Source organism: Oncorhynchus tshawytscha, linkage group LG21 (genome assembly GCF_018296145.1).
Source record: "Oncorhynchus tshawytscha isolate Ot180627B linkage group LG21, Otsh_v2.0, whole genome shotgun sequence".
Taxonomy (NCBI): domain Eukaryota; kingdom Metazoa; phylum Chordata; class Actinopteri; order Salmoniformes; family Salmonidae; genus Oncorhynchus; species Oncorhynchus tshawytscha.
Window position 1 is genome coordinate 25,040,870 of NC_056449.1, and position 249,358 is coordinate 25,290,227.

Below are 249,358 nucleotides of genomic sequence, written 5' to 3' on the forward strand. Positions count from 1 at the left end.
TCTATTCGATTAGATAGATTGAAATTGTACGTTAAACATCATAGCATAGTTGCGTAGAAACACGAAGTGGGTGGCCAGCAGAGATAGATGGGATGGGCTGAGGGAAGCTGAGGGTTGGTATGTGGAATTGGAGACAAGTGGGAGTGGAGTTGCTGTGTGAGAGAGAGAATGATGGTCAAAAGATAAAGGGAAAAAAAAGTCTAAATAAAACATAATAAAATTACATTTGAATGACACTAAGTGGCAGTGTTTTTACAACTAATGTTGGTTTGCCTGAGGCTGATGCCGTGCAGGTGTTTGTACACATGCATATACACACACTCTCATTCAAATAAACACATACAAGAACACACACATACATGTAGAAGCGCCAGACATGCACACAAACATATACAGTTGGCATTGCTGTTATGATTTCAGTTGTCCTTGATGTCCTTTGTTTTAAATGGTTTTTTTTTGTTGTTGTTTTTTTTACATTGTTGTTTGCTGTTTTCTTCTGTCTTTTACTTGGAGGGTTTGGGTTTCACAAGTTTGTGATCATGAGAAAGGAAACTATGACATATTTTATATCACTATCATGCACTATCACCCACTATCACCCTCACACATAAGGATATGTCTCTGTTGCAGAAAGACTGGTACATGTTTGATAGTGTCTTGATGCTGTATTGTTTGTCCTTCATGTTCTAATACTTTAATGTTACCCCTTCCTTGTGTTTTTTGTAATAAATAATAAATACATTTAAAAATTTAAAAAGCATTTCACTGTAAGGTATTGTTGTTGTTGTATTCAGCACGTGACTAACACAATTTGATTTGATTTGAAATTGTTATCCACGTCGGCACCAACAACGTTAGGATTAAACAGTCAGACGTCACCAAGTGCAACATAACTTGTAACGTAGCTAGAAAGGTGTTTTGGCATCAAGCAATTGTCTCTGGACCACTCCCGACACTTCAACCGCGTGACTCACCATGACAACGTGAACGCGATTGATCGACAGTCTACTGGGTGTGGCGTTATACGGTCTTTCATTCATTGGATTCCTATCCCCTTTCTATAATATCTCTGGCAACGGCACAATGCAATGCACCCTGGACTAAAGAGGCAGACAAATAGAAAAAATGTCGTATTCCTATTAAATTTCGTATTCCTATTAACTCCGACCTTGAATATGTGGACATCTATAAGTACCTAGGTGTCTGGCTAGACTGTAAACTCTCCTTCCAGACTCATATCAAACATCTCCAATCGAAAATCAAATCAAGAGTCGGCTTTCTATTCCGCAACAAAGCCTCCTTCACTCACGCCGCCAAACTTACCCTAGTAAAACTGACTATCCTACCGATCCTCGACTTCGGCGATGTCATCTACAAAATTGCTTCCAACACTCTACTCAGCAAACTGGATGCAGTTTATCACAGTGCCATCCGTTTTGTCACTAAAGCACCTTATACCACCCACCACTGCGACTTGTATGCTCTAGTCGGCTGGCCCTCGCTACATATTCGTCGCCAGACCCATTGGCTCCAGGTCATCTACAAGTCCATGCTAGGTAAAGCTCCGCCTTATCTCAGTTCACTGGTCACGATGGCAACACCCATCCGTAGCACGCGCTCCAGCAGGTGTATCTCACTGATCATCCCTAAAGCCAACACCTCATTTGGCCGCCTTTCGTTCCAGTTCTCTGCTGCCTGTGACTGGAACGAATTGCAAAAATCGCTGAAGTTGGAGACTTTTATCTCCCTCACCAACTTCAAACATCTGCTATCTGAGCAGCTAACCGATCGCTGCAGCTGTACATAGTCTATCGGTAAATAGCCCACCCATTTTTACCTACCTCATCCCCATACTGTTTGTATTTATTTACTTTTCTGCTCTTTTGCACACCAAATCTCTACCTGTACATGACCATCTGATCATTTATCACTCCAGTGTTAATCTGCAAAATTGTAATTATTTGCCTACCTCCTCATGCCTTTTGCACACAATGTATATAGACTCTCTTTTTTTCTACTGTGTTATTGACTTGTTAATTGTTTACTCCATGTGTAACTCTGTGTTGTCTGTTCACACTGCTATGCTTTATCTTGGCCATGTCGCAGTTGCAAATGAGAACTTGTTCTCAACTAGCCTACCTGGTTAAATAAAGGTGAAATAAATAAAAAAAATTAAAAACTTCCAGGGTAGTGAGAGCAACTTTATCACAGTGCTACATCATACCGGACAGTTTTCTGCCTGTTTGAATGCCAATAACTCAGATACACATGAAAACATAAAATGATCCAGGGAATCGATAGACCATCACTCAGAAATGCACAAAAACAATATAACATTCAAAATGGGCAAAATGGGTGAACCTTTCCTTTAAGCATACAAAGGAAGATATCCAATGATATGTCCATCTATATTACTCGTAAAATCAAGGCTCATTTAATATTTGGTGACTTCCATCATTGAATGTGTCTGTTTAAAAAAACATGTAATTTTAGCAGTTGGTGGCGGTGGCCAGTAACAAAAAAAACGTACTCTCTCTTTGGCATACTGCCCAGACAGACAGTCCTAGAAAATTTAAACTTGAGAAATTGCTCTTTGATAAGAATCTATTTTTGTATATATATTTTTTAACGATTTTAATTTAAAACAATCACAGTAAGGTACTTAATTGTTACCCAGAAATGATTAGATAATGAGATTAAAACGGCTTCATTGGACCTTTTTAAATTCAGCTACAGTCATAGGCTGGATAGCTGTAGGTTGGTACACTATTTTTGGGTGGGGAGAGATGGTCGAAAGCCATTATAGGAGATAATCATAAATGTCTGACCATCCAGCACCGTCTACGAGTGCGTCAAGAGGGTATTTTTGTGGAGTAGCGCTTGTAAGTACACTATATTTTCAAAATAATACCTGGTGAGTAAATGAGACTTTAGAGAGTGTATGGAGAATATTATTTCATATCCGTTTTGTAGGTTAGGCTACTAGACTCCATGAAAAATGGTAACATTTAACGTATGATCTGGAGCGTTTTCCTAAGGTTAATTTGATTATTTACTCTCTGCTTATCCATTGAAGAAGGTATTGTAACGGTTTCGGCTTGTTATTAACCACCCAGATTAATCAATTATCAAAATACGCATTAGCCTAATTTTGCATGGAATTATAGAAATCAGTAGGCCTACCTCATATTTTTGATACCTACAATTTTCATTATTTGTTGGTCTTGTTAACCTAAAACGTGAATGTAGCCTACATTAGACATATTTCCATTGACACAGGTTTATCCGACAAAAGTCTAATTGAAGCGGCAGATACAGGAGAAACCTTCTAAAGATAGACAACATTTTTATTCGTTCCACAGGGATGAATATTTGTTTTGTAGAACTTTCTTTATTGTGACAAATGATGGTGGAAACGGTGTTTTCGAGTAAATGGTGATTGCCGAATCATTTTGAAGGTAGCTACGTAGGGCACGTTATGTCACCGTAACTTTAACGTTCCACTTCACATTTAATTTTAAATGCCTACTGCTTGCGAAATAAACATTCAACTATACAAATAATGTTTATTTGCAGGACAAGGATTGTACAGACCTTCAATAATGCCTGAATTGCACACAAGATGGTTAAATGGAAATGTACAATTGTCGAGTTTATTTTCTATATGCGACTTTTCTATATGTCAACAAAGAAAATCACTGGACAAGTTCATGGTAACTTAGCTAGTGACTTAACCTTTCCGAGTTTGTAGACTACTCAGTACTCTACTTTTTTTGTACCAGATTGTCGAGATGTGTTAAATTAATCTTGTTTCCCATGCAGGAAATAGTATGTTTTGAGTAATTTAAGTACATGATTGTAAAATAACAATTATGGTGGTTTAGTCTTCACAAAAGAAGTGTCATTATCAGAACTATATGAATATTAGGTTAATGTATCTAATGCATCATTATGTTTTCATTATTATTATTTACTTCAGTAGGCCTATCATGGTTGTTCAGCCCATATGCATAAGAGCCAACAGTGACAGTTTTGAAGGTATTTCGTACACTTTGTATTTTATTGTCCAATAAGGCCAATAAGAACAAACTCTCGGATAGCCTATAAACGCCTTTTGATTAATTGTTGACTATTGATGATACTCTAGTTTGATTTAAGGACTGCTTTGGACTGTCATAAGTATGAAGCATTGGCTGTAGCAAACTTTGTCAAAGCCCCATAGTGGTGCAAGATTGCATTCTTCAGAGGGATTTACTGCTCTGTTTACTGTATTTTACAGGAAAGTTTAGTTATGTTTAGATATAATCCATATAGCCTGTATTCAAACAAATCCAGCATAAAGTGTTTGAACATGATCTTTCATTATGACATGGTCGTTGCCGACTAGAAAGCAAGTTTGAACGAGTCTTTTTGAAGTGCAAATGCATTACACCTATGCTGGAGTGGCAAGGACATATCCCAACATGCACCAGCTGCAGCACAGCCTGCCCAAAAGGCTGCATTTACAGAGACCTCATTCCTTGCTTCAGATAGACGTGACTGAGTATTTATTCCTGTCAACAGGGTTGGTGAGTAACTGATTACACACACGTATAATTTGATTGCAAAAATCCTAAAACGAATCAAGTACTTAACCAGCAAAAAGATTGTAATCAGGTGACAGATACTTTTGAAAAAAATAGATGATTTCTTTTTGGATTACTTTAAAGAACCAGTGCAGTCAAACTAGATTTTTCTGTGTTTTATGCTGCCTAGAAGGCCAGCATCCTGCAGTCGCCTTTTCACTGTTAACGTTTCTGGCTATTTTGAGCCTGTAATCGCACCCACAAATGATACTCTAGATACTCAACTAGTCTAAAGAAGGCCAGTTATATTGCTTCTTTAAACAGGACAACAGTTTTCAGCTGTGCTAACATAATTGCAAAATGGTTTTCTAATGATCAATTATCCCTTTTAAAATTATGAACTTGGATTAACTAACACAACGTGCCATTGGAACACAGGAGTGTTTGTTGCTTGTAATGGGCCTCTGTACGCCTATGTAGATATTCCATAAGAAATCAGCAGTTTCCACCTACAATAGTCATTTACAACATTAACAATGTCTACACTGTATTTCTGATCAATTTAATGTTATTTTAAATGGACAAAAAAATGTGCTTTTCTTTCAAAATCAAGGACATTTCTAAGTGATCCCAAACTTTTGAAAGGTAGTGCATACAGTTGAAGTCAGAACTTTACATACACCTAGCCAAATGCATTTAAACTCAGTTTTTCACAATTCCTGACATTTAATCATAGCAAAAATGTCCTCTCTTAGGTCAGTTAGGATCACTCCTTTATTTTAAGAATGTAAAATGTCAGAATAATAGTGGAGAGAATGGTTTATTTCAGCTCATACTTCTTTCATCACATTCCCAGTGGGTCAGAAGTTTGCATACACTCAATTAGTATTTGGTAGCATTGCATTTAAATAGTTTAACTTGGGTCAAACGTTTCAGGTAGCCTTCCACCAGCTTCCCACAATCAGTTGAGTGAATTTTGGCCCATTCCTCATGACAGAGCTGGTGTAACTGAGTCAGGTTTGTAGGCCACCTTGCTCGCACATGCTTTTTCAGTTCTGCCCACACATTTTCTATAGGTTTGAGGTCAGGGCTTTGTGAAGGCCAATACCTTGACTTTGTTGTCTTAAGCCATTTTGCCACAACTTTGGAAGTATACTTGGTGTCCATTTGGTGTCCAAGTATGCTTGGTGTCCACTTGGTGTCCATTTGTCCATTTGGAAGACCCATTTGTGACCAAGCTTTAACTTCCTGATTGATGTCTTGAGATGTTGCTTCAATATATACACATACATTTCCTACCTCATGATGCCATCTATTTTGTGAAGTGCACCAGTACCTCCTGCAGCAAAAGCACCCCCACAACATGATACTTCCATCCCCGTGCTCACGGTTGGGATGGTGTTCTTTAGCCTGCAAGCCTCCCCCTTTTTCCTCCAAACATAATGGTCATAATGGTCATTATGGCCAAGCAGTTCTATTTGTGTTTCATCAGACCAGAGGACATTTCTCCAAAAAGTATGATCTTTGTCCCCATGTGCAGCAGACCGTAAGGTGGTTTTGGAGCAGTGGCTTCTTCCTTGCTGAACGACCTTTCAGATTATGTAGATGTTGGACTCATTTTACTGTGGATACAGATACTTTTGTACCGGTATCCTCCAGCCAAGATCTTCACAAGGTCCTTTGCTGTTGTTCTGGGATTGAGTTGCACTTTTCGCACCAAATTACGTTAATCTCTAGGAGACAGAACGCGTCTCCTAGATGACGGCTGTGTGGTTCAATGGTGTTTATTCTTGCGTACTATTGTTTGTACAGATGAACGTGGTACCTTCAGGCATTTGGAAATTTCTCCCAAGGATGAACCAGGCTTGTGGAGGTCTACACTTTTTCTTCTGAGATCTTGGCTGATATCTTTTGATTTTCCCATGATGTCAAGCAAAGAGACACTGAGTTTGAAGGTAGGCCTTGAAATACATCCACATGTACACCTCCAATTTACTCAAATGAGGTCAATTAGCCTATCAGACTCTTCTAAAGCCATGACATAATTTTCTGGAATTTCCAAGCTGTTTAAAAGCACAGTCAACTTAGTGTATGTAAACTTCTGACCCACTGGAATTGTGTTTCGTGGTAATTTCCTGTAGTACTAAGTGAAAGGAGAGTTTACAAACCACACACAAGTCAGAGTTATACTTTAAACTTCATCTTTTAATAATATGAGCTTCAGCATAGCCCTTTGACTCTCAGATCAATTCAGTGTCTATAAATGAATTCTGAGAGTGTCAACATAATGGCAACTGAGATATTTTATAACAAAGATCCACCCCCTAGTCAACATGACAAACCACAGATAATAGGAAAACTGCACAAAGGCCTTTTACTTGAGAGAGGAGTATCCCATAGCCAGATAGCATTAGCTATAAATTATCGTTTAGTTTGCTCTCTAAGACGAGGTTCTACATCTCGTTCTTGGTACTTCCTATTACCAAAACATTACCTCATCCAATGGCATATATCAATTATCAATTCTAGATACTCCCATCTCAAATAGAACCCACCCCTGGACAAGCTCCCTGAGAGGAGTGAGCCTCTAGGTCATATACTATGAAAGACAAGTTTCGACATCAGAGGGGACATACAATGGTTCCAGACACTACCATACTCCTCCCCCCAATGGGAAAATGAGGGAGTGACTAGAGTACAGACATAGTGGAGTCCTTCACATGGTTTCACAGATATATTCATTATGAAGACAATGTTCAAACCTGACTTATCCCTTTCTGATATTCTGCCAATTACTAGACATGTAAAGGACAAGCCTGACCTCTCTCCTCTCTGGGCCCCAAGTGACTTTTCCCTAGAGAAGCATATTATGAAAGTAGATAAAACATATTATTTATCAATGTTACCTAACTAATTCTGATTCAGCTATGACATGTGATACAGTGAAATAATCTGTCTGTAAACAATTGTTGGAAAATGTACTTGTGTCATGCACAAAGTAGATGTCCTAACCGACTTGCCAAAACTATAGTTTGTTAACAAGAAATTTGTGGAGTGGTTGAAAAACGAGTTTTAATGACTCCAACCTAAGTATGTAAACTTCTGACTTCAATTGTACGAAAAAACGAAAAACAGACTATTTACACGGGATAAGACAAACACACATCCGACTGCTACGCCATCTTAGATTGTGTGTTGAAGCAAACTGTATTTCCAAACTTTGTGTTTGGAATAATAGCCTACTGTGCAATTGTCAAAATGATGATAATGCCCTTCTGTAAACCTTTTCAGACAGTCAGCAGAATATCACCGAGTTCCCAGGTCTAGGTGACCAAATCCACGAAATTAACAAACAAATCAACATGCAAAAAAGTATTACTTTAACAACATAAGCATGCATAAAAAGGTATTTAACTGCAACAAAATGACGAATCCAAAACATCAATTTTTATTGTTAAACGTGACAATGTACACTGATAGTGTTAGCCAGCTAGCTAGAGTGGGCAAGTTAGCTGGTCCTGCTGATGGACATAGGTGCTGACGTATCACCACCCATGCAACGTTTTCGACTGTGATTAGTCTTCTTCAGTGAGGTTGAATGTGGTTGGCATCCAATAAATGTTGCATTACCGCCACCCACAAGACTGGAACACGACTCCCTTATACTTTGCTTGAAAAATAAAATAATAATAAGCAAATACCCTACCATCTAACACTACACTCACAAATAAAAAACAACCCTACCCTACTCCATTATTGAAATCTATTTAGTCCTATTTCAGGCCAACAAACCGGAAAGGATTGGACACCACCACTTAACACACCCTGTAACTCTTCTGATTGAATTTCTCGTACACCCAAATATCTCTCTGCAGCTGCCACCACAACAATTTTTTGCGACTTATGTTCTATCCCTGCAGTACTATAAATGTTATAAATGCTAAAAATCCAATCTTACTGAAACATATATCAGTTGTTGGCCTATCCTTCTGTACTGGTACAGATCCCCTTGGGCACACCTACAATTGACACATAACACTACTTTCCCCAATGCTACATATTCCTTTGTCTGATGCCCTTCTGCACACTTCTCACACCTAAGAACCTCCCTCCTACACACTGCTGCCACACTGCCCATAAGATTGACACCTGTAACAACTTAATGTATTTGGCACTAAAGCTCGTACAGGATAACTTACATATCCTAACATCACTTTGTCCGGCAAAGACTCAACATCAAAACTAAAAAAGAAGAGACAAGGGTCCACTTTTTCCAAAAACTTCACTCCTACTGTCACCTGTGGTTGGTCAACAACAACAGCATCACTTCAAAAATAGAGCAGAATCCTATTTTCTCCGCCTCAGCTGAGCAGCTTCCATTGGCACGAGCACTGCCGACTGCTCCACCTGGATATAATTTCTGTCTAGAATTTTTATTATATAGCCAATTTTGACTTTGTCTGTGGTAACTAGTCAAAATGGTTGTGCCTGTTGTTCACATGCGTATTTGTCCTCTCATTGGCTAGAATTGTCCCACCAAAAGGAGAAACCTGCTCCTTTTACTCTCTGTTCCGAACGTACTAGAAGACCAATTATTATAGCCTTTAGCCGTACCCTTATCCTACTCCTCCTCTGTTCCTCTGGTGATGTAGAGGTTAATCCAGACCATGCTGTGCCGAGCTCCACTCTCATTCCCCAGGCGCTCTCATCTGTTGATTTCTGTAACCATAAAAGCCTTGGTTTGATGCATGTTAACATTAGAAGCCTCCTCCCTAAATTTGTTTATACACTGCCTTAGCACACTGCTAATCCGGATGTCCTAGCTGTGTCTGAATCCTGGCTTAGGAAGACCACAAAACCCCCTGAAATTTCCATCCCTAACTATAACATTTTCTGACAAGATAGAACTGCCAAAGGGGGCAGAGTTGCAATCTACTGCAGACAAAGCCTGAAGAGTTCTGTCTTACTATCCAGGTCTGCGCCCAAACAATTTGAGATTCTACTTTTAAAAATTCACCTTTCCGGAAACAAGTCTCTAACCGTTGCCGCTTGCTATAGACCACCTTCTGCCCCCGGCTGTGCCTTGGACACCATATGTGAATTGATTGCCCCCCATCTATCTTCAGAGCTTGTGCTGTTAGGTGACCTAAACTGGGACATGCTTAACATGCTTAACCCGGCCACCCTACAATCTAAGTTTGATGCCCTCAATCTCACACAAATATCAATGAACCTACCAGGTACAACCCCAAATCCGTAAACACGGGCACCCTCATGGATATCATCTTAACTAACCTGCCCTCCAAATACACCTCTGCTGTCTTCAACCAGGATCTCAGCGATCACTGCCTCATTGCCCGTGTCCGTAATGGGCCTGCGGTCAAACAACCACCCCTCATCACTGTCAAAGACTCCCTAAAACACTTCAGCGAGCAGGCCTTTCTAATCGACCTGGCCCGGTTATCCTGGAAGGATATGGACCTCATTCCGTCAGAGGATGCCTGGTTATTCTTTAAAAGTGCTTTCCTCACCATCTTAAATAAGCATGCCCCATTCAAAAAAAATTGAACCAGGAACAGATATAGCCCTTGGTTTAATCCAGCCCTGACTGCCATTGACCAGCACAAAAACATCCTGTGGCGTACTAGCATCGAATAGCCCTCACGATATGCAACTTTTCAGGGAAGTTAGGAACCAATATACACAGGCAGTCCGGAAAGCAAAGGCTAGCTTTTTCAAACAGAAATTTGCATCCTGTAGCACAAACTCAAAAAGGTTCTGGGACACTGTAAAGTCTATGGAGAATAAGAGCACCCTGTCACGAATCTCACCGAAGATGGTGCCTCTTCCTGTTCGGGCAGCGCTCGGCGGTCGTCGTTGCCGGCCTATTAGCTGCCATCGATTCCCTTTCAGTTTGTTTCTGTTTATTGGGTTTAATTGGGTACACCTGTTTTGAGTTAGTGTTTGTTTGTACGCTATTTAAGGGCACTAGGCCCGCTGGGTATTTGTGCGGGCTTGTTCTCTGTTATTTGGCTTTGGTGTATTAGTGTGATCTATATTTTTCCGGACAGTTTTAGTCCTTTGTATTTTGGACGGTTGTTTCATGCGCCCTTGTGTTTTGCATGTCCATCTCTCCACTGTCTTTGGAATAAAATATCCACGTACGGAATTACCTGCTCTCTGCGCTTGACTCCTCCACTCACCATTCCTAGAAGTCGTAACAGAAGCCCGCACCTTTGAATGGAGTCAGCAGGAGCAGCGACCACCCCTCTCCCAACTATGGAAGAGCGCGTCCATCATCATACAGCTGTCCTCCATCGGATCGGTTCAGCGATGGATCAGATGATGGAGAGAATGGAGCGATGGGAGAGGAGTGGTCTACCGACGTCTACCCCAGCTCCCCCACAGACGACGCCACCTACTCCACCTATGTCGTCCTCCCCCCCGAGGGAGTACGATGGAGCGGCGGCTGGGTGCCAGGGATTTTTGCTCCAGCTCGAGCTCTACCTGGCTACCGTGAGTCCGGCTCCCTCGGGTGAGGAGAGTGTGAGCCTCCTCGTCTCCTGTTTGACGGGTAGGGCCCTGGACTGGGCCAACGCTGTCTGGAACAGCCCAGACTCGGCTCGGGACCACTACGCGGAGTTCACCCGCCGTTTTCGAGCTGTGTTCGACCACCCACCAGAGGGCAAAGCGGCGGGTGAGCGACTGTTCCACCTCAGACAGGAGACAAGGATTGCGCAGGACTTCGCGTTGGAGTTCAGGACCCTGGCTGCTGGTGCTGGGTGGAATGACAGGGCCCTGATGGACCATTACCGTTGCAGTCTCCGGGAGGACGTCCGCCGGGAGCTAGCTTGTCGGGACACAACTCTCTCCCTTGATGAACTGATAGACATGTCGATTCGACTGGACAACCTGCTAGCTGCCCGCGGGCGTTCAGAAGGGGTCCTGTCAATTCCACCTTCCAGCCCTCCCGCTCCAACTCCGATGGAGTTGGGAGGAGCTGCATCTAGGGAGACCGGAGGAGGAGGCTCCTCCTGCGCCTATTGTGGACGGAGAGGACACACTTCGGACCGGTGCTGGAGGAGTCCCTCTGGGAGTCGAGCTGGCCGGCGGAACACTTCTTGGCCACCCCAGGTGAGTAGGCACCAAACTCACCCAAAGCTCCCTGTTGGTCACATGTTTTTGTTTATTTTTTTCCCTCCGTTTTTTCCCTCTCTTCAGCATAAGGCGCTAGTCAATTCAGGCGCAGCTGGGAGTTTTATGGACCGCGGACTCGCCCGTAAGTTGGGTATTCCGTGCAGATAGACCCACCTGTCCCCGTGCACTCCTTAGATAGCCGACCGTTAGGGTCAGGGCTGGTCAGGGAGGCCACGATTCCGCTTGACATGGTAACGCAGGGGGATCATAGGGAGAAGATCAGTTTCTACCTTATTGATTCACCTGGGTTTCCAGTGGTGTTGGGGGTTCCCTGGCTGGCTATTCACAATCCCCTCATTTCCTGGAAACAGGGGGCTCTTCAGGGGTGGTCAGACGAGTGTTCGGGTAGGTGTATAGGAGTTTCCATCGGTGCCACGACGGTGGAGAGTCCAGGCCAGGTTTCCACCGTGCGCATTCCCCCAGAATATGCCGATTTGGCTATCGCTTTTAGTAAGAAAAAAGCGACCAAAATACCACCCCATCGACAGTGGGATTGCGTGATAAACCTCCAGGAGAACGCTGCACTTCCCCGGAGTCACATGTACCCACTGTCACAGGAGGAGACGTTGGCTATGGAGACATATGTCAAGGAAGCTCTGAGACAGGGGTACATTCGGCCCTCCATATCACCCGTCTCCTCGAGTTTCTTTTTTGTGAGGAAAAAGGAGGGAGGTCTGCGTCCGTGCATTGATTATCGAGGTCTCAATACGATCACAGTGGGATTTAGTTATCCGCTACCGCTCATCGCTACGGCGGTGGAATCATTCCACGGAGCGCGTTTCTTCACAAAACTGGACCTCAGGAGCGCGTATAATCTGGTGCGTATTCGGGGAGGAGACGAGTGGAAAACAGCGTTTAGTACCACATCAGGCCACTCTGAGTACCTCGTCATGCCGTATGGGTTGAAAAATGCTCCAGCCGTCTTCCAATCCTTTGTAGATGAGATTCTCAGGGACTTGCACGGGCAGGGTGTGGTAGTCTATATTGATGACATCTTGATTTATTCTGCCACACGCACCGCGCATGTCTCCCTGGTGCGCAAGGTTCTTGGGCGACTGCTGGAGCATGACCTATACGTCAAGGCTGAGAAATGTGTGTTCTCCAAACAAGCCATTTCCTTCCTGGGTTATCGCATTTCCAGCTCGGGGGTGGTGATGGAGTGTGACCGCGTTAACGCAGTGCGTAATTGGCCGACTCCGACCACGGTAAAGGAGGTGCAGCGGTTTTTAGGGTTTGCCGAGGTTTATCCGGGGTTTTGGCCAAGTAGTGGCGCCCATTACCTCACTGCTGAAGGGGGGCCAGTGCGTCTGCGGTGGTCGGCAGAGGCTGATGGAGCCTTCAACCAGTTGAAGGCGCTGTTCACTGAAGCTCCCGTGTTGGCGCATCCGGACCCTTCGTTAGCATTCATAGTGGAGGTGGATGCGTCCGAGGCTGGGGTTGGAGCCGTGCTGTCTCAGCGTTCGGGCACCCCCCCGAAGCTCCGTCCCTGCGCTTTCTTTTCTAAGAAGCTGGGTCCGGCGGAGCGGAACTATGATGTGGGGGACCGGGAGTTACTAGCTATGGTAAAGGCCCTGAAGGTGTGGAGACACTGGCTAGAGGGGGCTAAACACCCTTTCCTCATCTGGACTGACCACCGCAATCTGGAGTATATTCGAGCAGCGAGGAGACTGAATCCGCATCAGGCTAGGTGGGCCATGTTCTTTACACGCTTTAGATTTACGATCTCTTATAGACCAGGTTCCCTTAACACTAAGGCCGACGCGCTGTCCCGTCTCTATGACACCGAGGACCGGTCCATCGAACCCACTCCCATCCTTCCAGCCTCTCGGCTGGTGGCCCCGGTGGTATGGGAGGTGGACGCGGACATCGAGCGGGCGTTGAGGGTTGAACCTGCGCCTACACAGTGTCCGACCGGTCGTAGGTATGTGCCGCTTGGTGTCCGTGATAAATTGATTCGGTGGGCTCACACACTACCTTCTTCGGGTCATCCGGGGATTGATAAGACAGTGCGGGGTCTTAGGGGGAAATACTGGTGGCCCACCTTAGCTAAGGATGTGAAGCTCTATGTCTCTTCCTGTTCAGTATGCGCTCAGAGTAAGGCTCCTAGGCATCTGCCTAGAGGGAAGTTACAACCCCTCCCGGTTCCACAACGGCCATGGTCCCATCTCTCAGTAGATTTCCTTACGGATCTTCCCCCATCTCAGGGGAACACTACCGTTCTGGTCGTTGTGGATCGGTTCTCTAAGTCCTGCTGTCTCCTCCCATTGCCTGGTCTCCCTACGGCCCTACAGACTGCAGAGGCTCTATTTACCCACGTCTTCCGGCACTACGGGGTTCCAGAGGACATCGTTTCTGATCGGGGTCCCCAGTTCACGTCCCGGGTTTGGAAGGCGTTTATGGAGCGTCTGGGGGTCTCGGTCAGCCTTACCTCTGGTTATCACCCCAAAAGTAATGGGCAGGTGGAGAGAGTAAACCAGGAAGTGGGTAGGTTTTTGAGGTCGTATTGCCAGGATCGGCCAGGAGAATGGGCGAGGTACATCCCGTGGGCAGAGTTGGCCCAGAACTCACTTCGTCATTCATCCACGAATATGTCGCCATTCGAATGCGTACTGGGCTACCAGCCGGTCCTGGCTCCGTGGCATCAGAGTTAGACCGAAGCTCCTGCGGTGGAGGAGTGGGTACAGCGCTCTAGAGAGACCTGGCGGGCAGTCCAGGATTCCAGGGGTACTGTCACGAATCTCGCCGAAGATGGTGCCTCTTCCTGTTCGGGCGGCGCTCGGCGGTCGTCGTCACTGGCCTATTAGCTGCCATCGATTCCCTTTCCGTTTGTTTCTGTTTATTGGGTTTAATTGGGTACACCTGTTTTGAGTTAGTGTTTGTTTGTAGGCTATTTAAGGGCACTAGGCCCGCTGGGTATTTGTGAGGGCTTGTTATTTGGTTTTGGTGTATTAGTGTGATCTATATTTTTCCGGACAGTTTTAGTCCTTTGTATTTTGGACGGGTTGTTTCATGCGCCCTTGTGTTTTGCATGTCCGTGTCTCCACTGTCTTTGGAATAAAATATCCACGTACGGAATTACCTGCTCTCTGCGCTTGACTCCTCCACTCACCATTCCTAGAAGTTGTAACACACCCCCTCCCAGCTGCCCACTGCACTGAGGCTAGGAAACACTGTCACCACTGATACATTCACGATAATTGAGAATTTCAATAAGCATTTTTCTATGGCTGGCCATGCTTTCCACCTGGCTACCCCTACCTCGGTCAACAGCCCTGCACCCCCCACAGCAACTTGCCCAAGCCTCATCCATTTCTCCTTCACCCAAATCCAGATAGCTGATGTTCTGAAAGAGCTGCAAAATCTGGACCCCTACAAATCAGCCGGGCTAGACAATCTGGACCCTACAATTATCTGCCTAAATTGTTGCAACCCCTATTACTAGCCTGTTCAACCTCTTTCGTATCGTCTGAGATCCCCAAAGATTGGAAAGCTGCCGCAGTCATCCCCCTCTTCAAAGGGGGAGACAATCTAGACCCAAACTGCTACAGACCTATTTCTATCCTACCCTGCCTTTCTAAGGTCTTCGAAAGCCAAGTTAACAAACAGATCACCGACTATTTTGAATCCAGCCACACCTTCTCCGCAATGCAATCTGGTTTCCGAGCTGGTCATGGGTGCACCTCAGCCACGCTCAAGGTCCGAAACAGTATCATAACCGCCATCGATAAGAGGCAATACTGTGCAGCTGTATTCATCGACCTGGCCAAGGCTTTCGACTCTGTCAATCACCACATTCTTATCGGTAGACTCAACAGCCTTAGTTTCTCAAATGACTGCCTCGCCTGGTTCACCAGCTACTTCTCAGACAGAGTTCAGTGTGTCAAATCAGAGGGCCTCTTGTCCGGACCTCTGGCAGTCTCTATGGGGGTGCCACATGGTTCAATCCTCTTTTCTTTGTACACATCAATGATGTCGCTCTTGCTGCTGGTGATTCTCTGATCCACCTCTAAGCAGACAACACCATTCTGTATACTTCTGGCCATTCTTTGGACACTCTTAACTATCCTCGAGACAAGCTTCAATGCCATACGACTCTCCTGTGGCCTCCAACTGCTCTTAAATGCAAGTAAAACTAAATGCATGCACCTAAACCAATCGCTGCCCACCCGCCCGTCCAGCATCATTACTGGTGGTTCTGACTTAGAATATGTGGACAAATACAAGTATCTAGGTGTCTGGTTAGACTGTAAACTCTCCTTACAGCCTCACATTAAACATCTCCATTCCAAAATGAAATCTAGAATCGGTTTCCTATTTCGCAACATAGCACCCTTCACTCATGCTGCCAAACATACCCTCGTGAAACTGACTACCCTACCGTTCCTTGACTTTGGCGATGTCATTTACAAAATAGCCTCCAACACTCTACTCAGCAAATTGGATGCAGTCTATCCCAGTGCCACCCGTTTTGTCACCAAATCCCCATATACTACCCATCACTGCGACCTGTATGCTCTCGTTGGCTGACCCTCGCTTCATATTCGTCGTTAAACCCACTGGCTCCAGGTCATCTATAAGTCTTTGGTAGGAGCTCGATATCTCACAGGATGTATAAATCAGAAATGTCCCTTTATAACTCATCACCAAATGGGGTAATAAGAGGAAGTCCAGCGGCGGGAAGAGGGAGAAGATAGATGTAGATGAAACTTGGCCAACGTTCTACACATTTTTTTTGTCAATGGAACATTATATCTCAATTTAGTTTTCTTTTCTGTTACGAACAGTGTGAACTAAGTTTTGTGGACTTTTTTGTTGTTTAAAAGGAGTACATGGGCGAATGTATTTATTGCACTCGTGCACTTCACAGAGAAGGCGTTCCCTGATGGAAATTTGCAAATACATGCTAAAATGTGCCAATAGGATCTCGCTCTCTTGCTTGGCTCTGCCCACCTCCTTGCTTGTTCTGCACACTATGCTTCTTTTGCTCTCATTGGATATGACACTGTTGAGATATCTTGGGTTAGTTACCAGTATCTTTGCTAATGTTCTTGTCACTTGCTAGCAAGCTAGCTAGCAAACTTCAGCTACCACAGTCATGTCAGACATTGCACCTGGAATGAAACACTAGCTGCATTTCTGTTTGTTTGAGCCTTTGTTCTATTGGTATTTACTTGGATATATCCATAATGATGTTGATGAGGTCTGACAGCCAGACAGCAAGGCTTATATTATGTTACAAAACAAATAGTAGCCTTCAATATAAAGTTGTTTTTGATCAAATAAAAACCTGTCACTTCTGTGCTTTTACCCATTTTTTGCAATATCCAATTGGTAGTTTCAGTCTTGTCCCATCCCTGCAACTCCCGTACGGACTCAGAAGAGGCAAAGGTCGAGAGCTATGCATCCTCCGAAACACGACTCTTCCAAGCAACACTGCTTCTTGACACACTGCTCGCTTAACCCGGAATCCAGCCGCACCAATGTGTCGGAGGAAACACCATACACCTGGTGATCGAAAGTCTTCTTGCAGGCACCCGACCCGCCACAAGGAGTCGCTAGGACAAGGAAATACAGCGAGCCAAACCTCGTTGGGTCTCACGGTCACGGCTGGCTGTGACACAGCCTGGAATCGAACCCGGGTATGTAGTGATGCCTCAAGCACTGCGATGCAGTGACTAAGTACCGCTGCACCACTCGGGAGGCCCACTTTGTCACTTTCACAAGGTTGTAGTAATTAAAGTTTCAGCTATTATGATATTGGCTCAAATCTAGGTTTTGCCTTTATATTTTGAGAAAATGAACAACAATAATATCAGTCAGTTAACATGACCTTTATGAATTATGAAACGTTTCTGCTTTAATTAAGTGATTTTTGGATTACATAAATGCATCAAGATTTACAAAAACTTACATTAGCTGATGATCTCCTAAATCTGTGTTTACCATCCAAACAATTAATTTCCCAATTGGCTTTGGCCAACAAGCTATGGCGGAGTTAGTGCCTACAAAAAGATGCCATTACTATTGCTCTCTATCAAGCCTCCAGACGGTGCCCATCTGCGTCTCCTCCAGTGCGAGCATGAGCTGCAGTGTATAGCTTCATGCAGGCTAGCAACAACCGTTGAATTAGCAGCTCTCTATTTTCATCAAGAATATTTTGTGGTAGACTTTACCAAACATAACTGAAAATGTGACCAGACAAGCAGCAAGTTGACAAAACAATGAATGCAGTCAGCTAGATGGCTAACTTTAGCGTCCACCATCCTCATGTGTTTCTCTCTAGCAGTGAACTTCTCTCCAGAGTCCGAGTAGAAAGCAAAGCATATTGTTGATTTGCCCCATCAATCCTGCTGAGAACTTGATAAATTCAGCTTCCCCTCTGAGAATAAACCAGACCTACATTATATCCATTCTATTAATTTACACATTTTCATTCAGATTGGTATAATTGTGACTGTTTATTATTACTGTACTCAAGTTCACTTTGATGTTTTCTTTAATTTACCAACAGATATATGGAGGATGGGAAGACTGCTTCAGCTACTGATATTGGCTTTGATACTATTGATCTGCATTTATCTTTTATTTGTAAGTTCTACAATTTTAAACATTTATTTTGTTTTAATCATTTTGAAGCTATGCATTGTTTACGACAGCATTATTGATACAAGATTATACAGTGCATTCAGATCCTTTCCCTTTTTTCACATTTTATGTTACAGCCTTATTCTAAAATTGATTAAATAAAGAAAATCCTCATCAATCTACACATGATGCCTCATAACATTTTAGAAAATTGATTAAAAAAATAAATCACAGAAACACCTTAAGTATTCAGACCCTTTGCTATGAGACTCGAAATTGAGTTCGGGTGTATCCTGTTTCCGTCGATCACCCTTGAGATGTTTCTACAACTTGATTGGAGTCCACCTGTGGTAAATTCAATTGATTGGACATGATTTAGAAAGGCACACACCTGTCTTTATAAGGTCCCACAGTTGACAGTGTGTCAGAGCAAAAACCCAGCCATGAGGTCAAAGGAATTGTCCGTAGAGCTCCGAGACAGGATTATATTGAGGCAAAGATCTGGGGAAGCTTACAAAAAAATATCTGCAGCATTGAAGGTCCCCAAGAACACAGTGGCCTTCATTCTTAAATGGAAGAAGTTTGGAACCATCAAGACTCTTCCTAGAGCTGTCAGCCCGGCCAAACTGAGCAATTGGGGGAGAAGAGCCTTGGTCAGGGAGATGACCAAGAACCCGATGGTCACTCTGACAGAGCTCCAGTTCTGCTCCAGTTTTTTAGCACACCACCATGTGGGCCCTTATGATAAATTGGCCAGATGGAAGCCACTCCTCAATAAAAGGCATGACAGCCCGTTTGGAGTTGACTAAAAGGCACCTAAAGACTCTCAGACCAGGAGAAACAGATTCTCTGGTCTGATGAAACCAAGATTGAACTCTTTGGCCTGAATGCCAAGCATCACGTCTGGAGGAAACTTGGCACCATCCCTAAGGTGGCAGGTAGCCTAGTGGTTAGAGTGTTGGGCCAGTAACCGAAAGGTTTCTGGATTGAATCCCCAAGTTGACAAGGTAAAAATCTGTCATTCTGCCCCTCAACAAGGCAGTTAATCCACTGTTCCCCGGTAGGCCATCATTGTAAAAAATAATTTGTTCTTAACTGACTTTCCTAGCTAAATAAAGCTTCAATTAAAGCGTGGTGGCAGCATCGTGCGGTGGGGATGTTTTTCAGCTGCAGGGACTGGGAGACTAGTCAGTATTGAGGGAAAGATGAACGGCGCAAAGTAATGAGATCCTTGATGAAAACCTGCTCTAGAGCACTCAGGACCTCAGACTGGGGTGGAGGTTCACCTTCCAACTGGACAATGACCCTCAGCACACAGCCAAAACAACACAGGAGTGGCTTTGGGACAAGTCTCTGAGTGTCCTTGAGGAGCCAGAGCCCAGACTTGAACCCAATTGAACATCTCTGGAGAGAACTGAAAATATCTGTGCAGCAACGCTCCCCATACAACCTGACAGAGCTTGAGAGAATCTGCAGAGAAGAATGGATAAACTCCCCAAATACAGATGTGCCAAGCTTCTTGCCTCATACCCAAGAAGACTTGAGGCTGTAATCCCTGCCAAAGGTGCTCCAACAAAAGTACTGAGTATAAAGTGTCTGAAAACTTATGTAAATGTTATATTTCAGTTTTTAATTTTAATACATTTGCTAAAATCTCTAAACCTGTTTTTGCTTTGTCAATATGGGGTATTGTGTGTGTAGATTGAGGGAATATAACAATTTAATCAATTTTAGAATAAGGCTGTAACTTGTCAAAATGTGGAAAAGGTCCAGACGTCTGAATACTTCCCGAATGCACAGTGTTAGTGGTTTTGATGGGGTAAGACAGCTATACTAAGCTCGAGGTATTAAGGTACACGTTATGTGCCTCTAGGCTTTAGTCAATATAATGATTAGGCCAATAGTTTGTTTGGTGATAAACAGATTCTTTCTTTGTCTCACTGTAGGTATGTCAATTCAACCAGTGCCTGCTGAATGTGTCACCATCCAATCATCTCAAATACAACCACACTAGCTTCACAAGTTGTAGTGGAATCAACGGGACATTTACACCAACCAATGACTCCTTAATAAGTAAAGAGGAATGGGAATCTCTGCTCAAAGAGCTACAATGGTCATTACCGCCTGTTGTCCTCTTATCCACAGATGAGGCCACAAACCCCACTAAGTGCTCATTCTCTGTTGTCAACCCCAATTCAAACCACACAATTGGAGGGTTTATAGATGTGATTTTGATAGCTAGAGATACTAAAAACAGGATCAAAACCTATGGAGGGGACTTTTTTCAGGCCAAGTTGTTTAACTCAGAACTTAAGGCCAGTACTTATGGAGCTGTAACAGACCACTTTAATGGCACCTACACTGCCCGTCTGGCCCTGCTTTGGCCCGGACCTGCCAAGGTATCCATCCGCCTAGTGCACTCTAGCGAGGCCGTGCAGGTACTGTGTAGGCAAAGGGAACAGGACCCAGATAAGGTCTACTTCCAAGGCTACTTTGAGGAGGGTGGCAAGCAGGAAACTGTGATGTGCAATGCCCAGAGAAGTCCTAGGCTGGTGGGGAATGATGCACAGTGTTGCTGTGAGTACAGAGAGCCAGTCACTGGGGAGACCTGGTTCTGTCGTCGGCCATCTTCCCTGCCTTGCCATGCTTTGACCTACCACAGCATGGGCGGTTACCAGGCAGTACTCTCCAAGGTGGAGGCGACCCTTCTAAAGAGGTAGATACAGTGTCTTCAGAAAATATTCATACCCCTTGACTTAGTCAAAAAAAAATTGTTACAGCCTAAATTCAAAATGGATGAAATTGATTTGTTTTCTGACCCATCTACACACAACACCCCATAATGACAAAGTGAAAACATGAAATGTAATTTATGTAAGATTCACACCCGTTCTGGGTAAGCTTTCCACACCTGAATTGTGCAACATTTTCCCATTATTCTTTTCAAAATTCTTCAAGCTCTGTCAAATTGGTTGTTTATCATTTGCTAGATAACCCTTTAAAAGTCTTGCCATAGATTTTCAAGCAAATTTAAGTCAAAACTGTAACTCGGCCACTCAGGAACATTCACTGTCTTCTTGGTAAGCAACTCCAGTATATATTTGGCCTTGTTTTTTAGGTTATTGTCCTGCTGAAAGGTGAATTTCCCAGTGTCTGTTGGAAAGCAGACTGAACCAGGTTTACCTCTAGGATTTTTCTTGTGCACAGATCCATTCTGTTTTGTTAAGGACTCTCCAGCAGTTATTTTTACGATATATGTTTTTGACATTCCTGAAGAAAATAATGTGCTTTTTACTCCATACATTTTCCCTGACACCCAAAAGTACTCCTTAGCAGGACAGGAAAATGATCCAATTCATGCACTTCTCAAGAGAACATCCCTGGTCATCCCTATTGCCTCTGATCTGGTGGACTCACTAAACACAAATGCTTCATTTGTAAATTATATCTGAGTGTTGGAGTGTGCCCCTGGCTATCCGTACATTTTTCTAAAACAAGAAAACGGTGTCGTCTGGTTTGCTTAATATAAGTTAATTTAAATGATTTATACTTTACCTTTTGATACTTAAATATATTTGAGCAATTACACTTACTTTTGATATTTAAGTATATTTAAAACAAAACTTTTAGACTCTTAATCAATTAGTGTTTTACTTATTGAATTTTACTTTTACTTCTATTAAGGCATCTATACTTTTACTCAAGTATGACATTTAGGTACTTTTTTCACCACTGCTCCCCAGGGCTTAATGATTAGGAGCATACCCATAACCTGATGCAGCCACCGCTATGTTTGAAAATATGGAGAGTGGTACTCAGTAATGTTTTGGATTTTACCTATACATAACACTTTGTATTCAGGACAAAAATGTAATTGCTTTGCAGTATTACTTTAGTGCCTTGTTGCAAACAGGATGAATGTTTTTGGAATATTTAATAATGTACATGCTTCCTTATTTTCACTCTGTCAGTTAGGTTGGTATTGTGGAGCAACTACAATGTTGTTGATCCATCCTCAGTTTTGTCCTATCACAGCCATTAAACTCTAACTCTTTTAAAGTCACCATTGGCATGAAGGACAACTGTATCTTTGTAATGACTGGGTGTATTGATACACCATCCAAAGTGTAATTATTAACGTCACCATGGACCATGCATTTTTTTATTACCCATCTACCATTAGGTGCCCTACTTTAAGAGGCATTGGAAAACCTCCATGGTCTTTGTGGTTGAATCTGTGTTTGAAATTCACTGCTCGACAGAGGGACCTTAAAGATATTTGTATGTGTGGGGTACAGAGATGAGGTAGTCATTCAAAAATCATGTTAAACACTATTATTGCATACAGAGTGAGTCCATGCAACTTATTATGTGACTTGTTAAGTGGATTTTGGCTCCTGAACTTAAGACTTGCCAACACAAAGGGGCTGAATACTTAGTTCATTTGAAAAACATGATTTCACTTTGATATTATGGGGAATAGTGTATAGGCCAGTGACGACAAAATCTGAATTTAATACATTATAAATTCAAGCTATAAAACAAAATATGGAAAGGTCAGAGTGTGAATTCTTTCTAAAGGCAATGTATGTACAAATGTCTACAACTCACAGGGTTTATATGCAATTATACGCAATACAATCCATATAATAATTATGTTAACCACAAACTGAGCTGATTAGTGGGTCTATGCGGAGAGGGCAAAATATAGCCTTCACTCCAAGCTTAGTTTTGTGCAATGCACATCCCGGACCAAAAACAATTAGCTGGCCTTAGGTGTCTAGATGGTGTCAAGCACTCCTCCAGCATCTTTTCATTTGTTCTGCGTCTCACGGATGTTCTTCTTTGTGATCCGAAAACCTTTGCAAATCTGCCTAGAAGGCCAGCATCCCGGAGTCGCCTCTTCACTGTTGATCGTGAGAAAAAGGTGTTTTGCGGGTACTATTTAATGAAGCTGCCAGTTGAGGACTTGCGAGGCATCTGTTTCTCAAACTAGACACTCTAATGTACTTGTCCTCTTGCTCAATTGCGCACCAGGGCCTCCCACTCTTCTTTATATTCTGGTTAGAGCCAGTTAGTGCTGTTCTGTGAAGGGAGTAGTACACAGCGTTGTATGAGATCTTCAGTTTCTTGGCAATTTCTTGCATGGAATAGCCTTCATTTCTCAGAACAAGAATAGACTGACGAGTTTCAGAAGAAAGTTCTTTGTTTCTGGCCATTTAGAGCCTGTAATTGAACACACAAATGCTGATGCTCCAGATACTCAACTTCTTTAAAGAAGGCCAGTTTTATTACTTATTTAATCAGCACAAGAGTTTTCAGCTGTGCTAACATAATTGCAAAAGGGTTTTCTAATGATCAATTAGCCTTTTAAAATGATAAACATGGATTAGCTAACACAGCGTGCCATTGGAACACAGGAGTGATGGTTGCTGATAATGGGCCTCTGTACACCTATGTAGATATTCCATTAAAAAATCAGCTGTTTCCAGCTACAATAGTCCTTTACAACATTAACAATGTCTACACTGTATTTCTGATCAATTTGATGTTATTTTAATGGACAAACAATGTGCATTTCTTTCAAAAACACGGACATTTCTAAGTGACCCCTAACTTTTGAACGGTAGTGTATTACTGTATGTGGACTGATATGAGGTGAATGGAATGTAGTTACCAAGGCCCTTTGCTTAAAAACCTCTTAAGGATCGGACCCTTTTTTCCCCCAATTTTCGCCTAAAATGACATACCCAAATCTAACTGCCTTGTAGCTCAGGACCTGCAGCAAGGATATGCATATTATTGACACCATTTGAAAGGAAACATTTTGAAATTTGTGGAAATGTGAAATGAATGTAAGAGAATATAACACATTAGATTTGGTAAAAGATAATACAATATTTGAAATGCAAGAGAAGATGGCAGCAGTGTATGTGCAAAGTTTTAGAATGATCCAATGAACCTTTGCATTTATGTTCAAAATGGGGTATCAATACTGCCCAGATGTGCCTAATTGGTTTATAAATAACTTTTTAAGTTCCTAACTGCACTCTCCGCAAACAATAGCATGGTATTCTTTCACTGTAATAGCTACTATAAATTGGACAGTGCAGTTAGATTAACAATAATTTAAGCTTTCTGCCAATATCAGATATGTCTATGTCCTGGGAAATATTCTTGTTACTTACAATCTCATGCTAATCGCATTAGCCTACGTTATCTCAACCGTCACGAGGGGGACCATCAATCCTGTAGAGGTTAATGATCATTTGTAATGTATTACAGTCTGATTTGCTTGGACGGTTTCCCATTTGATGCCGAAATTCTACATAGAGTCATTTATCTTTTAATCATCTTAGGAATACAATGTGATGGCGTCATTAAATTGCACGTCCCATTTTGCTCACTGCTGTACAGTCATATAAGCATGGCATAAAATGAGGCTGGGAATGTGTAGGAAATATAATGGCACACATATGGCACAGCAGCCATGTAGTAAACAGTATTAAGAACATAAACGCAAAACACTTTTGGTTACTTGTTAACAACGTTTGAAATGATTGTAAACTTCCTTCTTCTCTGCAGTTCCACAAACATTATTGTACCAGGTGACGATTCTGCTATCGATGTCCAGCAACAGGACACTGAAATCCGTAAGTTGTTCCAAACTACTTCTCCTTTGCTAAACTTATGAACCAACAGCTAAGTCTGACATAGGCCTAGCTAATTGACTGCAACTCACAAGACTTTTGCAGAGACATCCGTATGTGTTTCTCACAGCTTTGACTTTCAGAAAAAAAAATATGAAGACATAACCACAATGATTGCTTCAAGGTGATGCAAGTCCTTTGCCAGTACAATTTGTTTTGACTACGTTACATTACTTGTTTAATCTATCTCATTTGAATAATGTATATTCATAGATGATATTAAAAACATTTATATTAATCACATGATTAGTTGTGGGATTATCACAATGAATGTCAAAATGAGGATATATAAAAACATTTCAAATAAATCATATACTTTAGCCTAACGCATATGATTAATTATTAACCCACTTATCTATTGTTCTAACATAGGCCTGAAAGTATTTTTTTCTCTCTCTAGGATCACAAACAAAATGTCGTCCTGGTTTGCACACCTCAGTACCAGCTGGATTCTACCTCCAGGATCACTGGACATCCCTGGTGTGTGACTCAAAATCCTTTCCCTCAGCTAAACTGATATCTGGATGCCTGAAGGACAAACAGATCCTTATGATGGGTGACTCCACTCTCCGTCAGTGGTTCGACTACCTGGAGGAAACTGTGCCAAGTATGATATAGTTTGTAATCAGTTTATTATGTTAATATGTTTGTAGTCAAGTCCATGTGTTCAAATGGGTTTACATGGGTTAATAAAGCTTTGGCCAGGCAATTATGCAACTGGTATTGTTGAATGCAAAGACACCCATGTAAGTCATGGTATACGGCAAAAGTGTAATAATAACTTTTATAACTTCTTTAATGCATATCCCAGCACATTGTTTGTCTGAATTAATATATTTGCATTAAACTTATGATCCTTCTGCAGCATTGAAACGCCTGAACCTTCACACATCAAGCAAATCGGGCCCCTTTGAGGCAGTCGACACCCAGTCCAACACCCGTATTATCTGGCGGGCCCATGGGATACCTATACGGACAAGCAAGACCCCCTGGGCTGACCTTCACTACATCGCCAGCGAGGTGGATGGTATGGCAGGGGGTGCACACTCTGTAGTCGTCTTCACCATCTGGGCTCATTTCACCACGTACCCACTGGCTATGTACGCACACCGTCTGGTTGTCATCCGTAGGGCTGTGGCGTCGCTCCTAAGACGATCTCCCACTACTCTGGTAGTAATCAAGTCAGCCAACACGGGCTACAAGGATGTGTATGGCAGCGACTGGCTCTCCTGGCAGCTCGACATGGCACTCAGGGAAATATTCAGGGACTTGCCCGTGGTCCTCATCGACGTTTGGCAGATGACCTCCTGCCACTATTCTCCGGACAACATTCACCCGCCCTCTGTGGTGATCCAAAATGAAGTGGATCTCTTCCTGTCCTTTGTTTGTCCACAGTGAAAAATGTTGTAGTCATGCCTGTAATAACATTGTGCCTTACTGTATACACAATGCTGTCTCCAAAAGGATTCTACAGTATATTGGAAAGGGGATTTTAATTCTTGGAAGATAATTCCTTTAAAAACAGTTTGCCTTATTCAAAATGAATGTAAAGCTTTTCTAACTGGCCTTATTTTTAAAAAAAAACTACTTTAACTATGAACACTTGACAAAACTATGGCAAACCACAGAGCTCAAAGTTTTCTTTACAACCAAAATCCCCTCAACCTTTATCATTTCTGTTTCTCACACATTTCTGAGAATAGCATAACTATTAATATCCACAGAGAATCGATTCAAGAGAAGCGCTGATACCCAGTGCTCCTAGTTGTATTTTAAGCACTTAATGAGATTTTCATTTAAATATTATTTGATAGATTATTATTGACACTTACTACAGATTATGTAAATACATTATGTGCAACTGAGAAGGACACATGAGATTCGCAGTAAGAAACTCGTTGCAGGTTTTGAAAATCAGTGTTTTACTTTTAATCTTACCCAGTGATGTCACAGATACCTTTTATTTTTATCCACAGATTATAGAAAAGAAAGTGACACAATCTATTGTTTGTTGTATACTCAGTACTTTGTTGAAGCACCTTTGGCACTGATTAGTCTTAAATATTCTTGGGTATGGCGCTACAAGCTTGGCACACCTGTATTTGGGGATTTTCTCCCATTCTCTGCAGAGCCTCTCAAGCTCTTGTCAGGTTGAATAGGGACCAGTTCTTATTCTCTAATAAGAGTCCCTCAACTTAAACATTGAACAGGAAGGACAAACATTACAGGTTTGGCTTATATATTTTGAAATAACTTTTATTAAAAACAAGAACAGTTTCTATGTCTTAACTTGTCTTTGTCAATAATTTTTCTTCTAAGCAACCACACATGGACCACACAACATGGACTTGTTTGAGTTCAAATAAAGACAGTTCCTTAAAAGTTTGGCTGCAACCATTTTTGACCGTTATCTTTCTCAGCAGACCACTTCCTCTGTAGGCCAAAGAGAAATTGTTTGTTTAAAGGCCCAATATATTTGGTACAAAAACTCCAAAAAGCAGTGGTGTAAAGTACTTAAGGAGAAACGCTTTAAAGTCCAACTTAAGTAATTTTGGGGGGTATCTTTACTTTACAAGTAATATACTTGGCTACTTTTACTTCACTACAATCCTAAAGAAAATTATGTACTTTTTACTCCATACATTGAGAGTTGGAGCGTACCCCTGTCTATCCGAAAATAAATAAAACACTAGAAAATGTGGCTGTCTCCTTTGCTTTGAAATTATTTATACTCTTCGATTTTGTAGTGTTTTATTCATTTACGGATAGCCAGGGGTACGCTCCAACTCTCAAACAACTCTCAGGCAGTAGGGATGACCAGGGATGTTCTCTTGATAAATGTGTGAATTAGACAATTATCCGGTCCTGCTAAACATTCAAAATGTAACGAGTACTTTTGGGTGTCAGGGAAAACGTATGGAGTACAAAGTACATAGTTTTCTTTAGAAATATAGTGAAGTAAAAGTAGCCAAGTATATTACTTGTAATGTAAAGTACAGATACCCCCAAAAATGAATTAAGTTGTACTTTAAAGCATTACTCCTTAAGTACTTTACACCACTGCTTTTTGGAGTTTTTGTACCAAAGATATTGTGCCTTGAAATAAACATTCTCTTTGGCCTACAGAGGAAGGGGTCTGCTGAGAAAGAAAACCATAAAAAATTGTTGTAGCCAAACTTCTAAGGAACTTCCTTTATTTTTAACTCAACCAAGTCCATGTTGTGTTGTCCATGCATGGTTCCTTAGCTTAGTTTTTCTCAGTCATTTTTTTCTTCTAAAACAATGGTATTATTGTAGTTATAGTTATCAAGAAACCGTTCTTGTTTTTAATAAAAGTTATTTTTTTATATATATATATATATATATATATATATATATATATATACAGTATATGTATATATATATATATATATATATATATATATATATATATGTGTATGTGTCAAACCTGTAAGGTTTGTCCTTCCTTTGAAATGATTTATACTCTTACATTTACTTTTGATACTTAAGTATATTTAAAAACAAACACTTTCAGACTTTTACACAAGTAGTTTTTTACTGGGTGACTTTAACTTGAGTCATTTTCTATACTCAAGTATGACAATTGGGTACTTTTTCCAACACTGCCGAATAGCAAGTCCTGCAGGCTCTAATTTGGTCTTATTTTGATTATTGTCCCGTCTTGTGGTTGAGTGCTGCAAGGAAAGCCATAGTAAAGCTGCAGCTGGCCCAGAACAGAGCGGCACATCTTGCTCTTCATTGTAATCTGAGGGCTGATATAAATACTATGCATTACAGTCTCTCTTGGTTAAGGGTTGAGAAACTGACTGCATCACTTCTGCTTTTTATAAGAAAGATTAATGTGTTGAAAATCACAAATTGTTTGCATAGTCAACTTACACACAGCTCTGACACACACACTTATCCCACCAGACATGCCCCCAGGGGACTTTTTACAGTTCCCAGGTCCAGAACAAATTCAATAAAGCGTAGGGTATTATATAGAGCCACTATTGCATGAAACTCCCTTCCATCTCATATTGCTCAAGTGAAGAGCAAACCTTGTTTCAAAAACCAGATAAAGCAACACCTCACGGCACAACGCCTCTCCCCCTATTTGACCTAGATAGTCTGTGTGTATGTATTGATATGTAGGCTACGTGTGCCTTTGGTATAAATTAATTATGTAGTTCTGTTCTTGAGCTGTTCTTGTCTATTAATGTTCTGTATTATGTCATGTTTTGTCTGGACCCCAGGAAGAGTAGCTGCTGCTTTTGCAACAACTAATGGGGATCCTAACAAAATACCAAAATACCAATGCAGCCATTTTTATCTCAATATCAAATAATTTCTGGATAACAATTAATCCTGTGATTTAAAAAATTAAATCTGAACAATGAGCAATTTTTCAAGCAAGAATTTTGCTCTGACTTTCAAATAGCCCTTACACTAAAAGGGTGTTATCATAATTTTCACAGTAAATCACTGGGCCTTTAAATTAATACCATGGTCTTAGCTTGTATTAACATAATAGATTATAGTGATAAGGGAAAGAATCTATACAGTTACATTTCATAATATTATTTTTGACGATATATCGTATTGTTTTGACTATCGCAATATTATTTTTGCGCTCGTTGTCTGTACCTGCACCAAAACTCCAGTATTTTGCCTTCATAGTTTGTTCTCCATCTTCTTTTTAAATAAGGAGCCAATTTGTTTTCAGCACTTTTATTTCCAATACTGATCAAAACCAGTTTTTTCAAGGCTCTTGTCCCTCTGGTATCAGGATAAATATGACAATGAGTCACCGATTTTATGCTATGTATTTTTTATTAGCTAAGCAATAAGTGGTAAATGCAATTTTCGTATATACGGGCTCTCTGTCCCACCTCGCAGGGCAAAACAGAGAACTGACTTGTTCTTGACAAAGATATTATAAATATACTCTGACAGAAATAGTTCCTGCTTCCGAGCTGGCCTGTCAGAGTAGAGACTGGGTGTGGTTTAGACTCACCCAGCCTATCGTTGATTGTTGGCGCAGAGCTGGTCCCAGCCCCCTAAGCGCTTCAGCAGTCAGTGTTGTAGCTGTGCAGAATATGCAGTTATCAGGCACCTGGCTCCATTTATCTAACAAAAGACTGTTTGTTCTCGCAACACTACGTTCTGAATGTGCCTCCCCCAACTCATTGCACAGTCCCTGTCTTCATGTTATTCTGTATTTTTCCATCATGAGAAAGGCACATGGCCCTGAAACTGTTAACAATGTCTCAAGTCAGCTATGTTGCATAACACATACATCCACACAGGCTGATTTTATTTTATGTTAAAGGGACAGTGTACATTCATCACAGTTGTCTGTGTGTCTTTTGGCAGGGTATTTAAGAAGTATTTTGGGGAGACAATTTGGAGAAACACGAATGTAAGACATGAAACATCGAGACAAATTATTTGAGTTTGAGGGGATTATCATAATTATTAGGTTTTGTTTTTGAAGTAAATGTTTTGGGTTTAAGGGGATTTCCATGTTCCCAGAGATATGATGATATCATGATATCACATGATATCTTAAAGGGGTACACTCACATATGAAATATTATAAGTTTTTATTTTCTGAGTCTTAATTAAATAGGTGAAATCTTTTGATAAAGGAATGTTGTTTAATATAGTAAGGAACGCTTCTTTGGAGGGGTGGTATGTGTAGTATCTGGGATCTACATCTGTTTATATTAGTTACGGGGCTGTTACTAAGCAGTAATGCATTACGGCAGTGTTACGTTACTACACCTAATAGGAAATGCACATGCGCACTGGGGTGCCGGGAACTGTAGAGCACGAGGGGTTTTGACTAAACGAAAACTAACTGTACTCCCGTCTCCTGCCTAGTCATTTCTCCACAACACAAATATTACAGTGGCGACGAGGTGATTACACTACATAAACGGACATTGCTTGAAGGGAAGAATGTTGCGTGAGTAATGAAACTCAAAATAATTATGTAATTCGTCAGTTATTTTTTATTTTCTTTCGCCAGTATAGAAGGCTAACCACTGCTAGCACTGCTAGTACAGTATTCAGGAGCTGCCAAGTAGCAAGACTATTGGAGTCCAGAATAGCGACACTGCCCTCTGGTGGTTAAATAAATAAAAAACTGTCATTGAACCCATTGAAATTAGACGATCTCAGTGGAGAAATATTGTCAAGAAAAAAAAAGGAAGAAGGAACGTAACACGGTGTGTACATTATTACAAATGAGTGCAGTGAATGAAGTAATTGCAGAAACTTCTGAAGTGAAGAATTAGATGAAAATTCAGAAAATTAAGGAATATAAGGAAACTGAACAATTAACTGTGAAAATGGCAACCATTGGTCGAGTACCAGAGTTTGAGGCTATGTATTTCTCAGTGTTTTGGGTCCAACTGAGTATGGATTGCTGAAAGGTCTCATTGAACCAATGAAAGCAGTGGAGTTGAACTATGCAGAACTGACTGAAACGCTTTCAAGGTATTTCAAGCCTAAGCCAATTCTCATTGCAGAACGTTTCAGATTTTACCAACGTTACCAGAGTCAAGGGGAAACCGTGGCTGACTACATCCTTGCTTTGAAAAGGCTGGCAAGTACATGTGAGTTTGCACGATTTCTTGATGATGCTCTCAGAGACAAGTTTGTATGTGGTCTCACAGGTGAAGCATATCACAGAAGGCTCCTGTCAGAGAAGGACCTGACCTTTAAGAAAGCCTGTGATATAGCACTTGGACTCGAGCTTGCCCACAGGGATACTATTGAGCTATCGGGACATGCAGAACGTCAGAAAGGTGTTCACAAGGTCAGTGATGCACAAGGTCAGTGATGCACGTGGTGAAAAAAGCTCACAAAAGTCACACTATTTTCAGTCCCGTCCTCAAGGTTACACAAGAATAAAGCAGCCCACATCTCAAAGGTTTAAGCCAAGTTGCTACAGATGGGGAGCTAATCATCAGCACAGTGAATGTCGATTCCAAAATGAAAAGTGCCACAATTGTGGAAAGGTTGGACATTTACAGAGAGTGTGTAAAGCCTCGAAACGCACAGCAAGAGCGCACAAAGTGTCAGACGCAGCACAAGAAGAGGAAGGTACAACTGAAACAGTATTGGAACTGTTCACAGTGTACACAGCTCAACAACTAAAAGATGGAATCTATCTCAACATGGAGTTAGCGGGAAAACCAGTAAAAATGCAGCTGGACACAGGAGCGTCTGTATCTCTGGTTCCAGAGAGACACTACAAAGAAAAACTGAAAGAGTGCCCTCTTCAGCCCGTGTCCATCTGCCTTTCTTCATACACTGGTGACACTATTCCTGTGTTAGGGCAGATCCAGGTACCAGTCCGATATGGAAGGAGTGGACGCTTCCGCTTGTCATTGTTAAAGGAGAAAAATCAGCCTTGTTAGGCAGAAACTGGCTACAAAAGATCAAGTTGAACTGGGGAGAAATCTCCAGTCTCAGAAATGACAAACCAGTGAGTCAGGCTACACTCACTAACATGCTGGAGACCACAAAGAACTTTTCAAAGATGGCTACGGTGAAATACAAGACTTCACAGCAAAAGTCAGAGTGCAAGAAGGAACCAAGCCTATCTTTCACTAACCACGTCCGGTTCCCTATGCTCTTAAGGAAGCAGTAGAGAAGGAACTGGAACGCCTACAGAAGAATAACATAATCACGAAAGTAGCGAGGAGCGACTGGGCCGCTCCGATTGTTGTAGTCCCAAAGAAAGACAAGACCGTCAGAATGTGCGGTGACTACAAGGTCACAGTAAATCGCTGCATACTACCAGAGGAATATCCACTACCAAACGCTCAAGATCTGTTTGCCACTCTAGCTGTTGGGAAGGTTTTCAGTAAGCTGGACCTGGCATTCGCTTATCAGCAACTGAAGCTGGATCCGGAGTCAGAACAGTATCTGACCATCAATACACACAAGGGGCTATTCAGATTCAATCGCTTGGCCTATGGAATCTCGACAGCTCCAGTGATATTCCAACACACAATGGATCAGATCTTGGACGGTATAGACCATGTTGTGTGCTTCATGGACGACATCCTCGTGTCAGCACCAACCATTGGAGAGCACCTTGTAGTGCTGGACAAAGTGATGTCAAGACTGGAGAAATATGGAGTGAGAATGAAACGCAGCAAGTGTGAGTTCCTCCAGGACTCAGTGGAGTATCTCGGATACACGATTGATGCACAAGGCCTGCACCCAACCAACAGCAAGGTGGAAGCAATCGTAAACGCTCCAGCACCCACAAATATCTCAGAGCTGAGGTCATTTTTGGGGCTCCTGAACTATTACGGAAAGTTTGTGGCAAACTTGTCCACATTGTTGCATCCGCTTCACCAACTGCTGCAGGCCGATACAAAGTGGAATTGGTCCCCACAATGCGAAGAAGCATTCAAGACTTGCAAACAGCATCTGCTAAAGAGCAAGTGGCTTGCCCACTACAACACAGAGATGAAGCTGAGACTCGGGTGTGATGCATCTCCATACGGAGTAGGAGCCGTCATCTCACATGTTCTACCGTCAGGTGAAGAACACCCTATTGCATTTGCATCACGGACTCTGTCACCAAGTGAGAAAAATTATGCTCAAATTGAGAAGGAAGCCCTGAGAATAATATTCGGAGTGAAGAAGTTTCACAAATACCTCTACGGAAGGAAGTTCCAACTGCTGACAGATCACAAGCCTCTGTTGGCCATCCTTGGACCAAAATCAGCTATACCAACCCTTGCTGCACTTCGAATGCAACGTTGGGCTCTGATATTGTTAGCCTACGACTACGAGATTGAGTACAGATGATCCAGTGATCACGCAAATGCCGATGCACTATCGAGACTACCGTGCAATAGTGACTCTGACAGTGAAGATGATAGAGCAGTCTTCCAGATCTCTCTCATTGACGAACTGCCCATATCTGCTTCTGACATAGCAGAGGAAACAAGGGAAGACCCAGTGCTTTCCAAAGTCTTGGACTTAACATTAGGCGGTTGGCCAACCTTCGTAAATGACGATAACCTTTGTCCATTCATCGACAAGAAAGACCAGTTGTCCACTGATCAAGGGTGTGTTCTGTGGGGATCAAGGGTGGTGGTACCTCACAAATTCCAGAGGAGACTGCTATCTGACCTGCATGAGGGACATCCAGGGATCACTCGAATGAAAGCACTCGCTCGCAGTTATCTGTGGTGGCCTGGACTGGATCAGGACATTCAACAGCATGTAGGCCACTGCTCACCTTGTGAAGCTGTTCGCAACAAGCCTGCTGCTGCACTTCTTCATCCATGGTCCTGGGCTGCTACACCTTGGGAACGCATCCATGTGGATTACGTCAAAATTGACAAGCAACATTTCCTTGTTGTCGTCGATGTCCATTCCAAGTGGATGGAAGTGTTCCCTACTCAACTGACCACAGCTGAGAAGACCATCAATCTTCTCAGACACCTGTTTGCATCCTTTGGACTAGTCAAGGAGCTTGTATCGGACAATGGCCCTCCGTTCACGTCAACCGATTTTGAAATGTTTCTCAAGAACAACGGAGTAAGGCACATCCTGTCACCACCTTACCATCCGCAATCAAACAGAGCAGCGGAGAGAGCCGTGCAAACCTTTAAGAAGGCCTGGACTAGACTCGAGGTTCAGTCTGTGCCCAACCACCAAAGGCTTCCCCGGTTCCTGTTTACTTACCATAACACCCCACACACAGTATCGGAATGTACACCAGCTGAACTGTTTCTGAAACGCCAACCACGTACCCGTCTGACATTGTTGAAACCAGACTTGTCAAGCACTGTGGCAAAGCACCAGCTACAGCAGAAGAAAGCTCATGACAGACACTCAAAGAATGTCAGAGAATTCAAAGAGGAAGAGAGGGTGATGGTACGTGATTTCAGACACCCTAAGCACCTGTGGAACTCAGGTGTGATCTTGCAACGCAGAGGACCTTTGACTTACCAAGTCCAAATTGGTCATCGCCAGGTCAACGTTCATGTGGATCATCTGCTACGGTCCAATGCCCCAGCAGAGACATGCCGAGAGAACAAGAACAATAACGACCCCCAGGACTATTCTCCTGACTGTGGACGTACGGGAGAGACAGAGCCTGACCTTCCACCCGAACCTGGCCCACCACAGGAAGCCCAGGAGGAGCGGAGATATCCTATTCGACAGCGAAGGGCACCTCAAAAGGTTGACCTGTGAGTTGAGCTGGTTAAGGAGGTAACAGACAGTAAAACAAACATTTTAATATGTCCTAGATAAAAGGTAAGAAAAAGGAGATTACCTGGGTTAGTTATTAGGACACAAACTCCATCTTCGGGGCAGAATAATCCCCTGGATTTGTGCTGGGCTCTGAAAAGTCTGCTTCAACCCAGTAGTTGAAAAATGTTTAAGAATACATTGTTCAGATATTGCATTAGTAGTTACCTAACATATTTACCTTGTTCTCTGGGAGTTAAACACTATGGGGGAGGAGTGTAGTATCTGGGATCTACATCTGTTTATATTAGTTACTGTGCTGTTACTAAGCAGTAATGCATTACGGCAGTGTTACGTTACTACACCTAATAGGAAATGCACATGCGCACTGGGGTGCCGGGAACTGTAGAGCACGAGGGGTTTTGACTGAACGAAAACTAACTGTACTCCCGTCTCCTACCTGGTCATTTCTCCACAACACAAATATTACAGTATGACTTATGACCTCCATTGTAACTTTCCTTTGTGGTCTGATCAGCCTCATTGGAAAGCCATTTGGATGGAGAATCTAGGGTAATTTGTAATACTGATATTAAGATAATTTAATACAAAAAGGCAGTGAAATTTACATTATAGTGTCATTATATTTTCTCTGATGAATGTGGTGTGAAAATAGCTAGGAGAAGTTTTAATGATGGTAAACTCATGTTAACTATTTGGGACATATTTTGAGCCAACAGGGCAGGGAAGAAATTGAGATATTTGTGTTTGGTTTTAACACCTGTGTACAGGTGAGACTGGTTTTGATGGTAGGGACAATTTGTGGCTGTCTTATATGAGGTATACAGCTAAGACCCTGAAAAGAAAGGACTGCATTATCTGTGGTAATGCTAGACCTGTTCTGGCTACACACCCATTTGCTATAGGAGAAGGAGAGGGGTGGTTGTGTATTCTGAGAGGTTTTTACCAGGTTCAGCCCAATTCAACTCTGTTCCTCTTTGAGCCTTGTGTTTCCTATAGTACCTCCTCATCGGGCCCCTTGGGATGTTAAGGCATATGGGGGCAATTACATTTGCATCACGGGTACAGGTAATGGCATTGATTATGGGAGATTGCCTGAAGCTGATTGCAGTAGTAACATAACCATCAATGCCACTTGGCCAGTTGCAGGCCTAAACCAAACTAGTGGTCTGGCTGATGTGTGGTGGATCTGTGGACCCAAAAGAGTGCTGAGACCCATTATTAGAGGAGACTGGCAAGGTACGTGTACTCTGACCAGTTTGATAATTCCACTGACCATTGTTGATGTTACTGCTGAACAGCTGTTGGGTTCTGTATCCAGGGGACCTGAAAACATTCCATCCCATGGGAGACATAGATGTAGTACTCCATGGACAGAGGATGTAGTTGACATACACACTAACCTGTTGGGGGTGCCAGTGGGGGTTCCTCATGAGTTTCAGGCCTTGGGTAGGAATGATGGACTCTGGCACTTACTACCTATTATAGGTCCAGCCATAGTGGATGTAAGACAGACTGCATGGATTAATTATATCTACTATAATCAACAGCGTTTTGTGAATTACTCCCGTGATGCACTCACTGGTCTGTCTGAACAGTTTGAGGCCACATCTAGGGTTGCCAGACAGAATAGACTTGCTTTGGATATGCTTCTTGCCAGTCAGGGGGGTGTCTGCAAGATGTTCGGTGAACAATGTTGCACGTATATTCCTAATAACACCAGTCCAGATGGTAGTATATCTAAGGCCCTTAGTGGGCTTGATGCACTACCTGCTGAGATGAGGACCATGGTGGGGGTGGAGGAGTCTGGACTGTTCTCTTGGTTGGGAGCCTGGTTTGGTAAGTACACTGGTATGGTGGTTACTGGATTTCTGACCCTAATTCTTGTATTTTTATTATTGATGTGTTGTGCTGCTTGCATCATACCGTGTTTTAAGAAGTCTGTTACAGATGTGGTGAAGGCTTCAGGCATGATGCCTTTGCTTGATGCTCCAGTTGGAGATGCTGATACTGAATCATGCTTTCAGGGGAGGATGAGACTGACTGAGGATGACCCATGGTATGCTGTGGGTGAGGTAGTAGAATAAATATTAATAAATATAATAAATATAAATAATATATTAAATATTACACCACCACAGTTCCTTGTTTTACATTTTTTTATGATAGGTTTTCTTTCCAGTATGTTTGTTCTCCCTGTTGTGAAGGTTTGGAGTCCCTGGGTGGCATGGTGCCCACCTGGTGCAGGATAGGAGGTGCTGAGAGGACCAGATGGTTTATAATAATGCTTGCTCTGCTTTACTCTGTTTTCCATGACCAAAGTTCAAAGTTTTATCCTACATCTTACATGTCAATAAACAATAAAGTCTTATCCTGTTTTTGTCAACAGGGGGAGACATAAGCATATATCACTTGATTTTTATTTTTTCTTGGTTGATTTTTATTTTCAGTTTTTCTGTAAAAATAAAAATAAAATAATAAAAATAATAATAATTATGTTTTATTAATAATAAACTTTTTGTTATTTTCATGAAATGCTATTAACACATTACTATGTTGGGACCGCTGAAATAAGGATAATGAGTGACACCCTGGCAGGTGTCAACAGGGGGATTGTTGGATCCTGTATTTTACATTATAGCCATTAGATATATATGATTAAATATTATCTGATGTTGGTTGTGTGAGGTGTCTGCATTTGTGCACTGGAGCATCATTATGAGATTAAACAACTGCTTGCTACTTGCCTGTTTGTGTGTGACAAGAACTGAGTAACATGGTGTGACCTGCTTGTTGCAAAACTGTAGATAACAGCCCAGCAGATGCTTTGTCCTTGTGTTTGTATGTAACAATATTGAGCACATGGTGTGACTTGCTGTATCTTACAAAGTTGTGATAGGGAGGGGTGGTCATCACGAGGTTTAACTGAGATGGAAAAATACTGAACAACACAATAGCAGGAACTGAGCAACTGTTCTAACTAGGCTGCGATACCAGAACAGTAAGGATCTATACATCGAGGAGGGAGAACTCCAAGAAGGGCCAAAAGGCGGGGACCCGCCTGAGCGCATGCAATAGGCTGGGCAAGTTTAAACCACACCCAGTCTCTACTGTGATAGGCCAACAGACGTGTTGGAACTATGTCTATCACAGTATAAAGAATACTGTTTACATACATCCTGTCAGTTCTCTGTTCTGCCCTGCGTGGTATTACAGTGAGCCTGTATATACGAAAGTTGCATTTGCCATTTATTACTTAGCTAATAAAAAATACATAGTATACAATCGGTGACTCATTGTTATATTTATCCTGATACCAGATTTGAATTTACACAACTCTAACACTCCCATCAGCTGCAGATGAAACTGAAAAATGTTGCCTAGAATCTACAGGCACTCACAATGAATCATCAAAGGTGTGAACTCAGAATGATTGAAGTGATTATTGTATTTTATTATGCTGACTCAATTATGACCCATTACATATTTTGGGAAGAATAATGCATAGCCCTTGTCTGTTAAGCTGCAAACTTGGGAATGTTCCTATTGAAATGGGGGTTGTCCCATCCTGAACAGGCCAGTTGCAAGTGACACACTCTTAACGCCACTATTAGCAACACCGTATTATTATTGAAATTAGGTGAAAAAAATGAAAGTTATGCAGGCAGGTCTGACATAGTGGGAGAATTGTGAACATGCACGTAAATATATCTGTTTTGTCACAGCGTTTGGCCACGTCTTCGGTTTGGTCGTTCGGTCAGAGTTTGTTTTTGTTATGTGCGTCGCAATGCCCGTGACGTAATAGACTATGTTTATAAATTTTCTGATTACATTTTTAAACTTTTCATAAATTATTCTTGCGCAAAGTTACTTTCATTTGAATGTCGTCAACATTGTAGGATTCTATTAAATAATTGACGTAGCAGATAAATTCTTACGTTACAGAAACCAAATGTGGCGCCATTTTGTAGTTTTTTACTAACCCTAACCGATTTGTTTTTATCAATATCTTCGCCAATATCATTCCAATTTATGTGTAGAATGATCTGTACGTTCATTGGGACATGCATAACGCTGTACTGCATCAGCACATGCCAATTCAATGTCTGAAGTAGTGCACTTTCTGAAATATGTTTTTCGTCATAACTATTTAAGTTTGACGTGTGATTCTTTTGATTTAATAAGGACCCCTTACTAAACCATCATGTCAAATAACGTTCGGATATGTTAATCTATTGTTGATCAAAAAAATCATAAAAGTTTGGAGAAAAGTCAACTGTTGGTGGCGCTACTGAGCACCCCATGGCCACCAGGGGTATGGGATTGCATAATTATGTTTAATTCATGCATAGGATTATTTGTGCCAAGCCATAAATCTAAGCCTCTATGACCAGTTGAACTCTTCCAAAGGTTTCCTAGGGATGTATAAAGGTTCATGGAAGAAAGCAAGTGTATGTATAGAAATGCTTATATAAACATTGCTATATCGATATTGACGCTTCCAGAAGTTAAAAAATAGACATTCAACAGTCTATATGTGGCCTTTCAACCCCGATACCCACAAGGCCGCATAACCGCACCTCTATTGCCATGGTCCTCGGCACATCATATTCCTGCAACAATGATGAAAATTAATTCTCACTGCCTATTCAAAAAATGCAGTTGTGAAATTATTTGGCTTTCACCTGCATTAAATATTTTCCGTGAACAACTAGCCTAGAGACCGAGCAGATAGACGGTCTGCCTCTATGCGCTAAACATGTTGCATAGGCCTATGTCCAACATTTTTTTAACTAGGCATGTCAGTTAAGAAGAAATTCTTATTTTCAATGACAGCCTAGGTATAGTGGGTTAACTGCCTGTTCAGGGGTAGAACAACAGATTTGTATCTTGTCAGCTCAGGGGTTTGAACTTGCAACCTTCCGGTTGCTAGTCCACTGCTCTAACCACTAGGCTACCCTGCCGCCCCATTCAATTCAGGTAAAGTAATATATGTAATATCATTATATATATACTGTATATATAATCTTTATATATGTAATCTATGTTGATTTACACGTAGGCCTATGTATTATAATATATAGCCTAGCTGCGCCTAGCCTATGGGCCTATAACAAACTTGGATATGAATTGCGAAGTTCATCGTCAGTCGGCCAAAATGCAACATTCTCATCACTTTTGATGATTCTTTTCTCAATTACTGAGACATTCACTAAGAACTAAAGTTGATCAGCCCAATCCACTGCTCATATCTAATGTATCAACATTGTACTATGTGCCTAGGCCCAACATTGTACTATGTGCCTAGGCCTCTGGTCAAAAGTAATGCACTTTCAAGGGAATAGGGTGGCATTTGGAAAGAAATGATCCAGTACCTTTATCCATTGAACTAGCATTCTTCCAGTAGAAAGACAGAAGGAAACAAGTGACCTTTAAATCTCAGATTTGCATTAATTTGTTTCAAACAGAATGTTGTAGCTTTACCCTATTGGAAATGGCCCACGTAAAATGAAAAACTGTGTATGTTAACCTGTGCGCCTTTTCTAATAGTGCGCCGGCGTTTTATTTCAGCACCACAGACAGCTACTGTTAGCTAGTGCGGCAGAAATGCAGGGTATGCCGTGGCGAGTTCAGAACCACGGCAGTGGAGACTGGAGAGTGTCACTAACAACAAAAATGAAGACCACAAAATGATTTTTGCCTACTGTAAACATTGGCATTTCAAATCATATAGCCTGATTTTTTATGTTTGTTCTTTATTATATCAACTGATTGCTTCTGTATGGGGTGCTTTGACTGAAAGACCAACACGTTTGATCTGGAGAAAAATAGACTATTAAACATGAAAATTAACTGTCTTTAGTAAATATAATTGTATCTACTACATAAGATAATCAGCTATGTGCATTGTGTTATAGAAATAGGCAGACTAAAGGTAAAAAATGAGAGTGAAATTAAACGAAAATATTTAATAACATAGTAAAATGAATCAGTACAAACATAAAAGACAAAAATACTCAACTTCTGATTACTTTAATACACATAAGTGAATTTATCACAATACATTTGGTCCCCTAAAATGGGGGGGTTATGTACAAAATGTGCTGTAATTGCTAAACAGTTCACCAGATATGGAAGAAAATACCCTCAAATTAAAACTGATAGTCTGCACTTCAGCAGCATAGTAATTGTATCATTTCAAATCCAAAATCAAATCAAATTTATTTATATAGCCCTTCGTACATCAGCTGATATCTCAAAGTGCTGTACAGAAACCCAGCCTAAAACCCCAAACAGCAAGCAATGCAGGTGTAGAGGCACGGTGCTGGGGTACAGAGCCAAAACAACAACAAATGTGTCACAGTTGCAATATGTTTGTAGCTCACTTTATATGAAGAATATCTAAATGCACATTGTCATGAAACTGATTAAGATCAAATGGTTGGCATGCTGATGCTCCATGAATGCTTCAATGGTAAATCATGGTGAAGTTGGCCAACCATTTATGATTGACAGTGATACATGTGAGGGAGAGTGAGGAATAGATTTGTGCATAAAGTAGGTTAAACTGGAGAAACGCGGTCCTCTGCCTTGATCCAGTCATCGTCCCATTTCTTGCCACTGTAAGACAAGAAAGAAAAGATAAGGAATGTCATGTTTTTAAGCAGAAGTAGATCATAAATCATTCAATATGTAATTGTGAGCAAGTAAAGCGGCCATTGTTTCTCCCGGTGTTACTGAAAAACCTACACACCTGGTTGATATATTATCGAATATATATTTTAAAAACAACCTGAGGATTGATTATAAAAAACGTTTGACATGTTTCTGTGGACATTACGGATATTATTTGGAATATACGTCTGCGTTGTCGTGACCGCTCCTTCCTGTGGATTTCTGAACATAACGCGACAAACAAACTGAGGTATTTTGGCTATAAAAATAATCTTTATGGAACAAAAGGAACATTTGTTGTGTAACTGGGAGTCTTGTGAGTGAAAACATCCGAAGATAATCAAAGGTAAACAATTAATTTGATTGCTTTTCTGATTTTCATGACCTAGATACTTAATGCTTAGTGTCCATAATGTTATGTTATGCTATTGATAAACTTACACAAACGCTTGAATTGCTTTCGCTGTAAAGCATAACTTCTAAATCTGAGACGACCGGTGTATTAACAAAAGGCTAAGTTGTGTTTTGCAATATTTCACTTGTGATTTCATGAATATTAATATTTTTTTAATAATATTATTTGACTGTGGCGCTATGCTATTCAGCGTCTGTGCTGACGAAAATGATCCCGCTAACGGGATGGGTAGCGTCAAGAAGTTAAGCTTAAAAAAGGGTTCTATAGAACCGTCGACAGGATTGTCTCAGAGTTGAATGAACTCCTAACCCTGAACAATATGGAAATACTCTTGATCTACAACCCTATACATAAACGTGTACAAATCTCAAGGGATGCTGATGGGGGTATAAAGACCAGTGGTAATTTAGCCTACATGTTGGGGATGGGTCCCAATAAATGGACGTATGTGAAAGATAAATTATTCCCATTCCCTGCGGATATACATGCAGGGTTTTACAACATATTTGTGTATACCGACATCATATCCTATCAAAGGGTAGGAGACAGGTGTGTGCCCCTCCTGAGAACAGTTTATAAAGAGGGAAAGGATGGCGATATAGTCACTTAACTATGACAAGCCACACTACCTGTACCTGTAAACAAGAAATATATTGAAAACATTCTGGTTGAGCTTAAAAAGAATCAGAACGAAAACATCGAATTTACTTATGGTAAAACGATTGCAAAACTCCACTTTAGACCCACCAAAACCTCTCTACATATATAATATATTATTCGTATTATATATTTTTATTTTCTATAAACATAATACAAATAAATTAAAATGGTTATGGAACACAACCACCATCTCGACCCTAACCGTTATGTTTCATACTATGTTGATCAAGTGGGTAATGGGTTACCCGGCTATTATGGATCCCCGACCATGTACGTTTCGGGGATAGGCGGTATATTTCGTAACATCTTTAGGATGCGGCAGGGTAGCCTAGTGGTTAGAGCATTGGACTAGTAACCAGAAGGTTGCAAGTTCAAACCCCCGAGCTGACAAGGTACAAATCTGTCGTTCTGCCCCTGAACAGGCACTGTTCCTAGGCTGTCATTGAAAATAAGAATTTGTTCTTAACTGACTAGTTAAATAAAAAGGATGGTTTATGAAGAGAGGCCTCAGCATATCCAATCCACATTTAAAATCAGCAGCTAAAAATATAGTAAGTGAGGTTATAGCCAATGTAGCCATGCTATGACCAGAAGGGAGTCATCAGATGCTGAGCATCAAGAAGGCTCGGGGCTTATGATGTTGTCTCGAAGACCAAAAAAGAGACCTCCGGGTATAAGGAGCAGGCCAGCCCCTAAAAAGCAGAGGTTAACCGTTAAAAGTCAAAGACGTGGTAAAGTGAGGAGGACTGGACCAAAAAGAATACTCAGAAGTATTTTCTAAAAGAACAACATGGCTCTTTTACACCGCATGTCCTCTGAAGCTATAAAGACAGAGCTTGATCTTTTCACGGCTCCCTTAACCCAACATTCAGTAGAGAGGTCCAGTTATGTGGAGATCGCACCACTCTCTGCCATTACAGACAACGGTCCTATAGAATTTTTCTTTCCATGCCACGGTGACAACTATCTGGACCTCAACAACACCTTGCATTTACGTCTAAAAGTGACCAAAAGAGATGGTACTAATATTGCAAACGATGCCAAAGTGAGTCTCATTAATTACCCCTTGGCCACCATCTTCTCCCAAGAGGATGTGACTTTGGGTGAATGCCTAATCAGTCAAAGCAGTGCCACCTACCCTTATAGGGCCGTCATGGAGTGTTTACTCAACTACTCCGAAGACACTCTCAAGCAAGGATACTGCAGGAGTTTCTATGGAATCAATAGACCCTTCCACCGATGCAAACAAAGGACTGGAGGCACAAGAGTTTCTGCTAGGGCCTATACACTCTGACATTTTCTTTCAAGAACATTTACTCTTAAATTCGGTTGATTTAAGAATAAATTTAACCAGGGCCAAGGATGAGTTTTGTCTGATGTCTGTCCAAGACGGTGACTTTAGTTTAAAAGTGTTGGGGGCAACGCTTTTTATTTTAAAAAGTGTCTATCTCCAGCAGTTCGTCTGGGTCACTCACATGCTTTGATGAAAGGCAATGTCCTTTACCCTCTCCAAAGAATTACCATGAAAACCTTTAGCATAACCGTGGGCAGTAGAATCTGCAGTCAAGAAAACCTTTTTCTAGGCCCTTTACACCGCTACATGGTTATAGGTTTGGTTGATCACGCCTCTTATACGGGCAGCTTACATAAAAATTAATTTTCAACACTTCAATGCAGAGTATGTAGCTCTCTGTCAGGATGGATGATGATGACACCTCAGGAAATCTGTCTGTGGTGTCCCAAGGTAACCTCAGGCTAGAAATGTGTTTCCGCACACCTTTAGCATGATTGTTTATGCATGCTCTCATTCAATCTTTGAAGTGAATGCCCGAAGACAGGTCTTAGTGGTGTCATGACTGTCCTGATCAGGTCAGGTTACAGGAGACCACAATTCTACAGATGATCTCTCAACCCCAACAGAGGAGGAGAGATCTAGGGGTCTGAAGATGTGTTTTATGACCCCTCACGCCCATGGTAACTCTTAGGCCTCAGACAAATTCCTTTTGTCCTGTTACTATGGAGAACCAGCCTCAGAACATTAAACATGAAATAAAGGGACTTTGGAACAATGGTTTCCGTCAGCCACAATGGTGGTCATGACAATAGATGGAATATGAAAATGTATGTCATTTTTGTTTTGTTATTAAAGGTTAATAGATTACATTATTACGAAAACATTGTAACGTCAAATGTTTACCTAGTATATGTTTGATGTTTATACATTGTACGTTGTATGGAAAATGTCCAAATCAAAGAGAATGTTTTGGTAAAGATGAAATGTGAAGTTAGTTGTCTAAAATTGGATTTGAGTCAAATCTAGACCTTGCCTCTTAAGCCATTTTCTCAAACGCAGCGCAGGAGAAAAACACCCGGGTTTTGTTTGATAAAGGGGGCTGTGGCAGCTGTCCGTGAAAATCTTCAAAGTTGAATCCTCCGGATGGAAAATGTAATCCATATGGCCATCACTCATATCCAGCACTACCTTAAAACATTCAGGGGCCTCACACAGAATGTCCTCTATGTTTTTGTCATTGTGTTCTTGACTCGAGGCACAAAGTACACCTACAATTGGCCTAGGAGTCATGTTTAAATTGTTGTTTAGTGTTTGGGGTTTATTTTCATTTCTTGTTTGGTGTTCTGGGGTTTATTTATAATGTGGCTGCCCCCCAATAACCCAGGACATTCCTGTTTCATAGACAACAGCCCTAAGGTCACTACAACAGGGTGGGGTCCATACTCTTTGAAATGTTCAAACACATCACCCAGTTCAACGAGGTCCCTACATATCAATCATCATGACAGCTTCAAAGGGACATATGCACTATCTGGTTAAATAAACACTCATGATCTTGATTGGTGATCTCAACTGGTGTGGTTAAAGCCGGTGTCTGATGATTTAAAAATGTTTTGTAATTCTATGAATCTTACCCAGTTGATTAACTCACCCACTCGCCCAAATCTTAAATGCCCAGATAAATCTATCCTCATTGATTTAATATTGACAAATGTTCCACATAAATATTCTGCGGTTGGTGTTTTTTGTAATGATTTAAGTGACCATTGTGCTGTTGTTGCTGTTAGAAATAAGACAAACCCATGTTTTATTCGTAAGAGAAATTTGAAGTGTTTTAATGAGCAGGCTTTCTTTCATTATTTATTTTATTTTGACTGGAGCAAGATTGAGCTTATCCCTGATGTGGAAACTGCCTGGAAATTCTTTCATGGTGGTTTTTCCCAAATAGTAAACAAACATGCCCCATTCCGCAGGTTCAGGGTTAAAGGGCGGGATAATCCATGGTTTTCTTCTGAGCTGTCTTGTATTATTCACGACCGTAATCCAGCCTGGGCTAAAGCAAGGAAATCATGTTCTGATGCTGATTGGCTTATTTTTAGGCAGTTACGAAACAAGTGTTCTTTTCTTCTCAGGAAGGCCAAGTCTGAATATTTTATGTCTGTTACCACTGATAACCTGAATGACCCTAGAAAGTTTTGGAAGGCTATTAAGTCTATGTCTGGGAACAGTAATATTAATGAATTACCATCATGTGTTTTGAAAGAATCTGTTGCTATATATGACAAAACTGAAATGCTGAATTGTTTCAATGAGCACTTTGTATCATCTGGTAGGCTGGTTGATTCAGTGTTCTCTGTCTCTGTACAACCCTGTGTGGATGAACCAGTGAGAGCTGGTCAAACTTTTAGCTTTTTGCCATTCTCAGTGCAGGTGGTACATAAAGCCCTGAAATCCTTAGATCAGAGAAAGCCTGCAGGTCATGATCTTTTGGATCCCTGCTTTTTAAATCCGGCAGCTGATTTCATAGCTGAACCACTTACATCTCTGTTCAATCTAACCCTGGAATGTAATGAAATTCCAAAGATCTGGAAATCAGCATTTGTCCTACCACTTCTAAAAGGGGGAGATCCAACTCTTAAATAATTATAGGCCAATCTCAAAGCTGTCACCCCTGGTGAAAATACTTGAAACCCTTGTAAGTGAACAGCTAAAATAGTTTTTATTTACTAACTCTATTTTATCAATGTACCAATCAGGCTTCAGGAAGAAGCATTGCACAATTACAGCAGCCATAAAGGTTTTAAATGATATCACTGAAGCCATTAACAAAAAACAGCACTGTGTCTCACTTTTTATTGATCTCTCTAAGGCTTTTGATACAGTTGATCATGCTATACTAAGGCAGAGATTGTCGAGTGTAGGTCTTTCGGAGCATGCAGGTACATGGTTTGCTAACTATCTGTCTGATAGAACTCAGTGCACTCAATTATGTCTGTTAAATTGTCTGTATTGAATGGTGTGCCCCAAGGCTCTGTACTTGGTCCTCTCTTATTCACTATTTATATAAATGATTTAGACAAAAATGTCCAAAATGCACAACTTCATTTTTATGCTGATGATACTGTTATTTACTGTTGTGCCTCGTCTCTTACAAAAGCTTTCCAGAACATGTAAACTGCTTTTTATACTGTTCAACATACCTTGTGTCAATTGAAGCTTATCCTCAATACTGAGAAAACTAAACTAATAGTGTTTTCTAATGCAAGAAATAGACCTCTGAATCGTTCACCTATTACTACCTGTCAGGGCAAGGAGATTGAGGTTGTAACCTCATATAAATATCTTGGAATTTTAATTGATGATGGCCTCTCTTTTAAATTGCATATTCAACAACTTGCAAAACAATTGAAGCTGAAATTGGGATTTTATTTTAGGAATAAGGCCTGTTTTTCTTTTGAAGCCAGAAGGAGGCTAGTATGAGCTACATTTATGCCTTTACTAGACTATGGGGATATTTTATATATGAATGCTTCCGCTCAGTGTTTGAGATCAATTGACACTCTTTACCATGGCACTTTGAGATTTATTTTAAACTGCAAAACCCTTACGCACCACTGCACTTAGTATACCAGGGTTGGCTGGCCTTCTCTAGTCACTCGTAGGCTCAGTCACTGGTATACTTTGATTTACAAAGCCATTTTGGGTTTACTACCTTTTTATTTGTGCATTTTTATTGTTCATAAATGTGGTGGGTACTCTCTTCGTTCGCTGGACTTTATTCTGCTAACTGTTCCAAATGTCCGAACTGAATTTGGTAAAAGGGCTTTTATGTACTCGGTGCCATCGTCTTGGAACACCTTACAAAATACTTTTAAACTGGAAGAACTTGTCCCGATTGGTGTTTTTGAATCACTGATGAAGGATTTTGAGGCTGATTCCCTGACCTATCAATGTTTTTAATTTGCTGTTTTATACTGTTGTGAATTCAATGGTTTTTACTAGATTACTTGTAGTTTTTATGTTGTCCAGTGGGGCAAAAAAGTATTTAGTCAGCCACCAATTGTGCAAGTTCTCCCACTTAAAAAGATGAGAGAGGCCTGTAATTTTCATCATAGGTACACTTCAACTATGACAGACAAAATGAGAAAAATAAAATCCAGAAAATCACATTGTAGGATTTATAATGAATTTATTTGCAAATTATGGTGGAAAATAAGTATTTGGTCAATAGCAAAAGTTTATCTCAATACTTTGTTATATACCCTTTGTTGGCAATGACAGAGGTCAAACGTTTTCTGTAAGTCTTCACAAGGTTTCACACACTGTTGCTGGTATTTTGGCCCATTCCTCCATGCAGATCTCCTCCTGAGCAGTGATGTTTTGGGGCTGTTGCTGGGCAACACAGACTTTCAACTCCCTCCAATGATTTTCTATGGGGTTGAGATCTGGAGACTGGCTAGGCCACTCCAGGACCTTGAAATGCTTCTTACGAAGCCACTCCTTCATTGCCTCTGGTGGTGTGTTTGGGATCATTGTCATGCTGAAAGACCCAGCCACGTTTCATCTTCAATGTCCTTGCTGATGGAAGGAGGTTTTCACTCAAAATCTCACGATACATGGCCCCATTCATTCTTTCCTTTACACAAATCAGTCGTCCTGGTGCCTTTGCAGACAAACAGCCCCAAAGCATGATGTTTCCACCCCCATGCTTCACAGTAGGTATGGTGTTCTTTGGATGCAACTCAGCATTCTTTGTCCTCCAAACATGACGAGTTGAGTTTTTACCAAAAGGTTATATTTTGGTTTCATCTGACAATATGACATTCTCCCAATCTTCTTCTGGATCATCCAAATGCTCTCTAGCAAACTTCAGATGGGCCTGGACATGTACTGGCTTAAGCAGGGGGACACGTCTGGCACTGCAGGATTTGAGTCCCTGGCGGCGTAGTGTGTTACTGAGGGTAGGCTTTATTACTTTGGTCCCAGCTCTCTGCAGGTCATTCACTAGGTCCCCCCGTGTGGTTCTGGGATTTTTGCTCACCGTTCTTGTGATCATTTTGACCCCACGGGGTGAGATCTTGCGTGGAGCCCCAGATCGAGGGAGATGATCAGTGGTCTTGTATGTCTTCCATTTCCTAATAATTGCTCCCACAGTTGATTTCTTCAAACCAAGCTGCTTACCTATTGCAGATTCAGTCTTCCCAGCCTGGTGCAGGTGTACAATTTTGTTTATGGTGTCCTTTGACAGCTCTTTTGTCTTGGCCATAGTGGAGTTTGGAGTGTGACTGTTTGAGGTTGTGGACAGGTGTCTTTTATACTGATAACACATTCAAACAGGTGCCATTAATACAGGTAACGAGTGGAGGACAGAGAAGCCTCTTAAAGAAGAAGTTACAGGTCTGTGAGAGCCAGAAATCTTGCTTGTTTGTAGGTGACCAAATACTTATTTTCCACTATAATTTGCAAATAAATTCATAAAAAATCCTACAATGTGATTTTCTGGATTTTTTTCCCTCATTTTGTCTGTCATAGTTGAAGTGTACCTATGATGAAAATTACAGGCCTCTCTCATATTTTTAAGTGGGAGAACTTGCACAATTGGTGGCTGACTAAATACTTTTTTGCCCCACTGTATGTCTGTAATTTTTTTGTAATGAATTGGTGTTGCCTATCTTGGCCAGGGCACTCTTGAAAAATAGATTTTAATCTCAATGAGCCCTTCCTGGTTAAAAACAGGTTAAATAAAATAAATAAAACTCACTCTAAGGCGTGAGAACAGAAGGCAGGATGCCCATATATGGGCATACACACCTGACCCATAAAGTAAGGTCATAAATCACACATTTGACGTGTGCCATCTACTGTATTCTCTCTAGGGTTGTACGTGGTAGGATCCTTGATCATTTGTGTGAGATTGAGGGCATCTAGCTTAGATTGTAGGACGGCCAGGGTGTTAAACATATCCCAGTTTAGGTCACCTAACAGTACAAATTCTGAAGATAAATGGGGGGCAATTAATTCACATATGGTGTCCAGGGCACAGCTGGGGGCTGAGGGGGGTCTATAACAACAGTGAGAGTCTTATTTCTGGAAAGGTGGATTTTTAAAAGTAGAAGCTTGAACTGTTTGGGCACAGACCTGGATAGCATGACAGAACTCTGCAGGCTATGTCTGCAGTAGATTGCAACTCCACCCCCTTTGGCAGCTCTATCTTGATGGAAAATGTTGTAGTTGGGGATGGAAATTCAGAATTTTTGTTGTTGAACTTGATTGAGCTCTCAACCTGCTCCACTGCAGCCCCTTCGATGAGAATGGGGAGCGCTCGGTCATCCTTTTTCTGTAGTCCACAATCATCTACTTTATCTTGATCAGTTGAGGGAGAGGTTGTTGTCCTGGCACCACATGGCCAGGTCTCAGAGTGATGTTTTGCCTTATTCATCAACAAAATCCTAAATGTATGAAATACCTTCAAAACTGTCCCTATATGCTCTTTTGTATGTGGGCTAAACAACCATGCTTGATAATCCATATAGGCCTACTGAATGAAATAATAATAACAATAATAATAATAATAATGAAAACATAATGATGCATTAACCTAATATTCATATGGCCTGATAATGACACTGCTTTTGTGAAGAGTAAGCCACCGTAATTGTTATTTTACAATAATGTGCTTTAAATTACGCTAAAATATTATTTAGTACATGGGAAACCAGATGAGGGGAACATATCTCGACAAAGTGGTACAAAAAAGTGAAGGACTGTGTAGTCCACATACTCAGGAAAGGAAAGTCATTGTTAGGAAAGTCGCATAATGAAAATAAATTCTACAGTTGCCAGCCAACTATGGTGCATTTCCATTGAAATATCTTGTGTCGATAAAAACAGAATGTGACGCGAAAAATGTATTATTTTTGGGGGTAATAGCTGCCTTTTATCATAGAATAAAATGAATTCATCAATTAAATTGAAGGTGAACATATAGGCCTATGTAGTACCAAAGTGATAAACATGGTGATTGAAAATAAATTGAAACGTTAGCTCGGCGCTATTTTCGTGGTTGATTGACTGATGTGCTCTGTACAGCACTGATATCAGTACAGATTTCAACGCACTTGATCGATTACAATTGTAATAACTTCTGAATACATTTTTGTTGTTGTCTATCTTTAGAAACTTTCTCCTATATCTGCAGTTTCCATTAGACGTCGTAATGAATTTTTTTGCAACATTTTTTCCCCCTCCATTTTGCGACAATGGAAACATGTCTAATGTAGGCTATATTCACTATATTCACTGACGTAGGCCTACTGATTTCTATAATTCCTTGTAAAATTAGGCTATGGCGTATTTTGATAATTGATTCATCTGGGTGGCTAATTATAAGCCGAAACAGTTACAATACCTTCTTCAATGGATAAGCAGAGTGTAAATAATCAAACTAATCTTAGGAAAACGCTCCAGATAATATGTTAAATATTTCCCTTTTTCATTAAGTCTAGTAGCCTAATCTACAAAACGGATATGAAATAATATTCTCCATACACTCGTTTATTCACCAGGTATTATTTTGGAAAGATATTGTAATTTCTGATGTAAAGGACATAATCTAAACAAGCGCTACTCCACAAAAAATAGCCCCTTTTTTATAGTACTACTAATATTGATTATTTGATTTGATTGAATTTGCAGTGAGCTGACTTACTGTACATTTACACACGCCGAAACAGGCCATTTTTACACAGTGATAAAGGCATTGCAGAATGCACACACATACTGTATCTGAGAACAAATACTATGTGAGGATAGAAGTGATTCCCTGAGGTGCGACCTAGATCCACAAATACCATTAAGGTTAACTAAAAAACCACGCTCACTTGTTCCGCCACAACAGTAGAATGTCTTCTCTAAACAGTCATCTTCAGTCTTGAGAAGACCTACTCTTTCCCACCCAAAGTACATCCCGTCTTCCAATCTTTAACTAGTTCAAACTATTGAACATCATGTACTCTTTGCTCCCGATTGGCAGCAGTCTAAGGCACTATCTCAGTGGAAGAGGTGTCACTACAGTCCCTGGTTCGAATCCAGGCTGAATCAGATGCGGCCGTGATTGGGAGTACCATAGGGCGGCGCACAATTGGCCCAGCGTCGTGGGTATGTCATCATTGTAAATAAGAATTTATTCTTAACCGACATGCCAAGTTAAATCAAATAAAAATAAATAAAACACTCTGTACCAGAAACCATGACAGAGTAGCAAATGTCTCTCTGTTCACTGGATGTTGTAGCAGTTTCATACCAACCAGTCTGTAATGATGCATGTTTATGTCATTAAGAATGACTATATACAGTCAGCTACAAAAGTATTGGGAGTGAAATTTGTTTTGTTTTGGCTCTGTACTCCATCACTTTGGATTTTAAATAAAACAATGACTGAGGTTAAAGTACAGACTATCAGCTTTACATTTAGGGTATTTTCATCCATATCCTGAATAATGGAGTGAGAAAGTTAGACCCACAAATACCATACCCCCAACACATGCTAACCTCTCACTTACAATAAAAGGAGACTTTAGCATTTTTTTGAGGGGGTAGGATATTTGTGCATCTCACTTTCATACTGATCATTATTCATGATTTATTCAGGAATATCCGTAATCATGGTAGCATCCACATTAATGTAGAAGTGTTTAGAAACATATCCTATTCTTATTTACAATAAAAGAGATTCCAAAATGACAATATTATTTACCCTTTCTATTGGGCACAAAATAATTTAAAACACAACCAAAATAAACATTTGGCTTGACGTAGCCATTGTGTGCTAGGAATATGGGACCAAATACTTAACTTTTTACTACTTTAATACAAAGTTAATGTGTCCCAATACTTTTGGTCCCTTAAAATGAGGGGAATATGTAAAGTGCTGTAACTTATAAACAGTTCACCCGATATGCATGAAAATACTCCCATATTAAAATGGACAGCCTGCACTTTAACTTCAGTCATTGTATCATTTCAAATCCAAAGTTCTAGAGTACCGAGCCAAAACAACCAAAACAATGTGTCACGCTCACAATACGTTTGAGCCAACTGTAAATTATTATTCTCAAAACAACAATGAGCCTTTTAGCCATGCTCTACCACCATGCTATTGGCCACATCTCATGGCTCTTTCAGCCCGTCACTATCAGCATTTGCATTTTCACATGTACCCCAAAGTTCTGTATTAAAACTTTTACCAAATCCTGGAACTTAAGTCTCCTCTTTCACCTTCTCAAAGGCAACGTGCTACTGCAAAATTACCGCTTACAATGAGAATAGTCCATTAGACACTTACGTTCAGTAATGCATTTCACTACCATTCACTATGACTGCAGGCCTACTGATGTGTTATTGGCTGAAATATACTAATGTTTTCAGGTCAAATGTATTTATATAGCCCTTCTTAAATCAGCTGTTATATCAAAGTGCTGTACAGAAACCCAGCCTAAAACCCCAAGCAATGCAGGTGTAGAAGCAGAGTTTTGTGTTGCATTATTAGGTTAGGCTGTTGTCTTATGGCTGTGTCACATTTGAGGATTAAAACGGTTTTAAATGGTCTTCCATCTCTTGTGCACGCTGAACTACTTGCACAGTTTATAATTTTATCATGAAAGAACATTGACTCCCCCCTCCCCGACATATCATGGTATCCCAATGTCCTTTCCTTTGTTCTGAATTACTTACAAAGCATATATAGGAGTTCAACCCTGAAACATTATTCATAGATAATAATTTCCCACACACATAAAATACATTGTGCCATTTTTATTTACCACAGTTTCTTGATGGAAAAAGCTTAACAGTTTTCATTTCTACTTTCTCGTAATTAATACAGATAACATACTGCTTTGGAGAATCACACAACTCAAGTGGGGATAAGTGTATTTTTCCAGTTAGCAAAACATAGTGAGCTACAGCTAATTTTAACTGCAATGGTTTGGAAATTGCATAATACCAGCAACGGACTGATAACTGTCCAAGCTGTTATTTAAACCCCCCACCCACCCAGAGTTCCAATATATTTCGCCGTCAATGTGACGTCCTACCTGCTACACAGAAACCAACCAAAATCTACTTCCCTCAATATTTCCATTCACAAGATAGAATGAATGCACACATCAGCCACCGAGAACAGAACCTCTGCAATTATTGAGCTTGCCATTAGATGCAACGCAAGCAGTACAGCAGCTTTCAATGTTTTCAAAGGAAGAATTCCCTCAATGGCTGATGGCAGTGCTGGACATCCAATGGCTGTAGCAGGTCCGTTACAGTACATGATTGAAGTCATCATTTATTGGTCACTGCGATGCTTCTCTGGTGTACAATTAAAACAAGCTTTTAAGTTTAACCACTTCCTTACACACATTTAGACTAAAAGAGGAACCACCACTTATCCATTGTTGATGGGAATACGGCAAACAGGCACTTCCTCTCATAATGGTTTAATGGGCGTCACAGGAACTGTCCCTTTGTTCAATAGCATAGCTGTAAGCGAGTTTAAAATTGTTGCAGGTTTCTATTTTTTTACACATGTGAATGAAGGTAAAGCATGAGTTTGCAACAGGCTGAATTGAGAGGAATGTTTTACAACAGTAGAATAAGGGACCAAATGTGTAACATATCCAGTATGTAATCTAGTCTGAGGTTATTGTAACGGTGCAGTTGGTGAACACCAGTGCACATTGTGGCAGCAGAGCAGCAAGTGAGCGGCGCAGACTTGGCACGGGGTCATTCTCCTCCAGTTTATCATCACCATTATCTGTGCCACCCTCCCTCCCCTCCTCACCCTCTCCCTGCCTCTCCACCTCCCCCTCTCTCTCTGGTGTCTTTGGGCAAACCTGGAAGAACACCTCGCAGAACTCCAACCGGCGCAGGTCCCGCAGTGTCCTGCAGCTACGTAGCACCTGCATCTCTCTCAGCTTGCAGCATCTCAGGCGCAGGCGCTTCAGGTCCCTCAGACGGCTGGCGGACAGCAGGCCTGGTCCCACCTCCTTACCGCCAAGGCTTAGTTCCTCTAGGCCCAGCCAGCCCACGCCGAGCCCCAGGGAGGCCATTTGCAGCTGGGCGCCCGGCCGCCCAAAGTGCCCTATTTCCAAGTACTTGAGCCTGGAGAGCCCGTTTAAGCCCGAGTCGGTTTCTTGGGCGGCACTGCGCCTAAGGCCTTCCGCTGTGACACGAAGGACGTTGCGGAGCTCTAGGCGGCTAAGCCTTAACCAAGACGCCAGACTCTGCAGGTGCTGGTCTGTGAAGGAGGGCACGTTGTCAAGGACCATCGTCTCAATGGCAATCCCTGATGTGGAGGCAGGCACTTTCCCAGCTTGAACACGTCCCTGTTGCTGAGTAGCAGCGGTTGATGCCATTCCAGCTTGTTTCTCAGGACTGAGTGGGGTCTGGGTGAAAAAGCCCTGTGGTAGCTCGCAGCCACGCAACTCTAGGACCTGCAGTGTTGTGGGCAGGAGCTGGCAACTGTGCAAGCCTCTCAGGTCTGCGTGCAGCAGGGAAAGACTACGCAGACGGGGACACCTGGAGGACAAAGCCTTGAGCCAGGACTCTGAGAGAAAGGCCCCACCTCTAGCAGAGAGCAGCAAGCCACGTAGCCGCAGGCATCGGAGCCCAGTGCCCAGATACTGGCGTAGAAGAACCCACAGCATGCGCGATGTCACCTGACCCAAAATGGACACCAAGGGCAGGATGAGCAGTTGAAGAATGAAAACATCCAATGAGGGAGAGATGGGGAAGAAACAATGCATCAGTGTTTGAGCGATGACTTGAAAGTTCTGTAGTTAGCTAGTCAACAGGTAGGAAATAGGCAGTGCTGGGGAGTAGTGAACTACATGTAGTTCAACTAGTAATTTACCTACATTTTGCAGTAGGTTGGTGGTAGTTGAACTAAATTCAAACCAGGTAGTGATTTCAGTAGTTCATTACCATATCGCTAACTACTAGAACTACACCTTTACTTGCAAAGAATTAAGTGTGTTTTTAGTAGGCAATAATTTCCTTTCATTTTCAGGATTCAACCTTCATAATTCTCACTTGAAACAGTTTGTGTTTAATAGGCTACATTAAATTAACATATGACCCCCAAAGTCATCGTTCTTGCAATTTGTAGCCAGACACTTAAAATTATACAATTCCACAAAATAGTTTGGATGTAGTGAACTACTTTTTCAAAGTAACTTTAGTTAAGTAAACCATATATGTCTTAATAAGGGTAGCTTTAGTGTAGGTTAACTTCTTCTAGTGTTAATTGGTAATTTTGTAAATTATACACATTTTCAGAGTAACTTCCCCCAACACTGGAAATAAGCCTGCAATGAAAGTATCAACATTGCATTTTGTTGCAGAATGAGAGAGGTCTCAAACAAGTAGCTATCAATAATAAAATCAAGTCTTCTGAAATATCATTGAATGTAGAACCTGATAAACATGGCTATATCACAAAATGGCTGACGTCTTTAGACAGACATGGTAGCCTCAGAAATCTTTTCATGACAAATCTTGAAATGGTAAGATCAACATGCAATAACGGACACCATTCTTACCCCTTTCCATGCAGTTAGATCAACAACTCGCCATAATCTTTGGTCTTTTACAAGACGTCTCCATCTCTTACACACCCTGCAAATACACCACATGAATGACATGACAAAGAGAAGTGTTCTTCAAGCTAACATTGACGTTATCACGAAAATTGATATTGAGCAATTCGACTTCAGCTAACTTGTTTTACCTTCCTGATCGGATGAGCTCTCGCACACCTAAATATGATAAAATATCAATTAAAATGTTCTCTGGAAAGTAATCGAGGGTAGAAGTTCTGAAGTCTGCCATTTTGTAAACAAAAAGTACCGTCGAGTACACGGACAAAATACACCGACGTACCAAAGTTGCATTCAAGTAATAAACCCCGCAGAAACGGGTGCTAAAAGCCACAACGTTCCGAAATACTACATGCTCGAAATTAGCACATTTTATGTGACCGTACCAAATATATACAATGGCTTAAACATTTTAAATAATAAATAAGCATAACGGCATAATTTCCGAAGCATATATCACCAAAACTCCTGTGTAAATGCAGCAAACATTGCCCCTTACATGCTGACCAGACCGGACACGTTGCGTGCGCGAGCGTCGCAAAATAAATTTAGAAATCCATGTTATTCAATTATTGCACCCACACTGCTCTAGCGTGCCAACGAGCGTCTGCGTTGCCAAGGGCAAAACTAAATGTCATTCCTATTTCTGACGCAGATCGCGCTGAAAGTCCTGCTGCTCCCATCTGCTCGTTCCTTTATAGAAGCTGGTACCCACGTGCCATCTCCATATCGGTTATACCCACGTGGGTGATTGAAAGACTAAATGTTTTGCTGGTTGTCCTGGTAAAAGTGTAGATGCCAATCACCATATACATTCAAAGATGAAAAGCGGGGAAGGGGGAGAGATGACTAGAAACGATTCGGTTGAATGTGTGGATTAATTGTCCGAGTAGAAGACCTTGTGCATTTCAGGTAAAATAACAACTCAATGTTTATATCCCATTACAAATTAGCTAGCAACAGCAAGCTAGCTAAATAGGACAAATTATATAGCAAGTGCAAGCTAACTAGCTAAATTGCCATACATGTTTAATGCTTTTCGACTTGTCCCCAAATTAATGTCATTGGTTCAGAGTTTGTTTTGATATTTTAACCTGAGTGTCGTGATCACATTTGGTGTAGGGGGCAAAATAAATGTATGCACGAAGCGCACGCGGTTTGTTCGGTGTTGGCGTTTGAGAAAAAACGCCTCGTTGTACTGGGCTTGCGCAGCTATAAATCGGACAAGATGGCGACGAGCAATGGTGGTGGAATGGAGGTGGATGGGGCAGGTAATTTCCTTTAAAAAGCACAATTGATTTATCTCATTATGATAAGGTTGTATACATATTGTGTAGGTTTCAACTATACTCCTTTATCGATGGTGTTAGCGCATTTAGCTTGCCATTATTTCGCTTATGCGTTTACTAACGCTACTACAGCGAGGCTACCTAACGTTAGTTAATTTAGATAAGGTGACTGTCCAGTTCTTGTGTGTATATTAACGTTACTGGTATATGCAATTTCCAAACAAGTGCAGTTAATGTTTGCTAGTTAACGAACTAATTCAACCGCCGTCACATATTGATTGGTCCGTCCGTATTACCTAACTAAACAATGTAAACCACTAGCGTTAGTTTATCGATTGCTGGCTAGGTAACAGTTAACATGTTAAAACGTTACCTATTTTGCCTTCTTAGCTAGGTTTAATAACAGCGCAGTAACAGGTCCTCTATACCTAGCGAGTAGTTACCTATATTTTTCTAAGCTGTTAGTAAGTTTCATGATGGCATCTTTTAAAATGTGGATTGGGATAGCATTGTTGAAAAATCAAAGCTTTGAGGAATAGAATCAATGCCATTTTTAAATTTAACTAGTCATCACTGTAACGTTACTCTTCCTGTAAAGTTAGATTACTCAAAACCACCCAATTCACCTGTTCACGGATATTGTAACAATCGTCAATATATATTATTAAAGACAAGAACACAAATGCTTTGTTTGCTCTGAGGCAGGTGGTCGTATTAAGGCCATATTAGCTACGTTTGGCTTTAGAGATGACCAACAATAAAGGAAACCCACCCTCTCTCTCTGTCCCACAGCCAGCCCCAGTGTTATGGTCTCTGGGGTCACCGGCAGTGTCTCTGTTGCCTTGCATCCTCTGGTCATCCTCAACATCTCAGATCACTGGATTCGCATCCGCTCCCAGGAGGGGCGGCCCATGCAGGGTATGTGAGCTGATCAGTTTTCAAGAATACCGATAGTTGTATACAGTCTTACATTTGGCATGGAATAAGGGGATAAGAGGTATTTACATTTTTTTCAGTAAATTGCTCTGTAAATGTCTAAACTTCTTTCAAAGTATTTCAACTTTAAGACATTAATTAAAATAGTTAAGACTCTACAAGAGAACCAATACCTCAACAGTGGGAAGGGAATCATACATGGGAGAGGTTACAGTTAATGACACAATTTCAATGGGCTTTGCTATAGCCTACATATGTATCAATTCTAAACATCTGCCTAATGTTGCATTGCATCCTTTCCTTCTCACCAAGTGATCGGCGCGTTAATCGGGAAGCAGGAGGGTAGAAACATTGAGGTGATGAACTCCTTTGAGCTGCTTCATCAATTGGTAGATGACCGAGCACACATTGACAAGGAGTACTACTACACCAAGGAGGAGCAGTGTGAGTCTAATTTCACTAACCTACCATACAAAGAAAATGTCAGATGTCACTCCCCATTGATTACTGATATTGGTGAAAGTGCTAGATAAAAAGTTGTGATTGATTGATGTGCCGTGTCATGGTTTCCCACCATCTCTGAGGTGGAAAAATGTCATAGTAGGCTTGTACCTGAAGCCCTTGGTGTTATAAATTGAACTGAACCTCTGTATAGGTGCTGGTCTAGGATGAGTTTAGCCTTTTAGGTCACAGTGAATAAGATTACATTAGTGGGGGGACCTACTTGACTTCGTGACCTCTGCTTTCTTTCAGTCAAACAGGTCTTCAAAGACATGGAATTCCTACTGCACCTGACCTCTGCTTTCTTTCAGTCAAACAGGTCTTCAAGGACATGGAATTCCTGGGCTGGTATACCACAGGGGGTCCTTGTGACCAATCAGACATCCACATTCACAAGCAGGTAGGTGGAGCGAAAGAGAATACATTTATTTTCCATGGGAGAGAAATTAGAGGCATGATAAAAGTAACTGTTACTGTAATTGGTCAGTGAATTATTGTGATTTGAAAGATGTAAATGTCAGTCATTTGAGGTTATTTGGCCAACTGTGTGCTGTTTCCTTATTGGCTTTTCCTCTCTTTTCACTTCAGGTGTGTGAGATAATTGAGAGTCCACTCTTCCTCAAGCTCAACCCGATGACCAAACACACAGATGTGAGTTTCTCATTTAGATTTTTTTTATAGAATGGACGATATACAGTTGAAGTCAGAAGTTTACATACACGTTAGCCAAATACATTTAAACTCTGTTTTTTTTCTCACAATTTCTGACATTCAACCCTAGTAAAAATTCCCTGTCTTAGGTCAGTTAGGATCACCACTATATTTTAAGAATGTGAAATGTCAGAATAATAACAGAGAATCATTTATTTCAGCTTTTTATTTCTTTCATCACATTCCCAGTGGGTCAGAGGTTTACATACACTCAATTAGTATTTGGTAGCATTGTCTTTAAATTGTTTTAACTTGGGTCAAATGTTTCGGGTAGACTTCCACAAGCTTCTCACAATAAGTTGGGTGAATTTTGGCCCATTCCTCCTGACAGAGCTATTGTAACGGAGTCAGGTTTTTAGGCCTCATTGCTCGCACACGCTTTTTCAGTTCTGCCCACACATTTTCTATAGGATTGAGGTCAGGGCTTTGTGATGGCCACTCCAATACCTTGACTTTGTTGTCCTTAAGCCATTTTGCCACAACAAGTATACTTGGGGTCATTGTGCATTTGGAAGACCCGTTTGCGACCAAGCTTTAACTTCCTGACTGTCTTGAGATGTTGCGTCAATATATCAACATCATTTTCTATTCTCATGATGTCATCTATTGTGTGAAGTGCACCAGTCCCTCCTGCAGCAAAGCACCCCCACCACATAATGCTGCCACCCCCGTGCTTCACGGTTGGGATGGTGTTCTTCAGCTTGCAAGCCTCCCCCTTTTCCTCCAAACATAATGATGGTCATTATGGACAAACAGTCCTATTTTTGTTTCATCAGACCAGAGAACATTTCTCCAAAAAGTAAGATCTTCGTCCCCATGTGCAGTTGCAAACTGTAGTCTGGCTTTTTTATAGCGGTTTTAGAGCAGTGGCTTCTTCCTTGTTGAGCGGCCTTTCAGGTTTTGTAAATATAGGACTCGTTTTACTGTGGATATAGATACTTTTTACCTGTTTCCTCTAGCATCTTCACAGGGTCCTTTGCTGTTGTTCTGGGATTGATTTGCACTTTTCGCACCAAAGTACGTTCATCTCTAGGAGACAGAACGCATCTCCTTCCTGAGCGGTATGACGGGTCCCATGGTGTTTATACTTGCGTACTATTGTTTGTACAGATTAATGTGGTACCTTCAGGCATTTGGAAACACTACACTTCTTTTTCTGAGGTCTTGGCTGATTTCTTTTGATTTTCCTATGATGTCAAGCAAAGAGGCACAGAGTTTGAAGGTAGGCCTTGAAAAACATCCACAAGTACACCTCCAATTGACTCAAATGACGTCAATTAGCCTATCAGAAGCTTCTAAAGCCATGACATCATTTTCGGGAATGTTCCAAGCTGTTTAAATGCACAGTCAACTTAGTGTATGTAAACTTCTGACCCACTGGAATTGTGATACAGTGAAATAATTGTTGAAAAAATTACTTGTCATACACGAAGTAGATGTCCTAACCGACTTGCCCAAACTATAGTTTGTTAACAAGAAATGTGTGGAGTGGTTGAAAAACAAGTTTTAATGACTCCAACCTAAGTGCATGTAAACTTCTGACTTCAACTGTACAGTACCAGTCAAAAGTTTGGACATACCTACTCATTCCAGGGTTTTTCTATCTTTTGACTATTTTCTACATTTTAGAATAATAGTGAAGACATCAAAACTATCAATTAACACATATGGAATCATGTAGTAACCAAAAAAGTGTTAAACAAATCTAAATACATTTGAGATTCTTCAAAGTAGCCAGCCTTTGCCTTGATGACAGCTTTGCACACTCCTGGCATTCTCTCAATCAGCTTCATCTGGGAGTCACCTGGAATGCATTTCAATTAACAGGTGTGACTTGTTAAGTTAATATTTGGATTTTCTATCCTTAATGCGTTTGAGCCAATCAGTTGTGTTGTGACAAGGTAGGGGTGGTATACAGAAGATAGACCAAGTTGATATTATGGCAAGAACCGCTCAAATGAGGAAAGAGAAACGACCGCCAATCATTACTTTTAGACATGAAGGTCAGTTAAACCCGGAAAATTTGAAGATCCTTGAACGTTTCTTCAAGTGCAGTCGCAATAACTATCAAGCACTATGATGAAACTGGCTCTCGAGGACATCCACAGGAAAGGAAGACCCGGAGTTATATCTGCTGCAGAGGATAAGTTCATTAGAGTTACCAGACATAGAAATTGCATCCCAAATAAATGCTTCAGAGTTCAAGTAACAGACACATCTCAACATCAACTGTTCAGAGGAGACTGTGTGAATCAGGCCTTCATGGTTGAATTGCTGCAATGAAACCACTACTAAAGGACACCAAAGGAAATCTGTCCTTTGGTCTGATGAGTCCAAATTTTAGATTTTTGGTTCCAACCACCGTGTCATTGTAAGACGCAGAGTAAGTGAATGGATGATCTCCCCATGTGTGGTTCCAAGTATGGAGGTGTGATGGTGTGGGGTTGCTTTGCTGGTGAAACTGTCTGTGATTTATTTAGAATTCAAGGCACACTTAACCAGCATGGCTGCCACAGCATTCTGCAGCTACAGTGCCTTGCCAAAGTATTCGGCCCCCTTGAACTTTGCGACCTTTTGCCACATTTCAGGCTTCAAAACATAAAGATATAAAACTGTATTTTTTTGTGAAGAATCAACAACAAGTGGGACACAATCATGAAGTGGAATGACATTTATTGGATATTTCAAACTTTTTTAACAAATCAAAAACTGAAAAATTGGGCGTGCAAAATTATTCAGCCCCTTTACTTTCAGTGCAGCAAACTCTCTCCAGAAGTTCAGTGAGGATCTCTGAATGATCCAATGTTGACCTAAATGACTAATGATGATAAATACAATCTACCTGTGTGTAATCAAGTCTCCGTATAAATGCACCTAGAATGTGATAGTCTCAGAGGTCCGTTAAAAGCGCAGAGAGCATCATGAAGAACAAGGAACACACCAGGCAGGTCTGAGATACTGTTGTGAAGAAGTTTAAAGCCGGATTTGGATACAAAAAGATTTCCCAAGCTTTAAACATCCCAAGGAGCACTGTGCAAGCGATAATATTGAAATGGAAGGAGTATCAGACCACTGCAAATCTACCAAGACCTGGCCGTCCCTCTAAACTTTCAGCTCATACAAGGTGAAAACTGATCAGAGATGCAGCCAAGAGGCCCATGATCACTCTGGATGAACTGCAGAGATCTACAGCTGAGGTGGGAGACTCTGTCCATAGGACAACAATCAGTCGTATATTGCACAAATCTGGCCTTTATGGAAGAGTGGCAAGAAGAAAGCCATTTCTTAAAGATATCCATAAAAAGTGTCGTTTAAAGTTTGCCACAAGCCACCTGGGAGACACACCAAACATGTGGAAGAAGGTGCTCTGGTCAGATGAAACCAAAATTGAACTTTTTGGCAACAATGCAAAACGTTATGTTTGGCGTAAAAGCAACACAGCTCATCACCCTGAACACCCCATCCCCACTGTCAAACATGGTGGTGGCAGCATCATGGTTTGGGCCTGCTTTTCTTCAGCAGGGACAGGGAAGATGGTTAAAATTGATGGGAAGATGGATGGAGCCACATACAGGACCATTCTGGAAGAACCTGATGGAGTCTGCAAAAGACCTGAGACTGGGACGGAGATTTGTCTTCCAACAAGACAATGATCCAAAACATAAAGCAAAATCTACAATGGAATGGTTCAAAAATAAACATATCCAGGTGTTAGAATGGCCAAGTCAAAGTCCAGACCTGAATCCAATCGAGAGTCTGTGGAAAGAACTGAAAACTGCTGTTCACAAATGCTCTCCATCCAACCTCACTGAGCTCGAGCTGTTTTGCAAGGAGGAATGGGAAAAAATTTCAGTCTCTCGATGTGCAAAACTGATAGACATACCCCAAGCGACATACAGCTGTAATCGCAGCAAAAGGTGGCGCTACAAAGTATTAACTCAAGGGGGCTGAATAATTTTGCACGCCCAATTTTTCAGTTTTTGATTTGTTAAAAAAGTTTGAAATATCCAATAAATGTCATTCCACTTCATGATTGTGTCCCACTTGTTGTTGATTCTTCACAAAAAAATACAGTTTTATATCTTTATGTTTTGAAGCCTGAAATGTGGCAAAAGGTCGCAAAGTTCAAGGGGGCCGAATACTTTCGCAAGGCACTGTATATGCCATGCCATCTGGTATGCACTTAGTGGGACAATCATTTGTTTTTCAACAGAACAATGACTCAACACAAGGGCTATTTGACCAAGAAGGAGAGTGATTACCTGTCCTCCACAATTACCCAACCTCAACCAAATTGAGATGGTCTGGGATGATTTGGAAGGCAGAGTGAAGGAAAAGCAGCCAACAAGTGCTCAGCATATGTGGGAACTCCTTCAAGACTGTTAATTATTCCAGGTAAAGCAGGTTGAGAGAATGCTAAGAGTGTGCAAAGCTGTCATCAAGGCAAAGGGTGGCTACTTTGAAGAATCAAAAATATATTTGGAATTGTTTAACACATTTTTGGTTACTAAATGTTTCCATATGTTATTTCACAGTTTTGTTTTCTTCACTATTATTATACAATGTAGCAAATAGTAAAAATAAATAACCCTTGAATGAGTAGGTGTGTGTATAAACTTTTGACTGGTACTGTATATGTTAGTGTCAAATATTCAGTTATATTGTTCAGTTTAATGTTCAGTTATATTGCTATGATGTGGTAGAGAGCTTTTCTACTTGTGGTAATTGAAGCTCATGTCCCATCTCCCCCAGCTGCCTGTCAGTGTGTATGAGTCTGTCATCGACATCATCAGTGGAGAGGTAACTCAAGCTCTCCTACCACACACACACACACACCAGGGTTTCCGTTAGGAAAATGTGGCGCTGGACAATGTAACCGGGAAGATTTTAATTTACCGCCCATTTGAGAAATTTCCCGGACCCGCATTGGGTGCGTAACCCATTAGGGCGTCCGACCATGGTGCTCAGAATGACAGAATTCACATTTAGATTATGGTAATTAATCTTAACAAAATATGCAACTCCTGTAATGAAGTGGCCAATAAAAAGTCATTTTCAAACATTTGCCAAAATGCAATTTGCGGTTTAAAAAAACGCCATTCTAAACACCTCACCTGATGCCAGCGGTATATGACAGATTAAAATCTCCATTAGAAACTTAGAAAGATGGTGAATCTAATGATGCAAAAACTAGAATGTGTTGCTAATATGACTAGGATTGTGCCTTTTGCTTCTGGACATTGAAAGAAAGTTGATATGCAAACCAATAGAACAGGAGAGAAATGGCATGTGAGGAAGTATTTTATAGACTGCAGCCGTGGCAAAAGGTCTAGCTGATTTGAGTGGCGGCTGTCAGTGAAAAGCATCTAAAATATGTGTGAAGATAATTAGTCTTAATTTTAAATGGTGAGACTAGGGGAAAGGGTGTGTGGCGAAGATGGCCTATAGCTGTGTCTCTCCAGAAGGCCTGCGCTCTGCTTTCCAGAATGTACTCAGCTATCTCCTGCCAATTATTGTGCATTCGTTGTTCCATTGTGTGAGTTGTTTGCTCTTTGATTTGTTTATTTTGATACATTCCCCATTACATATGTCACCAGTAGTAAATGTACTGTTAATCCCTGTCATTTGGTTACATTCATTTCTGTTAATGCATTTTGTTACTACAGTCATTTATGTTCTCATTCTCAGAGTGGAAACATTGTTTCCAGAGTTCACAACCTGCTAAACTTGTGAGAAAGAAGTTAGGGTTTATTTCATAACCCTCATTTAGGAGTTTTGTACATTTTGTCAATGTATTTTGAAGTGCTCCATGTAAGCAATGAACATGGGTCTGGTTTCTCTGTCTTGTTGAGGGATGCTTTGAAGTAGCCTACCTGGCTCAAATGTAGGAATGTGCCCATTTTGATTTCTGATTGTCTTAACTCACCACAGCTACTACTAATAAGCTGAGCTTCTCAGTCCATTTTTTTTCTTCACTTCACACAGTAAGTCCATTGCGCAAGAACAGCTGTCTGACCTGAGCTCACTGGTGTGTAGGAAACTTTGAGGGTCCTGAGTAGGCTAGTTAATACAATGTTGCAAGTTCGCTAGAGACAGCTTCAGTTCCATACAGTTGATTGATTTGATACAATGTTGCACTTCACTAACAATAGCTCAAGTCAGGACAGATAGAAAAGGGGGCAGGCCGGTTTAGTAGAGAGATCAATGTGATTGAATGAACCCGAATTGTTTAATGTATTTTGAATTAGTTGACAATGGAAGTTATTAGCCATCTGAGTTCCATGCGCTCATTTAACCACCAATGATCACGGTGTATCAATGTGTCCATATGGCAGAGGCTGTTGCTCTCCCATAAGTGGGTGATGCGCTGATAGTCTGCCTACCGTTGTTTTTTTTCCCCCTCCTGGTCAATTTGGCCAGCAACAATTTTATTTATAGGCTTAGTTGATCTTTTTTCTTTATTTTTTTAAGGCAATTACTGGCTAGTGGAAACACACCAATGTGTTTAGTACTAGTGGCTGATTTGTAAGCTTGTCTGTCCTTCTGACTTGACCAATCCCAGGCAACCATGTTGTTTGCTGAGCTGGGGTACACTCTGGCCACAGAAGAGGCGGAGCGAATTGGAGTGGATCACGTGGCTCGCATGACAGCCACAGGCACAGGGGAGAATTCAACAGGTAACTGTAGTTAAGGTGGCCTATTTACCCCCTACTGTCTGGCAGGAATTTTTTAAACACCTTCACGCCATTATGTGTGTCTCTTCTGTTCAGTGGCCGAACATCTCATAGCACAACACAGTGCAATTAAGATGCTCCACAGCAGGGTGAAAGTCATCTTGGAATATGTCAAAGCAGTGGAAGCAGGTGAGAGAACTGCTTACTCTGTTGTGTGATGAGGGATGAAAGACCAAAATAATGCATGTTCAAGTGAGTCTGGAAAGAAGATGCTGATACTAACATCGATATAATTTCCAGCCCTTGCTTTAAAAAAAACAAAACATGGTCTTTCAAACCTGTCTCTTCTCCTTGGTATATCCCAACTGTATCTTATCTCACCTGTTGTGTTGTGTGTGTATATTTTTCCCTCATGCTCTCTTAACTCTCCCCTTCTGATTTGGTACGAACCAGGAGAGGTGCCATTTAACCACGAGATCCTCAGAGAAGCCAATGCCCTGTGCCATAGACTGCCTGTTCTCAGCACCATCAAATTCAAGACTGACTTCTATGATGTAAGTCATCCCCACCTAGGCACTTGGCAAAACTCAGCTCTTGGTGTGAACATGTGTGCACCATTGTTTTTAGATTATAGTCTTGGTGATGTGATAATCAGGATAATTAACGTATGCTGTTTTGAATTAATAAAACCTTAACAAAATTCCTTCTTTAAATCACTCAAGGGTAATGATTTTGAGAATGCTTAGACAGGATGGATTGGCACAGTACTGTAAAAGCATATTAATCTCCTTCTCACTTTTTTCAGCAATGCAATGACGTGGGCCTCATGGCTTACCTAGGTACCATCACTAAGACCTGCAACAGCATGAACCAGTTCATCAACAAGTTCAACGTCTTGTATGATAGACAGGGCATCGGCCGGAGGATGAGAGGACTGTTCTTTTGAGTGACACAGAGAGAGTAATTGGAGAAAGAGAGGGAGAGGTCACAAGCACTGCTTTTCCATTTGTTTGTCTGTATTTTATGTTAAGTAACACTTGTGACACACATTCAGATACCAGTGAATGTTGTTCTCATCAAACCAGTTTGTTTTCAAAGGTAGCAAATGCTAGAAGTGTCTCAAAGGCCTCCTGTCTATACCAGAAAATCACACACACAAACAGGAAGGAAACCGTGTACAAAATCACTCACATTTTCACTCGCACTTTAACATTTGTGAGTATGCACATTAATGAATTCATGTATGTGAACATAAAATACAATTTCCCTTTTTCTTTGTTTTGTTGTTCCATGTTTCTGTAAGTAATAAATAATCTGCTGATTTTTCTTGATTTTGATTTGTTTGTCCAATAAAAAGTAAAATAAGGCCATTTATCAATTTAAATTATAGCTAACATATTCATTAACAAGTATAGAATTAAGCAGTTAGGCCCGAGGATGTGTGGTATATTGCCAATTAATGGCAGTTGTGCACAATGCGGAGTGTCTGGATACAGCCAACCACTGAGATGCCTAATTGCTATTATAAAACTGGTTAACAATGTAAATAGTAATGTTTTGTCATACCCATGGTATACTGTCTGATGTACCATGGCTCTCAGCCAATCAGCATTCAGGGCTCAAACCACCTGGTATATAACACAGTAGTGCTTCCGTCCATGTCTAGTGAACAGACACTCGTAACATAACTGGTATTTGACACTCAAGAGCCTTGTTTATACTTGGTGCTAACATGAGTCCTTTGCCCTGATCTAATTCACATTATGATTGTGCCCACATTGTAGCCATTGCATAAGTAAAATGTGTCTGCATTGTGACCAGATATCCTGGCCCTACAAAAGCATGTGGACACCTGCTCATTGAACATCTCATTCTAATATCATGGGAATTAATATGGAGTTGGTCCCCCATTTGCTGCTATAACAGCCTCCACTCTCCTGGGAGGGCTTTCCACTAGATGTTGGAACATTGCTGAGGGGATTTGCTTCCATTCAGCCACAAGTGCATTAGTGATGTCGAGCACTGATGTTAAGCAATTAGGCCTGGCCTGCAGTCAGTGTTCCAATTGTGTTTGATAGAGTTGAGGTCAGGGTTCTGTGCAGGGCAGTAAAGTTCTTCCACACTGATCTCAACAAACCATTTCTGTATGGACCTTGCTTTGCGCACGGGGGCATTTTCATGCTGAAACAGGAAACCGTATGCATTAAGGTTTCCCGTCACTGGAACTAAGGGGCCTAGCCCGAACCATGAAAGACAGCCCCGGACTATTATTCCTCCCCCACCAAACGTTACAGTTGGCACTATGCATTGGTGCAGGTAGCGTTTAGTAATAGATGCATACATTTGTGTTGGTGACCCCAGCTGGAATCGAACCCACGTTCTTGGCTTAAAGGTAGCCTGTACTCAAGTAGATACACAATACAGAGACCCACAGGTTAAAACAAGTGTATAAAGTCAGGTCTGTGGAGTCAGCATGGTTTTTAGGATTATTGGCCGGAGGTGACAATGTGTTTACTTTTTTTTTTAAAGTAACTGTAGTCTGTTCCTGCTGAGCATGGCCTTGGGGGGGGAGGGGAGGGGAACTGTGTGAGGTGCATTAGACAGGAAAGGGGTGGAGGAAACAGAGTTAGGACAGTTTCAGGTCAGCATTTATTTGGATATTAAAAGGCAGCAGATGTCAACATAATGACCGCCAGCCTGCACTTTTTCTTTAGTAGCCCGAGTTTACCAGCCATGTGGCAAAGACAGGAGTCAGCTTTCCTCTTCTATTGAATTTTATCCTCTCTTTCAAGCTCTCACTGTTGCCACGTATCTTCATTTTTGCCTTTTAATTACACAAAACCTACAGTAACTAGCAGAACAAGCAATACTGGTATGTGGTATACATGCAAACTGAGTTCAGTAGAGAGACAAGCCAGAGACCGTTTTTGAAAAGTTTATTTTTCATAATGAGTCAATATTTACTTTCTTTTTTTGCTATGAAAATTGTGTAATTGAATAATGATTTTGGATGCTGAATAGACAACGGCGCATTGGACAGTAATAAATCAGTCTTATCATCGTAATATTTCCAATCATTGTAATATAGCATCACTCTCCTGCAGGTCATTGCTGTACAATTAGGTTTGCTCTCCTGCTCATAACAGCGTCACCAGCACATTGATAAGACGGTTACATGCTTTATAGCTCAAATACCTATAATTATGGTCTCTGCTGCATCATCCTTCTAAATCTACATCTTCAGGGGAAAACAACTCTTCTTTCATTATTGCCAAAACACTTGAGGCGTAAGTAAAGCTGCCTTTAGAGCTTTGATGAGCTAGTCACTACCACTATCATCAGGGGAATCAGAAGGTGGTGAGGGGTACTGGAAGCGGACTGGATCATAGAGTTCATGCCCATAGTTATAGTTATACGGGTAGCCATAGTAGGGATAGGGATGGGCCACTTTCTTGTTGCTGGCTGCAGGGGGTGGCGAGGCCTCAACTGGTTCCTCCTCAACGGGAGGAGGGGGTGGGCCAGCTTTGCCATGGAATGGTCTGGGTGGGTGGTCTATCAGGCAGTCTGGGTCCCAGTAGGGATTGCAGTCATACTCCATGCCCTTGTAGGTGTGGATGGGGGCCGGAGGGGGAGATGACTTTTTTGGGGCGGTTGGTGGTAGTTGTGGGGCAGATTTTTTAAGCATTGGGGGTGGTGGTGGAGGAGGGAGCTTGTGGAGGTTGCAGGAGGGGTGGTAGCGGGGGTCGCACAGTACGGGCAATGCCCCGGTGGGGAGGTAGACAATATGGGGCTTGCAGAGGGGGTCCTTGGCATTGCACAGGTACATGACGTCAGCCTGGGAGATGGCAGGAGCAGGTTGAGATGTGCTTTTTATTGGGGCAGGAGGGGGAGGGGGTAGGGCTTTGCATTTTTTGTCCATGGCCGGGTCACACTTCTTGATGGTGGGTACTCCCAGTTTGTTCTGGAAGTGTGAGGCGTTGGGGCCGTATACATGCTCCAGCTGCCTCATCTGCTGGTACAGCAGCCTGATCCGGTCAATCTCATACAGCTGAGAGGTACAAGACAGATAAAATACATATTTTGTCTTTATTTCAATCATACAGAGAGAGATGGAATAATTTGAGAAAACAAATGCCTCATTTATTCTTAGTGGTGGTTAGTGCTTCATTAGTTTGTACTTCATTAGTTAATGCATTGCGTGAGTGTTATTGATTGTTTTTCTTTCCTCTCTCACCCCCTCTGTGTGTCCAATGCTATTGTAGTAGCGGTAGTAAGCCTGGAAGTCGGGGTTGCCTCTGTACCACCTTGGTTCCACATTGCGCTTTGGTCGTGAGTGAGTCAGGAAGCCATGAGCCTTGTCCGAATCAATACTCACATCACTAACAGGGCTCATTTCTGTGGGGACAGGTGGATCAGTGGAGAGGGAGAGCAAAGCCACAGAGGGAGAAAGACATGAGGCCAACTACCATTTATAACTACCACAGATAGATATGTTGCTTTCAGTATCAAACAAAAGCATTGGTACTACACATAATTTTATCAAGAAGCTCGAAAGCAAAAACTTTAAATGGCATCCCCCCCTAAACATTCAGTTACCTTCCTGCTTGATAGTATTCAGAAGAGACTTTGCTTCCAGCCAAACTGCAGAGGATACACATGCCACAGACTCAGTTACCATCCAATTCCACATTGAATATTTTATATTTACTTAGGACAATAATTTCAATAACTTTAATTTTACCAAACTCATGTAGCCTAAAATAACGTTATCCCACCTGGTAGCAACGTTAGACAGCATATTGCCCCCATCAGCCACAATGGAGAAATCATCTTGACCACCTGCAAACCAGCCACTGCATTTTATCACTTACATTGTACATGCCTCAATTGTTTTGTTTTTTCAGTGAGCATTGACATACATGATTTAATTAAATGTACATACTGAGATGCATGTATTTACATGTGACCTGTAACAGTTTCAAACTAAAAATCTAAATATCACATTGTTTTAATTCCCGAGTGGGAAAGTAACATTATGACATTTTATATATTTAGTTAAACTTGGGATCTGTTCAAGATCTGATCTTCACATATAAACACTTTCCTCTATGTTTGTTCTAAGAATAGCCAATCCCCAAATGTAATTAAACCATGCATGCCAAATACCAGATGACAACGCAAATAAATACATTCAAACAGCAGTAGGCTATAACATGTCCTGTGAACGATCAGCATATATTTGGTTATCCTCGGTATTTAACAGCATGGAAATAAATAAAAGGAGAGATGAGATTCAATTTCTGTGTAAAATGCCTCTTCCTGCAGTTTAGAAAATATACTGATTATTGTGAATAATATTACTTAAATGATCAGATCATATGTGCTAAAGAAGAAACTCCGTACTGACCTGTGCATGGGCTGCTGTCTTTCCTGTACCGGTGAGGGTAGGTGTGATAAATACAGGTCTCCATGTCAATCAGTCTGACGTGGGAGTGCCTGTCCAATAGAATCACAAAACCATTGAAACAATAATATTGTCTCCTCCTTCCTTTAAAACGCTATTTTAATACTGAGCCTCTGGCGCCAATTAAGAATAAAAACTCCTGGACGTGAGCAGCAAAGTCATAAAAGGTCCTGACTTCAAATGGAAACTCGCAGTAAGTCTGGGAGGAAACATTACCTGCTGAGTAGAAATAGCAGGGTATCCCTGGGGAAAATATTGCCATGTTAGGAAAAAACCTTACAGCCTTTTCATCAGAGCAAAACTAGAATTTCCAAAAGTGGACCCAAGCAATCTAGGCCTACAATAGCATGAAGCCAAGAATGTGTAGAAAATAACACTAATATAGAACAGCATGTGGTATGCAACTGAACATTATATACAAGCCTGTGTGCAGCGTGTTGAAATCAGAGGAACTGTCCCCGACCAAGCCGTTAATAAAAAAGGGCAAATGAAACCGTTAGTTTCGAGGGACACAATAAATGTCCACAAAACTTCAATTTTTTGTTGATAGATTTCATGTTCCCATTTAAAGTTCACACCAATGGGGGCAATATTTAACATGCCCCTCCGTCTCCAAATGCCCTTTTGGGTGGTGGTATAATTTCCCCCAAAATGCTATATTTTTGTAGTTGTTCTAAACCCACTGCACGCAAGTCGTCCTTAAATTCTCATCTATACTTCAGTACCAAAAAGTTGGTTGTTGACCCGACCAGTCATCAATTGGCGCGAAAAATGGGCGCTCATATCCAGATTTGTGACCAGAAATAACTTAAAGTTCCTCCAGTTTTGCCTAGCAAAAACAAAGTAGGTCTACGTTTATCACCCATATACAATGCAGTTTAGTAATCTACTACGGACGCATCTTTGCCAGAACAATAGGTTACCTGGCGATTGAGAATTGTCCTGTTCCAGATAGGCCTAGTTTGGGTGTCTACTGGCGATATGTCTAAAGATAAGCAGCTTTAACATCGTACTGCCTTCAATAGTATGGGATGAAGATGTAACATTCTGGCGAATTTATTACGATATTTCCCTTCAAAGTGATGGTGCGGTACAGACGAAACATGCTTTCCATCCTGCAACCGACACACACTTAGCAAGCAAAATCCTCTGGACTCCAGATGAGTGACATATCCCTAGTTGAAATTGGCTGCTAACATGAATTACTTTCAGCTCCAAATGCAGGTGTAAAACGCAGTTTATTTATGTAGCCTATCTTGCGTTTTGAAAATGCATCCGCGTGTATGGCTGTAATGACAAGCTACATTTGCGTGTACACACGGGGGGGTCACGCGTTTTCTATCACTGCTTTTTGGGGTTGGGGGCCCAAAAACGTTTTGAAAACCACAGGATACATCACTGGCAACAAATTGAGTTGGGTTGGAAAGGCTACAGTATTTTTTACAATGTTCTATTTTGATTGGAATCCTGTTGGTCAATGTTCAGTGCCTCATTTATTCAAGTTAAAAATAGTTTAGTCAGATTGTGCGGCTTTCCCCTCCTGCAACTGCTCAACGAGTCTGACTGCGCTTGTGGGGAAGAAAAATAATTGCGTGCCCTTTGTTTTAACACGTCCCCCAAAAATGTATGTGCACGACCCTGCAGCCGAATGTTGTATTTGAGTTAATAAGCACCTTTCTGCGACAGGTGTATAATTTCGATGAGATGGATTTGAACGAACACCTGGCTGGGTGGAGAATTTACTTTGAGACGACGCTGTCCTATTGTGGTCAAATCAAACAGTGGACCATACATAAATTACCATCGGGTTATGGACAAGTCTCACCTGGGCTATCAACTCAGGGTTACGGAATAGTTTTACATTTCCCTGCATTGCGGATTTTAATAGGCCTATATTGCAGAAGTTTGACAAAAACATGCATGATTGTATTCAATGTAGTTACAGGCGAGACAACCATGGACAGGCGCTACCGAACGCATAAAATACTGTCTACACAGCAAGACTGATCCTAAAACAAACCAGGTGTCAGGGGCCTTTACAGCTCTTCTTTCCACATGAACAGAAACGAAATTATTTTAGAGAGAGGGACAGTGACTTACATACAGTAAGCAGCCTGCTGTATCAAATAACCCTGTGGAACAAGTCATGATGTATTAGGAAATGAAGCTTTCAATAGATTTTCAAAACTATAGGAATAGTTAAGAAATTTAGTAACAAGCCACGAAATCAAGTTAAGCCATTAATTTATGAACACGGACATTCATAATGTACAAGAATTTAAGAGCGCATTGAAAGTATTGTCCATTAATTCCCCTATAGCCAAAGTATATTAAAGTTGTAACACAGAAGCTCAAAATGTCAGCTCCAGGCATTGATTTAACTAGAGCTAAAGGCCTACTCCAATGACCATTGTATATGTAATACAAGAGGTTGAGTCAAAAAGATTGCATAACAAATAATTGTATTTACAGAGTTTTATTTGAGAGCAGCCATCTAACATTTAAAAAAAAAAAGCATTTAATAGCCAAGGAAGAAAAGTTAGCAACATTTAACCAGTCCAAAACAAAGCCAAGAACCACCATGCATGTTTACATTTAATTATTTGTTGTAACGGTGTAGATGGGGACACACTAAGGGGTCCCATCGCAGTCAGCAGCCCATTAAGCATCTCGTCACAGGCAGAGCCCTTGACCGGGTTTGGGCGAAAAAGGCCTGTGGCTGGTGAAGGGGGGCATAAGGTCAGTCCTGGAATGCCGAAACACTTCTGGTTTTCATCCTCTCCTCCTAATCAGGGACTAATTCAGACCAGGGACACCAGTAGAGTACAATTAAATACCAGAAAGTATTCAGGCCCTCTAGGACTGGAATCAAACAGCCCTGCTTTAGACGAAGGTGATGCGGGTACGGGCCTGGTTGACTTGCCACACATTGAGCTCCTCATACTCCTCCAGGGCCTCCTGGAACTGGGCAGGGGTGAAGCCACGGGAAACACACCGCTGTTCGGCCTCTGCCATGCGAACCAGGCCCCCAGACCCACCCCGGCCCTTCACACCCTCCGTGGCCAGCTCACGCAGCAGGGAGAAGATCACATCCGCTGGCCGATGGGCTCTGGAAAACAACGGGATCAAAAGAAAGGTTGAGGGTCCAAAGTTGTGGAACTTCATTAGGGTTGGGGTCAAACCCACAAATTGGGGCCTACCCACTGGTCTGTTCAGAAACGGAATGCCTATTTGACAGAAAAAAAAAAATCAATGTCCAAATAAACTGACAGAAAATTGTATTGACCCAACCTGTGCTTCAAAGTGGCCATTTAGCGCTGCTGCTTCTGAAACATACAGCGCAACATACTTACATCAGCTCCTTTGAATCCCTCGAGGTAGACTAGCACAGTAGTATGTGACAAAACATTTGAAGTCAACAGGAACGTGTGGTGAAGTGCTCATTTCTATAGGGTTTAAGGTCTTCTCCAGTATACACACAGTCATGTGAACCAAAGGCAGTAAAAACCCTGGAATTTAACCACTTGGTATAGCTCCTGAATACTCATTACATTTGAAGTCATCCCCTACTCTGCTAGAACCCAATCCTCACCCAAAAGGCATCCACTCAAGAGATCTTATTAATGCATAACAGTGTCATCAGGAACGGTCTTGTTGGCAGTTTCACACAGAGCAGGAGGAGAGGAGCTGACCTGGTGGTGCTGGACTTGTCGGCCTGCAGGGAGTCCTTGGACATTTCCATGAGCCTCATCGCCTCGTTCACATCCTCTTTCTCCACCACATCCACCAGCCGCAAACGGGCCTGTGAGGGGGGCGGGGGCGTGAGACCACAGGTCAGGTAGCTAGCTATATAGGCTACAGCACAGAACACACCAAAAAGAAATGCAATAATCAACTGTTAGTGTCTTTCAGACATCGTAGGTCGCGCTGTGCCGGCACTGTCAGACCGAGACAAGTGCAATGCCCTCTGGAATGGCTGGCAATTGCCCAAGTCTCCGCCTCTCAACACCAGCTAGTCTCTCCCGATGGATGAGGCTTGACAGTCAATCAACAATATGATTCGTTAAAACAGTGATGGTGGCTGTACAGGCCATGGTGGCTGTACAGGCCATGGTTGTATTGTAGAAGGCTCTCAGGTAACAAGCGACGACTGGTTCCGGTCACAGTCAGTTTTGCTTGGGTTTGCACAGCTGCTCCTACAAAAAGGCTGACTGCCCACCCTGCAAAGCTGACCGGGTCCAGACAGGAAAACAGACAGATTAAAACACATTAACTATACCCAGGCTTGAGTACAATATGAATTCAGCAAACACTCCATAAAGGGCATGGAAGTAGTATTTGACAAAATTAGGGTGAGGGTCACCCCCTCCCCCCAATTGGCTATTGAAGCTCAACAACTTTAAAATCAGTTGTGTTAGTCCTTTTTGCCTATGCTGTTGATGTATTTTACAGTAATGGTTTTACACCAATACCGACTGCAGTGGAACAATGCTTGCCCAGTCTTCCCAATCGTTTTACCCTTTTCTGAATTTTATCACTAGGTGGAGACAGACCTGAATCTTTTCACCATGCTTAAATAAAACAATGCATTTCTAATGGTGACCTAGGGTTGCACATTTTCAATAAGTACAGGGTCACTCAGTAGAGTGGCAGGCTTGCCCTCGTGGCCACCCAGATGTAGCACAGTGCAGTCAGGGTGTCGGGAAGTGCTGGTTTTGCAGTAGGGCTGGTGAGTCAGCTACCTGCACAAACAGCACTTTTGACACCCAGGAGCTACGAGACCACAGAGTGAGAAGCATCACATTCCTCCAGTCTTAGTGGACAGGAAGCAGTCATTCAAAAGAGCAGTCAGTGCAGGCATGAGCGTACACACGAGGCCTAGTGCCCAGCGTGTGAAAGAAGTGCTCATACTGCGGGTAGGCTGGGCATCACCAATACCTGCACTGTAAGCACTTTAGCACAAACTGGGCTGTAGTAGATGGTCCAACCACCCAGTCTGACTCCGCTCCACATCCTAAATATGCTCCCAGTCAGGGTAGAAGGAGCCTGTACTCAGGATGGGGTGAGAGTCTCACCAGGGCAGTGGAGAGGCGGAGGATGGACAGGAGTGTACGGGCGGAGGTGAAGGTGCAGTCCTTGCTGACACGCGCCTCCTTCCTCATCTCCACGTAGGCTGCCGTGATGTAATCAGCCAGTGACTCAGGTATGACGGGCTGTCGCCTCTTACACAGGGAGATGTAACGTCTGGAGGGAGCATACAATTAGTCACACAAGCTAAAACATGCACGTGAGAGGAATTTCTAGTCAAAGATTTCTAAATAGTTGGTTATTTTACCTCCAGCCCCACAAAGAGCAATACGTCAACTGACCTCATGAGCTTCATATCGATGGGGGTGAAGTGAGTGGGTGGCTGGCGGCAGTGCTGGTGAACATAGGTGATGTGCTGGGCCAGGCGGAGATCGGCCTCCGCGTCAGGCTTGTCCTGGATGAGCCACAGCAGGTCGAAACGGGAGAGCAGGGCGGCTGGCAGCTGGATATTCTGCTCTATGGTCTTTCGTGGGTTGTAGCGGCCATAGGCAGGGTTGGCGGCCGCCAGGATGGAGCAGCGGGCGTTGAGGGAGGTCATGATGCCCGCCTGACCAGGGAAGGGAACAGAGTGAGTCAGTCACCCATATTCTCTTTAGGGTTGACGGGCGGGAACCCGGTTACAGCACAAAACGAATCCCTTTTACCAGGATAAATAAACAGAAACCAATCAATTATAAAATTATTTATTTGAACAGCATGGTGTGAAATGGAACTGTTAAATTATATGAAATGTCTAAATATGGCTTCTACAGCCCCTGCATGATAAATCAATGCTCAGTATGGAGCGCATCTCACCATAGTAAACAGGTAGGCCTACATTTGCTGCAGCATAGCCCATGCTACAGTAACATAAAGACAGAATTAACCTTTCATTAACCATCTCCACCTGGCTTTCTAAAGACTATATTTTAATTGCAGCTGCAAAAGTTTAAAACAACCCATCACTCAAATATCGTTGCTTATTTTTTTAATTTTTTTTAAGTACACGCGTAAGCACTCGCAATCTCTCAAACTGCAGCCAAAATAGATAATCTTGTTCTAGATGGCACAGAGAAAAATAAAACATGAAAATGTCCGATTTTACTGAGTTACATAAGGAAACTTGTTAATTGAAATATATTCATTACATCCTAATCTATGGATAATTGCATCTGTCAAACAGGTAGGCCAACCTTTTAGAATAGGGCTGTAACAATGGTAAGTCAAGGGGTCTGAATACTTAAGGCACTGTATATGGATGACTTATAAAGCCAGGCACATTGAAGTTGGTCTATTTATTATAGACCTAATTAAGATGGTTTCCTCTCCTTACTTTTCTTTAACAATTAAGGTAAGGACTGTTTTATTGTCTCCTGCTGCCTCTGCCTTATTGTTCTCAACACGAATATGCTGATTAACTTTGCTATTATGCTTATAACATGGTCTAGGAAAAAGGCACCAATTCAACAGTGCACTGATGCGTTTCAGGACTGCGGACAGCGACCACTATCCCAACACGGGCGAAAGTGCATTTGTTGCAAACATGAGCCTATCACAATCATGAAAAAAAAAAATGGGAAAATAACTTTAGGCTACACCTTTGCTATGTCAGAGGCATGAAAAATGAGCAAATGGACTTAAAATGGGTGGAAGGCCTACAGCCCACCAAGATGCACCTCCACACACAAACATTATTCTGGCAAAAAAAAAAAAAAAAAAAAAAAAACTTCTTGCCCAGTGGCATGGGGGCTATTTAGGTGCGTGCTGATGCTGCCCCAGGTAAGGGCACAAAATATTTAGCTTGTCCATGCCCAGCGCGCCTCTCCAGGGTGCTGTTGGAGAGATGTGGCGCTCCATCAAAATAATTTAACATAAATGATGTAGCCTGCAGTAGAATGAGTAGCCCACAGACCAAATCTATTACAACGTCATGAGACACTTTTTCAACCATTAACGTATTAATAAGGAGAGAGTGGGGGAGAAAGTCTACTAAAAAGGCAAGCAGGCAGACGTCAGCTCTGGAGCGGTTGCTGCATAATCACAGATGGACAGCAAATGGTGACTTCACTACGAGAGCTTTGTTGGAGCCTTTAAAAATATGCCTCAGCTTTCTCATAAAGTGAAAACTCCACAAATACAGGTGTGCCAAGCGTGTAGCGTCATACCCAAGAAGACAAAAAGGTGCTTCAACAAAGCACAGAGTAAAGGATTTGAATACTTCTGTAAATGTGATGTTTCCAAATTTTATTTAAAAAAAAAAAAACCTGACATTTCTAGAAACCTGTTTTCACTTTGTCATTATGGGGTATTATGTGTAGACGAGTGGGGTTGGGAAATCACATTTAATACATTTTAGAATGCTGTAACGTAAAGGGGTCTGAATACTTTCAGAACGTACTGTAGCTAGTTACAGCTATGAGCTTTTATGTTTGTCGTGCGTAATGTGCAGTAGCCTATATCATATAGAGTACAGTTGAAGTCGCAAGTTTACATACAAATTCCTTGTTAACAAACTATAGTTTTGGCAAGTCGGTTAGGACATCTACTTTTTGCATGACAAGTAATTTCTCCAGCAATTGTTTACAGATTATTTCACCGCATCACAATTCCAGTGGGTCAGAAGTTTACATACACCAAGTTGACTGTACCTTTAAACAGCTTGGAAAATTCAGGGTGGCAGCATCATGTTGTGGGGGTGCTTTGCTGCAGGAGGGTCTGGTGCAATTCACAAAATAGATGGAATCATGAGGATAATTGTGTGGATAAATTGAAGCAACATCAAGACATCAGTCAGGAAGTTAGAGCTTGATAGCAAATGGGTCTTCCAAATGGACAATGACCCCAAGCATACTTCCAAAGTTGTGGCAAAATGGCTTAAGGACAAGAAAGTCAAGGTATTGGAGTGGCCATCACAAAGCCCGGACCCAAATCCTATAGAAAATTTGTGGGCAGAACTGAAAAGGCGTGTGTGAGCAAGGAGGCCTACAAACCTGACTCCGTTACACCAGCTCTGTCAGGTGTAACGGGCCAAAATTCACCCAACTTATTGTGGAAGCTACCTGAAACATTTGACCAAAGTTACATTTTAAGACAATGCGACCCAATTCTAATTGAGTGCATGTAAACTTCTGACTCACTGGGAATGTGATGAAAGAAATAATAGCTGAAACAAGTCACTACTATTATTCTGACATTTCACATTCTTACAATAAAGTGGTGATCCTAACTGACCTAAGACAGGGAATTTTTACTAGAATTAAATGTTAGGCATTGTGAAGAACTGAGTTTAAATGCATTTGGCTAAGGTGTATGTAAACTTAGACTTCAACTGTATGTATTGGATAATTGCATAATCATTTGGGCTTGCTTAGGCTCAAAATATCTTTTAATGAAGGGCTCAAAATATATGACTCACCAGGCTCAGTAGCATCAGGTTAGAATGTTCATGCTGATCTAAGTTCTCATCAAATCCAGACATTTATATGCTTTTGAATGACATTTCCAGTTTTGGAGGTAAAGACCGGCGTACCCGAGATGGAACATTTGTAAAATACTGGGATAATAGTCAATCCCAAATCTCATTGAGTAGGGGAAAAGCTCAGCGTTGAGACAGACATTTTCCATGTTGTCTTCTCGGGGCAGGTTAGTGTTATTTGTCATGAATCTGGTTCCGGAGGCAACTCTGCAGTGTTCACTAGCTGGTAAAGCCAGAAAGTCAAAGTTAAACCTAACCCTAACGCGTAACCTTCAATTAGCATTTTGGTTTTCATTAAATGTTACAATACAGCCAAATTCAACTTCGCGGCTGGCACATCTAAGGGGAAAAAATAAATATATCACTCAGCACTGTCTCGAGGACAAGATGGAAGACAAACACCAACCTGCTGTAGGGGTACAGGTAGAAAATCTTGGTGGTTTTAACAAAGAACTGCCCATGAATAGCCTTACACAACTAAAGTGTTAGTTGCCAAACAGATATGGCTTTGGTAAGAAGAAAGCTCACCTTGGCAATGGAGATGGTCTGCTGCTCCATCACCTCGTGGATGGCTGTGCGATCGGCATCTGCCATCTTGTCAAATTCGTCGATGCAGCAGACACCCTGGTCGGCCAGCACCAGTGCGCCGCCCTCCAGGGTCATCTCCCCGGTGAGGGGGTCACGCATCACTGCTGCCGTCAGGCCCACGCCAGAGGAACCTCGGCCCGTTGTATACTGGCCTGGAGGGGGTCAGGGGGAACGGTCATGGCTAGGCCCATGATGCCAGGAGCACAAATACAATCATCTTGAAATCCTTTATTTACTTGAATACGATTGAGGACCTCCCTTTCCTTACATATTAATCCAACAACTGTGCAAAAGGGTGTAAACCTTTTAGTCAATATCCAGTAGGCCATTTAGCATGTTGCTTTCACCAATTGTGTGACCTGGGACCAGTGAAAAATGGAGAGGAAATATTTCAGATCGTTCCAGAATATTGTACTTACTGCGAGGAGCCAGGCGGTCAATGTAAGACAGCAGTTGGGACTTAGCTACTCCTGGGTCTCCCATCAGACAGATGTTTATGTTGCCTGGAAGGAGCCAAACCGGGGCATTAGTAAAACATCCCAAAACTCCAGTTAACTCAAATGAAAGCCAAAGCAGCCATTTTAAAAATTGACAATGTTACAGGGCCGTGGAAGGGTTTTATTGCACTCACCTCTGATCTTCATACCCTTGGGGGCCTGCTGCACTCCTCCAACCAGCAGCAGCAGCAGAGCCTTTTTCACATCTTCATGGCCAAAAATCTCAGGAGCAATGGAGCCAGCAAGCTTCTCATAGAAATCTTCCTCTGTAAGTAAGAGGAGCACATGAACCAAACTATTCAGTTACACTCAATCCATTAACATCAGAACATCCTCTTGGACAAACAGCATGAGAAAGGTATGAAAACAACCCACAGTCCCAAAACACTGTTGGTAGATCCAAAAAGGCAGGAAACATTTAAGCAACGAGAAGCTTCCTAATGCCAACATTGATCTGTTTTCACTGAAAGGATTAAGAACCTGGGGGGCCCCACACGCGCACATACCTGTGATCTGGCGCAGCTCTTCCTCACTCAGCTCTGCTGTGCCCAGCTCATCATCCTCGGTCTTGTTCATTAGAGTGATGCTGTGGGACTCCAGGTACGTCTCTGAAAGCAGACCCTGAGAGGGAGAGAAACAGCCAGACACATTACAACTCCAGAGTGGCGCAGCAGTCTAAGGCACTGCAACTCAGTGCAAGAGGCGTCACTACAGTCCCTGGTTTGAATCCAGGCTGTATCACATCCATACATGATTGGGAGACCCATAGGGCGGCGCAGAATTGGCCCAGCGTTGTCCGGGTTTGGCCATCATTGTAAATGAGAATTTATTTTTAACTGACTTACCTAGTTAAATAAAAGGAAATAGAAACTGCAGCAGCAGTAGCCTTCTGTCCAGGGGATGTAGTTGTACATCTGTAGCCTCAAGTTACAGAAACAACCTCCTGCCCTAGGGGCCGTTCTAACTTCAACACACCTTACTTTACATCTCAGCCAAGTCACAGGTAGAGTAAAATTCCAGTTTCCCTCCAAATTACAGTATGTAACGTTGTTAAACTTGAGGATAATTCTCAAAAAAGGTTTAAAGAAACTTTGTAACGTGTTTGAGTGCACTCACTTGGACAGCCTGCCTGAAGCCATTACGCAGCAGGGGGAGGAAGACGCCGGAGATAGCCACGTGGTCTCCGGGCTGGGCCACACGTGTGTTCTCCCCGCGGGTGTAGATGGTCATGCTCCTGGGGATGTTTCCCACAGGAACCTGGTCACTCTGGAGATGGATGGAGGCACGGGTTAGTTAGGGATTCAAATCAGCGCAAAGTCAGACTTAGTCTGACTTGTGCTTGTTTATTTGCCTTCAACTTCTCACGCCAGACAGCTACATGATTTGAATGTGTTGCTGCATTTCAGATTCCTTAGTCAAAGGTCCTTACGTGTTCCTGTATGCGCAGTTCCTGGAACTTGACAAACTTTGAGCCTCGGGTCTGCAGGTAGAGGCGGCCGCCTGACTTGTTGGTGACACACTCTTGACTGGGACACATGATGAGGGGCATGAATGTGGGGGATTGAATCTGATAAGACAGGGAGGTGCCTGGGTTAGCACAAGGAAAGGAACCGAGAGAACTGAAAGGTTTCTGTACCAGACAGTGTTTAATGCATTTACCCAGCCATGAGAGCAAGTCAATTGATTATATAATTTATCAACTTTCCTTGACAGGTTGGTGCAGTAAGACGCCAATCGCTTACCGGCTGGTATGTCTCTGCCCCACACTGGTCACAGGTGTAGGTGGCAACTGCCATCATGGGCTTGACCTCAGTGGCACGGGTCACGATGCCCCTAACAGTCACCAACTGGCCAATGCTGTCTGCACGGACATCACGGACCACTTTGGGTTTGGCAGTGCTGGGCGGTTTGAAGTAGAGCTCACTGAGAGAGAGATCCGAGGGGATGCAATAATTGTTATTCCTTGTTGCCTAAATACACAAATCAGCCATCATGACATGAATGGGCATGGCATGTGTCTAGTAGAACATGCATGCAGTCAAAATAAGGATACTTTTTGATATACACAACCAGTCAAATGTTGATACCTACTCATGCAAGGGTTTCTTTATTTGTACCATTTTCTACATTGTAGAATAGTGAAGACATCAAAACAAAATAACACATATGGAATCACGTAGTAACCAAAAAAGTATACATTTCGTATTTGAGATTCTTCAAAGTAGCCACCCTTTGCCTTTATGACAGCTTTGCACACTTAGCATTCTCTCAACCAGTTTCACTTGGAATGCTTTTCCAACAGTCTTGAAGGAGTTCCCAAATATGCTGAGCAATTGTTGGCTGCTTTTCCTTCATTTTGCGGTCCAACTCATGCCAAACCGTCGCAATTGGGTTGAGGTCTAGTGATTGTGGAGGCCAAGTAATCTGATGCAGCACTCCATCACTCTCCTTCAAGGGTCAAATAGTCCTTACACAGCCTGGAGGTGTATTGAGTCTTTGTCCTGTTGAAAAACAAAATGACTGTCCCACTAAGTTCAAACCAGATGGGATGGCATGTCGCTGCAGAGTGCTGTGGTAGCCATGCTGGTTAAGCGTGCCTTTAATTCTAAATAAGTTACAGACAGTGTCACCAGCAATGCACCTCCACACTTAACTCTGGGAACCACACATGCAGAGATCTGTTCACCTACTCAGAGTCTCACATGGACAAATTTCCACAGGTCTATTGTCCATTGCTTGTGTTTCTTGGCCCAAGCAAGTCTTCTTATTGGTGTCCTTTAGTAATGGTTTCATTGCAGCAATTCAACCATGAATTTGGGCTGCAATTTCTGAGGCTGGTAACCCCAATGAATGTATCCTCTGCAGCAGAGGTAACAGTGGGTCTTCCTTTCCTGTGGAGGCCCCCATGAGAACCAATTTCATTATAGAGCTTAATGGATTTTGCGACAGCAATTTAAGAAACTTTCAAAGTTCTTGACATTTTCCGGATTGACTGACCATCATGTCTTAAGTAATGGACTGTTGTCTCTCTTACATAATATGGACTTTGCCCTATTTGGTAAAGGAACATCTTCTGTATACCACCCCTACCATGGCACAACAACTGATTTGTTCAAAAGCTTTAAGAAGGAAATTCCACAGATTAACTTTTAACAAGGCCACCTATTAATTGAAATGCGTTCCAGGTGACTACCTCATGAAGCTGGTTGAGAGAATGCCAAGCGTGTGCAAAGCAAAGGGTGGCTACTTTGAAGAATTACAAATATTTTTTATTTGTGTAACACTTTTGGATAAGACATGATTCCACGTGTTATTTCACGTTGATGTCGTCACTATTATTCTAAAACGCATAAAAATGGCACAAATAAAGAAAAAACCCTGAATGAGTAGGTGTGTCCAAACTTGACTGGTACTATATACCAGTTCTCACTTTTCTAAGTAATTCATCCAGGTTCATGTCCAGTTCCAACTCAAGAGACAATGGCAAACATGCTAGCTAAGTGAACTCACAATCTCCTCATGAGTTCTGCTGGGTACTGGTTGCGAGGATCCCTGGTGTCTGCAGTGTCGTGACCTCTCTGCTCCATCATCAGCCTATGCTCAATGTACACATCCAGGGAATCCTTGGCCACCACCTGGGTGAAAGAAGAGATGGGTATCGAGGCAGTTAAGTCTCAGACTCAATGTTTTACAGGTTATTTCATCCTTAAAACTAACAATTAGCAACTGCCTGATCAGAATCAATATCCAAGTCAAGCAGGACAGATGTCTTAAAAGAGCAGGGTTGTATTAATGCAGCTAAAAAATACCTCTCTCTCACGGTACTCTGGCAGCAGCTCGTGGACGGCATCAGCGAACAGGCCCATATAGCGTTTGGCGTTTTCACAGATGCTCTCCACCAACTCTGGGTCCTCCTCGGCCACATCGTCCAGGTCCACTTGCAAAGCCACCTGCTCCCTGTGGGACAGGGAAACCTACAGAAAACAGGACTGCTATCAGAGACAGTAGAATATTTTGATTTGTGGTCTAGCACAGACGTTTGCAGAAAAAGGCTGTGCAACAACGACAACCGTTCCAGCCCATCAGTCATTGGTTAAAGGGTCACTGCCACCACCTCACTTATTTATTGCAGAGTAGAACCAATAAGTTTCAGCTTTCGGGTTCTCTTCTTCAAAATAATGCCATGTATTACTGTGCCTTTTGACTCAACCATTCAGTGGGTTGGCAAGATGTTGGCCTTCAGGCTCACCCCGACAGATACTTTGACAATTTATCATATTAGATCATGGACTTTAAGTTACAAATGACAAAGGACTGGCAAGACGCATTACAGAAAGAACAGGATCATGAAAGTCAGTGCCATACTCACAAGTTGAGCTCCATATTTGAAGACCTTCTTTCCATTGTCATCCTCACTGTAAAACTCTTGAAGGAATTTCTTGCATTTCTCTGCGGGAAAGAGAGAACAGTCCATTTAAGTGTACATTGAATGCTATGAATATTACAGGTAGAGTATAGCCTGGGTCTGAACTGGGGAACTTGTGTCAAACTGAGTGAACAATCTAATTTAGCTCACCACCACAATTGTTTTCAGTGTCAATACAATTCAGGTAATGAGATGTATACATTTGTGTGGGGTTTAACGTTTGAAAATTGCCATCATTGGAGTCCAGGGCCTACATATTGCAAGCTGTGTTGACCTCTGACGACCCACTAACATCGCATCCCACAGAATCTCGATGAATCATTGAAGTACTGTCCCTTTAACTCAGACTTCAAATGTTTTCCAAATGAGTGGATGAGTTCAAACCTTTACAACAATGTAACCAATGAATTGACGTTAAAGGTTTGGTTAGCAGTGCACTTCAACAAAAACGTCGTGTCCGTTTTGGGGTAAATAACCCCCACCTCAAAATGTGAAACGTTCTGTATTTTAGACACCTCAAAACAAAACCAATCTCTAGCTACACAATATGCATATTTCACTTACTTACTTAGTAGAGCCCAAAATTAAACATTCTGCATTTGGAATGTTTTTTTGTAAACAAAGCAGCACATGGCTTTGAGCCTGGTCACTCAGGGTAATCATCCGCTATACCATTGCCAACAAAATAGTCCCAATGTAATTTATGGATTGAGTTGGTTATTGATTCAAAACATTACTTCGTTTCAGTACCAGTGTATCGACGTGCCATGATCGAATTCACCAGTACGTTAGCCTGGACTTTAAACCAGCAGAAGCTAGCAAACGACAAAACATAACGCCCATACTTGCCGCTGCCTGTAACAAAGAACAGCCTACTCCCGCGGATGAGAAGGGTATCGTTGGCGAAAATGCGTGTGGATTGCTAACTAGCAAGCCAATTTTTCCACTTCACTATCAAATTGTGAAAATGAAATACACAAATTGTTAACACTTCTTTGATTGAGTCACTTTTGTAGTATTGGCGAGTTATCGTTCACTCTCAGTGCAACCCCTAGCATTAGCTTTCTCCGCCCATAGACCATGTGCTCCTCGCGCGTAATTCTTTGTCCTCTTGAGTTCCATCCGGGTTACTGAGAATTTAAGCTAGTTAAAAAATATATATAAATATATATAAATATATATATATATATATCTTGGTAACATGCAAGCCACCCCGTAGCAATCACTAACCGGTATCATTGCCCAAAATGTTAACTACCAAAACAACTTCACAAGTAGCCAGATAGTGTTGTGCACGAGGAGACAGGCCGCGACCACGACTAGTTCTGTACGCGGGATTTTGGGCTAGAGCCCCAAAGCTCGGCTTTAAAGTTATCACCCATCTTTCGCAGTACGGTTTTGGAAGCATATAAACGTCGACTACCTGTACTAAATTAGCAAACGTTTGCCATCTGCGTCTCCGATCACCCGAGTTTAAACGGAAGACTGACGTCACAAACACTGTCAACATTGTACATTACGTGTATATGCTGCATTTGTGAAACTGTGATATCAAAGTAGGTGGATTTGTTTCTATAAAACAGCAATATTACCGCAATTGAGAATCGATTCCCGTTTAGAATGAGTAGGTGTCTATTTAGGCTTTAAGAGCCAGTCAAAACAGAACATGTAGCGATGGTCCTTAGACGTAACGTTAAGACTCCTTTATTGGGGTAGGGGCGACCAAGCCTGAACAGTTTACATGTTAGTAAATTGCTAGATATTAACTCATTGTTGGCTTCTTGGCTGAGCAGACAAAGACCAAAGTAACGTTAACTGATTAACGTTAGCTAGTCAACCCCAACGTACCCCCAAAATATTGGTTGGCAAGCTATTTATTAAGTAATTCTAATTGCATGGTTTCTGACATCAATTTTTGCTCAGAAGTAGTTAAGAGTGAGCATGCTACTAGCCTCCATTATCAAAATGAAAGTGCGTTAGCTAACTTCAACAAGCTTGTTTAAAACAACAACAAAAAAAAACATACCTTTCTCAGCCAAGTAATCCTTAGGAGCCATGATTGTTGAGTAATGTGGTTTTACTTAAAACCCAATGTGTTAAGTAACTTATCAGGTATTATATATATTTTTTTAACAATGTATTTTCTTTCTGCACAGGGAGACAACAAATTGGAGGTCCAACTGCAAAAACTGGCGCGAGTCTGTCGTCTGCGTGCTCCAATCAAAACGCGTATTTCTATTACCAAAGGCGTGGCTTCACTGTGGCGCGAAAATTGCGGCGATGCAGTGGTCACATGATTCAACAAACTAGCATACCACGTCATCGGTGGCGCGAAAAATTGAGATTGCGTTTCACGCTTTAAAGCAATGACCTCGAAAATTCTGTGCATAAAAAGGTATACTGAACAAAAATTTAAACGCAACATGCAACAATTTCAAATATTTTACTGTGTTACAGAAGTTACAGAGTTCCCAGAAGGAAATCAGTCAATTAGAATAAATTCAATGGCCCTAATCTATGGATTTCACATGACTGTGCAGCTCTTGCTGGGCCTCCCCACTGGGGAGCCAGGCCAGCCAATCAGAATTACTTTTCCCCACAAAAGGGCTTTATTACCAGAAATACTCCTCCGTACACCCCCCTCCCCCTCCGACAACCCAACAGATGAAGAAGCCGGATGTGAAGGTCCAGGGGTGGCTTTGTTACAGTGGTCTGCGGTTGTGAGGCATGTTGGATGCACTGCCAAATTCATTCAAACGAAGTTGGAGGCGGCTTATGGTAGAGAAATTAACATTAAATTCTCTGTCCAAAGCTCTGTTGGACATTTCTGCAAAAACTTGAGACATCTGTGGCATTGTGTTGTGACAAAACTGCACATTTTAGAATGGCCCTTTATTGCCCCCACCACAAGGAGCACCTGTGTAATGATCATGCTGTGTAATCAGCTTCTTGACATGTCACACCTGTCAGGTGGATGGATTATCTTGACAAATGAGAAATGCTCACTAACAGGGATGTATAAATCAGCTTTTGGTCCATATGGAACATTTCTGTGATCTTTTATTTTAGCTCAAGAAACATGGGACTAACACTTTACATGTTGCATTTACATTTTTATTCAGTATAAATTAATTTAATAAAAAATGTCAATGTCACCACCAACATATTGTCCTTCATTTCATGACACATTTGAACATTTCATGACAGGAAAGTAAATAGCTGAAGTCAATAAGCATCTTTGAAGAAGTCTTGGAAACTCAGATCAGTGAAAGTTAAAAGGAAGGAAAAATGCATTATTGCAGTTCTTCAGTATTTCAATAATTCTAAATAGCCATATACAGTTAATCAATAACTGGATAATTTGAGATTTTTTCTATTTTTTATTTAACCTGGCATGTCAGTTAAGAACAAATTCTTATTTACTATGACGGCCTACCAGAAGGCAAAAGGCCTCCTGCGGGGATGGGGGCTGTGCTGGGATTAAAAATAAAAATATAGGACAAAACACACATGACAAGAGACACCACCAACACTACATAAAGAGACCTAAGACAACAACATATCAATGCAGCAACACATAAAAACACAGCATGGTAGCAACCCAACATGACAGCAGCACATGGTACAAACATTATTGGGCACAGACAACAGCCCAAAGGGCAAGAAGATAGAGACAACAAAACATGACATGAAGCAGCCACACCTGTCAGTAAGAGTGTCCATGACTGAGTTTGAATGAAGAGATGGAGATAAAACGGTCCAGTTAGAGTGTTTTTTGCAGCTTGTTCCAGTCGTGCTTTGGGATAGGGTGGAGTGAGAGATACGAGGGTTTTATAAATAAGCATCAATCAGTGGGTCTTGCGATGGGTATGATGGAACTGAAGTATACAAACATGTACTAACATACAATATCCCCATCTTGCATTAAAAGCTCACCTTTCATCTGTTTAAATAAACCACGGAACAATATCCTCAGAAATTGGTTCTTTAATGATACATATTAAATCAGTGCTCATTTAACAGTTGGAAACACGACCACAAAGTCATAAACAAGAAAAACAAAAAAACACCATGTGTCTAACAATTCCTATATGAGCCATGAAGATATTTTTCACATTGCATCTTTGAAACATTCATAATGTAAAGCACTTGTATTTTACTCATTCAACAAAAAAATTCTAATAAGAGCTTACAAGTGTAACAACGTTATGTACTGTACTGCTTAACCCTGAAATGCCTGTCTGAGGGATACCAACGTAAGACTATCTTCTCCTATAAGTGTTGTTCTTCTTGTTACTGTGTTGGGGTCCTTTCCCTCACTGAAACAACTCCTCTAAGTAACTGGTGGAGCGACGGGTGGACGGCTGGAGAGAAAAGGAGAAGAAAGAGGTGAGGGAACAAAGGAACAGCAACCATGGTAGACATTATATGGTCAGTGCACCAACAAGTCAGATCTGAGTGGGCTTGTGTTTTACCAGTGTAAAGTCGGTGTCGTGGTCAGAATCGTCACTCTCGAAGTCCTCAATCTCAGGCTCTTCTTCCTCCACTTCATCATCCTCATCTTCCTCAATCAGACTCAGCCTAATAACACATATTGTATATGAGTATTTCAAACCACAAACTCTTTCAAATGTAACAGAAAACCCCCCCCATGCTACCTATGGGGCAGCAGGGTAGCATAATGGTTAGAGCGTTGGACTAGTAACCGGAAGGTTGCAAGTTCAACCCCCCGAGCTGACAAGGTACAAATCTGTCGTTCTGCCCCTGAACAGGCAGTTAACCCACTGTTCCTAGGCCGTCATTGAAAATAAGAATTTGTTCTTAACTGACTTGCCTAGTTAAATAAAGGTAACATTGAATTAAAAAAAAAAAAATGCAGCCACATCAATTCTCTTTTTATTTTAATATAACTTTGTCATGTGAAATTGGAAACAAGATCGTATGAACATTACATGATCAGATAAAATAACGTTTTCTTTCTCCCTAAACCCACACACTCATGCAAAAACACACAGACATACACACATGGTGAGATGTGATTCGAGGTCACAGTGACCAGAGGAGGGGCTGGCTTGTGCAATAGGCAGCTTGCTCCTTCGCCTGGGTTCCACCTTGCGCTGCAGTGAACTGGACAAGATACAAAGTCAAAACATATTCAAAAAGGAACAACCCCTAGCCCCTTCCCTCTTCAGTGATTGTAGATCTGAACAAACTGGACAGGTTTAATAATAAATTACATTTTTAATGCACTTTTCATTACACCAATTAACTCAAAGGGGAGACAGGTGGCCTCGAGATTATAGCGTTAGGCCAGTAACAGAGAGGTCGCTTTTTCGAATACTGGAGCCTACAAGGTGAAAAATCTGTCTCTGTGGCCTTGAGCAAGGCACTTAAGCCTAATTACTCCAGGGGCGCTGAACAGTGGTGACCCCACTCCCTACTGGTTGTTTCAGGGGGAGTTGGGGTATGCAACACATTTCCATTACATATTTGTGTGTAACAGGACAAATCTGCCCCCCTGCAAATAATTAACTAGTCATTAAAAAGTGATTTTATATACTGGTACATACTACTGGTGTTTGCAAATAGTAGGAAGATATTGGATAGGTGTAAGGCATATGATGGCTCCACCTTTCCTTCCAGTGGTTTATGGGGAGCTTATATTGCCTACACCTATCCAGTCTCTTCCCATCTGCAAACACCAGTAGGAACTAAGGTAAGGTTTGTGGAGTTTCCCTGCATTTAAAATGGTCTTTTGTTACTAGCACTAATTTAGCAGATTGCTGCTATTTTTTTAAGGTTTTACTCACAGTGATTGTGATATGTGATTGTTTAGCTACTTTAGTTGAATGCACTTATTGTAAGTCACTCTGGATAATAGCGTCTTTCTAAATGACTCAAATGTAAATGTTTTCAGACAGAGAAAGGGGACAGGAATTGCCAGAATAGAGAGAAATGGACAAAGTAGGTAAATGAATATAAACTACTGTTCAAATGTTTGGGGTCACATAGAAATGTCCTTGTTTTTGAAAGAAAAGCACATTTTTTGTCCATTAAAATAACATCAAATTGATCAGAAATACAGTGTAACAGAGTGCCTCTGTCCAGTGTCTGTATTCTTTTCTTAATCTTTTCTTTAATGGCCAGTCTGAGATATGGCTTTTTCTTTGCAACTCTGCCTAGAAGGCCAGCATCCCAGAGACACCTCTTCACTGTTGACATTGAGACTGGTGTTTTGCGGGTACTATTTAATGAAGCTGCCAGTTGAGGACTTGTGAGGAGTCTGTTTCTCAAACTAGACACTCTAATGTACTTGCACCGGGGCCTCCCACTCCTTTCTATTCTGGTTAGAGACAGTTTGCGCTGTTCTGTGGGGAGTAGTGCACAGCATTGTACGAGATCTTCAGTTTCTTGGCAATTTCTCGCATGGAATAGCCTTAATTTCTCAGAACAAGAATAGACTAACAAGTTTCAGAAGAAAGTTCTTTGTTTCTGGCCATTTTAAGCCTGTAATCAAACCCACAAATGCTGATGCTCCAGATACTCACTGTTTCTTTAATAAGAACAACAGTTTTCAGCTGTCCTAACATAATTGCAAAATGGTTTTCTAATGATCAATTAGCCTTTTTATTTTATTTTTTAAATGTACTTGGATTAGCTAACACAATGTGCCATTGGAACACATGAGTGAAGGTTGCTGATAATGGGCCTCTGTACACCTATGTAGATATTCCATAACAAATCTGCCATTTCCAGGTACAATAGTCATTTACAACATGAACAATGTCTACACTGTATATCGGATCAATTTTATGTTATTTTAATGGACAAAAAATGAGCTTTTCTTTAAAAAAACAAGGACATTTCTAAGTGACCCCAAACTTTTGAACGGTAGTGTATGTAGGTGCATATATATCTAAGTAAAACATTTCGTTTTCTCTTTTAGGTTAAAAGGTGAGAAAGTTACCCCTCTGAAAAGTCGTCAACAGACTCAGGTTCGGAGATGATGCTGCCCTTGTCGGAGCCTGTGGTGGAGGCCTGTGTATTATGTGTGACGGGCAGGTGCTTGGACGGCTGTCTCTGCACGGTGGAGGTGAGGCCTGGGGTGGCCAGGTTGTTGTGGATGCCGCTGTGGATGATGAGTGAGAAAGTTAGAGGCATATATATCATACGCCCCCCAAAATGCTAACCCTCCCCTGTTATTGTAATGGTGAGAGGTTAGCATGTCTTGGGGTTATGATATTTAGAACCAAAAAAATTGACTAGAACCAAAAAAATTGATCATATTACTCCAGTGCTAGCCTCTCTACACAGGCTTCCTGTCAAAGCAAGGGCTGATTTCAAGGTTTTACTGCTAACCTACAAAGCATTACATGGGCTTGCTCCTACCTATCTCTCTGATTTGGTCCTGCCGTACATACCTACACGTACGCTACGGTCACAAGACGCAGGCCTCCTAATTGTCCCTAGAATTTCTAAGCAAACAGCTGGAGGCAGGGCTTTCTCCTATAGAGCTCCATTTTTATGGAACGGTCTGCCTACCCATGTCAGAGACGCAAACTCGGTCTCAACCTTTAAGTCCTTACTGAAGACTTATCTCTTCAGTGGGTCATATGATTGAGTGTAGTCTGGCCCAGGAGTGGGAAGGTGAACGGAAAGGCTCTGGAGCAACGAACCGCCCTTGCTGTCTCTGCCTGGCCGGTTCCCCTCTTCCCACTGGGATTCTCTGCCTCTAACCCTATTACAGGGGCTGGGTCACTGGCTTACTGGGGCTCTCTCATGCCGTCCCTGGAAGGGGTGCGTCACCTGAGTGGATTGATTCACTGATGTGGTCATCCTGTCTGGGTTGGTGCCCCCCCTTGGGTTGTGCCATGGTGGAGATCTTTGTGGGCTATACTCAGCCTTGTCTCAGGATGGTAAGTTGGTGGTTGGAGATATCCCTCTAGTGGTGTGGGGGCTGTGCTTTGGCAAAGTGGGTGGGGTTATATCCTTCCTGCTTGGCCCTGTCTGGGGGTGTCCTCGGATGGGGCCACAGTGTCTCCTGACCCCTCCTGTCTCAGCCTCCAGTATTTATGCTGCAGTAGTTTGTGTCGGGGAGCTAGGGTCAGTTTGTTATATCTGGAGTACCTCTCCTCTCCTATTCGGTGTCCTGTGTGAATCTAAGTGTGCGTTCTCTAATTCTCTCTTTCTCTCTCGGAGGACCATGCCCCAGGACTACCTGACATGATGACTCCTTGCTGTCCCCAGTCCACCTGGCCGTGCTGCTGCTCCAGTTTCAACTGTTCTGCCTTATTATTATTCGACCATGCTGGTCATTTATGAACATTTGAACATCTTGGCCATGTTCTGTTATAATCTCCACCCGGCACAGCCAGAAGAGGATTGGCCACCCCACATATGCTCTCTCTAATTCTCTCTTTCTTTCTCTCGGAGGACCTGAGCCCTAGGACCATGCCCCAGGACTACCTGACATGATGACTCCTTGCTGTCCCCAGTCCACCTGACCGTGCTGCTGCTCCAGTTTAAACTGTTCTGCCTTATTATTATACGACCATGCTGGTCATTTATGAATATTTGAACATCTTGGCCATGTTGTTCTGTTATAATCTCCACCCGACACAGCCAGAAGAGGAAGGGCCACCCCACATAGCCTGGTTCCTCTCTAGGTTTCTTCCTAGGTTTTGGCCTTTCTAGGGAGTTTTTCCTAGCGACCGTGCTTCTACACCTGCATTGCTTGCTGTTTGGGGTTTTAGGCTGGGTTTCTGTACAGCACTTTGAGATATCAGCTGATGGACGAAGGGCTATATAAATAAATTTGATTTGATTTTGATTTGATATTTGTACATCTGTAAATTTGTCACTCATCATTAATCACAATTCATTCAGGATTATCCATAATCATGGTAGCATCCACATTAATGTAGAAGTGTTCAGAAACATATTATATTCTTATTTACAATAAAAGTGACTTCAATATGACACAATAGGTTATTTACCATTCATTTCTATTGGGCACAAAATAATCTGAAACACAACCAAAACAGCAAATCCTGCCAACAAAGTTGGAGTCGCAAGCTTGATTTAATCATTGCATGTTATGAACATGGGACCAAATACTAAACGTTTGACTAAATTTAATAAACTATACATTAATTTGTCCAAATACTTATGACACCTTCAAATGGGGGGACTAGATACATAGAGCATTCATTTCTAAACAGTAAAAAATCTTTATCTGAAAATACCCTCAAATAAAAGGTGACATTCTGTATTGTCGCCTCATATAAAACATTTAGCTCTACAAGCAAATAAATAATTAGGTGAGTGTAGCTAAGTAAAACATTTAGTTCTCTATATTAGGTTAAAAGGTGAGAAAGTTACCCCTCTGAAAAGTCGTCATCAGACTCGGGTTCAGAGATGATGCTGCCCTTGTCGGAGCCTGGGGTGGAGGCCTGTGTATTATGTGTGACGGGCAGGTGCTTGGACGGCTGTCTCTGCACGGTGGAGGTGAGACCTGGGGTGGCCACGTTGCTATGGATACTGCTGCTGTCCAGCCATGGCCCTCTGCTAGCGCTGGACACTGACCCTGGAGGAGAGGTCAGGGGTCAAACCATAGAATTACATATACAGTACAACTCATGAGTTTTATAGGATTTTTGTGGGTCAAAACTCAAAGGTCTCTGTTCAGCTCGCAAAACTCCACCTATCCAACCCTTCTCTTCTTAAAGAAAACCATTCACCTTCTCAAATGTTCCAAGTCATTTACTACCCTCTTAACACATTTGATCAATTACATTAGGCCATGGGTTGTAGAAAGGTGGGTCACAAAAATCAGGAATTATGGTTCACCAGGGCAATACTGTACTGTAGATATGTGGTAGTGGTGGAGTAAGGCCCGGAGGGCACAGTGTGTTGTGAAATCTGTGAATGTATGGTCACTTTAACATTTTATAAAATGCCTTAATTCTGCTGGACCCCAGGACGTGTTGCTGCTGCCTTGGCAGGAACGAATGGGGATCCATAATAATAATCACCTCTCTATACCTTTATCTCTTTGTTAGTAATATGTGTGTATGTGTGCTGCTGACCCTGAGGGGTAGTCCTCCTGCGTTTGGCTGCAGGGGTGCTGTGGGGGGACAGCGTTGCGCTCCTCTCCCCATCCTCTCGGGGCTTGGAGGAGCCAGACTGCAGAGAGCGCTGGTACATCCTCAGAGATGGCCAAGAGGGGGCAGCAGAGCCACACTCAGCACTCAGGAAAGCAGACCTGGGAGGGAGGGAGAAACAGACTCAGGTCAGGACTATCCTTTAGACACTTCATGTAGATCTGAAACAAACAGACAGCTCTATTTGTGTTTCTTGTGTGCAAGTGTGAAATGTGAAAAAAGGACATGCATATCCTTATGTGTCTAGTTGCTGTGTGTGTGACTCACAGCTGGGCTCGGTCCTGACGTAGGAGTTTGAAACTGAACTCGCTGAGTATCTCAAGGAAGGGCAGGTTGGGGGGTTGCTCCACCTCTGCTGCCTCCCGTAACGCAAACCGGATACCATCCCTGACCAACAGAGAACACTTTGTTCTACATACCAGCTAGAAATAACTTTATTTATCAAAAAGTTTGAGCTTAAACAGATTTTTTGTCAAGTGTGCGTATGTTTTTGTAAATTGTAAATTACTGTCTGCACAAAAAAAATTCATTGTTAATGTTGTATATGACTATTGTAGCTGGAAACGGCAGATTTTTGATGGAATATCTACATAGGTGTACAGAGGCCCATTATCAGCAACCATCACTCCTGTGTTCCAATAAGACGTTGTGTTAGCTAATCCAAGTTTATATTTTTAAAAGGCTAATTGTTCATTAGAAAACCCTTTTGCAATTATGTTAGCACAGCTGAAAACTGTTGTCCTGCTTAAAGAGGCTATACACCTGGCCTTCTTTAGACTAGTTGAGTATCTGGAGCATCAGCATTTGTGGGTTCGATTACAGCTTCAAAATGGCCAGAAACAAATAACTGTCTTCTAAAACTGGTCAGTCCATTCTTGTTCTGAGAAATGAAGGCTATTCCATGCAAGAAATTGCCAAGAAACTGACGATCTCGTACAACGCTGTGTACTACTCCCTTCACAGAACAGCGCAAACTGTCTCTAACCAGAATAGAAAGAGGACTGGGAGGCCCCGGTGCACAACTGAGCAAGAGCACAAGTACATTTGAGTGTCTAGTTTGAGAAACAGACACCTCACAAGTCCTCAACTGGCAGCTTCATTAAATAGTACCCGCAAAACACCAGTCTCAACTTCAACAGTGAAGAGGCGACTCCAGGATGCTGGCCTTCTAGGCAGAGTTGCAAAGAAAAAGCCATATCTCAGACTGCCCAATAAAAATTATAGATTAAGATAGGCAAAAGAACAGAACTAGAAGGTCAGTATCCTGGAGTCGCATCTTCACTGTTGACGTTGAGACTGGTGTTTTGCAGGTACTATTTAATGAAACTGCCAGTTGAGGACTTGTGAGGCGTTTGAACTAGTCTAAAGAAGGCCAGTTGTATTGCTTCTTTAATCAGAACAACAGTTTTCAGCTGTCCTAACATAATTGCAAAAGGGTTTTCTAACGATCAATTAGCCTTTGAGCTAAAATGAGCTAATTAGCTAACACAACACAACGTGTTATCGGAACACAGGAGTGATGGTTGCTGATAATGGGCCTCTGTATGCCTATGTAGATATTCAATTTAAAAAATCTGTTGTTTCCAGCTACAATAGTCATTTACAACATTAACAATGTCTACACTGTATTTCTGATCAATTTGATGTTATTTAATGGACCAAAAATGAGCTTTTCTTTCAAAAACAAGGACATTTCTAAGTGACCCCAAACTTTTGAACGGTAGTGTGTATATGTGACTGACATGTGCAGGGACACCAATGGTTTGCGGATGCGGTGCAGGTCTATGCCGAAGCTCATGGCCAGCCTTTTAGCTAGCTCTCTGATCTCCCCAAACTCCTGGCCTCCACCAACGCACTCTGGAGCCAGTGCTGAGAACAACTGACACACACACACAATTAGTAATATATAGTACATCTGTAATAAACATGATTTAATTTACGCACGCACACACCTGCTGCAGACTCAGGCAGACAGTCTTGGCACTCTGCACTGGACTGATCATCTTGGTTTTGCTCAGAGTCTCCTTGATGATGTCACCGTAGTCTTTGTAGAACTAGAGGAAGTAGACAAGACTGTCACCCTCTCTATGGTTCTACCACTAGAATTACAATGATTCAATGTATTTCTATGGTTCTACTATTATAATTATTATTCATTAATTTCTATGGTTCTACCTCTATAAATACAATGATTAATCCAATTTCTATTGTTCTACCTCTATAAATACAATGACTCATCCTATTTCTATGGTTCTAACTCTAAAATTACAATGATTAATTCTCTCTGTATCTCTCTGGTTCTACCTCTCCTTCTCTCTGGTTCTACCTCTCCGGTTCTACCTCTCCATATCTTTTTGGTTCTACCTGTCCATCTCTGCATTTCTACAGCTAATAGTCCTAAAACACGGAAATTAGTTTCCTCTGGTTGGTTCAACCATCCCTATGGGGAAAATGAATAGAGAAAAAAATAGGGTTTTGGGATAAATGCTGATAATAAGGTCTGAGGTTAACACAGGCTCAAGAGATCTTAAACGCATTGTTCTATGAGATAATTTCAGTCAGTTAACATAACATTTACGAATTATGAAGCCTTTGTGCTTTTTAATAACAAATTCTTAAATTCACTAAAAGTGACATTAGCTGATGAAGCTGATATCATAGAACAAAACATACAATATCTCCTAAGCATGTGTTTACCACTGATCCATTTTTGGCATTTATCCAAAAACCTTAACAAAACTACATTTCTTTTCCTGAAAGGCTTTTGTCCAACGAACTATGGCAGAGTTAAGGCGTCTGTATGCTTCCCAACCGAATCAGTTTGAAAGAGTTCCTGCATATGTTATGATGACATTTTGTGACGTTTTTGTTCTTTTTGGACTTCGGTAAGGGTTTTTTCGTTTGTTTCGGGCACATATAATTTTTTCTTAAGGCAAGCCGTCGTCAGTGATTGGTCAACAGTAGGGATTCTTCAATAAAAGTCTTTGATGTCATTCAACGAGAGATGACTCAGTTTCATGCACATTTTTTCATTTAGAAATACTGCACCAAATCGTAGATGTAAAATTGTGAGACTAAGATCTCCTCGGCAAAAACGTAAACATTTATGACAGATTTCTTGAGTTATCTTGGATTAATTCAGAATATTTTGAGTAAGTGTATACTGGCTACGGTGTCTCAAAATGGACAAAGTACTATTTACGTTTTTTTCTCGTTTTTCAAGCAAAGGTCTTTTAATTAAGGAAGTATGCGAGCACACTCGTTCGGTTGAGCCTAGCCAACTTCAGCGAGCCGCCAGCAGTGCCTACAAAAAGACGCCGTTACTATTTCTCTAATACAGCTACCACTTTCATCAGTTAGTCTCTCACCCACTCTTTTCCCTGACTCACTCCTCTTCAGATATCCTGTCATCCTTTTCTAACCCCATGTCATGTCTTTGGCATGATTAAAAGTGAAGACTTATTTTTATCAAATCAATTTTCTGTAATTATTATTACGTGATTAAACTAATCATGTAAATGCAATTAACGAGGAAGTCGGGGCACCACGGAAAATCTTCAGACTACATCAATTATTCTTCGATTAATGAACTATTCTTTACCTCACGTCAGTCTCATTCCAAATGTTGTAAATGATTGATTATCTGCACGAACCCAGACTTTACTATTAATCATCCATACACCAATTGGCTTGATCATTTATTTACTAACTAAATAATCACAGAAATTCATAAACAAACAAACAGTAGATATGTTACTAACAAATGATAGGAAAGATTCCCTAGTGGGCTAAGCCGATATGACAGTTTGATGGACAATGTGAAGTGTGTGTGGACTGAGAAAGAGCGGAAAGGAAAAAACAGATCAAGAAATAAACACTTAAAACTTCAAATGGTTTTGCTGGAGACAGCCAGCAAACCACTTAGCAACCGTTGCTCTTCTCTTACCGTCATAGTAATCACACAATAGAATTTACAACCAGTTGATAATTATATCAATTGAAATGCTAATCCTTTGCACATGAACGCTCACTCATTCGGGAATAATTGCAATATATATATATATGTCGTGATATTTTCTGTTGGAGTCAGTTCATCCGTGTCTCTTTCTCTCTCCGTTTCCTTGAAGATCCAAGTCTTACATGGTTAGAATGGGTACTTCAGAGTGCCATTCAGAAATGTAGAATAGAATAGATGTTTCGGTGGTTGCCGGTATTCGCATCCCAGGCTGACATAATTTCTAGCTGCAGACTAGTAATTCCTATCTAAAATTTGCTCTTCTTCTGTAGGGATCGATAGTCTCAGAGTTGAACCATTTCCAGCTGTGTAGTCAATGCTCCACGTGGTGTGGTTAGGAATTCAATAACTATTCGCAATCACAGGTCACGCTGTTGGTTTGCTTAGTCTTGGTACTCAAACCTGTACCATCTCAGTTTATACCGAGGTACATGTGGTCTGAAGTGGATTTCCTCAGGAGGGGGCTTTATTTGTAACACTAGAAAAGGCACTTCTATGACGCCTGATTGTGTCTGTGCTCACGGGGGCGGGCCAATGACTTAGTTAAACTTTAAAGGGAATACAATTCTCTCACATTAAAGGTTTAACATCACATCATTTCACAAATAGTGTCATCTCTACTCATTCATTTTAAACAAGAATTAGATGGTAACCAGATAATTAAGGAATGTACACATTCAGAGTTATAGTTATGTGTGTTTCCTGTCGTCTCTTGAGGTCACCAAATGAAACACATTCGTCATACCCGTCCCTTAAGTGTCCACGGACCATTCCCACCTTCTCACAAGTGAACATTTTGTTTCATATTCCCATTTTGGAGTTAGGAGTTCGCCACGTGAAATTATTAGTTCTCTCTGTGTCTCTCTCTTCATACTGCATGGCCAGGGAGAAAGTCTCTGCCAGGAATTGCCGACCTGAGATAACAGAACCTGAGTGTAGGAGAGTGAGAGGGAGGGGGAAGCTACGATCTATACCCAGAAAGGACCAAGTCATAACACCCTCCTCCCTTCTCACCCATCTCCCTCCACCTTCGCACCCCTCTTCCTCAACCTTCTCATCCCTCCTCCTCAACCTTTTCTCACACTCCTCCCACTCACTGCACATTCCCCCCTCATGCCCTTCTCTCACTAATCCTCTATTTCTCACTAATCCTTCCATCTTTTCTCTCACTCCCTCCCCATTTCTACCCCTCTCATTCCTCTCCTATCCTTCTTTCCCTGTTCTCCCACTCCTATATATCTCTCTCCGCCCTATCTCACTCTCTCTCTCTCTCTCCCCTCCCCTCTGTCTCCTCTACCTTGCTGTAGTATTTGAAGACATCAGTGGCAGTGCTGAGATCCAGGATGCCGTAGATAACCAGTTTACAGTAGCCGGCCAGCTGGTTGCGCCGCCGCTGCAGAGTAGCCATCTTCACCTCCTCAACTCCCTCTGCCTCACCTGGAGAAAGAAGTGAGGGAGAGAGATAGCAGGGGGTGAGAAGAGAGAAAGAGATGGCCCAGGTCAGAAGTAGTATACTAAATAGGGAGTAGGGTGCCATTTTGGTGTAGGTAGTGTAGTTATGATGGTTGCCCTACCGGACAGTTGGTCGTCGTCAGGCTCAGTGAAGACATAGTCAAGGAGGAAGGCAGCCATGTCGAAGCGGAGGGAGTCGGAGGGGGGGTGGGCCAGGGGCTGCAAGGTGGGCTGAGACCTCACTGAGCTCACCCCAAACAACAGCAGCATGTCACACAGCAGCTCAAATGCCTACCGAGAAAGACAACACATCAACACACACTCCAGCACCAGGGTTTGTTCTTAATTCCATTTGATGTCAGTCAAGTCAAATAATAATTTTTTAAAATATGTTAAAAACATGCCATAAATCGCTTCTCCTGTTCAGTTTACTCAGAAGTCTTTTGAAAATAGATGACCCTTTTGAGTTATTGAATTAGAAATGTGAGTTTACTTCTTGAATTGACCTCAACCATGTTGAACACACACACACATATCAATACCCCACCCCGCCCCCCACACACACACACTAACCTGGTCCCTGATCTCTGGCTGGCCCACAGACAAGCAGCTCTGACAGACGATGCAGAACGAACACACCTCCTTCTTCAGACGCTTTACCTCTGCCTTGGAGGGGTGTGTGAAAGAATGGTGCATGGGTACATATGAATTTGCAGATATGTGTGTACATGATGTGTGTGTGTGTGAGGGAGAGAGAGAGGGAGAGTGAGGGAGAGAGAGGGAAAGTGAGAGAGGGACAGAGCAACAGATTGAGAACAACGGTGACAGACAGTGACTAAGCAGTACTAAGAAAATTATTTGTCTGTGTTTATGCCAGGGCTCAAGCTTGGGTAAACAACACATGTGAATGCCTAGTCATAACTGTTTGTATGTGTGTGAGACTGAGCCTGCGAGTGTCGCTGTGGTGCACTCCAACAGATTGCTGTGTTAATTGCCTGCTGTCCACACAGCTGGTGAGCTGGTAAATATGACAGGTTAGCAGTGCCATGCTCTAAGGGGGGCACCTCAGTGGGTACATCAGGTAGGGAAGTAGGGCCATCTTAACAAGACAGGCAGGCAGTGCCATGCTATGAGCACCTTGGTTGGTGTAGAGTTGGCCACCCTGACTTTCTCCCAGAGCACGTGGAACGCTGCACACTTCAGAGCAGGAACCATCAGCTGAAACGACATGGGACAACACTGATGGAGGTTGGTTATTTTACATGATATTTCTTCCTGCAATGTTCAATAGATGTGTGTCAGTCAGTGTGTGTGTACACAGACCTCTTTGTCGATGTCTCTGGACTCCACTCCACTCTTCAGCAGCTGAAAGCAGGGTTCAAACAGCTTCCATGAAGTCAGGTCCTTGGCACTGAAAACACACACCTCAGTTTCAATCTAACACCAATATGGCGCACGCACGCACGCACGCACGCACGCACGCACGCACGCACGCACGCACGCACGCACGCACGCACGCACGCACGCACGCACGCACGCACGCACGCACGCACGCACGCACGCACGCACGCACGCACGCACGCACGCACGCACGCACGCACGCACGCACGCACGCACGCACGCACGCACGCACGCACGCACGCACGCACGCGCACGCACGCACGCACGCACGCACGCGCACGCACGCACGCACGCACGCACGCACGCACACACACACACACACACACACACACACACACACACACACACACACACACACACACACACACACACACACACACACACACACACACACACACACACACACACACACACACACACACCTGCTGAAGGCTGCAATTCTCGTCAAGGCAGTAGCAGCACTGTACACCTCATCTTCATCAGCAGTGCCCTGAGCACAGAGATAGAGGGAGGGACAGAACATCATCAACATGCTTCAAGAGAGAGTGTGTGTGTGTCTGTGTGTGTACCTGCAGCAGCTCGTTGAGGTGGGAGCTGAAGCGGTCGGTCAGACTGTCCAGTAGCTGGCTGACGACCAGGTCGGCACGGCCGGAGAAGGTGTACTTGTCCTGGCTGAGGGCACACGCCACGCGAGCACATGCCTCCAAAACACCCGACTCCGTGTGCTTCTCCACGATGCCACACACCTGGGCCAGCAGCAGATCCAGATACTGAAGGGGGAGATAGGGGGGAATAAAGAGAGAAGGTGCACTTGAGTCCAAGTCATGTGACTTGAGTTGACAACCCTTGTGTCATGTTGTATTTTAGCCTACAGGGGGAGCAGCTGTGTAAAGTGTGCTCTCTCTGCCAGCGATTCTCAACTGGTGGGTCTGTTGGGTCGAGGGAGGTATTGAGTGGGAGAATGTAGGAGTAGTGTCCGAGTAAAAAAATCTCTCTCGTACTCTCTCTCTCTCCTGTCTGTCTCTTTCTCTCTCACCTTCTCCAGTCTACCAGTGCTGCTGTAGGTCTCCAGGTCAAAATGAAGCGGAGCCTTCAGAAGGCAAGTCACTTTCTCCACGTCCGCCGAGTACTGTGTGACAAAATTACAAAACAATTTGAAAAAAGCTTAGAATCAGAAATATGTTCATAACATCAAATAGCTATGGTGATCAAGTTACACATCCATAAAAAACCCTATCAATGAAAAAATAACTAACCGTTAAACCAGTCCTAAAACATAATATATGAACTATGCAGGGCCTTCAGAAAGTATTTAGACCCCTTGACTTTTTCCACATTTTGTTATGTTACACAGTGGCCCCCATCATTCTTAAATGGAAAAAGTTTGGAACCACCAAGACTCTTCCTAGAGCTGGCCGCCCGGCCAAACTGAGCAATCGTGGGAGAAGGGTCTTGGTCAGGGAGGTGACCAAGAACCCGATGGTCACTCTGACAGAGCTCCAGAGATCCTCTGTGGAAATGGGAGAACCTTCCAGAAGGACAACCATTTCTGCAGCACTCCACCAATCAGGCCTTTATGGTAAAGTGACCAGACAGAAGCCACTCCTCAGTAAAAGGCAAATGACAGCCCGCTTGGAGTTTGCCAAAAGGCACCTAAAGACTCTCAGACCATGAGAAACAATTTTCTTTGGTCTGATGAAACCAATATTGAACTCTTTGGCCTGAATGCCAAGCGGCATGTCTGGAGGAAACCTGGCACCCTACGATGAAGCATGGTGGTGGCAGCATCATGCTGTGGGGATGTTTTTCCGCCGCAGGGACTGGGAGACTAGTCAGGAGTGGCCGATTAATTAGGGCCGATATCAAGTTTTCATAACAATCAGAAATCGGTATTTTTGGACACCGATTTTTCGAAACATTTTTTTACACCTTTATTTAACAGAACAGATTTTTACCTTGTCAGCTCGGGATTCAATCTTGCAACCTTACAGTTAACTAGTCCAACACTCTAACCACCTGCCTCTCATTGCACTCCACGAGGAGCCTGCCTGTTACGCGAATGCAGTAAGAAGCCAAGGTAAGTTGCTAGCTAGCATTAAACTTATCTTATAAAAAACAATCAATCAATAATTAACTACACATGGTTGATGAGATTACTAGTTTATCTCGAGTGTCCTGCATTGCATATCATCGATGCGGTGCGCATTCGCGAAAAAGGACTGTCGTTGATCCAATGTGTACCTAACCATAAACATCAATGCCTTTCTTAAAATCAATACACAGAAGTATATATTTTTAAACCTGCATATTTAGCTAAAAGAAATCCAGGTAAGCAGGCAATATTAACCAGGTAAATTGTGTAACTTCTCTTGCGTTCATTGCACGCATTGTCAGGGTATATGCAATAGTTTGGGCCGCCTGGCTCGTTGCGAACTAATTTGCCAGAGTTTTACATAATTATGACATAACATTGAAGGTTGTGCAATGCAACAGGAATATTTAGACTTAGGGAAACCACCCGTTAGATAAAATACATAACGGTTCCGTATTTCATTGAAAGAATAAACTTTTTGTTTTCGAGATGATAGTTTTCGTATTCGACCATATTAATGACCTAAGGCTCGTATTTCTGTGTGTTATTATGTTATAATTAAGTCTATGATTTGATAGAGCAGTCTGACTGAGCAATGGTAGGCAGCAGCAGTCTTCATTCAAACAGCACTTTCCTGCACTTCGCTGTGCTTCAAGCATTGCGCTGTTTATGACTTCAAGCCTATCCAACTCCTGAGATTAGGCTGGTGTAACCGATGTGAAATGGCTAGCTAGTTTGCGGGGTGCGCGCTAATAGCGTTTCAAACGTCAGTCGCTCTGAGACTTGGAGTGGTTGTTCCCCTTGCTCTGCATGGGTAACACTGCTTCAAGGGTGGCTGTTGTCGATGTGTTCCTGGTTCGAGCCCAGGTAGGGGCGAGGAGAGGGACGGAAGCTCAAAGGTATATGAAATACAAATCGTATAGAGAGAAATAGTCCTATAATTCCTATAATAACTACAACCTAAAACTTCTTACCTGGGAATATTGAAGACTCATGTTAAAAGGAACCACCAGCTTTCATATGTTCTCATGTTCTGAGCAAGGAACTTAAATGTTAGCTTTCTTACATGGCACATATTGCACTTTTATTTTCTTCTCCAACACTTTGTTTCTGCATTATTTAAACCAAATTGAACATGTTTCATTATTTATTTGAGGCTAAATTGATTTTATTGATGTATTATATTAAGTTAAAATAAGTGTTCATTCTGTATTGTTGTAATTGTCATTATTACAAATAAATAAAAACATGTTTTTATTTATCGGCCGATTAATCGGTACCAGCTTTTTTTGGTCCTCCAATAATCGGCATCGCCGTTGAAAAATCATTATCGGTCGACCTCTACTCCAGAGTACTCAGGACCACAGGCTGGGGCGAAGGTTCACCTTCCAACAGGATAATGACCCAAAATACACAGCCAAGACAACACAGGGGTGGCTTTGGGACAAGTCTCTGAATATCCTTGAGTGGCCCAGCCAGAGCCCGGACTTGAACACTATCGAACATCTCTGGAGAGACCTGAAAAGCAAGGCTTGCTATCGAACCTGACTGAGCTTGAGAGGATCTGCAGAGAAGAATGGGAGAAACTCCCCAAATACAGGTGTGTCAAGCTTGTAGCATCATACCCAAGACTCAAGGCTGTAATCGCTGCCTAAGGTGCTTCAACAAAGTACTGAGTAAAGGGTCTGAAAACTTATGTAAATGTGATTTTACATTTGTAATAAATAAGCAAACATTTATAAAAACCTGTTTTTGCTTTGTAATTCTGGGTTATTGTGTGTAGATTGATGAGGATTAAACAATATATATATATATATATATATATATATATATATATATATATATATATATATATTTTAGAATAAGGCTGTAACCTAAAACAATGTGGAAAAAGTCAAGGGGTCTGAATACTTTCCCTAGTAAAGTAGCATGTGTTGATGGGTTTGAGTGACAGGTGTGTTAGGATCCAGTTCTGGTTTATCATGCAGCGGTATCAATATGCTCTTTGTCACTACCTTGGCCAGTAGCTGGGGCAGGAGGGTGATAAAATGGGTGGTGATGCGTCTCTTGTCCTGGACTTGGGTCTTCTTATCCTTCATGCTCAGGATCTAAAAAAATAAAACACACACACACACACACACACACACACACACACACACACACACACACACACACACACACACACACACACACACACACACACACACACACACACACACACACACACACACACACACACACACACACACACACACACACACACACACACACACACACACACACACACACACTCTCTCTTGTCAATGCAATTTAGTGATCCTGCAGTCTTTTTCCTGTCTGATGGTTTAGTGTGGTGTGGGTGGTGGTCACCTTCTTTGCCTGAGCTCTTCCTACAGGCGGGTGTCCTTCAGCTGCCTGTCTGACAGCACACATCATCAACTCTATCAACGCCCCCTCCTCCTCATCCACCAGACCTGACACACAGAGAGAGCGAGGGGGAGGGGGAGGGATGGGGAGGAAGATGGAAGGAGGGATGGAGTGGGGTGAGAATGAGGGAAGGAGAACGAGGTGAGGGATAGTCGGGGAAGGAGGGAGAGGGAAGAAATAGAGAAGGAGGGAGGGAAAAAGATGAGGGCATTCGAGGAGAGAAAAGCAGACAAGAAGAAGAGGGGACAAGGGTGAAAGTGAACATTTTTTTACCAGTGGTTTACAGCAACAACATCCATTACCACTGGTTTACAGCAACAACATCCATCACCACTGGTTTACAGCAACAATGTCCATTACCACTGGTTTACAGCAAGAACACCCATTACCAGTGGTTTACAGCAACAACGTCCATTACCAGTGGTTTACAGCAACAACGTCCATTACCAGTGGTTTACAACAACAATGTCCATTACCAGTGGTTTACAGCAACAATGTCCAATGTCTTTGTTAGGTAAACATTAAACAAACTGTGTACCTCGTCCCTGGTCAGCCTCCTGTACCAGCAGTGATGTCATGGTGTCCCAGTCCCTCAGCTCAGCACCTGCTACACCCCATAGACTGTCCACCAGGTAGGCCCCGTGCTCATGGAACTGACACACAGACAGGGGGAGGGTGGGAGATTCAGAGACATCGAAAGGGAGAAAAGAGGGAGAGGAATGAAAGGGACAGTATGTTGTAGTGTTGCAGTATATACCAGGGTTGGGATCAATCTGAATTTAGATCAGTAAATTCCGGAACTAAAACTGACATTTTCAATGACCTACTAAACAGAAAAGGAAAAGCTATTTATTTCAAACGTTTTCATTAATTAAGCCAGGAAAAAGTGTTTGACCCAGAAACTGTATTGAATGAGAGAGACCAGAGAGAGAGAGAGAGAGACCAGAGAGAGAGAGAGAGAGAGACCAGAGAGAGAGAGAGAGAGAGACCAGAGAGAGAGAGAGAGACCAGAGAGACCAGAGAGAGAGAGAGAGAGAGCGAGAGAGACCAGAGAGAGAGCGAGAGAGACCAGAGAGAGAGAGAGAGAGAGAGAGACCAGAGAGAGAGAGAGAGAGAGAGAGACCAGAGAGAGAGAGAGACCAGAGAGAGAGAGAGAGAGAGACCAGAGAGAGAGAGAGACCAGAGAGAGAGAGAGAGACCAGAGAGAGAGAGAGAGACCAGAGAGAGAGAGAGACCAGAGAGACCAGAGAGAGAGAGACCAGAGAGAGAGCGAGAGAGAGACCAGAGAGAGAGCGAGAGAGAGACCAGAGAGAGAGCGAGAGAGAGACCAGAGCGAGAGAGAGACCAGAGAGAGAGAGAGACCAGAGAGAGAGAGAGACCAGAGAGAGAGAGAGAGACCAGAGAGAGAGAGTCCAGAGAGATAGAGAGAGAGACCAGAGAGAGAGACCAGAGAGAGAGAGACCAGAGAGAGAGAGAGAGACCAGAGAGAGAGAGAGACCAGAGAGAGAGAGAGAGACCAGAGAGAGAGAGACCAGAGAGAGAGACCAGAGAGAGAGAGACCAGAGAGAGAGACCAGAGAGAGAGACCAGAGAGAGAGAGAGAGAGAGAGCGAGAGACCAGAGAGAGAGAGAGAGAGCGAGAGACCAGAGAGAGAGCGAGAGAGACCAGAGAGAGAGAGAGAGGGAGAGACCAGAGAGAGAGAGAGACCAGAGAGAGAGAGAGAGAGAGAGACCAGAGAGAGAGAGAGACCAGAGAGAGAGAGACCAGAGAGAGAGAGACCAGAGAGAGAGAGAGAGAGAGAGAGAGAGAGAGAGACCAGAGAGCGAGCAAGAGAGGAGAGAGAGAGAGAGCAAGAGAGGAGAGAGAGAGACCAGAGAGAGAGAGAGAGAGACCAGAGAGAGAGACCAGAGAGAGAGAGACCAGAGAGAGAGAGACACCAGAGAGAGAGAGAGACCAGAGAGAGACCAGAGAGAGAGAGACCAGAGAGAGAGAGAGAGACCAGAGAGCGAGCAAGAGAGGAGAGAGAGAGAGCAAGAGAGGAGAGAGAGCAAGAGAGGAGAGAGAGAGAGAGCAAGAGAGGAGAGAGAGCAAGAGAGGAGAGACGGGAGAGACAGGAGAGAGAGACAGGAGAGAGATGGGAGAGACAGGGGAGAGAGAGAGACAGGAGAGAGAGGGCCTACAACAGCACCTAGATGTTCTGCTGATTCTAAACATCAGCGCCACAGGTATCTTCCACAAAGCTGTGAACGAGCTGAGAAACAAGGCAAAAAGAGCCTTCTATGCCATCAAAGGGAACATACAATTTGACAGACCAATAGGATCTAGCAAAAATTATTAAGAACCCATTGCCCTGTATAGCTGTGAGGTCTGGAATCCACTCATCAACCAAGAATTCACAAAATGGGACAAACACCAAATTGAGACTGCATGCAGAATTCTTCAAAAATATCTTCCGTGTACAACATAAAACATCAAATGCATGCAGAGCAGAATTAGGCCGATACCCGCTAATTATTAAAGTCCAGAAAAGAGACTCCCAAACATTACATAACAAAGCCATCACCTACAGAGATGAACCTGGAGAAGAGTCCCCTAAGCAAGCTGGTCCTGGGGATCTGCTCACAAAAAGACCCCATAGCCCCAGGACAGCAACACAATTAGACCCAACCAAACCATGAGAAAGCAAAAAGACAATTACTTGACACATTGGAAAGAATTAACAAAAAAACTGAGCAAACTAGAATGCTATTTGCCCGTAACAGTGACTGACCCAAACTTAAGAAAAGCCTTGACTACGAACAGACTCAGTGAGCAAAGCCTTGCTATTGAGAAAAGTCACTGTAGGCCAACCTGGCTCTCAAGACAAGACAGGATATGTGCACACTACCCACAAAATGGAGGTGGAAACTGAGCTGCACTTCCTAACCTCCTGCAAATGTATGACCATATTAGAGACATTTCCCTCAGAATACACACATCCACAAAGAATTTGAAAACAAACCCAGTTTTGATAAGTTCCCATATCTGGGTGAAGTACAACAGTGTGCAATCACAGCAGCAAGATGTGTGACCTGTTGCCACAAGAAAAGGGCAACCAGTGAAGAACAAACACCACTGCAAATACAACCCATATTTATGTTTATTTATTTCCCTTGTACTTTAACTATCTGCACATAATATGACCTTTGACATTTCTTTATTATTTTGTAATTTTTGTGAGTGTAATGCTTACTTCTCAATTTTATTGTTTATTTAACTTTTGTTAATTATCTTGTTCACATGCTTTGGTAATGTTAACATATGTTTCGCATGCCAATAAAGCCCTTAAATTTAATTGAGAGACAGGAGAGAGAGTGCAGCATATTTCTTCAATTCAATTCAATTCAATTTGCTTTACTGGCGTGACGTAACAATGTACACTACGGTTCAAAAGTTTGAAGTCACTTAGAAATGTCCTTGTTTTCCATGAAAACATCCAACATCCTAGTTGCAAAATGAATAGGAAATATAGTCAAGATGTTGACAAGGTTATAAATAATGATTTTTAATTGAAATAATAATTGTGTTGACTGTGCTGGCCACTCCATTACAGACAGAATACCAGCTGACTGCTTCTTCCCTAAATAGTTATTGGATAGTTTGGAGCTGTTCATTGTCCTGTTTTAGGAGGAAATTGGCTCCAATTAAGTGCTGTCCACAGGGTATTGCATGGCGTTGCCAAATGGAGTGATAGCCTTCCTTCTTCAAGATCCCTTTTACTCTGTACAAATTTCCCACTTTACCACCACCAAAGCACCCCCAGACCATCACACCATGCTTGACAGATGGTGTCAAGCACTCCTCCTGCATCTTTTCATTTTTCTATGTCTCACGAATGTTCTTCTTTGTGATCCGAACATCTCAAACACTTTTTTCCAATCTTCCTCTGTCCAGGGTCTCTGTTCTTTTGCCCATCTTAATCTTTTATTTTTATTGGCCAGTCTGAGATATGGCTTTTTCTTTGCAACTCTGCCTAGAAGGCCAGCATTCCCGGAGTCGCCTCTTCACTGTTGACGTTGAGACTGGTGTTTTGTGGGTACTATTTAATGAAGCTGCCAGTTGAGGACTTGTGAGGCGTCTGTTTCTCAAACTAGACACTCTAATGTACTTGTCCACTTGTTCAGTTGTGCACCAGGGCCTCCCACTCTTCTTTCTATTCTGGTTAGAGACAGTTTGCGCTGTTCTGTGAAGGGAGTAGTACACAGCATTGTACGAGATCGTCTGTTTCTTGGCAATGTCTCACATGGAATAGCCTTCATTTCTCAGAACAAGAATAGACTAACAAGTTTCAGAAGAAAGTTCTTTGTTTCTGGCCATTTTGAGGCTGTAATCGAACCTACAAATGCTGATGCTCCAGATACTCAACTAGTCTAAAGAAGGCCAGTTTTACTGCTTCTTTAATCAGCACAACAGTTTTCAGTTGTGCTAACATTATTGCAAAAGGGTTTTCAAATGATCAGTTAGCCTTTTAAAATTATAAACTTGGAACACAAGAGTGATGATTGCTGATAATGGGCCTCTGTACGCCTATGTAGATATTCCATAAAAAAATATGCTGTTTCCAGCTACAATAGTCATTCACAACATTAACAATGTCTACACTGTATTTCTGATCAATTTGATGTTATTTTAATGGACAAGGAAATCTGCATTTCTTTCAAAAACAAGGACATTTCTAAGTGACCCCAAACTTTTGAACAGTAGTGTACATGTGGCCAAAGCTTATTTTGGAGATTTACAATATTACCATAATTAAAATAATAATAATCAATATTGTCAATGGGAAAACAGTAACATCAATAATTAAGGGTCAAAATAATCATACATTGAACAATAAAAATAAGCATAGGGGTGTGCAGCTTGGTTGGTCTGTCAGACTGTCCCTCATCTTATGGCAGGCAGCAATGTAGTGCGCTTTACCTCACTCTGGATGTAAAAGGAGACCAGCAGGTTGAAGAAGGCGGCCCGGCGACTGCCCATGTCTGCCTCCTGTGGCTCGCTGCTCATCGCACTACACAGTCTGACACACAAGATAGATTGATATTTTTAAGTGATAGTGGTAGGGATGGCTAGAGGATAAAGGGATATCATGTGGGACAGAGAGGATGGAGAGCGTTAGAGATGGTTTAAGGATGGAGAGATGACTGACTTGTGGTAGAGGAAGGCACCAGCAGCAGATGCCAGGCCTCTGCGGGAGGCAAACACCAAAGGATACACATGGCTACACTCCTCCTCGGACAAGCCTTCCTCTGTCCTTCTGCACGCACACACACACACATTATTTACAGAGTAAATGCCACAGACTCCCGCATGCGCATACGCATCAATCTACTACCTGTGTGAACCAAAAAATAAACATACAAGAAATTCACATAGCCACAACACAAGTTACACGCATTCACACACACTATAGAATTTCAGAACGGCAAGCACTTGCTGGCAGACGTTCACACACACACACACACACACACACACTCACTGTTGGAGGAGCAGCAGCAGCTGGACAGCTTCCACCGCCACGTCTGGGTCCTTGTCTAGCACCATGCAGAGCATCCTCTCCTAAACAGAATCACACAACACACACACACACACACAAAGACAACAGAAAGGATGGAGCTGTCCAATTTCACTAAGCCAAGGAATAAACAGCCACTATCTCATGCAACACATTGGGCTTGAAGGGGTTTATGAAGCCATTTGAACTGACATGTTTGAGAATTGACTATTAACCATCTGTTCTAGACACAAACAAAACCTGCAAGCTGCAATACGTACAGAGTTAAAATACCACAAATTAGGGTTGTCACGATACCAGTATCGTGATAATCGGAATTATTGCGGCAAGGAAACAAAACATGAAGCAGATTTATTTTCTTGAAGAAAACAGTCCTAATGTTAGAAACAAACAGCATTATGTTGTCACCTAGAGTCACATTAGTTTAATTGGCAAGCTATAGCACACACAATATACAGTGGGGCAAAAAAGTATTTAGTCAGCCACCAATTGTGCAAGTTCTCCCACTTAAAAAGATGAGAGGCCTGTCATTTTCATCATAGGTACACTTCAACTATGACAGACAAAATGAAAAAAAAAAAATATCCAGAAAATCACGTTGTAGGGTTTTTAATTTATTTATTTGCAAATTGTGAATGTTGAACGGTTTAAAGGTCTTACATCGGCTGCGGAGAGCGTGATCACACAGTCATCCGGTACAGCTGGTGCTCTTATGCATGTTTCAGTGTTACTTGCCTCAAAGCGAACATTGAAGTAGTTTAGCTCGTCCGGTGGGCTTATGTCTTCCCTTTCTAGTCTGTAAGGGGTTGCAAGCCCTGCCACATCCGACGAGTGTCAGAGCCGGTGTAGTACGATTCGATATTAGTCCAGCATTGACTATTTGCCTGTTTGATGGTTTGTTGGAGGGCATAGCGGAATTTCTTATAAGCTTCCGGGTTAGAGTCCCACTCCTTGAAAGCAGCAGCTCTAACCTTTAGCTCAGTACGGATGTTACCTGTAATCCATGGCTTCTGTTTGGGGTATGTACGTACGTACAGTCACTGTGGGAGGGGACGTCATTGATGCACTTATTGATGAAGCAAATGACTGATGTGGTGTACTCCTCAATGTCATCGGAGGAACAATGGCACATATTCCAGTCTGTGCTTGCAAAACAGTCCTGTAGCTTAGCATCTGCTTCATCTGAACACTTTTTTATCGATTTGAGTCACTGGTGCTTCCTGCTTTAATTTTTGTTTGTAAGCAGGAATCAGGAGAATAGAATTAAGGTCAGATTTGCAAAATGGAGGGCAAGCTTTGTATTTAAAAAAAAAAAATTGAAATGTATTTTTCACCTTTATTTATTTAACCAGGTAGGCCAGTTGAGAACAAGTTCTCATTTACAATAGCGACCTGGCCAAGATAAAGCAAATCAGTGTGACACAAACAACGGAGTTATACATTGGATTAACAAACGTACAGTCAATAACACAATAGAAAAATCTATATACAGTGTGTGCAAATGTAGTAAGATTAGGGAGGTAAGGCACACGTGCTGCGGGTGTGTGCTGCTATGGTGACCAGTGAGCTGAGATAAGGCGGGGCTTTACCTAGCAAAGACTTATAGATGACCTGGAGCTAGTGGGTATGACGACGAATATGAAGCGAGGGCCAGGAAACGAGAGCATACAGGTCACACTGATGGGTAGTTTATGGGGCTTTGGTGACAAAACAGATGGCACTGTGATAGACTGCATCCAATTTGCTGAGAATAGTGTTGGAGGCTATTTTGTAAATTACATTGCCGAAGTCAAGGATCGGTAGGATAGTCAGTTTTACGAGAATATGTTTGGCAGCATGAGTGAAGGATGCTTTGTTGCAAAATATGAAGCCAACTCTTGATTTCATTTTGGATTGGAGATGCTTAATGTGAGTCTGGAAGGAGAGTCAGAACCGTCCAGAGTAGTGATTCTGGACAGGCAGGCAGGTGTGGGCATCGATTGGTTGAAGAGCATGCATTTAGTTTTACTTGCATTTAAGAGCAGTTGGAGGCCACGGAAGGAGTGTTGTATGGCATTGAAGCTCGTCTGGAGGTTTGTTAACACAGTGTCCAAAGAAGGGCCAGAAGTATACACAATGGTGTTGTATGCGTAGAGGTGGATCAGAGAAACACCAGCAGCAAGAGCGACATCATTGATGTGTACAGAGAAAAGAGTCGGCCTGAGAATTGAACCCTGTGGCACCCCTATAGAGACGGCAAGAGGTCCGGACAACAGGCCCTCCGATTTGACACACTGAACTCTGTCTGAGAAGTAGTTGGTGAACCAGGCGAGGCAGTCATTTGATAAACCAAGGCTGATGAGTCTGCCGATAAGAATGTGGTGATTGACAGAGTCGCAAGCCTGGTCCAGGTCAATGAAGACGGCTGCACAGTATTGTATGTTATCGATGACGGTTATGATATCGTTCAGGACCTTGAGCGTGGCTGAGGTGCACCCATGACCAGCTCGGAAACCAGATTGCATAGGGAAGAAGGTATGGTGGGATTCAAAATGGTCGGTGATCTGTTTGGCTTTTGAAGACTTTAGAAAGGCAGGGTAGGATAAATATAGGTCTGAAACAGTTTGGGTCTAGAGTGTCTCACCCTTTGAAAAGGGGGATGACCGCCACAGCATTCCAATCTTTAGGGATCTCAGACGATATGAAAGAGGTTGAATAGGGGTTACAACAACTGCAGCGGAAAATTTTAGAAAGAGAGGGTCCAGATTGTCTAGCCCAGCCGTAGAATAATGCTTTTTAAAATTCTTGATTATCGTAGATTTATCGGTGGTGACAGTGTTTCCTAGCCTCAGTCCAGTGGGCAGCTGGGAGAAGGTGCTCTTATTCTCAATACACTTTACAGTGTCCCAGAACTTTTGGGAGTTTGTGCTACAGGATGCAAATTTCTGTTTGAAAAAGATAGCCTTTGCTTTCCTAACTGCCTTTGTATATTGGTTCCTAACTTCCCTGAAAAGTTGCATATCACAGGGGCAATTTGATGCTAATGCAGTACGCCACAGGATGTTTTTGTGCTGGTCAAGGGCAGTCAAGTCTGGAGTGAACCTATATCTGTTCTTAATTCTAATTTTTTTGAATGGGGCATGCTTATTTAAGATGGTGAGGAAAGCACTTTTAAAAGAACAGCCAGGCATCCTCTACTGACGGGATGAGGTCAATATCTATCCAGGATACCCAGGCCAGGTCGACTAGAAAGGCCTGCTCGCTGAAGTGTTTTAGGGAGCGTTTGACAGTGATGGGGGGTGGTCGTTTGACCGCGGACCCATTATGGACGCAGGCAATGAGGCAGTGATTGCTGAGATCCTGGTTGAAGGCAGCAGAGGTGTATTTAGAGAGCAGGTTGGTCAGGATGATATCTATGAGGGTGCCCGTGTTTATGGATTTAGGGTTATACCTGGTAGGTTCCTTAATAATATGTGTGAGATTGAGGGCATCTAGCTTAGATTGTAGGATGGCCGGGATGTTAAATCCCAGTTTAGGTCACCTAACAGTACAAATTCTGCAGATAAAATGGGGGGCAATTAATTCACATATGGTGTCCAGGGCACAGCTGGGGGCTGAGGGGGGTCTATAACAAGCGGCAATAGTGAGAGATTTACATGATTTTTAAAAGTAGAAGCTCAAAGTGTATTGGCACAGACCTGGATAGCATGACAGAACTCTGCAGGCTAACTCCACCCCTTTTGACAGTTCTATCTTGGCAGAAAATGCTGTAGTTGGGGATGGAAAATTCTGGTGCCCTTCCTAAGCCAGGATTCAGACATGGCTAGGACATCAGGGTTGGTGGAGTGTGCTAAAGCAGTGAACAAAACAAACTTAGGGAGGCTTCTGTTGTTAACATGCATGAAATAAAGGCTTTTACAGTTCCAGAAGTCAAGAAATGATAGCGCCTTGGGAATAGGAGTGGAACTAGGGGCTACAGGGCCTGGGTTAACCACTACATCACCAGAGGACCAGAAGAGGAGTAGAATAAGGGTACAGCTAAAGGCTATAAGAACTGGTCATCTAGTGCGTTGGGGACAGAAAATAAAAGGAGCAAATTTCTGGGAGTAGTAGAATAGATTCAGGGCATAATGTACAGACAATGGTATGGTAGGATGTGAGTACAGTGTAGGTAAACCAAGGCGTTGATTGACGATGAGAGAGGTTTCGTCTCTGCAGGTACCAGTTAAGCCAGGTGAGGTCTCCGCAAGTGTGTGGGGTGGGACAAAAGAGCTATCAAAGGAATGTTGAGCGGGACTAAGGGCTCTACAGTGAAATAAAACAATAAGAACTAGCCAAGACAGCAGTAGACAAGGCATATTGACATTAGAGCGAGGCATAAAGCAATCACAAGTGTTGATCAGGAGAGCTAAGACAACAACGGGTAAATGGCAATGAATGTGCAGAGCGGGTCAGTTAGGTACATACAGGACCTGAGATCGAGGCTGGGGCCGACAGGTAAACAAAATTAGGTACTGTGTTATTGAAACAGTCCAGGGGGCATCAGCTTTGTAGCAGAGTGATCATAGGGTCAAAAGAGCAGCAATAAGTGAGTCAGGGTACCGTTCGGTAGTCACTACTACGCTAGGCGAGCAGGGGACACAGCGTTCAGAAAAGCTAGCGGGCCAGGGCTAGTAGATGGTTCTTCAGCGACATCGTAACAGAATAGCCTGTTGAGAACACATCGGGCGATCACGCCCGCAGTCCAGTCGTGATGGATCAGCAGGGCTCCGTGTCGACAATAAAGGGTCCAGGCCAGTTGGCAAAGGAGGTATTGTAGCCCTAGAATTAGCTAGTATATGAGCCTAGCTCGAGGCTAGCTCAAGGCTAGCTGGTGCTTGCTTCGGGACAGAGGCGTTAGCTAACAGTAGCCACTCGTTTGCAGCTATCTAGCTGCAATGATCCGGTGTAATGATCCAGAGCGGCAGGAATCTGGTGATGTGGTAGAGAGAAGCAGTCCGATATGCTCTGGCTTGATATCGCGCTGTGCAGACTGGCAGGTATTGTCCGAGCTAAGGCTGGCTGGTAACCGAGAAAAAGGTGAAGCCCACTAGCCGTGGCTAACAAAGACTAGCAGCTAGTTAGCTGGCTAGCTCCTGATGGAAGTTCCAGTTATCAGGAATAAAAATAGCAGACCCGTACCACATTGGGTGAGGCGGGTTGCAGGAAAGTATATTTTGTTTGTAGATAGAATGTGAGATTAAGATATATACGAAAAAGACTGGCTATTTACACGGGACAAGACACGGTTTAAGACAAAGAGAAATGCTACGCCATCTTGGATTCTAATGTATGCGTCTCTATGTGTGGAATAAAGGTGATCAATAGTTTTTTCCCTCTGGTTGTATATTTAACATGCTGACAGAAATTGGGTAAGACGGATTTAAGGTTCCCTACATTAAAGTCCTCAGTCACTAGGAGCGCCGCCTCTTGGTGAGCATTTTCCTGTTTGCTTATGGTGGAATACAGCTCATTCAGTGCGGTCTTAAGTGCCAGCATCAGTCTGTGGTGGTATGTAGAAAGCTACGAAAAACACAGATGAAAACTCTCTAGGTCGATAGTGTGGTCTACAGCTTATCATGAGATACTCTACCTCAGGCGAGCAAAACCTTGAGACTTCCTTAGATATCGTGCATCAGCTATTATTTACAAAAATACATAGTCCCCTGCCCTTGTTTTACCAGACGACGCTGTTCTGTCCTGCCGATACAGCGTAGAACCAGCCAGCTGTATGTTGATGATGTCGCCGTTCAGCCACAACTCCGTGAAGCATAAGATATTACAGTTTTGAATGTCCCGTTGGTAGTTTAATCTTCCACGTAGGTCATAGATTTAATTTTCCAAAGATTGCACGTTTGCTAGCAGAATGGAAAGAAGTGGGGGTTTATTAGATCGCCTACAGATTCTCAGAAGCCCGCCCTCTGGCCCCTTTTTCTCCGCTTTCTCTTCACGCAAATGACGGGGATCTGGGTCTGTTCCCGGAGAAGCAGTATATCATTCACGTCGGTCAAAGGAAAAAAAGGATTCTGCCAATCTGTAGTGAGTAGTCCCAGTTCTGATGCCCAGAAGTTATTTTCGGTCATAAGAGACGGTAGCAGAAACATTATATACAAAATAAGTAATAAAAATAAGTTACAAGTTACAAACAACGCAAAGAAACAAAAAAAACACACAATTGGTTAGGAATACGTAAAACGTCAACGTTGTTCTCTGGCACCATCTTTTACTGTTTTTTTGCCATGGGATATCTGGTATCGTAGCATCGTGATACTGGAATCATGAAAACCCTACCACAAATGGTTACCACAAACTGGGACAGAGAGGGTGAAAATACCACTGCAAATGGCTATTGTTTAGTGGTATAGTTGATATGGTGATGTAACCTGCATCCTGTATTGTGAGTGTCCAAAATGCGAGGGCACACACACACACACGCTTTAGTGATGGTGGAGAGCTTTTTAACATGGGAGTTGTGCTACACCCTAATTGGTGCCCAGCTAAGGACGGACACACTGAAAGATGACACTGAAGGACAGAAAAAACTGTGGGAGACTGACAAAAACAAAGTGAGAGAGAGAAAGAATGAGAGAAGCAAAGAACGAGAGAGAAATAGAGAAAGAAACAGAGAGAGAAAGCGAGAGCAAGATGGGGAGACCAGATAAAGAGATGCAGAAGGAGGCCTACCTTAAACCTGCTGGTGAAAAGCTCTAGGCGTCCAATTAAGTCCTTCTCCTTGTAGAGGCCCTGCAGGGCCCGCACACACTGCAGACGCACTGAGCCTTGCTGTGGGGGAAGAGCAGTCTCACACCACATGCAACACATTCTTGCACGGTTTACTTTCAATCTGGATAAATAAACACCATATCATTGTCATCTTTCAAAGCAAAGTTAAGATATTCAACTAGATAGAATGTTTGTGGCACCCCTTGTGTGCCTGTGTTGCGTGTAGTGTACCGCGGTATTATCGCTTACCAAAACTTCATGATACCAACATTTTAGAATGCCGTAGTACCATTTCAAATGATACTACCAACTTTTTTGTCCCTCCCAATCTATAGAACCCGCTGGCGCCTGTTATAAAATCAATTGTTTATAGATTCAGCTTAAATTATTTTAAGCTAAATCAATTGTTTATAGATTCAGCTTAAATTATTTTAAGCAACGAGCAACTAGTCTCTTGTATGCACCTGTCTAATAATGTCCACTTTACTTTCATGCACATCTCACGTGCGGCAGCTGTTATCACCTGCTTCCCCTTCCAGCCATCACTGCCCTGCTTCCCCTGCCAGCCATCACTGACCTGCTTCCCCTTCCAGCCATCACTGACCTGCTTTTCTCTGTCCACTCTTCTTGTGCATCTATTCTTCCATCAGTTTTTACAATATAATTTTAGCCGTGATGGCGATGGGGGATGTAGACCCTGGTCAGTCTTCTGTTGTAACGTTTGATACATTGGAGCAGCAAGCAGAGCTAGCAAAGTTGATTCATTGTATATAATTTATTCCCTGGCATAACAAAGAGCACAGGCCAGTCTGATAGGCGTTGCAAGTTCACTGTCACGCAGCAGTGCCAGAAAGGAAAAACAGATTTGCAGCTTGGCACAGGAAGAAAGGAGAAGGGTCGGCTACTCATGAGATGTTGTTGAAAGGTAAGAGTCGTACAGGGCCAAAACTCTAGTCATACAGGGCCAACTCTAGTCATACAGGGCCAACTCTAGTCATACTGGGACTAACTACGGTCATATAGGGGCTAACTATATTCATATAGGGACTAGTAACTAGAGCCTAGTGGTTAGAGTGTTGGACTAGTAACCGAAAGGTTGCAAGTTCAAATCCCCAAGCTGACAAGGTACAAAATCTGTCGTTCTGCCCTTGAACAGGCAGTTAACCCACTGTTCCTAGGCCGTCATTGAAAATAAGAATTTGTTCTTAACTGACTTGCCTCGTAAAATAAAGGTAAAAAAAAAAAACTATATTCATATAGAGACTAACTATATTCATATAGGGACTAACTATATTCATATAGGGACTAACTATATTCATATAGGGACTAACTATATTCATATAGAACACACTAGTCAGATAAGGACTGGCGCAGCGGTCTAAGGCACTGTACTTCGGTGCTTGAGGCATCACTACAGACACCCTGGTTCGATTCCAGGCTGTATCACAACCGGCTGTGATTGGGAGTCCCATAGGGCGGCGCACAATTGACCCAGCGCCATCTGGGTTTGGCCGGTCTAGGCCGTCATTGTAAATATGAGTTTGTTCCTAACCGACTTGCCTAGTTAAATAAAGGTTAAACAAATTAATAAAAACAAGGCTAACTATAGTCGTATAAGACTAACTTAATCAAAAATATATCTCTTTCTGGTGCTACTTACACACTGCAAATAGAATGTATGTTTGTTGGGAGAAAGTGGTGTTTTATGAGAGAGGGAGACAGACAGGAGTGTGTGAGGGAGGTAGTGTGTTTTATGAGAGAGTAGAGGTTTCATGCAGTGTTTTCCCCTTACTGACACAATGACATGCAGATCATTATGTATATTCCTTCCTCCCATTCCTCCAGCCAAATCACAGCTAGGCCTTTGCAAATATCAGGGAATTAGCGATTCTATGCAGTATTCTATTATAAAGTGAACAGTTTGAAGTCAAATTCAATGTGTTGTATTGAGTAAAGTGTGAATATCAGTGGCAGGTTTTTTGTGTAGCACACGCGCTTAACGTTTCGAAAATGGGAACAAGCGTCTGGGGGGGCAGGGTGAACAGGACGTTTTTTGTTGTTGTTTTTTTACTCCTCGGTATCGTGATACTTGGCCTGTTATTGTATCATTAGTAAAATGTTGATATTGTGACAACACTAGTTGGGCGTCTGTCTGCCTGCCCACCTTGTCGTGCAGGGTCCAGCCCAGGTACTTGAGATATCCGTCGTTGAGGAAGTCTCCAGGGTTTTCTCGGAGCCACACGCCCATCTCCTCGATACATACGGCCCTGATCTCAGCTACGCGGTCCCGGTAGCGGTGCACAAACACACCCCGAAACGTAGCATTCATCATGGAGGACAGCTCCTCCTGGTGCTCCCGCAGCTTAACACACACACACACACACACACACACACACACACACTGAACAGAACGTGTAGGGATGTGCTGAAGATGAGCCGTGTCAGGGTGTGTGCGCGCGCGTTACCTCGCTGATGGTGGCCTGTAGTTCCTCTAGCCTCTCTGAGGCTCGGTGTTCGGCACTCTTGCTCCTCTCCGCGTCATACCGTCTCTGGGTGGTCTTAATCTGGGCAAACACCATCACTGCTACCTCCACTATACCAGTCATCAGCTTCATCGCTAGGGGGAGGGGACACAGTTACATATAGGAATGGACACACAAGGCCAGACATATGCCCCAAAATATGGTCATGCACAAATTGACATACAGACAGTCATGCACACAGACAGACAGAGCACACCTCGCTGGTAAATACATTGAACCAATGAGTGTGTGCTGGGACTCAACAAAAACACTACTGTGGTCAATATGCGGTGGCTGTCCAGTGTCTCACCGATGAGGGTGCTGGTGTGTCTGAAGGCCCTGACCTGGGAGTCAGACAGGCCGGTGAGCAGTGCCAGCAGGGCGGAGAAGAGGTACTCGTCGTACAGAAAGCTGTTCTGGCAGGAGCGCACCAGCACCTGCACAAACTCACACACGCTAGCCCGGAACTTACGCCACTGTGGGCCAGGGGAGCACAGGGGGTAGTTCACAGAGTCCTGTGTTGGGGAGGAGAACAGGAGATATGAGAGATAAAAATATCTCCTTGGTTTTGGGCTCAATGTTGTGTAAATTAGCAGTGGGAAATATAATTGAATAACATTGTTCCAATGAAATAATTATGATATCATCATTCATATAAAGCTTTTCTCAAACCCAGGCCACTTTACATGAGCCGCGAAGAGATGTGTAAAACACAATAAAAAAAACTCTAAAGTTCAACTCTGACTTGGTCCCAAAAGGCATCCCCGCTCTCTCACCTCATTGAACTCTTTGGTCAGTGTGCTGATGATCTCAGCGTTCTGCATACCGTCAAACATCTCTCTGCTCACCACACCTAAGGAGAAGGGTTGTGTTCATTAGACAAGAAACGGACGAAAATGACTACCTGGACTTATCTGTTAAGAAAAGCCCATTTTAATTTTGTGTTGCAAAACATTTTAACATTTTCCATTGCATCCTAATGAACACAACCCTGGTGAGGAGGATCAAAGCTGACATCACCTGGCCATAGCATACAAGCAGTTCATTTTCTCTAAACATGAAATGCTAACACAAACTAATATTTGTTAATGAACAAAAAATTGGATGTGAAACCCAGTGCTAAATACATGATGTGTTTTAAACCTCCATCCCCCATAACTTTCTTCATCAGTCTTTCATCCATCCATAGACCAGTGTAAGTATACACTGGAATGACAGGCCGCTTGACGCTGGTCCTTGCATTGTTAGCCGGCCCAGAAATCAATAGACGGAGTGCTAATCAATGGCTGTTTTGGGGATCAGGTTAAAAGAAATTCCAGTGACCCCTGACCCCAATCACCCCCTGCCCTCTCTGTCTCTCAGACACCCCTGACCTTTGCAGCCACAGCACTGAACGACGAAGTTGATGAGCTCTAGTAGGCCCGCATCCCGGTCCTGCTTGTAGCTGTCTAGCCACTCGTCCACCACCGCCTGGAGATTGACAGGGAGGCCACAGCCAATGAGGGGAGAGCAGCATACAAAGTCAAAACTGTCATCATTATGTGGCGATTAGTTACTCCTTTCTTACCAGTTAACATCCTCCTCCCTTCTTCCTAATTATCATTCCCTAAACAGAAATGGGTATATACACTGTCATCCCTTTCCCCTTTAACCTCTAACCAAATTTTCTGTCTGTCATCTTCTCCCGCCCAGTCCCTCCAACTCTCTAGGACAACAGAGTATGAGTAGAGTAGGGCTGTACCGAAAGTCGTCTGTTCTTTTAAATGTGTATTTTTCCACATAGACACACCCTATGTGTTTTAATAAAATCAACTGTATGCATTGAGGTTCAATGAAATAAGACAAATGCCTCAAGAGGGCGCAAGAGATCTTGATAACCAGAAGAAAAAAACCTTAACCTGACCCAACTATTCTCCTCTCTCCTGCTGGCTTTCGCAGATTCTGACATTACTCTCCTGAAGTTGCCGGTAATAGGCTACACGAGGAGTCGGCAACCTTTTTCATGTTGAATGACAAATAATCTTACCAGTTCTACCGATCTGTGTGCAAGTTATGTTTTTCATATGCACATTTTCGTGACAGTTTCATTTAACTTATAATAATGTCTTCATGTCTCAAAATCATTGTTATGTGGTTAATAAAAATTATATCCAAATCTAAATGATACAAACCTAAAAAGTAACTTCTATTGCCATGGTAAACTATGTAAAAATTGCCTACATAAGGCCAACAAATAAAACATTGTTATTTTAATGGACACATTTTTTTGCTTTCCTTTAAAAAACAAGGACATTTCTAAGCGACTCCAAACTTTTGAACGGTAGTAAATATATATTTTTATTTTATTAACTATGCATTCTTATTTTCAATGACGGCCTAGGAACAGTGGGTTAACTGCCTTGTTCAGGGGCAGAATGACATATTTTGTACCTTATAGTCAGCTCGGGGATTCGATCTTGCAACCTTTCGGTTACTAGTCCAACGCTCTAACCACTAGGCTAACTGCCGCCCCATATATATATATATATACACACGTTACTGTTCGACTAAAAAGGTCTAACGACCAAACAATCGACTAGTCGACTTATTGGGGTCAGCCCTAGAGCAGAGCTACTATTATATATATATAGAGTACTAGGCTGCAATTTGTACTCATTGAGTTGAGTAAACTTATCCATCTATGTGAGAGTGCTGAAGGCTGAAAAAAAATCTGTATTGTGCTCCTATATAATAGGGAACTGTTTTCAACACACTTTTACTCCCTAACCCTCAAAAGACTGGGGAACTGGAGTTTCAGAGCACAACAGTGGGTGGGACAACCATGAGCTGTCAATCATTGACTATGTGACCCAATGGCAGCTCTCCTACCTCTACATCAAAGGGCCTTAGTAGGATCAGATCGGTCAGCTACTGACAGTGCATGATAATCATCCCCATTGTGGGCTGTAAAGGCTTCATTTCCCTGTCATCCCTCCCACTACCTATTCTCTTTGTTTCTCCCCCCACACCAATACCTCACTCCCTCTCTCACCACCATAGCACTCTTTCCAGACCTCACAGCCTCATACATATCCCCAGCGCTCATGCCCTGGTTCCCCCTCCTCTCTCTCTCTCGCCTGGGGGAGCCGAGCTGCCTAGTTCTCCCCAGGGAAGGCTGCTGTGGCTGAGGGGAACGGGCTTGTTGGGTGGAGGTGGTGCTGGGATTTGGGCTGGCCTGGGATGCAGCTTTACGCCTAGGTCTCTTGGGTGGCTGGGGATAAAACAAAGGGTTCAAAAGGCTATTGTGAGTGAATTAATGTAATTCTATAAATAGTGTAGTTAGTGTTGGTGCTCCCCCCAAAACAGTTTATGTAGCTCTATAACATCTAAACAAACAGATGTTACAGTGAGGGGCTAGCTATGTCTTCGTTGAAAAAAAATTATGGCACCTGCTTAACTTTCATAGTGGTCGCTATGTCTGAATCTGTGTGTGTCAGTGTAGGCTGCTGAGGGGCGGACGGCTCATTAAAATGGCTGGAAAGGAGTGAATGGAATGGAACCCATGTGTTTGATGTATTTTATAAAGGGATGGGCATTTGACCTTTTTTGACTGGAAGCTATAAAAAGCTTCCAGTCAAAAAAAAAGGAAGCTATGAAAAGCTACTTTTAAGGGTGTCCCGAGTGGGGCAGCGGACTAAGGCACTGCTTGAAGCATCACTACAGACCCGTGTTCGATCCAGGGATGTGTCGCAGCCGGCCGCGACCGGGAGACCCATGAGGCGGTGCACAATTGGCCCAGCATTGTTCGTGTTAGGGGAGGGTTTGGCCGGCCGGGATGTCCTTGTCACATCGCACTCTAGCGACTCCTGTGGTGAGCCGAGCGCATGGACGCCGACACGGTCGGCAGTGGTACGGTGTTTCCTTCAACACATTGGTGCGGATGGCTTCCGGGTTAAGCGAGCAGTGTGTCAAGAAAGTGCAGCTTGGCAGGGTCGTGTTTCTGAGGATGCATGGCTCTCTACCTTCGCCTATCCCGAGTCCATACGGTAATTGCAGCAATGGGACAAGCCCGTAACAACCAATTGCGGAGAAAAAGGGCAAAAAAATGATATAACTGGAAAAAATATTTGCACATTTATCTAAATTTCTCTGGCTAGCTAACGGATAATTTGATCCAGTTAGCAAGATACTTAGCAATGCTAATGATACTTGTTCCACCAGACTTTCTCCCTCACCTCAAACTTTACAAATGCCAGTTTTTCGGTACACTTCATCACCCCCCGTCTCCATGGTCAGGCTTCTCACCTACCTCTTCATTATCGTTCAGGGGACGCAATGCTGTAACTGGCAAACTGCCTTTACACTCTCTGCTGTCTTTCCAGAGCACACGCTGATTCTGTAACTACAAATTGGTTGTCTCTTCTCTCTTCAGTCGTGTGCTGCATTCTGTTGTTATGTGAACGATTGGCTGAGCCTTGGATACGTTCGCTTACAGCCAGAAGTGATCCAAAGCCTCCCCCTTATTTTCAACACAGACGTTTTGATTGAGTTTATCAAATCAAATCAAATTTTAATTTGTCACATACACATGTTTAGCAGATGTTAATGCGAGTGTAGCAAAATGCTTGTGCTTCTAGTTCCGACAATGCAGTAATAACCAACAAGTAATCTAACTAACAATTCCAAAACTACTGTCTTATACACACAAGTGTAAGGGGATAAAGAATATGTACATAAAGATATATGAATGAGTGATGGTACAGAGCGGCATAGGCAAGATACAGTAGATGGTATAGAGTGCAGTATATACATATGAGATGAGTATGTAAACAAAGTGGCATAGTTAAAATGGCTAGTGATACATGTATTACATAAAGATGCAGTAGATGATAGAGTACAGTATATACGTATACATATGAGATGAATAATGTAGGGTATGTAAACATTATATTAGGTAGCATTGTTTAAAGTGGCTAGTGATATATTTTACATCATTTCCCATCAATTCCCATTATTAAAGTGGCTGGAGTTGAGTCAGTGTGTTGGCAGCAGGCACTCAATGTTAGTGGTGGCTGTTTAACAGTCTGATGGCCTTGAGATAGAAGCTGTTTTTCAGTCTCTCGGTCCCAGCTTTGATGCACCTGTACTGACCTCGCCTTCTGGATGATAGCGGAGTGAACAGGCAGTGGCTCGGGTGGTTGTTGTCCTTGATGATCTTTATGGCCTTCCTGTAACATCGGGTGGTGTAGGTGTCCTGGAGGGCAGGTAGTTTGCCCCCGGTGATGAGTTGTGCAGACCTCACTACCCTCTGGAGAGCCTTACGGTTGTGGGCGGAGCAGTTGCTGTACCAGGCGGTGATACAGCCCGCCAGGATGCTCTCGATTGTGCATCTGTAGAAGTTTGTGAGTGCTTTTGGTGACAAGCCAAATTTCTTCAGCCTCCTGAGGTTGAAGAGGCGCTGCTGCGCCTTCTTCACGATGCTGTCTGTGTGGGTGGACCAATTCAGTTTGTCTGTGATGTGTATGCCGAGGAACTTAAAACTTGCTACCCTCTCCACTACTGTTCCATCGATGTGGATAGGGGGGTGTTCCCTCTGCTGTTTCCTGAAGTCCACAATCATCTCCTTAGTTTTGTTGACCTTGAGTGTGAGGTTATTTTCCTGACACCACACTCCGAGGGCCCTCACCTCCTCCCTGTAGGCCGTCTCGTCGTTGTTGGTAATCAAGCCTACCACTGTTGTGTCGTTGATGATTGAGTTGGAGGCGTGCATGGCCACGCAGTCGTGGGTGAACAGGGAGTACAGGAGAGGGCTCAGAACGCACCCTTGTGGGGCCCCAGTGTTGAGGATCAGCGGGGTGGAGATGTTGTTGCCTACCCTCACCACCTGGGGGCGGCCTGTCAGGAAGTCCAGTACCCAGTTGCACAGGGCGGGGTCGAGACCCAGGGTCTCGAGCTTGATGACGAGCTTGGAGGGTACTATGGTGTTAAATGCCGAGCTGTAGTTGAAGAACAGCATTCTCACATAGGTATTCCTCTTGTCCAGATGGGTTAGGGCAGTGTGCAGTGTGGTTGAGATTGCATCGTCTGTGGACCTATTTGGGCGGTAAGCAAATTGGAGTGGGTCTAGGGTGTCAGGTAGGGTGGAGGTGATATGGTCCTTGACTAGTCTCTCAAAGCACTTCATGATGACGGAAGTGAGTGCTACGGGGCGGTAGTCGTTTAGCTCAGTTACCTTAGCTTTCTTGGGAACAGGAACAATGGTGGCCCTCTTGAAGCATGTGGGAACAGCAGACTGGGATAGGGATTGATTGAATATGTCTGTAAACACACCGGCCAGCTGGTCTGCGCATGCTCTGAGGGCGCGGCTGGGGATGCCGTCTGGGCCTGCAGCCTTGCGAGGGTTAACACGTTTAAATGTTTTACTCACCTCGGCTGCAGTGAAGGAGAGGCCGCATGTTTTGGTTGCAGACCTTGTCAGTGGCACTGTATTGTCCTCAAAGCGGGCAAAAAAGTTATTTAGTCTGCCTGGGAGCAAGACATCCTGGTCCGTGACGGGGCTGGTTTTCTTTTTGTAATCCGTGATTGACTGTAGACCCTGCCACATACCTCTTTTGTCTGAGCCGTTGAATTGAGATTCTACTTTGTCTCTATACTGACGCTTAGCTTGTTTGATTGCCTTGCGGAGGGAATAGCTACACTGTTTGTATTCGGTCATGTTTCCGGTCACCTTGCCCTGATTAAAAGCAGTGGTTCGCGCTTTCAGTTTCACGCGAATGCTGCCATCAATCCATGGTTTCTGGTTTGGGAATGTTTTAATCGTTGCTATGGGAACGACATCTTCAACGCACGTTCTAATGAACTCGCACACCGAATCAGCGTATTCGTCAATGTTGTTGTCTGACGCAATACGAAACATATCCCAGTCCACGTGATGGAAGCAGTCTTGGAGTGTGGAATCAGATTGGTCGGACCAGCGTTGAACAGACCTCAGCGTGGTCTGTTCCTTGGAATTTTCTAAATTGAACACTGCATGGGGATGAATTATGGCCAAGACAATCTGTTTGGTGAGGCTTAATGATTCTAATGAAAATAAACTCTGTCTTTATCAAACTAATGTTTTTGCATATTTTCAGTGTGGAAAATGTCTATGTTTAGGGGTAATAGCCTAGGCCAGGGATCATCAACTAGATTCAGCCACGGGATGATTCTTTTTGCAGTTGGTCGGGTGGGGGGGTAACATAACAACGGAAAATGTGTAGACTGCAAATTGACGCAAGGAGCCCAAACAGATATAATGTGACCAAAACAATAATTTCAAACCTTGCTTACATTTCTATACAAACACGTCTCTCTATTATGTGTGGGAATACTTGGGAACAGATTTCATAAATTAAAATCACTTGGAGCTGATATCCTAGTGTATTTATAGTCAATATGACGACATGGATATTCAGCTAACGGGATATACGCTGCGCAGGAAAGAACAGCACACTCAGACGAGGGAGGGGGTGGTCTGTTCATATTTGTAAACAGCTGGTGCACGAAATCTAAGGAAGTCTCTAGATTTTGCTCGCCTGAAGTAGGAGTATATTGTGATAAATTGCAGGCCACACTACCTGCACAGAGAGTTTTCAGCTATACTTTTTGTGACTGTTTATTTACCAACACAGACAGATGCTGGCACTAAGACCGCACTCAGTCAGCTGCATAAGGCAATAAGCAAACAGGAAACCACTCACCCAGAGGCGTCGCTCCTTGTGGCCGGAGACTTTAATGCAGGGAAATTTCAATCAGTTCCACCAAATTTCAATCAACATGTTAAATGTGCAACCAGAGGGAAAAAAATTCTAGATCACCTGTACTCCAGACAGAGACGCGTAGAAAGCTCTCTCGCCCTCCATTTGGTAAATCCGACCACAACTCTATCCTCCTGATTAGTGATGAGCTTTGACGGCACTATGGTGTTGAACCCTGAGCTGTAGTCAAAGAATAGCATTCTCACATAAATGTTCCCTTTGTCCAGGTGGGAAAGGGCAGTGTGGAGTACAATAAAGATTGCATCATCGGTGGGATAATGGTGTTGATGTGAGCCATTACCAACCTTTCAAAGCACTTCATGGCTACGGGCGTGAGTGCTTCGGGTCTGTAGTCATTTAGGCAGGTTGCCTTTGTGTTCTTGGGCACAGGGACTATGGTGGTCTGCTTGAAACATGTTGGTATTACAGACTCAATCAAGGACATGCCAGTTGGTCAGCACATGCCCGGAGGACACGTCCTGGTAATCCGTCTGACCCCGCAGCCTTGTGAATGTTGACCTGTTAAAGGTCTTACTCACGTCGGCTACGAAGAGCATAATCACACAGTGGTCTGGAACAGCCGATGCTCTCATGCATGCCTCAGTGTTGCTTGCCTCGAAGCGAGCATACAAGTGATTTAGCTTGTCTGGTAGGCTTGTGTCACTGGGCAGCTTGCAGCTTTGCTTCCCTTTGTAGTCTGTAATAGTTTGCAAGCCCTGCCACATAAGATGAGCATCGGAGCCGGTGTAGTATGATTCAATCTTAGCCCTGTATTGACTTTGCCTGTTTGATGGTTCGTCGCAGGGCATAGCAGGATTTCTTGTAAGCTTCCGGGTTAGAGTCCCACACTTGAAAGCGGCAGCTCTACCCTTTAGCTCAGTGCGAATGTTGCCTGTAATCCATGGATTCTGGTTGGGGTATGTACAAGAGGTCGACCGATTAATCGGAATGGCCGATTAATTAAGGCAGATTTCAAGTTTTCATAACAATCGGTAATCACCATTTTTGGACACCGATCGTGGCTGTTTACATTGCACTCCACGAGGAGCATGCGCAGCAGGCTGATTACCTGTTATGCAAGTGCAGCAAGAAGCCAAGGTAAATTGCAAGCTAGCATTAAACTTAACTTGTAAAAATCAAACTACACATGGTTGATGATATTACTAGTTTATTTGGCTTGTCCTGCGTTGCATATAATCGATGCGGTGCCTGTTAATTTCTCATCGAATAACAGCCTACTTCGCCAAACGGGTGATGCAGAGCGCCAAATTCAAATAAATTACTATAAAAATCTCACTTTCATGAAATCACACATGTAAGATACCAAATTAAAGCTACACATGTTGTGAATTCAGCCAACATGTCAGATTTCAAAAAGGCTTTTCGGCGAAAGCAAACGATGCTATTATCTGAGGGTAGCACCTCTGTAAACAAAGTGAGAAAACATATTTCAACCCCACAGGCGCGACACAAAACGCAGAAATAAAAATAGAAATCATGCCTTATCTTTGACGAGCTTCTTTTGTTGGCACTCCAATATGTCCCATAAACATCACAAATGGTCCTTTTGTTTGATTTAATTCCATCCATATATATCCAAAATGTCAATTTATTTGGCGCATTTGATCCAGAAAAACACCAGTTCCAACTTGCGCAACGTGACTACAAAATATCTCAAAAGTTACCTGTAAACTTTGCCAAAACATTTCAAACTACTTTTGTAATACAACTTAGGTATTTTTAAACGTAAATAATCGATACAATTGAAGACGGGAGGATATGTGTTCAATACAGGAGGAAAACAAACTGACGCTACCTTTCTTGGCACGCGCCTCTAACAGTACACTTGAAGTGACTCTCGTTTTGAACAGGGCTACTTCTTCATTACACAAAGGAAAAACCTTAACCAATTTTTAAAGACTGGTGACATCCAGTGGAAGCGGTAGGAACTGCAAGAAGGTCCCTTAGAAATCGGGATTCCAAATGAAAACCCATTTAAAAAGAGAGTGACCTCAAAAAAATTCAATCCGAATGGTTTTTCCTCTGGGTTTCGCCTGCTACACAAGTTTTGTTATACTCACAGATATGATTCAAACAGTTTTAGAAATGTCAGTGTTTTCTATCCAAATCTACTAATAATATGCACATCTTATCTTCTGGGGATGAGTAGCAGGCAGTTGAATTTGGGCATGCATTTCATCTGGACGTGAAAATACTGCCCCCTGTCACCAAGAAGTTAACAAGAGCATTCGCAAAAAAAGCACTGTCGTTGCACCAATGTGTACCTAACCATAAACATCAATGTCTTTCTTTAAAATCAATACACAAGTATAGATTTTTAAACCTGCATATTTAGTTAATATTGCCTGCTAACATGAATTTCTTTTAACTAGGAAAATTGTGTCACTTCTCTTGCGTTCCGTGCAAGCAGTCAGGGTATATGCAGCAGTTTGGGCCGCCTGGCTCGTTGCGAACAGCATGGTTACCCATCGCTCCACAAAAGCCTTGGCCCTTGCAGAGCAAGGGGAACAACTACTTCAAGGTCTCAAAGCGAGTGACGTCACCGATTGAAACGCTATTAGCGCGCACCACGCTAACTAGCTCGCCATTTCACATCGGTTACACCAGCCTAATCTTGGGAGTTGATAGGCTTGAAGTCATAAACAGCTTGAAGCACAGCGAAGAGCTGCTGGCAAATGCACGAAAGTGCTGTTTGAATGAATGCTTACGAGCCTGCTGCTGCCTACCACCGCTCAGTCAGACTGCTCTATCAAATGTTAAATCATAGACTTAATTATAACATAATAACTAGAGTTCGACCGATTAATAGGAATGGCCGATTAATTAGGGCCGATTTCAAGTTTTCAGAACAATCGGAAATCTGTATTTTTGGGCGCCGATTTGCCGATTATATTTTTTTATATATTTTTTTACACCTTTATTTAATCTTTAATTAACTAGGCAAGTCAGTTAAGAACACATTGTTATTTTCAATGACGTCCTAGGAACAGTGGGTTAACTGCCTTGTTCAGGGGCAGAACGACAGATTTACACCTTGTCAGCTCGGGGGATGCAATCTTGCAACCTTAACTAGTCCAACGCAATAACGACCTGCCTCTCTCTCGTTGCACTCCACAAGGAGTTACGCGAATGCAGTAAACCGAGGTAAGTTGCTAGCTAGCATGAAACTTATCTTATAAAAAACAATCAATCATAATCACTAGTTTACTACACATGGTTGATGATATTACTAGATATTATCTAGCGTGTCCTGCGTTGCATATAATCTGACTGAGCATACAAGTATCTGACTGAGCGGTGGTAGGCAGAAGCAGGCGCGTAAACATTCATTCAAACAGCACTTTTGTGCGTTTTGCCAGCAGCTCTTCGTTGTGCGTCAAGCATTGCGCTGTTTATGACTTCAAGCCTATCAACTCCCGAGATGAGGCTTGCGTAACCGAAGTGAAATGGCTAGCTAGTTAGCGCACGCTAATTGTCGTTGTGTTGCTGGTTCGAGACCAGGGAGGAGCGAGGAGAGGAACGGAAGCTATACTGTTACACTGGCAATACTAAAGTGCCAATAAGAACATCCAATCGTCAAAGGTATATGAAATACAAATCGTATAGCCCTATAATTCCTATAATAACTACAACCTAAAACTTCTTACCTGGGAATATTGAAGACTTATGTTAAAAGGAACCACCAGCTTTCATATGTTCTCATGTTCTGAGCAAGGAACTTAAATGTTAGCTTTCTTACATGGCACATATTGCACTTTTATTTTCTTCTCCAACACTTTGTTTTTGCATTATTTAAACCATATTGAACATGTTTCATTATTTATTTGAGGCTAAATTGATTTTATTGATGTATTATATTAAGTTAAAATAAGTGTCCATTCAGTATTGCTGTAAATGGCATTATTACAAATAAATAAATAAATCAAATCGGCCGATTAATCAGTATCGGCTTTTTTTGGTCCTCCGATAATCGGTATCGGTGTTGAAAAATCATAATTAGTCGACCTCTAATACCCAATGCTGACTTTGTGGCTGTGTAGCTAGTGTCATCCGGAAAGAACCCTAAACAAAAATTACGCAATTATTCCAAAACTTTGTTGGAACACATATTTCCCCACTTCAGTTAACCAGTCCATTTTGAATTTGTGATAAAACTGAAGTCATTTGGCAAGGAATGTAGCTTGTGTTCCCCAACAGTTAAATACATTTTTATGGTAATTTATTTCTGTAGGTGCACTCAGCACTCACGTGTAAAGGGAGCGGTGGAAACACAATTGAGTGATTTAGACATGAAGGGGAAAGGACCTTTAGGGAGCAGAATTTTGTGATGCTTGGCTCGGTTTCTTTTTTGTTGTGTTCCACAAATGCACATGTACAAATTAAACACTAGTCAAAGCACATTAACTTTGTCTTGAAGACAACATTTCGACCAAATAGCTTTACAGTATTTGAACAAAATGTGATCTCTGGGTAAAGATCGATTTTTGAAGTCAGTTCCAGAACTTGATTATCCACACCCATCCCTAATTTGATACCATTCCACTCATTCCCATACAGCCATTACCACAAGCCTGTAAATCCCAATTAAGATGCCACCAACCTCCTGTGGTGGCGTGTGTGTGTGTGTGTGTGTGTGTGTGTGTGTGTGTGTGTGTGTGTGTGTGTGTGTGTGTTTGTGTGCGTGAGAAAAAACATTACAGACCCGAGGTCCTAGTAGTGCAGTGGTCTGTTTTCTCCGCTTCATGGCCTTCAGCTGGACTTCAAAATCACTGCCAGAGTCTGAGATGTCCTCGATCTCCTCAAGACTGCAAATAAAAGTAGTAATGAACAATGCCAACACAAGTCATAAACAATCACACTATCTAGCTAATGCAATAAGTCTGCATAATTATATAGCTAGCTGGTTCTTTTTATATTTGTGATACCCATGACTATCATGTTTAGCTAGCTAGCTAGCCTAACTTACCTGTCATGGCTTGATTCATCAGAGTGTTGCACTTCCATATTTCTGGTCAGCCAGTAATGTTAATGGTATTGTAGAGTTCACTTCACAAAGGTAGATGACGGTTGGATTCAGGAACTTTGGCTAAACAGGTTGGCGAATAGAAGAAACAACAATTTTAGGATATGATCAAGCATATTGAGTTCGGGATATTACAATTCTACCTTGGCAAAAGCAAAACCGACAAGAACTAACATGCTAGCTAGCTAGCTACTGTTACAGGTAACATAGGTGTTTAACGTTAGCCTTAAAAGTTAGTCAACAATGCGAAATTTAAACTAGCAAGCTAACTTTTTTAACTACAACAAACGTGTTAAATAATACAAAACGGTCTCCAGCTACCTACCTGGATAGTAGTGTAGTGTTAATCTGAAGTAATGACTTGGTAGCTAGCTAACTATTGTGGATAGAACAGGTTTCCCTCAGATCCGATGACAGACGATCACTGGAAAAAAAATACACACTACGCGCCGGCGCGAAAATCACACAACTCTCAGTGGAGTTCAGCGATTGGCTGACAAATTGTGATGTGATTCATATGATTGGTTGTTAGCACATATTTCCGCACGGTAACGAAAATTTGTTAACGGATTGGCCCTAAAGACAACCGACCTAGGATCAGGCTTTACACCCTTAACAATTGTATTTAGAGGAAGATACAGAAGGAATACTGACCACATGTCAGCGCTAATGATATATAAAAGGGACGTTCCGTTAAAAAAGTACAACCTAACACTTTTGAAAAGTCGGTTTGGAATTATATAGGCATGGATTGTATTACCATAGGACCCCATTACTATAGGACCCCATTACTTCTCAACATAGGCTATGTCTATAACACAAACTCTCACATACAACTACAAAAGGAAGAATATACTGGTTGTGTTGTGCTATTTTCAACATACTTTTAGAGTCTGCATATCTTTTAATATGGTAAAGAAATTATTGTAATTCTTATAGGACAATATTTTATGCTGTATATTGCAGTCTCATATATTATGTCTCGTGTAGCTCAGTTGGTAGAGCATGGTGCTTGCAACAACAGGGTTGTGAGTTTGATTCCAATGGGGGACCAGTACAACAATGTATGCACTCACTACTGTACGTTGCTCTCAATAAGAGTGTCTGCTAAATGACTTAAAATGATTACTGCTCTAAATTAACCACTGCCTACATCCATATAGCCTATTTACCCTCACCAATACTGATCAATAACAGAATAAGGCAAAGAATGCCTGGGGGTGGTTGAAAAGTAACATCTGTTCCACAGGCAGTGCTGGCATAAAAACACACATAAGTGTACCCCTTTTGCAGGTCTTTACCAGACCTAAAAACATGTTTTCCTCCATTCAATCAAGTGTAATAAAAAAGGCCCAGGCCAGGTCAACACTGTGGTAGACTGGATTGTAGGCCTATGATCACTGGCTCATACCAGGTCACATGTTAGCTACTTTGATTATAGCATTTAATGTACAACACTATGAATGCAGAATGTTCATGTTGAAGGTGGAATCATCTTTGGGTATTATGTCTTTCTCACAATAGGCTACATCTGGATTCTGGGGGCCCATAGGGGCTCAAATTATCATGAAAGGGGTAATATAGCTCTCAATTGACATTTAATGGGCCAGTGTTAGTACTGGACTGCTGATCACATTTGCATTGGTTTGTTACTCTAATCAAGCAATTAATAATAATAAAAAAGGACAATTCAATGGAAAAGCCGGTTAGCATTAGCCAATGGATTTTTCTGTAAATAGACCTACTTGCTGGCCATGGAAACGGTTGCATCTTGTATGACATACCCAATTTGCAAAACATGCTGGTGGCTGGACAACATTATTTTGCATGTGACCTTCAGAAATGCAAATACAGGATTAATGATTCTTCAGGTATGCAAGTCAATAAACTCGTAAAAATCTCAACTGCGAGATTTTGATTCTAGTCTATTTAAATTGTGTGCCTGCAATAGATTGTGTGGTATTTTTATTATGTAGAAAAGGGTGATTCATTTTTCGCATGGGGTTGTAGTGGCTCCAAATAATAGTTCAGTCTGGCGGTTGCGAATTTAGGACCTTGCGGTGGCTCTGCTATAACAGCCCCCCTATGGCCGCACCTCACCCCTTGCGGCCACCCTCGTGCTGCACGGCTCATTGTTCTGAAGCAGAGAGCTAGACAAGGGATGGAGAAAACACCGGGTGGGACCTGAGCATCCGACAAACCAGGCGCTCATTTATTCACGGCACCCAGACCAATTGTCGATAGATTTGTTTTTCCTTCTGGAAAAATATACACTAGTTGATCTTTGGAAGTTGTTTCTTTTCACAGACAAAATTGGGAACTGGAGATAAATTCCTCGAACAATCTATGGAATTATTAGTCTTAGTTTCTCGTTTCTTTTGTCATTTTTGAGCTGCCTGGTCGCCAATCTTTTGTCAACCATTAATTCGCCTATTTACCGTGAGTGACAGTGGAAGATGGTTTCCCGGTTATATGCTCAGAAGTACCCCCTGGTGTTGCTCTGCACGCTGGCTGCCCTGTCATGGACTTGGGGCCCGGTAACAGCGGGTAGGAGTTGCTCGGAGACACGGCATGTGTACGCAGAGAAGGGCTACAGTACGAACACTGCCCCGCTGACTCAAATCTCCGGTAAGACGGGCTATTCAAGGTAAACTGGTGGTTATTGATTTAAAATAATCATCAAACGTAGGCTATAGGTTATTTTACACAACATGAAGGGTTTGAGAGACTGCTTGGATAACATGCCATGTGATAGAAACTGCTGAATAAAGCGAAATTGAGAATTAACAAGTTTGTCTGTCAGGAAGGCTTATTTATGGGATGAGTAAATTGCTAACACCGGTGTGTAACAAAGAGCCTCGCCCCTAATTAGTATGGCTGTTTTAGACTGAGCTGGGAATGACTGAAAGAAAATAATCATTATCAACGTTTTCGTTTTTTGAAGACTGCTTTTATTATAATTAGTGTTTTATGCTTGTGACACTTGAGAACTACTGTTAGTTGTTGCATTGTCATGGGACATTGTCAAGGGGTGTGTATGAGAGCTCAAGTGAGAGAACAGACAGACAAAGATAGTGAGCTGTGGATATTTTAAAGCGGCAATCCGCAGTAGAAACAATAACAAAAGGATCCCACCACCCGCCCCTGTTTCCGTAAAAATCTGAGGGAAGGAGCTGGAGAAATGTAATCACTCCCAAATTCATAGACAGACCTATGGATGCAAGGACTGACCATCCATGATATCTAAATTATAGTTTTAACCATGTTTTGAGGCTGTATAGTCTTTGTTTACATTTGATTTGTTTACAAAAGTTGGAGTAAAATAAGCTTTTATGTAAAATTACACACACACAAAAGTATGTGGACACCCCTTCTAATTAGTGGATTCAGCTATTTCAGCCACACACATTGCTGACAGGTGTATAAAAATGAGCACACAGCCATGCAATCTCCATAAACAGACATTGGCAGTATAATGGCCTTACTGAAGAGCTCAGTGACGATCAAAGTGGATATAATTCCAACCAGTAAGTTTGTCAAATTTCTGCCCTGCTAGAGCTGCCTCGGTCAACTGTAAGTGCTGTTATTGTGGAGTAGAAACATCTAGGAGCAACAACGGCTCAGTAGTGAAGTAGTAGGCCACACAAGCTCACAGAACAGGACCACCGAGTGCTGGATCGCGTAAAAATCGTCAGTCCTTGGTTGCAACACTCTCACCACCGAGTTCCAAACTGCCTCTGGAAGCAACGTCAGCACAATAACTGTTTGCCAGGAGTTTCATGAAATGGGTTTCCATGGCCTAGTAGCCTAAGCCTAAGATCACCATGCGCAATGCCAAGCGTCACCTGGATTGGTGTAAAGCTCGTCGCCATTGGACTCTGGAGCAGTGGAAACACGTTCTCTGGAGTGATGAGTCACGCTTCACCATCTGGCAGTTTGACTGACAAATTCGGGATGCCAGGAGAAAATTACCTGCCCGAATGCGTAGTGCCTACTGTAAAGTTTGGATGATGAATAATGGTCTGGGGCTGTTTTTCATGGTTCGGGATAGGCCGCTTAGTTCTAGTGAAGCGAAATCTTAACGCTACAGCATACAATGACATTCTAGACGATTCTTCCAACTTTGTGGCAACAGTTTGGGTAAGACCTTTTGCTGTTTCAGCATGACAATGCCCCCGTGCACAAAGCGAGGTCCATACAGAAATGGTTTGTTGAGATCAGTGTGGAAGAACTTGACAGGCCTGCACAGAGCCCTGACCTCAACCCCATCAAATGCCTTTCGGATTAATTGAAACGCCGACTGCCAGCCGGGCCTAATCGCCCAACATCAGTGCCGACCTCACTAATGCCCTTGTGGCTGAATGGAAGCAAGTCCCTGCAGCAATGTTCCAACATCTAGTGGAAAGCCTTCCCAGAGAGTGGGCTGTTATAGCAGCAAAGGGGGACCAACTCCATATTAATGCCCATGATTTTGGAATTAGATGTTTGACCCGCCGGTGTCCACATACTTTTGTTCATGTAGTGTATTTTTGGTTCTGATGGGGTATGACAGTTGAACAAAGCTCATGAGGCATTTCTAAGTTGTATTCTTCAAGAATCAATGGGTATATATAATTCATTTATAAGTTCAAAAATGTATGTAGCAACTGCTGATTGCCCCTTTTTAAAGTGTCATTTGAGTTGCAAATGTTGATTTTGTTGTACTGCTTTGCACGTATGAGGGTTTGTTTGACTGTAGGCTATATGTGATTGCTGAATGTGGGAACTGCAATATTGATTGTGTGTCTGGTTATCTCTGTCTGGGTCTTGGCTCTTCTTGTCCCGTGGGCCAGGGGAGCAGATGGCCGAGAGAAGGAGGGATGGTGAGAGGGAGAGTAGAATTGGAGGAATGAGAGAGGGCTGGTAATGAGCGACAGAGGAGAAATCAAAGCTAGAGCCAAAAATAAAAGGTTGGAGTTGGCTCCTCACTCCAAGTTTTTCAGAGGAAAAAGAATCAGGTGTCTGTATCATGAAGTAATATTATGTTTGCCTCAATAAGATGTTTTTTCCACCCACGTTGAGACATTGGAGATCGTCGACTTGTTACTGGTCGTTAATGTTTGCATATCATTACCGCCGGTCATGTTAAGTCCAACCTGGGTATTTTTGAACAAAGACATGGGTTACATCCCAAATGGCTCCCTATTCCATATCTAGTGCACTACTTTAAACTATTTCCCTATGTGTCCTGGTCGAAAGTAGTGCACTATATAGGGAATAGTGTGCCATTTGGGATGGTCCCCCTGGATTGTGTTTTAATAATTCATGTTTATAAATGCCCATTTTCAATGACACTTTATGTTTAATAAGGCTCTATTAATGACAGACGGATTAAGAAGAAGGATATCTGCCTGATCAGAAGAACCACTGCCACATTGGTAGAGTTGGTGGGTGTTCTAAACTGATAAGACGTTCAATGAATGAACACAGTAGGCTCTACTTTGTGAGCTATTATATTGAAAGCATTTGAAAAATCATGGTAGCATGACACAATGAAGGGTAATTGACATTTTCCAATAAAGGTAGAATGATCAGTTGTTGATAATGTGGTATTTCTCATATGATACATTGTAGGGCTGGGGGATACTTGTTAGTATCGTGGCAAGGGAAAAAAACACAATGTGGACTTAACTTCTTTAGGAAAACAGCCCTAATGTTGGAAACAAAAACAAACATGTTGTCATCCACATTTATTTACTTTCCAAGATATAGCACACTATTTTACATGGAGCAGGTTTTTAAAGGACCAAAGAGTTTGGTCTTCTTCGTTTAAAGAAAAAAAAATCCATGTAAAAAAATATTGCTACACTGTTATCATCAACAAAGCCCTAATACATTGCTCATTTATATGCAGTGGTGGTAAGTCATTTTGTGAAGAAACCTGTTTCTGAGGATGGTCTAGCAGGTAACGTGGTCGCATCAAGCACATATGCATCACCGTCAGTGTGGGTGCGAATCAGCCCTTCTTTCTACGTCTCCCCCTCTCAGTTCATACTATCTCTAAAGGAGGTAAAAATAGTGATTTATTTGAGGTAGCCTAAATGTCTCCCCTAAACCATAACCATAAGTTGACTTCACAGTGCTGATGATGTCAAAGCAAGCGCTGCTATATCCTTTGGTCTTCACCATTAGTTCATCTACCCACACCTCTTGTCTCTGATTGGCTCGTATCTGATCCCGTCTTGTTTTACCGTTGGTTCTGGTGAACACCTCAATATTCCCACACAAGCCTCTTGTCCCAGTCTCTGATTGGCTCATATCTGATCCCGTCTTGTTTTACCGTTGGTTCAGATGAACACCTCAATATGCCCACACACCTCTTGTCTAAGTCTGTGATTTGCTCGCATCTGACCCTGTCTGTTTTTCTATTGGTCCAGGCGAGCATCTGCGTCTGTGTCCCCAGGACTACACCTGCTGCTCCAGTCAGATGGAGGAAACGCTGGCCCACCAGAGTGAGACGGACTTCCTGTCGGCCATCGACGACACCAGCCAGTTCCTTCACACCACTTTCACACAGAGGCACCGCAAGTTTGACGGTGAGCTGGAATGCAAATCCAATCATAATAAGGATGCATAAGGGAACACTGTAAATAATGTGATGTAAAATGACAACAACATTGAGGAGTGGTATGTAAAATGTTCTCTATTGAGAGGGCTATTTATTGCTAGACTAATATCCTATAGTGGGGATCAGCTAGTCATAGCTAGCTTATTCTTATTCTAACTGCCAGTGCAACCACTGAATCACAACAACTTGTGCTTTTGACCGTCTCATTCCTTCCTCTCTTCTCTCAGAGTTCTTCAGGGAGCTCATAGACTTGTCTGAAAAGTCCATGAATCAGATGTTTACTAAGACCTACGGGCGCCTCTTCACCCAGAACGCCAATGTCTTCCAGGAGCTGTTTGTGGAGCTCCGTCGATACTACTCAGGTTAGTGGGGACAGCGTTCTCTCACTCTCTCCTCTCTTGTTGGACTTTGCATTTGTGTACTTGTGTCACTATGGTACATTTCCCACACCATCTCATCAGTCCGACAATGCTACATCTTTGCCTTGTGACATTTTGTTGTTGTCTTGTCAAACAAGTAGAAACAGACTGACCTAACCTAGGGACATTTTCATTAGGCACCAAACTGACTGAAACAGGGAATGAGTACTTGGACTTATCCAACAAGAAATGCAAATTTTCCATTTATTTTGCTAAATGTTTTGCCTCTTTTGTCTACAGGGGGCAGTGTGAGCCTGACGGAGGTGCTGTCAGAGTTCTGGTCCAGACTGGTAGAGCGGGTCTTCTCTCTGGTCAACCCCCAGTACCAGTTCAGTGACGAGTACCTGGAGTGTGTCAACAAACATGCAGAGCAGCTGCAGCCCTTTGGGGACCTGCCCCGGAAACTAGGCTTACAGGTCAGGCAGACTTGGTTGGTTTATCAACTGAAAACTAACATCATTCATATTTCATCATATTAAAGGCATAGTTTACCAATATGTCATTTTGGAATTTGGGTTAACAAAACCAAAGCATAGACTGGTATTACCTTGACAATAGACTGCTTACAGGGTAAGAAAACCAATATGTTATTTTCTAATTTGATTGAATTATCCCTCTAAGTTGGTCTGATTTGTAATGTTTGTCACCATAATTAACAAAAGAAGCCGTTGTGATAGTAATTCAAATCACCACTGAAACTCAACGATAACGTTACAGTAACACATAGGCGATCGTATTAGAGAGAACTATTTGAAAACAATTAACTGAGTGCATTGATATACAGTAGAGTAAATTTGTGTCAGAAGTTATTTGCTGATCTCTCTTTCCTTCAGGTGTCCAGGGCATTCATTGCAGCCAGAGCACTGGTTCAAGGCTTGGCCACAGGCCGTGACATTGTCAACAAGGCAGCAAAGGTACACTGTGTGTATGTGGCCGTGCACTTATATTAAGAAGAAGAATCTGTCTTCTGTTGGTCTGCTTTTAGTGGTTCCGTTGATCTCCCTAACATCCTACACCTTCTGCTCTTCGTCTCCTCCTCCAGTTGAGTGCTGGTGCAGGGTGTGTGCGTGCCCTGATGCGTCAGTGGTACTGCCCATTGTGTCGAGGCATGCCCTCCCTGCGCCCCTGCCACGCCCTCTGCCTCAACGTGATGAAGGGCTGCCTGGCCAATACAGCCGATCTGGACACTGAGTGGAACAATTTCATTGGTGAGTGGAGATTGGAGGCGGGCATTAGGGAGGGTGTGGGTGGCTTTTGTTGGGCTGATTCGGTAGAGTGGGATGTTAAACATGATGCCTGTATAAATGTACTGTATAGAACCTACTCACATTTATATTCTACAAATGAGAATAAATGAGTCATGTCTATTCTATACATTGCATTTCTATCTAAAGTTTTGAACATTGCACCCATCATAAAAACAAAATGTATATCTTTCTTATTATATCTCTTCCCTTTCCTACCTTCATCCTTCTGTTTTCACACTTTTATTCAATGTTCCATCTTTCATCTCTCTCACTCTACTCTGTCAGATGCTCTGTATCAAGTATCTGAGAAGCTGGAGGGGCCCTTTAACATGGAGCTGGCTGCAGACTCCATCTCTGTTAAAGTGTCCGAGGCCATCATGCACATGCAGGAGAACAGCATCGCCACCTCCACTAAGGCAGGGATGGAGGGAGGAGGAGGGGATGGAGGGATATTAAAATAATGTGCTATACATCCACAGTGCAATAGAATATAGATAATAGAATGTACCTAGAATATAGATAATAGAATGGCTGATAAGATGCACATCGGCTGTCATCCTAGGTTGAAACAAGACTTAATGTTTAACAGTTGTATTACTGCCCATGGAAGACCATTTTGGGTCCAAAACCCCTTTTGTTTTGCTTGATCAAATTGTGTAAGCACCTGTAAAAACTGCATAGTGCAATTTCACTAGTTATCATATTATTCTTCATATATTGTTCTTAATTTAAGTACCCACTGTCTACCATTATTAACGTATGTGATAATATTGGGATGCTATTTTTTCTTAAATCCATGTTTGACCCTTATTGTTACAGAGATGCATCGATATTGATATATAGCTTTATCTCTGTGGTTTGGCTCTAGGTGTTCCAGGGCTGTGGGAGTCCCAGACTGGCCCCGGGCCGTTCTCGGCGCTCCCCCAAGGAGTCAGGGGGCAACAGGAGACCCTTCCGTACGTTCAGCCCTGAGGAGAAGCCCACCACTGCTACAGGCACCAACCTGGACCGACTGGTAGGAGATGAGGAGGAAAAAGGAGAGTGAGGTGTGAGAGGAAAGAGAAGGGGGGAGGAAAGAGGAGAGGGGGGGAGAGGAGATGGAGAGGAAAAGATGAGTTCTTACCTGCAATTAATATTCAAGCCAATTATTTTTGTAGTTTAAGCCCATGTTAGCTCTCTCTGTCCATATGTTCAACAACAGCCATACCAACAGCCATTTGTATACAGTACATTCTAGTTTGTTTGATGACGAGGACGTGGCTAAAATCAGCTTCCCACCTCCATATGTTCAACAGCTATATAAGGGTTTACTTTACAGCCTGCATCAACCAGTTTCCGTCCGCCTGCCTCCAGGTGTCAGAGCTGAAGGAGCGACTGCGGCCCATGCGGGGCTTCTGGGTGTCCCTCCCACACACCATCTGCAACGACAAGAACGTGGCCGCCGACGTCACCAACGAGGACCGCTGCTGGAATGGACAGGCCAGGGGGAGGTGGGTGTGAGGGTGGAATGGACAGACCAGGGGGAGGTGGGTGTGAGGGTGGAATGGACAGACCAGGGGGAGGAGGGTGTGAGGGTGGAATGGACAGACCCAGGGGAGGAGGGTGTGAGGGTGGAATGGACAGACCCAGGGGAGGAGGGTGTGAGGGTGGAATGGACAGACCCAGGGGGAGGTGGGTGTGAGGGTGGAATGGACAGACCAGGGGGAGGTGGGGTGGGGTGGAATGGACAGACCAGGGGAGGTGGGGGAGGGTGGAATGGACAGACCAGGGGAGGTGGGGGTGGAATGGACAGACCAGGGGGAGGTGGGGGTGGAATGGACAGACCAGGGGAGGTGGGGTGGAATGGACAGACCAGGGGGAGGTGGGTGTGAGGGTGGAATGGACAGACCAGGGGAGGTGGGTGTGAGGGTGGAATGGACAGACCAGGGGGAGGTGGGTGTGGGGTGGAATGGACAGACCAGGGGGAGGTGGGGGTGGAATGGACAGACCAGGGGAGGTGGGTGTGAGGGTGGAATGGACAGACCAGGGGGAGGTGGGTGTGAGGGTGGAATGGACAGACCCAGGGGAGGTGGGTGTGAGGGTGGAATGGACAGACCCAGGGGAGGTGGGTGTGAGGGTGGAATGGACAGACCAGGGGGAGGTGGGTGTGAGGGTGGAATGGACAGACCAGGGGAGGTGGGTGTGAGGGTGGAATGGACAGACCAGGGGGAGGTGGGTGTGAGGGTGGAATGGACAGACCAGGGGGGTGGGGTGAGGGTGAAATGGACAGACCAGGGGGAGGTGGGTGTGGGGTGGAATGGACAGACCAGGGGAGGTGGGTGTGAGGGTGGAATGGACAGACCCAGGGGGAGGTGGGGGTGGAATGGACAGACCAGGGGGAGGTGGGTGTGAGGGTGGAATGGACAGACCAGGGGGAGGTGGGTGTGAGGGTGGAATGGACAGACCAGGGGGGGTGGGTGTGAGGGTGGAATGGACAGACCAGGGGGAGGTGGGTGTGAGGGTGGAATGGACAGACCAGGGGGAGGTGGGTGTGAGGGTGGAATGGACAGACCAGGGGAGGTGGGGGTGGAATGGACAGACCAGGGGAGGTGGGTGTGAGGGTGGAATGGACAGACCAGGGGAGGTGAGGGTGGAATGGACAGACCAGGGGAGGTGGGATGAGGGTGGAATGGACAGACCAGGGGGAGGTGGGTGAGGGTGGAATGGACAGACCAGGGGAGGTGGGTGTGAGGGTGGAATGGACAGACCAGGGGGAGGTGGGTGTGAGGGTGGAATGGACAGACCAGGGGGAGGTGGGTGTGAGGGTGGAATGGACAGACCAGGGGAGGTGGGTGTGAGGGTGGAATGGACAGACCAGGGGAGGTGGGGTGGGGTGGAATGGACAGACCAGGGGGGGGGGTGAGGGTGGAATGGACAGACCAGGGGAGGTGGGTGTGAGGGTGGAATGGACAGACCAGGGGGAGGTGGGTGTGAGGGTGGAATGGACAGACCAGGGGGAGGTGGGGGTGAGGGTGGAATGGACAGACCAGGGGGAGGTGGGGGTGGAATGGACAGACCAGGGGAGGTGAGGGTGGAATGGACAGACCAGGGGAGGTGGGTGTGAGGGTGGAATGGACAGACCCAGGGGGAGGTGGGTGTGAGGGTGGAATGGACAGACCCAGGGGGAGGTGGGTGGGGGTGGAATGGACAGACCCAGGGGAGGTGGGTGTGAGGGTGGAATGGACAGACCCAGGGGAGGTGGGTGTGAGGGTGGAATGGACAGACCCAGGGGGAGGTGGGTGTGAGGGTGGAATGGACAGACCCAGGGGGAGGTGGGTGTGAGGGCGGAATGGACAGACCCAGGGGAGGTGGGTGTGAGGGTGGAATGGACAGACCCAGGGGAGGTGGGTGTGAGGGTGGAATGGACAGACCCATGGGGAGGTGGGTGTGAGGGTGGAATGGACAGACCCAGGGGGAGGTGGGTGTGAGGGTGGAATGGACAGACCCAGGGGGAGGTGGGTGTGTGGGTGGAATGGACAGACCCAGGGGAGGTGGGTGTGAGGGTGGAATGGACAGACCCAGGGGAGGTGGGTGTGAGGGTGGAATGGACTGACCCAGGGGAGGTGGGTGTGAGGGTGGAATGGACAGACCCATGGGGAGGTGGGCGTGAGGGTGGAATGGACAGACCAGGGGAGGTGGGCGTGAGGGTGGAATGGACAGACCAGGGGGAGGTGGGTGTGAGGGTGGAATGGACAGACCCAGGGGAGGTGGGTGTGAGGGTGGAATGGACAGACCCAGGGGAGGTGGGTGTGAGGGTGGAATGGACAGACCAGGGGGAGGTGGGCGTGAGGGTGGAATGGACAGACCAGGGGAGGTGGGTGTGAGGGTGGAATGGACAGACCAGGGGGAGGTGGGGGTGGAATGGACAGACCAGGGGGAGGTGGGTGTGAGGGTGGAATGGACAGACCCAGGGGAGGTGGGTGTGAGGGTGGAATGGACAGACCCAGGGGGAGGTGGGTGTGGGGGTGGAATGGACAGACAAGGGGGGTGGGTGTGAGGGTGGAATGGACAGACCCAGGGGGAGGTGAGGGTGAGGGTGGAATGGACAGACCCAGGGGGAGGTGGGTGTGAGGGTGGAATGGACAGACCCAGGGGAGGTGGGTGTGAGGGTGGAATGGACAGACCCAGGGGGAGGTGGGCGTGAGGGTGGAATGGACAGACCCAGGGGGAGGTGGGCGTGAGGGTGGAATGGACAGACCCAGGGGAGGTGGGCGTGAGGGTGGAATGGACAGACCCAGGGGAGGTGGGCGTGAGGGTGGAATGGACAGACCCAGGGGAGGTGGGCGTGAGGGTGGAATGGACAGACCAGGGGAGGTGGGCGTGAGGGTGGAATGGACAGACCAGGGGGAGGTGGGTGTGAGGGTGGAATGGACAGACCCAGGGGGAGGTGGGTGTGAGGGTGGAATGGACAGACCAGGGGAGGTGGGGGTGGAATGGACAGACCAGGGGAGGTGGGTGTGAGGGTGAAATGGACAGACCAGGGGGAGGTGGGTGTGAGGGTGGAATGGACAGACCAGGGGAGGTGGGTGTGAGGGTGGAATGGACAGACCAGGGGGAGGTGGGTGTGAGGGTGGAATGGACAGACCAGGGGAGGTGGGTGTGAGGGTGGAATGGACAGACCCAGGGGGCGGTGGGTGTGAGGGTGGAATGGACAGACCAGGGGGAGGTGGGTGTTTGATAAGAGACAAATGTAAAGGTCGAGGAGGATGTTAGTCCAAGGGAGAGAGAAGATGGGGATTTGTGTGTGCGAGCGGGTAACTAAGAATGTATCATACTGATATTTAGTGTTTTTGTTATCATATTGATATTAGTTTCAGTGCTGTTGCTATGTCATTTTGATGTGTGTGTATCAGGTACCTCCCTGACGTGACAGGCGATGGGCTGATGAGTCAGATCAATAACCCAGAGGTAGAGGTGGACATGGCCAGGCCAGACGTGAGGACCAGACAGCTCATCATGGAGCTCCGAGTAGCCACCAACAGACTGAAACATGCACAGGCTGGACAGGACACTGACTTCATGGACAGTAAGTCCCCCCCCCACCACCCACCCAACAGAAATATTATGACTGGTTCGTCATCCCCTTTCTAATCCTATTTCTACTGTCCCCCCAACATTTGCACTCTTTAACTGCCCTTTGTCTGCCTGTCTGATGTCATGTCTCTCCCTGAAGGTGAGGTCGAAGAGGGCAGTGGATCAGGCGGCGGAGGGGAGAGGTACAGTGATGATTGGCCTGGCTACAGGCCCTACTCCCCTCCCTACAGTAAGCCCCCACTTAACCCCCAGACACCCATCAAGCCCCCTCGGGTCAGAGACCGAACCGGATCAAAGTGGAACAGGAGCAAGGGACAGTCCATCTCAGCTGTCAGCCGGCCAGCCTTCTTCTCACTGGCGGTTTTGTTTTGGGTATCAGTTATGGTCACTGTCGCCCCCTTTTGGAGATAACCAGTTACTACAGCCTGAAGCTCAGGTTTGTGTTCATTATGGCAGCTAATGAAAAAAACCTTTTGAAACACAAAATGAAAATAAGCATTTCTTAATGGATAAATCCAGGCAATCACACCTTGTTTCAGGTAGTTTCTTCTGTTTGGTGCATATTGAATACGACCCAGCTGAGGTTGGGTTGAGGAGGGATGTAGTGTGCCTATTTAATCATCAGCACAATGACAGTAAATACGTTTGCTTATTCTAGAGGAGAAAGAGAGGAGTTGAATCTAAAATGTGCATGAATCCAGCACAAAATAATCTCCTTGTGGAAAATGTATTCAAGCACAAGGGAAATTACATTTCCTATGATTGGCTATCCCAATGGTTCCCAAACTGTGGGGTGCAAGTTGCAGATCAACTAACCCAGGGCTGCCCAACCCTCTTCCTGGAGATCTATTGTCCTGTAGGTTTCCAGTCCAACCCTAATTTTGCGTATCTGATTAAGCTAGTTAAAGTCTTGTTGAGCAGCTAATTAGTAGAATCAGGTGTGTTAAATTAGGGTTGGACTGAAAACCCACAGGAGGGTAGATCTCAAGGAAGAGGGTTGAGCAGCCCTGAACTAACCCATGTCAGCTAATGTTTTTTTTAGCCCATTGAATTTGTCGTTATGTTTGTGTCCCTCAGGTATTACATGAACAAAATGTGTAGAATTGCAGGTAATTAGCTTTAAAACTGCAACATTTTCTCTCCAACCTGTGGAACAATGTGTAGAATAACAGGAAATGAGCTTTAAAATAGCAAAAATGTTCTTTGCCAACTAGAGGGGTGTGAACAGTTTGTGTCATGGACAGTGCTTGTGCCCATAGAAATAGACACAAGCACTGTCCACTCAGCAATTAAATTACAAATAAATGTTAAAGCCTCCACATACTTTAGTCAGATGAGGAAGGTATAACTTGTAGTGAAAGAAAAGATAAACGGTAAGGTCAGGGTCTTATTAGGAATGTGCTTAGAGCATGCCACCATTTTGTGGAGCCTGCCCTGAAGTGATTTCTAATTTATTCAGTTTATTTGTATTTTTGTATTTATTGATATAAGTGTTGTTTTATGTTGATGCAGGAATTGATTGGAAGTGTTAGGGGCAGTATTTCCCCCAAGTCCTGGAGGTCCCCTATGTCTGCTGGTTTCTATGGAATGTGCATCTCAGATGACAACCTCCTTGTAAACATTGGCATGTTGTGAAGTTAATGTCCATTTCATTGTTCATCAATTGCCACTTCATTGTGGAATCGGTTGCTTATCACAAGCTTAGGTCTCCTTCAAAACAGACAAACTGATGCGTAAATCACACTAAAAGCAAGTCAATGTTTTTTTATTTTTTATGGGAGCAGTGCATTAAGGAGAGGATTATGTTGCACTGTCTGTCAGAAAGCTTACAATAACATGTCCTTGAAACAATTGAAAAAGTAGAATAGCATTTTTACTGAATCATTTCTCCTCACCACACCGCTGGACAAGCATTTCATGCGTCTTTGTTTGAAGGTGGGATATTAACCAGGGATATTAACCAGGGAGGGATATTTGAGAACCACTGGACTAGCCTTCGTCCAAATTTTCCTTGAGATCTTCTGTGGAGAGATCTGAGACTCATGATCGGTTGGAGCAGCGTGTGTGTGTGGTTTTGTATTGTTTGAGTAAGGCTTAGGTTAAAAAAAAATTTTTTTTAAGGAATGGGGTGTTGACAGATGTTACAAAATGGTGCTCTTAGTCTTTAAACTTTTGTATGAACTTTTCTAAAAATCAACAAAATCCCAATGGCCGCTTGGTTGAATGAGCTCTGAGTGTTAAAAGAAATGTGTGATTGATAAGTGTATAATGGAGGTGTGGTGAGTGTCTTAACCCTAAAGAAAAGCCACGTTAAATGTACCTCAGACAATTCTTTCCTAAATGTCTCATTCACTAACACAACAGCGAGGGTTGAGAGAAAGTGAATGTTTCACTGGGAACGTCAATAAAACTGATTTGACACAAGACTGGTTAAAGATGAGAAAGAGTAGCCAACGACGTTCAAGTCTCCACCAAGCATAGAGCAAACCCTTACAGCAAGTATTAAATCATAACGTAATAGAAAAAGCTCTACAAAGTAGAGACAGATCGACTTGATTCAAGAGACGAGAGGTTGAAAAGGAAATGAAAGTGTGTAAGAAGAGAAGTGTAATAGAAAAGTAAAGATGGTTAATAGAATAACAATGTGTAGGGAACATTCAAGCACACTTCTTTTTTTTCTTGTTTTAATGACAAATTGCAGGATCCCTTGTTTGATGGGATTGTATGTTTCCAAAGGTTCTTAACCTTGTATGTTAGGGTAGTAAATCTGTGTGGGAGTGGTTATGTACGCCAGGTCTAAATATGGATTTTGACTGTTTATTAATGAAGCATCATTATTAAAATAAACAATGATAGATACTTTTGACTATCAAAGTGCACAATTCAAATTAATGAGTGGTCACTGATGGTGATTTGTTTTTATTCAAAAAACATTTGGTTTCTAGTCCGTTAGTGGAACCACTATGACCTCATATCAACACTCCCATATAAGATACCACATTCCATTACTGTAAAAGGATAGTCAGTACAACTTTAAGATGTAACAATTTTGGGAAATAGACTACTCCGTTTCATTAAACTGTCAAGAAAATGTTGTGCCTGTAAATTCATTTGTACTGTTTTCAGAATTCAAGTCTCTTCTGGTAACTGTATTATTGCTACCAGTGGATCTAATGTTAGTGTTCATATTTGTATTAATATCCACATGGCAGGCATAGACACAGATTCACAGGTACAGTATGATATCAACACAACCATTAAAACAAACAAGTTAAAAAAGGGAAAACCATGAAATTATGTATATTGGGGGGGGGTGCTCCTCAAAAGAGTTGCTAAGCTTGTAAACATTGATGTTCATATTGTATGCGAAAATATTGAGTCAAATATTTGCACAGATACCGGAACTTGTAGATTCAGACTTTATTACAGAGTAATAATTACGGAGTACGTTACAGTCTCTGATGTCTCAGTCTCTGATGGGTGACTTTTCCTCTGTGTTCTTATGCATGATGTGGTACGTCTTAGCCAAAGGGTACTTGATGCATCTGCACTACAACAGGATAAAATAGACAACTTTATTTGTAGCTGGGGTAAACAAAACAAAAGATCAGACATTTGGGATGGGACATCAGAGACATCAGAGACTGTAACGTTCTCTGCTTCACGGAAACATGGCTAACTGGAGAGACGCAATCCGAAGCGGTGCAGCCAGCGGGTTTCTCCACGCATCGCGCGGACAGAAACAAACATCTTTCTGGTAAGAAGAGGGGCGGGGGCGTATGTCTTATGGCCAACGTGACATGGTGTGATGAAAGAAACATACAGGAACTCAAATCCTTCTGTTCACCTGATTTAGAATTCCTCACAATCAAATGTAGACCGCATTATCTACCAAGAGAATTCTCTTCGATTATAATCACAGCCGTATATATCCCCCCCAAGCAGACACATCGATGGCTCTGAACGAACTTTATTTAACTCTCTGCAAACTGGAAACGATTTATCCGGAGGCTGCATTCATTGTAGCTGGGGATTTTAACAAGGCTAATCTGAAAACAAGACTCCCTAAATTTTATCAGCATATCGATTGCGCAACCAGGGGTGGAAAGACCCTGGATCATTGTTACTCTAACTTCCGCGACGCATATAAGGCCCTGCCCCGCCCCCTTTCGGAAAAGCCGACCACGACTCCATTTTGTTGATCCCTGCCTACAGACAGAAACTAAAACAAGAAGCTCCCACGCTGAGGTCTGTCCAACGCTGGTCCGACCAAGCTGACTCCACACTCCAAGACTGCTTCCATCACGTGGACTGGGAGAATTGCGTCAGACAACAACATTGACGAATACGCTGATACGGTGTGCGAGTTCATTAGAACGTGCGTTGAAGATGTCGTTCCCATAGCAACGATTAAAACATTCCCTAACCAGAAACCGTGGATTGATGGCAGCATTCGTGTGAAACTGAAGGCACGAACCACTGCTTTTAATCAGGGCAAGGTGTCTGGTAACATGACTGAATACAAACAGTGCAGCTATTCCTTCCGCAAGGCTATCAAACAAGCTAAGCGCCAGTACAGAGACAAAGTAGAATCTCAATTCAACGGCTCAGACACAAGAGGTATGTGGCAGGGTCTACAGTCAATCACGGACTACAGGAAGAAACCCAGCCCAGTCACGGACCAGGATGTCTTGCTCCCAGGCAGACTAAATAACTTTTTTGCCCGCTTTGAGGACAATACAGTGCCACTGACACGGCCTGCAACGGAAACATGCGGTCTCTCCTTAGTGAGTAAGACATTTAAACGTGTTAACCCTCGCAAGGCTGCAGGCCCAGACGGCATCCCCAGCCGCGCCCTCAGAGCATGCGCAGACCAGCTGGCCGGTGTGTTTACGGACATATTCAATCAATCCCTATACCAGTCTGCTGTTCCCACATGCTTCAAGAGGGCCACCATTGTTCCTGTTCCCAAGAAAGCTAAGGTAACTGAGCTAAACGACTACCGCCCGTAGCACTCACATCCGTCATCATGAAGTGCTTTGAGAGACTAGTCAAGGACCATATCACCTCCACCCTACCTGACACCCTTGACCCACTCCAATTTGCTTACCGCCCAAATAGGTCCACAGACGATGCAATCTCAACCACACTGCACACTGCCCTAACCCATCTGGACAAGAGGAATACCTATGTGAGAATGCTGTTCATCGACTACAGCTCGGCATTCAACACCATAGTACCCTCCAAGCTCGTCATCAAGCTCGAGACCCTGGGTCTCGACCCCGCCCTGTGCAACTGGGTACTGGACTTCCTGACGGGCCGCCCCCAGGTGGTGAGGGTAGGCAACAACATCTCCTCCCCGCTGATCCTCAACACTGGGGCCCCACAAGGGTGCGTTCTGAGCCCTCTCCTGTACTCCCTGTTCACCCACGACTGCGTGGCCATGCACGCCTCCAACTCAATCATCAAGTTTGCGGATGACACAACAGTGGTAGGCTTGATTACCAACAACGACGAGACGGCCTACAGGGAGGAGGTGAGGGCCCTCGGAGTGTGGTGTCAGGAAAATAACCTCACACTCAACGTCAACAAAACTAAGGAGATGATTGTGGACTTCAGGAAACAGCAGAGGGAACACCCCCATCCACATCGATGGAACAGTAGTGGAGAGGGTAGCAAGTTTTAAGTTCCTCGGCATACACATCACAGACAAACTGAATTGGTCCACTCACACAGACAGCATCGTGAGGAAGGCGCAGCAGCGCCTCTTCAACCTCAGGAGGCTGAAGAAATTCGGCTTGTCACCAAAAGCACTCACAAACTTCTACAGATGCACAATCGAGAGCAATCACCGCCTGGTATGGCAACTGCACCGCCCTCAACCGTAAGGCTCTCCAGAGGGTAGTGAGGTCTGCACAACGCATCACCGGGGGCAAACTACCTGCCCTCCAGGACACCTACACCACCCGATGCTACAGGAAGGCCATAAAGATCATCAAGGACATCAACCACCCGAGCCACTGCCTGTTCACCCCGCTGCCATCCAGAAGTCGAGGTCAGTACAGGTGCATCAAAGCTGGGACCGAGAGACTGAAAAACAGCTTCTATCTCAAGGCCATCAGACTGTTAAACAGCCACCACTAACATTGAGTGGCTACTGCCAACACACTGTCAATGACACTGACTCTACTCCAGCCACTTTAATCATGGGAAATGATGTAAATATATCACTAGCCACTTTAAACAATGCTACCTTATATAATGTTACTTACCCTACATTGTTCATCTCATATGCATACGTTGATACTGTACTCTATATCATCGACTGCATCCTTATGTAATACATGTATCACTAGCCACTTTATATTCAGCCACTCAGCCACTAGCCACTCAATATTCAGCTCCCACCAGAGGCTGGTGGGAGGAGCTATAGCAGGATGGGCTCATTGTAATGGAATAATGGCATGGACTCAATTGAACGGAGTCAAACGTGTTTTCCATGTTTGAAGCGTTTGTGCTCCATTAATACATTCAAGGAGTCAGTCCTATAGCTCCTCCCACCAACCTCCTCTGGCTTCCACAGTATGTATTCCACATTATGTTACCATCCACAGCAGAAAGCCGAATAGAGCCAGCAGGAGCAGTCCTACCATTACTGAGAGGAATATGGCCCTGTCAGCCTCACCTGCAAACACACCATCAAGCCATCAAACAGAAGTTACTTTACAGTATTTAGTTGAGACAGCAAACGCCATCAAACTGAAGGAATATTGGAAAAATCACATCCATTACTTGGCGGAGCTAAAGTTCCTAGATGTGCGTTGTACCAATGATGATGTGCAGAGGGTCCCTGGTTTGAGCCCGGGTAGGGGCGAGGAGAGGGATGGAAGCAACACTGTTACACCAGTAAGACTTCTCGTCCCGCAGACACTGGGTTAGTGCGATCACATAACACATGGCCACTTGCATAGGGGCCCGATTCCCACAGAGACTTTCTCTGCTCAAGTCAAAGCCCAGAACACTTCTTCGATGGGGTTTAACAACGGTTGGCATCCAATGTTAATGGTGCATTACCACCACCAGCTGGTCGGGGTATTCAATAAGAAACTTCAAAAACATTCCAGGAAAGGGGGAAAACGGCATCATACAAAATAAAACATCAACTTTATTTTCTAAATTTTTTTAATAACTGGTAATCACGAAGACCCAAAAACGTTCAGCAGCATACACAATGATTCCAATTTTCTTCGACTTCTCTCACTGTGCGGTACAGTTTATGGCCATTGCAATAAATAATATGAAGTCCATGTAGCATTTTTACTATCCCTCCGTTGATAAGAAACTTTCACTGGCCGTGGTGGCTCTACTACCATTGCTTCTTCGCCGCCACTCGATCCTTCCAATTTTCTTACCACCTCCGGATAGGAGACATGCTAAACACTCCTCACCCTTGCCACCTCATTGTCTTTCACCAGGGCACTCTAAGAATTCAAGCGCATGTTCACCTCCACATTTGCAGCATTTCCCTTTGTCTGGCATACGATATTCTTCCCTTCTGCACACACTTGACACAAAGGCTTACAGGGTATCTCATGAATCATAACTTTATATGAGAAGGAGAGACTCTAAATCAAAGAACAGTAGCATGGATGACGTGAACTTCTTTTCTCCGTCCACCATACAGGTCAATCGACTTGCACAAACCACTCCATCGATGTCTTCAATTACAGTTGAAGTTGGAAGTTTACTTGCACTTAGGTTGGAGTCATTAAAACGGTCATTAAACCACGCCACAATATTCTTATTAAATAACTATAGTTTTGACAAGTCAGTTAGGTCATCTACTTTGTGCATGACACAAGTAATGTTTACAGACAGATTATTTAACTTAACTGTATCACAATTCCAGTGGGTCAGAAGTTTACATACACTAAGTTGACTGTGCCGTTAAACAGCTTATAAAATTCCAGAAAATTATGCAATGGCTTTAGAAGCTTCTGATAGGCTAATTGACATCATTTGAGTCAATTGGAGGTGTACCTGTGGATGTATTTCAAGGCCTACCTTCAAACTCAGTGCCTCTTTGCTTGACATCATGGGAAAATCAAAAGAAATCAGCCAAGACCTCAGAAATAAAATTGTAGACCTCCACAAGTCTGGTTCATCCTTGGGAGCAATTTCCAAGTGCCCGAAAGTACCACGATCATCTGTACAAACAATAGTACGCAAGTATAAACACCATGGGACCACGCAGCCGTCATTACGCTCAGGAAGGAGACACATTCTGTCTCCTAAAGATGAACGTACTTTGGTGCGAAAAGTGCAAATCAATCCCAGAACAACAGCAAATGTACTTGTGAAGATGTTGGAGAAAACAGGTAGAAAAGTATCTATATCCACAGTAAAACGAGTCCTACATCGACATAACCTAAAAGGCCACTCAGCAAGGAAGAAGCCACTGCTCCAAAACCGCAATAAAAAAAGCCAGACTATGGTTTGCAACTGCACATGCGGACAACTATTGTACTTTTTGGAGAAATGTCCTCTGGTCTGATGAAATAATAATAGAACTGTTTGGCCATAATGACCATTGTTATGTTTGGAGGAAAAAGGGGGAGGCTTGCAAGCCAAAGTACACCATCCCAACCGTGAAGCACAGGCGTGGCAGCATCATGTTGTGGGGGTGCTTTGCTGCAGGAGGGACTGGTGCATTTCACAAAATAGATGGCATCATGAGAATAGAAAATTATGTGGATATATTGAAGCAACATCTCAAGACATCAGTCAGGAAGTTAAATCTTGGTCGCAAATGGGTCTTCCAAATGGACAATGACCCCAAGCATATTTCCAAAGTTGTGACAAAATGGCTTAAGGACAACAAAGTCAAGGTATTGAAGTGGCCATCACAAAGCCCTGACCTCAATCCTATAGAACATTTGTGGGCAGAACTGAAAAAGCGTGTGCGAGCAAGGAGGCCTACAAACCTGACTCAGTTACACCAGCTCTGTCAGGAGGAATGGGCCAAAATTCACCCAACTGATTGTGGGAAGCTTGTGGAAGTCTACCCGAAACATTTGACCCAAGTTAAACAATTTAAAGGCAATCCTAACAAATAGTAATTACCTTCTGGGAATGTGATGAAAGAAATAAAAGCTGAAATAAATCATTCTTTCTACTATTATTATTTCACATTCTTAAAATAAAGGGGTTGATCCTAACCGTCCTAAAACAGGGATTTTTTTACTAGGATTAAAAGTCAGGAATTGTGAAAAACTGAGTTTAAATGTATTTGGCGAAAGTGTATGTAAACTTCCGACTTCAACTGTACCTACCCTCATCACCTGGGGGCGGCCCGTCAGGAAGTCCAGGATCCAGTTGGAGGGAGGTGTTTAGCCCCAGGATCCTTAGCTTAGCGATGAGCTTTGAGGGTACTATGGTGTTGAATGCTGAGCTGTAGTCAATGAATAGCATTCTCACATAAGTGTTCCTTTTGTCCAGGTGGAAAAGGGCAGTGTGGAGTGCAAAAGAGATTGCATCATCTGTGGATCTGTTTGGGCGGTATGCAAATTGGAGTGGGTCTAGGGTTTCTGGGATAATGGTGTTGATGTGAGCCAAACACACCAAGAATGGTCCAAACACACCAAGACAGTCATGAAGAGTCTATTCCCCCTCAGGAAACTAATGTTCTGGATAACATGGAAACACCCTAACCAGTTCTAACCAGTTGTGTCTGGAAGTACCTAGCGGGCTAGCCAACTTTAGCCAGTTAGCTTGGGTGCTTGACTGTCAGAACGCTCCTATCAACCCTACTCCTCAGCCAGAGAGTCAGTGAGCGCTCTGAACTCTCAGAGAGCGATCCGCCCTGAATTTAAGAAAGGACAATCTGACAACACTCTGAATTTACGAACGCACAGAGCACACTCTGGCACTCCTGATTGAATTTACGAACACACCTCCAGTCATATTATTTTTCCTTAGTTGCGAAAGGACTGGTCGTCTTTTCTACATAAAATGCTTGCTATATAGTCTGGATAACATTATTGTAGCTATAGCTATAGCTAGCCAACTTCAGCTAATTTAGTCATGTCAAACTTGAACCTGGAATGACAGCAGAAATACACATAAAAATTAAGCAACCGCTTTATGTGGGAGCGCCACACACAAAACCTACTGAAATCTATATGTAAACAATGGGATTTCCTCTGGTTGAATATACTGTTTGGCTCAAACATTTTAACAATGTTTTATGGTATGCATGTGACTTTCTAACTTTATGAAACCAAATTGTGAGACATCTTGTTAGCAAGTCTCTATACAGTATTTCAAGAAGTTTTTTGGTTAATAATAAAACATTTAAAAAGTATTAGGAGATTTGGTGAAAAATCTATATCAAACAAACTTAAACCTTATCTGGAATTTTCTTTCAGTTCGTGGTAGAAAACAAGCGAGTTCAAAGGTTATGGTTACACTTCTGTTCTTTTGTTTGGAAATTAGCTTCATTTGTTTACTGTCTAGTTAAGCATTACTGTAATATGGGACTATGGCCTATAAATTAAGCAAGCCTTGACATAAATATCCAACAATCATGTATGCCCCCTTCAAAGACTAAAATTGACTGAAATTTAATCAAACCCTGAGATGTATTTTGGTCATTCTTTCAGATAATTAATTGTTTCCAGATCAATGGACACTAATCAATTTATACAACTAGGAAGATTGGTCCAAAATCCCCAGTAATGTGTTGTCATCATAGTGAAAAACAAAACAGGATACAGTAATTCAGGTGTCAAATTAGGCATATTATTATTTATTTCAGAGAACCAGTTCATAGCAATCTGCTAAATTAGACAATAAGTATATCGTCGCCATAGTGCACTGGCCATTCTCGTTCACAAGCAATGACAACTTTCCTGGTGGACGAAGAACCCTCATATTCACATCGGGGATGAGTGTGTTGACATAGCGTTTTCTTTTTACACTTGTGCTTACATATGACTACAGGGAAGCGATTATTGCTTTCAAACAGACTGTTGCCCAAAGGTGTGCCACCCCCAGTACAAATGGCCCTGACCTGATTTGAATTGGCTTTAATGAATGTGTTTTTTACTTTGCAATTTGCGCTATCAGACTCAGTCAACTCCAAGTAGCCCATCACACCCTGACACTTCTGTATTGTCATATCCCCCTTGACGTGCTGTCGGAGGAAGTGTGTATAACGATGGCCGATGTCGGCAGGTTGACTGTGTACCATCACTGTGGCACACATCAACACCAGGAACAGGAAAGCCCTCTGGAACCCCATGGCATCAACTAAATGAAGAAACAGGAGGGGTAAGTTAGACTATTACAAGTTTATTACTATTACTATTAATTACTGTACCAGTGTAGACTATAAGCCAGGGGTCCCCAATTACATTCAGCCATGGTCTGATTTTTCAGATGGTCAGGGGGCTGGAAAATAAATAATTTGTTCCCTGCAAATTGACAGCAATAATCCCAAACAGATATTGTACAGTATTTTGAGAAGAACAGAATAATTTCAGACCTTGATTACATTGTCATACGATGACATATGCCTCTATTTATGCTATTTATTGGGCGGCAGGGTAGCCTAGTGGTTAGAGTGTTGGACTAGTAACTGGAAGGTTGCAAGTTCAAACCCCTGAGCAGACAAGGTACAAAACAGTTAACCCATTGTTCCTAGGCTGTCATTGAAAATAAAAATTTGTTCTTAACTGACTTGCCTAGTTAAATAAAGGTAAAACTTTTTTTTTTTTTTTTTAAATGTGTGGGAATACTTATGAACAGGTGTCATATATTTAAATTACTTTTAGATGATTTCCTGGTGATTTTACAGTATTTTATGTCAAACAAGGAAAAATAAATTGTCAACGCTTGTCAAATATTGGATGAAGTTAGATAGAGTAAGTAGAGTCATCATACTCCAAAGCCATTTTGTATAAGTTATGCAAATATAAATTATATTATATAATTGGAATAATTTTTCTTTTTTTTAAATGGCTAGATTTTACTTGAGAGAGAATGCACTTACCTCTGGCAACTGGGTTCAATGGCCTTCAGTGTGACTGATAAGGTGTTTTTTGTCCTCAGATATCTACAGATACAATACAGCGTTAACCAGAGACAACACTCTTCAGATTCAGAGTTATTATTTTATGTTCTAGTACTGTAATGCTGAGGTAATTACATCTTACCTGTTTGAGTGTCTCCACTGTGAAGTGAGTAACTCTAACCTGAATCTCGACTTATATATACACTTTCATGAACTTTGATTTGGGAGCCCCTGCACCCGTGTTGCAACATTGTAGGGGAGAAAGGGGTTTAAATTAGCTAACTATTAACTGAAATTTTTCCCAAATAGCTTGAGAGCTTTGTATACCTTGTTATGTTTCTGTTGTATTGTTTGGTTGCTTTTTGTCTGTCTGCCTGCTAAGGGTTGGTTGTCATATGTTTCCTTGTCCTGTTGTATTCTGTGCTGCTCTGCATGTGCTCATTGTCTGTCTGTCTTGTCATTTTAATTAATGTTAATAATCTGCCCAATAATCTGAATTCTGTCGCTGTACATTTCAAAAGTGCTGAACAAATAGTTACATTGACTACGTTCGTCCTAGTTTGCTCATTAATGTCTTAAGCGAAATTAAGGATTGCTTCTTACCCGCTTGTCTTGCCCTTATGTCGTAGTTTGTCAGTCAGTTCACCCCCTTGGCATTTTTCCTATTTTGTTACCTTACAACCTGGAATTAAAATGTATTTCTGGGGGGTTTGTATCATTTGATTTACACAACATTCCTACAACTTTGAAGATGCTAAATATTTTTAATTGTGAAACAAACAAGAGATAACACAAAAAAACAGAAAACTTGAGCGTGCATAACTATTCACCCCCCCAAAGTCAATACTTTGTAGAGCCACCTATGCAGAAATTACAGCTGCAAGTCTCTTGGGGTATGTCTCTATAAGCGTGGCACATCTAGCCACTGGGATTTTTGGAGATTCTTCAAGGCAGAACTGCTCCAGCTCCTTCAAGTTGGATGTGTTCCGCTTGTGTACAGCAATCTTTAAGTCATACCACAGATTCTCAATTGGATTGAGGTCTGGGCTTTGACTAGGCCATTCCAAGGCATTTAAATGTTTCCCCTTAAACCACTCGAGTGTTGCTTTAGCAGTATGCTTAGGGTCATTGTCCTGCTGGGAAGTGAACCTCCGTCCCAGGCTCAAATCTCTGGAAGATTGAAACAGGTTTCCCTCAAGAATTTCCCTACATTTAGCGCCATCATTCCTTCAATTCTGACCAGTTTCCCAGTCCCTGCCAATGAAAAACATCCCCACAGCAAGATGCTGTCACACCCATGCTTCACTGTGGGGAAGGGATTCTCGGGGTGATGAGAGGTGTTGGGTTTACGCCAGACATAGCGTTTTCCTTGATGGCCAAAAAGCTCAATTTTAGTCTCATCTGACCAGAGTACCTTCTTCCATATGTTTGGGGAGTCCACATGCCTTTTGGCGAATGCCATATCAGCTATGTTTTTTTAAAGGCAGTAAATGAGGCTGAATGAACTGTTTTGCTGCCAGACAAGGCTCCGCTGATAGCCAGGTGTAGCAGTGGTATAGTGCAATTAATGCATTGTTTAGTGTAGTCTTGTGTAGTGACTTTACTGGCTTGTATCCCTGTATTTGGCCTTTAAATGAACCTGAAATCAATGTTTTATTCAGATGAATTTATTGTTTATATATTTGATAGCAATGGGATGCAATTCCATCATCTCAGTCACATACATTGGGTTATGTAACTATTTGCATAACATTAATATAACTTGGCCTAGGACTGCTAAGGTTGGCATCACACATGATGTGAGATATAACTTGATTGATTCAGCCAGTTACTTTACATTACTTTATTAAATGTAGCTTTAAAAGGACTGTGCACATTAATCAACATTACTGTAAACATGTTAGTTTTAGCCAGCCAGCTAATTCTCAACTGTAGTTATCCTATGGTTCCGACTTGGTGTACAAGGAGAACACTGTAAGAATGGCCAATGTTCTGAATTCTGTTGCTGTACATTTCAAAAGTGCTGAACAAATAGTTACATTGACTACGTCCGTCCTAGCTCGCTCATTAATGTCTTAATCGAAATTACAGATTGCCAATTATCCGCTTGTCATCCCCTTATGCCACAGTTTGTACATCTCAATTGTCAGTAGAAACCACACTTGTTTAAGCAAGTCATCCATATCAGCTATGTTTTTTTAAAGGCAGTAAATGAAGCATAATGAACTGTTTCGCTGCCAGACAAGGCTCCGCTGATAGCCAGGTGTAGCAGTGGTAAGGTGTTGGGACTGCTGTTGGGACTCTGATGTTGGCACAGCTTTATGTAGGCCCTAACAGTTTGTTATAGTGGAATTACTGTATTGTTTAGTGTTGTGTTGTGGCTTTGCTGGCACGCAACCCACATATCATTTCTTTTGCCCCACCAAGATTTATATGCTAAAATCGCCACTGGGCAATCCAGACAGCACTGTGTTGGATGGAGAGAGTTGACTGTTAATTTATAAAGTGACAGTTCTGTGGTGTGACTCGTGATCCATTCAGCTGTGAAGGCCAACACACCACCTGATGTAAGACTTCAAAATCAAATGTCAACTCCCTCTATTAAAGACAAGCTGCTGTACCAATCAAACTCAGTTATGAAAGTGCTGTTCAGAAATACTGATATCCATAGTTGATTGAATACAAGTATTCTCTTCATAAGCAATTCATAATCATTGCCTGCTCTTTGCTTCTACTTTGCCTTACACAGAGAACAGGAAAACCCAATAAACCTGGAGATAAACACTAGTTAATGCCAACAGCTGTTGGGAAGTCCTGGATTGCTACATAAATTGTTGGACTTTGGATTCTTATTATATAACGGGTTGTTTGGATCCTGGATGCTGATTGGTTGATAGCAGGGAGTTATTCACCACAATCTCTGGGTAATGCCTGTTAACAGTTCTATTAGAATGATCAATGTGCATTCAATATCCCACAGCCAAGCCAAGAGGGAGGGGGAGAGGAGATGGAGCAGCAGAGATGAGTTCTTACCTGCAATTAATATTCAAGTAAATTATTTTTGTAGTTTATGCCCATGTTAGCTCTCTCTGTCCATATGTTCAACAACAGCCATACCAACAGCCATCTATATACAGTACATTCTAGTTTGTTTGATGACGAGGACGTGGCTAAAATGAGCTTCCCACCTCCATATGTTCAACAGCAATATAAGAGTTTACTTTACAGCCTGCATCAACCAGTTTCCGTCCGCCTGCCTCCAGGTGTCAGAGCTGAAGGAGCGACTGTGGCCCATGCGGGGCTTTTGGCTCTCTCTCCCACACACCATCTGCAATGACAAGAACATGGCCACCGACATCACCAATACGGACCGCTGCTGGAATGGAGAGACCAGGGGGAGGTGGGTGTGAGGGTGGAATGGACAGACCAGGGGGAGGTGGGTGTGAGGCTGGAATGGACAGACCAGGGGGAGGTGGGTGTGGACCAGGGGGATTTTTTTAATTTTACTAGGATCCCCATTAGCTGACGCCAATTGCGACAGCTAGTCTTATTGGGGTCCGACATAACGAAAAAGACATTATGGACAAAATACTCTACAATTTACAAACCATATTTTTTTGTACATGTTGTGTGTGTGTGTGTGTGTGTATGTGTGTGTGTGTGTATCTATCAGTTCCATGTCAGTACATACACACAATAAGTAGGTCACATGGGGGTGAGGAATTGTGCCATGAGGTGTTGCTTTATTTGTTTTTTGAAACCAGGTTTGCTGTTCACTTGAGCTATATGAGATGGAGGGGAGTTCTATGCAATCATGGCTCTGTATAATATTATACATTTCCTTGAATTTGTTATGGACCCGGGGACAGTGAAAATACCCCTGGTGGCATGTCTGGTGGGGTAAGTGTGTGTGAGTGTGTCAGTGCTGTGTGTAAGTTGACTATGCAAACATTTGGGAATTTCCACCACACTCATTTCTTTATATAAAAACAAGAAGCGATGCAGTATCTCCTCTTCTTTTAGCCAAGAGAGACTGACATGCATAGTATTAATATTAGCTCTCTGATTACAATGAAGACCAAAAATGTGTAACTGTAACGGTTTTCTTTAGGTGAAGTAGAGGCGGACCAAAATGCAGCGTGGTCATTATTCATTGTACTTTAATAAAGAAACTGTACACGAATAAACTAACAAAACAACAAACGTGCGAAAACCTAAAACAGTCCTATCTGGTGCAAAACACAGAGACAGGAACAATCACCCACAAACACACAGTGAAACCCAGGCTACCTAAGTATGATTCTCAATCAGAGACAACTAATGACACCTGCCTCTGATTTAGAAGCATACTAGACCGAAACATAGAAATACCCCAAAACATAGACTGCCCACCCAACTCACGCCCTGACCATACTAAATAAATACAAAACAAAGGAAATAAAGGTCAGAACGTGACAGTAACTCTGTTCTGGGCTAGCTGCAGCTCAACTAGGTCCTTCCTTGCAGCGCTTGACCACCTGGCTGGACAATAATCAAGATAAGATAAAACTAGAGCCTGCAGTAATTGCATTGTAGAGTGAGGTGTCAAAAAAACAAAGCATATCTTTATCACAGACAGACCTCTCCCCATCTTTACAACCATTGAATCTATATGTTTTGACCATGATAGTTTATAATCTAAGGTAACACCAAGTAATTTAGTCTCCTCAACTTGTTCAACAGCCACACCATTCATTACCAGATTCAGCTGAGGTCTAGAGCTTAGGGAATCATTTATACCAAATACAATATGCTTAGATTTAGAGATGTTAAGTACCAGTTAATCACTGGCCACCCTTTCCAAAACTGACTGCAACTCTTTGTTAAGGTTTTCAGGGACTTCATTAGCTGTGGTTGCTGATGCGTATATGGTTGAATCATCAGCATACATGGACACATAGGCTTTGTTTAATGCCAGTGGCAGGTCATTGATAAAATTTGAAAATAGTAGAGGGCCTAGAGAGTTGCCCTGCGGTACACCACACTTTACATGTTTGACATGAAAGAAGCTTCCATTCAAGAAAACCCTCTGAATTCATAAAACATATATTTTCTCAAAAACAAATTATGGTCAATAATATCAAAGGCAGTCTAACAGTACAGCTCCCACAATCTTCTTATTGTCAATTTCTTTCAACCAGTCATCAGTTATTTGTCAGTGCAGTACATGTTGAATGCCTTTCTCCAAAAGCATTCTGAAAGTCTGTTGTTAATTTGTTTACAGAGAAATAGCATTGTATTTGGTCATACACAATTGGTTCAAACAGTTTGTTAAGAGCTGGCAGCAAGCTGATAGGTTGGCTGTTAGAACCAGTAAAGGGTTCTTGGGTAGCAGAATGGATTCCCTCCAGGCCAGAGGACTAACACTTTTCTGTAGGCTCAGATTAAATATATGACAGATAGGAGTGGCTATAGAGTCAGCAACCATCTTTGGTAGTTTTCCATCTGAGTTGTCAATGACAGGTTTGTCATTATTGACAACGTTACAAAATTCAAATTTACAGTGCTTTTGTTTCAGTATTAGTCTTTTATGCATGAATATGATGACTCACTGTTAGTTTTTGGCATTTCCTGCCTAAGTTTGCCCACTTTGCCAATGAAGTAGTCATTACTTCCGGCGCCGACAGAGATGGCCGCCTCGCTTCGCGTTCCTAGGAAACTATGCAGTTTTTTGTTTTTTTACGTGTTATTTCTTACACTAGTACCCCAGGTCATCTTAGGTTTCATTACATACAGCCGAGAAGAACTACTCAACTCACCATCAGTACGACCAAGAATATGTTTTTCGCGATGCGGATCCTGTGTTCTGCCTTACAACCAGTGTGTGGATCACATGCAGCGACCCAAAAAAACGACTCAGAAAAAGAGGGAAACGAAGCGGTCTTCTGGTCAGACTCCGGAGACGGGCACACCGTGCACCACTCCCTAGCATTCTTCTTGCCAATGTCCAGTCTCTTGACAACAAGGTTGATGAAATCCAAGCAAGGGTAGCATTCCAGAGGGACATCAGAGACTGTAACGCTTCTGCTTCACGGAAACATGGCTAACTGAGAGACGCAATCCGAAGCGGTGCAGCCAGCGGGTTTCTCCACGCATCGCGCCGACAGAAACAAACATCTTTCTGGTAAGAAGACGGGCGGGGGCGTATGCCTTATGGCCAACGTGACATGGTGTGATGAAAGAAACATACAGGAACTCAAATCCTTCTGTTCACCTGATTTAGAATTCCTCACAATCAAATGTAGACCGCATTATCTACCAAGAGAATTCTCTTCGATTATAATCACAGCCGTATATATCCCCCCCAAGCAGACACATCGTTGGCTCTGAACGAACTTTATTTAACTCTCTGCAAACTGGAAACGATTTATCCGGAGGCTGCATTCATTGTAGCTGGGGATTTTAACAAGGCTAATCTGAAAACAAGACTCCCTAAATTTTATCAGCATATCGATTGCGCAACCAGGGGTGGAAAGACCCTGGATCATTGTTACTCTAACTTCCGCGACGCATATAAGGCCCTGCCCCGCCCCCTTTCGGAAAAGCTGACCACGACTCCATTTTGTTGATCCCTGCCTACAGACAGAAACTAAAACAAGAAGCTCCCACGCTGAGGTCTGTCCAACGCTGGTCCGACCAAGCTGACTCCACACTCCAAGACTGCTTCCATCATGTGGACTGGGAGACATTGCGTCAGACAACAACATTGACGAATACGCTGATACGGTGTGCGAGTTCATTAGAACGTGCGTTGAAGATGTCGTTCCCATAGCAACGATTAAAACATTCCCTAACCAGAAACCGTGGATTGATGGCAGCATTCGTGTGAAACTGAAGGCGCGAACCACTGCTTTTAATCAGGGCAAGGTGTCTGGTAACATGACTGAATACAAACAGTGCAGCTATTCCCTCCGCAAGGCTATCAAACAAGCTAAGCGCCAGTACAGAGACAAAATAGAATCTCAATTCAACGGCTCAGACACAAGAGGCATGTGGCAGGGTCTACAGTCAATCACGGACTACAGGAAGAAACCCAGCCCAGTCACGGACCAGGATGTCTTGCTCCCAGGCAGACTAAATAACTTTTTGCCCGCTTTGAGGACAATACAGTGCCACTGACACGGCCTGCAACGAAAACATGCGGTCTCTCCTTCACTGCAGCCGAAGTGAGTAAGACATTTAAACGTGTTAACCCTCGCAAGGCTGCAGGCCCAGACGGCATCCCCAGCCGCGCCCTCAGAGCATGCGCAGACCAGCTGGCCGGTGTGTTTACGGACATATTCAATCAATCCCTATACCAGTCTGCTGTTCCCACATGCTTCAAGAGGGCCACCATTGTTCCTGTTCCCAAGAAAGCTAAGGTAACTGAGCTAAATGACTACCGCCCGTAGCACTCACATCCGTCATCATGAAGTGCTTTGAGAGACTAGTCAAGGACCATATCACCTCCACCCTACCTGACACCCTTGACCCACTCCAATTTGCTTACCGCCCAAATAGGTCCACAGACGATGCAATCTCAACCACACTGCACACTGCCCTAACCCATCTGGACAAGAGGAATACCTATGTGAGAATGCTGTTCATCGACTACAGCTTGGCATTCAACACCATAGTACCCTCCAAGCTGCCATCAAGCTCGAGACCCTGGGTCTCAACCCCGCCCTGTGCAACTGGGTACTGGACTTCCTGACGGGCCGCCCCCAGGTGGTGAGGGTAGGCAACAACATCTCCTCCCCGCTGATCCTCAACACTGGGGCCCCACAAGGGTGCGTTCTGAGCCCTCTCCTGTACTCCCTGTTCACCCACGACTGCGTGGCCATGCACGCTCCAACTCAATCATCAAGTTTGCGGACGACACAACAGTGGTAGGCTTGATTACCAACAACGACGAGACGGCCTACAGGGAGGAGGTGAGGGCCCTCGGAGTGTGGTGTCAGGAAAATAACCTCACACTCAACGTCAACAAAACTAAGGAGATGATTGTGGACTTCAGGAAACAGCAGAGGGAACACCCCCATCCACATCGATGGAACAGTAGTGGAGAGGGTAGCACGTTTTAAGTTCCTCGGCATACACATCACAGACAAACTGAACTGGTCCACTCACACAGACAGCATCGTGAGGAAGGCGCAGCAGCGCCTCTTCAACCTCAGGAGGCTGAAGAAATTCGGCTTGTCACCAAAAGCACTCACAAACTTCTACAGATGCACAATCGAGAGCATCCTGGCGGGCTGTATCACCGCCTGGTATGGCAACTGCACCGCCCTCAACCGTAAGGCTCTCCAGAGGGTAGTGAGGTCTGCACAACGCATCACCGGGGGCAAACTACCTGCCCTCCAGGACACCTACACCACCGATGCTACAGGAAGGCCATAAAGATCATCAAGGACATCAACCACCCGAGCCACTGCCTGTTCACCCCGCTGTCATCCAGAAGGCGAGGTCAGTACAGGTGCATCAAAGCTGGGACCGAGAGACTGAAAAACAGCTTCTATCTCAAGGCCATCAGACTGTTAAACAGCCACCACTAACATTGAGTGGCTACTGCCAACACACTGTCAATGACACTGACTCTACTCCAGCCACTTTAATAATGGGAATTGATGGGAAATGATGTAAATATATCACTAGCCACTTTAAACAATGCTACCTTATATAATGTTACTTACCCTACATTATTCATCTCATATGCATACGTTGATACTGTACTCTATATCATCGACTGCATCCTTATGTAATACATGTATCACTAGCCACTTTAACTATGCCACTTGGTTTACATACTCATCTCATATGTATATACTGTACTCAATATCATCTACTGTATCTTGCCTATGCTGCTCTGTACCATCACATGTACATATTCTTTATCCCCTTACACTGTGTATAAAGACAGTAGTTTTTTTGGAATTGTTAGTTAGATTACTTGTTCGTTATTACTGCATTGTCGGAACTAGAAGCACAAGCATTTCGCTACACTCGCATTAACATCTGCTAACCATGTGTATGTGACAAATAAAATTTGATTTGATTTGATTTAAAATAATTGGCACCACCAAATGGTTTTGTGATGAATAAGCCATCTGATTCAATGAAAGATGGATTTGAATTTGTCTTTCTGCCGATAATTTCGTTTAAAGTACTCCAAAAATATTTTCCCATCATTCTTTATGTCATTTATCTTGGCTTCATAATACAGTTTCTCTTTTTGTTGAGTTTAGAGGTGGGTGTGGTCCAGGGGGAGATTGGTGGACCAGGGGAGGTGGGCGTGGACCAGGGGGAGGTAGGTGTGGTCCAGGAGGAGGTGGACCAGGGGGAGGTGGGTAATCCTGTGTGGCTCACTTGGTAGAGCATGGCTCATTAATAATTTGCTTCTCATCAGCTTAGGGCTCCTTCAAACCAAACAAACATGTGTGTAAAAAAAACCTGAAAGCAAGTGAATGTTTTTTAATGGGAGCAGTGCATTAAGGAAAGGATTATGTTTTGTTGTCTGTCAGAAAGCTTACAATGAAATATCAGTGAAACAATTGAAAAAATAGAATAGCATTGTTACTGGATCATTTCACCCTATCCCACCACACTGCTGTGTTGGACATCCCATTCAAAACATGTAGAACCAGGAACAGATATAGCCCTTGGTTCACTCCAGACCTGACTGCCCTTGACCAGCACAACAACATCCTGTGGCGTACTGCATTAGCATTGAATAGCCCCCACGATATGCAACTTTTCAGGGAAGTTAGGAACCAATATACACAGGCAGTCCGGAAAGCAAAGGCTATCTTTTTCAAACAGAAATTTGCATCCTGTAGCACAAACTCCAAAAAGTTCTGGGACACTGTAAAGTCTATGGAGAATAAGCTGCCCACTGCACTGAGGCTAGGAAACACTGTCACCACCGATACATTCACGATAATTGAGAATTTCAACAAGCATTTTTCTACGGCTGGCCATGCTTTCCACCTGGCTACCCCTACCCCGGTCAACAGCCCTGCACCCCCCACAGCAACTTGCCCAAGCCCCCCATTTCTCCTTCACCCAAAACCAGATAGCCGATGTTCTGAAAGAGCTGCAAAATCTGGACCCCTACAAATCAGCCGGGCTAGACAAATCTTTCTAAAATTATCCTCCACAATTGTTGCAACCCATATTACTAGACTGTTCAACCTCTCTTTTGTATCGTCTGAGATCCACAAAGATTGGAAAGATGCCGTAGTCATCTAGACCTAAACTGTTACAGACCTATATCTATCCTACCCTGCCTTTTAAGGTCTTCAAAAGCCAAGTTAACAAACAGATCACCGACCATTTCGAATCCCACCGTACCTTCTCCGCTATGCAATCTGGTTTCCGAGCTCGTCATGGGTGCACCTCAGCCACACTCAAGGTCCTAAATGATATCATAACCGCCATCGATAAGAGACAATACTCTGCAGCTGTATTCATCGACTTGGCCAAGGCTTTCGACTCTGTCAATCACCACATTCTTATCAGCAGACTCAACAACCTTGGTTTCTCAAATGACGGCCTCGCCTGGTTCACCAACTACTTCTCAGACAGAGTTCAGTGTGCCAAATCGGAGGGCCTGTTGTCCGGACCTCTGGCAGTCTCTATGGGGGTGCCACAGGGTTCGATTCTCGGGCCGACTCTTCTCTGTACACATCAATGATGTCTCTCTTGCTGCTGGTGATTCTCTGATCCACCTCTACGAAGACGACACCATTCTGTATACCTCTAGCCCTTCTTTGGACACTGTGTTAACAAACCTCCAGATGAGCTTCAATGCCATATAACTCTCCTTCCGTGGCCTCCAACTGCTCTAAAATGCAAGCAAAACTAAATGCATGCTCTTCAACCGATCACTGCCCACATCCTGCCGCCCCTCCAGCATCACTAATCTGGACGGTTCTTGAATATATGGACAACTAAAAATACCTAGGTGTCTGGTTAGATTGTAAACTCTCCTTCCAGACTCACATTAAGCATCACCAATCCAAAATGAAATCTAGAATCGGCTTCCTATTTCACAACAAAGTACCCTTCACTCATGCTGCCAAACATACCCTCGTAAAACTGACTATCCTACCGATCCTCGACTTCGGCGATGTCATTTACAAAATAGCCTAAAACACTCTACTCAGCAAATTGGATGCAGTCTATCACAGTGCCATCTATTTTGTCACCAAAGCCTCATATACTACTCACCACTGCAACCTGTATGCTCTTGTTGGCTGGCCCTCGCTTCATATTCGTCGCCAAACCCACTGGCTCCAGGTCATATATAAGTCTTTGCTAGGTAAAGGCCCACCTTATCTCAGCTCACTGGTCACCATAGCAGCACCCACACATAGCACGCGCTCCAGCAGGTATATTTCACTGGTCACCCCCAAAGCTAATTCCTCCTTTGGCCGCCTCTCCTTCCAGTTCTCTGCTGCTAATGACTGGAATGAATTTCTGAAGCTGAAGACTCATATTTCCCTCTCTAACTTTAGGCACCAGCTATCAGAGCAGATCACAGATCACTTCACCTGTACATAGCCCATCTGTAAATTGCCCATACAACTACCTCATCCCCATACTGTTATTTCTTTCTTCACCTTTGCACCCCAGTATCTCTACTTGCACATTCTTCTTCTGCACATCTATCACTCCAGTGTTTAATTGCTAAATTGTATTTATTTCGCCACTATGGCCTATTTATTGCCTTACTTCCCTCGTCTTACCTGATTTGCACACACTGTATATAGACTTTTCTATTGTATTATTGACTGTATGTTTGTTTATTACATGTGTAACTCTGTGTTGTTGTTTGTGTCACACTGGTTTGCTTTATCTTGGCCAGTTCGCAGTTGTAAATGAGAACTTGTTCTCAACTGGCCTACCTGGTTAAATAAAAAAATGCATTTCATATGTCTTGGTTTGAATCCAGAAATATTAACCAGAGATATTTGAGAACCGCTGGACCAGGCTTCGTACAAAGTTTCCCCTGAGATCTCCCGTGGAGAAATTGTTCCTGGGACTCATGATAGGTTGGGAGCAGCATGTGTGTCTGGTTTTGTATGGTTAGAATAAGATTTAGTATTAAAAAAAGGGATGGGGTGTGGATAGGAGATGTTACAGGTAATGTCTTTAAACTTTTGCATGAACTTTTCTTTAAGACAACAAAATTACAATAGCAGCTTGGTTGAATGAGCTCTGAATTAAGGAGGATTAGTGTTAAATATATGTGAGTGTGATTGATAAGAGTGAAAATGGAGGTATGGTGAGCATCTTAACCCTATATTAAAGTCAAATTAAATGTAGCTCTCAGACAATTATTTTCTGAATGTCTCATATCATTTACAGCAAGGGAGAAAGTGAATGTTTATGACTGGGAACTTCAATAAAACTGATATGACGATGACAAAAGACTGGTTAAAGATGAGAAAAAGTAGCCAAGGAAATTTAAGTCTCCACCAAGCATAGAGCAAACAGCAAGTATTAAATCATAACTTAATACAATAAAAAGCTCTACAAAGTAGAGACAGATCGACTTGATTCAAAAGAGACAGATCGACTTGATTTAAAAAGAGATGAGAGGTTGAAGAAAAGGGAAAGGTAATGAAAGTGTATAAAAAGAGAGGAGAGAGAAGTGTGATAAAAAAGGAAAGATGGTTAATATAATAAGAATGTATTGAGAACATTCAAGCACATGTTTTTGTTGTTGAATGACCAATTGCAGCATCCCTTGTTTGAGGGAATTGTATTTCTTTTTTATTTAACTAGGCAAGTCAGTTAAGAACAAATTCTTATTTTACAATGGCAGCTTACCCCGGCCAAACCCGGACAACACTGGGCTAATTGTGCGCCGCCCAATCACGGCCAGATGTGATGCAGCCTGGATTCAATCCAGGTACTGCAGTGGTGCCTCTTGCTCTGAGCTGCAGTGTCTTAGACCACTGTGCCACTTGGGAGCCCAGTATGTTTACTAAGGTTCTTAACCTTGTATGTTAGGATAATAAGTCTGTGTGGGAGTGGTTATGTACGCCAGGTCTAAATATGGATTTTGACTGTTTATTGATGAAGCATCATTATTAAAATAAACAATGATAGATGCTTTTGACTATCAAAGTGCACAATTCAAATTAATGAGTGGTCACTGGATGGTGATTTGTTTTTATTCAAAAAACATTTGGTTTCTAGTCTGTTAGTGGAACCACTATGACCTCATATCAACACTCCCATATAAGATACCACATTCCAATACTGTAAAAGGATAGTCAGTACAACTTTAAGATGTAACAATTTTGGGAAATAGACTACTCCATTTCATTAAACTGTCAAGAAAATGTTGTGCCTGTAAATTCATTTGTACTGTTTTCAGAATTCAAGTCTCTTCTGGTAACTGTATTATTGCTACCAGTGGATCTAATGTTCAAGCTCACATTTGTATTAATATCCACATGGCAGTCAGACAGATTCACAGGTACAGTATGACATCAATACAACCATTAAAACAAACACGTAATTTAAAAACAACAACTGAAATCCATGACATTTTATGTACGTTTAAGACGTTTTGCTAAACTTGTAAACATTTGTGTACATACACAATCTTAAAATAAGCTTTTCACTATTCTGTTCAATTAATTATATCATTGAAGTGCATACAATTCTCTGTGCCTATGCAGTTGGACCCAAAGATGAGTTTCCTCTAATTGGGTGACGTTCCTCTGTGTTCTTCTGCATGACATAGTACTTCTTAGCCACAGGGTACTTGATGCACTACAATAGGATCAAATAGACAACTTTATTTGTAGCCAGGGTAAGCACACACACTCAAAATAAAGATTCTCACAGAAGTTTCAATATTCATATCAATATTTGGATTCCACCAGAGGAGGCTGGTGGGAGGAGCTATAGGAGGAAGGGCTCATTGTAATGGAATAACGGAATAAATGGAACAGAGTCAAACATGTGGTTTCCATTTGTGAAGCGTTTGCGTTCCATTTAAGCCGTTACAATGAGCCCGTCCCTCTATAGCTCCTCCCACCAACCTTCCACAGTGTGTATTACACATTGTGTTACCTTCCACAGCAGAAAGCCGAGCAGAGCCAGAAGTAGCAGTCCTACCATTACAGAGAGGAAGATGACCCACCAGGCGACCTTAGCCCAGATGGCAGCCTTCCTCTCAGGGAACACTGTCAGCCTCACCTGCAAACACACCATCAAACTGAAGGTGCTTTACAGTATTTAGTTGAGACCCCAAACACACCATCATGCCATCAAAATGAAGGTACTTTACAGTATTTAGCTGAGTCGATGAACACATGACATTCTTGAAAAGAGACTGGTGAGAGTGTATGTATGCTGCACAGTGTGAGAGGGTGTGTGTGGTTAAATGGGCAGTGGTAATTACATCAGCTACATTGATCTGTGATTCCAGATTAGTAGACCAATTTCAACCAAACCAAAAAACAACATCAATTTAGATTACAGGATTAGTCACTAAGTATGGAAAGCAATTCCATACAGATATGTATGAAAACGTATGCTACAAAACAACCAGAAAGTAAATAATAATAGTTGAAAACTATTTCAACTCTAAAGAACAAAAATGTAGTCCTCTGAAGATAGATCAGGTATCCTTCAGTGGCAGGGAAAAATAGTAAATGTAAACTTCTTAACTTAAACACATAGGCCATCATTATATTTCTAAGCTGACGTGTGGAATTGTTTTAAGATGGTCATACTATGGATCATTTAGCTATTTGAACATATAGGCCATCATTATATTTCTAAATAAACAAGCATAAGCATGTTTGTACCTGGGTTCCAGATTTCTCAGTCTTCCTAAGCCCAATATTCTCTGCAGAGTCTGTCAAGCTGAGAGTGGCATCCAGCACAATGTCCAGGTAGTTTAATGAACTGTAGTCCTATGATGGGATACGCAGAGAACAAAGAAACTGCACTGAAACTGGACGACACAATGTCTATGCAACAGAATTAGGTGTTATGTACATGAAGAACCTGTAGTAACAAACATAACGGAAATAGGCACCTCAAGGAAAGTACTGTTCCAAAGGCGAGCTTGAAGAAACACCACTGCAGTACTGTCCAAACCCAGCAGAGGGCACCGTATCTCTACACATTTTAACTCGTCTGAGCATGTCTGCAAGAAAGTGAGCGGGGTTCAAAAATTAAAGTCTCTCCACTCAGCAATGACTTGGCCAAAACAAAACAAAAAATGAATAGTTTAGAATCTAAGATGGGGCGGGGGGGGTGGGGGGGGTGGGGGTGATAAGCTGACATATGGTATTGTTTTAAGATGGTCATACTATGGACCCTTTAGTATTCAGATTTTTTTATTTGATAAAATATTTACTACTAAGCACCATAGAAGCGCATTAAAAAACACATTCATAAATGGAAAAAAGGACCGTTAAAAAAGAAATCACAAGAAGCAATGTTTTGAACTGTTTGTCCTAAATCTAGGAAATATTTAAAAAATCTGGAAATATATATTTGTACACATTCTACACCTTTTTTTGGGCAGGCAAGAAGCTAGTAGTTTGGGGGTGGGGGTGCTGTGATTTTTCAGAATTTTTGTTGTTGTTGAGTTGAGTTGAGTTTATTTTTATTTTTACAGGGACAGTGCACATTAATCAACGTTTCAGTAAAAGTGACGGTTTTAGCCAGCCGGCTAATTTTCAACCGCAGTCCGTGGGCAGGTTATTAAAAACAATTACAATATAGACAATAGCAACATAGAACAAGCAAGACATAGCAACATAGGACAAGCAAGACATAGCCTACAAACAGAGCAACATAGGACAAGCAAGACGTAGCATACAGACAGAGCAACATAGAACAAAAAGCAGCAAGACAAAGTTCATAAAAGCAACAAAGTGTTTCCACACCTCACAAGCTACAGACAACAGACAACATGGAGAGCGGCAACACACAGCTAGGGACCATGTTCACAAATCTGATTGACCTTTAGCCATGTCTTCAAGCATTTTGTGAAAGTGTGATATGTGGTGCAGTTCGTGTGTCTGATGGCAGTGTATTCCAGACATGGGAAGCTCTCACAGAGAATGCAGATTTACTAAAGGTGCTTTTCCTTAGGGGAACTATACAGTCACCTCTCATAGCAGACCTTGTGGATCTGCTGCCATATGTCTGGGTTTTCTGTTTAACAAAAATATTGAGTGGAGGGGGAGCCAGGCCATTTAGGATCTTGAATACAAGACATGCGTCGGTGTATTGCACAAGATTTTCCCAACTCAAGAGCTCATGCTTTCTAAGGATGTGACAATGATGATGGCTATTGGGCTTCCTATCAAGCACTTTGAGAGCCTGTTTGTAGACAGACTGAATAGGTTTTAATGTTGTACAGCAAGCTTGGGCCCAACTAGTCAAGCAGTATGTTAAGTGGGGGAGTATCATAGATTTGAAGTACAGTTTTGCTACCTCTGTAGTCAAACAATTTCATATAAATCGGAAATTAGCTAGGTTGAATTTGGTTATTTGAATTACCTTTTTCACATGCTTTTTAAAAGAGAGGTTGGAATCAAGTTTGTTGCCTGCCCAACAAACTTCTATATTGGTTCGGTAATCCTATTGGTCTGCTAATACAGGACTAGTAAAGGCCCAGTGTACTACTTTTGTGAAAAAATGGAAACTAAATGTATTTGAGTAACTTGAGTCTGATAATTATCTGTACAAAACAGTTCATCTGATAATACTTGTGGAAAATTAAAAAAACTTGCTTGATACACATTTTCCAGTTCATTGAAATACTTTGCAAATGCAACTTTTTTCTATGTGGAAACTGAAATGGTCTATTCAATCCTTTTACTAGATACTCTTAGCTAGAGCAACTTACAGTAGTGAGTGCATACATTTTCACACTGGTCACCCTTGGGATTCAAACCCACAACTCTAGCATTACAAACACCATGCTCTACCACCTGAGCCACATCACAAACCACTTGATTTTTCAATGTACTCAATTACTGTATTGTAAATTGTTTTTCTTCATGGTGATGGAAAGTCTACAGGTACAAACCTAGTAGATGACCAACCTACAGCATGTACAACACTGTAATGTACATTTACATTAAGTGGTTTGTAAGGATGGTTAATTAACACTGAAACAAAAAGTGGTTGTTTTCCATGTTATTTGATCAATAAAAATATTACATCTGATGTGGATGTTTTGGATCTTTTCCCATAACTTTGCATCTTTTGACGTAAATGTTTGAGGCTAGGTTTTTGTTCTTTCTGGATTTCATTATAATGACAATCACAGAGAAAGGGACAGGGAAACAACTCTTTCAATTCCATCTATTTAATCCTGCAAGACACTGTTCTTAGGTATACAACTACCTTTTTTTATATACCAAAGTGGAGATGCTACAGAGCTACAGATGTCTATACCGGTCTGTCAATAAAAGACCAGTAAAGGCCCAATGCACTACTTTTGTAAAAAATACAAATAATAATACATATATACAGTATATATATATTTTTTTATTCTGATTTGTCAGGGGGTGCTGCAGCACCCTCAGCACCCCTACTTCCTGTGGCTATGCCTTTATACTTAAATGTGTTTTTTAAACCGGTACCGGTTATCTTCAGAAAGTTCCGTGACACTTGTGTTGGTCGCAGAGCAAAAAGGAGAACTCCATTGTGTTCACGAGAGCCTCAGCGGTCCATTTGGCAGCTACAGACAGAAGTTGGTTGATCGGCTGAACCAACTTCAGACGAGTCTCCTGACACTTGTGGGGGTCGTAGAGCAAAACGGAGAACACCATCAGGTTTGTGAGATTCTCCCCTTTCCATAATAGTTTGTATGTCAAACCGTTTGGATGCTACATACGTTTTTATGAGAATACCGATTTTCAGGATGTCTCATGGTCTGACAAACACCGCTCTAACTTTGCCACCTTTCACCGCAGATGCAGAAGTGTGACACTGGCAGATGCGGTGGATTGAGACGTATCCTATGCAAAAAACAGATATCTCTATCTCTTAAATTGTTGGATTTTGATGGGGATTTTCTTTGTTATGCAACTTAGATTGACACACCGGTGCGTCAATTGACTCGAGTGGGTTAAACACATGATAGTTGTGTGGAAGGACCACCAGAGGGCAGGCTGGGCTCATGGATAGTAGCCCAACAAGGCATGGGAGACAAGGTAACCAGAGGCAATTAAGCACAGCTGACGGTACTAATGACATACTCTCCTTCCCCTATAAGAGAGAGAATGGAACCAGCAGAGAGAGGGGAAAACTATCTCTGGAAGATGGCCACCGAGAGAGAGGAGCTATCCAGGAAGAACCACTAAGACGGTGACAATCCCGTGACTTTTTTGTTGTAGTTTAAAGATGATCCTATTGTGTTCCTGTTTCATCTGGAGAAGATGATGTATGTTTTTCCTTGGAAGATTTTCATTGATTATGTTGGAGTGTTTGTGTTGACCAAATGCCCTCAATAGAGAGAACCTACTCCTGACTCGTTTATTCCACCTTCCCGCTTTAGAGTGATGTCCAATTACTTGGTCCGCTCACAGTTGCTTCAAATGAATGTTCTCTTACCAGAGTTTTGTATTTTCTTTTCTTTGACAGGAAGGAGAATCCATCCTCAGATGAGAACGCTTCCTGATGAGCATCTCGTCTTTTTCTTGAATTATCACGAGAGCCCTAGAGTTAAAAATCATAATTAGGAAGATTAGCAATAACTACATCTTACAAACAGACAAAATAGGCAACTTACGCCAATTGTGTGAATGATAATGCATATAAATCATTGGTTACTACACCACTCGCAAAAAAGAGCAATTGTGAAAGAGATTCACTCAAGATCCAGTAACCTATCGATATTACCTCAGAATTGATGCTCAGAAGAATTTACCTTTATATGTTGGACAGGACTGATCTCCTTTAGCGGAGAGCAGGGAACGTTCTGGATGCCTTCACTGTGGATCTGCACCAGGTACAGCAGCCATTTCCCCACTGCATTCTCCTTGGGCCAGTAGATATTCAGCGACGCATTGGCAAAGGATTTCAGTGGCCTGCCCAAATTCCATATCTGTTAAAGTTGACAAATAGATTAACAAATAGATGTATTTAATAAGCATATATTTCGGGGAACATTTTATACGCCCAGTGCAGAGCAGTGTACAAAGGCATATGGAATTTTGATAATCACCAGGGAACAATAGAATTTTGAACCACAAATCAATTAGCTCACCCTGAATTCATACTCCACAAGGGTTCCAATATCATCCTCTGATTTCATGGCGCTCTCTCCCTTTACAGCTCCTCCAAAGCTGACCTGGGAGGGCCTGGCCAGTCTGACAACAAGCATATCTCATAAACCTTAATTCCTTCACCACATTAAGGTTTGCGTCCAAAATGGCACTCTATTCCCTATGTAATGCACTACTTTTGATAAGGTCCCATAGTGCTCTGGTCAAAAATAGTGCACTAAATATTTTGAATAGGTTGTCATTTGTGACACAAAATATATTTTCATGACAGGAGCTCTTCAGATATGTTAGCTAAAAGGGTGGGGTTTTATTTTTTTAAACTTTATTTAACCAGGCAAATCAGTTAAGAAGAAATTCTTATTTTCAATGACAGCCTAGGAAACTGCCTGTTCAGGGGCAGAGGGACAGATTTGTACCTTGTCAGCTCAGGGGTTTGAACTTGCAACCTTCCGGTTACTAGTCCAACGCTCTAACCACTAGGCTACCCTGCTGCCCCAAGAAGCAACAGCAGAACAAATACAGGAGCAGCAACAGCAGAGCAAATACACATGTCTGTACACCCACCCAAATACTTGTAGGTGCAGCTCAAAAACTACTTTGGCCTTTGCTTCACTTGCTTGTATCTTCTGCACACTTGTCCTGCAACCAAAAGACTACTCTGTTAGAATAATCTGTGTGTGACTGGTTTAGAGTATACAAAAGAGACACGCTCAAACATTACCTTTATTACCCAGAGCTAATGGGTCCTCTAACAAACATTTATGTGCACTGTTATACTTACGTTTCAAGCTGCAAGGTAACATTTACATCAGTTGTGCTCAGAGAGATGCGGGAAGTGGACAATATTACATAGAAAGTAACCTAAGGGACACAAATGTCTCTTACTTACAATGGACAACTATTCAATTGTGGTATCATAGAAAAAATAAATGTCTTAGACATACACAACATGACTACTCACTTCAGCATCTCTTTTGAATGGGTTTCCCAGTTCACAGTCTGTCAGTGTACCATTGTCATTGGGGTTGCACTTCACTAGTACTTCCTGTAGGGTCAACATATCCAATCAGGGAGCCAGACTTTTGAGTCATATGATAGCAGCTGATAATTTAATTAAACTATAGGCAGTGATGTAAAAATATACACTACATGACAAAAAGTATGTGTACCCCTGCTTGTCGAACATCTCATTCCAATATAATGGGCATTAATATGGAGTTGGTCCAAACTTTGCTGCTATAACAGCCCACTCTTCTGGGAAGGCTTTCCACTAGATGTTGGAACATTGCTGCGGAGACTTGCTCCATTCAGCCACAAGAGAATTAGTGAGGTCGGGCACTGATGTTGGGCGATTAGGCCTGGCTCACAGTCGGCATTCCAATTCATCCCAAAGGTGTTCGATGGGGTTGAGGTCAGGGATCTGTGCAGGCCAGTCAAGTTCTTCCACACTGATCTCGACAAACCATTTATGTGTGCTTCCCGAAACTGCTTCCCCAAACTGTTGCCACAAAGTTAGAAGCACAGAATCATCTAGAATGTCATTGTATGCTGTGGCGTTAAGATTTCCCTTCACTGGAACTAAGGGGTCTAGCTCGAACCATGAAAAACAGCCGAAGACCATTAGTCTTTCACCAAACTTTACAGTTGGCAGGTAGCATTCCCTTGGCATCTGCCAAACCCAGATTCGTCCATCGGACTACCAGATGGTGAAGCGTGATTCATCTCTCCAGAGAACACGTTTCCAGTGCTCCAAATTCATGGTGATCTTAGGCTTGTGCGCAGCTGTTTGGCTATTGAAACCCATTTCATGAAACTGCCGACAATCAGTTACTGACGATGCTTCCAGAGGAAGTTTTGAACTTGGTAGTGAGTGTTGCAAGAGACGACAGACGATTTCCCGTTCTGACAGCTTGTGTGGCCTATCGCTTCGCGGCCGAGCTGTTGTTGCTCCTAGACGTTTCCACTTCACAATAACAACACTTACGTTTGACAGGGGCAGTTCTAGCAGGGCAGAAATTGGACCTGTAAGCAACGGGTGTGGCTGAAATAGCCAAATCCAGTAATTTGAAGTGGTGTCCACATACTTTTGTATATATAATGTACCTATTTATTACCCTGGAACAATTACGGTATTGGTGATGTTTAACTTCAGAAATCAAGAAGATGGGTGGTCATATTTTCATTGATTTTACAGTATCCTGAATAGAATCGTGGCTAATTAACATTATTTTAACTCCTCAGGCCAGTATACTGTACAATGATTTTACCAAAAATGTATGGAAGGCCAGTGACTTACTGAAATGTGGTTGAAGTATAATGATGAGAATGAAAGAGAGTCAGGGAGTTTGATGATCAGGTGACTCTGATGGGCATCATCACCCTCCCTATTGGTCACATTGACCTCCAAAGCTATGTCCTCATCTCCAGCAGAGATTACTGGAATACCTCTTTCACTAGAAAGACATGAGCCTTATCATTACCAAAGCACTACATTGACAACAGCCATATTGAGCAGAGGAGGCTGGTTGGCGGAGATAGGAGGACATGCTTATTGCAATGACTGGAATGGAAAGGTATCAAACACATGGAAACTCTTTGTTTGATATCTTTCCATATATTCTAACCCAGTCTTTACAAAGAGCGTGTCCTCCTATATCTCCACCCACCAGCCACCACTGCATTACAGGGTTCATGTAACCGAATACATAATAAGTTGAATGTAGTCAAGAGGGACTTCTGGGTAACATTCTAATCACACATTTAGTTTCTACCTGGGCAGTGGGGTGAATACATCTTGACCCAGTAGTTTTGGTCTGGAACAGAACCTGTACTGTAGCTCCAAGTTACTTTGGCAAATGTTATCACTCCCACAACCTTTATTTATGAAGATAACCTGAAAAAGTTGAATTTAGTTCTTAAGACTCACAATAACTGTTTCATAACTACTAGGCTTATACCTCCTCTCTCTCACACATCTCCACACACACACACACGCACGCACGCACGCATGCAAGCGCACGCGCACACGCACATGCACGCACACGTGCACACGCACACACACACACACACGCACGCACGCACACACACACACACACACACACACACACACACACACACACACACACACACACACACACACACACACACACACACACATCAGCACACACACACATAGGCACACACACACACGTTTACCTCTGAGGTGGCTGTACTCTGCTCATAGAGGCTGAGTATTGGAGTAAGTGCAGGCAGGGGACTCTTGCTTTCTGTCTTACTGTCATTCAGTAAGGACACAGAGACAGAGATGGGGATGCTGTGCAGTCTGTCCTTGATATCACCCTTGAACAGATGGATAGAAATGGTACTGTATTTTCATGATCGAGGAAATAGTGGCTTTATAAACAAAGTGTGTTGTTGTCTTATGACCCATGGCTGTCCCTTGACCCTAGTCTATTTGGAGGAAGACACACTTTGATTTCTACATGAACCACAGTTGTGACGAGATTGAAAAATGCAGAGTCACTACCAATAGCTTGAGTTGGGTCTCAGTGCACTTCTCTTCGCCCTGCCCTGCTAGCTCCAGGACTCCCTGGGACTGAAACAGAAACTGCATCCTGGAGGAACGCCTCTGTTTCCTCGTCTCAGCGTCAGCCTCGAAGGCATAGTTGACAGCTAGAGGAAGAGAATGCATTGCATAAGTTCCGGAAGCACAGTGTACATAAAGCGTCAAGAGTACAGTGTCCATATTAGGACAGCCTCAATCTCAGCAGTACCAGGGCATGGTCATTTAGGAGGCTGAAGGTAAGGAACTTACTCAGTCTGGGGTTGTAGGATGGCGGCTGTGCTGTGTAGGTAAAGCATGCCCGTGCCTTGAATGTACTATGCAAATGTAGACAATAATATGTTGGGTTTCATTACGGCAGTGTATTGATATTTGTTTATATGTTGTTTCTTGAAAGTCTTACCATTTGTGTTTGTCACAGTGCTCTGCCGCCATATTGATTGTACTTGGGGTGATTCGTAAGTCCTCTCTGATATTGACTACTGGCCTTGCCCTGTAAGCAAATCCAAGTAAATCAAAATGACCAGTGGACACCACCAAGTTCAAAACTTGATGATGAGTAGAATATACTTGAATCAGGTGTGTTAAAACTAAAGGATATACTATGAATCCTGTGTGTTCTCTCAGGACCAAGATTGAGGAACACTGATATGATGTCATCAAGGCAAAGTTACCTGTAGACAAATATGGAATCTGAGAGTGATCCAACAGCCAAGTCAGGGTAATGATTGCCATCCATGTCTATTTTGCCAGTCAGAGAAAATCCAAATTGTCTTATATTATACGATTCTGCTGTTATAATCTATAATGACAAGAGATACTGTTTGTGACAAAATGTAGTTTGTGTTCAACATTCTTCAAACTTTCTTGAGAGATTGGGGTGGTCATCACTCAGATGCAGGTGTTCCAGTTTAATGTAAAGGCTCCCACCTGTGCTGTCTTTTTGTGGATTCCACCTGAGGAACCATAGTAAAGGTACACTCGACCTACACCATCATAGGGAGCCCCCACAGCAATATCTGTCAAGTAAAAAATAAAGTTACGGTCTGAATTTATGAGGGAGATGGGTCGCTAAGATGTTCCCAAAGCCGAGAGAAAGGTTTAAGTTAAAGTAATGAAGAAACCTCAGCCAACCTTCATAACCGTCCTGATTGACGTCTCCAATGTTCTCAACTGCGAGACCGAACATGGAGTCTTTGTTCCCATCCAGACGGACAGGCTCAATCTTCTCCCACTGTCTTCCCCTGTTGTTGATGTAGATGTACACTGCCCCTCCGACCACCCCTTCTTTTAAGAAAAACTCGGGTGCCCCCACAGCAAGGTCGTCCCACCTGGAATCCCCAAAATACCCGACCAACAGAATTACATACAATGCATTAAAGGTCCTCCCACATTAAAGGTCCTCCCACATTAAAGGTCCTCCCACATTAAAGGTCCTCCCACATGGTTCTCCCACATTAAAGGTCCTCCCACATTAAAGGTCCTCCCACATGGTTCTCCCACATTAAAGGTCCAAGGCAGATGTTTTTATGTCAACATCAAATCATTGATATTGTCAAGTATTCATACCCCTTGACTTATTCCACATTTTGCTGTCTTATTGATTAAATATGTTTCTCACCCATCTACTCACAATACTCCATAATTTACATACGTATTCACACCCCTGAGTCAATACTTTGTAGATGCACCTTTGGCAGGAATTACAGCTGTGAATCTTTCTGGGTAAGTCTCCAAGAGCTTTGCACACCTGAACTGTACAATATTTGTACAATAACTGTACAATAACATCCTTTTTAAAAATTCTTCAAGCTCTGTCAAGTTGGTTGATGATCACTGCTAACATCCATTCTCATATCTTTCCATGGATATTCAAGCCGATTTAAGTCAAACTGTAACTAGGCAACTCAAGAACGTTCAATGTCATCTTGGTAAGAAACTTCAGTGTATATTTGACCTTATGTTTAGGTTATTGTCCTGCTGAAAGGAGAATTTGTCTCCCAGTGTCTGTTGGAAAGCAGACCGAACCAGGTTTTCCTCCTGGATTTTGCCTGTGCATAGCTCTATTCTGTTTCTTTTTATCCTTATAAACTCACTAGTCATTGCCGATGACAAGCCTACCCATAACATGTAGGCCGCCATTGTAAATAATAATTTGTTCTTAACTGACTTGCCAAGTTAAATAAAACAAATTTAAAACATGATGCAGCCACCACCATGCTTGAAAATATGAAGAGTGGTACTCAGTGATGTTTTATTTGCCCTAAACATAAGACTTTGTATCCAGGACATAGAAGTAATTTCTTATTTTTGCAGTTTTAATTTAGTGCCTTCTTGCAAACAGGATGCACGTTTTTGAATATTTTTATTCAGTACAACAGGGATCATCAACTAGGTTCAGCCTCGGGCCGATTCTTTCTTGACAGATGGTCCGCAAGTAGCCTAGTGGTTAAGAGCATTGGGCCAGTAATCAAAAGGTCACTGGTTTGAATCCCCAAGCCTACTAGGTGAAAAATCTGTAGATATGCCCTTGAGCAAGGCACTTAACCCTAATGTATGTCACTCTGTTTAAGAGTGTTTACTAAAATGTAAACATCACTAGCACAGTGAAGCTGCTGCCTACATACAGACCTGTAATCATCTGCCACTTTAATAAATGGAACACTAGTCCCTTTAATAATGTTTTCATATCTTGCATTACTCATCTAAAATGTATATACTGTATTCTATACTATCTATTGCATCTTAGCCTATGCCACTCTCACATTGCTCATCCATATATTTATATGTATATATTCTTATTCCATTCCTTACTTAGAATTGTGTGTATTAGGTATTTGTTGTGGAATTGTTAAACATTACTTGTTAGATATTGATGCACTGTCGGAACTAGAAGCACAAGCATTTCGTTACACATGCAATAACATCTGCTAAACATGTGTATGTGACCAATAAAATTGTATTTTATTTGGTAATTACAAAAAGTTTGCAGATTGCAAGAAGCCCAAACAGATACTGTATAACATTTGACTAAAACATAATCATTTCAAAAATTGCTTTCATTTGTCTCTCAATTATGCGTGGGAATACTTGGGAAATTAAAATCACATGGAACTGATTTCCTGGTGTTTTTACAGTTTATTATGCCCCTCCAAAAAAGTTGATAAATATATTTATTCATATATTCTTATTCCATTCCTTACTTAGATAGTGTGTATTGTTGTGGAACTGTTAGATTACTTGTTAGATATTGCTGCACTGTCGGAACTAGAAGCACAAGCATTTCGCTACACGCACAATAACATCTGCTAACCATGTGTATGTGACCAATAATTTGATTTGATTCAATTTAGATTTTTTTTAAATTGTCACTGACCTCCACACAATAACCCATAATGTCAAAGTGGAATTATATATTTTTTAAATGAAAAGCTGAAATGTCTTGAGTCAATAAGTATTCAACCACTTTGTTATACATTTGCTTAACAAGTCACATAATAGGGTTTAACATAATTTTTGAATGACAGCTAGATAACCCCACACATACAATTATCTCTAAGGTCCCTCAGTCGAGCAGTGAATTTCAAACACAAATTCAACCATAAAGACAGGGAGGTTTTCCAATGGCTCACAAAGGGCACCTATTGGTAAAAAAAACTGATATTGAATAGCCATTTGAACCTAGTGAAGTTATTAATTACACTTTGGATGGTGTATCAATACAACCAGTCACTACAAAGACACAGGCGTCCTTCCTAACTCAGTTGCCGGAGAAGAATGAAACCGCTCAGGGACTTCACCATAAGGCCAAAGGTGACTTTAAAACAGTTCCAGAGTTTAATGTCTGTGATAGGAGACAACTGAGGATGAATCAACAACATTGTAGTTAGTCCACAATACTAACCTAAATGACAGAGTGAAAGGAACGAAGCCTTTACAGCAGGGTACCCCAACTGGAGGCCCGCGGCCCCCCAAGTTCTGTTTTTTTTGTTTAAAAATGCATCTACACATACATATATATATATATATATATATTGGCAGACCAGGGGGTATGGTCAAGAATTAGCTCGGTTTCAAGGGTGTTTATTTAAATAATAAATCAAAAGAAAAGGATAGGTCACCCCCATGAGACCCTCTCCGGGATACCGTCTTCTGGGCTCCTGGTCTTGCTGTATCCTGTCGGGCACAAAAACTGAACTCCATCCTTTTAGCTCGGGCACCGTCTCCAACTATACTGACGTTACCTTTCTCCCCCCTGTCCCTTCTCTTGTGTGCTGCCCTTCTGGCAGCTTTATGGGACTCGTACAGCTGGTGAGCCCTTGATTACCCACCAACCACAATCAGCCCCAATTAGTCCTGGCCGGAGAGCCCGTCGAGACCTGGCACGTTCAGCAGAGGGAGCATTGCCTCGTGATGTAGACTCCGTCTGCCACCAGGCCTCGAAGAGTCTCCCCCTCGTGGCTGACCTGCTGTACGCCACAATATATATATATATATATATATGGATGAGCAATGGCCGAGCGGCATTGGCAAGATGCAATAGATGGTATAAAATACAGTATATACATATGAGATGAGTAACGCAAGATATGTAAACATTATTAACCTTTCTAGGGCACAACATTCCGCTGATAAGGCAGCGTGCAAAATTCAAAAATATTTTTTTTGAAATATGTAACTTTCACACAGGATAGGGCTGATTGCTGCCCCCTTTGGGGTGATTGGGTGCCCATAGTAAACAGAAAAAAATCTGTCAAAAATTGCTAATACATGCATATAAAAAGTATTATTGAATAGAAAACACTCTAAAGCTTCTAAAACCGTTTAAATTATGTCTCTATGTAAAGCAGAACTCTCAGGGCACTCATTCTCCCAAACTCTCTCTTGTCATCATAAAAGTTGGCCCAACTTTGACGTCATCGCCCCCACCCTTCCCAAGCACTTACAGTCCTGGGAACAGTTCCTATCTCTTCAGCGCGATGTCAGCTTTCAATGGGGCTTCTCGAGAATTGCTCACGAGAGGCCGAAACCTTGCGGTCGAGAAAACAGGCTCACGCGTGCTCTGTCTTTGTTCCAAGATTGATTAAACGACTGTGTGTTTCTCTTCATCCTGAGAATTGCTGTGAAGCTAGATAACATGCTAATGCTGTGTTCTGAACATAGTTTTACAAGTTTAGTCGACATATAATATGTAATTTCGACGTTTTGGTGCACACCCACTTGACTTTTGGCTGCATTTCAACCGAAATGTGTCGTGTTTGATCACCGAAAGACACAGACTTCCAAACTAAAGCTGTTTTTGGTAAGTATAAACCCTTCCAGGTCTACTGATGGAAGAACAGCAAAGGTAAGGGAAGATTTATGTGTTTATTATGGGTTTCTGTGGACTCCGAAGTAGAGGAGTAAAAATGCTAATTCCTGAGCGCCGACTCATATTATAGCCTAGTGAATGAAATCTGTAACGTTAAAAATAAAAGTAACACAGCGATTGCATTTAGAAGAAGTGTATCTTTCTATACATATGTAGAACATGCATATTTAGTCTAAGTTTATGTTGTGTATTCCATGTTAGCTGACGGCATATGGCAGAGTTATCGTCATTTCTCCGGACATTTGAGTAGCATTTTTTTGAACATGCCGTCATTGTAAACAGATTTATGGATATATATAGCATATTATTGAAAAAAATAAATGTACTGTGTAACATGTTATATTACTGTCATCTGATGAAGATTTCAAAAGGTTAGTGCAATTATTTTTCTTTTAATCCTGCGTTTGGTGATTGCATATTTTGTGGAATTTGGCTATGGAAATTAGCTTGGTCTTCGGTGTGTCTTCGGTGGTGGTTTGACATAAATATGTGCTGTGTTTTCGCCGTAAAACATTTTAGAAATCTGACTTGCTGGCTAGATAAACAAGTTGTTTATCTTTCATTTGAGCTATTGGACTTGTTAATGTGTGGAGGTTAAATATTTTTAAGAATATTTTTTGCGTTCCATGCGCCACATTCTAGCTGACGGTGGGAGGGCTGGTTCCCAATTGGGACTCAACATGCTTAACAGGTTTAACAATACAGCAAATGAAAGATAAACATCTTGTTAATCTACGCATCGTGTCCGATTTAAAAAATGCTTTACAGCGAAAGCACCACATATGATTATGTTAGGTCATAGCCAAGTCGAAAAGTCACACAGCCATTTTTCCAGCCAAAAATAGGAGTCACAAAAAGCAGAAATATAGATACAATTAATCACTAACCTTTGATGATCTACATCAGATGACACTCATAGGACATCATGTTACACAATACATGTATGTTTTGTTCGATAATGTGCATATTTATATCCAAAAATCTCAATTTACATTGGCTCCTTACATACAGTAATGTTTTGATTCCAAAACATCCGGTGATTTTGCAGAAATACTCATAATAAACATTGATAAAAGATACAAGTGTTATTCACAGAATTGAAGATAGACTTCTCCTTATTAATGCAACCGCAGTGTCAGATTTTATAAAAACTTTACGGAAAAAGCCTAATCTGAGAACGGTGCTCAGAACCCAAAACAGCCAGAGGAATATCCGCCATTTTGGAGTCAACAAAGTTAGAAACAACACCATAAATATTCACTTACCTTTGATGATCTTCATCAGAAGGCACTCCCAGGAATCCCAGGTCGACAATAAATGACTGCTTTGTTCCATAAAGTCTGTCATTTATGTCCAAATAGCCACTTGTTGTTAGAGTGTTCAGCCCAGTAATCCATCTTCATGAGGCGCATGTATGAAATCAATCTTTAGGACGTTTTTAACATAAAACATCAATAATGTTCCAACTGGAGAATTCCTTTGTCTTCAGAAAAGCACTGGAACCAGAGGTAACTCTGTTGGGAGCACGCGTCATGAGACCAAGGCACTCTGCCAGACCACTGACTCAAAGAGGTCTCATGAGCCCCTCCTTTACAGTAGAATCCTCATTCAAGTTTCCAAAGACGGTTGACATCTAGTGGAAGCCATAGGAAGTGCAACTTTATCCATATCTCAATGTGTATTCGGTAGGCCAAGCTTTGAAAAACTACAAACCTCAGATGTCCCACTTCCTGGTTGGATTTTTCTCAGGTTTTCGCCTGTCATATGAGTTCTGTTATACTGACAGACATCATTCAAACAGTTTTAGGAACTTCAGAGTGTTTTCTATCCAATACTAATAGTAGTATGCATATATTAGCATCTGGGAAAGAGTAGGAGGCAGTTCACTCTGCGCACGCTATTCATCCAAAAGTGAAAATGCTGCCCCCTATAGTAAAATAGTTAAAGTAGAATTATTAAAGTGACTAGTGATCCATTTATTAAATTGGCCAATGATTTCAAGTTTGTATGTAGGCAGTAGCCTCACTGTGTTAGTGATGGCTGTTTAACAGTCTGTTGGCCTTGAGAGTGTAGCTATTTTTCAGTCTCTTTAACAGCAAACTGGGATAGGGAGAGATTGAATATGTCCGTAAACACACCAGCCAGCTGGTCTACGCATGCTTTGAGGACGCTGCTAGGGATGCCGCCTGGGCCGACAGCCTTGCGAGGGTTAACACATTTAAATGTCTTACTCAGGTCGGCCACGGAGAAGGAGAGCCCACAGTCCTTGGTAGCGGGTCGTGTCAGTGGCACTTTAAAATCCTCAAAGTGGGCAAAGATTGTATTTAGTTTGTCCAGAAGAATTTTAAATTCAGGCCTTTGTACACAACACAATGTGGAAAAGTGAAGGGCTGTGAATACTTTCTGAAGGCACTGTAAGTATCTTACTGTGATTGTTTTCAATTAAAATGGGTTAAAAGAAACAAAAATAGCTTCTTAGCAATGAGCAATTTCTCAAGCAAGAATTTTGCTCTGTCTGTCTGGGTGTGGTCTGAGTGGGGAAGGAATTCTGAAAACTATCAACCAATTTACCCCCTGGTGATGTCAGGTGAGGCCAAAACTCCATCCCAAGAAAACAGCCTGAAATGTCAGGTTGTCTTTTCAAACAGTTCTTACACTAAAAGGGCCTTATCATAATTTTCGCAATATTATTCCAATCTCATAATGAGGAAAATATTGTATATGAAACACAGAAAAATCTAATTTTTGACTGAACTGGGCCTTTAACAAGACCTACTGTATACAAAGCGTGCATCACAATAATATTGCTTCTCTTCTGAAATGTGCATTTGGTCACTTGCTTCCCACAAATCTTAAAGACATGCTCTGGAACTGGCGAATATTTAGTATTTTTTAAATCTCCTGCTTTGGGCTGGATGTGTCCATGTGTAGTTCATACATGCATAGTGTATGTGCAGAATTACTATCACCTCGATTAACCACGAACTCCCTAGTTTGAAAGAAACTGTTTTTCTGGAAGCTGTGCTGCACCATTTCCCCACCATTTTCCCCCACATGGGACAGCCCCCTAGCAATTGTAGCCATTGAGCTTCAGCCCCTCACCATTTGAGTGACAGCTAGCAAGATGCACAAACAGCAGAGCGAGAGAAAGAGCAATGATGTGGTGCACATCATTGCTGATATGTGACTTAGTAGGCAATTTTCAGGGGACCACTTAGGGACCACTACTTTCAGAACTATGTACCGGAGAATCTCTTTAAAGCATTGAATTGGTGGAGGCACGGCTAGTGAGAGTTTCCACCATATTTCGTATACCAGTAATTTCCTTTCAAATCATTGAAAGGAAGTGAACACTGCGCATTTTGGGAGGAAGGGGAGATAATTGTGACAAAGCTACTGGCTGAAATCTGTACCCATCAGCATTGAGGTCCACTACGGCTATGTCGTAGCCAAAGGAGGAGGCCAGGCCTGGGCCTTTAAGGATGTTTTCCACAGATAGACTTCTTTCAGCCAATGGGTCTCTCTTCAGAAATGCCACCTCCCCACTGAAACCGCCTCGTGGTGCCCCAGACACTATAGTCAGCTGGCCCTTCTTGGTGAGGGCCATTCCAGAGTCGATTGAGAACCCTGGAAAAAAGACAGCAATTACTCAATGTTAGCAACTGCAGTGCTACCACGATGAACAGGGGGTCCCGTTCTGCTCAGTTGTTAGAGCATGGTGCTTGCAACACCTGGGTTGTGGGTTTGATTCCCACAGGGAACCAGTATGAAAATGGATGCACTCACTACTGTAAGTCGCTCTGGATAAGAAAAGAGTCTGCTAAATTACTAAAACATAAATTGTGCACAAGGGTCCAAGTCTATGGGAAAGGGAGATGTAATTCACAAAATGTGTAAATAAATAGTATGAATCAATACGAAACATGCCATTCTTTACATTTTTAAGAGAGTAAAGCATCCTTACAGCATCACTTACACCAACAGTATAAAAAACCGAACAAAAGTATTGATGAAATTTACCACAAAACCAAGCACTTCTGTGTTTTCCTTTCACTGTGATTGAATAGAGGATGAAGAAAGCTCTATCCCATCTAAACTGACCTAGATAACTGTTGTTAAGGAGAGGGATGAGGTCACGGTCAAGTCTGTCCACATCCCCAGTTTCACAGGGCTCTTCATTTGACACTTCAAGGTTGTCTAGGGACTCCATTCTCACAATTCCTGTGACAGGCAGATGGAGAATAATGTGAATAATTGACCCTTGGGAATAAATGAAGTTGTTTTGAATTAATTTGAATAAAATGCTGTGGACACCAGGGTCCTTAAACAGGCATAAATCCGAGGTAAAAATTAAAAGAAAGAATCTATAATAGAGAAATGTTTCAACCTGTCGGGGCTTTTCAAGACAAAACTAGGTCTGATCTCAGTTGCATTGACAGCTCATTCCAAAATCAGTGCATTGTGTACTGACTGCAAGTGTGTTTGAATGTCCCAAACATACAGTATATGAATACCATGTCTCATACATATCAGATACATATCATAATTCAGTGCATCATATTTTTACATTAACAAGATGAAACCCATTCTAAAAGTATCTCCCAATTCAAAACATGTACCTTTCCACTGGTAAGCTCCGGGGCCCCCAAACAGCAGAGATGTGTTGTCCTTGGCGAAGGCGGCAGAATGACCTTGTTGACAGTATCCGAACCAATCAGGATTCTTAGGCTTATCCTTGATGTGTTTTCTGTCATCACAGATCACCCTCCTCCAGATTCTATGGGCATCACTCTTGTGGAGATCTTCCCCCAGGATATAGCACTGACCGAATACGAGGTTAGGGGTGTCAGGATTGGTGCTCCACTCCTGGTATCGATGTGCGCAGGTCTGTGGTGGGGAGAATGATAGAAATTCTCTTAGACGTAAGGAATTCTAAGTCATAAACAAAGGGGTTTGATTTATAATGAAAATGTGCTCTTTTGCTAACTTCACTGAAACCCTGAAATGTTGTCCTTTCCGAGTCAATTAAATTCCTTGAATTAAAAACAAAACAAAAAAACAATATAAGTTTATTACAAAACAAACCAAACAAACCAAAAAACAATATAAGTTTATTATTGTCAACAAATGACAATTCAAAGATTAAAGTACACAATATTTACAATACCATAACGCTTTGACCAGGGCCTTGGCTTGTCACTCGTACACCCATCCATTGGTCTTTGACATCCTTGCTTTTAACAAACTCTGGGGAACATTCATTTTCAAACACAAAAGTTAGCGTTCACGCACATTAATGTTAAATACACATTAACAAAATCACACATATTTTCTTAACAGCCATCAAACACACAAAAACCTATTACACGTGAGTGGAAGCAAACAAACCATCATTGTCAAGCTTGACACGCTCACAGCTCTTAGAATCAGTGGTGAGCTCACACTGGTAGATTCCTCCTGTAACTTCAGCTTTGGTCAATGACTTGGCGCGTGGTGCTCCAACCAGCAATCTAGGAAAAATAAATCAGAGTGTTGTACATTGATGTAAAACTCACATGCAGCTCTACAATAAAATATTCAAACTAAAAACAACTTTGTCACTGCTGGTCTGAGTTGTATCAATCAATCAATCAATGTTATTTTATAAAACCCTTTTTACATCAGCAGTTGTCACAGTGCTTTACAGTTATCCGGCCTAGACCGCAAAGAGCAAGCAAAGCAGACGTGAAAACAGAGAGGCCAGGAAAAACTCCCTAAAAGGAAGGAACTGAGGGGGAAACCTAGAGAGGAACCAGGCTCAGAGAGGTGGCCCATTCTCTTCTGGTTGTACTGGCTAGAGATTAAGAGTAGCCATTAAGGCTAGTTTGTTTCTCAGTTCATATTGTGTACTTATATAAGACAGATGGGTAATCAGACAGGATAGAGGACACACAAATACGTTTATATATGACAAGCAAGATCAGATAATAGTATGTATGGGACACTGTTAATAATTTCTTATAAGAGGCCAACTCACAGTTTCTTATTGACAGGATTCAGTTGTTGATGCAGTGCCAGGGAGAATCCAAACAGGCTTCCTGGATCACCGTTTTTCCTCAGAACATGCTTTGTGTCCGTGTCCAGATTGAAAGCTGAGATGTGAAATGGTAGGCAGGACAAAAGAAACCACAGGTCCACTAGGAGGCCCAACCATTGAATTGACATGTTGGTGTTGTTGGGACAACTCTCTGTTCTAGCTAACCCAATAGCTTATTCTGTGGTGTCCTCGTGTTGTGAAGCAGAATGGGAAGGCAACACTACAGAAATGGGATGTGACTCGGCACTGGCTGCAGTATACAGTGTTGACAGACAGGGTGTGGTTCAAGGGGAATTTAGCTCAAAGAACTCAAGCATTTCACATGTTTATTGTTTGATTGCTTTTGTTAATATTTACCTTGTTCCATTCTAAGGATATGAGGAACTTCACACCCTTGGATCAAAAGTCTGGTGGTTGTGTTCACAGTGGCAAACCAGTGATACTGTACTGTACAGTGTTGATCACTTGATAATACTAAAGGGAAAGGTGTGAAAGTCCATGAGAAATGGCTAAAAGGAGAACATGTACAGTATGTAGCTGCTCACCTTCTTGATCACTGTCGTGATAACAGCTGTTATTTGTCTAAAGTAGTGAAACTTGATCTTGACAGTAGATGTGTTTTTTTAGTTATTCAAGGAGTAAGGAATAATTCAAAGCACATGTTACATTGTAAGACATAACAGAGTGGTGTAACATGAACATGGTCACATTTCTGTCAACGACATTACAATTGATACAGCATCAGGAAGGAACATTTTACATGATGATGTTGTCACGTTCGTAATAAGATCAGACCAAGGCGCAGCGTTGTAAACGTACATTCTTATTTATTTAAAGAATGAACACTGAACAAAATAACAAACCGTGAAGCTATACAAACGAGTGCTGACAGGCAACTACACATAGACAAGATCCCACCAACACCAAAGGGAAATGGATACCTAAATATGATCCCCAATCAGAGACAACGATAAACAGCTGCCTCTGATTGGGAACCACATCAGGCCAGCATAGACATACAAATCACCTAGACCTACAAACACATTGACATACAAAAACCCCTAGACAATACAAAACTAGCGTACCCACCCTAGTCACGCCCTGACCTAACCAAAATATAAAGAAAACTGAGATATCTAAGGTCAGGGTGTGACAGATGTAGTCTTTCACCAGATGCCGCTGTTTCACCAGTTTAGAACATAATTATCTTACCAGTCTCACAGTCAAAACGTAGGTCAATGTGGTAAATCTTATAATTATGAACCACATCGATGTTTTCTCTCAGTTGTAATCTATTCATACTGCTACTATACTGTAGTCTATTGGTCATGTGTTATGCAACCAATATTATTTATCTTGTTAGCCTTCACTGTTTTATCTCATTAAACAATTAAATCATCAAAAATGTATTCTGTTTTAGCAATCAGCTGGAAAATTAGTGAGAGGCTTGACCCCTCAAAATTTGAATAAATTGAAACTTGAAAAGAAAGGTACAAGTGAATCCAGTTAACCATATTCTTCATGCATATTGCACTTTGTGCATGCACTCAAATTACTATGTTTGCCTAAACTGTACTCAGTATTGTCAAAACTAACAGTAGAGTGGACTACTGGGGAGAATCAAACTCACTCTTCAGCCAATACTTTCTAGTCTAATATATCCTATTGTTTGAGAATAACAGCAAGCATATGGAGTTATAGTGAAGTTCTTATTCATAACAGGTAGAAGTAGCTACATCAGTGGATATAGCGAAAAGGGTGAGGGGGTCACATTCAGGGGAATAAGACCAAGAGGTTCCATTTGTGTTTGGCTAGAATAAGGAGGGAGGGCTTCCAGAACGATTGGGCTGTGACATTTTCCACTGTGGTCTTTTAGCCATCCGCAATGAAACCAACAAACACAAAACATGTCCAGAGGCAAACAATGATGCCTGGAAACTTGAACATCAGTGTGGTTTTGGTGTTAGAGGTGTGAATTCTAGAGGCTACTCTTGCTGTAACAGACTCACTCTCACACCAGGTGCACTGTGGGTGGAAAATATCATAGAGACATTCTCACATGAGTTTGAGACCAGCTAACAAACAACAATTATGTACCATTGTATATAATTTGCTGGATTTATATTTTGTTGAGAGCTCCACATGATGTTGACTGTACTTGTGTGTTTCTATGAGGCAAAATACAAGTGCATATCATTCACATATTCTGCAGAGTAGCAGCAAGACCTTTGGAACCTATTGGGGCTCAACAAAGACATTCAGGTTCACCCACTGGGTCAGTTCAACGAGTACTTTTGATTTACATTTGGTTGAGTTGTCAACTAACTGTGAATTCAATGTGAAATCAACAACAAATGTAACCATGTCATTGGATTTAGGTTAAAAGTTGGTTGAAAAAAATATGAAATGTCCCCATCCCATATTAGCATAAACAATGAGTGTCTTTAACAATGTTGGCAATAATGACTTGATTTCAGAAAATGACGTTCTTTCACAGCATATTAGTTCATCATCATTTTGATCATCATCATCATCAGTATATCATCAGTATCATCATGATCCTCATCCTCATAATCATCAATATCACCATGATTATCTAAAAAGCCTCTGCTCTCTGTGCTTCAATCTTTTCTACCTGAAGATGAACGACAAGCCAGAAATAATTGAAGACATCAAAAATCCTGTATGTTATAACACTATCCAACAATAATTGAATAGGGTGCAATTTTGGACGCAAAAAGGATTGGCACTTTGAAAAGAGTTTTGTTGTACAGGGAGCCTGTCTCTACATCTGGTAAGTCATAGAAACAGCACTGTCTGAAAATAGGTCACATCAATGTTGTGAGTCTCAGAGAGTTACTGATTAACCCAATCACACTCCCTCAGCAGACATGTCATCCTGGCCAAGCAGCTGAAGCTGAGGGGGGCTTTTCAGTGTTCAGTGTTTCTGTAACAGCCTCCCTGTATAAATGTTTCCATATGTAGGACAAGCACACTGCAGATATCAGTTGAAAGCACATCTTGAGTGTAAGACATGTCATGACAATGTCATAAACATCAACGAACATGTATGTATAGGAACCTCATGACCAGTTTTTCATATGTTGCATTAAACACTGCATTAACAACATGTTTTAGATGGACTCCTAGAGGACTTTTACTAACTGTCAGTAAAAGTATGCCTTCATGAAAAAACATACTTACATTAGATCACGGCTTGTTGAGGGTAAATGTTAGACATGTACTAAGTGAGAACAAGGCTCACTCCAAGCTTTATTCAATGTCTGTGAAGCTGGCCCTACAACTCTCAAGTTAACAAGTTTGCTAAAATGAGCTTGTTTGTCAAAGTCTCTCACAGCCATAACATAGCTGTGCATCTTGTGGCTACACACACAGGCAGCGAAGACAGGTCTGTAGTGAGTAAACAGCTCAGAGGTCTGTCCAAAGTGGAGAGATGGCCCACCACAACCTACGCCTACGAGCTAAACCACTGTGAACCGGCTCACCACTTGACAAGCGTGGGCGTGCAAAACATGCCAGCAACACTGCTGCAAAACAAAAGAGCAAAAGTATATTGAAATGGCCAGCAAGGTTTGACTCATATTGACTGGTCCTTATGACTGTTGATGAACACATGCATGCAGGTGTACACACATTCGTACAAATGCACACATTCTTTTATTTAGATAAATCACAAAGGAAATGTTACAAAGCCCTACAGATCATTACAGATGCTTGGTCATACAGTCCACATGAGTCATGTTCGTGTTCTCTTCTGTACAGGGTTGGGGAGTAACTGATTATATGTCAAAATGTAATTGGTTATGTTACAACCAAAAATATTGTAATCAGATTACAGATACTTTTAAAAACAAGATGATTACTTCTTGGATTACTTTAAAATTCATAAATATTCAGATGTTTGCAAAAAATTACTTAAACCTTTCTGTTTTCTCAATGACATTCAATTCAGCATTGAAAAAAGTTAACATGTGTTCCAACTGAGCGAGTCTGACCACAAGTCAGAGACCAATATGATGACACACTAAGTGCGTTTGATGGATCCGTTTTGTCTTCTTCTCAAAGCCTCCTAAAGGGGAAAGTTATCCAAAAGTGACGGAAAGTAATCTGATTAAATGACTGAGATTAGAAATGTCATGATAAAATATTTAATTAGTTGTCTTCCTCAAATGAAGGGGATGATGACGAAATCTTTGCAAGAGTGAGGGAATCTGATTTCATTGATCCTCAACTCGCAGTGCAGTCATTGCATACAGGGTAAGTGGTGTTCACCGTGAGTTAGCCTGACCCCGAGCAGGTTCGTTCAGAAGGATTCGTTGAGTTAGAAATTTTCCTGGATAAAAGGTGAGCAATTGCATTTGACTGGCTATCCTGAGATGAACTCAGAGTTGACCAAAGTTACCTCGCTAACTCCTCAAACCTGCTTTGTAGGATACCCCTCAGTGATGGTGTGACCCCTTTGTTACTGTTTAAACTGCATATTTACACTTGAAACAAAACATACAACCTTGGAACATGCTTGACACGCACACACGCTTACACACAAACACACAGGTCTACACACCAACAGCAAACATACAGGGACACGCACAGTACACACACAGAGAGACACTTATTTCCATCCTGCATACTCCATCACTTGCTCCCATACTGTCACACCCTGATCGGTTTCACCAGTCTTTGTGATTGTCTCCACCTCCCTCCAGGTGTCGCCCATCTTCCCCATTATACCCTATGTATTTATACCTGTGTTCTCGGTTTCTCTGTTGCCAGTTAGCTTTGTTTCTTCAAGCCTACCAGCGTTTTTCTCTCTTTTCCTATCTCTCGATTTGTTTGTTTTCTAGTTTTTTTAGGGCTACTCTAGTCATATAGGAACTAACTATGGTCATGTAGGGACTAACTATAGTCATATAGGGACTAACTATAGTCATATAGGGACTAACTCTAATCGGATAGGGCTAACTACAGTCGTGTAGGGTTAACTACAGTCGTATAGGGACTAACTCTAAACGTATAGGGCTAACTACAGTCGTATAGGGACTAACTCTAATCGTATAGGGCTAACTATAGTCGTATAGGGCTAACTGTAGTCGTATAGGGCTAACTACAGTCGTATAGGGCTAACTACAGTCGTATAGGGCTAATTGTAGTCGTATAGGGCTAACTATAGTCGTATAGGGCTAACTATAGTGGTATAGGGCTAACTACAGTCGTATAGGGCTAACTATAGTCGTATAGGGCTAATTATAGTCGTATAGGGCTAACTATAGTCGTATAGGGCTAACTATAGTCGTATAGAGCTAACTACAGTCGTATAGGACTAACTATAGTCATACAGGGCTAAGTCTAGTCATATAGGTCTAACTACAGTCATATAGGGCTAATTATAGTCGTATAGGGCTAACTGTAGTCGTATAGGGCTAACTATAGTCGTATAGGGCTAACTACAGTTGTATAGGGCTAACTACAGTCGTATAGGGCTAACTATAGTCGTATAGGGCTAACTACAGTCGTATAGGGACTAAGTCTATTCATATAGGTCTAACTACAGTCGTATAGGGCTAACTATAGTCGTATAGGGCTAACTATAGTCGTATAGGGCTAACTATAGTCGTATAGGGCTAACTACAGTCGTATAGGGCTAACTATAGTCGTATAGGGCTAACTACAGTCTATAGTCATAGGGCTAACTAGTCAGTCTAACTACAGTCATATAGGGCTAACTATAGTCGTATAGGGCTAACTATAGTTGTATAGGGCTAACTACAGTCGTATAGGGCTAACTACAGTCGTATAGGGCTAACTACAGTCGTATAGGGCTAAATATAGTCATATAAGGTTAAATATTGTCGTATAGGGCTAACTATAGTCATACAGGGCTAAGTCAATCATATAGGTCTAACTACAGTCGTATAGGGCTAACTATAGTCGTATAGGGCTAACTATAGTCGTATAGGGCTAACTATAGTCGTATAGGGCTAACTATAGTCGTATAGGGCTAACTATAGTCGTATAGGGCTAACTACAGTCGTATAGGGCTAACTACAGTCGTATAGGGCTAACTATAGTCATACAGGGCTAAGTCTAGTCATATAGGTCTAACTACAGTCGTATAGGGCTAACTATAGTCGTATAGGACTAACTATAGTCGTATAGGGCTAACTATAGTCGTATAGGGCTAACTACAGTCGTATAGGGACTAACTCGGACTAAAATAGTATAGGGCTAACTACAGTCAGTAATATAGGGCTAATTAAGTCGTATAGGGCTAACTATAGTCGTATAGGGCTAACTGTAGTCGTATAGGGCTAACTATACGTATAGGGCTAACTCGTATAGGGCTAACTACAGTCGTTTAGGGCTAACTACAGTTGTATAGGGCTAACTACAGTTTTATAGGGACTAACTCTAGTCGTATAGGGCTAACTACAGTCGTATAGGGCTAACTATAGTCGTATAGGACTAACTATAGTCATATAGGGCTAAGTATAGTCGTATAGGGCTAACTATAGTCGTATAGAGCTAACTACAGTCGTATAGGACTAACTATAGTCATACAGGGCTAAGTCTAGTCATATAGGTCTAACTACAGTCATATAGGGCTAATTATAGTCGTATAGGGCTAACTGTAGTCATATAGGGCTAACTATAGTCGTATAGGGCTAACTATAGTCGTATAGAGCTAACTACAGTCGTATAGGACTAACTATAGTCATACAGGGCTAAGTCTAGTCATATAGGTCTAACTACAGTCATATAGGGCTAATTATAGTCGTATAGGGCTAACTGTAGTCGTATAGGGCTAACTATAGTCGTATAGGGCTAACTACAGTTGTATAGGGCTAACTACAGTCGTATAGGGCTAACTAAGTCGTATAGGGCTCTAAACGTATAGGGCTAACTACAGTCGTATAGGGCTAACTACAGTCGTATAGGACTAACTACAGTCGTATAGGACTAACTATAGTCGTACAGGGCTAAGTCTAGTCATATAGGTCTAACTACAGTCGTATAGGGCTAACTACAGTCGTATAGGGCTAACTACAGTCGTATAGGGCTAACTATAGTCGTATAGGGCTAACTATAGTCATACAGGGCTAAGTCTAGTCATATAGGTCTAACTACAGTCGTATAGGGCTAACTATAGTCGTATAGGGCTAACTATAGTCGTATAGGGCTAACTACAGTCGTATAGGGCTAACTACAGTCGTATAGGGCTAATTATAGTCGTATAGGGCTAACTATAGTCGTATAGGGCTAACTATAGTCATATAGGGCTAACTACAGTCGTATAGGGCTAACTACAGTCGTATAGAGCTAATTATAGTCGTATAGGGCTAACTATAGTCGTATAGGGCTAACTATAGTCATATAGGGCTAACTACAGTCGTATAGGGCTAATTATAGCTAACTCGTATAGGGCTAATTATAGTCGTATAGGGCTAACTATAGTCATATAGGGCTAACTACAGTCGTATAGGGCTAATTATAGTCGTATAGGGCTAACTACAGTCGTATAGGGCTAACTACAGTCGTATAGGCTAACTACAGTCGTATAGGGCTAACTACAGTCGTATAGGGCTAACTACAGTCGTATAGGGCTAACTACAGTCGTATAGGGGCTAACTACAGTCGTATAGGGCTAACTACAGTCGTATAGGGCTAACTACAGTCGTATAGAGCTAATTATAGTCGTATAGGGCTAACTACAGTCGTATAGGGCTAACTACAGTCGTATAGGGCTAACTACAGTTGTATAGGGCTAATTATAGTCGTATAGGGCTAACTACAGTCGTATAGGGCTAACTACAGTCATATAGGGCTAACTGCAGTCGTATAGGGCTAACTACAGTCGTATAGGGCTAACTATAGTCCTATAGGGCTAACTATAGTCGTATAGGGCTAACTACAGTCGTATAGGGCTAACTATAGGGCTAACTACAGTCGTATAGGGCTAACTATAGTCGTACAGGGCTAAGTCTAGTCATATACAGTCGTATGTAGGGCTAACTACAGTCGTATAGGGCTAACTACAGTCGTATAGGGCTAACTATAGTCGTATAGGGACTATAACTAACTAGTCGTATAGGGCTAACTATAGTCGTATAGGGCTAACTACAGTCGTATAGGGCTAACTACAGTCGTATAGGGCTAACTATAGTCATACAGGGCTAAGTCTAGTCATATAGGTCTAACTACAGTTGTATAGGGCTAACTATAGTCGTATAGGGCTAACTATAGTCGTATAGGGCTAACTATAGTCGTATAGGGCTAACTACAGTCGTATAGGGCTAACTATAGTTGTATAGGGCTAACTACAGTCGTATAGGGCTAACTACAGTCGTATAGGGCTAATTATAGTCGTATAGGGCTAACTATAGTCGTATAGGGCTAACTATAGTCGTATAGGGCTAACTATAGTCGTATAGGGCTAACTACAGTCGTATAGGGCTAACTAACTATAGTACAGTCGTATAGGGCTAACTACAGTCGTATAGGGCTAACTACAGTCCTATAGGGCTAACTATAGTCGTATAGGGCTAACTATAGTCGTATAGGGCTAACTACAGTCGTATAGGGCTAACTATAGGGCTAACTACAGTCGTATAGGGCTAACTATAGTCATATAAGGTTAAATATTGTCGTATAGGGCTAACTATAGTCATACAGGGCTAAGTCTAGTCATATAGGTCTAACTACAGTCGTATAGGGCTAACTATAGTCGTATAGGACTAACTATAGTCGTATAGGGCTAACTATAGTCGTATAGGGCTAACTATAGTCGTATAGGGCTAACTATAGTCGTATAGGGCTAACTACAGTCGTATAGGGCTAACTACAGTCGTATAGGGCTAACTACAGTCGTATAGGGCTAACTACAGTCGTATAGGGCTAACTATAGTCATACAGGGCTAAGTCTAGTCATATAGGTCTAACTACAGTCGTATAGGGCTAACTATAGTCGTATAGGGCTAACTACAGTCGTATAGGGCTAACTACAGTCGTATAGGGCTAACTATAGTCATAAAATGGTAAATATTGCCGCATAGGGCTAACTATAGTCATACAGGGCTAAGTCTAGTCATATAGGTCTAACTATAGTCATATAGGGCTAATTATAGTCATCCAGTGCTAACTCTAGTCACATAGGGTTAACGCTAGTCACATAGGGCTAACTCTAGTCATATAGGGCTAACTCTAGTCATATAGGGCTAACGTTAGTCACATAGGGCTAACTCTAGTCATATAGGGCTACCTATAGTCATATAGGGCTAACTCTAGTCATATAGGGCTAACGTTAGTCACATAGGGCTAACTCTAGTCATATAGGGCTACCTATAGTCATATAGGACTAACTATAGGGCAGTGCATAATTGGCCCATCATCGTGGGGGTTAGGGTTTGGCCAGGGTAGACCGTCATTGTAAAAAATAATTTGTTCTGACTTTCCTAGTTAAACAAAGGTTAAATAAAAAAAGAATACAAAAATGATTATTAGGTCTGCTGATCTCTAGGGGGGAGGTTAAACAGACCTGGGTAATAGATCTGATGGTCTTTAGTGGGGAGGTCAAACAGGCCTGGGTAATAGATCTGATGGTCTTTAGTGAGGAGGTTAAACAGACCTGGGTAATAGATCTGATGGTCTTTAGTGGGGAGGTCAAACAGGCCTGGGTAATAGATCTGATGGTCTTTAGTGAGGAGGTCAAACGGGCCTGGGTAATATCTGCTGGACTCTAGTGGGGAGGTCAAACAGGCCTGGGTAATAGATCTGATGGTCTTTAGTTTGGAGGTCAAGCAGGCCTGGGTAATGGATCTGCTGCTCTTAAACATTATATAAAATAGCAGTGTTTTTTAAACTTATTAATATCAGGGTTATTTTGGCACATTACTTAATAAAGAACCTAAATAACTTTAATGAAAGGAGTGCTGTAAATGTTTGAATAACACCTTCTCAAATTTGCAGGCTCAGGTTGGAGGGTATGTCTTGTCAATGCACATGTGTCTGGCTGTTCTTTTAAGTGTGACCTCAACTGCAGGTCAGTCATCCTGTGTGGGTCTCACTCTCTCACTCGGTCGAGTGGAAAATTACAGGGTGATTATCGTCACACACAAAGCTGGTCACTAACAGCAGCCCCTTACCTCTACAAATTAACATAGTGCAAAGCTGCCATCACAAATTAACATATATTTTGATTTATTTAACACCTTTTTGTTATTTCATAGTTTTGATGTCTTCACTATTATTCTACAATGTATAAAATAGTAAAAATAAAGAAAATCCTTGGAATGAGTAGGTGTGTTCAAATTTTTGACTGGTACTGTATATACAGGACATACAGTAACACCTAGTTAATGTATACACAGGACATATGGTACCACCTAGTTAATGTATACACAGGACATATGGTACCACCTAGTTAATGTATACACAGGACATATGGTACCACCTAGTTATATCCAGGGAATACTACCACAGGAGGTTGGTGGCAACTTCATTGTGGAGGACTGGCTTGTGGTAATGGCTGGAGTAGAATGACTAGAATGGTATCAAAAACATCAAACACATGGTTCCAGGTTTCCACGTGTTTGATGCCATTCCACTCACTCCGTTCCAGCCATTATTATTAGCCATCCTCCCCTCAGCAGCCTCCTGTGGAAACACTGCATGTGATGTTGTCTTTGTGGCCTCAGATACAAACTCTTTATTTAAACAACTTATTCTGTTGTGCACTTGAGTGAGGACCCAAAAGCGGTTTAACAAAAACAGAGTCTTTTAATGTAAACACAGGGAAGACATAGATCCTCTTCAGATGTAGATAATGGAAAAATAGACAACACGCAGAGAGGGCGACAAATGAAACAAAAAGTCCTTCTGATAATTACAAGAGAGCCCCCTTCTTAGCAGCAGAGGAGAATAGCTGGGTTAGCGGCGACAGGCTGCAGGTCTATCTGGGTAGGCGCGGGTCGTAGAGGAACAGTGGTACAGTGGTACCTGATCTCACGTAGCATCAGATGAACTGGACACAGTACAAACGATAAGACAGTTAGCTGAGTACAGGATGCACTTGCCAGGCAGATTCCGACAGGACAAGGGTGAAGCAAACGAGACGATAGTTTGTTTCTGGCATGAGAAACTCAAACGAGAATCTGACAAAGAAAGAAGCAGGAACAGAGAGAGAAATAGAGACCTAATCAGAGGGAAAAAGGGAACAGGTGGGAAAAGAGGGAAAAGAGATGAGGAACAGCTGGAGGAGGAGAGAAAGAGAAGGTAACCTAATACGACCAGCAGAGGGAGACAGAGTGAAGAGAAAGAACAGGAACAAGACATAATATGACAAGACATGACATATTCACATTTGAATCAATATTGTAAGTTACCTGTGTGTATTACCAGATAAGTACTAGGCATATCTTGAACTACAGCAGAAGAGTTTAACAATAGCTAGTAACAAAAACCCAATCCATCATGTTGGGACTAATACTACTTGTTCTACTGAGTACAACAAACCATTTTATGTTTTAGCTGTTAAATGTTTTATTGCCCATACAAATTAAGTATTCATATTCAGATAAAACCTGAGAACAATCTCTCTGTACGGCAGATGACTGACTGACCAGTCTATTCTTTGCTACACTAGTTTGGAGCATTACTGGTACCGCCTCCCCTTGATGGGCGGAGCTAAAGGCTATGACATTAATAACACTTTGCTATCTTCATTTAGGGGTGGGTCAGGACTCTCTCACTCCATTTGTAACTGACTATCAGTATGGATTCTTTTTTGTATACTGTAACCTTTTTCCTTTCCCCTACTCTGAGGGGAGGTGATTGAGTTGAGGCTAGTTCGAGGTTGAGGCTCTGTGAAACAAAGGCAGGGCTTTAGTGTTTTGACCTAGTTTGTTATTTATTTTTTAAATTCACAAAAAAATATATAATTATTATATGTTTTGATAAATATACCAATACATTCCCCTATTTTAACCTCTTTTATACATATTGGTTTAATACCAGCTGTGTTTCATATTGGGTTAATACCAGTTGTGTTTCATATTGGGTTAATACCAGTTGTGTTTCATATTGGGTTAATATACCAGTTGTGTTTCATACTGGGTTAATACCAGTTGTATTTCATATTGGGTTAATATACCAGTTGTGTTTCACATTGGGTTAATACCAGTTGTGTTTCATATTGGGTTAATACCAGTTGTGTTTCACATTGGGTTAATATACCAGTTGTGTTTCACGTTGGGTTAATACCAGTTGTGTTTCATATTGGTTTAATACCAGTTGTGTTTCACATTGGGTTAATACCAGTTGTGTTTCATGTTGGGTTAATACCAGTTGTGTTTCATATTGGGTTAATACCAGTTGTGTTTCACGTTGGGTTAATACCAGTTGTGTTTCATATTGGGTTAATACCAGTTGTGTTTCACATTGGGTTAATACCAGTTGTGTTTCACGTTGGGTTAATACCAGTTGTGTTTCATATTGGGTTAATACCAGTTGTGTTTCATATTGGGTTAATACCAGTTGTGTTTCATGTTGGGTTAATATACCAGTTGTGTTTCATATTGGGTTAATACCAGTTGTGTTTCACGTTGGGTTAATACCAGTTGTGTTTCATATTGGGTTAATACCAGTTGTGTTTCACATTGTGTTAATACCAGTTGTGTTTCACGTTGGGTTAATACCAGTTGTGTTTCATTGTGGAACAAAGGGCATCAGTCTAATCTATGTATCTGGGAAGGCTCTTTTGATGTTGTCAACAGGATGCATCAATAATGAAAGGGATGTGCTATTACACTGGGTCCTTCTCCTCCACATCTGTTTCACTCAAACAGCCACCCACACAGCCCTAGAGCACCGGCCCCTAGCTGTACAACCATTTACTTTCTCATCCAAACAGCAAGAATGAAAAAAGAGCTTCAGCAGAACACAAAAAGCTTGTCTTGTACCACCACCTGGTCTGGATCCCAGGGTACCTGTCTCTAGTCTTAAATCATGAGTTTGACAAGAGTAGAGCACTTTCGGTACAAAGCTAAACTTGTGATGATGATGATGTTGACGATGATGATGATTCATCTCGTGATTCAAAACAAATCATCATCAAACTTTTAGATGTTTACTGAAACTGCTCTATTTTGTTAACTGCTGACATGCACAATTGTTTGGGACTGTATCCAGCGGACTAACAAAACGTTTAAAACATTTTGGGGGAGAAAATATCCCTTTAAGAAAAACTATAGCTTTTCTTCCATTGAGTGAATTAATGTTCTGCTTGATCATGATTTTTATACATGTTTTATTAAATGTGTGATATTCTCATATTTTCAAATTCTCTGTGTAGAAGGGGCACTGACTTACAAATGTAAGTATTATTAATGTTACATTTTAGAATGATGATGCTAAGTTCACTGGCTAAGTTCCTCTGCACATAGATGACGTTCACTCCCAGTCTGAGTACCTGACATCCGAGTACACAGTCTCCTGTGGTGTCTCTCTTCTTTCTTCCTCTTTTAGTTTTCCTCTTAGAGAAATTCAATGCAGCATAATTGACATATCTCCATCTTGATCCTAAGGAGGAACATATTTTAGAAACACATACATATTTTTCAGTTAAATGTTTTTCATATTACATTTTCAAAGCATTAAAGGTTATGCTCACAGAAATACTAAAAGTTTCTATTAGACAGCAGGCCACATATTGGTTGGAAAATACTTAATACGAATTACTGTCACATTATTAATCACATAGACTCATTTTCAAGGGTTATCATGAGCTATGTAGTAGAGTCATTGACGAATTTCACCCTGAAATTGGAATTGATCCATTTCACAATGTAAATATACCTGCTCTCCCCTTAATCCATCATGTCTTCCTCCCCGACAGGCATCTACTGCTTCAATAGAAAACAAACAATAAATCAACGCTGTTGAAACTCCAAAAGCTGAAAGCTGGACGAGAGAGCTTGGTTGAATGTTTTTGTAAAGCTGGCTTTATATACTTTTTCTACTTTTTTCAAGTAGCAAACCTACACAAGCTACTGGGGAATCCATGCCTGCTAACTTTTTATTTTCCTTCCACCCCAGTAGCCGGACACAGCTCTGGTCTGGTGGAAGTGTCGCTGCCATGTCGGCTCTCCATTGCCGACTGGCCAGTGCTCAGTAGGGTTCCATCCGTATTACTTATTTACCCATTATTTTACCAGGTCATTTGCAGCAACAACCTGGGGAATAGTTACAGGGGAGAGGAGGGGGATGAATGAGCCAATTGTAAACTGGGGATTATTAGGTGACCGTGATGGTTTGAGGGCCAGATTGGGAATTTTGCCAGGACACCGGGGTTAACACCCCTACTCTTACGATAAGTGCCATGGGATCTTTAATGACCTCAGAGAGTCAGGACACCCGTTTAAGGGGTCTCCCCCTTCTCTGGAGATCGGAGCTGTTCTCGACCCAACCAACCAGCCATGGAGATACGTCACTCGCCGTGGAAGTCGAAAAAAGCGTTCTCTGGCAACGGGAGTCTCCTTGGAGATGTTGAGGCTGGACCTGACACAGACCAGAAACGGCGTTGCTACCCTGGATCCAGAGGTTCCGGCGCCTTCTTCCTTGGGGGCTTCCGATTCAAGATCGGATCCGGAGGTACCTGTGTCTTCGTCCTCTGTTCTGTCTGCCTCTCCGGTGGCTTGTACCTCAGGTTCAGATCAATCAATCAATAAATCAATCAAATTTATTTATAAAGCCCTTCTTAAATCAGCTGATGTCACAAAGTGCTGTACAGAAACCCAGCCTAAAACCCCAAACAGCAAGCAATACAGTGTAGAAGCACGGTGGCTTGGAAAAACTCCCTAGAAAGGCCAGAACCTAGGAAGAAACCTAGAGAGGAACCAGGCTATGAGGGGTGGCCCTTCCTCTTCTGGCTGTGTCGGGTGGAGATTATAACAGAACATGGCCAAGATGTTAAAAATGTTCATAGATGACCAGCACGGTCAAATAATAATAATCAAAGTTGTTGTTGAGGGTGCAACAGGTCAGCACCTCAGGAGTAAATGTCAGTTGACTTTTCATAGCCGATCTTTCAGAGTATCTCTAAAGCTCCTGCTGTCTCTAGAGAGTTGAAAACAGCAGGTCTGGGTCAGGTAGCACGTCCGGTGAACAGGTCAGGGTTCCGTAGCCGCAGGCAGAACAGTTGAAACTGGAGCAGCAGCACGGCCACGTGGACTGGGGACATCAAGGAGTCATCAGGCCAGGTAGTCCTGAGGCATGGTCCTCCTCCTCCGAGAGAAAGAAAGATCCTCGGAGCTCTTACCTTCATCAGACCATGAGGCTGCCTGAGAGACCGGCGCATTCAACATCACCAGCTGACATCAGGCAATTCTATGGTGAGAAACATCTCCGTTCCCAAGGCAAAAACCCTGTGCTACCCAGGAGCACAAGTACAGGACGTCACAAGGCTGCTTCCAACTGTGCTACGACAATTGACGGGAGCTGACACTGTCGTAGTCCATGTGGTGTCATACGATATCAGGAAGGCTAGCTCAGAACATCTGAAAATGGAATATAAACAACTGATTTTATCATTAAAAGACAATAATTTCAGGTACCATCATTGGGCCACGGGTGTGAAAGATTCAGCAGGCTACTGGCATTACACATCTGGCTACAAGATTACTGTACCTCTTCTGGAGTCACTTTTATAGATAACTTTGACACCTTCTGGAAACAGAAGATACTCTACAGGACTGACAGAGTCCATCCAAATCATCTTGGCTCCTGGACTCTGTCCACGCATTTCAGGGCTGCGTTGAAACAATGACTTATCAATGACCCAAGACCAACTCAGTTAATCCCTACCATTGTGACAATTAGTCATCATAATGTTGCATCAAATGTATATTATCCTAGGGGCGTTGGCAGACACAATGTAAGTATCTTAATTTATGCCCCCGAATTGCCCTTAATTCCTTTGATCCTTCAGCTATTGTATGCAGTAATCATGAGTAATCATGAGCCTATGAACCAGAGTTACACTGTTAACACTGCGATGGTGTGTAGGAAGACCACTTTGTGCAGCTGGATAATATGTGTGAAATGCTTGATAATGTATGTGATATCAACATAGAAGTATATTTTCTGGGTATATTTTCTCATCAAGCTGCCCACTCAAGAAAAAGCTTCAAACTGTAACCTGTGCCTGCAACCTGGTTCAGGTTGTCAGTTAACCTACCAGGGTATTTACAAACAGCACAGGAATGAAATCATCAACATGTATTGATCACATCTTTACTAATGCTGCAGAAATTTGCTTCAAAGCAGTATCCAGACCTATAGGACGTAGTGATCACAATATAATTGCCATATCTAGAAAAACAAAAGTTTCAAAGGTTGGGCCTAATATACTGTAAAAAAAGGTCATACAATAAGTTTTGTTGTGAATATTTTGATTCATATGTTGATGATGGTCTGTGGTGTGTAATGAGGAGCAACCAGATGCAGCACTTTACACATTTATGAAATTGCTTATTCCAATTATTAATAAGCACAAACCCATTAAGAAAATGACTGTAAAAACTGTTTCATCTCCTTGGATTGATAAGGAATTGAAAAATTGTATGATTGAGAGGGATGGGGCAAAAGGTATGGCAAATAAGTCTGGCAGTCCAACTGATTGGCAAACGTAGAGCAAATTAAGAAATCATGTGACTTAACTAAATAAAGACAAAGAGAAACTATGAAACAAAGATGAAGGATTTAAAGAATGATAGTAAGACGCTTTGGAGCACCATAAATGACATTTTCAGAACAAAAGCAAACTCGGCTCCATCATTCATTGAATCAGATGGCTCATTCATCACAAAACCAACTAATATTGCCAACTACTTTGATGACTTTTTCATTGGCAAGATAAGCAAACTTAGGGATGCCATGCCAGCAACAAACGCTGACACTACACATCCAAGTATATCTGACAAAATTATGAAAGACAACAATTGTGCTTATGAATTCCGTAAAGTTAGTGTGGAAGAGGTGAAAAAAAATATTGTTGTCTATCAACAATGACAAGCCACCGGGGTCTGACAATCTGGATGGAAAATTACTGAAGATGATCGTGGACGATATTGCCACTCCTTTTTGCCACATCTTCAGTTTAAGCCTACTAGAAAGTGTGTGCCCTCAGGCCTGGAGGGAAGCTAAAGTAATTTAGCTACCCAAGAATAGTAAAGCCCCATTTACTGGCTCAAATAGCCGACCAATCAGCCTGTTACCAACCCTTAGTAAACTTCTGGAAAAAAATGGTGTTTGACCAGATACAATGCTATTTCACAGTTAACAAATTGACAACAGACTTTCAGCATGCTTATAGGGAAGGACACTCAACAAGCACAGTACGTACACAAATGACTGATGATTGGCTGACAGAAATTGATGATAAAATGATTGTGGGGGCTATTCTTGTTAGACTTCAGTGCAGCTTTTGACATTATCGATCAAAGTCTGCTACTGGAAAAACGTATGTGTTATGGCGTGACACCCCTTCCTATAATGTGGATAAATAGTTACTTGTCTAACAGAACACAGAGGGTGTTCTTTAATGGAAGCCTCCCAAACATATTCCATGTAGAATCAGGAATTCCCCAGGGTAGCTATTTAGTCCACTTACTTTTTTCAATCTTTACTAACAAAATTCCACTGGCTATGAGTAAGGCCAGTGTGCCTATGTATGAGGATGACTCAACACTATACACGTCAGCTACTACAGCGATTGAAATGACTGCAACACTTAACAAAGAGCTGCAGTTAGTTTCAGAATGGGTAGCAAGGAATAAGCTAGTCTTAAATATTTCCAAAAATAAAAGCATTGTATTTGGGACAAATCGTTCACTAAACCCTAAACCTCAACCTTGTCTCGTAATGAATAATGTGGAAATTGAGCAAGTTGAGGTGGCTAAACTGCTTGGAGTAACCCTGGATTGTACTGTCATGGTCAAAACATATTGATATAACAGTAGCTAAGATGGGGAGAAGTCTGTCCATAATAAAGCGCTTCTCTGCCTTCTTAACAACACTATCAACAAGACAAGTCCTACAGGCCCTAGTTTTGACGCACTTAGACTGCTGTTCAGTTGTGTGGTCAGGTGCCACAAGGAGGGATTTGGAAAAATTGCAGTTGGCTCAGAACATGGCAGCACGGCTGGCCCTTAAAAGTACACGGAGAGCTAACATTAATGACATGCATGCCAATCTCTCATGGCTCAAAGTGGAAGAGAGATTGACTTCATCATTACTTTTTAAAAATGATCATATCTTTTAAATTTAATTTCCAAAACATACAATATACTTGCAGTGAAGCCTCTCAGTGAAGACTCCCATTCAGAGCGACACACAGAAGCATCCAGGTTCAATGCCCTGCTCAAGGGCACGTTGACAGATCACCCACCAGGCCAAAAAATGTGAACCCGAACCCTCCAAGAACCCCCCACAGTTCCCCAATAGCTGTCCATCAACCATTCGAGACCCCTCCCACAGTCTCCCCAGAAGAAAAATCTAAATAAAAAATACCATTAATTCCATTCCCCAACCGCAAGAACCCCCCCCATATGCACCAACAACCAAGAGAATGAACTAAAGAGAAAGAAGAAAAAGGCAGAAGAAAACACAAAACAACAATGCAAAAAAGAAAAATGAACAAAGGACATCAAGGACAACTACAATCATAGCAGCAATGCCAACTGTATATGTTACATCATTACTTGTTTTTATAAGAGATGTTGACAAGCTGAATGGACCAAGCTGTCTGTTTAAAATACTACCACACAGCTCGGACACTCATGCATACCCCACAAGACATGCCACCAGAGGTCTCTTCACAGTCCCCAAGTTCAGAACAGACTATGGGAGGCCCACAGTACTATATAGATCCATGACGACATGGAACTCTATTCCACATCAGGTAACTGATGCAAGCAGTAGAATCAGAATAAAAAAAACAGGTAAAAATACACCTTATGGAACAATGTCGACTGTGAAGAGACACACACAAAGGTACAGACACATGCATACTCACACATTGTGATAATGTTGTGTGGTGGAATTGAACATGTTGGCTGTGGATATGTGGTGGTGTAGGGATGTTATATGATGTACTGTTTAATCTTTAGCTCACTTAGTACAAACATAGTTCACTGTTTCATCTTTTGTTTTATATGTAATGTGGGTGCTTTGGTGTTTGGACCCCAGGAAGTGTAGCTGCTGCCTTGGCTGCAGCTTATGGGGATCCCTAATAAATAGAAATGGAAATACAAACATAAGAGACAACATCTCTTACATAGCAGGAGACTGAAAAGATTTGTCATGGGCCCTCAGATCCTCAAAAAGTTCTACAGCTGCACCATTGAGAACATCTTGACTGGCTGCATCACTGCTTGGTATGGCAGCTGCTTGGCATCCGACTGCAAGGCTACCCCAACCCCGGTCAACAGCTCCGCACCCCTCGCAGCTACTTGCCCAAGCCTCCCCAGCTACTCCTTCACCCAATTTCAGATAGCAGATGTTCTGAAAGAGTTGCAAAACCTGGACCCATACAAATCAGCTGGGCTAGACAATCTGGACCCTCTCTTTCTAAAATGATCCCCCGTAATTGTTGCAACCCCTATTACCAGTCTGTTCAACCTCTCTTTCGTATCTTCCGAGATCCCTAAAGATTGGAAAGCTGCCGCGGTCATCCACCACTTTGAAGGGGGTGACACTCTAGACCCAAACTGTTATAGACCTATATCCATCCTGCCCTGCCTTTCTAAAGTCTTCTAAAGCCAAGTTAATAAACAGATCACTGACCATTTCGAATCCCAACGTACCATTTCGAAACCCAATCTGTTTTCCGAGCTGGCCGCGGGTGAACCTCAGCCACACTCAAGGTACTAAACGATATAATAACCGCCATCGATAAAAAACAGTACTGTGCAGCCGTCTTCATCGACCTGGCCAAGTCTTTCAACTTTGTCAATCACTGTATTCTTATCGGCAGACTCAACAGCCCTAGTTTCTCAAATAACTGCCTCACCTGGTTCACCAACTACTTCTCAGACATAGTTCAGTTTGTCAAATCGGAGGGCCTGTTGTCTGGACCTCTGGCAGTCTCTATGGGGTACCACACGGTTCAATTCTCGGGCCGACTCTTTTCTCTGTATATATCAACGATGTCGCTCTTGCTGCTGGTGATTCCCTGATCGACCTCTATGCAGACGACACCATTCTGCATACATCTGGCCATTCTTTGGACACTGTGTTAACAAATCTCCAAACGAGCTTCAATGCCATACATCACTCCTTCCATGGCCTCCAACTGCTCTTAAACGTTAGTAAAACCAAATGTATGCTTTTCAACCGTTCGCTGCCCGCCCGCCCGACTAGCATCACTACTCTGGACGGTTCTGACTTAGAATATATGGACAACTACAAATACCTACAGTAGGTGTCTGGCTAGACTGTAAACTCTCCTTCCAGACTCATATTAAACATCTCCAATCCAAAATTAAATCTAGACTCGGCTTCCTATTTTGCAACAAAGCTTCTTTCACTCACGCTGCCAAATATACCCTCGTAAAACTGACTATCCTACTGAGCCTTGACTTTGGCGATGTCATTTACAAAATAGCCTCCAATACTCTACTCAGCAAACTGGATGCAGTCTATCACAGTGCTATCTGTTTTGTCACCAAAGCCCCACATACCACCCACCACGCGACCTGTATGCTCTCGTCGGCTGGCCCTCGCTACATATTCGTCGCCAGACCCACTGGCTACAGGTCATCTAAAAGTCTATGCTAGGTAAAGCTCCACCTTATCTCAGCTCACTGGTCACGATAACAACACCCACCTGATGCACGCGCTCCAGCAGGTATATCTCTCTGGTCATCCCCAAAGCCAACACCTCATTTGGCCACCTTTCCTTCCAGTTCTCTGCTGCCAATGACTGGAATGAATTGCAAAAATTGCTGAAGCTGGAGACTTATATTTCTCTCACTAACTTTAAACATCAGCTATCTGAGCAGCTTACCGATCACTGCAGCTGTACATAGCCCATCTGTAAATAGCCCATCGAATCTACCTACCTCATCCCCATATTGTTTTTATTTACTTTTCTGCTCTTTTGCACACCAGTATTTCAACTTTTTAACCAGTCCGGGGCCTGCAGCGAGGGTCCCCAGTCCGGGACCTGCAGCGAGGGTCCCCAGTCCAGGGCCCGCAGCGAGGGTCCCCAATCCTGGGCCCGCAGCGAGGGTCCCCAGTCCAGGGCCCGCGGAGAGTGTCCCCAGTCCGGGGTCGGCGACGAGGGTCCCCGCACCAGAGATGCCACCAAAGTGGGGGAAGCCAGAGGTGGAGCGGGGTCTGTCACACCCTGACTGTAGAGATCTTTTTTTTTCTATGTTTGGTTGGTCAGGGTGTGACTCGGGTGGGAAACACTATGTTTTTTATTCCTATGTTTTGGCCGGGTATGGTTCTCAATCACGGACAGCTGTCTTTCGTTGTCTCTGATTGGTAATCATACTTAGGTAGCCTGTTTTGCCACCTTAGTTTTGTGGGATGTTGTTTTTGTTCAGCTCTGTGTAACCTACCGAACGTTACGTTCGTTTTCCTTTTGTTGTTTTTAGGTGTTCATTTTTAATAAAGACAAAATGTACGCCTACACGCTGCACCTTGGTCCGATCATTTCGACGAGCGTAACAAGTATAGAGTCACTGGGTCCCCAGGACGAACTTGAGTTTGATACCGAACATCATTGCATTGTGTCACATCTGTAAAAACACATTTTATAACCATGACAATTAAAATACAACTATTGCCTACGTTATAAAGTGATAATGTAATGCATTTACACCTTCAATTGTGTTTGAGGTGAAACATGTCCACCGTTTTTATCCATATGCACCATGTTTCCTTTAACATTTCAGATTAGTTTAATGAACTACATATTAGAAATACATGATAAGCGACTGCTTTCCCAGAGACAGATCAGGCCATCACCATGTAGAATGCTTTTCACAATCTCCATTAAGAATAGCTTTAGTCCAGAACTAGGGTCTAGGAATTAAGCCATTCATTATTGAAAAAAGTTTGGAATTTCACTTACACATCAAATTGAGAAGTACCACAATCACTCCAGTTTTGATCATCTTGGTGAGTAGCTTTTACACGTCTGGTGCAGTTGTCCTCTGCCCATGAAATGCAAAAATGGCAAGTCTATACTCACAGACCTATCTGATAGGCTGGAGAAAACTAAATCATGCTACACTTCCTGTTAAATTTTTCCACCAACAACCTGGTTGGTTATCTAAGGGACAGATATACATGAGGGGCTGGTCCAACTCAAAGTGTCATAAAAAATCACCCCCCTCCTCAAAGTTAAAAATATTTTCAAATGACCCTCCTGTTCTACTGTAAAATAGACTGAACACTCTCCCCCTTATAGAATTTACTCAAAATAATGTTTACAACCACAAATAACAATAACTGTGTTTATAAATGTGGATATTGACTTTGTCACTTTAGCTTGCTTTTGTGGCACAGTCGATGCCACGCAGGGCTATGGGCCCGAAGGTTGAGGGTTCACCGACCATTGCAGATGTGCTCACTCTCCCTGCCTGTTTCATTACACTACGATCAGAGCCAGCTGCAAACAATGATCAGCTAGAGGGAATCAGATTTTCTACATTTTGATGCTGTATTTATAATTATATAAAATATATGCAATGGATTTTCCACCGACAAGTTTATGTGCCAATGCACCACACAACCAATAAACAAAGCTTACCGACTTCGGGCACTTCATTATCATGGTTTTCAGTTTCAACACCACAATAACTAGACTATGGCAACAAACAGAAAATACATCCCTCCCAACCTTGTAGACTCACCAAGTATCGAAGGCTTTGCTTAACAATCTCTGAATGTCATTAAACTTTTTGGTGTTTTGTTTCAGATGTCTCTTTCCATTCATCAATTGTCACGATCGTCGTAAAGAGGATGAGACCAAGGCGTAGCGTGAATAGAGTTTCACATATTTTTAATCAACTGAAACTCACCGAAACAAAACAGCCCTAGACATACAAAACCCTAGACATACAACACTAGACATACAACACTAGACATACAACACTAGAGGACCCACCCTTGTCACACCCTGACCTAACCAAAATATATAGAAAACAGAGATATCTAAGGTCAGAGCGTGACATCAATTGGTCTGCTGCACATTTGGATTGATTGATTGATTGATTGACCTTATTTGTCAGTAAAGAAAATACATTTTTTTTGTGTATTGGACAATAAAGTCGGTGACCTATTTCCATTGTGGTCCCTATTTTGTATGTAAATATGTAAATACATCTACAATTACATAGAAACAGACACATTACAGAGATAGAGACTAAAAATGCTCCACCTCCAGATGAGAGGGGAGTTCAGGTACAATTCTTACAAGTTTGTTTGGCTGGAAGCATAATCCTTAGATGTTTGTGGCTGCTGGTGAACCATGATGTGCAGGCATAATCAAAGTGACACTGGACTAGCCCACTTGCCAGAGTCTTTAGGGTGTCTTTAGCTAGGTTTCCATCCAATTAGTGACAGATGTTCATGTGAATATTTTACAATCTTCATAAAAACAATATGCCATATGATTTTTTAAATTGACATCCATATGCATTCAGATCCAACCTGGCACAGCCAGCATCATCAATAAATGAGGGATGTTGGCCATATGAGCCACATTTACGTGTCCTTAAAAACAGCCTATAACAAATGACAAAACACTATTCCTTGTGTCCACCTCATTGTTCAGTTGTCAGAGATCTGAGCACTAAATGTATCAGGGCATTGTGTACAAAGGCTTAGGTGTCCACCGTGATATTCATATTTTATATATATACAGTTCAAATCGGAAGTTTACATTCACTTAGGTTGGAGTCATTAAAACTCGTTTTTCATCCACTTCATAAATTTCTTGTTAACAAACTCTAGATTTGGCAAGTTGATTAAGACATTTACATTGTGCATTACACAAGTAATTTTTCCAACAATTGTTTACAGACAGATTATTTCACTTAAAATTCACTGTATCATAATTCCAGTGGGTCAGAAGTTAACATATACTAAGTGGACTGTGCCTTTAAACAGTACACCTCCAATTGACTCAAAGGATGTCAATTATTAGAAGCTTCAAAAAGCATGACATAATTTTCAGGAATTTTCCAAGCTGTTTAAAGGCACAGTCAACTTCGTGTAGTCTGTCTGTAAACAATTGTTGGAAAAATTACTTGTGTCATGCAAAAAGTAGATATCCTAACCGACTTGCCAAAACTATAGTTTGTTAACAAGAAATATGTGGAGTGGTTGAAAAACAAGTTTTAATGACTCCAACCTAAATGTATGTAAACTTCTGACTTCAATTGTATGAAAAAATGAAAAACAGACTATTTTCACGGGATAAGACAAACACACATCCGACTGCTACGCCATCTTGTATTGTGTGTTGAAAGCATGGGGTGCTTCCACACTGGAAGTTCCAGACACTTGTAGAATCCATGCCAAGGCGCATTGAAGCTGTTCTGGTGACTCGTGGTAGCCCAATGCCCTATTAAGACACTTGGTTGGTGTTTCCTTTATTTTGGCAGCTACTTGTGGCAGCTGGTTACATGAACACTGGAACAGCTGGTTAGGGGAAATGTCTCGAGTCACACAAAAGGGAATATAACATTGTGGATAAAGTTCGTAATTACACAATCTCATGTGTACAACATCTTAAGACATGCATCCCTACACTGAGAGCTTTGACATTTCTAAAATGACATATTTGGGTGTTTTTGGAGCCTTTGTTCATGTTTTTTCAGGGCCTCTGTACCACACAATAATGAGGAAGTGATTTGCTATTTGAGGTAAGTTTCTAAAAATTTGAAATGACAAAAAGGTGTCTGGACCCTTCTATAACATGCCATTTACATCAAAAATAGACATTTGGTTGTACAAAATAAATATCAAACCAAATGAAATTGTATAGGTCACATACACATATTTAACAGATGTTGTTGTGGGTGTAGCGCAATGCTTGTAAATGCTTGTATCCTTTAAGACGTTCCTGAGTGGTCCACTGGTTACTGCCTGTTTAGCCTGACACTTGAGAGCTTTCAGGTAATCAACCCAGTCTACCTTAAATGATCCCAAACCACTTCGATATAGGACTTCACAGGGTTGTAGTCAAAACACCTACAAGGGAAACAAGTGCATTTTCAGTCAGATGTTTTCATGACAAAAACAATTCAATGAAACAGGACAAGATAAAAGGCTGGAAATTTATAGCAAATGTACTGTGCAGACAGACAGAAAAAATAAGAAATTCATTGATATAGTTAGTTAGACAAATGTATTTAAGTTTCAAACCACAATGATACAATTATACAAAATACAGATATTTTTAAAACCACATTGAGACCACATTTGAGACAATAAAAACAATCACAGTGAAAAATGGTACAGGCATCACCAAAATACATGACATAATCTATACACATGTATCCATACAACAACAAAAAGTACTGTGGATAGGACAATTAGGCACTTAAAAATAAACTATATATGAGACACCATAGTATACAGTAACATGTAAGCTACGGTGGGGACCTTATGACATAAGGCATGTCAGGTTCACAGAAGAAATGGGTCACGGGTTGGACAACTTTACAGGAAGTATTGAACACTATGTTCCAGCCAATGAGGTATGTTTTCAAGTTTGAATATTTGATCTTTGGTTGTCATTTAAGCACCGACCAAACAAACACCACCTCCCCAAATATTACATACCATGATGTTTAGATTAGGGGTTGCTGTGATTATTCTCAGTGCAGTGTGTAAGTAAAATTTCATCACTGGTAGAATATTAAAAATAGTTTTGTTGTGGTGCTGTGCAATTCAATACAGTTCAAGCTTCTTGAAGGGTAGGATAAATTGACATTTAGAACGTTCAACAACACACATACCATCTAAAAAGAAATTATAACTTGAGTCAGTGCAAATAAACAAAGAAAGAAAAATAAATGTATTTCATCTGGAATGATTTTCACAGACTAGTGTTTTCTCTTGTTTAACATTTGTCCTTGTCTGTGTGACAACTACAGTATCCTTGTGTTTCTGTTTCCATTTGATTTAGATGTTGACCATGTTAACCTGCTAAGTCCAGTGACCACTGTTCAACTTGGTGATCCTGTAACACTGCTATGTGTTTTCCCAGAAGAAGAATTCAGCGATGAGCAAATGCACTGGTACAAGCAAACTGTGGGACGTATTCCACAACATTTCTCATCAATGCTGCAATATTTTACAGAGCCTGTGTTTCACTCTGGATTTAATAATTCACACTTCAATGTAAAATTGGATCAGATGATGTTTTGCCTTAGTATCATGAAGATGATCCCAGAAGATGAAACCACTATTGTGCAATTGGAAGACAGATGACTGTGGAATTTAGAGATGGCACATATCTGTCTTTGACAGGTAAAATCATTTTAATATAAATGTATAAGTTATGTTAATTGGACAATAATTTGTTCAGTAATTAGACAAAATATTTGCTAAGTACATTTGTAATTTCTCAGCCTATGGAAAGATTGCAGTCAAATATGTTTATCTTATACTATTTTAAAGTCTGATAATTGCTCATTATGTTCTGATTAATTTAGGAAATGGTTAGAAGTCTGACTACAAGACAGTGGACCAGCAGCCAGAGTCTGACCCAGTCCAACCAGGAGACTCTTATCTCAATGTTTATCACAACAGTTTTGTTTGTTAAGTTATCAATAGTTATAGATGCTGAGGGTGCTACATACATATGATTCTAGAGAGCCAAACTGCAATAATTGTGTATTCACGTGACACTGACATTTCTTTCATGAAAACAACCCCAATGTGTCAGTCAGAAAAGGTCACACTACCAGACTGTAGAGCAACAGCCAGTGTCTGACCCAGTCCAACCAGAAGTTTCTGTGACTCAACGGTGTACAGTACTCTCTGAGACCTGTACAGGAGAACACAGTGTGCCTACAGACCTGTGTCTACAGCCTCTCCAAGAACAACCTCAGTCTCTCTGATGCTGGGACTTACTACTGCTGTGTCTACATGCGGGGAGATCCTGTTTGGTGAAGGAACAAAACTTAACATCATTAAAGGTACAACTTTTTATTAAATTGATAAAGCAAACATTCAAGCATATTTTATAGATACCATTATTTAGTTTAAATGGGTCAAAGCGAAATAAATTGTGTTATCAACTATGCATGCTTAACATAAAACATTAAAAAAACATGTTAAATGTATTTTCATCCCAGGAAGCACAGTGGATCCCATTGTCCTCAGCTTGGGAGTAGCAGTGGCTGTGTGTGTGATTGTAATTTTCATTCTTGCTTGTACCAAAAACAAGAGACAAACATGTTATCATTGTAAAGGTAAGTCATTTTAGAGATACATATTTATTTGTTCATTTCAAATGTGTTAGCTATGATTATTTAAATGTAAAGTCTCACCTCATTTTCTGATTCAGCGTTGAATGTTATACTGTACATTCCGTCTCCATTTTCATGCTTGGGTTTCTATCTGTTGATACAGCAAGTGTCTCTCAGCATATTCACCATGATGATAACCTCTCATCAGAGCAGTCAAGTGGTCAGGTATGTAACATCTGTATTATCCAGTGTGTGAAAATAAGAGGTACATTACCTGTTACACATGAGTGTGCATATGTAACCGATGTGAAATGGCTAGCTAGTTAGCGGTGGTGCGCGCTAATAGCGTTTCAATCGGTGACATCACTCACTTTGAGACCTTGAAGTAGTAGTTCCCCTTGCTCTGCAAGGGCTGTGGCTTTTGTGGAGCGATGGGTAAAGATGCTTCGAGGGTGACTGTTGATGTGTGCAGAAGATCCCTGGTTCGAGCCCAGGTTTGGGGCGAGGAGAGGGACGGAAGCTATACCGTTACACATATTAGTGTATATGTGTATATTTGTGAATAAATGACAAAGTACAGCAGTAACCAATGAGATGTTGCAGCAGTGTTGTGGGGCTTTAAGACGTTAAATTACCCTCATATTCAATAGCTTATTTATTGTCCAGAAATCTGTAGTGTAACTTCAAATATTTTCTTGAACAATGTCAACATGCTGAAAACATCAGTTTAGTTATTGGGTTTACAAAGTAAAGGCTTTAGAAACGTTTTTTGTTTGATTGAAACATTTTGGTTTTGCATAGCCATAGCTTGTCATTAACTAGTAGGAAAAAATATGTCACTAAGACCGGGGTTCAATCTGATACACATTCAATCTGTGTTATAGCACAGCTGACAAAAAAGCTGCATTGTCGGTGTTCCAGCGCCCTGTGCTAATAATTGAATCCTATACTCAGAATGCACATTTCCCTTGACCATGTTATTCTTAATGTTATTATTTTACTTTTCTGTTGTTGTGCACAATGGAGTTATTATTTACTGTACTCTATTCCTTAAGTGCCAAAGACATCTCTGTTAAATTACCCTGCATTGCATTTCTCTGAGAAGAAAACTAAAAGAGGAAGAAAGAAGAGAGAGACCACAGGAGAGTGTGTACTCTGATGTCAGGTACTCGAACTGGGACTGAACTTTGTTTCAGATACAGCATGGACAAAATTATGTCAGTCAAGCATCAATAAAAAAGCAGTCAAAGCATTTCTGTATGGTTCTCGCTTTGTGCATGGGGGCATTGTCATGCTGAAACAGGAAAGGGACTTCCCCAAACAAAGTTGAAGGACAGAATCATCTGGAATGTCATTGTATTCAGTAATGTTAAGATTTCCCTTCACTGGAACTAAGGGTGCTAGCCCAAACCATGAAAAACAGCCCCATACCATTATTTCTCCTCCACCAAACTTTACAGTTTGCACTATGCATTGGGGCAGGTAGCGTTCTCCTGGCATCCGCCAAACCCAGATTCGTCTGTTGGACGGCCAGATGTTGAAGCGTGATTCATCACTCCAGAGAATGCGTTTCCACTGCTCTAGAGTCCAATGGCGGCGAGCTTTACACCACTCCAGCCGATGCATGGCATTGCGCTTGGTGATCTTAGGCTTGTTTGTGGCTGCTCTGCCATGGAAACCCATTTCATTAAGCTCCCGTTGAACAGTTCTTGTGCTGACTTTGCTTCCAGAGGCAGTTTGGAACTCAGAGGTGAGTGTTGCAACCAAGGACAGACGATTTTTACACGCTATGCTTTTCAGTATTCGGCAGTCCCGTTCTATGACCTTGTGTAGCCTATCACTTTGCAGGCTGAGCCGTTGTTGCTCCTAGATGTTTCCACTTCACAATAACAGCGCTTACACTTGACCGGGGCAGCTCTAGCAGGGCGGAAACTTGATGAACTGACTTGTTGGAAAGGTGGCATTCTATGACAGTGCCACATTGAATGTGACTGAGCTCTTCAGTAAAGCCATTCTGCTGCCAATGTTTGTCTATGGAGATTGCATGGCAGTGTGTCAAATTATAGGTAAAACCATTTTATTCGAATCGTTTTTATGCCACCAAATAAATTCATATTTTTTAAAATAATATCTCTTTAAGGCAATAATGTCACTTAAATAAGTTAATTTAAATAAGAGATTATGCTAAGATCTTACTGAGGAGAGGCAATTAAGATAGGTGGGCTAAGAGGTTGACCTAGTAAACCATGCAAAAGGCATTATGGTCAAATAGAGATAGATGACATAGCTATGGTATCAATTAGTAAGCCTAAAGCATTTAGCCAACAGATTACAGTAAGAGAAGCATTATAGAACTATAGTCCCAGATACATATCACTGGTCTTTTGATTACACTAACTGCTTATTGGTTGGGAATGGAACAGGAAATGTTGAACTTTATTTTTTTTCAACCAATCAGGTAATTCTTAGAATTGAAACCAGCCTATATTTCGCTTTACATTAGTCATTTCACTTGGGGACTGTAGACCAACTGTTGTTACATCAAGATGATCAGAATCAACCTTGTTTGGATGTTAGTCAGTCAAATCTGTAAGTACCAGTTTTTAACCAACGGTTCCATACTGTACTGTCTTACTGGAGAGAAACATTTCAAACGGATCATATAATGATGTCTGATTGAAAAGTTATGTCTTCAGATTCAATATGATGCAATTACGATGGCAATATATTTGTGGGCAATTCAAGTGCAAAGATTAGATCACAATATTTATAATGTATATATATATATATATATATATATATATATATATATATATATGATATATATATTTTAAACTAATTGTCTGAATGAATGGATAACATAGCTGAAAAAATGATTTCTTTCAATTTTTGTGTAGTCCTGATTCACTCTGCAAATTCCACTGACCACAACTCAGCTCGGAGAGTCTGTATCTCTTCCATGTTTCTTCTCAGAGACAATTGATTATTTCCAATGGCTGTACTGGTACAAGCAAACTGCTGGTCAAATGCCCCAAGTTGTGGCAACTGTAGAAAAGAGAAAATCAGCTGATTTTGTTCTTAATGGAGAGTTTAATGACATATGTTTCACAATGGAGAAAGTAAAAGTTGGATATCTTCTCATCATCAACAATATCAGCAGATCAGATGAGGCAGCATACTTCTGTGGAATAGGAACAGTGTATGAGATGAAGTTTAGAAATGGAACATGTTTGGCTGTAAAAGGTAATTTATTTCAGTAATATGATTTCTCAATGTTTATCACAACAGTTTTGTTAAGTTATCCATCGTTACAGATGCTGAGGTTGCTGCATACATATGATTCTAGAAAGCCAAACTGCAATAATTGTGTATTCACGTGACACTGACATTTCTTTAATGAAAACAACATCAATTAGGTGTCAGTCAGAAAAGGTCACAATACCAGACTGTAGAGCAACAGCCAGTGTCTGACCCAGTCCATACAGAAGACTATGTGACTCTACAGTGTACAGTACTCTCTGAGACCTGTACAGGAGAACACAGTGTGTACTGGTTCAGAGCCGGATCAGGAGAATCCAATCCAGGAGTCATTTACACCCCTGGGAACAGGAGTGATGACTGTGAGAAGAGCCCTGAGACTCCATCTCCTACACAGACCTGTGTCTACAGCCTCTCCAAGAACAACCTCAGTCTCTCTGATGCTGGGACTTACTACTGTGCTGTGGCCACATGTGGGGAGATCCTGTTTGGCAATGGAACTAACCTAAATATTGGTGGGTAATGAATATTATGAGTTGTAGTGTAGAAAGTAGGACTATTTAAGTGGTGCATATAGCACAGGGGTTGAAGTACATTTTGCTATGACAATATTCTCATCATTGACCAGAAAATAATGTTATATACTATATATTAAAAAAATGCTAAAAACAAAATACAATCTATTGATAGCTAAACTTAACTTTAAACACAAGCTATTTAATCAAATATCTCCTTCAATATGTGGCTTCAGTCAATCAATGTATTTAATATGATAATAATAATAAGTTATTTAGCTTGTAATCAAACAAACATTCAACACAACAAATTTAAATTGAGATGATGGGGATGGAGATTGAATGTCTATAGTTAGCTGGGGAGTGGGAGTTGAGTCAATTTGGGTTGGAAAGGCCGTATAGTTTGAGCAGAGGGGGCATCGATGGTACAGAAAGAGAGAGACACAGACAATCTGACAAACAGGCCAGTAGCTCTTCATCGGAGCACCACACCTGCTTCTCCTGCATTCAGTTCCTCCATAGAAGCCGCTCCTTTCTGTCGGTACTGGTTCTCCATTACAAAAAATGTAGCAACCACCTGGGTGATGCCATGGCTGCTGAAAAGTGCTGGAAATGCCACCAAACATCAACGGTGGTTAGGAACAGTCCCTGATCCTCTTCTGCCATCTCCAGACACGGATTTCAGTCCTTGTTATCTTTTGGTAGGCCGTCATTGTAAATAAAAATTTGTTCTTAATTACTTACTAAATAAAAGGTAAAAAAAAATAAAAAAAATAATAACAGAACATTCAAAACCAAAACTTTATTTAAAACAATACAACAAGAAAACACTTTAAAATAAAGAAAATATGTACAATATTTACAGAGCTCTATGCCTAGACAACCTCATGACGCCATAGTCGATATGGAGGAGACTAATTTTGAGGGTGCTATATATATCGTACTAACTATTTTATTTTAATATATGGGTGGTATATGTCTCTTACTCTTTATGTTAATATAAGGGTGGTATATATATATATATCTTACTATTTAATTTTTTATACAAGGTTGGTATATATCTATCTTGCTATTTTTTTAAATATAAAGGGTGGTATATATCTCTCTTACTATTTTATTTTAATATAAAGGGTGGTATATATCTATCTTACTATTTTATTTTAATATAAAGGGTGGTATATATCTATCTTGCTATTTTATTTTAATATAAAGGGTGGTATATATCTATCTTACTATTTTATTTTAATATAAAGGGTGGTATATATCTATCTTACTATTTTATTTTAATATAAAGGGTGGTATATATCTATCTTACTATTTTATTTTAATAGAAGGGTGGTATGTATTTCTCTTACTATTTTAGTCTAATATAAAGGTGACATAAATCTCCTAATGTTTTACTTTAACATAAGGGTATATATTTGTATCTATTTATTACATTTTTTCTTCCTTTTAGGAAGATTGATGGATCATGTTGTCATTGGACTGGGAGTGACATCAGTTTTCTGTGTGATTGTAATCATTATCCTCATCTTCACCAGAAATACAAAGCCAATTTGTGAACATTATCAAGGTGAGTTCTTTGTTATTACAAACTGTAGATGAACACCTAAAACATTTAAAGATTAATACCTAATACTTGTCACCAACTATTGTGCCTCTGTCTTCTACCAATCTTGACTTCTGTCATGTTGATGCTGTTTTTATTCACGTTAACAGTGAGTTTTGCACAGCATATTGGACTTGACAACACAACTACCGAATGTGATCAGGTATATAAATGCAATTGTTATAATTTTGGCCTGTTTGTAGAATATGTTTAATATGATACTAGACACTCCAGTTACCTGACAATTATTATTATGACTATATTTATTAATAAAAAAACATTATGATGATTCACAGGATCAAGATGGAGTTACGTTGAATTATGCTGCATTGAATTTCTCTGAGAGGAAAACTAAAACAGGAAGAAAGAAGAGAGACACCACAGGAGACTGTGTACTCGGATGTCAGGTGTTCAGACTGGGACTGAACGTTGTTTATGAGCAGAGGAATGGATGTAGTTTGGTCAAGAAACTCTTGTTAATATAGATGTACAGTATATAATGTATTCAGACAGTCATGACATTTGATACACTATAATGTATCATAGAATAAGCTTGTTCTTCTAGGAGTGTTCTCTATCAGAGCACCACTGTTATGGAGCGGCTTGTCCTGTGAGTTAGAGGGCCAGAAACCATTGAGGTCTTTAAATCATGCCAGAAAATCTACCTTTTTAGCTTGGTCTTTAATCTTAATCTGTGATTGTATTGTTATTTTAGACTTCCTTATTGATTCTATATTATTCTCTTGTATCATATCTCTTGTATCTCAGCCTTTTGTTTAGACATACTGTTTAACTGTGAGCCAACTCAGTGGCCTTGTGCTTATTGTCCACCGTGAGAAGAGAAGGTTGAGGGTTTGATCCCTGGTCAAGTCACACCAATTACTCTAAAAATGGGAACGAATGCCTCTCTGCTTGGCACTCAGTATAAAGGAGATGGATTGGGTTAAGTGTCCTGTCCAGGAGGTGTACTTGTACATCAAGCTGCTTTCCGCTATTGAATATTGAACCTATGAGCAGTTCTGGCTCGGATGAGGATTTCTTACTTAATTACTTTTCTACGGTAAAGTTTGTTGCAATTGAACTGTATTTCAAATACAATTAGAGTTGATCAGCCCCCATTTTAAGTCATTTTTCTCTATTTGAAATAATGTATAATTGTATTATGGTTCTATTTGGATTGTTTTAATCCTTTTTCCAAAATGTATAATTGTTGTGATATTTACTGTAACCCATGAAACAAACAATAAGATAGCATACCTTCTTAAACATTGTATATAATGTAGGTTAATTACATTTTACTGTATTTCTTGAGTTCCAACAGCATGTTTATGTCACGTTGGAATGAAGAGATTCGGGAGACAGGCGCAGGAATACATAATAGTTTTTTTTAATCAGAGGTGTGGACTCGAGTCACATGACTTGGACCCGAGTCAGACTTGAGTCACAAATATGATGATTTGCAACTCGACTTTGACTTTAACACCAATGATTCGTGACTTAACTTGGACTTGAGCCCTTTGACTTGAACTGACTTGATACCCTCCACAAGCCCAACTATAAAAAATGATGCTAATAAAAAGTGTGCAGCGCATCAACTCTTCATTTAACGGATAACAGTTTGAATCGGACAGCAGCCAATCAAATTGTGCAAGCTGAGAAAAAGTTGCACGTGGCAATGCAAAGGAATGTCAGTGGGTGAATTCAGTCGGAAATTATTATTTTCGGATATGAAGACTATACTATAGTCAACAAAAAACAGATTGCAACTAGCAAAACATGCGGGAAGAAAATTAGACGGAGACGCAACATCTTCCAACTTGGTTCGACATTTGAAGCTGCACAAAGAACGGTAAGTCGTTGCTAATATAGCCGACAGCTATATATAACTTTGCTTGTATAGCATGTAGGCTAAGTAACATTAAGTCAATGAGCCTCCACACAGTCAGTCAGTCCGGGAACGTGATCATTACACCCAAGATTGAGCTACCACTGGCTAGGCAGTTTGTAGCCTAAATCCTGCCTGATGTTACTGCTGATGTTACTGCGAAAGTCAATCGCTATGGTGCAGTCTTTCTCATGGCTACCCATGTATTTCCATGGAAATATGTTTATTTGGAAAGTAATAAATATATTTTTTAAGCATTCATGATTTGCGTAAATGTAGTATACTATTACTCGTTAAAAATATTAAATGGTATTACATTGTGTTTGAGTGCATTATGACTTGCTTAGGACTCGAAACTCAATGTTTCGAGTCTTGCCTGTCTTGACTTGGGACTTGAGTGCTAAGACGTGATACTTACTTGTGACTTGTAAAACAATGACTTGGTCCCACCTCTGGTTTTTATTGTACCCAAATTACGGCATACCGTGTAAAGGCATGGGGATGAAGACTAAACAAACAATAAAGAAAACAAAGGGTAGAAACCCAAACAAAAGAGCGAGGAGTACCTCGAGTAAATAACACAAGCGCACACTGATTAACACACAGGACGAGACCCGTAATCATCTGCGCACGAAAGCCAAAACACACATAGAACAGGTACTCACAAGAAACAACGGACATTTGAACAATAATTGACCGCCCAATGGAAACCAAAGACACACTTATGCAAGCACTAATCAGTAGGAATAGGGGACAGGTGTGCGTAATGAAAGTTCCGGAGAGATCCGTGACAGTTTATAGCTATAATGTACCAGAATTTAGGTACCTGTAGGTCTATATCGAATCATCTAACCAACTTTATCGTCTGATTCATCACATTATTTAGAATGGAGCTTTTAATAATGGTACAAAGGTTGATTTACACAACTGTCATCAAAGATCTTCTCTTTGAAATGGATTACTAATTAAACATACTTGCATTTACACTTAATTTCTGAAATAATCAAAGAAACAAAATAGCACAACTCTGGGAATTACACCCCTTTAAACTATAGAAAACAAACTGTGATCCATGTCTGTAAAAAAAGATTTGCTTGTTTCTGTGATGTTGCAACTTCCAATAGTGGAACAACAGGATACTCCCCAATTCTTTCATTTATTTCTCCTGGTTCCAGTTGTCTTGGTGGTAAAGGTCACTCCAGTGTATTGTAGCCGGTCACCACTGAATCCCTGGGCAGAAACATGGAGAAAAAAACAATTCCTAAGATAAGTGAATAATGTCCAAAAGACTTGATGTTGATCATTAAGTAAGATAGTTGTCACATACTTTTTTGTAAGCTAGTATTTGTACCTGTTGACCCAACTGGTCAGCACTGAGAATGCCATCACAGATTTGTTGAGATGTGCCATCTGTTTCCATTGCAGAGTTAATTGAAATTATTAGAAAATATATTTTTTTAAATCATAAAATTAACAACATAGTGTGATTTATCCAGACACAGCTGGATTAGTAAAAGTGCACATGAGAGAAAAAAGTACCAAGAATGGAGTCTGCATAACAGTATGGTACCTGCATGACGGTATGGTGCCTGCATAACGGTATGGTGCCTGCATACCACTATGGTGCCTGCATACCACCAATTTGAACCCCCGGAACTTGAATATGCCGCTGAACATTGTTGCATTTTGACACACCTGAAAATGCAAAACAGATAGAAAAGTGTAGGTTAATCAGAAGAACTAGGACAATGACTAACGAAAGCTCAACAGTATCAGAAACTACATAAAAACAATTCCCCCCTCTAATTCTTACAAGTTAAGGTAGGAATTGCAAAACTTACATATTGTACTGAATATTACCACAACAACCCCAAATCTGATCATCATGGTGTGTAGCTCCAACTTCAGGTTAGTCCTCTGACTGGATAAACACTTGAAATAAGTATGTACCAATATGCAGGTCTGAAGTCAAAGACCAACCTGATAGGCTGGTGTAAAAAACACAACACTTCCTGTTACATTTCCGAACTAGCAACAGTATTTTTGATTACACAAACACCTACAGTGTTTCATTTGGGCCATTATTCTGGTATTTGCTAAAGTATCTGCACTTTTCAATGTATCTACATATAGAGGCCTGCAACTCTTTCCTGAACTGCTTTACAAGAGGGTAATGCCAAATAGGCTTCATTGCTATTTGTACATCTTTTAGATAATGTTATGCCAAAGGTAGTCACTGCTTGTCACGGTTTTCTTCCTGTGAAGGAGAGGCGGACCAAAACGCAGCGTGGTAAGTGTCCATGGTTTTAATAGGAAAACGCAAACATGAACACAACTACAAAACATGAAAACCCAAACCAGTCCTGTGTGGCACAAACACTGACACAGGAAACAATCACCCACAAAATACCCAAAGAATATGGCTGCCTAAATATGGTTCCCAATCAGAGACAACAATAAACACCTGGCTCTGATTGAATACCAATCTAGGCAACCATAGACTTACCTAGACACCTAAACTGAACACAACCCCATAAATCTACAAAAACCCCTAGACAAGTCAAAACACATAAATCACCCATGTCACACCCTGGCCTAACCAAAATAATAAAGAAAACAAAGATAACTACGGCCAGGGCGTGACACTGCTGATAGTTTTGTGAAGGGGAATAGCCAACAAAAAGTTCTCAAAGTTCTGAGCTCATTGTACCTTTATTGTACAGGTAATATAATAATCATGATGGCACAACATCAACTCTAATATTATCTTTTGTCATAAATTACACCTAGTTAAAGGTAATTGTCTTCCAACGATACCTATGTATTAACCTGGTGGTTACATAGACAGGTAGAGTGTAAGTACAGCAATGATACACGTGTTACAGAGATCCTACCCGACAAACTGGATAGCATAGGACAGTGCTATTCTACTCCAGGCCTTTATGGTCAAGGAATAGCTGCTTTAGCTGCTTTAGGACGAGGTCAAGGAAACATCAAGGCCACAATTAAATTAACATATAAAAGGGCCTCACTCAGAATATTTATCAATAACTTCCAATGGTGCAGTATATACTGAGGATATGGTGGCCCAACAATATAACAAACCAAGACCTGAGAATGAAGAAGAAATAGGTCATCATCAGTATGAGGAGAAGAAAATGGAGATCACTCAGGATCACTCAGGAAAGACACAATTTCAATAACAAGACAAGCGCTGGGCTACAACCCACAAGGAGAAGGCCAAAAAACAACTAGAGATGCTCCACTCTACAGGAACTGAGTAAAGCATGGATGACCTGGAAAGAGGCAAAAGCCTTCGCACAGAAAAGAGGGAGGGAGCCATGGTGCACACCCTAGCTTAGGACCCTGGCACTGAACACCTCCCTTTGCAACTGGATCTTGGACTTACTGACGGGCCAACCCCAGATTTTCAGGGTACAAAATATCTCCTCTGCCACGCTGACTCTCAACATGGGGGGCCCACAGGAGTGTGTGCTTAGACCCTTTTTGTGCTCCCTGTTAATCCTTGACTGCGTGGCCACTCTCGACCACTCATGACTCCAACACCATCATCAAGTTTGCTGATGACACAACGGTGGTAGGTCTGATCGCCGGCGACAATGAGGTAAATAGGCGGTCAGAGACCTGGCAGTGTGTTGCTGGGACAATAACCTATCCCCCAACTTAAGTAAAACCAAGGAGATGATTGTGCTCTACAGGAAACAGAGGGGCGAGTACGCCTCCATCCACATTGACAGGGCTGCAGTGGAGCGGGTCAAGAGCTTCAAGTTCCTTGTGTCTACTTCACTAAGGAATTAACATGGTCCACACACACCAACACAGTTGTGAAGAAGGCACGACAACTCATCTTCCCTCCCAGCCCTGTACTGGGTTCACATGGAAACAAAAATGTATATGTGAAATGTGTTTTAATATGCAAGGGTACATTTTGATGAAGCAAAATGTACTGCACATTCACATCAGACCCACATTAACAGATTAATAAATGCCAATTTGAACTCAAGAAATGCTGTAGTATGCAATGATACTATCTATAGTAAATAAGAATTACATTTATTTCACAAGTTTCTCAGCTCGTTACCTGTATAAAAGACACCTGGGAGCCAGAAATCTTTCTGATTGAGAGGGGGTCAAATACTTATTTCTCTCGTTAAAATGCAAATCAATTTATAACATTTTTGACATGCGTTTTTCTGGATTTTTTTGTTGTTATTCTGTCTCTCACTGTTCAAATAAACCTAACCTCATTTCATTGTTAGTGGGCAAACGTACAAAATCAGCAGTGGATCAAATACTTTTTTCCCTCACTGTATGTAGTAGAGTCATTGAGGTATTTCACCCTAAAATTGCAATTGAACCATTTCTCAATGTAAAAATACCTGTTCTCCCCTTAATCCATCATGTCTGCCTCCCCAACAGGCACCTACTGCTTCAATTTAAAAAAAAAAATACTAATCTAACAAAGCATCGCTGTCTGATGAAAATCACTTATCTCCAAAGCAGAAACTTGGGCATGTTTCAATAAATGTAAAAACAATTTAGTTGTAAGGTTTTCATCATGTAACTTCAAGGTAGCAAAAATTATCTAGCATATTTTCACAATTGTATTGCTTACCATTGCAATTTTTACAGACTTGCTCTTTACTTCTGGTGCAGGCAAGGAAGATGATCCCAAAATCACACAACACCAACGTGACTAGCAAACCAACAACAACCACTACAAGAGCCTTTCCTGAAACAAACATAAAAATGAATGTCATGAAGTATCTATCACAATTTTTACCCAAGAAAATGTAAAAATAGGTTGGCAGATTTAGGTTCATATATTGGTACAAGACAACAATGATGTGCTATAAATCATTAGGCCTACAGATGTAAGATCTTAATTTGATCACTATTATGTTGTTGAAAAATGTCCAGCACAGCAGGAAATGCAAACTTCTATTGCATTTGAGGTTATTAAAAGCTTCTAAAATTTGTAATTTCCACTTTGAAATGTCAGACTTAATTTGCCCTAACAAAAAATGTATCAACCCCTACAAAAAAGTCCATTAATTAAAATCCACATAATAAGTCACAATTCCTGTTGCTGTAGGAAAATGTTCCTGCTATAGCAAATTGGCTCCAAATAAGATCCTACATCTGCACACTTCAAGCATCAGAGAGAGGGGCTGAGGTTGTTCTTGGAGAGGCTGTAGACACAGCTCATTGTAGGAGAGGGAGTCTCAGGGCTCTTCTCACACTCATCACTCCTGTTCCCAGGGGTGTAAATGACTCCTGGATAGGATTCTCTTGATCCAGTACACACTGTGTTCTCATGAGAGCGCTGTACACTGCAGAGTCACATTTTCTCCTGGGTGGAATGGGCCAGACATTGGCAGCTGTACCACGGTCTTGTAATCAGACCTCTCGTGATTCTTACCTAAATGGTACATTTATGGTTTCATATAAATCAATCTGAAACAACACTTTCTTAAATGCACATAAATGTATAAAACCAAACAGACACATAAAAAACAAATGAAGATGTAAGATCCCTGAACTAAAGGCCATTAATGAACTCATTACCTTCTAATACATACAACACTCCTTCCGTGGCCTCCAACTGCTCTTAAACGCAAGTAAAACTAAATGCATGCTATTCAATCGATCACTGCCCCCACCTGCTCGCCCATCCAGCATCACTACTCTGGACAGCTCCGACTTAAAATTCTTAAAACAACTACAAATACCTGGGTGTCTGGTTAGACTCCTGTGTCTAGGGCTCCTGTGCTACCACCGAAGCATGGTAGCAATATCGGCCTGCTAGCTACCTAGAGCTACTTGGAACCCTACCAATTACACGACTGGTCTATCGATGTCACTGCACGAAGAGGCAAAAACAGACTTACCCCCATCGCGACGTCCCCCCAAAGGCTAACTTTCTAGCCCCCGCTATCTGCTTGCTTGCTGACCCGGTCTGCTAACTGCTACACTGCCGGGCCCTGGTCTGCTAACTGCTAGCTTGCCTGCCCGGTCTGCTAACTGCTAGCCCTTGCTAACTGCTTGCTTGCTAACTGCTTGCTTGCTAACCTGGCCTGCTAACTGCTAGCTTGCCCTGGTCTACTAGCTGCTAGCTTGTTTAGCTCCGGCCTACTAACTGTTAGGTTGTTAGCCTGCTAACTGTCTGAATCGCTGTGTCCCCAGCCAGCCTAACCACTCATTGGACCCATATGTTCACTTGGCTATGCATGCCTCTCTCTAATATCAATATGCCTTGTCCATTACTGTTCTGGTTAGTGATTTTATTTTATTTTTCTTCTTTTTTTTCACCCCTTTTCCTCCCCAATTTCGTGGTATCCAATTGTTTTAGTAGCTACTATCTTGTCTCATAGCTACAACTCCCGTACGGGCTCGGGAGAGACAAAGGTTGAAAGTCATGCGTCCTCCGACACACAACCCAACCACTGCTTCTTAACACAGCGCCATCCAACCCGGAAGCCAACCGCACCAATGTGTCGGAGGAAACACTGTGCACCTGGCAACCTTGGTTAGCGCGCACTTCGCCACAGGAGTGGCTGGTGCGCGATGAGACAAGGATATTTTACCACTATTTTAGGTTTCCCTCTCTCCTGGAACCTCATTTGGACTGCATGTCCCATCTTAATAACCCCTCTGGCCTCCAAGGCACCCGGATCTATCAAGCTAGTTTATTTATGGTGTGTATTCTCTCCTTCGTTTTCTCCTTTGTGGAAACGTTGTGTCACGCCCTGGTCTTAGTATTTTGTGTTTTCTATATTTATTTGGTCAGGCCAGGGTGTGACATGGGTTTATTTTGTGTTGTGTTTATGTATGGGGGTTTTTCGTAGGTTTTGGGATTGTGGCTTAGTGGGGTGTTCTAGCAAAGTCTATGGTTGCCTGAGGCGGTTCTCAATCAGAGGCAGGTGATTCTCGTAGTCTCTGATTGGGAACCATATTTAGGCAGCCATATTCTTTGAGTGTTTCGTGGGTGATTGTTCCTGTCTTTGTGTTAGTTGTCATAAGATAGGCTGTATAGGTTTTCACGGTCCGTTTGTTGTTTTTGTATTGTCGTGTTTATTCGTCATTAAACATGTATCGTATTAACCACGCTGCATTTTGGTCCGACTCTCTTTCGACGGAAGAAAACCGTAACAGAATCACCCACCACACCAGGACCAAGCAGCGTGGTGACAGCCAGCGGCAGCAGGAGCAACCAAGGTTGGAATATACGACTTGGGAGGAAATAGACAGGTGGGCGGTCGACCCAGAGAGAGTGCCGGAGCCCGCCTGGGATTCGCTGGAGCCCGCCTGGGATTCGCTGGAGCAGTGCGAAGAGGGCTATAGGAGAATGGAGTCGAAGAGACAAGCACGGCGACGCGGATGGAAGCCCGAGAGTCAGCCCCAAAAATGTATTGGGGGGGGCTCAGGGAGAGTGTGGCAGAGTCAGGGTTCAGACCTGAGCCAACTCCCCCTGTTTATCGTGAGGAGACCAGAACCAGAGCCGGTGTTTGAGGTGAGTGAAGCAGAGACTGTGAAGGAGTTAATGGGGAAAGTGGAGGAGAGAGTTATGAGGGAGTTGCTAGGTTGGTGCTTTAGATACGATATTCGCCCGACGGAGCGTGTCGGGGATTTGATGGCACCTGGGTCAGCGCTCCATACTCGTCCTGAGGTGCGTGTTAGTCGGCTGGTGAAGAGTGTGCCAGCCTCACGCACTAGGCCTCCTGTGTACCTACCTAGCCTTGCACATCCTGTGCCAGTCCTGCTCTCAGGCTCTCCAGTACACCTTCACGGTCCGGTCCATCCTGTGCCACCTTCACACACCAGTCCTCTGGTGGCAGCTCCTCGCACCAGGCTTCCTGTGCGTGTCCTCGGCCCAGTACCACCAGTGCCAGCACCACGCACCAGGCCTTCAGTGCGCCTCGCCTGTTCAGCGCTGCCAGAGCCTTTCTCCTCTCCAGCGCTGTCTGAGTCTCCCGCCTGTTTAGCGCTGTCTGAGTCTCCCGCCTGTTTAGCGCTGCCAGAGCCTTCCTCCTCTCCAGCGCTGCCGGAGTCTCCCGCCTGTTTAGCGCTGCCAGAGCCTTCCTTCTCTCCAGCGCTGCCGGAGTCTCCTGCCTGTTCAACGCAGCCAGAGCTGCCAGTCTGCATGGAGCTGCCAGTCTGCATGGAGCAGCCAGTCTGCATGGAGCAGCCAGCATGGAGCCAGCCAGTCTGCATGGAGCAGTCCAGCAGCCGCTAGTCTGCATGGAGCAGCCAGAGCATGGAGCAGCCAGAGCTGCCAGTCTGCATGGAGCAGCCAGAGCTGCCAGTCTGCATGGAGCAGCTAGAGCCGCCAGTCAGCCAGGATCTTCCAGATCCGCCAGTCAGCCAGGATCCGCCAGTCAGCCATGATCTTTCAGATCCGCCAATCAGCCAGGATCCGCCAGTCAGCCAGGATCTGCCAGAACCACCAGCTAGCCAGGATCCGCCAGAGCCTACTACCTGCCTGAGCTTCCTCTCGGTACTGGGCTTCCTCTCGGTACTGGGCATCCTCTCAGTGCCGAGCTTCCCCTCAGTGCCGAGCTTCCCCTCAGTCCCAAGCTTCTACCTCAGTCCCGAGCTGCCCCTCAGTCCAGTGGGGTCCTTGGTGAGGGTTATTAGGCCAAGGTCGGCGGCGAGGGTCGCCAATCAAAGGACGCGTTATAGGGGGACTAAGACTTGGTTGGAGTGGGGTCCACGTCCCGAGCCGGAGCCGCCACCGTGGACAGACGCCCACCCGGACCCTCCCCTATGGGTTTAGTGGCGGCCGGGGGTCCACACATTGGGGGGGGTTCTGTCACGCCCTGGTCTTAGTATTTTGTGTTTTCTATATTTATTTGGTCAGGCCAGGGTGTGACATGGGTTTATTTTGTGTTGTGTTTATGTATGGGGGTTTTTCGTAGGTTTTGGGATTGTGGCTTAGTGGGGTGTTCTAGCAAAGTCTATTGTTGCCTGGGGCGGTTCTCAATCAGAGGCAGGTGATTCTTGTTGTCTCTGATTGGGAACTATATTTAGGCAGCCATTTTCTTTGAGTGTTTCGTGGGTGATTGTTCCTGTCTTTGTGTTAGTTGTCACCAGATAGGCTGTATAGGTTTTCACGGTCCGTTTGTTGTTTTTGTATTGTCGTGTTTATTCGTCATTAAACATGTATCGTATTAACCACGCTGCATTTTGGTCCGACTCTCTTTCGACGGAAGAAAACCGTAACACGTTGTCTATAGCTTTGACTCTTGATCAGATACCATGTCTCACCCTTACAACTATAAGCCATTACCCAGGGGTTGTAAATCCCTAGTTAACCTCCTATTTCATGTTTCCTCATAGGACTTTTAAAGTACACCGATATCTTGTCTCACTTCGCTATATTAGGCTTCCCTCCCTCCTGGAACCTCTTGTCTATAGATTTGGCTTTTATCCCATTCCTCTAGATTTTGGTTTCCCTCTCCTCCTCATTTGGACTGCATGTCCTGTCTTAATAACCCCTCTGGCCTCCAAGGCACCCGGATCTATCAAGCTAGTTTATTTATGGTGTGCACGGTACCCCAGGTTATCTTGAACCTGCCAGGGTTATAAAAAACTCTGGGTATATCGGTCATACACAACTCATTGGATCTGTTTGGAATAGCAAAGCTCCTATTCTTGATAAATTCGAAACCTTTTAGAACATCAAATCAAAGATAACTTAAATCATTCCCCCCAGAATCGAGAATATAGGCTACTGACCTTGTCGCCGACTGGGAAAATCAATGTTCGTTGGATCTAGTCACTGTCCCTGTCGGTCTGGGGTGTACACCGGTCTGGTCTTTAACCTCAACTCAGAGGCCAGGTCTTAAATAACGGGACCAGACCCGCTCGTGCACGATTTTCGGCGTACGACCTTCAGATGACAGAGACGGGTATTTTAGATCCCGGTTTCGAAGGACCAATTGTTACTGGAATTAAATTCCTACATGTTTTAATACCCAATTAAATGCAACACTCTGTCCACTCCTAAGAACTTGTAAGACTCTTATTTGCATAAAATGGACAGAGACCAGTCTCAAAATCAATCAGCAGCGTTTATTCTCGAGAGTACTGAACATGAAACATTTTACCATAGGTTATAAACTAAAAATGACGTCATTAGTTTTCGAACTGTCCCGTCTCATGTCCACTCCAGTACAATGGCTGTATAGTTCTCAAGCCTTCCAACATCGTCTCTCCTAATTTGGATAATTTATGACCGAGCCAAGGGCTGCCTGTGTAGATAATAGCATTCTAGCCAGTCTGACCATAAGTTCATTCATTTCTACCAAGGAACAGACAGTCATTGTTCTAATTCTTGATTATATTTACACACATTATATTCAGTACTAGGATTAAAAGAAAATTCATACATCTATAGAGTAACATAATAGTATTCTGATTAGTCAGTCCTGATTTAAAATGTATACATAATTAGTCATTATTGATTAAAAAAATCCCTTAACAGGCATTCTGCATTAGCATCGAATAGCCCCCGTGATATGCAACTTTTCAGGGAAGTTAGGAACAAATATACACAGGCAGTTAGAAAAGCTAAGGCAAGCTTTTTCAAACATAAATTTGCATCCTGTAGTACTAACTCAAAAAAGTTCTGGGACACTAAAGTCCATGGAGAATAAGAGCACCTCCTCCCAGCTGCCCACTGAGGCTAGGAAACACTGTCACCACCGATAAATCCACTATAATTGAGAATTTCAATAAGGATTTCTCTAGGGCTGGCCATGCTTTCCACATGGCTACCCCTACCCCGGTCAACTGCCCGGCACCATCCACAGCAACCCGCCAAAGAGCCCCACCATTTCTCCTTGACATAAAATCCAGATAGATGATGTTCTGAAAGAGCTGCAAAATCTGGACCCCTACAAATCAGCCGGGCTGATTTCGTATCGTCTGAGATTCCCAAAGATTGGAAAGCTGCCGCGGTCATCCCCCTCTTCAAAGGGGGTGACACTCTACACCCAAACTGCTACAGACCTATATCTATCCTACCCTGTCTTTTTAAGGTCTTCGAAAGCCAAGTTAACAAACAGATTACTGACCATTTCGAATCCCACCAAACCTTCTCTGCTATGCAATCTGGTTTCAGAGCTGGTCATGGGTGCACCTCAGCCACGCTCAAGGTTCTAAACGACATCATAACTGCCATCGATAAGAGTCATTACTGTGCAGCCGTATTCATTGACCTGGCCAAGGCTTTCGACTCTGTCAATCACAACATTCTTATAGGCAGACTCTACAGCCTTGGTTTTTCAAATGATTGCCTCGCCTGGTTTACCAACTTCTCTGATAGAGTTCAGTGTGTCAAATCGGAGGGCCTGTTGTCCGGACCTCTGACAGTCTCTATGGGTGTGCCACAGGGTTCAATTCTCGGGCAGACTCTCTTTTCTGCATACATCAATGATGTTACTCTTGCTGCTGGTGATTCTCTGATCCACCTCTACGCAGACGACATCATTCTGTATACTTCTGCCCCTCCTTGGACACTGTGTTAACTAACCTCCAGACGAGCTTCAATGCCATACAACTCTCCTTCCGTGGCCTCCAACTGCTCTTAAACGCAAGTAAAACTAAATGCATGCTTTTAAATCGATCACTGCCTGCACCTGCTCGCCCGTCCAGCATCACTACTCTGGACGGCTCTGACTTAGAATACGTGGACAACTACAAATACCTGGGTGTCTGGTTAGACTGTAAACTCTCCTTGGTCACCCCCAATGCCTATTCCTCCTTTGGTCGTCTTTCCTTCCTTCAGTTCTCTGCTGCTCATGACCGGAACGAATTGCAAAAATCTCTGGAGCTGGAGACTCACATCTCCCTCACTAGCTTTAAGCACCAGCTGTCAGAGCAGCTTACAGATCACTGCACCTGTACATAGCCCATCCATCTGTAAACAGCCCATCTATCTACCTACCTCATCCCCATACTGGTATTTATTTATTTATTTATTTGGCTCCTTTTGCACCCCAGTATCTCTACCTGCACACTCATCTTCTGCCGATCTACCATTCCAGGGTTTAATTGCTATATTGTAATTACTTCGCCACCATGGCCTATTTATTTCCTTAACTTACCTCATTTGCACTCACTGTATATAGATGTTTTGTTTTCTTTTGTTCTACTGTATTATTGGCTGTATGTTTTGTTTATTCCATGTGTAACTCTGTGTTGTTGTATGTGTCGTTTTTCTACGCTTTATCTTGGCCAGGTCGCAGTTGCAAATGAGAACTTGTTCTCAACTAGCCTACCTGGTTAAATAAAGGTGAAGTAAAAACATTAAGCATCTCCAATCCAAAATTAAATCTAGAATCGGCTTCCTATTTCTCAACAAAGCATCCTTCACTCATGCTGCCAAACATATCCTCGTAAAACTTACCATCCTACCGATCCCCGACTTCGGTGATGCACCGAGCGCAAGGCGCTACAGAAGGTAGTGCGTATGGCCCGGTATTTCAGTGGGACCGAGCTCCCTGCCATCCAGGACCTCTATACCAGGCGGTGTCAGAGGATGGCCCTAAAAATGGTCAGACTCCAGTCACCCAAGTCATAGACTGTTCTCTCTGCTACCGTATCGATGCACCAAGTCTGGAACCAACAGGACCCTGAACAGCTTCTACCTTCAAGCTGTAATACTGCTAAATAGTTAACCAAATAGCTACCCAGACTATCTGTATTGATCCCATTTGCACTACCTCTTTTGACTCACATATGCTGCTGCTACTGTTAATTATCTAGCCTGTTGTCTAGTCACTTTATCCTTACCTATATGTACATATCCACCTCAATTACCTCCTACCACTGCACATCGACTCGGTACTGGTACCCAGTGTATGTAGCCAAGTTATTGGTACTCATTGTGTATTTGTTCCTTGTGTTATTATCTTTCTACCATTTAAAAATGTGTCATATTTGGGAAGGGCATTTTGCTATTATTGTGCACCAGTTGTTTACAAAGCTTGAGACAAATACAATTTGAATTGAAGTTTAAAATGTCCTGCTTGCAGGAAGATTCTCATTCAACAGGGTGATCAAATTAAGATCCTACATCTTTATGCTTGCCAGGGAACCAGGGCAGTGCAGTAAAGCTCACCCATGTGTACAGGGTTTAAATGAAACTGCAGTTTGGTGATCTTACATTAATTTTAAGAGGGAGTGTTGTCAAGTCCTTGATTGGAGACAGTACCATGTGGACATACAGTATGTACATGGTTGGAAAGGGTGCCCAGATCACCACCGGGAAGCGGTATGGGCCATGGCGGTTTTTCCTGATTTCATTATGACATTATCTATAGTAAATTAGAATGACATTTATTTTATGAGGTTAATTTAACACTGCAAAAACAATTGGAATACTTGAATTACGTGAAAACATGAACAATAAAATATAGGATAGAGGATGTCTCCTGGTCCCTCTATTCACAGTAGTCTAGAAATGAGATTAGGTTCTGGGTTGCAGAGATGAGAAAAACACTGCTGCCCTATGATACAAAAATAGTGTTGCTTGTTTGTCTTGAATATTACAGTATGTAGTAGCAATAGAAACATGTGTTATTGACCAAAATGTATTCCTCTGCACTGCAGTTCACTCCAAGTCTGAACACCTGACATCCGAGTACACACTCTCCTGTGGTGTCTCTCTCTTCTTTCTTCCTCTTTTAGTTTTCCTCTCAGAGAAATGCAATGCAGCATAATTCAACATATATGCATCTTGATGCTGTGAATAATCATATTTTCCTCAAACTTTTATACAATATTAATCCCTCATGGGATACGTGCAGTAGTCGTAACATAGTAATAGAAGGTGGAGTAGTAATCAATCTAGAAAATATGTCATTATAAAAGCAGTGGTGTAAAGTACTTTAGTTAATACTTTAAAGTACTACTTAAGTTGTTTTTGCGGAATCTGTACTTCACTTTACTATTTATATTTTTGACAACTTTTACTTTTACTTCACTACATTCCTTAAGAAAATGGTGTACTTTTTAATCCATACATTTTACCTGACACCCAAAAGTAGTCTTTACATTTTGAATGCTTAGCAGGACAGGAAAATGGTCCAATTCACACATGTATCAACATGTCATCCCTACTGCCTCTGATCTGGCAGACTCACTAAACACAAATGCTTGGTTTGTAAATGATGTCTGTGTGTTGGAGGGTCCCCCTGGTTATCTATAAATACAAAATAAAAAGAAACGGTGCCGTCTGGTTTGCTTAATATAAGGAATTAGAAATGATTTGTACTTTTACTTGTACATTTGATACTTAAGTATGTTTTATCAATTGTATTTACTTTCGATACTTAAGTATATTTAAAACCAAATGCTTTTAGACTTTTACTCAAGGAGTATTTTACAGGGTGACTTTCACTTGAGTCATTTTCTATTAAGGTATCTTTATTTTTAAGTATGACAATTGTGTACTTTTTCGACCACTGTACAAACGTAATGCCATGTCACATTTCTGGACAATATTTATTAGACAACTTTGCTGTGTTTACCTGGTTGCTTTATTCTCTAGTTGAATTGTCATGTCTGACATGCTGAGAAGCACTCACTGTTTCCATGGATGAAAACAAAGCATAAAAATGACTAAAGACTCCCAAAGGGAAATTTGCATAACAATTGTAGATACTCCTCAACAGTTTCGATTGCTAAACAGTTCACCTTTACAATGTTCACAAACTGGTCTAGTATGTCTGGTGCAGGTGAGGATAAGGATCACAATCACAAAGACAGCAGAGGTCACTCCAAGAGCAATGATTACAGGATCTGCTGCTTTTTCTAGAAATGTAAAACAAAATCATAGTTTTGGCATTAATACTTAGGTCAAATCAAGCTCTATTTAATTGTTTTAAGTGCACAAGCTCAATGCTATTCAACCTTCAAAAAATGGCTTCAGTTGTTAAGAATGTATTAGATTTTCGACATATAAATATATTCTACATACCAATATTCAGGTTTGTTTCCGTTGCCCAACTGTATCTCCCAACATGTGGCCACAGCACGGTAGTGAGTCCCAGCATCAGAGAGACTGAGATTGTTCTTGGAGAGGCTGTAGACAGACTAGGCTGCTGCCTTGTCTGATCTGCTGATATTGTTGATGATGAGAAGATTTCCAACTTTTACTTTCTCCGTTGTGAAACGTATGTCGTTAAAATATCTATTAGGAACAAAATCCAATACTTAATTTTCCACCATAAATTGCAAATAAATTCATTAAAAATCCTACAATGTGATTTTCTGGATTTTTTTCTCATTTTGTCTGTCATAGTTGAAGTGTACCTATGATGAAAATTACAGGCCTCTCTCATCTTTTTAAGTGGGAGAACTTGCACAATTGGTGGCTGACTAAATACTTTTTTGCCCCACTGTATTTATAAAAAACATGAAGGTTCACAGGATCAAGATGGAGTTACGTGAACTATGCTGCATTGAATTTCTCTGAGAGGAAAACTAAAAGAGGAAGAAAGAAGAGAGACACAACAGGAGACTGTGTACTCTGATGTCAGGTACTCAGACTGGGACTGAATGTTGTTTATGTGAAGAGGAATGGGTGTAGTTTGGTCAAGAAACTCTTATTAGTATAGATGTATATAATGTATCCAGACAGTCATGACATTTTAGCCTTGCTGATACTATAATGTATCATAGAATAAACTTGTTCTTCTAGGAGTGTTCTCTGTCAGAGCACCACTGTTATGGAATGGCTTGTCATGTGAGGTAGAGGGCCAGAAACCATTGAGGTCTTTAAATCATGCAGGAATATCTATCTTTTTTGCTTAGCCTTTAATCTTAGTCTTTGATTGTATTGCTTTTTTAGACTTCCTTGGTGATTCTATATTCTTCTCTTGTATGTCAGCCTTTTGTTTAGACATACTGTTTAACCATGAGCCAACTCAGTGGCCTTGTGTTTATTGTCTACCGTGAGATTAGACGGTTGAGGGTTGGATCCCTGGTCGAGTCATCTGAATTACTCTAAAAATGGGAATGAATGACTCTCTGCTTGGCACTCAATATAAAGGAGATGGATTGGGTTAAGTGTCCTATCCAGGAGGTGTACTTGTACATCAATGTCACGACTTCAACCGAAGTCTGCTCCACTCCTTGTTCGGGCGGCGATCGGCATCACCGGCTTTCTAGCCATCGCTGCTCCATTTCTCATATGTCCATTTGTTTTGTCTTGTTCCATTACACACCTGGTTTTCATTCCACAATCACACTGCATGTATTTAGTCCTCTGTTCTCCATGTCTTTGTGTGTAATTGTTTGTTATGTGGATAGTCAGGCTCCATACTTTTGCTATGTTCCGTGTTTTTGGCACGTTATTGTTTTTATGTGCTGTCATTTTTGGACCGGAATTGAAGTGCGCCTGTTTAACTTCATATGGCTGCAGGGGCAGTATTGAGTAGCTTGGATGAAAAGGTGCCCATTGTAAACGGCCAGCTCCTCAGTCTCAGTTGCTAAGATATGCATATTATTATTAGTATTGGATAGAAAACACTAAAGTTTCCAAAACTGTCAAAATATTGTCTGTGAGTATAACAGAACTGATATTGCAGGCGAAACCCTGAGGAAAATCAAAACAGGAAGTGGCTTCTATTTTGAAAACTCCATGTTCCACAGCCTCCCTTTGCTGGATTTAAAGGGATTTGAACCAGATTCATTTTCCTATCGCTTCCTCAAGGTGTCAACAGTCTTCAGACATAGTTTCAGGCTTTTATTTTGAAAAATGAGCCAGAACGATAACATCGCGTCAAGTGGTCACGAGTTTTGTTTGCGCAACAGAATTTGGACAGCCATTGTTTTCCCCTTTCCTTACTGTGAAAGACATTTGCGGTTGATACAGTGCCTTGCCAAAGTATTCGGCCCCCTTGAACTTTGCGATCTTTTGCCACATTTCAGGCTTCAAACATAAAGATATAAAACTGTATTTTTTGTGAAGAATCAACAACAAGTGGGACACAATCATGAAGTGGAACGACATTTATTGGATATTTCAAACTTTTTTAACAAATCAAAAACTGAAAAATTGGGCGTGCAAAATTATTCAGCCCCTTTACTTTCAGTGCAGCAAACTCTCTCCAGAAGTTCAGTGAGGATCTCTGAATGATCCAATGTTGACCTAAATGACTAATGATGATAAATACAATCTACCTGTGTGTAATCAAGTCTCCGTATAAATGCACCTGCACTGTGTTAGTCTCAGAGGTCCGTTAAATGCGTAGAGAGCTTCATGAAGAACAAGGAACACACCAGGCAGGTCCGAGATACTGTTGTGAAGAAGTTTAAAGCCGGATTTGGATACAAAAAGATTTCCCAAGCTTTAAACATCCCAAGGAGCACTGTGCAAGCGATAATATTGAAATGGAAGGAGTATCAGACCACTGCAAATCTACCAAGACCTGGCCGTCCCTCTAAACTTTCAGCTCATACAAGGAGAAGACTGATCAGAGATGCAGCCAAGAGGCCCATGATCACTCTGGATGAACTGCAGAGATCTACAGCTGAGGTGGGAGACTCTGTCCATAGGACAACAATCAGTCGTATATTGCACAAATCTGGCCTTTATGGAAGAGTGGCAAGAAGAAAGCCATTTCTTAAAGATATCCATAAAAAGTGTCGTTTAAAGTTTGCCACAAGCCACCAAGGGAGACACACCAAACATGTGGAAGAAGGTGCTCTGGTCAGATGAAACCAAAATGTAACTTTTTGGCAACAATGCAAAACGTTATGTTTGGCGTAAAAGCAACACAGCTCATCACCCTGAACACACCATCCCCACTGTCAAACATGGTGGTGGCAGCATCATGGTTTGGGCCTGCTTTTCTTCAGCAGGGACAGGGAAAATTGTTAAAATTGATGGGAAGATGGATGGAGCCAAATACAGGACCATTCTGGAAGAAAACCTGATGGAGTCTGCAAAAGACCTGAGACTGGGACGGAGATTTGTCTTCCAACAAGACAATGATCCAAAACATAAAGCAAAATCTACAATGGAATGGTTCAAAAATAAACATATCCAGGTGTTAGAATGGCCAAGTCAAAGTCCAGACCTGAATCCAATCGAGAATCTGTGGAAAGAACTGAAAACTGCTGTTCACAAATGCTCTCCATCCAACCTCACTGAGCTCGAGCTGTTTTGCGAGGAATGGGAAAAAATTTCAGTCTCTCGATGTGCAAAACTGATAGAGACATACCCCAAGCGACTTACAGCTGTAATCGCAGCAAAAGGTGGCGCTACAAAGTATTAACTTAAGGGGGCTGAATAATTTTGCACGCCCAATTTTTCAGTTTTTGATTTGTTAAAAAAGTTTGAAATATCCAATAAATGTCATTCCACTTCATGATTGTGTCCCACTCGTTGATTCTTCACAAAAAATACAGTTTTATATCTTTATGTTTGAAGCCTGAAATGTGACAAAAGGTCGCAAAGTTCAAGGGGGCCGAATACTTTCGCAAGGCACTGTATGTTATAGATTATATATTTTAACCTGAGGATTGATTATAAAAAACATTTGACATGTTTCTGTGGACATTATGGAAACTATTTGGAATTTGTGTCTGCGTTGTCGTGACCGCTTTTTCCTGTGGATTTCTGAACAAAACGTGACAAACGGAGGTATTTTGGATATAAAAACAATCTTTATGGAACAAAAGGAACATTTACTGGCAGTCTCGTGAGTGAAAACATCTGAAGATCAAAGGTAAACGATTAATTTGATTTGCTTTTCTGATTTTTGTGACCGAGCTACCTGATGCTAAGTGTACTTAATGTTTATCGTGCGATCGATAAATTTACACAAACACTTGGATTGCTTTCGCTGTAAAGCATAATTTCAAATTCTAACACGACAGGTGGATTAACAAAAGGCTAAGCTGTGTTTTCCTATATTGCACTTGTGATTTCATAAATATACATATTTATAGTATGTAGCGCTATGCTATTCAGCAGTTAATGACACTTATCCCGATAGGGG

The 249,358-nt window shown here is 42.2% G+C and overlaps 9 protein-coding genes and 3 long non-coding RNA genes across 21 annotated transcripts; 5 read left to right on the plus strand and 7 right to left on the minus strand.

Moving 5' to 3' along the window:
- Positions 1-2,601: 2,601 nt before the first annotated feature.
- On the plus strand, positions 2,602-26,629 carry LOC112221118 (NXPE family member 3-like). 3 transcript variants are annotated; one of them, XM_042303237.1, is made up of 6 exons: positions 2,602-2,882; positions 18,274-18,350; positions 20,294-21,063; positions 24,933-25,000; positions 25,458-25,664; positions 25,923-26,629. In XM_042303237.1, the coding sequence occupies exons 2-6, from the start codon at positions 18,285-18,287 to the stop codon at positions 26,453-26,455; spliced, it is 1,644 nt and encodes a 547-aa protein (XP_042159171.1). In that variant the 5' UTR covers positions 2,602-2,882; positions 18,274-18,284; the 3' UTR covers positions 26,456-26,629. The 3 variants fall into 3 exon arrangements, with proteins under 3 accessions (XP_042159171.1, XP_042159172.1, XP_024239011.1); XM_042303238.1 differs by lacking the exon at positions 2,602-2,882 and adding an exon at positions 4,492-4,568; XM_024383243.2 differs by lacking the exon at positions 2,602-2,882 and adding an exon at positions 11,581-11,699.
- A 27,524-nt stretch (positions 26,630-54,153) lies between these two features.
- LOC112220539 (F-box/LRR-repeat protein 12) lies at positions 54,154-57,547 on the minus strand (the record flags this gene model as incomplete). The annotated part of the gene is made up of 4 exons (XM_024382397.2): positions 54,154-56,066; positions 56,949-57,024; positions 57,137-57,164; positions 57,505-57,547. Coding segments are annotated over 4 exons (1,176 nt in total), but the record flags the coding sequence as incomplete, so codon positions are not given.
- A 323-nt stretch (positions 57,548-57,870) lies between these two features.
- LOC112220855 (COP9 signalosome complex subunit 6) lies at positions 57,871-68,447 on the plus strand. Of its 2 annotated transcripts, none has more exons than XM_024382768.2 (10): positions 57,871-57,917; positions 59,087-59,212; positions 59,543-59,674; positions 60,043-60,131; positions 60,320-60,382; positions 65,195-65,242; positions 67,005-67,119; positions 67,213-67,305; positions 67,570-67,670; positions 67,922-68,447. In XM_024382768.2, the coding sequence occupies exons 2-10, from the start codon at positions 59,101-59,103 to the stop codon at positions 68,060-68,062; spliced, it is 894 nt and encodes a 297-aa protein (XP_024238536.1). In that variant the 5' UTR covers positions 57,871-57,917; positions 59,087-59,100; the 3' UTR covers positions 68,063-68,447. The 2 variants fall into 2 exon arrangements, with proteins under 2 accessions (XP_024238536.1, XP_024238535.2); XM_024382767.2 differs by lacking the exon at positions 57,871-57,917 and adding an exon at positions 58,128-58,276.
- A 1,590-nt stretch (positions 68,448-70,037) lies between these two features.
- Positions 70,038-73,096, minus strand: LOC112220854 (leucine-rich repeat extensin-like protein 2). Its single transcript, XM_024382766.2, has 5 exons — positions 72,524-73,096; positions 71,892-71,955; positions 71,713-71,757; positions 71,351-71,511; positions 70,038-71,164 (listed from the first exon to the last, which is right to left on the minus strand). The coding sequence occupies exons 2-5, from the start codon at positions 71,944-71,946 to the stop codon at positions 70,436-70,438; spliced, it is 990 nt and encodes a 329-aa protein (XP_024238534.1). The 5' UTR covers positions 71,947-71,955; positions 72,524-73,096; the 3' UTR covers positions 70,038-70,435.
- A 1,944-nt stretch (positions 73,097-75,040) lies between these two features.
- Positions 75,041-88,849, minus strand: mcm7 (minichromosome maintenance complex component 7). Its single transcript, XM_042303239.1, has 15 exons — positions 88,660-88,849; positions 86,577-86,656; positions 86,017-86,181; positions 85,718-85,842; positions 83,950-84,130; positions 83,637-83,774; positions 83,324-83,473; positions 82,714-82,828; positions 82,342-82,473; positions 82,130-82,213; positions 81,651-81,862; positions 77,950-78,215; positions 77,656-77,824; positions 76,273-76,382; positions 75,041-75,689 (listed from the first exon to the last, which is right to left on the minus strand). The coding sequence occupies exons 1-15, from the start codon at positions 88,688-88,690 to the stop codon at positions 75,464-75,466; spliced, it is 2,184 nt and encodes a 727-aa protein (XP_042159173.1). The 5' UTR covers positions 88,691-88,849; the 3' UTR covers positions 75,041-75,463.
- Positions 88,850-90,604: 1,755 nt separating this feature from the next.
- LOC112221124 (cohesin subunit SA-2) lies at positions 90,605-138,372 on the minus strand. 7 transcript variants are annotated; one of them, XR_006079571.1, is made up of 33 exons: positions 136,145-136,295; positions 135,763-135,882; positions 135,499-135,601; positions 126,032-126,250; positions 124,374-124,470; positions 123,777-123,853; positions 123,311-123,515; positions 122,944-123,095; positions 122,643-122,840; positions 120,440-120,538; positions 113,702-113,781; positions 113,372-113,479; positions 113,143-113,242; positions 108,722-108,836; positions 108,127-108,230; positions 107,772-107,864; positions 104,701-104,793; positions 104,234-104,434; positions 104,087-104,154; positions 103,587-103,674; positions 103,401-103,502; positions 102,837-102,929; positions 102,386-102,554; positions 102,109-102,248; positions 98,749-98,850; positions 98,539-98,675; positions 97,064-97,183; positions 96,722-96,897; positions 96,015-96,219; positions 93,601-93,762; positions 91,655-91,760; positions 91,109-91,214; positions 90,605-90,997 (listed from the first exon to the last, which is right to left on the minus strand). XR_006079571.1 is itself a non-coding variant. In XM_042303241.1 (33 exons), the coding sequence occupies exons 2-33, from the start codon at positions 135,798-135,800 to the stop codon at positions 90,950-90,952; spliced, it is 3,900 nt and encodes a 1,299-aa protein (XP_042159175.1). In that variant the 5' UTR covers positions 135,801-135,882; positions 138,258-138,372; the 3' UTR covers positions 90,605-90,949. The 7 variants fall into 7 exon arrangements, 5 of the variants coding, with proteins under 5 accessions (XP_042159175.1, XP_024239020.2, XP_042159174.1 ...); XM_042303241.1 differs by lacking the exon at positions 136,145-136,295 and adding an exon at positions 138,258-138,372 and having other exon boundaries at positions 91,659-91,760; XM_024383252.2 differs by having other exon boundaries at positions 91,659-91,760; positions 103,401-103,481.
- Positions 137,879-152,339, plus strand: gpc2 (glypican 2). The gene is made up of 11 exons (XM_024383254.2): positions 137,879-138,447; positions 142,236-142,394; positions 142,654-142,788; positions 143,086-143,261; positions 143,679-143,759; positions 143,888-144,053; positions 144,378-144,508; positions 144,961-145,107; positions 145,446-145,582; positions 148,985-149,157; positions 149,305-152,339. The coding sequence occupies exons 1-11, from the start codon at positions 138,276-138,278 to the stop codon at positions 149,574-149,576; spliced, it is 1,749 nt and encodes a 582-aa protein (XP_024239022.1). The 5' UTR covers positions 137,879-138,275; the 3' UTR covers positions 149,577-152,339.
- Positions 152,340-159,943: 7,604 nt separating this feature from the next.
- On the minus strand, positions 159,944-161,428 carry LOC112221126 (ribonuclease-like 3). The gene is made up of 3 exons (XM_024383255.2): positions 161,381-161,428; positions 161,218-161,280; positions 159,944-160,475 (listed from the first exon to the last, which is right to left on the minus strand). The coding sequence occupies exon 3, from the start codon at positions 160,465-160,467 to the stop codon at positions 160,009-160,011; it is 459 nt and encodes a 152-aa protein (XP_024239023.1). The 5' UTR covers positions 160,468-160,475; positions 161,218-161,280; positions 161,381-161,428; the 3' UTR covers positions 159,944-160,008.
- Positions 161,429-174,415: 12,987 nt separating this feature from the next.
- Positions 174,416-195,786, minus strand: LOC112220540 (integrin alpha-6-like). Its single transcript, XM_042303244.1, has 25 exons — positions 195,486-195,786; positions 194,858-194,979; positions 194,637-194,716; positions 194,089-194,356; positions 193,571-193,690; positions 192,883-193,096; positions 185,233-185,429; positions 185,029-185,117; positions 184,773-184,900; positions 184,502-184,591; positions 184,351-184,415; positions 184,063-184,208; positions 183,732-183,875; positions 183,308-183,429; positions 182,833-182,989; positions 181,498-181,581; positions 181,318-181,397; positions 181,101-181,175; positions 180,518-180,620; positions 180,179-180,355; positions 179,863-179,967; positions 176,321-176,431; positions 176,088-176,195; positions 175,348-175,473; positions 174,416-175,044 (listed from the first exon to the last, which is right to left on the minus strand). The coding sequence occupies exons 1-25, from the start codon at positions 195,671-195,673 to the stop codon at positions 174,943-174,945; spliced, it is 3,201 nt and encodes a 1,066-aa protein (XP_042159178.1). The 5' UTR covers positions 195,674-195,786; the 3' UTR covers positions 174,416-174,942.
- Positions 195,787-222,414: 26,628 nt separating this feature from the next.
- On the plus strand, positions 222,415-223,375 carry LOC112221131. The gene is made up of 3 exons (XR_002948981.2): positions 222,415-222,781; positions 222,941-223,057; positions 223,218-223,375. It is a non-coding gene; the product is annotated as an uncharacterized LOC112221131 (long non-coding RNA).
- Positions 223,376-228,136: 4,761 nt separating this feature from the next.
- LOC112221130 lies at positions 228,137-229,831 on the plus strand. The gene is made up of 3 exons (XR_002948980.1): positions 228,137-228,400; positions 228,547-228,599; positions 228,733-229,831. It is a non-coding gene; the product is annotated as an uncharacterized LOC112221130 (long non-coding RNA).
- Positions 229,832-230,823: 992 nt separating this feature from the next.
- LOC121840327 lies at positions 230,824-232,240 on the minus strand. The gene is made up of 4 exons (XR_006079501.1): positions 232,163-232,240; positions 231,892-232,016; positions 231,673-231,731; positions 230,824-231,551 (listed from the first exon to the last, which is right to left on the minus strand). It is a non-coding gene; the product is annotated as an uncharacterized LOC121840327 (long non-coding RNA).
- Between the last annotated feature and the right edge of the window lie 17,118 nt (positions 232,241-249,358).

Excerpts from the sequence above, each read along its gene's own strand:
- LOC112221118 (XM_042303237.1), top strand. The coding sequence starts at position 18,285 with ATGGGAAGACTGCTTCAGCTACTGATATTGGCTTTGATACTATTGATC. Across the intron at positions 21,064-24,932 it reads GAGGCGACCCTTCTAAAGAG|TTCCACAAACATTATTGTAC; the intron begins GTAGATACAGTG and ends TCTTCTCTGCAG. Across the intron at positions 25,665-25,922 it reads CCTGGAGGAAACTGTGCCAA|CATTGAAACGCCTGAACCTT; the intron begins GTATGATATAGT and ends ATCCTTCTGCAG.
- LOC112220855 (XM_024382767.2), top strand. The coding sequence starts at position 58,144 with ATGCACGAAGCGCACGCGGTTTGTTCGGTGTTGGCGTTTGAGAAAAAA. Across the intron at positions 60,383-65,194 it reads CGATGACCAAACACACAGAT|CTGCCTGTCAGTGTGTATGA; the intron begins GTGAGTTTCTCA and ends CATCTCCCCCAG. Across the intron at positions 67,671-67,921 it reads TCAAGACTGACTTCTATGAT|CAATGCAATGACGTGGGCCT; the intron begins GTAAGTCATCCC and ends CACTTTTTTCAG.
- LOC112220854 (XM_024382766.2), bottom strand. The coding sequence starts at position 71,946 with ATGATTTCTCCATTGTGGCTGATGGGGGCAATATGCTGTCTAACGTTG. Across the intron at positions 71,758-71,891 it reads CTGTCTAACGTTGCTACCAG|TTTGGCTGGAAGCAAAGTCT; the intron begins GTGGGATAACGT and ends TATCCTCTGCAG. Across the intron at positions 71,165-71,350 it reads GCATTGGACACACAGAGGGG|CTGTATGAGATTGACCGGAT; the intron begins GTGAGAGAGGAA and ends TGTACCTCTCAG.
- mcm7 (XM_042303239.1), bottom strand. The coding sequence starts at position 88,690 with ATGGCTCCTAAGGATTACTTGGCTGAGAAAG. Across the intron at positions 82,829-83,323 it reads GCTTCAGGCAGGCTGTCCAA|GGTCTGCTTTCAGAGACGTA; the intron begins GTGAGTGCACTC and ends TCTCCCTCTCAG. Across the intron at positions 75,690-76,272 it reads GACAAGTCCAGCACCACCAG|AGCCCATCGGCCAGCGGATG; the intron begins GTCAGCTCCTCT and ends GTTGTTTTCCAG.
- LOC112221124 (XM_042303241.1), bottom strand. The coding sequence starts at position 135,800 with ATGGAAGTGCAACACTCTGATGAATCAAGCCATGACAG. Across the intron at positions 93,763-96,014 it reads GATGACGACTTTTCAGAGGG|CGGCATCCACAACAACCTGG; the intron begins GTAACTTTCTCA and ends CATCATCCACAG. Across the intron at positions 91,761-93,600 it reads GTTGACGACTTTTCAGAGGG|TTCACTGCAGCGCAAGGTGG; the intron begins GTAACTTTCTCA and ends TATCTTGTCCAG.
- gpc2 (XM_024383254.2), top strand. The coding sequence starts at position 138,276 with ATGGTTTCCCGGTTATATGCTCAGAAGTACCCCCTGGTGTTGCTCTGC. Across the intron at positions 144,054-144,377 it reads TGAGTGGAACAATTTCATTG|ATGCTCTGTATCAAGTATCT; the intron begins GTGAGTGGAGAT and ends CTACTCTGTCAG. Across the intron at positions 149,158-149,304 it reads GGACACTGACTTCATGGACA|GTGAGGTCGAAGAGGGCAGT; the intron begins GTAAGTCCCCCC and ends CTCTCCCTGAAG.
- LOC112221126 (XM_024383255.2), bottom strand. The coding sequence starts at position 160,467 with ATGGGGTTCCAGAGGGCTTTCCTGTTCCTGGTGTTGATGTGTGCCACA.
- LOC112220540 (XM_042303244.1), bottom strand. The coding sequence starts at position 195,673 with ATGTCAATTCAATGGTTGGGCCTCCTAGTGGACCTGTGGTTTCTTTTG. Across the intron at positions 184,209-184,350 it reads ATCCTACAACCCCAGACTGA|CTGTCAACTATGCCTTCGAG; the intron begins GTAAGTTCCTTA and ends CTCTTCCTCTAG. Across the intron at positions 180,356-180,517 it reads TTGTGGAGTATGAATTCAGG|ATATGGAATTTGGGCAGGCC; the intron begins GTGAGCTAATTG and ends CAACTTTAACAG.